General features: G+C 39.3%; 15 protein-coding genes across 31 annotated transcripts; 8 read left to right on the top strand and 7 right to left on the bottom strand.

The window, feature by feature from the left end:
* Positions 1–7,765: 7,765 nt before the first annotated feature.
* On the bottom strand, positions 7,766–68,651 carry pald1a (phosphatase domain containing paladin 1a). Of its 11 annotated transcripts, none has more exons than XM_044178074.1 (22): positions 68,458–68,651; positions 64,666–64,711; positions 62,991–63,069; positions 57,647–57,844; positions 57,345–57,450; positions 55,333–55,512; positions 54,688–54,852; positions 54,428–54,588; positions 53,718–53,793; positions 52,669–52,823; positions 52,450–52,546; positions 52,125–52,229; positions 51,619–51,714; positions 51,378–51,512; positions 51,059–51,175; positions 50,420–50,599; positions 50,076–50,273; positions 49,399–49,539; positions 49,192–49,263; positions 44,983–45,123; positions 21,797–21,952; positions 7,766–10,108 (listed from the first exon to the last, which is right to left on the bottom strand). In XM_044178074.1, exons 4-22 carry the CDS (start codon positions 57,829–57,831, stop codon positions 9,959–9,961), a joined length of 2,616 nt encoding a protein of 871 aa, XP_044034009.1. In that variant the 5' UTR covers positions 57,832–57,844; positions 62,991–63,069; positions 64,666–64,711; positions 68,458–68,651; the 3' UTR covers positions 7,766–9,958. The 11 variants fall into 11 exon arrangements, with proteins under 11 accessions (XP_044034009.1, XP_044034008.1, XP_044034013.1 ...); XM_044178073.1 differs by having other exon boundaries at positions 62,991–63,066; XM_044178078.1 differs by lacking the exon at positions 68,458–68,651 and adding an exon at positions 64,959–65,078.
* A 976-nt stretch (positions 68,652–69,627) lies between these two features.
* ndr2 (nodal-related 2) lies at positions 69,628–73,837 on the top strand. Its single transcript, XM_044178070.1, has 3 exons — positions 69,628–69,929; positions 71,713–72,494; positions 73,232–73,837. Exons 1-3 carry the CDS (start codon positions 69,665–69,667, stop codon positions 73,382–73,384), a joined length of 1,200 nt encoding a protein of 399 aa, XP_044034005.1. The 5' UTR covers positions 69,628–69,664; the 3' UTR covers positions 73,385–73,837.
* A 631-nt stretch (positions 73,838–74,468) lies between these two features.
* Positions 74,469–77,826, top strand: lrrc20 (leucine rich repeat containing 20). Of its 2 annotated transcripts, none has more exons than XM_044178069.1 (5): positions 74,469–74,505; positions 76,351–76,439; positions 76,706–76,855; positions 77,021–77,188; positions 77,300–77,826. In XM_044178069.1, exons 2-5 carry the CDS (start codon positions 76,370–76,372, stop codon positions 77,434–77,436), a joined length of 525 nt encoding a protein of 174 aa, XP_044034004.1. In that variant the 5' UTR covers positions 74,469–74,505; positions 76,351–76,369; the 3' UTR covers positions 77,437–77,826. The 2 variants fall into 2 exon arrangements, with proteins under 2 accessions (XP_044034004.1, XP_044034003.1); XM_044178068.1 differs by lacking the exon at positions 74,469–74,505 and adding an exon at positions 74,849–75,121.
* A 2,004-nt stretch (positions 77,827–79,830) lies between these two features.
* On the top strand, positions 79,831–83,846 carry ppa1a (inorganic pyrophosphatase 1a). Its single transcript, XM_044178067.1, has 11 exons — positions 79,831–79,984; positions 80,152–80,216; positions 81,003–81,056; positions 81,466–81,585; positions 81,671–81,757; positions 81,833–81,959; positions 82,068–82,195; positions 82,518–82,603; positions 82,921–82,990; positions 83,415–83,454; positions 83,545–83,846. Exons 1-11 carry the CDS (start codon positions 79,924–79,926, stop codon positions 83,571–83,573), a joined length of 867 nt encoding a protein of 288 aa, XP_044034002.1. The 5' UTR covers positions 79,831–79,923; the 3' UTR covers positions 83,574–83,846.
* A 1,246-nt stretch (positions 83,847–85,092) lies between these two features.
* Positions 85,093–91,299, top strand: sar1aa (secretion associated, Ras related GTPase 1Aa). Its single transcript, XM_044178065.1, has 7 exons — positions 85,093–85,202; positions 86,427–86,490; positions 86,934–87,053; positions 87,637–87,702; positions 88,933–89,036; positions 89,137–89,268; positions 89,389–91,299. Exons 2-7 carry the CDS (start codon positions 86,433–86,435, stop codon positions 89,503–89,505), a joined length of 597 nt encoding a protein of 198 aa, XP_044034000.1. The 5' UTR covers positions 85,093–85,202; positions 86,427–86,432; the 3' UTR covers positions 89,506–91,299.
* Positions 91,300–94,734: 3,435 nt separating this feature from the next.
* Positions 94,735–135,083, bottom strand: LOC122867363 (testican-2-like). The gene is made up of 11 exons (XM_044178064.1): positions 134,790–135,083; positions 116,486–116,494; positions 113,526–113,571; positions 106,538–106,652; positions 102,235–102,343; positions 101,568–101,682; positions 100,710–100,829; positions 100,371–100,589; positions 97,494–97,556; positions 96,428–96,565; positions 94,735–96,016 (listed from the first exon to the last, which is right to left on the bottom strand). The coding sequence occupies exons 1-11, from the start codon at positions 134,964–134,966 to the stop codon at positions 95,871–95,873; spliced, it is 1,257 nt and encodes a 418-aa protein (XP_044033999.1). The 5' UTR covers positions 134,967–135,083; the 3' UTR covers positions 94,735–95,870.
* A 4,603-nt stretch (positions 135,084–139,686) lies between these two features.
* Positions 139,687–153,415, bottom strand: ascc1 (activating signal cointegrator 1 complex subunit 1). Of its 3 annotated transcripts, XR_006375904.1 has the most exons (11): positions 153,274–153,415; positions 153,027–153,129; positions 152,820–152,917; positions 152,554–152,732; positions 152,290–152,423; positions 151,609–151,728; positions 151,377–151,501; positions 150,694–150,767; positions 148,997–149,141; positions 145,834–145,938; positions 139,687–140,573 (listed from the first exon to the last, which is right to left on the bottom strand). XR_006375904.1 is itself a non-coding variant. In XM_044178058.1 (10 exons), the coding sequence occupies exons 1-9, from the start codon at positions 153,386–153,388 to the stop codon at positions 149,025–149,027; spliced, it is 1,065 nt and encodes a 354-aa protein (XP_044033993.1). In that variant the 5' UTR covers positions 153,389–153,415; the 3' UTR covers positions 139,687–140,573; positions 148,997–149,024. The 3 variants fall into 3 exon arrangements, 2 of the variants coding, with proteins under 2 accessions (XP_044033993.1, XP_044033994.1); XM_044178058.1 differs by lacking the exon at positions 145,834–145,938; XM_044178059.1 differs by lacking the exon at positions 139,687–140,573 and having other exon boundaries at positions 145,182–145,938.
* anapc16 (anaphase promoting complex subunit 16) lies at positions 153,004–155,955 on the top strand. The gene is made up of 4 exons (XM_044178063.1): positions 153,004–153,138; positions 154,154–154,307; positions 155,079–155,153; positions 155,264–155,955. Exons 1-4 carry the CDS (start codon positions 153,136–153,138, stop codon positions 155,371–155,373), a joined length of 342 nt encoding a protein of 113 aa, XP_044033998.1. The 5' UTR covers positions 153,004–153,135; the 3' UTR covers positions 155,374–155,955.
* An 845-nt stretch (positions 155,956–156,800) lies between these two features.
* On the top strand, positions 156,801–159,336 carry ddit4 (DNA-damage-inducible transcript 4). Its single transcript, XM_044178062.1, has 3 exons — positions 156,801–157,626; positions 157,849–158,081; positions 158,183–159,336. Exons 2-3 carry the CDS (start codon positions 157,898–157,900, stop codon positions 158,680–158,682), a joined length of 684 nt encoding a protein of 227 aa, XP_044033997.1. The 5' UTR covers positions 156,801–157,626; positions 157,849–157,897; the 3' UTR covers positions 158,683–159,336.
* A 614-nt stretch (positions 159,337–159,950) lies between these two features.
* On the bottom strand, positions 159,951–165,875 carry dnajb12b (DnaJ heat shock protein family (Hsp40) member B12b). The gene is made up of 9 exons (XM_044178056.1): positions 165,389–165,875; positions 163,005–163,182; positions 162,765–162,910; positions 162,443–162,616; positions 162,263–162,333; positions 161,922–162,031; positions 161,280–161,452; positions 161,014–161,155; positions 159,951–160,881 (listed from the first exon to the last, which is right to left on the bottom strand). The coding sequence occupies exons 1-8, from the start codon at positions 165,519–165,521 to the stop codon at positions 161,034–161,036; spliced, it is 1,107 nt and encodes a 368-aa protein (XP_044033991.1). The 5' UTR covers positions 165,522–165,875; the 3' UTR covers positions 159,951–160,881; positions 161,014–161,033.
* A 407-nt stretch (positions 165,876–166,282) lies between these two features.
* scd (stearoyl-CoA desaturase (delta-9-desaturase)) lies at positions 166,283–174,208 on the top strand. The gene is made up of 6 exons (XM_044178060.1): positions 166,283–166,438; positions 166,708–166,962; positions 168,020–168,150; positions 168,293–168,498; positions 168,918–169,150; positions 171,799–174,208. The coding sequence occupies exons 2-6, from the start codon at positions 166,731–166,733 to the stop codon at positions 171,996–171,998; spliced, it is 1,002 nt and encodes a 333-aa protein (XP_044033995.1). The 5' UTR covers positions 166,283–166,438; positions 166,708–166,730; the 3' UTR covers positions 171,999–174,208.
* A 4,704-nt stretch (positions 174,209–178,912) lies between these two features.
* Positions 178,913–194,290, bottom strand: sec31b (SEC31 homolog B, COPII coat complex component). 2 transcript variants are annotated; one of them, XM_044178053.1, is made up of 26 exons: positions 194,135–194,290; positions 193,108–193,360; positions 192,339–192,534; positions 192,127–192,222; positions 191,456–191,596; positions 190,212–190,354; positions 190,016–190,115; positions 189,747–189,908; positions 189,016–189,168; positions 187,565–187,795; positions 187,390–187,464; positions 187,189–187,281; positions 186,980–187,088; positions 186,667–186,845; positions 186,446–186,572; positions 186,108–186,253; positions 185,523–185,696; positions 185,263–185,415; positions 184,330–184,513; positions 183,847–184,245; positions 183,623–183,661; positions 182,840–182,898; positions 182,062–182,187; positions 181,846–181,965; positions 181,634–181,705; positions 178,913–180,387 (listed from the first exon to the last, which is right to left on the bottom strand). In XM_044178053.1, the coding sequence occupies exons 2-26, from the start codon at positions 193,308–193,310 to the stop codon at positions 180,208–180,210; spliced, it is 3,660 nt and encodes a 1,219-aa protein (XP_044033988.1). In that variant the 5' UTR covers positions 193,311–193,360; positions 194,135–194,290; the 3' UTR covers positions 178,913–180,207. The 2 variants fall into 2 exon arrangements, with proteins under 2 accessions (XP_044033988.1, XP_044033989.1); XM_044178054.1 differs by lacking the exon at positions 183,623–183,661.
* Positions 194,291–194,495: 205 nt separating this feature from the next.
* Positions 194,496–198,326, bottom strand: ndufb8 (NADH:ubiquinone oxidoreductase subunit B8). The gene is made up of 5 exons (XM_044178055.1): positions 198,175–198,326; positions 197,791–197,917; positions 197,489–197,588; positions 195,911–196,066; positions 194,496–194,654 (listed from the first exon to the last, which is right to left on the bottom strand). The coding sequence occupies exons 1-5, from the start codon at positions 198,263–198,265 to the stop codon at positions 194,562–194,564; spliced, it is 567 nt and encodes a 188-aa protein (XP_044033990.1). The 5' UTR covers positions 198,266–198,326; the 3' UTR covers positions 194,496–194,561.
* A 166-nt stretch (positions 198,327–198,492) lies between these two features.
* gpx9 (glutathione peroxidase 9) lies at positions 198,493–200,252 on the bottom strand. The gene is made up of 5 exons (XM_044178052.1): positions 199,969–200,252; positions 199,764–199,857; positions 199,160–199,290; positions 198,903–199,033; positions 198,493–198,795 (listed from the first exon to the last, which is right to left on the bottom strand). Exons 1-5 carry the CDS (start codon positions 200,098–200,100, stop codon positions 198,738–198,740), a joined length of 546 nt encoding a protein of 181 aa, XP_044033987.1. The 5' UTR covers positions 200,101–200,252; the 3' UTR covers positions 198,493–198,737.
* Positions 200,253–202,627: 2,375 nt separating this feature from the next.
* Positions 202,628–205,488, top strand: fbxl15 (F-box and leucine-rich repeat protein 15). Of its 3 annotated transcripts, none has more exons than XM_044178051.1 (5): positions 202,628–202,804; positions 203,165–203,324; positions 203,441–203,943; positions 204,067–204,293; positions 204,448–205,488. In XM_044178051.1, exons 1-4 carry the CDS (start codon positions 202,779–202,781, stop codon positions 204,254–204,256), a joined length of 879 nt encoding a protein of 292 aa, XP_044033986.1. In that variant the 5' UTR covers positions 202,628–202,778; the 3' UTR covers positions 204,257–204,293; positions 204,448–205,488. The 3 variants fall into 3 exon arrangements, with proteins under 3 accessions (XP_044033986.1, XP_044033985.1, XP_044033984.1); XM_044178050.1 differs by having other exon boundaries at positions 202,629–202,804; positions 203,162–203,324; XM_044178049.1 differs by lacking the exon at positions 202,628–202,804 and having other exon boundaries at positions 203,097–203,324.
* The last annotated feature ends 33,034 nt before the right edge of the window (positions 205,489–238,522 follow it).

Here is a 238,522-nt window from a genome sequence, read left to right as displayed (position 1 = left end):
ATGGAAACCATTAACTGCCTTGTAAGAAGTTTTATGCTCTTTTTCCATCCATACTGTTTGGAGTGTTTTTTTTCATTTGTGTCTAGAAGCCAGGATGACATTCCACAATACAGCATAGTATTCAATTAGAAGCCTTGTTTTTTCCCCTCTGAAATGAATAGCTCCACTCACAGTCTGTGGTTAAGTCCACACACCAGAACAATTTTCTACTACAGTGCTTGCATTAGAACACTCTGTCCTTTGCAACGGGAATGTAAGAGCAAAACTTCAATATACTCGTCTCAAATTGAACCAAACTCTTGAGTATTTTATGATACGTCTGCAGATATTAATGTGAGAAAGCCAGTCCTCTTCAGAATTTTGATTTATTGAACTATAAACACTTGAAAATACAAAAGTCTTCGTTCATTTCCCTCTCGTACTTCACAGAGACATGTTTAAGGTCAAACTCTACATTTCTGCGTAGATGACTTTTAAATGTACTTAAAATCTGACACATTGTAATCTGCTGAACAGTAGATGGAGCTGCAAAGAATCAAGCTTCTTCCACTGCGTTTCCAGCAACGGGGAGAAGTTACAGCGCAGTGTGTGGAGCTGTGGATGCCTCAGTGTGTGCTGTAATGTGGTCTAGCCATGCCAGCGTGCTGAGAAAATATGTGACTTTTCATCTCCGAGATGCAGGGAGATGCAAAGCAGCTGCTGCTCTGCCCGGCAGCTTGAGGGAAGAGGAGCGTCTGTATTTGCCAAGTTACAAACCAGTAACTTGAAGAAGTTGTTATTATGGTCCTCTGAACCCATGTGGATGGAGGGATTTGGGACTGAAAGGTTCAGAATGAGCACTGAGTTATGACCCCGGTCAGACTCAATGAGTTTTACTTGATCTTCCTTAAGAAATTGTGATTAGTCTGTAATGAGTGTGGGAGTCTTTTCTGTACGAGCAGCTGCAACAATACTCCTATATCTGTGTCACTATTGGTTTTACGATCATTGCTTCCACCAACGAGGTTTATGTTTTAGCCTACTGAAATAAGTACTTTGTTAAGGTTAGTTGACCTTCGTCGCCATGGTTACAATAATAAACACTGGGTTAAGTTTAGGGAATGATCGTGGTCATGATTTGAAAAAAGATGTTGACATTTGGTTTGATAAAGGAAACAAACAGCTGTCTTCTGTGTTAAAGTCCGATGTTTGGGTGTTCCATCCATCCACCCCAACCTTACGTTGTAACTATAATAACATGACATCACATGACTTCCTCCTTAGTTCTCGTCATAATTACTACAGCTGCTACAGGGCTTTGTCACTTGAATGTAAACATATGTTGTTTAGGGGCACTTGCTGAAATGCCTGATGCTGTCGTTCTTCTTGGGAGGACAGTCTTGTCGTATCTGATGGAGTTTTGTCTTGTCCCGAGTTTGCCAGGCAACCAGCAGAGACTCCAGGAAATCACTGCGCCCAGCCAAGAAATAGTCCCACACATAATCCATGTAAAATCACAATTTGTGAATTTTTAATTTTTTTTACCGTCGGGCTTGCTGTTTCCTCCTACTTCCAATTCAATTTAATTCAAAAGACTTTATTGGCATGAACGTTTCAAAAACAATGTTGCCACAGCATCAAAATGTAATTGTCCAAATGTTTTGACAGCTCACAATAACAGTAATATAAACATTAATACAACATTAAGATTGATATATATTAATTATACTGTATATATACAGTATATCCTATGCATGTATTTGTGTGTGTGTGTGTGTGTGTGTGCGTCTAGGTTACTCATTGTCCCTCAGGTTGTGGCATGTTGATGTCTCCTCCTAGAAATTATATTTTTTTAAAGATTATTTTTTGGCCTATTTTGCCTTTGGTGGACAGTGACAGCTATAGATCGAGACAGGAAAGGGGGGAAGGAGAGAGGGGACATGCAGCAAAGGGCCGGGAGGTTGGAATCGATCCGGGCTGCTGCGGTAAGGACTCAGCCTTCATGGTATGCGCTCTACCACTTGAGCTACCTAGGGCACCCTACTAGGAGTATTTTCAATTTTGAGATGTCATTTAGCTCTATGAAATCTGAAAATACAGAGTTGAACTTCTTAAAGTAAATGTTCCTTATTTCATTGAATGTTTTACATTGTAGGAGGAAGTGTATCTCTGTCTCAACTTCACCCGTCGAACCATAGCCTATATTCTCTTTTCTTTTGGTTGCCAGGATTTTTTGTGTCTTCCTTTTTCGACTGCCAATTTGTGGTCACTGAGCCTGTACTTGGTTAGGATCTGTCTGTGCTTTCTATCTCTGACAGTGGAGAGATATTCTTCCACTCTTTGTGCTAAGCTAAGTTAAACGTCTCCTGGCTGTAGCTTCATATTTAATGGATAGACTTGAGAGTGGTATCGATCTTTTCATCTAACTCTTGGCAAGAAAGCAAAGAAGCATATTTTCCAACATGTCAGACTATTCCTTTAACTCTCTTACCAACCAGGCAAAAGGGCCCCCAAAAGACCAAGCTTAGTTCATATCAATATTTACTGCCCCTGCCTTTGAGGAGGAGACTGTGTGTACCTTTTGTCCTTTTTGACTTACTGTAGTTTTGCTCTGCACATACAGAGCAGAACTACAGAAATCCAAAAGCTAGCTGTTGTTCTCCTTTGTTAACTTCTTTTTGTGTCCCTAAAGAACATAGTTATGTCTTGGAGTACAAAGTAATATTAGTTGATTTACTTGCCTTATAGACTCACCTTAAAGCTTTTAAGTTTTTCTGCAACTCATCAAAAACATAAAAACATTACGACGCCAATCACATTAGTGTGTGTCAATGGGATTTTCAATATTACATTAATATCAAGCTAATCGCTAGCTAACACTAATCACTAGCTCAAGTAGCTCAGCTGTTGTTGACATATTATTTAGGTGTGTACAGACATTTTTTGTATATACATATTTCTGGAATATGGTTGTATTTGTAAAAGGAGTAAGACAATTTGTAATGTACTCTTTATTTTTGGATTACAGTTTCACAGTGCTTTTTTCAGTAAACATCCAAAACTGAAAGACTTGCTTCCAGTTTGTTTTTGTTTTTTGGAGGATAATAGAAGCCATCACACTAACAAAGGCAGAATACAATGGGTTTTGTAATTTGATAATTGAAAATTTGTTAGAGTATCTGCAACACTTAAATACAATTAAAAATTAAGGCAAGTCCTACATTGTTACCTTGTGGCTCTGTCTTGCAGCTGGGCTGTTTGTCAAAATCTTGTTTTAAACTTGGAAACAGCACTTGACACAACAATCTCACCACAAGGTCCATTTAGTAGCTGTTATGGAGCTTTTGATCATATCTTCTTCAGCAGATGGAGTTTGTCCACCTGGGCATCTTGTGCTGAGATTGTTTTGTCAACTAGTTTTTAAATCTTTGTTATTTTAGTTTATATTGTGCTCACATGGTACATATTTCTAAATAAAGTTGTGTTTATTTAAATTACCACTCAACTACCACAAATAGCACAGAAACCCTGGGGCTTATTCCAGCATAAGAGTATTGGTTGGTCTCTGGGTGTATAATGAAGCTGCCATCACTGTACTTATTGGGAATGACACGGTATATGCACAGTGCACAAAAAGCAGTAGGTGTGGTGCAACACAACATTTTTGCCAGGGGCCTCCTAACTGGAATGCAGCCATGCTTAGATCAAGGAATAATAAATTAGATTTTGGTGTGGATCCACAGCAATGTATCCACCATGTGGTCATTTATTTAAAAATAAAAATTTTTTGCCTCATCTTGATGCATGAGTTGTAGAGAATCTTTTCCCTGGATTACTTGGTTCAAGACAGATGTGTCAGTACAAGCTACAGTCATTTCTGTCTAAAAAGATTTTCTGCCATTTGGCAGAACAGTTTTTTCTCAGTCCGCCAACACATTTTAGCCAATTTTCACCAATGTAGCACGGTGAAACAAATTTGTGATTTGGGGCTACATTCAAAAATTACTAGACTTTACTGTTTTCCTGTAATTGCTGCCAAATTCTTGTATGTGTGACCTCTTACCTCTGACATAATCATAATTCATAATTCCATAACTCTTGAAAACAATTCCAAATAAATTTTGATTAATTTGAAGACATCCCTGCAAAATAGCTAGTCCAAGTCAATTCTCAAGTCCCAAGTTCTTGAGGACAAGTTCAAGTTAAGTCACAAGTCTTTATGAGCAAATTTCAAATCTCAGAAAGACCTTTGAGGTCTGAGTGCTGACCATTAAAACACTACATTTTAACATTTTATTGTCATTAACGGTGTTGTTCACATGGCTGAAACCAAGGGATGGTTTCGCGAAGATATTTTAGACTGGTCTAAACCTAAAAAGTTAGCCACCTGACCCCCAGGCTAACTCAAAACTAAGAGCCATGTTTCCATGGTAACAATCAGACAGCTGACAGCTGCTGACCAGTTGCACCAAATCATGGCTCATAATTTGTGGTTTGATAACAATGTTATGGAGCGAGCATGAGAAAGGAAAGAGGTTTTAGAGACCGGAGTAACCCCTTGGAAATATCTAGCAGTGAGGACATTGTCAGTCGTTTCCGTTTGTCCAAGTAAACTATCCTGAGCTTGAATGACGAGTTAGCATAAGCACTGAGCCCTGCTACATTAGGAAGCTACAGCATGTCAGATCTGCTACATGTCTGAACTGAGATTTTATGTTACTGGAAGGATTTTGTGTTGTAGTGTGTTGTGGCAAACATTTTCTGCTGGAGTGTTAGCCATGTTTTTTTGTTTGAAAAAATTCTTAATTTACCCAGAATTCACGGCAAATTAGTCCCACTTAATTGTGGGGTATGCGATTCTAATCCAATAAACGTCTTTTTGTCAAATTCAGCGAATATCTCCTCACGGTCCGCAAGCTGTCTGTTCAGTGTGTGCGCTGAAAAAAACTCCAGTGTTTGTACACAGCCCTGGCTCTGTAAATGGTAAATAAACAAAGTGGCTCGGACCAGGCCAAACATCACTATTCCAGCCATGATTTGTGTGTCAGGTAACGTTAAATGACTTGCCCACGGACATTCAGCTTACTTTCTAGTTTGCCAAGATATGCTGTTATTGTGATGTTAGCTATAGTAGCAGGAGAGTTGTGAGTATCGCTGTCTGGAGCTGGTTTGCTGGCTCTGGGAAACTGTCTCGTCCTCTCTGGCTGTTAGCCTCACAGCAGCTACTGTAACATCACTTTGCTAACCCACAACCTAGCTAACGTTAGTTACATTACTTGCTGTGTTGCTGTTCACTCTATATTATGGTATTTGTCATGGTTTTGAATTTCTCCAGAATCGCAATTTATTCATACTTCTATTACTGGTGTGCAATATCCACCGTCTCATAATCATTTTAATAAGCTACACTTAACTTGACAGTACTCATTATTGCACTATTACTTGTTACTTATATTATTACATTGTATTATACCGTGCATACTTATCAACCTCTAAATCCACTTGGTACTTACACTTATTTTAGCTTTTATACTTACATCCACTTTGTACTTAATTTAGCTTACCTGTATTATAGTGTATTCTATTTTGATTTGCTTAGTACTTCTATTTCTATGTGCAATGATGTGATACGGAGCAGCTGTAACAAAAGAGTTTCCCTTTGGGGATCAAATAGACGTCTATCTGAAGTCTGACTATTAGTTTGATCTAAGTCATAGTCAAAGTCTTACCTTTGTGAAACTGGCCCCAAGTCCTTTCAAAACACAAGCCTAACAGTTAAATATTCAAGGTGTGTAACCCTTGCCTGATGCTGTCTTTTTTACGATTTAACCAGGTACAGTTTAGTTATTTTTGCTTTCAAGTCTCAAGTCAAGTCAAGTCTTTTAGGAGTCACTTCTCAAATAAGTACAGTCTCAGAGCAGTCAAGTCCCAAGTCTACAGCTCTGGTCTCACTCACTTTTGCATAATCCATCCTTACACAAAGCCTAAAATTCCCAGACAGGATTTAGGTATTCTCTTAAAAATCATGGTCTCCATCAGCATGATTGTCTGTCACAATATATATGCAGATTTAAGGTATCTAATCATAATGTCCTATTATTAAAATAACACATTTATACTGATGTGCAGCCTTCTTGGAGGTATTTTCTACTTATAAGATACTGTCATCAGTGGCTCCACTTCAGGTTATTTTGTTAAGTCCAGTCCAGCTCACACAACAAGATAACAAACCACTTATACTTGGAACCAAGGCCTCTAAGTAACAAAACCATAAGAACAAATGTTGGGGGGAAAAAAGAGCATTTAAGAGCTCTCTATCAATTTAATCAGTATTTTTTATCCTGCCAGCTGAGACTTTTCATTACCTTGCTCAGTGGGGTGTGTAATACCTTGCCTATCAGGGATTGTGTATTATTGCCCACAGTAAATGAAGGCCTAGACCTTTATTTGTCAATGTAAACTTAAGAACATCCCTTCAAAGATTTTCATGGTCTTGTTATTATTGATCAAATCAGAGAGGGCTGAGAGCACACTCTGAGGTGTTTGTAATGCTGCCTTTATCCACACAAGAACAATCAAAGAGGACAGTGGTGCACCCATGCACCCCTCTTGCCAGCACCATGCCTCCTCTCCTGAACAGCTCTCTCATCTGGAGAGGGAAGCTTTTCACATGAAGTTCATTACATCCCCTCTCGCTGCTCACCTCTCAAAGCCACTCTTTGTCCGCTGTAATCTTGGGATCCTTCAGAACCGCTAGCTTGAGTTTCACATTGGGGAGTATCTCAATGAGTCTGGAAAGGATTTCAAAGGCAAGGGGCCGCTATATCATCCAAGCATGGTCTTCATGTCCTGGGCTTATCTTGACCCGGAGTCAAGTTGGCCACATGCTGCAACTAAATAGCCCCTCTCCGTATCCGAATGTTGTTTTAACCAATTTGTCTCTGTTGGTAGAGTTAAGAGAAATTTACAGACACTGTACTCTATAAAGTGTGTGTTTATGTTACTGTGCATTTATCTAATACATCTCCCAGACACTGCCAGCCCCTTAACAAAGAGGGATAAAGTAGCCCATAAACTGAGACGATGTAGAAAGGAAACAAGTTTAACAAACTATAAAAGGAGTGTTTCAATCTGGACCTCTTGGTTTCCCTTTACAATAATCCAGGATAGGCTGTGGTGTGATAAAATCCTAACAACTTCCGTGCTCCCAAAGATAAGCCTGCTATGCACTTACAAGACGGGAAGTGATCTGGGATATCAGCCTTTCAAAGCAGGGCAGCAAAGCCAAGTAAGCTTCACTGATGTGCCGGCCGGTGGCTTTTAATCCCCACACAGCCCTCCATTCTTGAGAAAGTGACCATATTTTTTTTAATTAAGACTTTACCTGTCCACATCAAAAGGCAACTCAGATTAGTCTTTTGATCTGTCTAAGCTCATTATTACTGTATATGGAATATGTTAAGATTTCAGCCCAACAATGAATCCTTTGTTTTGTGTAAATGTATGCTGCTCCATGCTCATAACCTGCTCTGCTCTCCGAGGTTGGCATTGACACAAGACAAAGAGGCCGTCCGGATATACGAGTGGGTTCTTAGCGGTGCGTATCTAGAGCAAAAGATGATGCTAAGATAAGAAGGAAAAAGACAGGAAGCCGCGCAGGGAAGAGACAATTATTTGGCTCTGTCACACAGCGTTGTTTTATTGAAAATCCTCCCACACTCTTAAATCCAAATCCTTGACACAGATGGTTCAGAAATGATACCAAAAACAGACATAGGCTGTTAAATCTATTTGAATTATTTATTTTAACCCCCCAAAAAGAAAATAAATGGCACATACAGTGAATAAAGGATAATGCATTGCCTCTATGAAGAGTGCCTGTTTAACCCCCCCCCCCCATTAAATTAAGAGCATAACTAAGGTGTTAGGGTGTTATAACAACCTGCACATGTATGTTCTTGTGTTATCAAGTTACACAAAGATGGATTTGTAATGGATTCTCTCAAATGTAAAAAAAGCTATTTCAATTTCATTATCAATCATCACAATCTTTTTGCTCAATTTGTCTGAATCAATTCTATACAGTGCAAATGTTCTGGTACACTGACAGAAAAGAAAATTGTAATGAGCGGCATGTGGAAGATTTTCTTTTCTGACTTATCTTTCTGGTTTTAAGGCAGGATTTATGGTTTTTAACACTGAGCTACAAGTTACTTTACAACTAAACACATTATCAAATTAAAGAATAACAAAATCATCAAACAAGAAAAGTGTTAGGACTCTTAAAGAAATACTGTACAGTAAAAGTTATTAATGTAGGCACGCTAAGCAATAATTGGCATGTGTTGAACAAAAACAATGGTTGTCCTGCTTTGCTGATAATTCAATCACAACTTATTGTCCAGAATAGGAAAACATGCAGCTTTTGTCTCATTCCATTGATGACACAAACATGAGCTGCACTTGTTAAAGGGTATATCAATTGATACCAAGTGTTCTTTTTAACCCAAGTATTTGCAGTCTTGGCTGTGACATGTATAATTTAATTCCTACTGATGAACTAGTGATGTCACAGAAATTGTAACTTTACTAGCAGGGGTCGTGAAGTCTGTGAGAGCTGAGCTAATTAAAGGGGAACTTCAATTTTACACATCAAAGTCTGTTTACAGGTCTCGGGGTGTACTGCTGCATATGTGAAAAGAGGTTTATAAAGGCTTTTGTGGCTCTAGAGGGAGCTGTGTGAAGTCTGATAAATTGCCTCAAGTGATGTCATTTGAGTCATCCTCGGTTGGGGCTGAAGACTACAAGTTTGAAAATAAAAATAAAAAATCTGGGGGTGTGGAGTTCGAAAGAAGTGAGATTACCAGACCTCTGTAGCCCGCTCCTTATTTCTGATTGAGGCTAGCAACTCAAGGCTACATTAGCCGCTGCTAGCATAACACACACAAATCTCCAACCAAACTGTCAGCGGTTGAGTTGCACTGTGCGTAATGTAGGCCCCAGGTTTTGATAAGGAAAAATAATGCGTAGAATAAAAAAGATTATATCGCTGGGGACTTCAAAGGAATCTCTGGAAAAAGCATGTTTGCAATTTTTAAGCATCATTGCCTCAATGTTTACAAATGCAAATACAAAGATACATTTACAGCTTTAAAGTAAAATCAAACTAACATAAAAATTCCTGACATGCTGTACTGTTAGTACCTGTATCATGACACATGTAAATAAAAGTAAAAAGAAACGGGTACAACAGATGGACACATTACTGACGTTATACTGTAGCAAAACAAACTCAACAGCATCTCGCGCAACACTCCTCTCAAAAACATCCACTCTGATCAGCTTTAAAAAACTGAAGGACACATTTAAATAACAGCTTTCATATGTACACAGTGAATCTTCTCAAAAATGTAAAACCTCAAGTCGAACAAATCCACAGCCACTGATGACAGCTGCGCTGAGAAGAAAAAGACAGGGCTCAAGAAAAATATCAGGTCACACAACAGCAAACGGCTGTGACATACAACCAAAATTGTTGGCTAACAACACAGTGGAATTTGTTTCTCTCCTCCTTAACAACTTTTAAATCTTGTCTTGTTCAAACAGCTGTTTTAAAAAGCTGTCTCCTCTTCAAATGCTAGAACTCATAAAGAAAGAAAGTTTTTTAACCTTGATTTGAAAAAAGTAAAATATTAGTACATTGAAATTCTATGTTCTACCACTGATTTAAAAAAAAGGCAAAGGCACAAATATCAACTTCTAATATAGGAGCAACATTCAGCTATGACTCAACATTGAAACACCTACAAAATGTTAACATTGCCAGTGAGTTTGAAAAAAAAAAGAAGCAATAAACAATAGATGAAGTGAAGATATGCATAATACAGGGGTAAATATAGAAGGCATAACAATGTTAATGTAAATGTCTTTTATTCTGAAAAGCACAGTACTGTCTTGGTGCGTTCACAGTGTTCCCCTCTCAGATGAACTCCCCTCGGAAAGGAAGTGACTGAATGTTCTGCTGTTGCCAGCGGCAGCGCAGCCTGGCCAGCGGCGTGTCTCTCGGGTTTTCAAACTCAGAGAAGCCCAGCTGGTTGAGGATGTCATAAACTCCGGCTCTGGCCGCCACCTACCACAGAAACACACGAAATGTGAATGAACAGGCAACACAGCCAGCCAGGCATTTTTTTATTTGTTCATCATGACCACAAAACGCTTTGACCATCACATTTTTAAGAGTTAAAGCATGTTATCTCACAGTTTTCTACATGTTTAGCCGTTACATTGGAACAATAGGTATCTACTGTGGGTTTGGAAACAAAAAGAAGTGGTAGAAGAAGTATTCAGATCCTTCACTTAAGTAAAAATATCAACACCACAATGTAAAAATACTCCACTACAAGCAAAATCCCCTGAATAAAAAAATGGACTTAAAGGGGTACTCCATTGATTTATACATCAAGTTTAGTTTACTCGTCACAAAGAGTACTATTCAGCCTGTGAAAACTTTTGAATAATGTCTTCTGTGGCATAGGAGGGAACATTCCAAAGTCTCATAAAATAACCCAGATGATGTCATAGCGATGTCATCAGGGTTATCTCAGCTCAGGATTGGAGACTTAAAATTTATAACAGAAAGCTTGCATTACAAACTGAGGGTGTGGAGTTTGAAAGACATCGAAATTTACCTGACAGGGAGAGTCTAACAAAAGACACTTTCGAGTTGCATTGTGGGAAATGTAGGATCCAATGTTTTGGGGGCTTGACCTATACTTATAGACTAAAAGTTAGGATATATCAGGCTCTTCTTTCTCTTGTAAATCCCCAAGCTGTATGAAAGTAAAATACTAATTTGCAGGAGTACCCCTTTAAGAAAACTGTTTAAATATTATCAGTGAAATACTGTGTACTTATGTATCAAAAGTAAATGTACGCATTATTAGGGCTGCAACTAACAATTATTTTTTTCAGTTAATCGATTAATTGTTTAGTGAAAGTGAAGTACACAGTGCAAAGGTGATGTTGTAAAATTGTTTTGTACAACCAACAGTCCACAACCCAAAGACATTCAATTTACAATGACACTGAAGAAAATTTATAAGAGCCTCCTCTTATGGGATGATTCACTTTTGATTTTGTTGTAAAAATGTTTACCGCTGAATGTAGGGGACTAGAAGTACAAATGAACATAAAATTGAAAACCAACTACCTCACTATTGTACTTAAGTACAGTAATGGGACAGCCTTGGAACAACACCATGGTTACAGTATATGTTATTCAGTTTCTCAGTCTGAGTCATTACTGAATGAATGAGGACAGAGAGGGACCCAGCGAGATTTCCCGAGAGAGAGAGAGAGAGAGTTCGGTGTTCGTGTTAAGCAGCAGGTCACGCTGACTCATGGTCTGCTGTGGCTGTCAAACACCATAGGACTGATGGGAAGCACCATGGACACCAGAAACATCTGGCCATAAAGCCAAACAATAAAAACAAATACAAACAAACCCAGCAGACACCGACTTCCCTGCAAAACTTTAAAAGATTGAATACCCCATTAGTGCCACAGCTTGCCAAGTTTACTCTGCAGGAGAAGCTTCAAAAAACTTTGCTGGACTGTGATGTTCAGCCACTACATTTGATAAAAGAGCATATGAGAGAAAAAAAGTCAACAGAATCTGTCAAATGTATTTATTTATATCACTGTGTATTGATTTTCACATCACAACCCATTTAAAAAAAGGATTCCAGCTCGGGGAGCACAAGCATGCAGGAAAGTTATCTCTAGCAGCTTACACTCCCAGCTTGGAATTGATACAGGACACAGCTGAACCACCAGCTGTTAGCAAGTTTGTAAGACCCTAGAAGTTGCAGTAACATGGCCTAAAATGTTCTGCCAGTTTAACCTCTCCCTCTTCTCCTCGGGCGGTCAAGAAGTCTGCAAATTTATAGTGGCGAGGAATGTGCAAGATGAGAGATGTTTTTTAACATCGGAATAAATAAGGGCATCGTTTGTGGATGCATGCTTTTTAACTATACAAAACTGAAGAATATGACTGGCTGTGAGGTAATCCTGCATGAAGTGCTGCTCGCGATGTTTTTAAAAATGCACTGTCAGGTTGAAGGCCATGGAGGACATAATGGAACAATGAACAGGAATAATAGTATCAAGATATCCCTTTCGTTAACAATGATTATAGCTTAGCTGGCCAGCGTTGTGCAGAAATAAACACAAGGCACCGCAAAGTGTGGTCTAGATTACCTACTTGCTGACCATGCAAAATCAAATCTTACAATAGATATCATGTAACGCTAAAACTTTTGCTTTGTAGAGTCTACACTGGTTCAAAATCTTTTCTCAGCCCTAGCTGTCTCACTATGAACAAATGGTCATGCAGCTTCTATTGTCCTTTCTCAATTCAGCTTTTTATAGCAAATACATGCACTGATGGACCTTTCAGTACAACTATGTTTGTGTCTGATGTGTTTGGACAGCGGCCAGGCTGACTGCTATATGAGCTCTTTGCTGGGAACAAACAAGTGGGTGCAGCAGAACCATTAGTCAGTGGATGGGACTCCGAGGAGAAACTCTGGATTTGTGCTGTTAACCAGAATACTTAACTTGACTCATCTACTCCACAGCCCAGCTGTCTAAATAGGCGATGAGTGAAAAATCTGAAACAGTGACAAGTCATGTTAGTGAGGCACATCTGCTCATGGTTTAGTGATTTTCTGGTAAAATGATGACTGTTTTGAAAGTACTGACCGTATGGAATATGAAGACGATTATGCTGCAGAAATGGTTTTGATGAGTTTGTATGGATGTTTTGGTATGTTCTGACAAGATTGATTTTCAGAGGACTAATTTTGGTCGGGCCAGTAGATTCTTGACCCACTTGCTCAGCCGGGCCAGTGGCAAAAAATGTTATTGTTGGACCCTGAAAACATGCTAATGTTAGCTATTCTAGTGGCAATTCTGCGGAATAGAGAAACACTCAAGGCAACCACTTGTCTTTTGGTAGGTTTACTTCAAGGGTCTGCAGACGGACTCACAGTAGCAAAACATACATCAGTATAATCTGCTCTTAATGAGTCCAGAGAGAAAGGAGCATCAGTTATTTATCCAGTCAGGGTCAGGCTCTATTATCAATGTACTGTTCTCATCACGCAATCCAAACATTCATACACATATCAAGTATTGACGCCAAACAGTTGGCAGGTACACAGAAGAGCATGCATGCATGCGAGCTGGTAGAACCAGTGTTGCCTCTCCGCGGGACTCGTGTATTTCCCCCCATATGTCCTTTAGGCACATCAGATCATGGACCACCTGGTCCGCTTCCTCGGAAAACTCTGCTGGGTCCATGATTGGTCGGATCATTCTGTCGTATGTGGTGTGGCATGTGGACCCAAATGCAGATGACCAAGAAGCGGTATGAGGGTGAAGTAGCCAGATGACTACAGTGTTTATTGGGTTAAGTGGTTTACAGGCAGGTACAGGCAGACAGACAACAAACAGGTAATTGGCAGATAGGTAGATACAGGTCCAAGTAAAAGGTAATGGGTTACCACCTGGCAGTGGTGGAAACAGGGAAGTGCAATGAGGCTAAACAAATCCAACAGGGAACAGGCAAAGTTCAAAATCCTGACACGACCCAAGGGAGACAAATAATCCAAACCACAGAACTCATGGTAAGTCTGCTGGGACACTGGGCACGGGAACGAGGTACAATGAAAAGTGCACCAAATGGTGACTGACTGACTGACTGACTGACTGACTGAATGACTGACTGAATGACTGACTGACTGACTCACTCACACAGATCTGACACTGAATAAAGGAACAGACCTGGATTAAATACCCTAAGGGAGGTGAGACAATGAGACACAGGTGCAAACAATCAAGGAGGGACCAACAATCAAAACTGGAGGGAAAGCAAACAAAGACAGGATGTAAAACTCGAGACACACAAGGAGAGGAACACACTACAAAATAAAACAGGAAATGACAAAACCTCAAACTACAACATGTGTATGTTATACAATCATGCAGTCTGTTCTTGCCATTAGGCTATCATGTCAGCAATCCCCACCTACACATCTTAAAAAGGATTTTTAATTGGAGTGTTTGTAATGTTTAATGCTAATTTCTTTCATTTTGATCTGTTCAAAAATGTCATAAAACTATCAATTTAAATTTAGCTTCACTTTTATACATGCATAAATGAAATGAAAATCTTGCAACACCCCTGGCAAGTTCTCATGGCTCCCCAGGGTGCTGATGTGGTGGAACAACTAACAACTAATAAGAACTAAAGACAACTGCATGAGATGTGGAAAAGCAGCAAATCATTACATCTGCATACTGTAAAACAAAGTGAAAAACAAATCAAAACAGATCTGATCTTTGGGGGTATATCGCTGCATCTTGCCCCCTTTGTTGCACTCCGTTTGTAAAAATGGCCTTGAAGTCGTTGGTTTGTGGTGACAAGCTTTCTGGGTGACAGTAAGCAGAGCTGTCAGAGAGATGTCTTTCATGCTGCATCGAAGGGATCACCAACGCAAATACTCATTAGGCGGCTGGAGCTAACAGGGAGGAGGAGGGTAGGGAGGAGGCGCTGGTCTTTCCCACAGTCGGCTATCTCAAAGGCTGCACATACCGTGCTGGTGCAGGGGGACAGGGAAGCCTCTGTGCCACACATCAAAACAGCTGGAGTGACTGATAGGGTACCTCTCCTGCAGGCATCCATGGTATGCACTGTACACAAGTCCTGCCATTGTGTAAAGGGCCACGTTTTGGATTAGCAAACATGGATTTCAATTCCAATAACTCCTCTGATGTTTCTGCTCTGATCTCACTACATGGCCACGAGGCAACGTGGGCTAATGACGCTAGGGACAGTATTTGTCCAATGTGCACACAATGTGGGAGAAAGCGCCATTTCCTTCAAACACTTTTCAAATATATAAAAAGTGTTTGCGATATATATATATAAAAACTACACACACACACACACATGCATATACATAGCTTTGAATGCATACTGTTGTGGCGAATAGCATCTTTGATCTGTGAAGTAAACACAAAACAAATCTGTGTTCAAACAATCCTACTGAACAGAAGCAAATGGGTCAGATGCTCCATATCAGTTGGCACAGGCTGCTGCTCGTATGACTGGGAACACTGTGCTCCTGCTTTTAGCCGCTGTGGAGATCAAATTAGTCCACACACACACACACACAGTGCAGGATGCAGGACAGACTTTATTGGTTGTGTAACCGTGGCTTCAAATGCATGACCAGTGATGGCGATGACCCCTGACCACCGCCTCTGGCGTCGTAGTTTGTCATTAATGATCCTACCACGGTCACTGGTGATAGGCTAATGATTGTGCCTTCGGGTTGGTTGGGTCAGATTGGTTTAGCCGCTGCCAGATTCTGCTGCAACCGGGTCAGTAAACACATCACATTGATGATGGTGGTGGGGGAAAAATGTATCACGAATGACTTTCCTGTTTGACTATTTTTTTTTTTACAGATTACTCTTTTTAATTAAATATTCTTTCCTGGAAGGAGTGTTTGAAAATCTGAATAACATTAACTTGCATCTACCTTGGGAAAGGGGACACTATGCCATGTCGAATGCTTTGGAGAATCACTATTTTTGGAGGAACAATCATTGAACCGGCCTGATTTAAATTCTTAATAATTTCAGTACATAACAGAGTGGGAATGATTTGCTTGAGATTCACATCCCTGCATTCTCACCTCAACATTATCCACTGAAGGCAAAGGATGTGAAGGAAACAATAGAGGGAACACACCACATAATCCATGAGGACAGAGCGAACAGCAAGATGTGCATCAAATACGCAAAACAAGATATTTTATGTCTGCATGCGTTCTGTCACAGCTGCGGCTGACATCTTTGTTGACCTTTATGTAAGTCTCTCATGGGCTAAGAAATCAATCAGAATAAAAATCTCTGGAAGATGACACCTAATCCTAGCCCTAATGCCAAGAGAGTGGTTGCCACAGCAACCATCTCACATTACAGAGTCTGACTGGTTCAAATCAATTTCTACCTTTTGTAGTTACAGTGTAACTGAGGGACATTTTGCCTCTAGGAAGTAATTTAATTTATTTTAATGTTATGTTCGGGAACATCTTTTGCACTTCTCAGAGATCTCCTGTCACTCGAACAGTCAGTCTAGTACTGTGACAAGTTCATGAAGTTTCTTTCTATTCAAACAACTGGTGCTGAAAATGAATATAAATCTAAAGAACAAAATTTAAAACACACAGGAGAATAGGTATTACTGGATACCCTTCCCTGCATGTAGTTGACAGTTTAGTAGTGTGCACTTCCATTATGTTCATCCTGATGTCCTCTCTCTGTGACCATTATGCAGTATATACAGTATATGTTCACAGCATGTCTCTGCCTGAAGATTCATATCACATAACCATGACATCCTAGGTCTGAATTGAAGCCGGGAATGTATGCAGCATAAAACTGCAAGCAGCAGAGAGAAAGGGACCAAGAAAAAGTGTACAGTAAGAAAATATTGATGATGTCTGTGCTGCAGGTTCAGACATCTACCCACTTTCACTGAAATTCAGAATGTAAAAAGCATCTAACTTTAGGCACAGTTTGTTAGCTCAAAAAGTACAACCACACTCTGAGTGTCACGGATACGCCAGTCTCCACCATCTGTTAATCAAGCACACCTGCTCCCTATCACACTCAAAAAGCCTAGCACTCACCTCAGCCAGTTTTCCGACCTCGTTTGATACAAGGACTCCCCATGCGACTCTGCATAACGCCTATCTCCCTCTCCAGCGACCTTCCTCTCTAGCGATCTCCCTCTCCAGCGAGTCTTCCCTCCAACGGACTTCCCCATCTCCATACCTGCACACCTGTCTTTTCTGGCTATAACCTAATAAATCCCCATCTGTCTCCATATCGTGTCTCCTGCCTGTTTGTCTGTAACACTGAGCTGTGGTTTACTCCACAGAAAACCTCTTTTTGTAGGTGTATCGTAAATTCTCAAATAGTGGCCTTTATTTACCTCAGTGGCAGAGAGAGCCAGGCCTAATTTCCCCTGTTCCCCAGTTAATGCAAACTTCCTCCATGTTTACCTGTTTTCTTGATAAATTCAGTATAAAGTCCATTTCTGCAGCATTAATTCCATCAGTAGAGCAAGAGTCTTTGCCTTTTTCCCACTGAAAAATGTTAAGCTACCATGAATGAAACTCCTCCAGAATTTTCACATTAAAAGTCTTGCAGCCTTTCCTTTATAAGTAGGAAAAACGACTAGAATGAATTCATATGAAAACATTATTTCTGTTAAAAAAAGAGAAACTCAGAACAGCAGAGTGGTGAGTACAACACGACTCTGTTGTTGGACTCTGTTCTGTGGAAAGGGACATTATGCTAAATTTACCATGTGAACTATTGTAGTACAGGTCATTTCACCCCCGTCAGCGTGTATATTTTATTAGCAACCAGCCTTTATTTGTTCATGCTGGCCATAGCCCCGCTGTTATTATTTGAATATGTCTTATTTGACAATTTACTGTAGATTAGCATCTCACATTAATTTTGCTTCAGAAAAGAAACATAGTGTTTTGATTCAGGTGTAGTCTAATGCTCAAGTGAAAGCCATCATGTTATAGTTTGAGGGTTTTTAATTTAATAGCCTGTTTTATTTTGTAGTATTGTCCTTCCCTTGTGTGTCTTGTGGTTTTACTTCCTGTCCTGTGTGTGTGTGTGTGTGTGTGTGTGTGTGTGTGTGTGTGTGCGCGCGCGCACTTTTCGTTGTTGTTTCGTTGTTGTTTCGTTGTTGTCCCAGTTCCCCGGCATTCTTACTGTAAGTTCTGTTTTGGATTCTTTGTCTCCCTTGGACTGGGTCTGGATTCTGGATTTTGAACTTTGCCTGCTCCCTATTGGATTTGGTTTGCCTCATTGGACTCACTTCCTTGTTTCCAAATCTGCCAGCTGGTAACCCATTTCCCTGTACCTGGACCTATATCTGTTTGTTGCCTGTCTGCCTACCGGTCTGTCTGCCTGTACCTGCCTGTAAACCACATCACCCCCAATAAACACTGTAGCCATCCGTCTACTTCAACCTCCTTCCGCTTCCTGGTCATCTGCATTTGGGTCCACATACCACACTGCATACGACACATCAGGCCTGAAATAGCACGAACATTTCAGATATTCAGAATATCTCAGTCTGTTCCTTTGAAGAAAATGTTTGTTTGATATATTGTGGTGCTATCTGAATGATAGTCTCTGTGTAGTTGATGGATGGCTGTGATTTCCCAGCCTGGTTACCTGTTTCCCCCCAGTGGCCCAGCAGCCAGGGAGGTGAGAGGCGACTGCACCAAAGTGCATCATAAGACACCTGTGAGGCACCACAAGGCCTGCTCTGTCAAGAATGCTGCTCCTGCCACAGCAAATTCACCACTGAGGTTTGGAGATGCATATCTAGCAGACAGATCTTTATGATTATTATTTATATTAAGCAGTCAATTAAACAGAACGATATATATGAATTTATAAAACATGTCTATTATGGTGATTTAGGCATATACAGTAAATGTTGTATAATTTGCTATTGAAATGAGGTCTTTACCTACAGCACCTTTAGAGACTGCATAAAGAACAAAACTAAGTGGATAGACTATACCACTACTTGCTTATACAAAAAACATTTTCATTTCAGGTAAGAAAAGACAGGATGGACACTGTAATGGTAGCAGTAAGAGTTATTAGAATGCTATTTTGACCTGTGACTGTCAACTATGCAAAAAGAGGAACTTTGTGTTTATAAGAAGTTCAGAGGTGAGGGGTTAGGATTTTTTCAGCAGTTACAGCTGTACATGAAAATGTGTTGAGTGGCTGACTCGTGATGTAAAGGGCAGAACAAGCACAATAAACACAATTTACCATTCGAAATACTTTCAGCAATCTTGACTAAAATTCCTGTCAAGTGAATGACTTTTGTGATCTACTTTCCGACAGTTGAACTTCCTGAACTTTTCCCCTTCCTCCATTTGTGTTTGTCATTAAGTTCCAGTTCAGAGAAGTAGATAAAGATGTTTGCTCATTAAAAAGCAATTTCTTGAAGACAAGTCAAGTGGATTTTTTGTATACGGTTTATATTTACTCTGGGGGACTCTGTAAATACTGCCTTACACACGAAAGAAATGTTAATAGTAATATTTACAGTCAGAGCTTGTTGCATTTTATGGGCTCAAATTTGAGAAGAATTACTTTTCAGGTGTAACAATGGTGTGTGGTAGTTTTGGTTAAATCTAAAAGTGGCTAAAATCAATATTTGTCTAATAATATATATCAAATGACAATGTGAAAACAATGTGACAAAGGGGTCGCTGGTAGTGGTGAACCTGCAGAGAATTATCACCTGAATCTGCAGCTCCCCTCGGCTTTACAGAGCTTTATAGTGAGTTTCAGCTCATTGTTTAGCTGTCTGGCCACAACTTTACTGTATTGGTTCACTCTCATAGCATCATTTTCGGCTGCATGCAGCTGTTTTCAGTGAAAAAGCCCTAAAATCCCACTGTACACTACTTGTTCAGCACCAAACGGCAGACAGACAGTTAACAAATAGCTGGTGAACACAGTGGAGCATTTAGCAGCTAAAGAGCCAGATATTTCCCTCAGGAGCTGATAGAGACCAAAAACAGAGCTAAAAACATAGTGAATATTGTACTTACATTCATCAGGTGGACACAAACATGCTGCCAAATGAATGATTGTTTCTTCATAACTGCTGGATGTAAAAAATAAGCAACTGTTTGCTAACAAGTTCACCATATCACCTTAAAAAGTAATGATATGTTAATGTTCACAACTTGTTTCCATTGCCCCCAAGTGGCCAAAAAATCTGTTAATTCGGGTTTAAACAAACTATGAAAGCTGAAGGTTTTACAATTTTTTATAAAAATCTGCATGATTTACACTACATTGCAGGGTATTATAGATTTTCCTCAATTTAGTCTACATTTAAAGCAGAAGCACAAATCGCTGATTTTTACTGACTTTTTCAAACTTTGGACAGTTGCCATCAAACCAGTATGAGGAAAATTTCCCCCACACTGGGACCAGACCAGATTGCTGGATTTTTTAGTCAGAAGGAAGAACAAAAGAAAGACAGACAGGAATATCAGCAAAAACAAAAAGATTCTTAGATGATAAAATACAGAAATATCCTATAATGACACATGTTTTCTGAGGCCTGCATTACAACAGAGTGTTCTTGTTCCTTGTGTGCACGCCTGTATTTTCTCATGGCATAACTGGGCCATTAGAGTCACTCTGATGCACCACATATATTTGCTATTCATAACAGGAAGAATATGTCCCGATTGACCTCGCATATTTCTGTGACAATTGTTTTTACAGCTATTGTTCCAGTCTATTTTGAAATTCCACGTTTTTTTTCTTTGAGTTTATTCCACCTCAATAAGGACAATGAAGGAAGAGATTTTCAGTCAATGATTTTCAAACATTCCCGGCTTTTGGCCGTGTTTCTCCAGGCCGTCTGCTCGCAAGTAAGAAAAGAAAATGGCTGCGAAGTTGCAGGCTGAAGTCCAAATCATGACCAAGCCTTGTTTGTTTGCTTTCAGCATAAGTTTTAGGCACTCAATTTTGACATTTTGAAACTACAAACATAATATATATATATTACATATTGTAAAGTTGCTGCTGATGCTTGCTCTGTGGTGGAAATATGCTACTTCTATAAAAAGAAAAATCTGATTTAAGAGGTTTTGCTGAACCTCAGTGCTAAAGCTAGGACAACAACAAGACAGCTAACACCTTTTAATTAAAACCAAATGCATAGAAATATTAAATGAAACCATATAATGCAGATTTATTATTTGTTTAGATTTAAAATCCACTTTGTGTGCTGCGGCTTTAACTGATCACAATGAATGTGTTTTGTCCACTTGCCAAACTGCTTTTTTTTTTTTTAACCATGTGAGTTTAAAATATTGCAACATATATTTTAATTGCAGTGTGTGTGTGTGTGTGTGTGTGTGTGTGTGTGTGTGTGTGTGTTTGGTAACACTTACAGACTACTCATTTGTTTGGAATGCACATAAATTCTCGACTTTACTGTAGGGGCACAGCTGACAAAACGATTAATGTACCAACAAAAACACAGAGCTGAGCCATTATGAAGTTCAGTGTGTGAAGAACCAGGCCACAATAGAACCAGAACCAGCTTGTAAATTCCTGAGTGTAGAGAAAAATAAAAAACTGTCCCTCATCTCCTGTTTCCGGTTTTCTTCTGCCAAGTTATTGACAGGTAGCATCTTGGGGATTGTGATGAAACTGCAATAACCAGCACATGTAGAGCAGCAAATGACAAACTGCAAATGAGTCCTGAAGGCCACCAGCATTTTTTTCACCCTTCTCTAGTGCCTGAAAGCAACACCTGACTTATTCAATAAAGCACAGATCCAATGTGCTCAGCTTGCACAGCTTTCCTGATATTTTCCCAAGGGCAATTCAAGGAGTGACTCATTACCTGCAGCATGAACCTGACATTCCATCTGATGGAATTTTAATTGTAACACAAGCCAATTAATTTAGTGGTTTAGTAGAAGGCACAGTATTATCTTATCTTGTGGCTTAGTTACCAATCATATTCCCTGTCGTTTCTGTCTGTGTTTTATTTGCATCAGTGTCACAAAAAGGATTTCAAATGTTATAAATGTATATAAATATCAAAGTGAGATAGAATAGAGTAGAAAACAGTAGAAGTGGGGCAGAGATCCTGTACCTGTTCCATCCAGAGAGTGAAGGAACGCTGCCAGGAGTTTTTCTTCTCTAGATGCAGGTATGTGTTGAAGAGGATGAGGTAAATGTAGCGCTCCAGGTACTGCAGGCTCTTGAGCAGCAGCTGCTGACACTCCTTCTCCGTCTTTCCACTTTTGATCTATGAAAAGAGATAAACAATCCTTGAGTGGTATATCAAGTGGGCACAACAAAGATATTCTTCCCCATTGAGTTCATACAGCTCACTTCCAGGCCTACTCATAATCAGGGTAACACTCTTGACTTGATATAACCCTAAAGTGCACGCTAGATGTTGGAATTTCAGATCACTTTTGTATTTATTTCACTGTTGCTTGGATGACCAAACATGTACCTGGTTTAAAATTAGTCAAAAGATGCTCCATTTGTGCAGACACATCTGACTTAATTGCTAGATATACTAATTCTTTTAGGTGGACCGGGTCACATTCTGATTTTAATTCGTCTTCCTCGTCTCTATGTGACAACGCCTATAAAAAAAACGAAGTTAATTTCTGGTAAAACAATAGCACCTTGGAGGAATGTGAGCGCAAGTGAGGTAAGACAAAATTACGGGTTGATTATTATATCTACAAGGACTTGCTCAGTAAATATATAAAAGAAATGAAAACATCTAGACAGCATTACTTTTCTCAAATGATTACTGAAAATTTTTATAATTCTTAGTTTCTGTTTAGCACAATTGATAAACTGGTTCATCCTCTTAGACCAATATCTGCTGAGCTTCACTCTTCAGAGAAATTTAATGAATTTGCTGCATTCTTTAAATACAAAATTTCCAATTTTAGGAATAATATTATTGTAATAATAATAATACTCTTCTGCTGGTGGGTGTGACTCTTCTTCCACTCAGTGCCATGTTGCCAGCACTCTGTCCAACTTCACCCCTATACAACATAGTGAACTACAAGAAGTGGTGCAGTAGTTAAGTTCTGCAACATGTGCTCTTGACCTAATGCCTACTAAGTTGTTCAAGAATGTTTTCAGCTGTTTGGTTGATGATGTCCTTGATATTGTTAATGCCTCCCTACTCTCTGGAATCTTCCCCACATGTCTTAAACATGCTATTGTTACACCACTGTTGAAAAGGAGGAATCCTGATCCATTTGTTTGAGAACTATAGACCAATCCATCCATCCTTCCATTCCTGGGAAAAATTCTTGAAAAGGTTGTTTACCAACAATTACACATGTATCTGTCATATAACAATTTATTTGATGTTTACTAGTCTGGTTTTAGAGTTAACCGCAGCATAGAAATGGTCAGAGTTGTCAATGACCTTAAAATTAGCTCAGACAACTATAAAGTTTCTATTTTGGTACTTCTTGACCTCAGTGTGGCCTTCGAAACTGCTGACCATTAAATTTTTCTTCAGGGGCCTGAACACTGTTTAGGCCTTAGAGGTACAGTTCTGAACTGGCTTATTTCTTATCTTACTGAAGATCATTCTCTGTGTCTATTGGCAACTTTGAATCAGATGAAGTCAGCATTTGATATGAGTCCCTCAGGGGTCAATTCTTGGTCCACTGCTGTTGTATATGCTCCATCATTCAGCCTATTTTTTCTTGCTTGCTTGCTTTTATTTTGAAGCACATTGAGTCTATGCCTGTTGTATGAAATGTGCTATATAAATGAACTTGACTTGACATGACTTATAGCAACAACTGTCGTCAAAAGGTTGCTTGTTACATTTTTACATGTACTGTGTAAAGTATTAACAGCTAGACAGGCTTTCTCTCTTGTATTGGAGCTAGTTCAGTGTCTCTAATTGCCTCCTGCATGTATGCTGTGTTTGCATAATGTTGGTGTTTCTTGAAATTTATCCTGCCTGGATGGAGGCACAGTGTTTAAATGTCTATCACATGTGTTTGTGTTTACTGTCTTATTCTTACACTCACTTATTTGAAGATGAAAGCACTCAGAGCGCAGCCTTTCAGGCTACACAACTGTCACAATAACAACATCTAACTATCTAAATCTAACTGGAATAATAGAAAATATTTTGAAAATTTTATCAGCATTAAAAAAAAGACATTGATAGACAATCAAGGGGGACATGAGGCAAATTTGTTCAATTCAATATGAGTGCAGTAATTCACAGGAAAATCACAAAATTGTAATTCCTGGTTCCAAACCAAAAACAAATCACTTGTTCAATAGCACATCCACCAAATTTCACCGACATTTGTTGATCCTACTAATGAACATACAAACTGATCTATACAACAACAAAACAAAAGGTAATGATGCAAAAATTACTAAAAGTCAGTAATAATATTAATAATAATAATATTCAGAAATAAATAGAACGTCACATTGCGTAACCTAATGAATCACTCTAATTTGTCTTATTATTTTGAGGTTAATTATACAGTGACAGTCAGCGGTCGAGGAAATGTGTGGTGAACTAGACAACCAATGAGAACAGATGTGTTTTCAATTTATATAACATCTTCATTCCTGCACTGTTTCTCCTATATCCCACTCAGCCCCCTCCCTGCCTGCATGGACATTATTTCTGCTTAGGGCCAACATAATAGTGTTTATCTTAGTCTCCCTCAGGCCACCAGCTCTACCAACAGAGGGTCTGTGTCCTCTTAAGTGCAGGCACAGTAGCAAACACATATTGTGAGTCACACATCAACAGCTTTGACTAAGCTATTACAATACACAAAAAAACACCAAGACAGAAAAAGAGGAAGTTCTTCGCAACCAATTCACATCGTCACTCTCTTTCCTCTAACCACATGTTCAAAAAAATTATTAAAAAGCAACAACCACAGTAATTTAGTAGATTAAACCATAGTGGTTATACATTTTAAAGTAAAATAGGTTTCCATTGTTCTAATGCCTAAAGCAGTAGACACAAGGGAATGCAAACACCCCCAAACATTTCATATCATCTTTGCATGTTTCATGTAATTTATTCTAAAGAGGGCCTGTCACATCACGATGCTCAACACTCTTAATTTATTTTAAAAACAGAATCAAAGTAATTTCAGCTTGAAGATGAAAGGGCAGAGTTTTGCTCTTTCCACACACCCACCACAATGGAATTTCAAATGCAGGACTTGGGAGACACTTGGAGAAAATTTTTTTATAAAACAAGGAATATAACAGAGCTGTGTAAAAATGGATCAATAAGATGGTTAATATGAAGTACACAATAAAAACATACAAACAAAAATAAGTAATCTGTATGATTTTTTTGGGTCAGGTTCAACTTTGAAGCATGAATGCTCATTGTTAAAGGACCAGTGTGTAATATTTAGGAGGAGCTACTGGCAGAAATGGAATATAATATTTATAATTCAGTCAGGACCACTTTAGTCATAGAAAACTTATTTCATCTGCATTAAGTTGGATTTCGCGGTATGGCTCTGTTTTGTGACCTCCCCGATGGAGGCGTGTGCGATTTTTGGGACATGCCTGCCCTTCCATGTGCATACATAGAAAGCCTAAGACCCCCCCCAAATGTAGACTTAGCTAAGCCAGATCACATGTAGCGAGCAGCAGAGAGCATAAATGATTGCAGCGTTCCCTCTGGAGCTGATTCTTTGTCCCAAACCGGGACAAAGAATCAGCAATTTATTATCTAAGCCTGAAATATAAGCTGCAAACGTTACCCAGCACAGATGACCATGTAATATATTGACAGTTGCTTGTCACAAAAAACAGGATTTGTTTCCTTGACCAGTGTTCACCAGACAAGCTATAACAATTGGGTACATTTCCATTAGAGCAGTAGAAGCAGCATTAGCTGGCAGATATGACAATTCTTTTGGCCATGCATCAGTGAACCGCTTGATTATTGAAAAAAAGAAAACCCCATACCAACGGAAGGGGCTGCGTCTGTATAAAATGGGATAGCTGATGAAGATTCTAGATTATCATTATAAAAATGAGATGCTGTTCCATTGTTGCACAGAACAGACCAGAACCGGAGCTTGGTTCTGCAGCCTGCTTCCAAGTTCACCATGTCATGGAGTTCTCTACAGATTTGGAGAGGTCGAGAAGCCTGATATAAAGGAGCTAGAGTGACGTCGTCGTTCAGCATTGCAGGCGCCTGACCCGCATCAATGCATGGGTTGAGGAGGAAAACAAGATGGCTGTGCCCCGAAAAAACTGGCTTGTTGAAAGTGCCGAACCGGACTCCAGAGCTTGAATTCTGGAGTTCATGTTGGCCAGCAATGTCTGTATAGTGGACAAGGCTGACAGAAAGCATTATCCTCCAGGTCTACAGATTTGGCTGCCTCGGCTGGGACTCTTGTTCTTTTGGACGGCGGAGCAGCGGCTGGAGCTGGGACTGCAGCGGAGTTGCAGGAGCGGTTTTCTTTTCTCTGCAGCTTGGTTTTCTCTGCAGTTGGAAATATCTGCAGGTGGAAGATTGATAGGAATTTTTTCCTTGAACAATGCGAAAAGCTCCGACTGGAGCTGTAATATTGTACGAAATAAGGTTTCCAAGAGCCCGGGCTCCACTGGCCATTCATTAATACTGAGTGTATTTGAATGTTTACTTGCCCGACGAGAGCGCCGGAGGATGGAAACAGCACTCTCTTCACAGATGGCTTCCTCTGCTTTAGATCGCTGGTGCTATGAATCCAGGATGCAGTCGATCTGCCATGGATCCTCATCATGGACAGGAATCGACATGATGAGCAGCAGGGTAAGTTGAAGCATGTACACTGTTAGTCTGGCCATTCACATGGGGTAGCTTGCAAAGCGGCTTGCAGAGGAAGCAGCAAGGGTAGGCAGGCTAAAGCAGCTTAAATAAGGCACTAATGCTATGCTCAATGTCTGTTTAATCACCTAAAAATAAGACTTATTTCATTACCTTAGAATAAGCCGTTTCTATCTACAGAGGGAGCGGGTCCCCTTCCGTGGAGGTAGCCATGTTGCACCGCCATGTTTCTAAAGTAGCCAGGAACAGACAAACCAAACACTGACTCTAGATAGGGCCTTTTGCGTTTTTCGTGAGTTTCGTGGCCACCATAGTTTCTCCGTCACACTTGGAAGCGGAGGGTGATGCGAGCGGTATTCAAATGGTTGCAAACTGCAATTTCACCACTTGATGCTACTAAATCCTACACACTGCTCTTTTAATATTAAGCCATCTTGACAGTGCTAACCTTTGAGGGAATGGAGAGCCGCTAAGTCCAAAATTGAGGAAGCTAGTGTAGCTTATTAGCTGTGTTGCACAATATACTTTTAATTAACCCTCATCTGTCACAGTATAAAATGCTCTACAAATGTATGGTTTTAAAGGTTATGAGACAGTCGATGGTATAAATACATCTGTTGAATGAACTGTGTAAACATATTCTCGTCAGCAACCAAACTAACGAGCGTACTGACGGACAGCTAGCTAGCTTGCTAGCTCTGCGAATATTTTTTCCCTCTTCAATAACTCTTTTGAGTTTTCTTTGTAGTGTTTCTGCCCCCTAGTGGTCAAAAATCAGACACACAGCGCTTATGTACCTTCAGCTTATACAGTTTTTACAGCTAATGTGTTGCTAAACAATTCCTTCTTTACACATTCAGAGACACAAAGCAACATTATTATTCATTGGAGACGTGTTTCTGTCCATATGATAAATGTAGGTCTAATTTTCACACTCCTTTCAGCTCAGGTTTGGTCTCCACCAACTCTTGCTACAGTAGATGTTCTACTTTCTTTACCTAGCCACTTATTCAATGTTGCCAACTATTTTCAATGGAAAGTTGTTAAAGTCTGCTCACAAAGTTGCTAGATGTCTTATGATTTCACATGCTAACTTGCATATCTGTTATGTCATCACCTACCTATTTACATACAAGAGATTTTTAAAAATGAAAGTAAAAAAATAAAGTCAAGCTAAACTTAACAGACTCTTTTATCATTGGCTATTATTGTTTTTTTCAAGCTACTATCTCATACCTACCTCATTAAATATACCTCTAATTCCAAAACTTTATATAAAGCTGTTGTATCGACTTAAGTATCATGAATACAGAGGATCCCGACATTGGAATAAACTCACCCTTGTAAACTGTATTTTGAGAAAAAAATAAAACTTAAATGGTCAAGTTAAATAATTATAATAAAAACAAAGGAGAATAGTTTCTAGACAAAGAATGGGGATCTGTGATTGGTCATTAGGTATTCACATTCTCAGCTCATCCACGTTTCTGTCTGGCTGATGGTCGACTAAGCATGCTAATGCTGCTCCTTAGAGCACATTTACTTTGAAATATTGGCGACGCTCTTTCCTCTCTTGAGAGGAGATTTAACATCTGCCCAAAAAGTTCTTCAAGGGGTCTTAAAAGTTGCCAAATCTAGCTAGAAAGTTGCTAAGTTGGCAACCCTGCTCTTATTTACCTTGACTCTCTGCTGTTCTTTGCTGCAGGTAGTATACACTCTTTCTTTAAAAACTTATTTGCTTGAAATAGCTGCTTACAGTTTAATATCCGGGTTAAGGAGAGTCAGACGGACTCATCCATACAGTCTATGTGCGAGAGAACCAAAACCATGAGCTAAAAGAGACTAAAAGCTGCATAAAGATGCAGTTACATTATGTTCATTTGGTTGTGTTAAATAAAAAAAATACATGCTAATTTCAGGTTTATACGTGATGTAGGAAAGTGTAGGAAAATATAAACTTGTTGAAATCACGTTATGATGAATTACATCTATCCTGCTCATTCATACCTGTACCAGAAACACCTTGTGTAAACCATGTGGGTGATCAGTTATCTGACCAGCAAGGTAAAGTAAAGTACTTGTGCCTAAACAACTTCAAGCTGTGCGTGATATGGTTGATATGCTCTTAGAAAAAAAATTATAACAGAATTTGCTCCACAGGCAGACCATCTTTTCATTTTGTAGTCTTTCATCTCCTCTCCCCCTTTATCAGCTGAAGAAAAACCCACTGGCAGATAGCAGTTTTGTAAGCCATCTGCCAAAACTGCCACCTAATGTACAATGTCACCCACAGTACACCATCGTATTCACAACAGTTGTTTACTCTCTGTGCTTCCAAATACCCTTAAACACTATAGTTACATGGTTATTCTTAGGATAATTACTAAATAATTCAAATTTTCGGGGCACAACCCTATAGTCAGAAACACTAGAACAGTGCAATTATCTAAAGTATGAGATCCTCCTCTAATTCCCTTGATTGTTATTCAAGGGACAAGACAATAGTACTCTCACAGGACTAATTCACTGTCCACAGGAGGGAGAGGCCAATCTTGGACACAAGATCGTTAAAAATTCATATGAAATGTCAGTACACATAAAATTATATGTGTAACCTATCAAAGCAGAGCTGTAACAATGAAGCAGCTTTGTAACAGCACTATTACATTCTACTTCTCACAAAGTAAGGTTGGTAATTTGGTTACTCTTCAATTACAGCTATGAGCAGCACTGAGGTGAATGCAGAAAGGCTTTCATCAGTGGGGCGAGTCAGTGTCAAGATGTTTTCCCTTTTTCCCCTCCTTTTTCTGATTGCTAAGAGCCTTAAGCACTTCCAGGCATCAAGTGAAAAGGTCTGCCATCCAGCTGTGTGGCGTAGTGTGAGGTGTGTGCTGGATTGGATAACATGTCAATTGGAGCTCAATGTACTATCAGCAGTTCTTCAGAAACTTTCTTGCAGGGGATTGTTGTTGGCATCGTAATGAGCACTTTGACTGTTTGTGGTCTTTTTGAAGGATAAAACAGTTAAAAGGTTATCTGCTCATAGTTTGCAGCAGACATTGTGAAGGCTGCACAGAGAATAATGAAAGTTTACCAAGTAGGTGGGCTAGCACTCAGGGTAATTTGAAATGTGCACAGCGCACCATAATACGATCATTTCAGAGCTGAATGACGCAACAGAGAGAGAGGCGGAATGAGTGGGGTTTCCTGTCCATTCCCAAACAGCTGTCATTGGATCCCAGTTTTCTAAGCATCTGCAGCAGAGCAGAGAAGAAACTACACTTAGGCAATCAATGGATGTGCTGTCTGTTGTCTATCAACTCTCCCAGGACACAGAGGAAGAAAGAAAGCATACACGCACCTCACTTTCTCTAATCTCTCATTGACCACAGTGGCAGAGCAGGTAAACCCTGGTGAACCCGATCACCCTGTGCGCCCTGCTACCCCAGGGGGCTTTCAGCATTTCATGTCTTAGCCTCTTAGAAAATCCGCAGTGCCAAAGCCTGGCAGCTATCTGTGCACAAGCCACAGTCAAATACCGAGTTCATAACATACATACTGTACGCACAGCAACACACACATGCTCAGATCAGTTTAGAAAAAGATTACATAATTCACACCTCTATAAACTGCAGAATCCTAATTCTGTGGCTGCCATCTGTCTACATTGACTGAGCCATATGGGTGGTTTAGTGGCCACTCAGAAATTCCTTTAGAAAATAATGTTGGGGAAGATCCATCCATGTAAAAGAGACAGCCTTGAAAGCCTTGGATTTGCATGGATTAAATGTTTTAAGTTCTGGGACAATCCTGTTTGTTGCTGATAATCATATCCACTTGTCAACAATTTGTTTTGACAAGCTAAAAAAAGTCTAGAAAACGATTTATTACTTGCTATACTGAGATGAAAATCAAAATTCTTTCTAATTCTACAAATTTCAGAATCATTTAAAAAGGTAATTAAGAAAACTTTCAACTGAATTTGCAAAACATAAGAAGAAAGAAAGTGGGAACTACAGTATCTACTCATTTCGCCTGGCCTTTCAGAACAAAGGGAGGTACTGGTCAGTCCTTGTTCGCTATCAAAAGTGAAAGCCATAATTCAACCGGCCACTGAGGTGTGATGATGAATGTCCTCAGCTCTGCTTAGGACCTGAGTGAGATGGGATGCTGGCCAAACACAGACCACATACCATTGTTGAGAGAGTCCAGGAATGCTGGTTGGCTGAGCAGAGCTCTAAGTGAGGACAATGTGAAAGTGAGAGAAGTGGTTAAGAAGTGGAGGCCCAGTATGTTACCACTAATGAGAGCAGTAACAACTTTCTGTTAAATGTGTGACTGGAAAAACTTTATCTACTCCTGCTCAATACAAGCGCTACAGATTAGAAGGACAACATACACACATACACAAATAAGTGAATTAATACAAATAAAATTTAAGGTGTATATGTCAAGTTTCAGATCATTTTGTCAGAGGCCATTCTAACCGGTCTACCATTGTCCATCGGGCACGTGAGCAGCGCGCCTCACGCTTGGCTCTTTCCTCCCATCCCATGCTCATATGTCTGATGGGTGAAATTCACTTGTGAATGCATATAAAAAGGAATAGTACAACATTTTTGGAAATATGCTTATTTATTCGGGTTCTTACCGAGAATTAGATGAGAAGATCAATACCACTCTCATAGCTATCTGTTTAATATGAAGTTGGAGCCAAGCTGGTTAGCTTAGTGGAAACAGCTAGCCTGGATCTGTCTGAAGGTAATAATAAAAAAAAAAAGCTTACCAGCACCTCTAAAACTCAGTAATTAACGTGTTACATCTCCATTTATCCATATAAAAACCAAAGTGTAAAAATAACAAGTTGTGCTTTAACAGGAGGTTATGTGTTGGACTATTTCTTGGCCAAGAGCAGTGACTGCCTGGAGTCTCCACTAATTTTTACATTTTGTTTTTTCACGATATGTAAGGTGTTAATTTGTGTTCTTTATAGGTACTGGTAGGCCATTTCTGGTACCTTTGGGCAGAGTCAGGCTAGCTGTTTCCCCCTGTTGTCACTCCTTATGCTAAGCTAAGCTAAACGCCTTCTGGCTCTAGCTTCATGTTTAGCACACACACACACACGAGTGGTATTGATCTTCTCATATAAACTCTCGGCAAGAAAGCAAATAAGTTTATTTCACAAAATGCCTAATAATTACTTTCAATGCCTACGTTTATTGACAATTGACTTTTATTTTATATTTAATTTTGTTGCTGACTTTGTCTTAACAGATGTACAGCAAAACTATTTTTCTTGTTTGTAAGTAAGTAGTGAGAGAAAGAGAGGGAGAGAGAAGGAAAAAAGAGGGCAGGAGATACATAGAGATGGTTTTCCTGTTGCTAATATACACTAGTCAGGAAATACAGACACTTTACTTGGCAGTATAGGGTTGTACAGTCAGTAAACTAAATCAGTTACAGCCCCAAAGCATTACCACTATTACCACATCTAAATGAGCTGCAAACCTGTGTTCAACATGCTGTAAGACACAAAAAAATTCAGCAAAACAAATTAAAAACTACATTGGAAATGTGGCTTCTGAGGAGCAGAAGCTTTGCTTCTAAATTGCTTCCAGTGGATGCAAAAGGCAACGCAGCCACATGCAGGCAACATTTGGGGTAATATGCCTTATAGAGTGGCAAATAGTTCTGAGAGCAGTGTTCAAGCTTTGAATTTGAATCAGTGGGCTAAAATTTCATAAGTGGATTTAGTGGTTTGTGAAAATGATCCCTACATTTTACAATGCATATTTGTTGGTGAGTCAACATGGAACTAATCAGACTTGTATGAAGGGCTGATGTGATGCTTTATTCTTTCGCTCTTGTTAACTTGATCCTTTTTGAAGGTAAAAGTACTTAAGGCAATCAAAGCTTTAGTTCTATGTAACAATAACAAACTGAATTAATTTTATTTGCATTTTCCAAAAAGAAATGTACTGTGCAGAAACAAAATAAATGCACTCGATATCTGACACCAGGTTCAGAGAAAAGCTCACAATAATCCTGCTGCGTGTCATAAGGTTTGGCAAAAAAGGGTTCCACATGTTGAGCAGTCCAACATGTGGTCCTGATGTAAAAGGGTTAACAGGTCAGTCTGAAAATCTCATCTAGTAGTAAAAACTGCACACACTCAAAGACCAGCAACAATGATGAGTGCTCAGCATTCATACAAACAGGCTTATTTACAGTCTCAAATCACAGCGATGATGTGAACCCCCATCCCTCTCCCTCCACACACATACACAGACAGGGATTTCAGTCGATCACTAGCTAGCGCTATTGATTTATCAAATCACTAACATTTGCGCTAACCAGGGCATTTGAGGGCACTGGTAATTTCTGTTCATCTCTGACAGTGAATCTCTTGGCACTAATTTGCTCTTAGTGGCAGCCAGTCAGCCAGCTGAGCATGTTGAATCAGCAGTAGAGGCACTAAAAGAGAGCTCCCTAATTGGTTGTTCAGTCAGGTGAATTTGAACATGAATGAAGAAAATTAAGATACCAACTGGTGTGAAAACAGTAAGCTGGATTACAAATACAGACTACTGCCACCTCAAGAAACTGAATTTTTCAAATTCAACTTGTATGTTAATGATTGTTGTTTAACCATTTCTTGTTTTTACTGACACTTTATTTGAGTTTTCTCCTCCACTTGTTCCTCTTCACTTTCTAATATCGGAAGATTTCTGAGCTGTGTTGGCAGCAAGAGGACATTGTTTAATGTAAATTCATGGACAGGGGTTCATTTTTAGCAGGCAACTTTTGGGCATAAAAAAATCAATGAAAATCATTTTAAGTGGATCTGGGTATTCTTCAGTGAACATCAGTAAAAGACAAGTCTTACAGATTTAACACAACTATATAACACAAACAATTTCTTTTATAATCTCTCATAAACAATAAGTTTTTTGTTCTAGTCATTTAAATTTACCATACCGATACTTCAAATTAATTAGTAAAATTAAGTATGGCTCACCTATGAAGAAAAGTAATATAGGGCTACAGGGGGGAGTGCCACAGTTTAATTCCTGAATGGTGGCAGATAAGTGTTGAAGGTCGACCTTTCTGTGAGCGCATGTGGGCGAGGACTCAACAGAGAAATGCACATTATGGAGAGAGTCCGTCTGCTTGACATATGGTGCCAATTACCAGCTGATGGGGTTGCTGAGGTAAAAAGGCCAATCCATATTGGCCCTTCCCACCCAGGTTTGCACAAGTAGCCATTCATCAGATTCTGCAAGAACACCTCCCACCCAAATCCTAAACCAAACCCCAACCTGTCTAGAGTGGACAGGCAGCCTACACATGACTCCTTGACTCAATGTACAGACAACTCAAAGTCAAGTATACATGCTGATTTTCAGGTAGGTTCATTAAAAACCAGGGCCCAACTGCAATTTTACTACTTTCCATCCAGGCTTAATTTTGTTGCCAAAGCTCACATATTTTAGGAGTTTATATGAATGACAATGGGACAATGTACAAGATATTTAAATCAAACAGAAATAAAGAATACTTAAAGATAAAACTTTACTGTTTGTTCCCCTCTGTTGATCTATGACTCACACGGACACACAGATGCATGTACACATAAAATGGATTTCACAAGTGACTCATCTTGACTAAGATGCATTACTCTGACCTTTCCTCTGATGTTGGTACATGACTCAAAAAGGTTAATGATCTGTACAAGTCCCATTTTAAAACATCTCAGACTGCTTGTCATGCTCAGCTCTACACTGCCAAACTTGGCTAAACTGTCATCAGTTTAAGCCTTACTTAAGACTCAGTTGCTCTTATGGCAAAGCTGTGATTTGAGCTGAATGTTCAAAAGTTGCAAATAGTAACATGCATGTTCATGTTATCATGCGAAGATGGCTATAATTAGCATGTTAAGTTGCATGTTTAACAGCTATTGGATCTTAAAAGGTGCCCTGTGGAGTTTTCTTGTAAACAAAACAAAAGTTGTGTTTACATTCACTGTTACTCACCAAAACTCAACAAACATGTTGAATGCAGTTTCTTCCCCATTAAAACATTTGCAAAGCCAATTTTTAAATTAAATCTGGTATTATTTACATCCATGTGTTAACTAACTTGCAGTCTTCTTCTTCCCTGTCTTGGTTGGAGCATTGCTGCGTTTCTTGGTGCATTACAGCCACCTGTAGATCAGTGGACTAGTGTGAAACCATTGGCAGGGCTGTGTATTGCGTCACTTGCATGTGTGTGCACGTGCAAGAGATAAACAAAATGGGAACCTGCTCATAAAACACTGCTCCTTAGCGCTACTAGAGGTCAAAAACTCCACAGGATACCTTTAACCTGCTAAAATTTGGTATGTGCCATTTAGCATGTTATGATGTTAATATGTCCGTAGCATGTTAGCTTGTTTGAATGCTAAGTTTGAATAATAACATGCTAACATTACCATGTTTGGATGAAGAAAAAGTTAGACAAAGGAAATTGAAATACAAACCATACTCAAAAGGATTTATTCGATAGTTGCCTGGCTATGTAATTTTTATCATTTGTTTACACAAATTAGTAGTTTGTACCCTTGAATTAATCATTTGTGTGCATAGATTGCACACAAATTATCAATTTGAACCCTGAAATTAATTAATTCTCTCAAATGCACTAAAAAAAAAATAGCCTGACCTGAAAATGTTATTATTTCCCAATCCTGTTCTGAACATGAAAAGAATGATTCATTCTTCCACACATTCTGGTACTTGCCACCAAATAATATGAAGCTACGTATGAGCTAACTTACATCTGGGTAGTAACATTCATTACCACTCACCCCTTTAACCAGCCTCTATAACATCCAGTAGTCTTCCGACAGATCAAAAGATACCTTAGCGCCTACACACAGATGGTAAAAAGGCTCTTGGCTTTCATACAACTTCAAATTGGCCCACCCAGCAACGTGGTGAGGCAAGACATTGTTTATCCTCAGCTTATAAATAATGGAGCTGTTATCTCCCAATGTGTATAATGGACTTGCATCATTGAATCTTAGCTCTCTTGGCTAATTCTGCACCTTCTTTTTACAAGTGAAAGCTCCTATCATCACTCTCTTATTATTCTGTCTATGTCAATAAAACAGCATGTTATATTTACATTTTGCTTCTGTTAAAGTCTGTGTGAAGCTGTCCAACTTTGATTAGAAAGGTGAAATATATTATTATTATAAATACTATCATTAGTGTTATTAAAACCTTTGGCATCCTAGTGTGTTCATCCCCAGATGCTGGAATGTGTGAAAGTGAGAGAAATATATGAGCATATTTCAAAATATTCCTCTAGGTTGCATGAACCTAACCAGCTTATGTATGTTTTTTGTTGTTGTTGTTTTTGTTTTTTTTTACAAGCACTGTCATTTTTCTGAAAACCCGACCATCCACCCGTCTAGTCTGCCGCCTGCCAGGTTGGCCAGTAGCAAAGCAATCTAAGTTATATATCATCTGGCTTCAAGCTGCAGAACTGATCTTTATGGATCAAGATGGTGCCCAAAACTCCTTTTTTAAAAAAGGAGCAGAGAAGTCATGTAGCAGCCAGCGAGAGGAGGGGACGGAGATGCCTTTATGTTAATGGTTTCTACAGATTCTAATCCTCTGTCTTTTTCCAGTCGCTCAGCCACACTACACTGATTAAATCATGAAGTTGAGGTGGATTTTAGGGGCAAGCTGTGTCAATCCACATACTGTATATGCGGATCTGCCATCAGCCAGTCTCTCCATCTAGCCAAGGGCTTGAAAATGAATGTGAAAAGTTCAGATACTTTCTCATGACATCACAAGCAAAGTCTTGTTGGTTATGATCTCTAACAAAATATAGATTTAACCTTCCTTTCATATCTAAACTGAATATTTAACACCTCAAGTCAACAATAAAAAAAATTGTGTATCACAAAAAATAAGCCTCAGAAATAACCCAAAACATGGGGAACTGAAGGAGGAGATAATCAATGGTCAATAGGCTTTGACTAGAAGAGGCCAGTTTCTCAGACAAAAAGAAAAGCAGAAATACATCACGTGTCTGGAGAGCAGAGATTACAAAAGCCACAGGAGGAGACAGGGCTCATCAACTTAGCCTACACAGAGACTGGAATATCTGCCCACATTAACCACACGCATTATGGTACATTCTGTACGTGCACATGCCAGGCAACAGAGCACATGGTGACTCCCACTGTGAATCAATCATTTACTGAGCTATCAAAATATCTTGTGCATGCAAACCCAACACTGGGGCATTAAAATGGCATGTCTGTGAGCTACAACTAATCAGACATTCAAGATTTCAAAACCCACTGCAGTTCTTCTAATGAAATTTGTACTCTTGGCCACAAATAATGTTTTGTATTGATGCCGGTGGGTAATAGAAAGCAAATGTATTGATGGTTGACTTTTTTTCTTGTGAGGGAGCCACAAAGCTGCTGTGAAGACCATATTGTTTGTGTGGTCAAACACTTTGGTCCAGGGGGAATTTTTTTCAATAATGGCACCACCCTCAGACCAAACTCTACATTTTTTGCTCCATTAATCACATGGATCTTAAAATTGCAAAGTTGTCTCTTGATTTGTCAGCATCCAAAGATTTTGTAACAATCATCATATCCTCTCGGGGCTGCTGGTGTGGCTATAGACTTTCATTATTTGTTTTTCTATCCTCAGTGTGATCTCTGAATCTGCCAGTCAAATGGTAAATGATAGAAACGGCAACACATGGATTTCACCACCAGAGCACCTGTTCCTGTCAATCTGTGGAATGTGTTCAGGGCATGAACCTACTTTATATTCACAAATAACAATGCGATGTATTTTCACCAGCCTTTAAATGCCAGCATGTATCAAATCAGCGTCATTATAATGAGTACTTCCAAGAATGACAGAATGCAGAAAGAAGCCACATTGTGTTGTATTGTGAGCTGTCTCTGTGGGGGAAAAAAACCCATTTCACAAGGCAGGTCTGAATGTTCCTTGCTGACGGTGAGAGTTGTTGGCACTTTGGGAGTAGTTATGGCGTTGTTAACACAGGGTTCATCTGTTGCTCAACTGTCCTCACGTATGAAACATGGCTTCCCCACTGGGGCATAGTGAAAGTGCAGTTCCTGGAGCAGCTCAACCCAGTCACGACTTCTGCATATCTCACATGGTTGACATTCAAGTGACTTCACCATCAGTATTGTATTCCCGTAGGTATTCGGTCAGTGTTAGTAGCTAGCTAGTGTGAAAGCTTAGACAAAAAAAAAGGTGGACCTTTTCCTGGTGAAATGATTTGGGGCTTGGCAGGATCCGTCAGATACCATGAGCACAGCTACTGGGGGCATGCTTAAACACTCGTGCATGGTTTTGGAGGTAGTTATTCCTGGTCTGTGGGCCTGGGGGCAATGACAGGTTTAGTGTGTAGAGGCAGGAAATGGCAACCCTTCTGTGCAGTGCTCAGCGGGGTCTGAAGTGCTGTCCTGGAGCCCATGGTTAAGAGGGGGGTGGGGGACATGAGGGATGTCAGGGCAAAGGGCAGGCCAGGGCAGTTCAGTTATTCAGGGTAAAAGGGGACAGACTAGGGGGAAAGCATAACGATTTCTAAGAGTGAGGCAGAGCAAGAGAGCTTGATCCCTCGCAGGGAAAGTGTGAAATAAACACACAACATTATGATAACTGCAGAGGCCTTTGGCAGTGGCTGCAGCATCACAAATGCAAAATAAAACAGATTAGCCACTTAGGTCTAATGAATGAACATTGCAATCACGAAAAGGCCACTGACAGGGGCAATTTGCCACTAATGAGTACTTTTACTTTTGATTCTTTGAGCACATTTTAATAATACTTCTGTAGGCTACTACTATTATGAATGCAGGACCTTTACTTGTAATATTTTTACACTGATGTATTTCTACTTTTACTTAGTTTACATTAAAGCAAGACTATGTTACTGTTGCTGAACATCTGTAACCATCTGTAAGAGAGAATAGTAAATGATAAAAACCTAGTGTAAAAGTAGCACAAGAAAAGAAGTCAACAAGTCAGCAAACTGAATCAGTAATGTCTGTTATACAGCATTATCTATCTTAAGTTTGCTAACATGAGCTAGCATTAGCCACCATAAGCAACTAGTCATATGAGACCAAGTAAAGCTGTAGTTGCAAATGGCTTGAGTGTATTCAACTGAGCAACAATGCATTTTGTTGCTCAGACTGTTATTTCTGATTTAAAAAGTTTCATAGTCTTGTTATTAAGAGGTGGATCTGAACATGTTTATAAAGTACGCTAACAAGGTTGCTAATTAACTCATGCTTGTTAATCCTGCAGGCGATATTTAAAATAACTGAATTAAATGACTCCCTATAATCAAATGACTCCCTGTAGCTTTTTGCAGCTGCCAGTCGCTTTGTTTTCATTAGCTGGACTGAAAAAAAACACAAACAGTGCTGGTTCATATGAAACCTGGCTGCTCCAGGACAAAAACAATAATGAAGTTTGGACTTAAAAACAACAGGTGGTGAGAGCAAGAAACCCAATGGGATGCCCATGTTGCTTTATTTTGGATGTGAAACTAGGCAACAGAAAATAACTCTATGAAACAAAACATTTAGAATCAGATGATATATAATCCATATACTGCACATCACATGTAGGTAAGTTATATAATTTTCATATGAATATTCAATATTTGTGTATATTATGCCTATGGATATTTCATGCACATTTCACTGATAATTAACTCAGTTTCCAGTGTTGTAGGTAGACCTAGCTAAAACGAATGCAATCTAATAACACAGCCCTGCAATAAATCCATGAAGGTTATAATGTTTAGAAGTGTTGATTAAAATTGATGGTCATTTTGTGGTGTTGTTTAATTGTACTGCATTATACGGAGATGTGTTCCTAATATTTTGTCCACACAATTTATTTCAGTGAGGGTATACTATACAACTAAATGTTGTATTAAACTGCATGCTGAGCGTACTTATATATGGTATACTAATAATATACTTAGTTTTACTTATGGTTGATATAGAAGTTTCAGGTTATGACTAAATCACCAAAATGGAAAGTCAGTAACCGAATGTACGTGGTTCACAAGTTCTGATTGTAGAGTGTTTTTAAACAAAATCACTTCACGTCAGCGTCAGCTGCTGGAGAGCAATGATGAAATGATTATAATTTGGGGGTTTGGAATCGTTCACCGTGAAAACTGAGTTTATTTGCATGTTTTGTTCAGACGACACAATTGCACCAGGTGATTTCACTGATTAGTTCCTCTTCTTTGGTTGAATGTGTGCTAATAAGTGAAATCACCTGGTGCAGCGTATGGCTCGAACAAAAACATGCATACACTCTGCCTTCCACAAGACATATGGATATAAATACCATAATTTAAAGCGAATGTGATTGGCCCGCTGACAGAGAGTAGGAAACCTAGAAACAGAGTATTTAAACATTCACTGAGTCGACTCTGTGCTGTCAGAAAGTCACAAGGATCTTGTTGCATGTAGATTTTTTCTTCTTCTCCTTGTCTATTGTTGCTGTGGCAAATGTACAACTAAACCTCCTCTTTAGAGTTTCTAAACAAGGCACATAAGTCATCAATTACAGAAATATGAGAAATATATGATGTCACGTCAGACATCAGCAAGCACATTAAACACTCACTAGGTGTATTAGAGTATCATTTGAAGTCATTTACAGCTGTGGAAACTCCCTTAAAATAAATGAGCTCCTGAATAGCAACTGACTCGTAGCAGCTGCATATAACCCCCCGGCTCACCAAATCCCTCAGGGAAGTCCCCAGAGATGCTTTATTTACCTCTGTGTGTACTGCCACACACACACACATATACAAATGCATCACAACTCCTTACTTTCTGGACTGATGGTGCACAGAGAGACGGTGTTATCCATGACCAAACAGCTCAGCTAGTTGCACCTGCTCAGATGGGATTTGGTCAAAATAAGTCATTTTGTAGACAGCCGCAGTAAATACTGCTATTGGCATTGGCATGTGAGAGGCTGGAAATTATGAATAAAAACAACAACCTCTGGCTCTCCCACTTTCCTCCCTCCCACCCTGTGCTGGATCTAAATAAGAGCCTCTTTTCAGGAGCCAGGAGTAAACCCGCACTTCAGGCAAGGAGAAGAAGAACCTGTCTGGTTCAGGTGGGCTCATTTTCCTGCCAATATTTCCTTTGGCCATCACCAACTCCACTTGTAATTGGCCCACTTGTGTCAAGTGGTCATGCTAATTGAGAAGAAAACTGTTAACACAAAGACCCTTGAGCCAAAGGAGTATTAAAGATAGCTGAGATTAGTGCAAAGCTGCTAAATACCAGTTCCAAAGTGGACAGTGTGGTTCAATAACCTTACCGCGTGACTGCCTGTTACTTTCCCACCTCACCACTTTTTCTCCCTCTTTCTCATTTTCTTTCTTTCTAATCCCTTGCTCTTCTTTCTTAGTAAAATTAATCTGGCTGTCAGTGCTGGGGTGGTCCCCTCAACCTCAACAAACATTGGAGCGTCTGCCCCCCCCCCTTCTCTCCTAAAGACATCCACTACCTTTCCTCAAGAAAACCTGCAGCATTTCTCCTTTCTGAAAATATTTTTCCACTGCCCCGTCCAAACCGTGAGGGCCTTTCTTTGGACACACACACACAGCATGGTTTGCGACTCATTCACTCTTGCTGTATGAGATTCAGTTTTCTCACCACCTGGGTGAATTTTTTTTTTTTTTTAATTTTGGGGGGAAAAGTGATACAGGAAAAATTGCTGAAACTCTCGACCAACAAAAAGGATTAGGATTTGGGTTTCTGTGACGGTCATATCTGACAATCTCCATGTCTGTAACTCCGCTGTCTTTGCTTTTACTACTCTCTTGATGGACTGGGTGGAAGCCAGCAATCTTCAATGATCACATTTTCTGTACATGCAGTGACAAGACTGGACAGGATAATCCCTGGCCTGGTGATAGGAAAGGTAACACTGGACAGACAGAGAAATATAATATATAAATATAATTTGTGGAAATGGTATATCCTGATAAGAAATTAGGATGATGTTGTTGAATGATAAAAAGGGAAAGCTGCAATAATGGGAAAACAAACAATTAGAGCTGCTGTTGGTGTATCAGCTAAGAAATATGTTTTGATATTTTGGATTATCAGATTTGCTGCTCACCTTCAAATCCTTTCTAATATTCAATAAATTCAGCCTGTGTGTCATACTAAATATAACACACCTGTAAACCCACAAAGCTCCACAAAGAAAGGGAACAATATCAAAGTAGAAGCCAGTATGCACAGATTGCTTGAGGCGATTTACTTCCTCAAACTGGCTTGACGATGGAAAGAAAGGCCCCTGCAGCTGATTCCTGTGCAGGAGGAGGAGGAGGTGTTAGCGGGGAGAGGAAGTAACCTCTTCACTACGTTGACCCTGATGGTGGAGGATGCATCTGCAATGTGAGGTCACGCCTGGTCGTCTGCAGGGATTTACAGGCCCTTCAAGAACCCACCCCTGCCCCCCACAGACCCCACCTACCCGCCTCCTCCATTCCCCCCTTCCCAGGCCCCTCTGGGAGCTGGCGGACGGTTTCGGGTCCCAGTGTAAATATATTTTTTCTCTATCAAAGACACATTTTCCAACCACTGTCAAAGGGGAGGGGGGTGCTTTGGAGGGGAGAGGGCTACGAGAAGAGAAAGAGGGTGGGGGTGAAATTTTTCCCCTCTTCTTCCCCCCTTTCTCCCCTCTCTCTCATCTGCTGCTGCCTGTTGGGTTCTAGCAACATCTGGCACTGTTTATCACCTGGCCTGCTGGTTTAGGCAGGAAGGGAAAGGCTGGAAGGGGAACACGGTGCCAACCTGAGGTCTCCTATAGCAGGATTAAAAGATAATTTTGAGTTATTACAATTTGGAAGCCATTTCTGTAGTTTCTATTGGTTATGTTAACATTGTACAATAACCAAGTAATTGCGGAAATCTGGAAACACAGCAACATTGCTAAAAAGAAGTCTGATGAGGAAAATAAGGAAAACAACTGGGCAAGCACAACTGGTAGGTCAAGTATGGCAGTAAATATTGTTAAAAAGTCAAAATTGACCAGAAATTCAGTCTGTAAACTTTCACAGATGTTTACAACAGGCAGTTTGGGTAATCATGTTATTGTTCACCTTTGTTTTCTCGTCCAAATAAGTTTGGCTAACTTGAGAATTTGTTTAAAACTTGTATGATTGTCTGACCGCTCCTGTTTCTTGCCCTGTCGGACATCTATTTAGCAATGTCGCCGTATTCACAGATCTCATTAGTTTAAAAAAGGTGCCCTGTGGAGTTTTCTTATAAACAAAACAAAAGTTCTGCTCAAATCCAACATTTCTCACCAAAACACGTGTGTGTATCTTTGAGATATAACAAACATGCCTGCCCAGGGACTGCTGATGAAATTTTGCTATCTAGCTAACACTAACAAATCCGATTTTTTTAATGTTTTAAAATCGTGCATTGTTTACAGTCATGTTAGCTAGCTTGCTGTCTTGCTGACGCATTACTACGCCTCAGCTGTGTGTTACAGCCATCAAGCATTGACAACTGAAACTGGCAACAGGAATCATTATTGCGTTGCTTGCGTCCTCATGGGCATGCATGATACAAACAAAATGGGGACCCACATTGCTCCACAGCGCTAGTAGTGGTCAAAAACTCCACAGGGTCCAGTGTAATTAATACTGATGGGAATGATGTCCACAACTACGAACAATAAGAACCAATTTTTTTTACCAAAATGATCCTTTTGAACTCTGGGACAGGGTGAGGTCCGTGCATTTTTACCTCACAATATTTAAAATACAAAATATGTGTAAATATACATATTTATACAGATATACTGTATGTATAAAACTTTTGTTACTGCTTATGCAATTATCATAAAAATTACCTAATTGATTTGAGAGTGAGCTGATAGCGAGCCTTTTCCTGGAGCCTGGCATCAGAAAGTGACTGACAGAGAGAGAATATAGGCGAAAGACAAGGTTCATAGGACAATGAGGCCCATTGATACGGTGGAGACAGGACCGGGTGCCTCCAGCGCGCTGAGAACGGCTGACGGTGCACAGAGGCACAATGATTACAGTCTGCATTACAAATGGCTAAAACAGAGCCGTGGTCCTGCGGAGGCCACAGCATCAGGAGAGACCTTGTCCAGATAGGTCTCTGAAACCCCAGTACAAGCTAGTTTTGTTCTCTTTATGCCTTGTTTATTACACAGAATGTCCGAATCACCAGGAACACATTTCAGAGATGGAGTTGTAGCTGCTTTTCATCTTTCTTTTTTTTTCACAATACAAAGACTAAAACTACTTCTCTACCACGTGTGTCTCTTCTTACCTGCATTTTCTCCTTGTGGTTAAAGCATATTAAATAAAGGAAGTCTAAAAAATTCAGCTCACCAGTGGACTTAAAAGACATTCAGTGCATGTAGCAAACAAAGCAGCTGATACTGATATGATATTTAATACTACTTGGACCATAGACAGCACAAGTGTGCCCTTGTGCTTTGAGCAGGCACAGATTAAACTTCCAAGAGGTCAAGCCTGACAATCCCACAAGTAAATAATTTCTTTTCCTGCCCTTTTTCCTCTCACTCTTTTCCATTTAGACCCAAAGGAATTCCATTGAGTTTTAGAGATAAGTTATGTTGCACCCCAATCGTTTTCCACGCTCTGCAGCTCGTGCTTACAGAGCAGTGGATCGCTCTCATTCATGTCTCTGGCATCCAAGCTGCAGCTGTGAAAGACATCTAAACAAGCTCTTGATGCCATCTATGGGACTCATGCAAAACTGCACCTAAATCCTTAATAACATGCTGATTGTGTCTCAGCATGAAGAGGACGGATTCATAAGTAAGCAGTAATTTTCTGTTTTGATTCACCCTCTTGAGAGGAACATATGTTAGAATTTACTTAACAATACAGACATCGTCCAGGAAGTTCAGAGGAATGTGTGATGGTTCTTTGCTTGAAAACACAACTATTTGTCCTTAATTTGCAAAATATATTCAACACAAGTTTAGAATACTCATTTGGACTGCGAGTTGCCTAACTTTAATCCCAACCCGTGACCTAAACCTAATTCTAAAGTTTGCACTAAAAACTAGTTTCAATCCTCAAACGGCCCTTTGACGAAGTGAGGACTGGCCAAATATCCTAAAATGTCCCACTCACAAGGTCTAAAATCAAACTGGTCCTCACAAAGATAAAAGTACGAGAGTGCACACACACATTTCTTGTTTTGTTTTGTTTTTAAACCATTTATGCCCTGCCTTGTTCTCACTGCTGTCAGAATGTGAACTTTTACTTGTTTAAGATTTAGTAAAGTAAAGTGGATGTCCTGTAACTTAGGGACTGGGTAATAAATACTACAAGGAGATGTGCTGTACCTGTCTGAACGTGGAGATGATGATCTCTCTCAGATGGTAGTGCATAGGGGTCATGGTCTCGCTGACAGAGTCCAGGGCCATGTCCACCTCCCTCTTCATCCTGTGGCCGTCAGGGAGCAGACGCACCAGCTGCATCACGACCTGCACACCAGAAACAACACACGACACTCGTTATAATGTATCCTGCCAAAAGTTTCAAGAATGTTTCAAAAGGCTGCAAAAATTAAAAAACACCACTAAGTCTGGTACATCTGCCTCCCACCTAAAATGGCTTTATGTAATTGTAATGAATCAGGCCAATGCTGCACCTACAGTAAAAGTAGAAGCAGGTCCAGCGACGTCATCGTTAACTCGAAAAATATGTTTTCTGAATGTAAAAACTTTGCAAGAGTCAGTCTTTTTTCACATCACCATTTTTTGAGCAAATTCAAAATGCACATGGTATTTTAATCTTCAATTTATCATTTTTCTAAGCTTTTTGAAGTGTTGGCTTAAAATTTGAGATTGAAAGTTAATTCTTGACCTTGGAAATAGCAGTTGACAAAGCAGTCTTAACACAAGGTCTATTTAGCAGCTGTTCTGGCACTTTTGAAGTCACATGGTCTTCCTTGTGGTGAGATTGTCCTTTTAAATCTTTTCTATACATGTAACTCGAGACATACTGGACAGACATACAGACAATAACAAAGCAGCTACAATGATGAATGTGATGATATGATGAGAGGGAGTAGAGTAGAATAGAGATTAGGTTAGATTAAATTGGGTATGTGTTTGTAATGTGTGTGTGTGTGTGTGTGTGTGTGTGTGTGTGTGTGTGTCTCGCGCGCACATGTTTGTTTAATGATCCTGGACAGGTTAATGTGTAGAGTAAGGCCTAGGTGGCGGGGGAAAAGCAGAGGGACATAGTGTTAATTTTTTTTTCTTCTTTTTGTTAAGTTTAGTTTGAAGTTTTTAGTTTTAGGGAGGTTTTGCTTTGAGCCACGCCCAGGCCTAGAGGAGGGTGTTGGCCCAATTGCTTGTGCCTTGTCCTGCCTTGAACCACTTCCAGACTGTCTGGGAGGGAGCCTGTCCGCTGAGGAGTGGCATTCTTTGTTTTCTATATTTTTTTGACTTGTTTTGTTTTTCTTTTCCCCTTGAAGGGGAAAGGAGGTAGGCCCCACCAATCCCCACCCCCACTCGCCCCCACCGCTGTTTTGCCTAGAATTAGTGTTTTCATGTCTTATACTGTATGTTTTATTCAATGTTTTAATGCATTACGTAAAGCACTTTGAATTGCCTTTATGTATAAAATGTGCAATATAAATAATTGTGCCTGGCCTTGAACCAACAGCAGCATCTGGTATCGTCACACCATGCCAAAATGTAGACTTTTGTACCGTTAGAATAAAAAATTATTTACACAAATACTATGGGATCTGATTAAAACAACCAGGCAAAATGTCCATCTTGTGAGGTCACTTGATAATGGTTCTTCGTGCAACACTCAGCTGAGTTAACAAGAAGAGTACTGCCTGTTAGTCCTGACCTAATTGAAATATTGGTGCAAGTGTGTGTCAGCATGTTCATTTACAGTGTTGACCTAGCTGAGATGGGGAATGTTTCCATCAGCATGTAAACCCACAGCACTGTGGCAGTCGGCTGCAAGCTAGTTTACTAAATCTTGGTGGTGGCCCCTCTGCAGCTGGTTTACTTCAGATACTAATGATAATACCAATAAGAAGAAGCAAGAGGCAAAGAGGCAGGAAAACCAAAGAGCAGGATCAGGGGAAAAAACAGGCCTGCAGGCAAAACCCTATTTTCTTATTCACTGTGTGTGTCAGACCAGCAGCATCAGCATGCAGCCTGACTAATGTCCTTGGGAAAAACACAGTCTGTGTCAGGCTGCATAAAACATTTACAACTTTCTCCTTAAGATTTCTCTTGAGGTACTATTTTTCTTACCTACTATGTATTCTACTATTAGTTGCAATCTACAACATGCCTTTTAATACACAGACTGACTTTCCACAACAACTCTGTTATAAAAGTTATTCATGTTTTGTGGTCCTTTAAATAAATAGTTTGTTTACACCACTAATTAAATAATGAAGTACAGTCGGCTTTTACTTTGAAATCTTATTATTAGTTAAGAAAATAACCAAAAGCAAGTTTCCCATCTATAACTCAAACACTGCAGTTATATGTTTGTGTGAACATTAAGTTGATATGGTTAAAAATGACTGATTGGGCATATAAGGACATATAAGGACATTTAGGTAATGGAGAACAAAATATAGGCATTTTTTTAAAGCTTCAAATATACATAAGAATAAAAAAACAAACAATTTATTTAAGGTTATTTATGATTTAAGCTCAAGTTGATCAACTTTTGGCCACTTGGGGACAGCAGAAACAAGTTGTGAACACGACATTGAAATATAAAATGGCAACCTTGTTAACAAACAGTTACTTATTTACACATCCAGCAGTTATGGAGCAACGTTATCATTCATTTGGAGCTGTGTTTCTGATGAATGAAGTCCAATATTCACTCTCTTTAAGCTGTTTTAGTCTCTCTCATCTCCTGAGGGAAATATCTGGCTCTTTAGCTGCTAAATGCTTCATTGTGTCTGTTTGCTGTTTGCTGCTGAGCATGTAGTGTACAGTGGGTTTTTAGAGCTTTTTCTCTGAAAACAGCCGCATGCAGCTGAAAATTATGCTATGAGAGCGATGAGAGTGAACCAAAACAGTAAAGGGCCGGACAGCTAAACAATGAGCTGAAACTCACTATAAAGCTCTGTAAAGCCGAGAGGAGCTGCAGATTCAGGCGACAATTCTCTGCAGGTTCACCACTACGAGCCTACCTCTGTCACATTGTTTTCACATTGTCATTTGAAAAATATTTATTATAGCCACTTTAAGGAAATCTTAAGAAAACCACTAAGGACATATTTTCTCAAGATGCTTCATATACCTGGGCACTGATTATTAGAGGATTACCTGACACTATTTCACACCAGGCGAGGATTTAACACAGCACCAGTCCCTCCATCATGCAATGCTTTTGACCTCACAGCCTTAGCAACACCTTTTTGGCAGATAAGGCAACAGGGATGGCAACATCACACATCCTTCAGAGGCTGAATTGGAGGCAGACAAGGTTTCCGTGGCGACCACTCTGTGTATCCCAGAAACTCTGGTGGCCGCGCAGCTGTGATTGGCACGCGGTATTGTGTGCCTGCAGAGTGCGGCCTCTTTCTGTCTGTCCGTGTTTACAGTGCTGAGGACACGGCCAGCAGGTTCCAACCGCTGATTCATTGTCACAACTTTGAATCAAGAAAACCACCCAGCAGCTCTAATTCACAGCCACTATTCAGAGCAGAGGAGAAAGGCTTTGGCTTCTGGCTTTGTTTGGGCAAAGCTTTCAATCACAGGTGCAGAGTTAGAGTTTAGAAAACTAAAAAGGGCTGTACAGTACCCCTTTAATATACACTTGTATGGCATGCATTGTTTGTCTGGAGGAACTGGTGATGTGATTCTTTAAAGAGATGAACTTTACAATAGCGGCCCTGCTAATAATTGCCAGAGGTATAGGCACAAGCAAACACAAGCTTAGAAAACCTTGCACAAACCTTGAAGTTATGGTGTTTACAATTTAAAGGTTCTTCTCAGCATGCAGTTTTCTTTCTCAGCATGACTAAAGTGACTTGATGCAGAGTTGTTATGTGTATTTTGAGTCATAGATTGGGAGGGGGTGTGTTGCAGATTAAACTGAAAACTAAAACTAATCATGATGAAGATTAGAATCCACTTCAATGAGCAACCACAGATCATGTGTCAATATTAGCGCTGATATGAAAATGGTTGCTTAACGCTGTGATGGTAATTGACCATGAAACTGAAAGAACAGATGGAACTGAAAAGGAAATCCGATCAGTAACCCTTGTAGGGCTGCAAATGACGATTATGTTCATTATGGATTAATCGTTTAGTCTGTAAAATGTCAGAAAATTGTGAAAAATGTCCTGTATAATTTCCCACATCTCAAGGCCACATCTTCAAATGTCTGACCGATTAGTCCAATCCAATCAGTTTACTATCATGTATGACAAAGAAAAGCATCAAATCCTCAAATTTAAGATGCTGGAAGCAGCAAATATTTGGTATGTTTACTTAAGAAAAGACTAAAATGATGTTTGGATAAGGCATTGGTTTTTAAAGTGTACATACCTCAAATTCTCCTTTTGTGTACTTGGCGTCAGGAACACTCACAATCTCATCATCAGCAAACTCTGGAAAACCCTGCAGGTGGAAGACACCATTTTTTATGTTATTTTGGATGCTAAAAACATTGTAGCCACATTTGATCATTTTTAGATAAATGGTATTAAAATACTGCAGGGCCTTAATGAACATGCAGAAAAGAAAGCGTCTTACATTAAAGTGCCAGAGAGTCAAAACAGCAACAACCATGGCGGTCGTGGTCCTGCCTTTGCCGTTAGAGCAGTTAAAAACGAAGGCTGAGTGAGAGTCTTCAGCCAAGGCACTCTTCATGGCCTCCAACAGCTTATCAAAATCCTGAGAACAAGAACACACACACACACACACACACACACACACACACAGAGTTCATGTACAAAGACACACATTCAAACTTTATCACAACATCTCTTCATTTGACCTGAATTAAGTTTAAGGAAATTAATCAAGGTAAAGCAACATATCAGAACAGATATCATGCATAATACATAAAATACATTACAATATGAATTAAGGCTAAATCAAATTGCTTCAAACTGATTTATAACTCTAATTTTACATTTTTACTTCACATTTAGACAAACATTATAATAGAAATATGCAAAATGAATTAATAATAATGAAGAAAATGATAAAATACAATTTGAGTGGTTGTGAAAAGGTGCTAAATAATTAAATTATATTATTATATGGTGAAAAGCTCAGTACGACAGTAACAATCTTAACCACTAGAGGGAGCACAAGGCTTATTCATTGTCACCTCTCTTCATACAAGCAGCTATAAAAACAGCAGCTATAAACTATTTCTGCACCTCATGCCTGCATGTTTGTGAGTGTGTGTGTGTGTTCATTACCTCCTCCCTGGGCGCGCTGCAGTCCAGCAGAGGGATGCGTTTGTAGACGAGGCCCTGGTGGGAGCTTTTGTGCTGGTTGAAGATCTCCTGGACTGTCATGCAGCTTTTAAACATCTTCATCTGTTTCTCCTGCTCCAGCGTCACCTCAAGCCACTTCTGAGCTCGCAGGATCTCCTCCTTCAGAGACGTTTCCAGTTTCTACAGGCCAGGAGGGGACATGAGAGCACTTCAACTTCAACAGTTTGATGGTAAAACTAGTGACTGTCTCAGGCACTCTTGATCATTTATCTGATTGTAACTGCCCTGAAAAGCATCTAAAAAAAAAGCGTGAATTTTCACTCCACCTCCAGTAGCTGTGGGTCAGACGATGGGATAGGAATGTGTTGGTCCAGGCCCGAGGGCTCCCTTGGTGTAAAAATCTGACCGTTCCCTTCCAGCATCAGCTCATCCTGCAAGTTGACCCACAACACGTGGCTGTGCTTCCTCTTCTCATCCGTCAGATGGGCCAAAACTGCTCCGGTAGCCTGCACACAGCAAGTTTACAATTAGACGGCAAGGAGCTGGAAGTCTGGCTGGAGCATCCTGAGGTGGGTGTGCGAGTCTCCGCGAAATCATCATGAGTCATCCCTCTGAGTCTATTTGTACTTTCATGAATATTCATGACTGCAAAGATGCATATTGGTAATGATTACAAAATTGTCAGTTTGATGGGGAAATCTAATTTTCTGTGATAATGGGAGTGTGCAAAGTCAGTCTTTTACAAATTATACTTCACTTCCTTCTGTATGCACTTGATTTATAAGTCAATTACAATCTCTAATAAGCCCAAAAAATTACTACTTAGAGAGACACATAACACACATAAATAATTCCTTTTCAATCCTTCAAGATGATGTTAAGGATATATGTGATTCAGTATTGTCACAAAGTAAATTAGAGCTTTTGTATTAGTTTGATATGTAGTATGAGGGAATCTGCTGCACCTCTGATGTTGGCTGAGCCATTCCATAAACAGGCATTTTGGGCACCCGTCTGAAGTTCACCGCCTTCATCTCCTTCACTGTGCTGAGCACGTCCGGAGCCAAGCACTCATCAGCAACCTGTGCAGACACAAGCAGTTATTCATTACTCATAACATATAATATATAGCACATTTGAAGATAAAGGTGATTACATGATTGTATGAGATAGAAGAGATAGAAGAGATAGAGATGAAGAATCGTGTGGCGAGATATATCAGTGAACGATATGGTTTTGGTTTCACATTACTGACAGATATAATCAAAAGTCTGATTTCCTCACCAGGACACGAGCTCCTCTGGTGACCAGCTCAGCTGGGGCCGAGAGCTCTGATAAGTCCATGCAGGCCAGTAACCTGTACAGCCACACGTGGCAGCACATCCACTGGCTGAAGTTGGACACAAAGGCAAGAGGATACTGCAAAATGAAACACATAGTTACAACTCAAGACTATTTTAATGGCTTGTAACCTTTTTTTATTTATATCAATAAAGAAAGTTTCACTCGGGAAAAAAAACATTACCTGTTCGTGAAGGTATGCATTAAATACAATTAAGTAGAAGTAGCACTCCAAGCTCTGCATGGTTCTGTTGAGAAAGTAGTCTTTGGTGCTGCTTCCCTAAGAAACAAACAAAAGCTTCAATATCTGTTCATAGTAGCAGGTCATATTTCTGTAAGTTTCTTTATTTCTCTAGTGAAAGACCTCTGCTAAACCTGCATTTAAGATCCCACTGATTTCCTGACAGACAGGAAAAAACTATTTTAAAAATTCAACTCTAATGTTATTCATTAGTCCATCCTCCATCAGCTCGAGGGCCCACATTGATGAGGACTTTTTATGCATCCTCATCATCATCATCCTTTGATTTTTTTGTCTCACTCTTGCTTTATTTAGCAGAACATAAATTGAGCTGCAGGAGCTGTTGGAAATCAAGCATCATCTACACCACAAGATGCTGCCTTTGAAGAGAAATTTCAGGTGCTGTCATCGCTGATAAGTCAGAGCTAAAACAAGCTAACATCACTAACCTGAATTTGATAATCTTCTCCAATCCCTTCCAGCTTACTCTTGTTCTCATATATTGCCTCTTTTATGTTGTGCATCTCTGAACACAGGGTGATAGCCTGGTCAACCTGTCAGATAAAAACAAGACATTATCAACTTTGGAGCGTTTTTTGATACATTACAATTAAATATAAAACCAATTGGACCTTTTAAGACCTTGATCTAAGTTAAAGATCCCTTCCAGAAATGTTTGAAGGCATAAAAAAAACAACAACTCAGTTCTGAAGAATAATTTAATTTTTTTTTTCTTAAACCAGATGTTGTGATGGTGTAGGTTATTTACTTTACCTCCTCCATGACCTGCTGTCCATTAGGCAGCTTGTTGATCAAAGACTGGATGACCTGGAACAGTGGTTTAGGCTCTGAAGCTACTGCCTCCTCAACTCTGCAAAACAAGGCAAACAAGGTCAAGTCCTATCTGACCTGGCATCAAAAAAGGCTGAATTAAACCAGTTTCAAAGCTGCTCATTCTCTGTTTTCTGGATGCATTTGATGCTGAGTTCTTACTGAGGCGGCGGTTGTGAATCATCCCTCAGGCGATTCATGACCAGTGTGCCCAGGATCATGGCTAGGTTGGTGCGGCCAACGCCCACCTGGCAGCTAAAGAGCAGAGCAGGCAGCTGCCAGGATGCATCGTGGCCCAAAGACAAGCTGGTGCTCTCCTGGAAAAAAGAGCACATATAGGAGGAGAGACTCTCAGAGATGACAGACTGTAAAACACCTAACAGAGATGATTGGTGTTGGTAATGAAGATGTTCCCCAGTGAGCATGGTTTTGTTGAGTTTCAGGTTAAAACTGGCCTAAAATTAAAAAGTTTTTAGGACAACAAGGTTACATATAACCTGCCTCACTGCTGTGTGATGCTTCAGCCAAATTTAGCACAGTTTTAATCTTGAGGCCTAAATGTCTTTCCAGCTTCAAATCACCAAATCAATACTTGCTACTTGTTTAAACCACAGAAATGGGAAGTGAGGGAACATCCTGGAAGTTATAATTGCAGTGGCAAATATGAAGGATGCCTGAAATCTTTCAGCAAGGACAATGCCATAAAGGAGAATTACAAAAAGAAAGAGTGCAGCAGGACTCAGGAAAGCTCCGATCCAAACAGTTTAAAACAAAACTAAAAAAAAAACAAATAGGAGCCACTTTCCAACCACAGCAAACTGGACCAGCTGCTGCAAGTCAGTCCAAAAAAGGACAAAACAAGACGAAAAGAACATCCTGTGTGAGTGAAATTTAGGACGGAAACCAGACAGAGCGGATGACCAAAGAGCGGACAGAAATTGAGTACAGACTGCAGGTTTTCTGCCATTTTTTAAATAACTATCACACATAGTAGTGATTGATAGCATAGACACGATAGATTCAAAAGACTACATGCAGATTCAAATGACCTTCTCGCTACCTCAGTGAGAAAGTCCAGATGCTTTCCAATATTCCAACCATTAATAACTTTAATAGCACATCAAAACAAGATCCCATCAAGAAGAGCACAACCAAAAAAGGTATCTAATTGGTGGACTGTTACTGTGATTGACATTTTTACATGAGCTTACCCTGAGTATGTTAACAAATGCGTCAAAGTCTTCTTCCAATGGTGCTCCCTCCATTGGTAGTGGTAATCTGTAGTACCTGCAATACAACAGATTGTTACAGAGAGTTATGGAGTTGAACCTCGCGCCTGTGTTGTGTCAATATTGCCCTTATGTAGGTCATAACACACTGTGCATACACATCTGACCTAAAGGAAGACTCAACAGCTGAGCTTCCTTATGTTGTGTTTACTAATCTCATGAGTCTTGCATAGAAACTTCGCCTCCTTCTGCAATCCACAAGGGATGATGGGGGAGATCAAACTCATGGGATCATTAAGTTTCCCTTAAAAATCTACCACCTGTAGTTTTAAACTATCTGTAATAAAACATCCTGCTGCTTTCTTCTGACTACTAAACTTCAAGAGCATCAGCGACAAGGCTTTAGCCCTCTCCTCTGTGAATAATATATTCTCTTGCCCTGGAAATGTTGTGAGCAGCTCATGACATCTCAATAAAGTTGACACTGATCATCTGATTGCAAACAGGATGCTGCAATCTTTAGTTTTTATGCCCCCGCCTTTTTTTCTTCCGAAAAAGTAGGGCAACCAGCCTTTGCACAAACAAGCACCACTATTGATAACCCACCCTGCATATTCTACGGGGGGCAGCCACACCTAAACCGACGTGCGAGCTGAGGAGCTAAGGGCTAATAAAGGAACAATGTAACCAACCTGTAGGCTGGCATGGTGAACATGGGCCTCTTATAGACCTCTTCAGTCACATGGATGTCCTCCTCACACGTGATAGAGATCTTCTGCGGCTCATCTTTAAAGTACTCTATGTCGTTGTAGACATAGAAGATGTTTTCGTTTAGCTTGGCAAAGTCGTGGAGCTGCAGAGGAAGGAAGAACGGCGTGTTTAATACCACTGTAAACTATATTGGGCCAAAAAGCTTTGTCGCATGCAGATGCTGAGTAAGTATGTTCGTGACCTCCTTCCTGACGGTGAGCTCCAGGCTCTCCACCAGCTCCTCCTTTTCCAGGCCATGAAGGTTCTCATGCAGGTTTTCCTTCCTCCTGGGGGTGTACGGCACAAAGTCGTCCTCCTTGTGCAGGAAAACCACTGGCTCCTCTCTTACACAGAAGAATATAACCTCCTGTTTGCAAAAGCACAGCAACATAGGCATCAAATATTAGCTTTTTAAAGAAACTGGTTGTTGCCTTCTACCAACTACACCACTTCCAAGAGCAACTGGAAACAATCTGCTGTCATATGACATGCAGCACATGAGTAAGGAGTTTGGAGAGGCCCGACATATAATTTTGTCAATTTCATTTCAATTACGGTCAGTTTCTAGCTGCTGTAAGCAGAGAGATTCATTTTCCACTGGTACACATGACCGCAACTTTCTGTTTGCTCAGTTCTACAATTCAGCCACAGCCTCCATTGAGCACTTGACTCCTCAAATATTTACTGACAACACGGCTAGAAAGAGGCCAGGCAGAGCTACACAGACACCAAAACAGGGGAATTAAGGGCATAAAATCTACAGTCAACATATGGACAATTTGTGTGAGCTCATGTGGCTGGTCCGAACTTCTGCCTGTATAAATGTGTGTAAGAAAATAACAGTGACCTCATGTCCTTGCGCCTGGAGCCTCTGAAGAACCCGTTTGAAGCCACTCAGGCTCGGCTGACCCATCCCATACAGCGGGTAGGACCCCTTGACTTGGCGGAAGTTGGGCGCTCCATAGCTGCCCATGGTATTGAGGACGTCTGCCTTGCTGTACACATCCTGGACCATGAAGTACTCCCCCTGGAAAGCAATGCAATTCATCTGACTTTATATGAGAGCACGACCCCAACATAACATTTCTCCAGCTTCCACTTGAGCATGCATTAGCATTTGTAAATTCTGCACAACAAATATGTCAACGCTACATGTTTTCACGTTGCTTTTACACGTGAAAACAACTTACATCCTCATTGGCATTTTATGCTTTTTAGTTACATTTTTAGATCTTCACCCACACTGAAATACTTCTTTCTGTTGCCAAATAACAAAACTGACACAGTCCAGTTACTCTGTTGTCTCAACAGGTTAAATCTCTGCTCTGTCACTTCCATCTCACCAAGATTACTTATAGTGTTTCAGTAGAGCTGAGTGAGCGAAATTTCTAAAAAACAAACATGTTTTCCAGTTTCCATTGTCAGTGTCAAGTATAAAACAATGACGTGATTGTGGGGGAACGACAAGTCATTTGCTGAAATATTTATCTACCGTGCATCATATTAAAGTTACTACAAGGAGTTTTTAACTGGTTATGAAACAGTCTCAGTATAATACCGATGCCTCTATATGCCCTACATAAGCAAACGAGCGAGAATATTGGCCTGTCACCGGGTTCGATTCCCTGCAAAATCAGACGAAACAAATTAGGGCACGCAGAATGGAAGAGCCTATGTTTACATTTTCCCAGGCAAAGTTTAGCAGTGAGTAGTACGTTAGCCAGTTAAAAGGAAGCAGAAGAGAATTATATTTTTGACGTTATGTGGTTATGGCTGATACTGGGGCAGGATCAGCAAAAAGAAAGAGAAAAGAATTGCCTGAAGAACAAAAAGAAAAGCTAAAATGGACAGTGATAGAGCACGGGCGAAAACACGAGTCAACCTTGTTCAGTCATTCAACAGATGTAGAGAATTGCGGGATTTGAAAGGATTCAAAACCGATCCTGGCCCTCTTCCTCCTAGACCACAGGTATGTAATATGTACCTGCAATTGCAAACGCAATTTTTCCTTGTTGAAAAAGGAGAAATGAGTCGAGACAGGGTTAATGAATGTCACAGAGCAACATATGACAACATATGTGGTGAAAGCCCTACACCCTTTCAACACAGCAGAATCTTCGGAACCCCGCTGGTTTAGTTACAGTACTGAGTGAAATAAAAACATATTTTTTTTAGCAAAGATGTCTTCATACCCAACAAACTACCTAAAAAGATTCGATAAGCGATTTGAAATGGTTCAAATTCGATAAGCGGATTCAGATTTGATAAAACGCTATCAAACCCCATCCCTACTGACAACACCCATATTGTGTGATCCTAATATTTCTGATACTCAACAAGTGTGAGCAGACATGTTTCATGTTCTGGAAAACGTCTTTTCATGTCCGCACTCCAACATGAGGTTGTTGTTTTCAGATTTCTCCACTCTGGAGATTGTTTTTAAAAAGCACTGTTTTTGGTTGTGAAAAAAAACACCTGCTTAGTGCGAATGGAAGGAAAAGTTGTGTCTGCATTCATGTGGATATGATCTTACTGTAGGTGAAACTATTGACCTATCTATGTAGTACATGTGAACAGAGGCTGGGGTTATAACTGACAACACACTGCATGCCAGAACAGACACAACAGAGGTGACAGAGCAGATCAAAGCCCTGATAGAAAGGTGACAAAATTCCTGTTTCAATGGCTGCCCCAGATCATAAAACAGCGCATGACAATGTTCCTATGCCACTCTGCAATTTGGACATGTGAATGTGAAAAGAGCAGGCATAAAAACAGGTGACCTGAGTCCACATCTTTCCACAACAGCGCGGTGCCCTCTTGTAGCAGTAAGAGGTTTCTCCTGCATGTTGTCCTCACCTGCACCAGGTAGTGCTCGGGCATAGCGTCTGATATACGACCAACTTTGTAGTTGGTGGTCTTGAGGATGTCATCGTGAATCTGAAATTCCTGTCTGCAATTATACCTGTAAAACAGAACACAAAAGCAGGTCTGGATGGTAAACAGAGGTCAATTCAATTATCAGCTACTATTTGCCAGGCCTGGATTGACAAATGAGATGATAACAGGGGCAAACACTTTGGGGGGGGGGGGCTGTCACCACAGTGATCAAAGAGGATTAACACCCAATTGTGAGAACGCGGATTCGGGGAGGGACTTACGTGATGACGACAGGTGCAACTTTGTTGGTGATAATGGACTTGGCCTTGTTGTTGTGGATGTTGACTGTCTGAAAGGGGCTCATGCTAAGAGACTGCCTGCTGTCGGCCATCCCGTTGCCATGGACACTCTCAAGCGGCTGCGATACGGAAACAGGCTGTGGCGCGGCACTGGCAGTTGTACCCATGCTCCACAAGCAGCTGTGAATGACATCGCAGCGGACTCAGAAACAGGAAGCAAACACACTCACACACATACGTACACAGTGGCAACACATACAGTATATTTGGGCAGAGACAACACTTAAGCCCCTTTCACACTGGACTAAAAACCCACTAACACCCACCAACATCTGGCTTTTGTCTTAAGTGGGAAAGGGTACACTCAGCATTTATTCCCAGGTCAAATGATTTTACAGTAGTCATGGGTATTTATCGGCTCCAGCTCCAATCGGCAGTGATGGAAACATGACACCTGGATGGACACACTAATTTTCGCCCCTGCTCTTTATTCTGTTTCTATCTGCGGATGTCTGTAAACATATGGTCTCATCTATATGTTTATATAGTATAAGGATTTTAGGTTAACAGTCGGTCAGCTGTGTGACTTTATAACAGCGCTGTGAGGTCTATCGGCGCACACAAACACCTGTCACCTGCCCAGCACAGTGCTGTTAAACCAGAAACACAGTGGCTGCACCTTATTTTTATACTGTCTATGAGCTACACACAGCAACCACATAAACATTGTCACTGGCCTCCATGCTGCTCTTACTGTTTACTAACCCTGTTTTCCGGCAGAAAGGTAAACTTGTCTACTGGCAATGGGAAAGGAGTCAATTGACTATTTTTAGCGGGTTTACCCATGTTTAAAAAAACTGCATATACACACATTGATTTTAGTGTAAGGGTAAGGGTATTACAGACATATCTACAAGTGTGAAAAGCTATTCAGCGAATGTCTCACTCTTCCACAATGAAGTGAAAAGAAGTGACATAAGAACATTCTTCAAGTAACATACAGATTTATTTTATTTTTCACATTTTAAACACATTTTTAGCCATGCTAGCAGCATGGCTCTTGGCATGGCAATATTGGTCTGTCTGTCCACCACTTTGGTCCAGACTGAAATATCTCTACTGGACTACTGGATGGATTGCCCCCTTGATGAGTTTCCTCTAGTACCACTATGAACATTTTGTTTTGTTTTTCCAAGATGGCGTCGGCTAGAGCCACAACACTGAGCTTCACACTGGCTCTTCAGAAACCAAAGGGTTACGTCACGGAGACTACATCCATATTTTATACAGTATATAGTATCTCCTCAAACATCAAACTATTATTTTAAATGTGGACTGCATATTGTGTTTTTTAAAATCATTATTGCATTTATGATGTACATTCATGCAGAGGTTTGTGCTCCATGCACATATACACTTGGATACTGTCAAACTCTTCCTGCTATTATTTCTGATTTATTACATGAAAAAAAAACAGGACAGATTGAACCTGTTTGATATCTGACAAAGAGTCAGTTTAGGCTATGTGATAAATCATGTCATAAATGTTACTCATGTCACAGGAGCAGTTTTGTGAGTCTTTTGAGAGAGACAGAACATGCAGAGATTTAGCCAGTGGCTCATGAAATCCCCCTTTTAGGTTTAGTCAGCACTCAAATTACAGTAATCATTAATTTCATATCTCTACAATTTAATCATGGTGCCACGGGATTAGAGTCGATTGTGACAGTATTTATATTTTAATCATACAACTTGATACGGAGCACTCAGACCCCCACGCAAGACAGTCACAGGTTTCAAGCAACCCTCCTCCCCTCTGAATAAACAGTGAGCTTTGCAGGGAGCTCTGCAGATAAACAAATGAGTCTTCCGACAAGCTAGCAGTCAGAAATAACACTGCTCCTCAACATCACCTATAGTGTGTAGCTAGTCAGGAAACCTACAGCACCAGAGCACACAAACAGAGAAAGACACAAATCCCACATAAAACCTTAAACAATACACATAAAAGCACAGTATGTCACCCAACACTAACTCACAGATACACATACTGTAACACTGGAAAGTGTAGACCAAAAGCATAGAATCAATCCAACATCAAAATCTACTTGATGTGACACAGCTGAGGAGAATGGCTAAGGCTGACTCTTGCCACCTGAGCTCAAAGCACCTCTGTGTGATCTGCAGCTCTGAATAGAGTGGACTCTCATTGTGCAGAGAGAAGTGCCGGGTGAGTCACCGCTACTCTCTTTTTTGCGTCTGGAACTGAGTGGGCAGGTCAACCTTTTACTCTTATTCTCTCCTCAAGCACAACAGGGAAGATAACAACATATTTATTTGCTTGTTACTTTGTCTGCTGGCATGGTTAAGACATACAGATACAAAGTCTAAAATGTTTTTACAGCTTGACTTGAATAATTATACGATTTTAGCAAATATGCTAGTATGAAATAACTGCAGAGTAAAAAGACTGAGGAGTAAAAAGAGGCAGAATCTGTACCCAAGTTTTCAAGAATTCTGTGCTCCAGCTGCCCAAATCTATTTGAGTCTTCACCGCATACCAAAAGCATCTCTGTTGCCATAATTTTGTGACTACCACAAGAAAAACAACAAAAACCCTCCACACTGCAACAATCTGCCAAAACTTGACATCTTACGTGTGAGATGAGCGATATGTACTGCGAGATCCTTTTCTTTGCTGCTTGTTTTCCGCCATGGTCCAAAAGGAGTGTGAGAACGTGGTATCCAAAAAGAAATCTTCCTCTTTTGGATCCCCTCACCCACCCCCAGTCGGTGGGAAACACCCCTCGTGGGAGCTCAAAGTGCCCAGCTGCTTGGCATTTGGCAAAAACTTCAGGAGTTCGAGCTTTCAGACAGCGTCCTATCTCCTGTCTGATGTTGGGGAGTAGATTCATGCAAGAGACTCAGGTCTCTACGGAGGGTACCGGGGGAAGTAATGGTACATCTGGCAGCCAGATGGCTGAAGTTCAGCTCCCTTTCACAGGGACAGGCTGTGCACAAAGACGACACAGTTGACTCTTGCATTGTACAGCGAGCAGTACAAAAGTAACACACAGGAATGATAACTCAATTAATTGATCAAATTTATCCACGTCACTTATCAAGCAAAAATGCCAAACATTTGCTGGTTACAGCTTCTCAAATGAGAGGATATACTACTTTTCTGTGTTTTATAAAATTTAATATTTTGGGTTTTGGACTGTTGGTCATTCAAAAAAAATGCAATATGAAGACGTTACCTTGAGCTCTGGGAACTTGTGATGTTCAATTTTCACTATTTTTGGTATTTAATAGACTAAACAAAACATCATTGTCATTTTGTTTCTCCATATCGTAATTTTACTATTGTTATTACTAGTCAAGTTTCCATCCATATTTAGCACAAATTTTAATTGAATTTCCAGAAAATCAGCAAAAGAAAATGCGGATTAATGCACGTTTCAATCCACTACTGCTATTCCAATAATGGGAGTTGGGCGCATCAAGATAACAGATTGGTGCCGCAAATTCTCCAGACAGGTTCCATTAAAACATTGCAGAAAAAGAGGGCACAACAAGATGATGTAACTAAAAAGAATGCCAGTCAAACCTTAAATGAACAAAAAACGTTCTCCTTAATACATCCATGACGAAAACAATGTGGAAAACATGATGGAGATAGGGCATTCATTTTTGTTTCATGTATTAATTTGATGCAGGTTACTGTCTCCTAATTATTCCACACATTTTCCATCTCTCCAGTGGAGCAGGAGCTTCTGTGGATTTATCGATACACCAACTATTTTAAATTTCCGGCTTTTCCACTTGTTCGTTCTACTCGGTGTTATGTGCAAATTAAAAATGCTCATAAAAACAGGTGGATGGAAAAGCACTAACTGCCTACACACGACCTCTATGGCATGTAGGCCTATGTCTGTTCTGGAAGAGGAATTCCTCCTCTGTTGCTCTTCCGAAGGTTTCTTTCTTTTTACCCCATTAAAATGGTATTTTTGGGGAGTTTTTCCTTATCCAAACCAAAAGTCTAACTATAGAGGGTGTTGTATGCTGTACAGATTGTAAAGCCCTTTGAAGCAAATTTGCTTACAGAGCTTACAGTCTGTGCATTCCTTTACAGTAAAGAGCATTTACCTAGCAAACCCTTTCAATCTCTGTCACTTTAAGGACATTTAATAAGTAGGTTTCCTCTACCCACCACCACAGTCATGCATGATAATATGCATGTTCCTATGTGGCTCAGTCGAAGGCTATAAAACATTCTTGACAACAAATTCTCCCATTATCCTCATCCACACAAGAACTTCCTATATCTTATTCCATGTGGTGTTGTTATTTGTAAAATGTCTGAGTGTTAAATGAGGCTCACTGGCACTTCCTATCAGAAGCTTCAGTTTTACAGGCCTCCAAAAGGAAATGTGACATTATTAATGCTGCAGCACATACAGTAGCTTGCTCACTGAAACTGGTACATCGAAAACCCTCCTCTGTCTTACCTTACAGCCTGTCACATCTGCTGCGAGACTATGGCGCACGCACACTTTGATACGGAAGTTCCTGCCACACACAAGCTAAGCTTGTCAGCCACACTGATTTCAGCACAGGCAGGCCTGGTCTAGCAGGCGGGCAGCTGGGGCGGAGGCCTGAGTAGAAATAGCACTCAGTCGTAAACATCCTCCTGGAGATCCAATCAAGGCAACTCATCAGAGAGGCTGTTTATCCCACATGTCAACCAGAGTAGTGTCGAACTGCTCATGAGGCCAATAAAACGACAAGACAAACTCGGATTTCCTCTGACAACATGGAACAACAAAGAAACAAGATGATCTGGAGTTCACCTTTGTGTGTTTCTCTATAGCACTGCCAGACAGGTCGTGGACAGCTGGTTTAAGTTAGGTAAAAGCACTAATATTTAAATTCATTAATTGCACAGTAAGAATAAGACCATGGAAACTGGAACCTCCTGCCAGCCTACCAGCATTGCCCCATTCAGGGCTGCCACATTTAAATTCAGCCGGTGTCCCAACTTTGCTGTAGCAACGTCTTCAGACAAAAGGGTCTGAGTGCAGACAGGAAGGAGCGTGCAGCTGCAGGATGCATCTGTTGGTGGCCGCCAAGGAAGGATGCAGAGCACTCTTCATTCACAAAAGATGCAGGGGCTCAAGAATGATGGGTATCACTTTGTAACGCTTAGGCGATCTTTTAACACAACTTCCCATCAAGATGGAGAAGAGAGCTGTAAGCGTGGCAGCAAGAACCACAAAAAAAGTCAAAATTCAATGCAACTTGCTTACTTGGCAACATTGCTCACCTTATTCAAGGATTCTGGGCATTTCTGGTCTCCAAGGAGGCCACTCGTTCAGTCTGCCAATGTTAAGTCTGAAAGCCTGCTGGCGGCACAAAACCACAAAAACGACAGAATTATATGATATGATTACAATTACATAAGCTTGTGTTGTATGATGTAGTCAGGGTTTCAGCTCTAAAGCAGCACCACATTTATCGATATCGGTTTTGTCTGTTTTGAGTGCGTACAACTAGATATGCAGGAATGTGCAAAAGACTGTTCGGCTAGCTCAAAAAACCTACTTTAATGTATGGCAATTAACGGTTTGATGTAATCCAATCCAAGTCTTATTTAAAACAATTACACAATGTCCCACAGTCTCTCACTCATCACAGGATACTAGACCACCAAACCATTCTATACAACCCAGTCACACACCCCCAGGCAAAGGAAGTGTAAGCACACCTTGGCAGGAAATGCTTAGTTGTACTCTCTGAAACTTCCTCCCTGCAGCTGTACACATATTTCACCAATGGGGTTAAGGGTTACATACAGGCGTGATTCCACAGGACATTGCTAGTTCCTGAGCTAAATATCAGTGCTGTGCGGAAATTAGCTCAGTGCTTCCTCTGCAGAAAGTCTTTTTTGTTTTCCCTAAACTGTTCCAAAGACCTCATTGTGAGTTTGTCAACTTACAGCTCTGATGTTCGCTTTTGTCCAAAATAAATCGCAGCCTGTTCAACAGCCTGTTAAAAAAGCAACTGTGGCGAAAAGGAAGCCATACAACGCATTGTTCAAAGATTTCCAAATCTACAAACTGTGCACAAACTTACTGGAAAACACTTCTTTCCAGTTAAAGCAGCAAATCTACTCATAGGACTCCATGAGTGAGACAAAAACAAACTATGCTACTGCAGTGAATGACATAAATCATATGAATAAACTTTAGCCTTCTACATTCTTGCTTTTATCACAGCTTGACACTGAGCTGCTAAAAAAGGGTTTGAAAATCTATTTTTAAAACCCTGCCTGTAATTTATTTCATTTTAAGATGACAATTTTATCCCCCTATGATTTCAAAGCTGCAGTAATGTGGCTTTCATTTTTTCTAAACCTCAACGTCTGACCACAATTTTCTGTCAGCACCACCAGGCCAACTGACAGCATTTTTATTTGTCAAAGCCTTGGAGAACCTCTCCAACGGACAGATCTTACACCAATTTGTTAACACGTTTCGCCTGCCACTCAAACTGAAGCGGTAAACTTGTGTATGTGCAAATTCATCCTGACTTAGCAGCTGCATTTTCTAAGTTGGCATGGGAAGCCTGCACCCTGTCAAATAGGCGCTGATTCTCTGGTAAAGGAATGAGAGCTGATAAACACTTCAGAGGAGAGACTAGGCATCACATGCCAAGAAAAATAGTTATGTGACTATCAAACATGAATCTCTCTCTGCAAAAGGGAAAGTTAGTAGCTTTTATATTCTACGATAGATTGAGATAAATTATCTTAATCTATTTTAAGTCTTAAATTTCAGTCACAAGGCTGAGATGAAAATCAAGCTGGGCATCTGAAGTGATATTTACACATACAACGTACATTTCCTTTTAAGACATACTGATGACATGTCTAGTGACCACAAGCCTGCAGCAGGACTCAAGCATCATAAAACAGAGAGCGTAAAGTATCACAACTCTACCTGACATTCAGCTGAGCAGTCCACCATCCGAGAGGTGCTCGAGTCTCTGAGGAACACAATGAAAAAACAGAAAATTGTGGGTTAAAAATAACCAAAATGACAGCTCTCCGGCAGGCAACGCTCTCAGTCAGAGATCTTCACTGGCATCTCTCTCTCTCTCTCTCTCTCTCTCTCTCTCTCTCTCTCTCTCTCTCTCTCTCTCTCTCTCTCTCTCTCTCTCTCTCTCTCTCTCTCTCTCTGTGAGGCAATCCGTCTCTTCCTACTGATCACACTACGGCAGGCGGCGGTCTCACATCATTAAGGCGTCCTTATAAAGCAAGTCAATGAACGCGTCCTTCAGTGAGGACAGATCCCAGACAGGCACTCTGCATGAGAAGGCGGGAGGGGGGATACACAGCTCTGTGAGGTTTAGATGTGTGACGGCATGCTCCTGTATTGGTGTTCTGTTACTTTTTTGTATGCATCCCCTGTGCAAGGCTGCTCACGCACGCAGGGATTTGTGTGTGTGTGTGTGTGTGTGCGTGCAATTGTGTGCGTGTGTGTGTGGAGATGTGTAAAGAGGATGTGGAGGCGGACCCAGAGAGGCTTACTCATCATCCAGTTCACTATCCAATCACTACCGGAGCTCCTGGCAGCACAATGCCTCCCACAGATGGCAGACCTTTTAACAACTGTCTCAAACACATAAATTAAACCTTCATTTTAACTTACTACAATCAGCCGTTAACCCGCACTGACATGATGTAATGTAGACCTGCCAGGAGGCTGACAATCACCAACAACTGCACACAGATGACATCACGTAAGCCTAATTCACTATGATGCGCTAATTACTCCATTCATTAGCGGTTAACACGTGCCATGTTGAAGGCAAACAGGCTTACAGCTGGGCAAATACTTAGATTTAAGCTTGAGGTTCAGCTGCAAAGGGCTGTGTGCTCTACCTCTTGTAACCCTGAGGTCAGACCAACTCATCATGCACTGAGTGTCCTATTTCATCCTGTGGGCTGTATAAAGCAAGAACAAAGCCAACAGTGTCCAGTGATATAATAACCATGCAGGCACAAACTGACAAATTAAAATCCCTAATTCTGCTAAACATACACATAACTGACAACAACTATGACTCCAAAACACAGAACAACATCAAGTGTATCCTCTGAGTGGCTGCCTGAGAGAACATCTTCTTACAGAAGTATGTGTATTCAACAGTCTTTCACAAAAAAGTGTCCAAATTAAGCTTATTTGTAAAAGTGGTGAGTGGTTTTTGAGATATGGATGTAAAATCTACTGCTGCCACACCTGTTCCTTCCTTCCTGCAGCAACGCAGGTCAAAACTCTGATGTTCTTGCAACACGATGAATGTGAAACAAAATCCTCCCATGGCGCGAAAAAAAACCTCAGAACATGAACGAATCAATCCAGTGAGTGAGCAGTCATAAACATGATTTTGTTTCCTGGGGGTATTTTTGTAAGATTAAAACCAAATATCAAGAAACAATAAGTTGTCTAGTAGATGCCACTAAAAGATACAGAATTTAAATTAAATAAAAGAGCCAAAAAAAAGCTGCAAAATGACACATCTAGTTACTATGACAGGTTCAAACCCTTCATTTCCTTCCATTTTGTATTAGACTGCGATAAAGCAGAGCAAAATTTGGAGTAAGCGGATATTCTGTGACAGATAAAGAAACATTTTGTCTCTGCTAAATGTCCACAATGGAAAAAGGACCATACGGCTAATGTCACCTGTCCTGTCCAAATCCTTTCTTAGGTCTGGTGTCTGTCTTACCCCCAAAAATCCAATTTGCTAAAAGCCTTGTAACAGCAACAGGAAAGGAAGAGATAGTGAAGGAAAATTTTTCACCTGAGCCAAAGTTCAGCTCCTAGGAGCGGTATGAGCATGATAGTAAAATGACAATTATTTGGATACAATATTAACCTTTTCAAATAAAAATACTGTCAAGTTATAAATATATCACCAACACTATGCTCCTGGAAAGATGAAATGGCAATCAATATTATTAAATATTCATTTGACTCCAGCGATTAAATATGACACCTTGTGGTAAAAATTATCCATTGCACTCAGCCGTGTACCCAAGATTTCTAGTCTTTGGGACACAGATGTTCATAATCTTATGACAGCTATATCAACTCCAAACAGGTGTTTATACAGTAACTTGGCACAACTTAATAGATTTTTAAAGGCTGTGAAATTGGATCAAAACTTTAAAACCTTTTATGGGACTCAAACGAATAGAGAAAATCAACTATTTCTCATATCTGCTGAAGCAACCCTGAGTTTTAGGGGGTTAGCTAACCCCCAAACCAAACTGGACCTCTGTTTTGAGTTAATCAGTTCCCAGCTAATATCCCTACTACCCATAAATAGTTTATATTAAAGCTATGACAACATCTCACAACAGAAAATTAGCAACTTTTCAAGTTAATCCTGGGAGGATTAAAGTTTCTGTTCTATTCCTCTTATCAAGATAAACCAAGAATAAACAGCTCAATCATGTATGATGCAGGTGTCCATTCATCGAGGAGTTTCATGCATTCGCTCTTGATTAATTGTGATGTTCGCGGTTTGATCTGCGCTCTCGGTTGTCAAGAGCCAGTTTCTGTCTTCCCCCAGGATGTGAGGTAAAGTGATATGAAGGCAGAAGACTGATCCCAGCTGCATGGGCTAAATCAAACAAAGGCCGGCACTGCAATACATCAAAGGGCATCATGTGCTTTGTCTTACTGCGCTATAGAGTTTTCATACTTTTACATTGCACCTAATGGGAAGAATGAACATGTCTTGGTGCATTTCATGAATGTTGATCATGTCTATGGACATTTCAGACTATGAAAAAAATATTTTGTACTGACAGAATATATTCAGTGATATATGTTAATGATTCAAAATGCACAAAAATGTATTTGCATTCAAAAAATATTCATAAAAGCCCTTTTTCTGCCCATGGGCTGATGACAATATATCATATGTTGGCTATAACATAGTATATTTGAGCATGTAGGTTCATTGTAACAAAATAAGTTCAAAGGTCCACTTACTAGCTTTTCAAAGCTTTTAACTGCATCTCTGAGTCTTCTTCAGTGAAGAAGCTAGTAAATGGAGCTTAAATAATTGTTTGCTCAATATGGCTATCTCTTACAGTATATAAAAAAATACTTTGAACCAAGTAAATTGCTTTCATAAGTTGGTTCAAATGTTCCAAAAGTGTTCAAAGTGTGACTTTGATAATGTAGTACACACAACCCAAACATTTTATTATAGTTTTCACAACTTTTCAGGCAGGCAAGTGTTTTATAGCATACATTCACTATAGGTTGTACCACACAGTAAATGAGAAAATGTTGTGTGTATGTGAAAGAAAATAAAAGCCTAAATTGACATTTATCTGAAAATGTCTTTGTCTATATGTGTTTGCCTGATAATGAGCACCAACTGCAAGTCATAGTTTACCCAACTTTTTATTATTCCTCCCTGCCTGTGTGAGCAAATCATTGGCCAGACGCAGAGCACAATACAGTGCAGGCATGAGGAGCGGGGGTGCCAAGCACATGTATGCCCCATCAACCACACAAACACTTGCATCGTGAAAATACCCTTCACTGTTCAAGTCTTGTCAAAGAGCTCAGCTGCAAATATTTATAATGTATAATTTATAAAGGTATTCAGAAGCCGTTTAGGGTCTTAGCATCCAAAACGGCATGAATGTTCACTTTTAGGCTGCCGTGGCTCGTGCAACAAGAGCCGTAAACTTTAAAGCTACTCACCATTTCAGCTCACGGTAGGTGAAAAAGGCGTCTGGCCCTTAAGAAACCGTGTTTTCCGAGCTCGGTTTGTCCGGGGTGGAGGATGTAGCCGAGGTGCACCGCTTTCTCTTTATACCACTGGAAAAAAACATCCATTGATTTTTTTTGCCCTTTCTCGGGAAATTTACGAGGAAAAGACGGACAGCGCATGCGCAGTCTGTGGTCCTCCTCGGACTCTGTTCGTCTCTCTAACTACAATTATTCACATCCAAACCTTAACTACAATATAAATTGCTGAGCGTTTTGACTTTGTGGCGTGAGCTGATATGTTTTATGTTATTATGCAAATATCAATGATCCTCCACTTAAAACTTAGGAACAGGAAAATTTAGGATTATTAGTATTATAGGAATAATAATATGAAAATTCAATACACCATTAAAAGTATGGCAATATTGCCCATATATAAGCTATAAAGCCCTATATGAACAGTGTATGATAATCATAAGTTAAAATATGATAAAGAAAGATAAGGCAGCTGTTTCCTGTTTAATTCTACCCCCGCTGTACCTGATGGTGTGTCTGAGGTCAATATTAAGTTTTCATATACCTTATCTTATTTTGTGGTGCGCTTTTTTTAATCTCCATTTTTTTTAATCTTTTATCTTAATATCCTTGTGTGAAGCCCTATATGCACATACAGCTATACTACAGATGTTTAAAGTTGAAGATAAACTGCACACAAGGCCATACTGTGCTATAAATGTTATTTATAATACTGATAATACTGACTATTGAGGGATGTTTTCACAACAATGTCTTGTGTCAACAATGTGCTTTATGTTAATGTTTGTAATGTTTCATTAGTCTGTGTTTTATAAGCACAGGAGCCCAATCGTTCTCCCCATAGTCCATTTCAGACGGTATTACATTTCACTGTGGGAAAGCCTAACAATTAGTGTAAGCCAAATAGCTTGGGATGGGGAATCAGAAGCCCAAAGAACATGGCGCAAACAAAAAGTTGCACTCCTTGTAAACACGCACCCAGGCGCCTCATTACCAACTGAATGGATGATGAGCTGTCAGGTAACAAGTCTTGAGGACGCATGTCAATTTCCTTTAATGTTCTCAGCTACTTGTTAAACATGAAAGGGGGTGGGTGAGAGTAGGCTATATAAGACACCCTTAATCTCCGTGTAGAGGAACTTGTCATTAACCGGCCCAAAACATGCGCGCATTGGGACCTCTGGCTGTTGCACTGCACGCATCTCTGCTCGTGCTGCTGGCTCAGGGGATTCAAAAAAGCAGAGATGGAGTTTATATGAGGTCGCTGCAGCGTTTTTCCGTGATGGACCGATCAACCGGGTACCACCTGCCAACCTACATGATGCATCTCTATAGGAATTTCAAGTCAAACTTCTCCAGGCCTATGGATACTATGGAGCAAGATGCCGCAAAGCAAGCAGACACCGTGAAGAGTGTGGTGGCTAAAAGTAAGATTTGGTTGTTTATTTTCCAAAAGTGCAGCTATTAGACTATGTGGGTCATTAATGAGCAGGGAAAACAAGATGATGGAGAAATGTATAAACCACGGGGAGAAATGAAGGTTTTGTAGCTACGGTCAAAGTCAGATCTCTCCTCTACCGTTTAAAGCTCTCTCTGAAATGTTAGGGTATTTTGTGTGTGTGTGTGTGTGTGTGTGTTGTCCTGTCAAAGCTGCGTCCCAGACGACCTCAGAGGGTTTCAATCCACATCCCGCTCAGGGGGTTAATAACCATGCAGGGATCAGCGTGTGAAAAGGCCGGTTTTCTGTCTAATTCTCAAAGCAAACCTCTTTTTTCTTAAATAAGTGATGTTGATTAGATATCTCGCCAGACATCCCCCTATACAAATCTCTTGTTAAGTCAAATCAACAACTTCCCTTAGTTCTTTTTCACACTTGGCTTGATTAGATTAGAGCTCGGGACTTAATGGCACAAGCAGCCAACAGAGGACAGCCCTCCCTGCTGCTGAATCCAATTCCACATCGCTGCTAGGTGTTAGAGTTATTACCTATTTGTTTGACTGAGGATATGCAGAAGCCAGGAGAGGCAGAGATGTGTTAAATGATTGGTTTCGGCTCGGTGTTTGGTTTGAGTGGATTAATAGCGAGGATGGTTTGCACTTTTGATCAACAGTCTAGCTAAATAGGCCAATGCACTGGACAATAAACACGTTTCATTTTTCAAATGCTTTAATCCTTTAGATTAATTTGAACCATTCCTGTTCATTGAATCACAATGACGCCAATTACATTTGTGGGCGCAGCACATGTTATACCACAGTGCACAATGATATTTTTTCAAGAAGCCTTACGTGCAGCTTTGATTTGCTGAACTCTCCATCAGAATAAGCATTAATCATGAGGTCATAGTAGAAGTTATCAAAGGGAATTATATTTTGCATTTATTATTCTCCCTACACCTCACTTTGCAAAACAAAAGAGGTGTTTGGTCCTACAAATAACATAATCATAATTATTACAGACATATTAATGTGATGACACCGTGCAGACTCATTACTTTTAAGGTTTTACATGATAATAAAAACAGATATATTGTAGGCATGCACAATAATTGACAATTTGCTGATGTGTTGACTGAAATTTACATAGATCCATTTCAGTTATTACAGTGCACAAATACATATATGTTGAAACAAATATTTTTATTTCACTGTATTGTGATAATGTACATTTTTTATTTAATTGAGAAACTGAAAAAACAGATGTGAATGTCTGTTTTTTTGCAAAATGCAGTGAATTAAATAACATTACAACATCACATTAATGCAAAAATCCTGTAAATCAAAATTGCCCACAATGGCCTAATACAACCAGGGATATTAAAAATAATTAACAATATAAATAAATCTCTAGTGGCTGACAAGTTTGTATTGTTTCACAATATATACTGCCATATCGCCCAATCCCACCACCATGTGTCTGTTTTCCACAAGTGTAGTTTATCGCACAGATGGCCTCAATTTAAATATAACATTAAACATTCATTTTGGTAACATTGTCATAAGATAACATGTTGGTTCTTACATTTTCTTTCTACAACTAGTGGGTTTTGCTTCCTCTGGAAAGCTCATTGGCACATTCATTTGTATGTTGTCATATCGGTGTGACATACTACTCATGACTTTGACATTTATCTGGATTTTGAACATGATAAGCTGTCTGATAAAGTGAGCACCCCAGTGATGCTAATCTTTCTCTTTTCACCACATTAGGTTTGACGTACAGACAGAGGCGCTGGATTGCGACCTTTGACCTCCATGCCCTGCTGGCTGACAAACAGATCCAGGCAGCAGAGCTGAGAATCAAGCTTCCTCGGACACCGAGTGCTTCCAACATCACTGTGGAGGTCTATCACCAGCACGGCCAGGCGTGCCATACGCACAAGAGCTGCCAGGAACAGCAGCTGGTGGGGCTGCTCACTGAATCATCACCGGTCACTTCATCACAGAGCTGGAAAGTGTTCAACATGACAAGTCCTCTCTTGAACTGGCTCAGACAAAAATCTTCAGTGAGAATTCAACACAGAGTGTCAAGAAGAACGAAAGTGTTAAAGACAAAGAGTGGCCTGTCGCTTCCTGATCAGCCTGTCTATGTAGCGAGCCAGAGGAGAGAGCAGGACGTGAGCGACCAGGCCTTGTTGGTCGTCTTCTCACACACAGGCTCTGATGAAAACTCAAAGGCCAAAGCGAGCTTACTCCATACAGCTGAACAATCCAAGTTCTTGTCCCCTGCTGAAATCAAAAAGGCCCACTGGCCAAAGAGGCGCAGGAGCAAACGGGGCCAGAGAGAACAAACAGTGAGAACCCTGCAGGCGTCCAAAAGAGGGAGTGAAAAATCTCTCTGTCGCAGAGTTGACCTGCATGTAGACTTTAACCAAATTGGCTGGGGGTCCTGGATCATCTTTCCTAAAAGATATAATGCCTACCGCTGCGAGGGTTCCTGCCCTGGTCCCCTGGGAGAAGACTTAAATCCAACAAATCATGCTTACATGCAGGTGAGTGGTGCAGATTATCTATCTATGCATCCATTTCTCTATCTATTTGTATTTTGAATTAAGTATATATCAGATGATGTCCTTTTTCTATTAGTTGTTAAAAAATATATATACTTTAGCACTTATGAATGGTGTTATTGTGAATGTAACTGACATGACACGAATGCAGCATAATGCTTGAGACTATAGGAGGAAACGTTCAAAGAAAGATATAGCCTACAGCTATAAAACCAACGCTATTGTACGAGTTAAAAAAAAGATTACAGCTTCAACTATTAGTCGTTTACTGTAATCGATTAGTTAACTCGCAGAAAATTAACTAGCAAGTATTTTGATCATCAATTAATAAGTCATTATTATAATACAATTTTGTCATTTTTCAAGCAAAAATGCTAACATTCTCTGGTTGCAGCTTCTCACATGCGAGGGTTTGATGCTTTTCTTTGTCATATCTGATAGTAAACTGAATATCTTTTGACTGTTTTGACTGTTGATCAAATAAACCAACCAATATGAATTCATCACCTTGGGCTATGGGAAATTATAACAGATGTTTTATACATATATTTTATAGACAAAACGATTAATCAAAACAAAAATAATCAGCAGACAATGGAAATAATGGTTAGTTGCAGCCCTATAAAAGAGAAAGAGAAAAATCTTTATTTACAGAAATGTAGTATTTTGAGACTGGAATTATCTGTCTAAATCCTCTGTTTTGTTTCTTCCTTTTCCAGAGTTTACTGAAACATTACCACCCTGACAGAGTGGCATCACCCTGCTGTGCCCCAACCAAAATGAGCCCATTAAGCATGCTGTACTATGAGAACGGAGAAATGCTCCTTCGACATCACGAAGACATGATTGTGGATGAATGTGGCTGCCAGTGACAGCTACAACCATGACCTGTGTTGCTGAGTTGTGTAACAGCACAAAAATGCTGTGCAGAAGCAACCACTTTCTGAAAAACAAAAGAAAACACTTAGCCAGAAGGAAAAAGCTCTTTGTTATTTGTCACTGTGCACTGTAAGATTGTTGCTGATCTATGTGCAGAGATGGGATTTTAATTAGTCATGTGAGCTCTGGTTTGTAAGGAGAACATTGTTATTTTAAGATGTGCTGAAATACAAACTCAACAACAGCATCCAGCATTCCAGCTGCATGTAGTTGACACAATCTAATGTACAACTTTATTCCCCTTATCAATTTCATCAATGTAAACATGAAATGGCAATGTTGTTGAATATTCCAGCACTGTTTTTATTGTACACTACCATTTGTGTAACTGTAAATTAATGTATATTTATTGTATATATTAAAAAAATTGTATTTATGTACATTTAGCACATGAGAATTTTGTAATCTTTTATAAGTTATAGGCTACTGCACTTTGTTTGGTGAGTGAGTATAGAGTAAATATATAAAGTATAAAGTTATTTAATTGTTAGTATACTTTATACAACTTCACCTGTTTAATTACAATAGTACCTTTACATAGTAAAGGTTATTGTCAGCACTGGGGCTGGGTATCAAACCTTAACCTACTTTGTTGGGTATCAAAATATGTCCGTAACATCAAAACTGTCAAGTAAGTGTGAGATTCATAATCTTGTTCACTTATCATTTGATCAAATATTCTTGATCTTTCTCAGAGCTGCCTGTTTTTTTTATAACAGCATAAACCAATTTTGCTGTTATAAAAAACAATATAAATACAAAATATACCAAACCAAAACAGGTGGACTTTTCTAGTTTTAGAGCGTTTCAGTCATCCACGGTGAGTCATGGCCAAATTCCCCTTCAAAATCAAAATACAGCATTGGGATATCCAGCAAATACTGTAAAGTGGCAGATAGTTGTAACAATGGTAAACTAAGTTCTATTCTTCTGAAGCCAGAGAGCTCATTGTATTCAAATCCTTTGAAAATACGCTGACTAACCAGGAATTTTCCAGAGTCACGGCCATGGCAGTGGTCAAACTGGGAATAAGTTAGTTGACCAGGACTCAGAGGTAAGGCAACATTTAACTTACTAATGTCAGTCTCAGGCAAATATGTATATAGAAAAAGTCTAAATTCTAAATATATTTAGAGATATTCAAAGTAGAGAAGAATAGCCTGAAAAAAGTATGTCCTTATGTATTCTTCATATATTTTAAAAAGCCCAGCCTCAATGCAATCCGATTTAAAAAAAAAAGAAGCAGGATTCAGATATGAAACTTCTGAATATGGTGAGAAAATTAACATGTCGTTATAGTGAAGTTATTGCTTTTTAACTCCTTAGAGTTGAGCTACCGCGTATGCAACTTGAAAGCGCAGGACTGACTCTCATGAATTGGTTGTTCAAATATTTCCTAGCCGGCTGTTTGCTAGTAGCCTAGCTTATGCGTTACTAATGCTACTAGCTGACTGTCGCTAAGCAACAACGAGTTTTACAAAGTGTGTTTAACGCTGCTACATGAGGCGCTGCTAAAGGGTCTTATGAGTAGCGCAACATTCAGGTGAACTGCCCTCTCCGGGGGCTAAAAATACACACTCACCAAATTTGACTGGGTGAGCTGCTGTAAGCTAACGTTAGCGAACTCTGGCAGCTGCCAGGCTCAGTAACAGTAGCTTCTAGTACTTTGGGTAAGTGGCTTCCTGGCGTGGTTTTAATGAAACAGTAATGAAATAATGGCTATCTTTATCTCAACAGGCTGGATTTGTATTGGTCCGATAGTGTAGGGCTGTGATAGACATAAAGCTTATTTTGTATTGATTTAAACATCACGTTACACTGGACCTTCTAGAGGACGGAAATATGTTCTTCAGAGTGCAAATGATAGTGGCATTAGCCAGCCTCACAGACAGCTGTGGAAGAAGTACTCAGATCGTCTAACTTAGGTTAACGAGTGAAAGTAGCAATACCACAGTGTAAAAATACTCTGTAACAAGTAAAAGTCCTGCATTCAAAATCTTACTTAAGTAAAAGTACAAGCATCAAAATAAATAATAATAATAATAATATATATATATATATATATATATATATATATGTATATGTATGTTATATCACTGGATTATAATCATTGATGCATTAATGTGTTCATCACTTTAAAGGGACAGTTCACCCCAAAATCAAACATAAATATTTTTCCTCTTACCTGCAGTGCTGTTTATCCATCTAGATTCTTTTGGTGTGAGTTGCCGAGTTTTGGAGATATTGGCCGTAGAGATGAGTGCATTTTTTTCAATATAGTAGGACTTTATGGCACTCGGCTTGTGGTGCTCAAAGCGCCGAAAAAATACAGTTGAAAACTCAACAGCAACGTCTGTTTCCAGAAATGATGACCCGGTTACTCAAGATAATCCACAGACCTTGTTGTGAGCAGTTTCATGTAGGAACTATCGGTAGAAAGAAAATAGTCCCTACATGAAACTGGCTTCCAAATGTAGTGGAGTAGAAGTATAAAGTAACATAAAATGGAAATATTCAAGTACAAGTACCTCAAAATTGTACTGAAGTGCAGTACTTGAATAAATGTACTTAATTACATTCCATCACTGAATACAGAGTACTGGTATGTAATCCAGAAACCATAACAACTCTTGTTGTTAATAGGATCCTATTACTCCTACTGCTTGGTAGGCAGAACCAGTGATAAATGGACATACAATACATTTTATTATGATGTGGATAATATAACCAAAGCCTAAGAACACATACAGCACTAACTTAATATTGACTCAGTGTAGCAAGTGTGTTAACTGAATGAAGTTGGATGCATTTGTAATAATATACTGTAATTATTATTTGGCCATCATACATCTCATGTAAAAAAGTATGTGTAAGTGTAATGTTGCATGACCTCCCTTAGGAACAATTACAGCAGAAAAATGGCTGAGGCAGTCGCAAAAGTGGCGCGGAGGGTTAATGCAACTGTAGAGGAGGGGAAAGATAGTTTGGGTAAGACTACCCTTCACAAATCTTTCTCTCTGTCTCTCACTTGCACTTTCTGCAGTTTCCCAGCATGTGAATGAACAGCCCTGATTCAATATTCTGGTTAATGCTATTTTAGATTCCACCAGCAGGTGGTGCCAGAGGCTTGCATTTGTTTGCTCAAATGATCATAACTTTAAATCCCAAAGCATTTGTTAATTATAGATTGTCAACATTCCCCCTGTTGTGTTAGTGCTTCATATCCACATAATCATTCTTCTTCTTCTCTGCAGACCTGTCAAACTGCAAGCTCATTTCTTTCCCAGATGGTGTGTTCAAGGTCCTGAGGAGTGTCTCAGAAAACATCCGCGTTATCACATTGGCTGACAATGAGCTGAAGGCCCTTTCCAGCAAGTTTTTTTCAACCTTCACTCAGCTGAGAGGTATTGGATACACTGCAGCTATTTGTTTCATGGACTCAGTCTTCAAGAAAAGATTGTGTTGTACGCTATGTTAACCTCGCAAATGTTGACAGAATGTCGTCATGCTGTGACGAGAGAACAGATAAGCGACCCCTCGATTTACTCGTGTCTTTAAATACCTTGCAGAATTGGACCTGCAAGGCAATGTTCTCACAAAACTGCCTGACGCCGTGGGAGAAATGGAGCATTTGACCTGCATCAATCTGGCTAATAACAGCTTCTCCATCTTCCCTGATAAGCTTACTGAAATAGCCACACTGGAGAGGATTAACCTGGAAGGAAATAGCATCACCGGTAATAATAATATATTAAAGCTTTCTGTATGTGTGGAAGAAGGGGTTGTATATTACATGGCTTGGTTTGAACGTAAGTTTACTCTCTGTCTCTTTAAACTTTGTCCCACAGAAATACCAGTGGAGAAGTTGTCTGACATGCCAGCACTGAAGTGGCTAAACGTGAAGTCAAACCCTTTGGACTCAAGCACTCAGTCTGCTCTGCAATCTGGCCACAATTTTGACATTTTGTCAACAGCAGAGTCCTAAAATATGTCACATATTACATTTACCCACCTATAGACTGCATGCTTGTGTGCCTTTAACTACTTCAGTTGGATGCCTCTTCGTGCCTGAGCGATGAGAAAACATAATACTTGAAGATAATGAACTGAAGATATCACAGTGGGTTTACAAGAGACAAGAAAACAGACGTGTAAAGACGGCGTCATCCTTGATAGAGTTTTTCAGTCCTGCTGGCGACCACACCCTGCGGCCTCTACTTTATCTCTGTATGAACTACAAAGAGCTGAAGTTTGGAGATGAAATCAATCCATCTTTATACACCATTTGACATGTTTTTGGCTCAATTGAGACAAAAGTCATAAATAATGACTTATTTATTAGTTTTGATAGTATAAAAAAATCATACACTGGAAACTGCAGTCTCGTGTCATTATTTTTCACTGGGTGACAGATTCATTGCTGAGACTATGTAAGATGAATTGTGTTAAATGGCACATAGAAGTGTGTCCTGAAGTAAGGTTCAGTTGTACTGTTTCATTTAGGACTGCAACTGACAATTTATTACATTTACACTGTGTGTATAAATGGGCCTAAAATAATGATTTAAAAGACAAGTAGGGACATATAGTCAAAACAATAGTTCACACTCAGGCTGCTGCACAGGGATCTACATCAGGCTCACCCATAACAGAGAACAAAATCCATTGGAGAGACAAGCAAAATGTTCTGAAACTATCTGGTCACCAGTTGCAAGCTGGAGGCACCACAGACTTGATTTAGTACAGATAGCATGAACACTGATAAAGTTCTTAAACCCTCCATCTGTAATAGAGGCTGCAGATGAAGTATGTTTCTCAGGCTTTTGAAGAATTCTTTAAATAGCAACACTGCTGAGTCTGGATCACCTAGGCTGATGTTTGGGCTCACTATTTTGAGCCTTTGTGGCATATCAACACAGAAGAGTGTAAAAGACTTTTTTAAATGTCTATTTTATGCAAGGGTAGCATGCCAGACTCTTAAAACCTATAAGTCATCCAAAGAAGAATGTCTTCAGGCCAAGAGAAATATTTAGCAAGGCGGCAGGCTTACAGCATCACGTGACTCCTGTGCTGGCCAGGCTGTGACCTTGAATTGTGCATCACTGTGCTTTCATTATTTATACCAGAGTTTTCATTTCACTGCTAGTGTACAGTATTTGACTCTCCCTATTGGCAGCAAACATTTTAATTATGTTTACAATGGGAGGCATTTTTCTGTAAACTAGATTTTGTGTTTTAGTCACACAAATATGGTACAATGTCCCCAAAAAATCAGCTCCTTGTTAATCATTTGTACATGATGTAATAAACACTACACTTGATGATATTTGATATAAATACACTAGATAATTTTAGAAAACATAGCATTAAAACAGGCTAATTAGTCACTAGCATGATGGTATGGTATGGTACAACAGTACCAATGTACTGTACTTGTAACGTGTTTTAATTAGCAATATAGTTCCCACACCTGAACATGATTAGCAGTACGTCAGGCCTTCCTGCAATATGGTGATTTTGTCACTCTCAAAATAACTGTACACCGACACATTGAAACTACAGCAGATGGCAGAGCATTTAGTGCACTTATATATTTCTTTCCTTAACCTAGATCTGTAATGATGCAAAAAGTAAATTAGCTTCTCTATTAGTTACCCTATATCATAAATTAAAAGTATTTCAATCAATGCAATTATAGGCCTTACTTTGACATAAACATTTTCAAACAAAAAACAATAAAACATGTAGAAAAGTGAAAGCTACCAGACACAGATTTACAAATGGTAGTTGGTTTACAGCATTATTCAGCATTTGTACCATGGCAAGTACCATACAATGTCATTCAGTAACCATCAAAATACAATGCTACCTGAAGTCACACATTTCTATACATAATGTTTCTAAAAATAGGCCCATAAGTATGTTATCAAATAGTTACAGTGAAACTCCAGAGGCAAGAAGTCACAACATGGGCACGCCACCTAATCCTGCCCTGTTAATTGGTTTATAGCTAACGCCAGTCAGCTCCATCTGTTTTTGTCTGAAAAGAGCTCTCAGGAGCCGCAGCTTACAAGAGGGAAGTGGAAAACAAATCACTTCACACTCATGTGGCAGCCACGGAGAAGTGGTAATAAGGAAGGATTAGTTGTTGATTACTATTCTGAGCAAATTCTGCTTCTCTCAGAGGTTTGTTTACACTCGTTAGCTCGAGATGCCAATATATTTTATGTGATTACAATTCAGTAACCATACAGAAGCCAGCATGGCTCTGTCATATGGCCTTTACACTCTTCATATACAGCAGGCCTGTCATCACATGCAGGCTGTTGTCAGGTCTCCAACCCTTGGCTTAAGCAGTGCGCATGCCTGCTCCCTCCATCTCAATGACTGCCTGTCAGTCAGGATCTTCTTAGTCCTCCTGATTCAGTGCACAGACGACTGAACGAGGGAGAGACTGAAACCAACAACAGACATGAGCTTTACCATCGAGGAGAGGGGCAGGCCGAACACCCAGGAGTACAGGGTGTTTTTCAGTAAGCATGCTGCTCTTTGAATTAACTAGTTTGTGTATTAGTGTGGAATTTTCCCTCCCTGGATTGTGCATAGTGTAATATTTGCTTGATTAGCTTCACAACAGGATCTCAAACTTTTTAGTTCTTCATAGTGTTGAATTTTTATGTGTGCTTACTCCTTTCCATAGAAAACTCTGGGGGCAAATACATCTCTCCATTCCACGACATACCCATCTATGCTAATGAAGCAGAGGTGAGCATCATGTGTCACAGTTAATGCTGCAGATCTGTATTTATACCTTTTGGAGTACAAAAGCTTGCTGCTGGGGCTCTACTGTATACATGTTCATTAAAATACTTTTTTTTGCAAGTCAGTTGTTGTACAGCTACCACTTACACATTACAAAAGTATGATTATGCACTCCTGGTGACCAAAATGAGTCACATTAAGCAATATTATTTATTATATTTTGGCTTTAGGAGAGTGTCAATTGCCAATTTGTCTGCAGTGGTGGACAGATGTTTTTCCCTGTACCACCTGGGGGCTATAGTCAGTGTGCTACCTTAACTGACTACTAACAGTACCTTTAGTTCAGGCAGACATTGATACTGTAAGACCACTACATTGAGTCTTTATGATGAAAAAATGGTTCACGTCACAAGTTCAAGAGATATTCCATTATATGCCTGTTACAGGTCATGCATGACAAATAGTTTTGTACAAAAATGTACTGCTCCTGTCCCTCCATTTTGTGTTATATTGGCAATAAGTCATTTATCTGTGGCACACTCACTTTTCCAGTTACACCGTCCCATTGGTAATTAATGGATGTGTAGTGTATACATCAGCCATTCCTTTCAGCATCCTTCAAGTTTGGGGTTTGTGTAGATATAGTGCTGCAAAGCTTTTAACCTGCCTTTCAGTCTATAATCACTGTTATGTAGGTCGTAGTAAGATAACTTTAATAGAAATGTATTTAAAACAGGAAAGAGAATTCATCCTCAGTGTAACAAAACTGTATTTCTCATCATCTTGCAGAATATTTTTCACGCTGTTGTGGAGGTTCCAAGATGGACAAATGCAAAGATGGAGGTATATATACACATATTTTTTGCAAATGATCAGTGTAATCATGCATTATGTTAATGCAGGTTCTCTTCTAATACTCATATTTATAAATTGAAAATCTTGTAAAGTGTTACTACTTTTGTCACAGACGTAGTTTGTAATTGTCTTTACTTGTTACAATGCGTATGGGCATAGAGCTATGTTTAATCTCAGGATGTGATACACAATGATGACTTGAAAATAAAGTAGCCAGACTATAATGTTTTAGCCAATATGTTGTCTTTTGTTTTTGTGGGGGTTTTAAAAAAAACTTTTTTAGTTTTTTTGTTCCAGTTAATTATGATTTATTTATTTTTAAATACAGTGACCACAACGTGGGTCAATGCTTCCTTCTGTTTTTGGTAAATTGATGTTTTGGCCATCTTTTTATCAGATTGCCACCAAAGAATCTCTCAATCCACTGAAACAAGATATGAAGAAGGGGAATCTTCGTTATGTAGCAAATGTGTTTCCTCACAAAGGCTATATCTGGAATTATGGAGCTATTCCACAGGCAAGTCCTGCTCCTACGCTATTCAAACGACAGGAAACCAGACAATGTCTCTGCTCTATCAAACATGTGCTTTCTCTTCTCACAGACATGGGAAGACCCCAACCACAAGGACAGCGACACAGGATGCTGTGGAGACAACGATCCTATTGATATATGTGACATAGGAAATAAGGTACTGGAACAACTCAGACTCAGATTTAAATTTAACTAATTGCAGCTTTTTCACAAATGTGTCTTCGATTCTCAGGTTTGCTCACGAGGAGAAATAATCAAAGTGAAGGTGTTGGGAACTCTGGCTTTGATCGATGAGGGAGAAACAGACTGGAAGGTCATTGTGATCAATATTGAGGACCCTGAAGCCGACGACTTTAACAGTATGAATAACCTGTAATAGAAGTTGCTGGCACTGCTGGAAAATACGCCATCAGTTACACAAGTTATTCGTAATTTTAGAGTTCTCCTTTGTCATTGATTTGTTGCAGATATTGATGATGTAAGACGATTCAAGCCTGGATACCTGGAGGCAACTGTTGATTGGTTCAAAAGATACAAAGTCCCAGATGGGAAACCTGAAAACCAATTTGCTTTCAATGGAGAGTTCAAGGACAGGGTACACCTTTTAAACTTGTATTCACAGTATTTGTGTTGTATTTTGAAAATGTTAGAACCTGTTTTTAAACTTTAGACTACTGATATAACAGTTTTTGTATCTGTTTCTGATCAGTTCTATCAAATTAATAACTGACGAATAGAAACTTCAAATATTAACATAATAAAACATTTTCAGAGGGAAAATGAGATATCAAATGTTTTTAGATTGCTTAATCTTTTCTGTTGAGCTTTTCTGTCCCTGGTATAGTGATGCTTTCTTGGAGTAAGGAGATGAGGAAAATCTGTCTTTGCTTATTGTGAATAAAAAGTGTGTTTTCCAGGACTTTGCCATTAAAACAGTCAAGAGCACCCATGAGTTTTGGAAGGCACTGATTTCTAAGAGGACCAATGCTGGCGAGTTAAATTGGTGAGTTACATTCATATTCAGAATTCAACTTGTGCTCCAATATGCAGACACTAGGCTATATGACGGTGAATGTGACAAATGCTATTAGTGATATTTTCTGCCGTAACATCTTTGAGATAATTATCAAGCACTGATGATAGAACATATACTGTAGCTGCTCAGTTAATGGACTGTTTAAACACCTTCTTACTGCAAATGATGTGAATATATGCCTTTCTCGGTCCCTTAACAGTTTTCTGGTTAAGAAGTGCTTATAGGGAAAGAATATTGTTTTAAAGCTGAAATTGTTTCATTTGTTTGATCTCTTTCTTGATCAGCATGAACACCAGTGTCTCAGATAGTCCGTTCTGCTGCTCTGCTGGGGATGCAGAGGCTGTGGTTAAGTCTGTAAGTCCATTTTATTTTCAAATTCACGTCGGCAGTTTAAAAGTCTACGGCCATCCCTTCCTTAATGAGACTAGAGATGATACATATACCAGATGTAACCTGGTAACACACAAGCCCTCAGACAAAAGGAGAGGATCATTAGTGAAGTGGCAGAGGACAGAGAAATGCTAAAGGCGGTTTCTTTCAGTTCACTCCAACTGATTAATTTGGCAACATAAGGGTATTGGTTTTTAGTTCAAACACAACCCAGCATTTCATAGCTTTCAGAGAGTAGAAAATACCCCCAACATACATAAAACACGATTTATCACAGTATTTAATGAGTCCAAAATATCTAAGCTACACACATATATTTCTCGTGACCTCCAAAGTGCATTTGTTGAGCAACAATAGCACCATTTGATGATTTCACTAACTCTTACAGACATGTGCTTTTGGAGCTGAGGATCCCATTCCAAGTTCAGGTGGGTGTTTATATATGTATTCATTTTACTGCAGCTACTCTATGTTGTTACACTGTGGAAATCACATATGCTTGATTTTTTTTTTTCCAGTCGACAAATGGTTCTACTATGAGAAGTAAGAAGAAAATCCTGGGCACAAACCTTCATTCCTTCCTTCACTTCTTTCTTCCTTTATCTGAATTCAACACATCAGAGCAGCGCATGAACTGGATGGATTGGATTTATAATTTATGGCACATTTACATTTACTTCTTTGTTTACACTTGGATGTCTGATGCTGTGAAAACTTCTTCTTGTGTGATTGTGACACAATATTACATTACAGTTATTGGATAGTAGCCTATAATTTCAGGCTTCACAGAACAGTACAATAAACCACACTAATCCCAGGATATTGTGTATTGTATTGATTTTATTGCCTCTATTATTTATTGTGGATTATAGTGTCCTGATGAGAAAAGACACGCAGAAAGAAATCATGCTCTGCCTGTAATCTTTTAAATAAGACACATAAACCGATTTCTGTACAGTCCTCCATCCAATAATTCATGTGGACATACAACAAATTGCACTACTGCCTATGGGCGATGCCAATAAATTATGTATTTAGTGTTCCTAAAATGTAATAGTTACTTAACAGTACAAATGAGTAGTTATTAAAGTCTTTGGCTGTAAGTGGATAAGCCCCATGGGATGCTTCTCTAGGGTGCAATTAAACAAGCTTTAATAAGCACTGTAGAACTTTACAGTGTGGTAGAAACTCTGGTTACAGCAGCTAAAACATGTTCTTATGCAGCAATACGATAAAAACATTAGCTTTTTTCGTGATAAAATCCTACCTGCTGTGATTGCATGACAGTCTATTTAATTCACATTTTTGTGTTCTAAATGTGCTTACAAGTAATGCAGTTCGATGCTAGAATAAAGCTTTTTGATAAAATTAGCTAATTTATTTTAAGCACATTTACATGTATACTGGTAATCCATTTTTGGTAGATGTTTCCCAAGTAACAGAGTGAGCTACCTCACTTTTAAGGTTTTTTCGGATAAAGATAGAACATGCAAATATAATAATAATTATAATAATAATACTAATAATGTTTATTTTTTACAGAGCAAAGATAAGTTTCCACATCCTAAAGAGAAAATCTTAGGTTTGGCTTTTTGTTGCAGTATCTGATCTTGAATGAAGACTATGCCAAGAATAATGGAAAAGATTTACAATAAATTGAAGTTTGGAATTTTTCAGAGAGCTGCAGAATTAAAATAAGATGTTGACATATTCTGTGTATATATTGACATTGAGTTACAAATAGTCTTCCAAATCTTTCCATAATGCCTCAGTATGTGGCCAGTTAATGAATAAGTCCTATCTATGGGCTCATTTTCTACATTACAAAAGTTATCAGTCATCTCTGACATTAAAGCATTATTTGGAGACTACTTCATTATCAACATCTGTGCTTAAAACAGCTGCTGGGGTAGACTTCCTGTTCAGCTAAAGTCTTTTATAAGAGCTGCCTCACATTTATTCCAGTGATAAGTCATCTTGATAAAGTTGGTCCCATTTCTAGAACAGTGTCCACGAGGGATTATCTTTAATTGACTTGACATATGAGCGCGCTACTGCAACACACTGGATGCCAAACGCCGAATTCTAAAACACGAAGAAGAAAAAGCGGCACTCTGATTGACTGTTTCCAAGGAGACCACCAAAACTACTTAGCGCTGGACTGCTGTGCCGAGAGGTAAGTCGGCTAACACAAATTTTGATGTAAAAACACATTGTGCGGCTGACATCAGTTGATAATCAATTTATGCGCAGTCGGTAGTCCTTTAAACGTTGCCTTGACGTACAAGAGATCAGACTCTAGAAAAGTACCAGAGGTTTAACGTTAGCAAACATGCTAATGCTAACTAGCTAAAAAGCGTTATCTAGTTAACACTACCGTTATGTCGGTTCACTAAGCACACTGAAACAAGTTAAATACCAACAGACACATGGTTACAAATGCTTCAGTGTTTTTGAAACATTGCACTGTTGGCGATTGTAAGTTAATTGTCATTTTACAAAGTAGCAAGCGATTTACGAACAGCTGAAAGGAGCGTTGTTAAATGAGAATGTAGCTAGCAAATAATTAAATCTAAACACATTATTTCATCTGACCTGTTGCGTCCTAGCAGCTGGATTCATTATCACAGCTGAAGACGTTAATAATGAATACAGGTATTTGGAGGTGCTAGCTAAATTTGATCATTACATTTTGCTTAAAGGTAACGTTACCGCTAGCCACCTGCTACATGTGTGAGTGAAGCTGTAGTGTCACGTAACAGTTATCTGGACCAGGATACTAAAAACACCAGTGATGTAATGTAATGCAATAATAGACCTTTTTCACGGCCGACTTTTTGACTTGGTACGAAAAGCACAGGTGAAACAAATTTAGTTAAAGATGGCTCAGTTCCATTAAGTGTCCCAGTAAGCCACAGTGAGCCAGCATGCACAATACCAAGGATCCTGGAACTAGCTCATCTAAGCTAAATGGATTGCAGTCATTTTTAATGTTATCGTTACACCTGTGCTTTTCCTGCTGTGACAAGCCAAAATGCTTGCTGTGAAAAGGTCTATTGTTATGCAAATAAATACTGACTTATTTAAAAATCTTCAGTTTTATACTAACATACTACTGGATGTATGTTGACCCAATTCTATGGCATGTTTTTCTGCATTATGTTGATGGGTGTTTCTAATATTTGTTCTACCTTCCTTACATATAAGTAGGAGCAAAACAATTAGAAACACCTCATAATAATAATGTGATCCACTACATCATCACAAAATACGAGCTCAAAAATTACAAAATAGAATGAATGAACACCTCACTGATACAGTGTCAAAGCAGGCATTTCTATTTTTTTGGTCACTCAGTGCAGTACTATGTAATAATAATCTGACATCTTTCTTGTTTCAGTCAAAGATGTCATTTTTATTTGACTGGATCTACAGGGGGTTTAGTAGTGTTTTACAGTTCTTAGGTAAGTACTATCTGCATTTTTGCAACGGTTTAAAAGTAATGGAAAATTATTAAAATGTTCTACTTAATAGAAGCAGCAATACCACCAATACTTTATCATAAAGTAGTTCACTTTAAGAAAAGGTATATTTCAATGTTAAATTATTGACATGTTGGCAGCATTGAAATGTATTTGGTCCATTTGGGGCTTAATCAAAATAAATAATAAAGTCATAGTTTTGTATGTGAAACAGACCACAAAGTAATATATAACCATGAAACAATCTTCCTGAAATGTAGCCAGGGTAGTAAAGTACCCAGTTCCTCAGAATTGAACTCAAGTACAGTATTTGAGTCAATGTTATTGTATAGGTTATGTTCCACCTCAAGGATTAAGTTGGACATGGCTTTCACCCATATAATTTGTGGGTCATTTCTGATACATTTGTAAAATATTTCTTCCAGGTTTGTACAAAAAGACTGGGAAGCTGGTTTTTCTGGGCCTTGACAATGCTGGTAAAACAACACTCCTACACATGTTGAAAGATGACCGACTTGGCCAACACGTGCCAACGCTGCATCCAAGTAAGGAGAGATTCAGATGGTAGTGTGCCATCCTGGGTTGACATGTTAGAACATAGATGGGTCAGCTTGTTATATGGTCAACTTTGTCAACTGTGATATATTGTGATATGATGTTATCGATGTTGTGGCACCAGTATGATTATGTTTTATGTTTTCTTCAACGATACTGTTCTGCTTTCTTGTAGTTCAGCAGTTTGCCATTTTATGGCTGTTTGACACTTAGATAATGGCACATGTTCATGTTTTTGTGCGTAGTAGAGTATAAAAGGCTGAAGTCTCCATGTGTTTTGGTTTCATGTTTCATTGTTATGCAGTAAATGAATACAGTATGATTGATTCCTTCTTTTTGAAAAATTCTTTCACTTATTTGGGGGTATATTTTCCTCCCCATTTATATAGACATAGTTATTTATTGTAGATGACTGTCTTGCAATATGTGCCAGATCGCTTGATATCATCATTTAGGCAAAATATCGTGATAGTGTTGTATTATGAGTTACTCTCTAATTTCCAGCCTTGTTCTCACTGCAGGCCAAAAAATCACTCCAATAAAAAAGTAATTTTTATCTTCTTTTTCTCAAAGCTTCTGAAGAGCTGACAATCGGTGGGATGACATTTACTACATTTGATCTGGGAGGACATGTACAAGGTGAGAGCCTTCTCCATTTTTGCCATCAATGACACACTATAGAAATAGGTAGTTGTCACTGCTTTTTGCTGCCACAGCATATTTTTGTGAAATATCACATTGTAAAGCAGGATGAGTACTTCTCAGCCAAAGTGTTGTAAAAGTAATTTAAGATTTAGCGTAGGATTAACCTGTAGATTGCCGTACACAGAAGTAGTCATGTTCCAATTCTGTCATGAATTTGTGATAAAAGAAAATATTGTAGGGAGAAGAGGTTTGCTAGATCACAAAATGCAACTTTGTTACAATTGTTTTCAATTGTCAGTTGAAAAGCATAAGATTACTGAGCCTTTTGTCAACTTGCTCCATGTTGCCTTCACTATCAGTAATCTCTACTGACATCAGACTTATGTTGGAGAAAACAGAAGCAAGTTGACCAATCACAGTTCTCGTGGCTGCCACATGGTGTCTCTGCAGCCCCCACAGAGCTAATGTGTAATTACATTTTAAGGGGTTTTAAATCAGCTCTAATGGAACTTCTGAGCCTAAAATAGAGTGGACATTTAAAGGTTGTGCCAGGCCTCTAGATTATGATCAGAATCAGAATCAGAAATACTTTATTGATCCCCGAAGGGAAACTCTTTGTTACAGCAGCTCGCCTTTACGTCAGTGCACACTGGAGAAAGTACTAGCAAAAAATATAATACAATACACTATAAAAGCAGGTCAGAAAATAAATTAAGTACCAGGTGGGTATAAGTATACATTTATTTTCTGACCTGTTTTTATAGTGTATTGTATTATATTTGTATCCATATATAAATGGATGAAGTTAATTTTGCAATAATTATCACAGTATTCTAAATCTCATGGTAAAATTGTGAACTCATATTTGTCATTTAGAATCAAATTCAAATAAAAAAAAAGTTACAGCATGTCGTTTCCCTTCACTTATGGCACCGTGTCATTGATATAGATCTCAGTAGATGCTTTTGCAATTCAGAGACTTACCATAGAAATATCAGTTTACTGCAGGCCATGTTTTCCCGAGCCGATGCACTGGGACGCAAAGTAATTGAAAACACCTGCGTGGGTGTGCATTTAGTAAAACCTATTAATTTAGACATTAGGACCTGTGAGCCACCATACCACTGGTGTTGTATAAATATAAAAAAATTAATTTATTACAATCTATCATTGAATTGCTGCAAGGACAGCTAATTCACAAGCAGTTTTTTCCTTTGGTCACAGCTCGAAGAGTGTGGAGGAACTACCTGCCGGCTGTGAATGGAGTCGTCTTTCTTGTAGACTGCGCAGATCACGACAGACTCACAGAATCCAAGACCGAACTCGATGTAAGATTGAACATGACTGTTACAAGCGGTTTCCACCACGCAGTACCGACTGCTTTCTATTAACAGTAGATTGATATCTGTGCTGCTCTTGTGTTTCTAGGCTCTCCTAGGAGACGAGACCATAGTCAACGTACCAGTGTTGGTGTTGGGTAATAAAATTGACCGTCCTGAGGCCATCAGTGAAGGAGGACTGAGAGGAGCTTTTGCTCTTGATGGTCAAGTTACTGGAAAGGTAGGCTTGTCATAGACCCTCTCTTTTAATTCACATAAATAATATGATCTCTCTCTGTATGTGGACACATCCTGGTACCTGATGACCGTTGTCCTCATTTATCTGTATTGTTATCGACAGGGAAATGTCTCTTTGAAGGAGCTGAACGTCCGACCTCTGGAGATTTTCATGTGCAGCGTGTTGAAAAGACAAGGCTATGGGGAAGGTTTCAGATGGTTATCACAGTACATCGACTGACACGCAGGACTGAAGCTTAACCAGAAGGGATTTTCTTGACACATTTTCATGAAGCATGACAAAGACTTCATGCCTCTTTGCCAGTGTCAATCAGCCCAAATTTCAAGCAGTATTATTAAGAGCATATTCTTTTTAATAATTAAAGCATTTCTTCAGGATTTAAAGGTTTCTATGCAAACTTTTAAAAGTGGTTCATGGTGAACTGTCCTTCGTGTGTCTGTGTGTGTGTGTGTGTGCGCGTGTGTGTTTGTGTGTTATTAATGTGAGAGTTAACTGAGTTGTCTGAATTGTAACATGAGCAGTGATACATTATGCAAGAATGTAGATAATGTATACAGCAGTATTGCTTTAGACCAACTGCTCTAATTGGAATTTATTAGAAGTGGGTGATGAAAATGTGGTGGGTAGTTTATTGCTTGTCAGACATCAGATTAAGATGGCCAAGTTTAGATTTTAAAATTAGACAAATAACTAAATACAGAAGATTAATTTTAGTTCATTTAATCTAATGCTACGCAGCCACTGCCTTCAAAGCATATAGCCAAAAATGTCTGCTAATGACTTTGGGATTAGCAGGGAGAGAGATTGGACTTCAACAAAAGATATCTTCCATGCTGAGCACTGAGCCAAAATAACGTCAAATCCCCTTTAGAAGCCAAAAATGAAAAGAATGCATGTCCCACAAACAAAGGCAAAGATGATGGAATAAACTGAGTCTGCTTTGAATAATGTGTTTCTCACATTCAGTGTCTTGATGGAATTGGCTTGTTTAGTTTTGCTCTTGACAGTTGCATCTTCTCCTATATGTGATGTTACATGTTGCATCAAAGGCAGCTGATTTGAAGTGTGTTAGTTGGATTGAAATAAGTCTTCATTATCTTTGACTTCGGGGTGTTTAGTACAGAGCTCAAAGATAAAATGTTCATACAGAACTTTTACGACTTTTAATGGCTTCCCTTGCTTTATTATATCATGAAGGCTGTAATAATGCATTGCCCTTAAAATGTCAGGAAGCAATAAAGTAGAATGACCAACTGTAATGTAGCAGAGACAATCTTACTCCACTATATTTGAGAGTAGGAAAGAATATATGTAGTTCTGAGCCTGTTAATAATATATATATATTTTGTTATTTATTCCTTTATTCTAGAGCCTGAGCAATATATGGACATGTAATCAGCATGTAGGCTGTGCAACAGGGTTGAAGTGCTGCAGATAATGTACTTTTTGACTATCTGAAAAGATATGAGAGTGCACTTGCAAACAGTCCATTCATGCAAACATGCATGCATTTTTACAATGACCTGTATAAATCTGTATCCTCATTCTGAGAAGCTGGAAATAGATCATGGGGAACAGAAACATGTGATCATCACTGTACCCCATTTACTGTTTCCTGCATCCCATGTTTACAGGGTAACATTTTGAATATTCTGTTTATTAATATATGCAGGGATATTTGTGACTGAGATAAAAAGATTTTATTCAGGGATTCTTGAGTGTTTACTGAGATACAGTATGCATGTAAACAAGCTGCTTTTCCTGTGAACAGTGTTCTGTACCAGTCGTTAAATTATGTATAGTACAGATGTAAATGTTTGTACAGTAACTGCCCTTTAGCTGACACTATGAAGTACTGAAATTATTTATAACTGACTGTAACTTGAAATAATATTTGCAGCAATTATCTGTGCAAATAGTTTCAACTTGAATGACAACATCCACACATAAAGATTGATCTATGCAATGAGTGGTTTAAATGTTGTAATAAAACCTGCTTCTTCTTTTTTTGGACTCACCTGGCCATGTGTCATTTGTATTCTTTGTTAAATGTATATTAGTTTAAGGTAGCCAGCATTTTATCTCTTCACTGCTTAAGTGGCACCTCTACATTATTTAAGGCATGTCACATTACATTTGCTCAGCATCTGTTACATGCTTTAAGCCTGACAGAAAAAAAATCAAGTGTGAATGACACCGGAGAAAGTGGACAATACTGAGGTCGTTCTCTGTTGTGGACTGGGGGAGCCTCGTCCTCTAGTGCCTCGCTCTGTTGTGGCGTCCCCCACATTTGTGAAAACAAATCTCTCTAAATGGAATACAACCACAAAACACAAAATTATTAACGTTAAAACAGAAAGTTAGTAGAAATGTAAAAATTAAAACATTGTTTTGTAATCCAACAACATGCTTATGATGTGATCAATAAAGTCCAATAAAATAAGTCAGAAGGAAATCCAAATTACATCTGATGTGTTTTTATGTAAAAAAAAAAAAAAAAACAACAACAAAAAAACAAGTCCAAGGTGAACACTTATATAGGCTCTGTATCTTAGCAGCCTATCTATTGACCAGTGTGAAGCCAGAAGGCTGTAATTTTTTATTCAGACCTGTCATTAGTAACTCAAGTGGTGCAATCATGTTTTGTCCCAGTGACTTTGGTGATCCCCTGACTTTTCCTCTAGGGCCACCATGAGGTTGACATTTTTGGCTTTTAGTGAAATATCTTGACAACTGTTGGATGTATTTCCATGAAATTTGGTTCACAGATTCATGTCCGCCTCAGGATGAATTGTAAAAACTTTGGTGATGCTCTGACTTTTCATCTAGTGCCATCATCAGGTCAAAATTTTGATTTGTCCAACAAGCCAAACTAAGATGTCGAACATGGTAAACATTATACCTGCTGAGCATCAGCATGTTAGCATGCAGACATTAGCACTTCTTAGCACTAAACAACCTCACAGAACCGCTATGGCTGTAGACTCAACTAAAATCAAGAGCATTGTTTTTAAAAATGGTGTATAAATGATATTGTCTTGTAAGTATTGATACATTTCCTCAGCTGATGTATTACTATACATGATAAATTACATGATAGATGATAAATTACTCAATTACTCAACTTTGAGGTCCTGGTACTTGAGTATTTCCATTTTGGGAGACTTTCTAGTTTTCCTCCTCTACCTTCAAAAGAAAATATTGCACTTTTTGCTCCACTACTGATTAAATATGGCTGCTATCTATGTTATTTGGTGAACATTTTGTATATCTCGAAAATGTGGCCTTGTTTCTGCTCAAAGACACAATGCATTTTGGATCTTATCTAAAATGTTACACAAGCGTTATTATTAGAAGAGCTTTTGATCTTTCTTTGTATATCCAGGTTTTGAAAAATTGCAGGTACATGGTAAAGTATTAGTACACTGATTCTTCACAGAAACTTCTTCCACTTTTTTTACTCTTGATGATACTTGAGTTAATTTTACTGTTAATACTTGTTTACTTTTAATATAAGTATATATAATATAATTTAAAGCCAGGACTTTTACTTGTGACTGAAGGATTGCTTATTGTACTTAAGTAAACTGGTACAGATCCTTTCATTGCAGATATTATCATCCAGATCCCTTCTGACACTATTGTCTTTCACATTGTGGTCATTAAGTGGTATGCCATTTGCTGACCTGCTGTAATTTGTTCTTCCAGCATGAGGTGGCAGCTGAGCACCAAAATATCCCCAACTAATATCCCCATCTGCTTCTCAGAGACTCAACTGAGAGGAGACTTTGCAGCTTTCAACTGCCTCTTGTTTTGTATTCCACTGCAGACTCCATGACTGTAGATGATGATGAAATTGTATTTAGATAATGCCTTGTTAAACATAATCAGATGTAATCGCGGTCTTTAGCTGTAATAAGCTTCAGTAATCAGTGCTTCACGCACCAGGTGGGGGACCCAAAGCTCATAAGAAAGTAGTTCTGTGCTCCAAAATATTCATATTTACACATCCGTCTTATGTTTTATGAGCAAAATACGTCATGTAAGGTAGGCCGGGGTGTTACTGAAAATAGTCAATTCAATTTGAAAATATGCATCAGCCGAGCGCTGCAGTCTGTGAGACATATCCTCTCCTGACCACCTTCCTAAAGTGAGGACAGTCAACTTGCCTTTATCTCATTCATTCATTTAATTTCCCCACAGGCACCTTAGCACAGCGTTCCTTTCTTTATCTAGCAGGATCGTTGCAAAAATACTCATCATTAAATATAGAGGATGGTGTGTGACATGGTGGCACAGTAGCCACAAAGTCAACTTAATTTCTGTCTGATGATTTTCATCCCTGAAATAGTTGGAAAAGATTAAAGTCAACATACAGCTTGGCTCCAGTGCCTTTATTAGTAAAGTGCTCAGCCTAGAAGTACATTCGTATTTACTAACATGCAATACTAAAAACAACCAAATGTCTGGCCTACCAATAGCATGAATGAAGACATGGCAACAATATTCTCATAGAAAAAAAAAACTACAATGTGAATTCAAGTATACACACAGAACTTCAAGTAATGCACACATTTTTTATAAACACAAAATACTATTTTTCAAGTTGCAAACTCAATAAAACATAGTTGTGGCACATTCTGTGACATGATTTCAGAGTTAGCAGAGGAGAGCGACTAGTGGTTTCTACTGTGGGTGCAGTTTGGGTCATTAAAGTACATTCTACAGGTTTTCAATAAAAGTAATCCAACTGGAAATGTAGGTCCTGTATAGTCGTGTGTATTCACTTAATTCATAAAGTGTGGTGTGTAAGATTTAAAAACTGCTATGAGCTGTGGTGCAACTTTATCATAAAGGTAGCTTGAAACCATAGTAACCCTGAATCCTCTAAACTTGCTTCACAGATCATTTACACTGGATTTATATACAGAATCAGTTTGGAAATACACAACCACATTGCACTGAACTGCTTTAAAGGAATAGTTCCACATTTTGGGAAATATGCTTATTTGCTATCAATCTGAGATAAATGATAAGATCAATACAACTCCCTGTCTATGCGGTAAATATGAAGCTACAGCCAAGAGACGGTTATCTTAGCTTAGCTCAAAGCTGCAATAACTGATGTATTTGGCCACTTGGAGGCAGCAGAAACAGGTTGTGAACCCAACATTGACATATTCTCACCTTTTAAGTTAATATGGCGAACAAACAGTTGCTTATTTACACATACAGCAGTTATGGAGCAACATTATCATTCATTTGGAGTCGTGTTTCTGATGAATGTAAGTCCAATATTCTCTCTCTTTTTAGCTCAATTTTGGGCTCTACAAACTCCTGAGGGAACTATCTTAAGCTGCTAAATGCTCCATTTTTTTTCACCAGCTAGTATGTGTCTGTCTGCCGTTTGGTGCTGAGCATGTAGTGTACAGTGGGTTTTTAGGGCTTTTTCACTGGAAACAGCTGCCTGCTGCTGCTAAATCAACATTATGAGAGTCGTGAGAGTGAACCAAAACAGTATAGTTGTGGCCAGACAGCTAAACAATGAGCTGAAACTCACTATAAAGCTCTGTGAAGCCAAGGAGAGCTGCAGATTCGGGTGATAATTCTCTTTAGGTTCATCACTACGAGCGACCCTTTACACAGTGTCACATTGTTTTCACATTGTCTTATTATTCAATTATAGCTGCTTTAAAGACTGAAACAGGGGGGAAACAGCTAGTCTGACTCTCTCCAAAGGTAACAAAATCTGCCTACCAGCACCTCTAAAGCTCTTTCGTTAACATGTTATATCTTGTTTGTTTAATCTGTACAAAAACTTTTTTACGGGCTGTTATGTTGCAGACTATTTATTTTCCTGGCAAATTGACTTGCTGGAGCCTGGCCCATAACATTTCATAACACATTGGTTTTTGTGCGGATTAAACAAACAAGATATAAGATGTTAATTAGTGAGCTTTAGAGGTTTTGGTAGGCTTATTTTCTTACCTTTCTTTCTTACCTACAGAGCCAAGCAACTGTTTCCATCTGTTTCCAGTCTTTATGCTGAGCTAAACTAATCGTCTCTTAGCTCTAGCTTCATATTTAAAGTGAGAGTGGTATCGAGCTTCTCATAAAAAAGAAAGCGAACAAGTGTATTTCCCAAAATGTCGAACTGTTCCTTTAAATTCTGATCTCTAGTCATTCCAGTGGGATGGCGGCTCTAATACTCAAGCAGTTGTTCACACAATACAAAATTACTGGTAATCTCTATATGCATAGATGGCGGTGGGACAAGATAGGAATTCTGATGGACTAGCTACCTATGGCGCAGTAGTCAGTGGGTCCTGCTTTTCAGGACAGCAAAACAAAAAGCTCTGTTGCTCAAAAAACAGAGAGGAGAATGAAGCAATAACACATATCTAAGACAAAAACTGGTCATCATCTCTTCCCCGGACCTGACCAGCACCACATATCCCACCAGGATGATACACAATTCCATGCCTCCCCAGTCCAAACCCAAAATGTTTTGCTGTGAGGAGAGAGCCAACCCTATAGACAGGCCAGCAGCTGTGACTCGGCTCTCTGCGTGGGGCCAGACAGTTCTACCAGATGTATCCTCCATCGTCTGCCTCGCCCTCCTCCTCTTCCTCCTCTTCCGCCTCCTCTCCATTGTCCTCTGCCTCCTTCTCCTCTTCATCCTCCCAACCCACTCCACTCCCGAAATCTCCAGAATATCCCACCACTTCATCTGGAAAAGGATAAACACATGATGAATTATTTTGTAATAATGCTGAAACAATTAGTTGATTGATTGATTAGTTGACTGACAGATAATTATCAAGCAAGCTGTTGGTCGGACAAATCAAGGAATTTAAGACTGGGCTTTGAGAACTTGTGAAGGGCATTTTTCACTATTTTCTGATATTTTATAGACTAAACGATTAACTGATTAATCAAAAGAATAATTGAGAGAGTAATTGTTAATAAAAACAACCATTACTTTCAGTCCTATTTCTGATACTGAGATCCAACATGGGGTTTTGAATGGGTATAGTTGTTATTTATTTTCCTATTTGAGTCCTAAAAACCTTTAGAATGTTCTTATAACAAGTGTGTACAGTGTGAGAAATATCTGTTTGCCAAATGCCCCCCCCCTTACCACAGTCAGGGTTGCCACGGATTCTGGTGCCCATCATCTCTACACCATGCTGGTCAACGCACCAGCACTCCCCTTGGCTCTGGTCACATTGCACTTTCCTGTAGTAGCCGTCCTCATCGCAGCTGGGAATGTACATCCCTGCAAGGACACGCACGCACGCACACATGCACATACATGCATGCCTAGTTGTTGTAATATTTATACCCTTAGCACACATAGCTGCCTCATGCTGATGCCTGAGATGAGTGCAGCATAAACACCTTAGTGAACCTGTGATAAGATCCATCAGTCAGGGCAGATTTTTGGCAGAGAGTACCACGGAGACAGAGAAAGCTTCCCTGTTTGTTTTACACAAGCATGCATATGCTGGTTGATGTGATTTCATACAGTATGTTGGCGTAGTGTGTTTCCTTATGCTGTGAGAGTGGCATGTAAAAATGTAGTGACAGCCTCGGTGACAGAGCTCTACTGTTTCAGCCTCCCTCGGGACACTCTTGTCAAACCCACAGTGAAGTTCTCTAACAAGCACTGAATCCCCCCCCTCTGCGACTACTGTGAAAACTAGAGGAAACACAGGCAATGAGACAAGTGGGCTTCAGGGGATGGGATATCTGGGTTTGGAGCTGAAGAATGAAAAGCAGCTGTGTAGCATGTTGAGCACGCTGGGTAGATACTGTAGCAGGGGGTTTCTCAGGAAGCCAAACGGGCACATTAGCCTTGCTCTTTCCCAAAGCCAGCGCTGCCCCCGCCCCCCACCTGATTAGGGCCTAATCCTAGCCATGTGCTTGTGATCTTTTAAATGAGCCTCCTCCAGCTTCTCGCCTGCTGCTTCAGGCGCCTTGTTACGTAAGTATACCCAGAGACCCGGAGCGAGTGTGGGGGCACACACTAACTAGACTGTGCAGCTTATGGCTAACTATATGGCGTGGTGTGGCTTTGAAAGGATCTGAAATGAGTAAGTGGTGATTTCCTGTCCGAAAGGTGTTTCTATGCAAGTGAAGGGTTTAAAAATCTTCGATCAAATATATCACGAACTTCACAGTACTGTTATGATAAACGTATTTACCAGGCTTCTTCTTGGCCACCTCCTGCACCTGGATCCTCTCCAGCTCAATGAGGCAGGGCGGCTCTGTGAGAATCAAACAAGAAAAAGTGATGACAATACCAAAAACTGCTCCCCTCCGAACTTTATCTCAATCAATGCTCTTCATAATTACACTTTTTGCCATATTGATTTGTTTAAGAAGTCTTATTTTTCATTCCCTCAGAGGCTGATCAATTGTCGAGAGCTTAGGTGAAAGAACATATGGATGTAGTCTGAGAATGACAGGGAAATGAGCTGAACCTCTAGAATAGATAGAAATCGAAACAAAGAAGACACTTTATATCGACCCCCAAGGCAATGTACCTTCCGCAGTATTTGTAGATTTTCACAGAAATATTTCTTCACAGCATTTCTATTGTGTTAGCACAAAACAAGATGAATTCACAGAACATTATCAGTTATCTGAGACTTAAAGTCACAAAGGGAAATGCTTGTTAATCTCTATGCATGTTCCAAATCATTATCATAAAACCATTATTACTTAATGGATTAGTGTGAAGTAGTTTATAAATATCACCAGCAAGTAATGAAAAATTGATTAGGGAGTAAGTGTAATCTATTGCATACAGGTTAAATGCCTGATCAATGGGATAATCAGCGTGCAAATTAGGTCACTGCCAGGAATATCCTGTGTTTGTTTAGTAAAGGTCATATGGTGCAGGTGTTGCAGCTGAAATAGCACTATAAGTGTAGGTTATTAGTGAGATAACATCCATAGACACCTGATCATTTTACATTTTACAACATGATAACTAAACATAAAATGTCAGGCACATGGATTCAAAAGGACGTTTCATTTCAAAAATGAATATTTAAGCACACCAGGGGTTTTTAGATCCATTCTATGATCATTTTGCCTGACATTTCTCTTAACTCAAGGTTTTGCCACGTAACGCTGGTAATCTGCTTTCAGCTTCTAAGCAGCTAACAAATGAAACAAGCTTTTTATTTAATTCCTCGAAAAAGAGAGCTGTGATCTCAAAAGGTCTTCATCAAAATAATAACATTGAATCAAATCAGACCTTAAACCATGTTTCAATATTCAGTGACATTTAAAACACCTACAACACAAGATGTGGAGATATGGTATGACCTCATGAAAGCTCACAAGGTACTAGTATAGAGGGTATGCACCTGATATCACCATATAACATCTGCCATTGTGCATTCATATGTAAAAAGAAAACAATAAAAATATTTGGAAATTGCTAAAGGATGATGAGCAGAGCTTCTTTTCCAAAGAGTGAGACAGTTGCATCTATGTGACTGCATGTTGAACAGAGGAAAAACATTAGTTTTCTGTGGAATGATCAATGACAGAAAAGCCAGGAGGGGGTTGATTGAAGGGAACAGTCTGGCTGATCTGAACACAATGATGCTTTGTTATTGTAATTCTGTGCTAATCACGGACTGTCCAAAGGGGACACCATGTTAAAGCATAGTTCATAAATGTACCTGGTACCAGACACCTGAGCCCACAGATCAGTGATGGACTTTGCAGTCGTATCATTAGATCTGTGGCTGTGTGTGTTGGACACTTGGATGGAACAAAATCTGAGCTGTCAACTGATCACTACCTGGTGGTGAGCTGGATCAGGTGCTGGAGGATGCCACCAGACAGATCAAGTAAAGCCAAGCATGCAGTGAGGGTGAACTGGGAATGTCTTATGGAGGCCTCTGTCTGCAAACGTTTCTTGCATCCCCGGTAAGGACATTAGGAAGGAATTAGAGTGTTGTAAAAAGCCTTCATTGAGGAGGCGGCTCCTCAGCGTTGTGACCAGAAAGTCATTGGTGCCTTTTCAGGCTTGGTGAACCCTAGTGAAACCCAAATTCAGGTTAAGGACTGCATTTTCTGCAGCATGGTGGAGAGACAAAACTCAGTTATGGGCAGAGTTGAGTGAAATCATGAAGAAGGACTTTCAATTTGCCAGAAAGTCAAACTGTCAGATGACTCAGATAAAAGAGGTCTTGCCCAGATTGTTCTCAGCAGGGGAGGAAAACTGCTGATCATGTCTGGGAATATTGTCGGATCTGGATAGGCAGTGGAAAAATAGAATGAATGGAAAATTCAAGTTTGTACAAAGTGCCAAAGGTTAAAAATAAAAGGAGCAACAGACAACTAGAATGTGCTTTGAAGTTGTTGATTGGGGTGACAAATCCTGCTTTAAAATAACTGCCTGTAGGCTTTCAGACTTTGTTAAAGAAGTTTGACATTTTAGGAAATGCGCTTATTCGCTTCCTTGCAGGGAGTTCGATGACAAGATTGATACCACTTTCATATCTATGGGATAAATATGAAGCTACAGCCAGGAGGCAATTAGCTTAGGATAAAGACTAGAAGCAGGGAGCAAACAGCTACCTGGTTCTGTCCAAAAAAAAGGTCACTAATTAACACAATGTATCTATCTCCTTAGTTTAATCCGTATAAAACAGAAATGTAAAAACATAATTAACGCACAGGTATAAGAGTGGTATCGATCTTCTGATCCAACTTTCAGCAAGAAAGTGAATAAGAATATTTCACAAAATGTTAAACTATTCCTCTAAGGGTACTGTTACTTCCCTGGTGTCGAGGTACAAATACATAAATACAATATATGTGTCAGGACAAATATCTGGTGACAGCTTGGTGATTAGTTATTAAAGATTTGTTTATCCCTTTTCGTAGCAGCCATAGCAGGCTTGTTTTGTCACTCAGTCGTGGTGAGGAGGGTGGAATGAAGTGACATTGCATACCCTCTATTTCCCTGTGATGTAACCTTGGCTATTATTTCACTCATTTAGAGATTTGACTCAAAATAGACTCTATGCTTCTTCAGTGGAGATCCCTTCACTCACTTTCTCTCCAGAAGCAGAGGCACCACTCCGCCGTAGAGACCTTCCCATCCTTGTAGCTGTCGCAGGAGTTGAAAAAGGGTCGGATGCAGACCTCGTACTTGTCCAGGTTGATAGCAGCAAGCTCAGCTTGGTCCAGATACAGGTCACTGTTGGTGTCCAGCTTTGAGAACATCCAGCCGATGGAGTCCTTGCAGCTGGCTACGAGGCTCTTGTCCAGCACTGTCAGAAATAATTTGCACAGTATTTTAGTTTCTTTGTGTTACTACATTCCTTGGCATAGAAAATTGAGTTGTAAGTTCGGAAGCAGCAGAGAATAAAGCCGCTTTGCGAGTTTCTAACCTGAAGCGGTGCCAGCTCCGAGCTTGCCAGAGTTATTCTGCTTCGCGTTTCCATGAAGGAGTTGGAACCAGTCTCTCAGGCGGTCGCCCAGGTCTGCCAGGTCCTGGCCAGTGCAGCTCTCTGAGGGAGCAAATAAAGGGAACTCAAGGATTCACAACCCTGGCAGACACTTAACAGCAATCTGACTCACCTTCCCAAAAGGCAGACATGGACTCAGTACTGCTTCATATTGCTCTTACTGATGTACAGTGAACGGAATGAAAGGTGCAGGTTTCCCTCACTGTAAAGCTGCTAAAATGTGCTGTTGGATTTTCATGCTGTCATTTATAACTTTATGATCTGCTAATCAAAGAAAACATTATTTCACAGTTACCTCTACTGCTGCAAATTGCTGTTATCCAATAGAAATCCACTTTCAGTTTCAGGCTAAGCACGTCAGGCTACAGATGAAAAACAGGAGTAACATTTCATCCTTTTGATCAATTGGCATTTTCACGTGCACGAGAGCCTGGACAATCAATACTGTTTGGCTGCAATGATAGATAGTGTACACTCTAAATAATTAATTACTACATGATTGAAAGAGCAGTTTAACCACATGGGGGGTATTTGGATAACAGTAATCTCTGAAATTGTTGAGTATTGATCCCAAATGTCGAGCATTGGGTTAATTGGTTCTGTGAGAAAACTGGAGTCCTATCCTACTGACGGCATGCTGTGTGTGGCCACCAGTGCATCATAACTTTCTTTTATTGAAACCTTGACTCATGAAAGGGATGACAGTGATGCACACAGGGACGTGTGAATCCTAAAATGAAGATTTATAAAAAATAAGAAGGTGAAAAAAAAGGCACTTGCCACGTTTTGTGTCAGTATTCGTGATGGTCATGGAGGCTGTGGCACAGGGGCAAAAGCCAGTGCACATGATGTTCAGGTCTTTGCCTGTGAGGCAGGCCTGCTGCTCCAGCTTACACTGTAAGGAGTGAGAGAGAGAGAGAGAGAGAGAGAGAGAGAGAGAGAGAGAGAGAGAGAGAGAGAGAGAGATGCAGTTAAAATATTTATGGGGGTGACCGCAGGAAAAAGAGATTGCTCATTCAGATGAGACACTGCACTTAGAGAAAGGCTGCAAGAATGAGCTGTCATTTTCCGCTGTCTACTCATGCAAGGTCAAAATTAAAAACTATACATAAATCAATAAAGAGTCCTGGCAGTGACTGGTGTACGGTGATGTCACTCAAAACAACGTCAGTCATTAATCATACGGCCATGTTGAGCCGGTACACTTGTCCTCCTGCGAGCAGTGATGAACTGTGCTGCCCTGCTGCGCCCACGTATATGTCAGCGCAGCAGGAAACAGCACTTGACTGGACTCTTCTCATTATTCAAAACGATGACACGGGCACTTTCCATTTCTTTCAGGGTCTTTATGGTGGCAGAATCCAGTAATAAAGCAAAAGAAGAATTATCTATGTAAAAAGTAGAGTGCTTTCAAAGAGAGATGCTGGTGCAGAATATTTTATTTTACCTCAGAGGCGTAGTTGTGTCCATCAGAGCCACATACAGGTGAGGAGGCAGTAACAGGACAAGGCTTGCAGCTGCTTTCATGGGCCTCCAGCTGCCCTGACTGTTTGACTCTGAACATGAAAGGAAAAAAAAGGAAAAGTTAAAAATTTACAATTTAAAATTTACAATTTAAAATTACAGAAAACTGACCTGTACCTCTGGTGGTATCTAACCATGCAGATTTTTTCTATTCTCTATCAGGATAACTTTCTCTGAGATGTCACCCCAATACAATGGAGTCTACGGTCACACTAGCAGCTCTGTGAGGCTGTATTTGGACACAATATTGCTTTGAGCTAAATGCTGACATGCACACACTGACTATGCTAACACCTGCTAAACATCAGTAGATATAATGTTTACCATTTTAACCATCTTAATTTAGCGTGTTAGTATGCTAACATTTGCTAATTAGCAACACAAAGTAAAGCTCAGGCTGATGTCACTGGTCATCAACCAAAATATTCGACAAAGTAAAATTTTGACCAGAGAAAAAGTCAGGGGATCCTCAAAGTTAGGGGGCTTCATCCTCTGGGTACCATGAATGTCTGTACAAAATTTCATGGCAATCCATCGGATAGATGTTGAGATATTTAAGTCAGAGTGATGGACCCACTGACTGACATTGCCTTCCCTAGATTCACGCTGCTAGCTTGGCTAAAATCTCAAAAGTAACATCTCTTTCCAGAAACAGTGACCCTGCTACACACTGTCAGCAGTTTCCATAATGACTCTTTCTTTTATAGAAAGTATTTCCAGAGAAAACAGTTGACAGAGAGGTCTGTGGATTTTCCAATGAAACAGATAATGTCTGTCTTCCACAGTGGTCGAATGAACTGCCCACAGACGCCAGATGTCTTCTGCAGCAGGCGGAAAACTCACCTTTCCAGGCTACATCTTGACACCACACTTACTTGTCTTATTTCTTTAAAAAAAAAAAAAACACTGGCACTTGAACTGTAGCATTTAACATTCTTTTATTTGCTCATTTGAGAGGGATGCACTTCCAAATTTTGATGACATGTAGCTCTTGTTCCTGTCAAGTTTGCACTTACTGTAAGTTGCTTTGGACAAAATGAATGTAATGTAAGGGAACGCTGTTCGGGGAAGACACGTTGCTGTCTAATTTTTTTAATGGATTTTTTAAATGCTGTGAGCACCATTTGTGGTGGGGTGGCAACAGAAACCTCAGTGGCAGATATCTAAGATCCTGGATAAATAAAACCAAAATTGTCTGCATTGCCTGTTAATATTTGGATGCACTGCTTCATAAAATTCCCCTTGCTTACACGGTGATTGACTTCATGTTCAATGAGCACAAGCATTAGGCTCTGCAGTACGACTTCTGAGGGTGCTATTTAATGACGCTAGGATGGTTTAGTGTGCTTGCATTCATGCTTATTACTCATTATTCGACACAGTCTCTCTCATCTCTAAAATGACTCTGTAAATGAGGCACTTTATTGAAAAAGATAAATGCCTGTCGCAGCAGATAGACTTTGCAGGTAGTAATAATTCACTCCATTAATTCTTTTTAGACTTCAACCCTGCTCATTTGTTTTTCAGTCAAAGTGGAATGAATGGGTGAGGGAACTGATAAATACTTATCAGTGAGGTTTAACACAGAGGGTCTTTGTGAAGGGAAGAGCATTTGAAAAACTATAAACCCCAGTAGTATACTGTATTAAATGACCACAATGTAAAAGTATTTTCTATATGCTTTTGTTGTCATGGTTTTAACCTTCCTTTCTCCCTCCTCTGCTTCCACTAATACTGATTAGTTTGTAACATGTTTTCTAAAGCTGCCCTATTATCAACATGGGTGACTCAGTAAATTAAACTCAGTAATTATTTTCGACATGGGGAGTCAAGTACACTGTATACTACGCGTTGTAGTTGTTTGAGACATATGAACATTGTTGAGTGACAATAAAATGGACGATGTTTTGTTTCTTTTTTAAATTGGTGCATGATTTTGTGTTTCCTGCATGTCAGTGTCATGCTAGGGTAAAGAAAAGGTAGACTATACAATAAAAGGAATTAATAAAATTGGGGTCCAAGAATTATTAAAAACATCATACATCACAACACGTAAACTGCCACTGAAAAGTTTCCTACCCAACCCAGTCACCTGCCCATGTTTTCAGTTGTTTAAAGTGCAAACTTTTAAAATTGAAAACATGTGAACTTAAAACTTATAAATGAAAAGTATACTTTTATACACTTTAAAACACACCCTTACTCACTAATACACTGAGGGGTTTTGCTACTTCAGCCTTACTTGGTCTGGTATGCTCAGTAGCTTATGGTAGCTAAAGTTAGCAAAGTCGTGGGCTGTAAAACCAAAACAATGAGCTGAAAGATGCTGAAACGCTCTGTAGAGCTAAGGGGAACTGCAGAGTCGGTTGATAATTATCTGTGGGTTCGTCACCTGAGCAACCCCTTTCACATACATGTCATTTGATCGGTTGTTAATATAAAAATATTGATTATAGCAGCTTTAAATATGTGACATAACTGTAGCAGTTCGTTAACATGTTAAACAGGATAGAAACAAATTGTGTAGGTTCACCTCACATCATGCTCATTTTTAATTAGCTGCATCAGTTATTTTTGTGTTGATATCAGATTTTATTTACTTAAACCACGATGGCAGCCAATTTGGCACCAGTTTGTTGACACTTTTGCAGTTCTTAACAGCAATCTGACTGGAGAGGAGATATCATAGCTGTCCGCAATTCCCCATATTTCAACTAGAAGGCTGATATGAATGTTTTTTCCTTGTCAGCTGCATGTATTTACAGTCCATACAATATGATATGAACACAACGTAAGCCTAGATTTGACCAAACCCTGCATTCAGGTTTGGTGAGATTGTAAATATACACACACACACACACACACACACACACACACACACACACACATATATTTATATACACACATGTATATACATATATACATATATATATACCCATATATACATATACACACATATATACATATATATACACATATATACACACACAGATATATATATATATATATATATATATATATATATATATATATATATATATATACACACACACATATTCACATATATAAACAAAGATCCAGTAATACACAGTATAGCTGAAGAAGCTGATCAAAGTCTCACCAGCCAGTTTCACGCTGTATGTTTTGCACAAACATAAGAATCTGATGCTATTTCACTTTCGGAGAGGAATATAAAATGCACTAAGCTGAGAAGACTTTGTCCACCTTTATTGATTCACTTCTGATTTGATGACATGTTAATTTTAGTCTGGCTTAACTACATAAATGTATGATTTCCCAAACTGATGATCCACGTAGTTTTAAGTAATTAAACTAAGTAATAGTGGCTTTATTATTTATTAAAACTGAGTCACGGGAGTTCATGTTACATCATGCATTAGATTAGATCATGATGAGTCATGTATTTGTTAAGCATTCGTTAATCATAAGATATGTACCCTTGACATTAAGTTTTACCCATTAAGCTGGCATATCTTTCTTCTCTGATAGGAGCACAACTCTTATCATTTTAAGTGTAGCCATGTATAAGGACAGTCTATGGATGCAAATAATGGCCATAAAGATTTGAATCTTACTAAATACTGACTAAATACCTCATTTTGAAGTTTAATCATGTTGAAATTTAAATAACACTGAAATATTTTATTTTGAACACCATCTATCTGGAGTACAACTATATTCAAATTGCTCAAAGTCAGTGAACTCAATTCAAGTCAAAAAATCTGGTTGCTCAAATTGGCCTGGTCAAATTCAGACACTAAAGTCAAAATATAAACTAAGCTAAATATTTCAGTGCTATAAATTCAGTGGCATTTAAATTTCAACATTAAGTATTCAGTAGTCATTAAACTTCAAAATTAGCTATTCAGTTGCTCATAAAATTCACATTTTTATGGCCATTATTTGCTTCCATAACTGTCTATGTTCACTTTTACCACCTTCCATCCACACAGTTAATTAGTCATTGCTCAGCATGAGTGTTCCAGCTGAAATTACATCATTCCTGATTCATGACACTCTCTGGCCCTATTACTGAGTTTAATCAATAGCTCTCCAACCAGACATCGAAAGGCATTTAACTGGCACACAGCTGTCAACGACTGTTGACACCAACGCCACATAAATGTCTGTCCTGACCACGCAGAAATCTTCTTAACAGTGGCAACATGACCTGCAAACACAAAACAGACCGGAACTACACCTACCTGTGCTCCAGTTTCTTGCGATTGACACACATGGCCCTCTGGTAGCCCTGAGCGACGCACACCTTATGGCGGCTGCACTTCACATTCTGGCACGGGTCCTTGGTGGTGTCCACGGCTGCAAACACAAAACAACAACATTGAGAATCCAGAGGTGTCAATCACAGCTGAGGTGTTTTGCTTTAATTCTCTATTTTTGTCACCTTCAGGAGAAAAATACAGAGCTTCCGGCTGTTTTTTTATTCATCTTTTGACAAGCAGCATGTGTTCAACAGATTGATAGCAAGTACCACAAAAAAACAGAGGAAAACAGCTTTTTTATGTGCTGCATAATCAAGTTCTGTATATTTACACCATTTAAAATTATCTCCCATTCTCACAAAACTATCTGTTACTCAGGCATATGCAATAAAAATCATGAAATATGTAATGAAAAATGTTCTAGCAGTGTGCACAAATGAGTCCATTGACTTTATAGTCAGCACTGCTGAAAACATGGACGCCTAGCTGTCATTAGTGAGGCAGCCCATCGTCAATAGTACTGCCTGCAGTCTCCAATGGCTGTCTCTGATTGCAAGAAACCTGACAGCACTGACTGAGCATCTCTTTCTCTCGGCTTGTCACATCTCACTTCCCCGATGTCAACTTATCACTGTCTCTCCCCATCTTGCCCTTTCTCTCTCTCTCACAAACACACTCGCTGCATCTTTGTCTTCCACATTCCCTTTCTTTCTTCCCTCCCTGCTTGCTGTCTCCCCCCCACCCCACCCAGCATCTCTCTCCATCTTTGGAGAGTTGAACTGTTCAATGCCAACCTCTTTTTTTTCCACTGATAGACTGAGATGGAAATAGCACCGTGTCCTCCACCTTCCTCAGCCTGTGGTCAATGCCATCCGAAGCTGGATGTCACACCGTCCCAGTTCATTTACCGCCTTGCTGGAGAGGCCGCGGAAAACTCACAGGCTCAGATAAATTTAAGAGTGAGTGGCAAGCGAGAGAAATTTAAGCTGTGAAATCCTGAGTCAGCTTTGAGCAGCTGCTTTGTAGTCAACACGGTCAACAGACGAGGTGGCTGCCAGCCAGATCCCTGCAAATCCAGAGACTAGGTGATACTCTGATGCTACAGCAGGGAGGTATGTGGGAATAGTGGACTTTTATGGAATCAGTGGATGACATGACAACTCTGAGGGAATACATAAATACTGGAGGCTGTGGGCCTGTGGTGGTTTTGTTCTATAAGACCAGGTATGAGACTAAGCTGGTGACTGGAGCTGAGCCAAAGTTCTGCATCACTTCCAAACTAGCTTGTGATCCACTAGCCTTTGTTCTACAATGCATATTTATTATGGAGGTTACATGTTTGTCATAGTCCCCATTCAAACAAGCTGCTGAGAAACCTAGCCCCCATTTGTGAGCTCAGCACTAAACAAACCTTAGGGGAAAAATGTAATTCTTGGATGGATTTTGCATTTTCGCAGTGTTTCCAACATCTACGTAAAAAGATCCGCAGTCCACAGCGGACTTACAAACATTTCACCAAAGAAGAAGAGCAGAGCAAGTCAGCTCCTGTGGTCTGGTGGAAAAATTGGATTTAAATGTTGGTTTTGCCTTGCGCAAACATCTTATTATTCCGGGCAGACAGAAGATGTCTGACCAACCAAGACCTTTGAAAATACAACCAGCAGCTGAGTAACAGGTTAAAAAAAACAACGTTTTTCCTCAGGTTTACATAGTGAATGCTATGTGACCGAATCACAGAGTAACGCACAGTGAGAGAGTGCTGAGGTCACAAATGGGGCTGGGTATCTCAAAACCTTGTTTACAGAATTCAGTCCAATTTGGTTACAAACCATATGGTACTACGCTACATCACTGCTGCACAGGGTGTGGAAAAAGCATGTTCTCACCACTAGTTGTTAGGGCAAGCAGGATTATTAGACTGGGTGCAGCTCTTAAACATTGCAAGATGTTTTAACATTTCTACAATTTTGTGTTTAAGTTCTGCACTTACATGAATACAAATTTGGCATGTTTATCACATGATTGTCTTGTCAGTTTGTGCAATTTGGTGCATATCTGGATATAGATGAGATACAGAGATATAGAGATACAGATTAAACATCTAAACATTTTTCAATTATTAAAATAACAAATTTAGAGGACTGTTCAGCCTTGGCTAGTTCATTCTAGTTGCATTAAGGTTTTGTTACATATTAGTTTGTCTAAAAGGCTGAAACATGATACTGGAGTTATTTGTTTACATTTAATAGCAAATACAGTAGTAGTTTCAATATGAGCAGAAAATCGCGGATTAATAGCAACAGCGGTTAATAAAACAGAATCTAACTCCAAAGTAGAGCAGGACTTAGTATAAATGTAAGCTAGCAGCTCCCGAAATGCTAGACCCACATCAAAGGCAAGAACTAGTAAATAGTCAAAAAGAAATTAGTATCAGTGAGATAGCACTGGTATTATTGTAATTGAAATGCAAATCTGTTTATCTAAATTCCAGTGGGGAAGAAACTCATAAAAATACAAGATGTAGCATTTAGGCTCAGCAGAGAAGCTCAAAGACAGATGGCTGGATTCTGGCAGTGCTGAATGAAATGTGAAAGTCGTTCCATAAAAAAAGATTTTGTGACAACTTGACTTTTATTCTCTTCATCTGTTCCAACAGGTATTCTGCTCTGTCATGATTTAACCCCAGCAGATGAACAATATCCAGGCCACACCGCTGATGATACATTTGTCTGCTATTTCGCTTTTGATTTAAGACATAAAACCTCCCAAAAATCAACCAAAACTGTCACCATACATATCATTTTGACTATTTTTTTTACAATAAAGAAAGTAAAGACATCTCATATTTCCAGTATGCCTCAATGCATCACATCAATTCTCTTTCACTCAGGTTTTCCTCAGGCTTTCTTCTGGTTTATCTTACAGAGACTGTCACAGTATATTTTGTTGAGTTGCTATCAGAGTATGATGTTTAACATTTCATTTCGTTAACAAAGGTTCCAGTGATGGACCATAAACTTTTATGGGAGCAGGGAACCAAACTCAGTGGGGTTTTTTAGTAGTGTAATATACCTTAAACTATTCCCACTTTCTTCTGTGCCATTTTATTATTTTTTGGCCACTGAGCAGTCGCTGTACCTGCTGTTCGCTCACACAGAAACCACAGCTATAGACTGTGCAGTGAACCGTGCACTACACAGACTGAATATATGAGGAAGAATCAAATAAAACTAGAAAGCACTCAGAGAGCACATACTGGTATCAAGGCTCTAGAGTCCTCTTTATGTGTTAGTTTAATAATAGAAAATGTGGATCTGGATCAAACATACTCACAGTGAGACAAAATCATACATTATATGATAGTGACCATGAGTTTTCTGAGAATATCTAATTCCTGTCCAGGAATATCATGGCTTTGCATAATGATGAATATAAATATGATATATATATATCATACATATATCAAACTTCATATATATATATATATGAAGTTTTGCAGGATCGTTGATACTATATGTGTACCTGTCATGCACGTGTTTTAAATGCACAATACATGCACTAGAGTTGTTGTGGTTTACGCGTACAAGAATTTGGCAACCAATTACAGACAAACTAGAATAGAAAAAGAAAAATAAACAACTTTTTTCCCCAATGAATGTCAATATTTAGCGAAGAGTGGATGAAATTTGTAGGAGGGGAGGTGGAAAATGGGTTTTGCAAAAACTTACAATAAAAGTGATTTTTTTGGCCACTTTGGGGCTGCAGAAAAAAACACTGACAAATTATCAGCTTTTAAGTTGATATGGCAAACTTAGCAAACAGTTGTTTATTTACACATCCAGCAGATACAGAGCAACACTAGCATTAACAATTATCATTCATTTGGAGTCGTGTTTCTGGTCACCTAGCAAATGTAAGTTTATAAGTCACTGTGCTTTTGGCCCAGCTGGGCCTGCTGGGCTGAAAATGGCACTGATGAGAGGGAACCAAAACAGTAAAGTTGAGGGCCGGAAAACCAAAACAATGAGCTGAAAAGCGCTAAAACGCTCTAGAGCTGTGAGGAACTGCAGAGTCAGGTGATAATTCTCTGTTTGTCATTACAAGCATCCCCTTTCACATTACACATGGTAATTTGACCCATTGCTAATATAAAAATGTCTATTATAGCAGCTTTAAAGTCAGCTGTGTCTTATACTGATAGATTCATCTTAAAGTAGGGAATCCAGGGAACAAAATAAATTTACCTCTACGCCTCACAGTTCAGGTGTTTTTAGTCAAAATATGGAGAATTTTATAAACAGCCACATGTTAGTGTTGTTGGGTGTGCATCTACAACAACTCACATGTAAATTGGTTCATGGCATAACCTTCCAGTGAATCTGATATTTTCATGCTAACTAACACACAACATTGCTTTACTGTATGTTCCCATAGAAACACAGCTAGGTGTTTTAAATATGATTTCAGATGGTGATGTGCAGCTCTCTCATTGCTCCCATGTTCGGTATTCATGAGCACCTTCAAGTCTGCCTCCAAACAATAGTTTAAAACCAAACACGTCCCTCACACAGTATACAACTCCTACATACTGAAATGAAAATCCAAACAAGATTTAATTTGCATTAAAGATCAAGTGTGTTTTCCACCTCGCCTGCTCTCCTTGTTGTTGTTAATATCGTGCTGCATTGAGAATTCAGCGCAGGGCCGGGACGTGTGAGAGCCATTATGGGTTTTAAATCCTCCTATAATCATGTCAACAAAGGCGATGGGACTCCACTGAGCCTATGTCCAATCTCTCTGAGATTATTATTATTATTACGCTGCAATCAAAAACACAACAGAACACAGCTGCTTTCTCATCCAACATCAGCTTTCTCCCTGCTGTCTGTGCTCACATCTAAGTTAGCCAGGATCCTCATCAAAGGCCTGCACCAACCATTTGTTTTACATTCAAATTGTAAGAGCGTGCATTTAATAAAGTACTTCAGTGGACAAAAAAGAAAATCTGCAAAAGTTTGGTTGGCAAGAAATAGAAGTGAAAACATTTAGCACTGATAAATATTAAATGCATCAGAGAGACGGGCTCATTTGACAGCTTTAAGTAAGTTAGTTTCAACTGGATTTGCAATTACTGTCATCTTAGAAGACTCTCTTATACCCTTCGATTTAATTGCTGGTCACTGTGTTAAAGCAGCCTGCAGCTTTTATTCATCTCCAATGGAACTATGAAATGATTTACTTATAATTAGAAAGGATGAAACACACAAGTTCACCTCTAAATCTTTTCATAACACAATATGTCTGAATAATTTCCTGAAGTTGTTGTACAAATGGAAGCATAATCACAGTCGCGTCTCTGGGCACAAAAGAAGTTTCATTTATCGTCTAAAACAAAGGATGTCAAGGTCAAATATGAGAGCCCCTCTATTAAGTCAGAGCAGCAGGCACCTTATTGTTTTGAAAAGGCCCTAAAACACAGAGCAGACTCTGCAGAGCTGAGCTGACGTCTCAATCAGCTCACTTATAAAAAGCACCAGAGGTGTCTGAAGTCTCCTTTTAGGTCTTTTGTTCTATCCAGGGCTTGCAGGTACACCTTGTCGGAGTTTCTGCTGTCTTGTTGAATTTGCAATGAAGAGGACCCTGATCAATTAAGTCTGCAGAATTAATCCCAGTGGGAGCTGGGATGGGGATGAAATCAATGGTATTCAAATGAACATCACCCACACTACAGCAAGCCAGGCGTTTTCTTGAGCCTACATTACTTATTCCCCCTGTTGTAAGAACAGATGACTGGGATAATGTCTGGAGCTGCTTCTTCTCACATCTTTCTCCTTTGATGCAAGTCTTCAAGGTCTTTTTTGTGAGGCAGTGTGGGTGTGGCATTTGACTAGTTCAGTTAAACGAGCGCTTCTGGCTCACAGCTGCATGTTAAGTTCACTGTGATTGCTCTGTTGAAACAAACACAGGTTCAGCTGAACTGCAGCCAAACCAGATGTACTATGGAAATACTTTAAAATCCACCAACGCAGGTGATTCATAGCAAAATGACATTTCAGTGGTCTACATTAATGCTGCATAATCTGGATTCTAATTTGTTTTATCAAGTATTTAAATTGAAAAGTGGTTTTAGTTTTTCAATTTCTGATTTCCTATTTTACCTATTAATTAATTTTTCTTGGAAAATAATGAAGAAAATACCTTTTAATCGAGAGAAATATGTTTTAACAATTATAGTCTGCTTGCATTTATGATTGTCAAATATCACTGATAACACAAATTAGTGCATTTTTCTATAATTTTTCATTTCTGTTGAATACAAAAAGACCAAATGACTGAAATAACACAGAACTGTTCACCATTTTCACGTGGTCTCCATTCCTCCTCCACAGATGATTTTCTAAAAGTGCGATTTTTTTTTTCAACAAGAAACAGACCCCATGGAGGTAAATGGAGCCAGGTGGGAGTTCTGAGTTGAGCCCTCAGCAACAAAGGCAATTATAGCAGGCTTTTCAAACTAATGGATCCGACTGAAGGCTCAGCCTCTCCTTTCCTGAATCACAACTGCGTTCTCACCCTCCACAAGCTCTGACACAGCGGACCAGCGCTCACCACATGCTGGATGACCTCAGACAACTGCTGCAATTAAGAGAAGGCAGCACTTCGATAATGTGCGCCACACTATTTCATTGTATAGAGCAGATATATAAAGGCGGGCAGCACTTAGCATTGATTATGCTGGTAGAATCTGAAATATAGCAGGTATTTTTTTCTTTATAGTAGAACTGGCCATTTAAGTAAAGCCATTTAAATATTGAAAGTCTTTGCAAACTGACTCTGCATATACAGTAGCATACACTCAGGCTATAAGTGGAAAACACACTAAGCTTCAAATGACACCACACAGCCATCCTCATATGTCCACAGAAAAATCTTTTCCTAATCAGCTAAAACCATTTTTTTTCTGACTTACTTTCATCAGAACCCATGTTCTCCTCCATGTTTTTGATGTAGTCATCCTGAGAAGAAAATATATTTGCATTAATGGAATTAATAATTCATGTTAGCCAACACAATGGAGGAAGTATGCTCTTGCACTCATGCTTCATGAAAATTCAGAAGAGCATAAATAATGAAGGAAGATAACAGACATGCAAAATGAAACAGAAACTTTGCTACACTTTGATATTAGCAATTCAGATATATTCAGCTCTTATGCTGAATAGATGGGTTTCAAGTAATAGCAAGTGAGCAAAAAGAAAATTATCATAACACACAAAACCAGGGTTAGGGTTAGGATTTTTTTCAATCTGAGGTTTAATTAAAATGTGTTAATTTCTGTGACCATTTTTATTCACCACATATTCTGTATGTTCAGTTGAATGATTTATATTTATTTCTGTCTTTAAGTTAAAAGCAATTAAAAAGTAGAAACAAAAATGTAACCAGGTGCTTACACAGCCACAAAATAATGAATCAATGTTAAAAAGAGATTATATTTCCCACTCAGGCATGTCATTCATCACTATCGCTGTAAAACTTTGCTCTTTTGCTGATGACATTCACTTACACTTTTCAAAAAGTAGTGAGATAATAAAATACACATCCAGTCAAATTCTGCCCTTCTTTGGTCAACTAAACTGATATATATATTTTTTTACTTATTTGTACCTGTTGTAGTTCTACTTTTTCCCTTAATGCTGCTGTGCCCTTTTCTAGCTTCATCTGCTCTGTTTTTTGTGTTGCTGTAACACATAATTTCCCCCCCTGGGGATCAATAAAGTGTTCTCTAATCTTTTCAGATTTAATGTGGAACAACACACTAAAAAGTAGTAGTCTTGTTTTGTCCACCTCCTACTTAAAACTAAAATTTGACTTTTCCTGTATTTTTCATAATAACTCAGGTATTCATTTCTTCTCTCCTGAGAATTAAAATAATTTTTAAAAAGTCTAAATTGTGCAGCTATAATTTTAACAAACCTTGGAAATGAGATCATATTACGCTTGAGGCCAGACCCTCATTATTGTTCCCCCCTCAAGGATTTACTGTATTCTGGAGGTGACTTTGCCTCTGAGGGTCCATAGACTCCTGAGGAGATCAGGCTGGATGACTCAGTGTATTCTTACAAACAACTCAAGAAAAGACATTTGTATCACAAGGCTTTTGTTAAATATCTTTGTAGTGTCGTAAGTTTTTTTTTCTTAGTTTATTTTATTTTATTTACCCATTTAAGCATTACATTTTTTATTACACATTTGTTTTATTGTAACACTGTCTATTGAAAACCATGTATTTTTTAGATAAACTCAAGATGGGAAATATGCTTATGCTGTAAACGGGGGAAACAGCTAACCTGGCTCTGTCCAAAGACAAATTATTGTTTTTAAACTGTATGGATTAAGCAAAAGACATATATGGTGTGAGTTTAAGAGGTGCTGGTATGCAGATTTTTTACCTTTGTACAGAGCCAGGCTAGCTGTTTTCCCCGTTTCTAGTCTTTATGCTAATGACTCTATGGCTCTAGTTTCATGTTTAGTGTACAGGCATGAGAGTGGTATTGATCATCTCATCTAATTCTCAGCAAGAAAGTCAACAAGCTTATTTCCAAGAATGTCAAACTATTCCTTTATGTGTTCCTTTATCATTTGAGAAAATTCTTCTATTCCTTAAGCAAAATAAACCATTTTAAAACCCACTGGATTATCAGATAAATGTATTGTCAGAATGCTGAAAACAGGGCAGTTTTTCTTGGCTCATGAAAAGTTGATGTTTTGGAGATACATGTTAGAACAATAATAATGTTGTTGACAAAACAATCTCAACTCAAGGTCCACTTGCTTGTTCTGGAGCTTTTGACTGTCTTAATCAGCAAATTGATTCATCAGAATCGTTGGAAAGTTTAAATATTTACAGTTCTGTGACAATTGAGCTGATTAGGACCATGTGATATGGCCAAAAGCTCCAGAACAAGCGAGTGAGTGGACCTTTAGTTGAGATTGTTTTGTCAACTGCTGTTTCCAAGGTCAAGAATGAACTATCCAACTAAACAAAAGAATAATGTTAACATCTTGACATGTACCTGTCTTTGCATCACTCTTATCAAACACTTTGAAGCTCTTATTTTGACAAGAGCTATATAAATCCCATAAATATTAGATTCTTTTTTATTATTATTGTGGTTGTTGTTGTAGATGTAGCCTCTAACATTAAGTAAATTGCACAATGCAAGACTCTGTGAGCTTAAAAGTATCTCATAAAAAGACTTGGACTATCTTAGCTCCTGCATAGTTCCAGAGGGAATATTTGCAAACTAACTCTGGTTTTCAGATTGTGTCCCTGGTGGCTTTGTGCTGGAATGATAATAAAAATTCAGCGTCCCCCCACTGTATCCATTCTGACCCATTTCTCTCTGTGTCAGGACAGAGAGGATCAACTATAAAGCGGTTACTACTCGGCACAAGGCCCAGAGAGGACCCTGAGGATCAGGTCTGTTCAGTTTGGCTCAGTCTTATTCTGCTCACGGGACACAAAGACTGAGCTCTCAAGTCAAGCTGAACAAGTACAGCCGAAGGCATCTTAAATACTGTGCACAGGGTGAGGAGCTAAAGGGATAGTTTTTGTGTATATACTTGTTTTTACTGGAGTGAGTTCCATTTATGAACCATACCACACATTCTTATATTATTAGTGATACTTCTACTTGTTTTCTAGGAAGCAGTAGTTTGCATTTGACTTGATGTTATTTACATTTACATGTTATTGTTTCTAATGTCCTTTGTTTTTCACCTCTGAGTTGTGGACACATTTCTAGACAGTGACGTTGTATTATACGTATTTAGCGTACGTACTCATAAGCCAAGTGACACCTACAGCCTAAAAGAGACGTCAAAAGAAAGACAGACATCATACAGATTTAAAAAAGAGACACTAACCTCAACTTCCTGTAGCAATGACAAGCAGCAGTGGGGGAGAAAGAAAGAGAGAGCCATTGTTAGAGATAAAAAAAACACTTTACAGTTTTCATTTTGCTTCCATTCAGCATGCAAACAGTGGGTTGGTTTATTACAGTTATGGCAGCAGTTAAACTGTCAGCCCTTAATGCACGCTGATTGCAAATACATGCCTTAGTCTCGCTCCTCTCGGGGGAAAACATAAGACATTCACAGAGGATTATGAGCGCCTATTAACCGAGGATGATCCGCTGCCACTTCCATGAGCTGGCAGGGGTCCCGATCACTAAGGGCTCATTCTCTGGCTGTGTTTACAAGCAACTGCCAAATGCCAGCCACCTGCCAGCTCAGAAGTTGTGGATAAGCCATGACATACTGCATCGGCCTTGGAAAAATACAGGCAAATTGGTGGAAATCTTCAAAGTCAACAGGCAGATGTGATTTAGATGTTTTTTATAGTTGCAGCAGACACATAGAGCACATTTACCATGCATACCATTGACAACACAGACAGATATAGCTCCTGTAAAGTACAACCTTGAGTTAACAGGGGAGTGACTGCTTTCCTTTCATTCCATTTCACCGTCTTGGCTTCTGTCCAAGGGCATTACACATCAATACCCACCACAGCCTCTCTCTGTGTGTTTCATCATTCAATGCTCCGGTGTGTTTGAGAGAAATATAGCACTGCATGTTTTATTTCAGTAACTCAACCCAGTAAATAAACCTAATTCTTATACACACACATGCAGCCATATCTGTCTACTTAATATATCACTATAAACAATTTACAGGCCACACAAGGACAAGCCAAAAAGCCAGCGAAGGCTTTAAAAGGCTAAAGCAAGAATTCATCACCGAGCTGCAGCAGGACTCTAGATTCCACCTCAGAGACTGTTTCTTAGAGGTAAATATTTTCTTTATAGCAGTGAAAATGTTCAGGGCTACATATATGAGAGGCAGTATCACATTCAAAATTGGCTGGATTTCTTTTATGTGATAGGTCATATGAGAAGAAGAAAAAAAAGACTTTCAATATGTCATATAAAATGTAAACACCACCACTGCCAAATAAAATGACTTCTTTTCAGATCTGCATCTTTACATGGCATTTTAAAGGTTATAGCTGTAACACTGAACTTTCAGGGTGACACCGCAGTATAAAGAAAAATAATTACTAAGCCCTTAAATCATCCGCAGAATCTGCTTTTGCAAATACTGGGAAAAAAATGTGGAGTATCATAAAATCCCACAAAACGACCGCCCTTGTCATCAAAGATATGTGTGTAGCATGTCACACGTCAGATGTAACGATTGCTTAATTAATTATTCGCAGTGCTTCTGCAATTACCCAGCTCACAGTGCTGCCGATGGGGGCCTTACAGCGTGTCCTAAAGGCTGGAGTGCTTATCTTCTCCCAGCAGCAGTGTGACAGCAAGGACACCAGGCTGAGGCTGCATTTAGTCCTTCACCAAGGTTGAGAGCTAATGCTGTCCCACTGAATCCCAGCCAGGCTGCTGCTACAGTTCACAGCAAGCCCAGACAAGAGGGAGGGAGGAGGGGAAAGATCAGGGAGCAAGGGGGTATGATATTCATGGTGGAGGTCCCCTGAGTTATGTGATTCATATCACACACACCACCTCTTCTGCCATTTGTCAACAAGGCTGTAATGCAGCTGGTGTAAAACAGAGCCCGGAGGCTAATGGAGCTTGACTATCCAGATGCTACGACTGCTCCTCCTGGACCGCTCGCTGGTATTAGGCTGACAGCATTTGGCCGCAAGCCTGACTGCACTCCTCAGAGTTAACATCTATCTCACCTCGACCAAGCCCTGTCTGCTGGTGACATAAATACCACCGATAACCCTGTACCACCCAACCCCAACGTCACCCACTGCAACACACATGCACACACCCATTTTGAGCCAAAACACCAAAATGTTCATACACATCCCAGTTCTGCGTGACCACAGGGGTAAGCTGCACTTTTGATTCACTGCATGTCTGTTTCCTACTCAGGAAATTTGCCAAAAACACTGGATCGGATACCAGAACAAAATATTAAAAACAATAAAAACAAACATTAAGGACTTCAAGGTGGCCTAGTGGTCTAAGCAACCCTATCGTCAGACAAGAACCTCGAGAGGACAATTCTGCAAAACCCTGGATTACACTTTTGAAATAAAATAAAATTTGAGCCTTCTACAATATCTGTGTATGGCATCTAAGGTTAGGGAAATATTCTGGTCATGGCAAATAAACCATGGTTAAGGTATGGTCTGGGTTAGGCAACTAAAACACGTTGTTAAGGTTAGGGAAAGATTGTGGTGAAGGTTAATACAAATACAAACATTTATTGAAAGTCTGTAATGGGACGCAAATTCCGGCTTCCTGAATGAACGTCAGTCGTGTTACACATTCATCCACCACCCCAACCTCCACTACCTCACTTTTTGCCTCGCCACATAAATGACACATTATTATGCATTTGCACTGGATCATATAATATAGACACATTTCCTAGGGATACTGAGCTGGGTCTAAGATGTGTATCACATAACTGCAGTGTCCCTGGTTAAAATCTAGCTGGGAACCTTTGTTGCCTCTTTTTCTCCACACATTTCTTATCTGCCTGTTTACTGTATGCTAGAAATGCTAGAAATTGAGCACAAAATGTTACAGTTACAGTGATATGAACTGTTGAACAAATATGTCATGAAATGTTATGTAAATGTATAGCCACACATAGATGACATGATATCAAGAGCAGCCATTCAAGTGAGAGCACCTGGATGCCGTCATCATGTTGGCTGCGTGGACATTTTTTTAAACTAAAAAAGGAAAACAGCAGTCTTCAAATGTGTGCAATATGAGCATTTTCATGGACAGAATCAGTGTTGGAAGCTTCAACAAAAACCACAAACCTGATAACACTTGCAGAGGCATCATGAAAATTGTACAAGCAACAAGTGCAGAGAAGAAAAGATTTCAGCAAACAAAGATTTTTGAAAGGTGTTAAGTGTGAGAAACTCCCTCCAGACAGCAACAGAGCAAAGCTAATAGGCTGAGAAAATCATGGGATTTATTTTGATGGATGACCAATCGTTTTCTGCATTTGAACAGAGATGTTGTTTGGACCAAGTCTGAGTCAAGTCTCAAGTCTTCAGAGGGCAAATCCAAAACCACATCTCACGTCTCAAAGACTTGACCTATCAATGCTTGGTATGAAAATTACTATAGCACAATGGCCAAAATCCCACCATATACTTCTTTTTTAATGGAAACAGGGCATAAAAGTCCAGTTGCAAATAATTAATCAAAGCATCAGTATGTGTTAAATAAATCAAGAGATTCAAGAGAACACTTGAACAGACACAAGGGTGCAGGTGTGCAAAAAGTCCCATGATGAGTTTTGTGTCTGTTTAGAATATTGTAGTGTTTCTGTACATCAGTGCTCCTGGTTTTGAGCTTAACACATCTCTGTTTGGTCACATTAAGATAAGTCCTGATCCTGACTATGCTACATAGTTACATTGCTGCCAAACCAACATTTCTTCTGAATTGCTGGTTTCACACCTGTCCAAGCAACTTAGAAAATTTCTTGGAAAAGGTTTTGGTGAAGAGTTTTACAGCTGATGTACAATACAAACTGAGTAGTAACCTAAAAATGGAGGGAGTATCCATCACCAAAGAGATGATTTAAAAAAGAAAAACCCAAGTGGAAATGTCGAAGAGAAGCTTGTGAGCTCAGAGTGTTTGAGCTGAGAGCTGCCGGAGCACAACCTCACTTCAGCTTGCCGGAGAAATGCTCACAGAGTAAAAGAAATGTCACAGCGAAAATCTGCATCTCCTCACTCTGCTGCAATGATCCATCACGTGCATGCAGCTCGCTCGCTCCATCACTGCAGCTCATCTATCCCTGTAATGTGACAGGATCTGTACAGTCTGGCTCCTAAAGAACACTTACACGCACAAACTCAATCCTAAACTTCAACACACACACACACACACACCTTCAACACTTTGCTGTAGATAATATCCTGGAAATGGGGAAAACATTTGAAATCAACACAACCCACACAACCATATGCACACACAAATATTATATATCAGATAAAGATCAGAGTCATCTCATAACAGCTTAAAGGAATAGTTCGGCATTTTGGGAAATACACTTATTTGCTTTTGGAAAGTTAGATGATTAGATTGATATCACTCTCATGGCTGTACAGTAAATATGTAGCTACCACCAGCAGATGGTTAGCTTAGCTTAGCACAAAGACTGGAAACAGGGGGAAACATCCAAAGCTCTATCTTTGGCTCTATCCAAAAGTAAATTTAACATGTTTATTAGTGAGCTTTAGAGGTGCTGGCAGCCAGGTTAGCTGTTTTCCCCCGTTTCCAGTCTGTATGCTAAATTAAGCTAACTGCCTGCCGGCTTTAGCCTCATACTGTATTAGCTTACAGATATGAGAGTGGTATCAATCTAATCTCATCTAATTCGCTGCAAGAAAGAGAATAAGCCTATTTCCCAAAATGTCGACCTATTCCTCTTTAAAACATGTCAACAGATTTCAATAAAATTTGGTGGATAGTTAGGTCACTGGACAAACACCTGATTAATTTTTTTTTTTTTTGGTGTGGATTCAGATCCAATAGCACCAGCATTTGACATAATGTGCCTTAACTCTTGAACCAATGCAACCAAATTTAGATGACAAGTGCACATACCCACTCCATGAGATCTTGCAAAATTGGATGACATTTGGCTTTTAGGTGACACTACAGCAACATGATCGATTCAAATTGCCATACCCAGTGATCATATACAAAGCCCTAATATTCTAGCAGCAAAGAATAGCAAAGTGTTGGTACCGTCTTCAAAAACCCAGATTGCTTGGGCTCACCTGGTAGAGCGCAGCGGTCTGGGTTCGAGTCCGGCCCGCGGCCCTTTGCTGCATGTCATCCTCTCTCTCTCTCTCTCTCTCTCTCTCTATCTATCTATCTCTCCCCCACATTTCCTGTCTCTCTTGAGCTGTTCCTATCAAATAAAGGCAAAAAGCCTAAAAAATAATCTTAAAAAAAACAAAAACATATTGCTGAACTGAAGCTTACAGAGACACACACATTTCAAGATTTTTAGTTCAGAAGCTCTGCTTTTCAGATGAAAGCCTTCTCTCTCAGGGCAATAACTGCGTGCATTATCCTCCGCAATATTCCTTATTGATATTCTGAAGATGATATTTGCAGTGAAGACGTCACTTAAGCAGCAGGACATTTTAGAGTTAGAGGTAAAATGATGATCTGGACATTTTGCATTTCCACCAGTTGTCATTTATCCAACTTCATGAACTTCATTTACTCTGGCAGTGACTGGATAAACACAGGCTGATGGATGGACTGGTGATCCGGGTCATGTCTGTAATGAACGGAGACCTGCAAGAGGCTTTCCTCAGCTGATTGCTCCGCTCTGGGCCGGGGCCGTGTCATCCTATCAAATCACTGAGGTGTGTCTGCCTCCCTGACTGGCAGGACATTGTGAGCTCATCATTTCCCCCGCCCATCATTTGCACAGCAATGTGCTTTGCCTGATTAATGTAGCCGAATTAGCCACGTCTCCCTGCCTATTTTAAATCGCTGCAAAAGGACACACAGGCGGAGGCTGTCGTGAATCTACATTCCACCCTCCGTGTCTCTGTAGTTACCAGGGAGCAGCGGGAGTGCATCTCGCCTTTGCCGTGTCATTATGGCGCCCCGATTCAGTATGCTGGGGCCTGAGTGGTGGAGGTAATGTCTCACTCTGTTTGTACCCCGCCGTCTTTGAAAACGCCAGAGAAATGGAAGACACTAATGGTGCAGACAAACCACAGATTGAACCACTTAGAAATGCATTAGAGTATTCCAAAATGATTCTGTGTGTCTTTTGGCCTCAACCCACTGGCTTTAGAGTGGCAAACCATTGCATTTTCACTTGAACATGAGGCAGGAATCACACAGAAATAGCTACGGACATCCTATAATTCTACATACCAACTCATGTGGTTCCTATGCCTGTATAAAAAAACCAATTCCTTGGTTTACTCTTATTGAACTGTGACAGGTGTAAGATTTCTCCTCCATATTCGTTCTGACAGACGCTGACATGATCAACGATTGTATTATAGACTGTTTAAGGTGATTACATGCCGTGTATATGAAAAAAGCATGAGATTTTTCATCACAGTCTATAGATAAAATAAGAAACCCACAGAGAAAAATGGAGGTGTCTCGATTGCAACAAAACACCAGAGCATTATGGGATTAAGTCGCAGCCCAGCAACACAGAGCTGGATCAAATTGATCATCTGAGCAGGAGTGCTCGGGGGCCTGCGGGCGAAGGACACATGTTGTTTCACAAGGTAAGACGCCTGCCTGCAATGCAGTACAGCACGGAGCACAATCTGCAGCCATCTCTGCACACTGAAGGACACGTCTCTCTGCCCGAGCCACGAAGTAGCCAACTGTCAAGCGTGCATCCATCTGAAACATTTGCACTGCGCTGAAATGCATAAATAATCAGACTGACTGGGGAGTTTGGCTCTTGCCTAAGAATGCAGGTGATTAACTAACTGGCAATGACACTTTCTAGCAAGTCACAGGCGGGTTTTTGTGTAGTTAACATAAAAGAGGCTATGTTCAACATGAAACAAAAATCTGAAAACATTAAGACCTTATGATGAGTGGCTTTTCTACTGAGCTGCTGCCTTTGGCTAATAAGATCACATTTCAGGAAGTTGCATCACAGAAATGAACCTTTTCCATTCTCAGGAGCCCTTTACCCGTGGTCTCCAAATCACTGATGAAGTAACACATCAAACAATGGCCAGGCTCACTTTGCTGTAGCAAAGCTGTACCATAGTTGAATCGAGGCATTGCATGCTCTGAGAGATGCAGTAATTGGAGAGGAGTAGGACGCCGCGGATGCAGAAAAATGGATTCTATTGGACCCCGCTGCTGAGCCAAGCAGAACCCTGGAACCGCGGAGTCTCTGCAGCATCTTATCGCTCCACCCCCACCCCCACCCCCATTTGCAAAACAAAGAAGCAGAGAGAGAAGAGGCGAGCCTTCAGGTTGAGCTCCACACAGATGCCCCAGGGAGCTCGCAGCTTATGCAGGGCCGTCTTTACTGTGCTGAGCCACGCTGCTTCTGCATATAATAGTAGCAGGAAAAACCCCATAATGAGACAAGCTGAAGCATGTGGCTCCAGATGAAAAAAACCTGATGCCAGTGTGCTATTTTCACTTTGTAGTAGCTAGACTCATCAGTATTGATCTGCAAACACAAAAAGTTATCAGCATACAGAAATAGATGAATGAGCTTAAATATTGTTTGGTGTTGGCATACTTACCTAACGCAGGAAACTTAAATCAATACTGAATGTGTTGGAGGCTAAGAAAATTTATTCCACTCCAATAGACTAACAAACTCACTTTGGTGCCGTGGAGAAAAAACAAGCTTTGCAGGTTTTACTACTTAAAATACAAGTTATCTTCATGAATTGGTTATTACAGAGTTGTGATTGATTTGGAAATTTTCAGGGACTAAACAGACATTTTGAGAGCAGATTCAAGTCTGCTTCTTTTTTTGAATCTTAGTTTAATGTATGGAAAACTGTGTTAAAACAGCAAGAAAGAAAAATCCTAACACATACATAAGTAAAGCATTGTGAGGTCATTGTACATACTTGTTTTTTATATACCTAGTTAGTGGCTATTATAAGACATTTTTGTATCTAATATAATTTTTAGCAATAGTCTTAGTAGTAGTGGTAGATCCCAAAAAAACTGAACACATAATGAGGTGGACTATTCTATCACCTGGACAAATACATAATTTCTTTACATCATGTTTTCAGTGTTGGTGTCACTGTTAGCTTGGTTGAAATACTTTCTTTAGTACATGGTGTATTAAACCACTTTTTATCTGATTGTCTACTTGCTGCTGTTTCATACACGGTTATGTTAAGTATAGTCGAGGGAGGTGAGTGAGTAATGTTGCCCTCTCTTTAAAAATTAGTCAGAATGGTTTGTTTTGCCCACGTCATTTTTCAAGACAAACAAAACAATGTGTCACTTTAATGGTCGTTATTTCTGTAAATCGTCACCTACCTCCACAGCTGTGACCATCTCATCCACGTTTGTGGGTAATTTTTCTGTTGATATTTTTCATGGATGTAGCTAGGTGGCTAGCTAGCTATGCAGGATGATAACGTCCACTTTCTTAATCCCGCCTACAAAGATCTGATTGGTAAATTGTTTTTCCAACCAGCGGTCAGTGGGCAAAACACCAAACCTGTTTAAATCACTGAACAAATCAAAGATTTGGGTGGGGATTCAGAGGTCTGGAACAAGGCTCAAACACACTGTTCTGCTGCCGTAAAATTCTCTGTAGCGCACTAAATGTGTATTAATCTGCCGCTGAAATTAGTCCCCAAGAAATGTTATACTTACTCCTGTTTGAGTAACATGTGCTATAAACTACAGTGCCCAGCTATTTTAGGAAATTACTGAGCCTTTTTAAAAGATGAAACTATATATTTTTGACTTGTTTTTAAAGATTTATGTCTTCAGTAGAAACCAGTGGGTTTGGGGCTGAGTGCGACAGACAGGGTTGGAAGGTCAGAAGAATTGAGAGGCGGACTAACACATGTTGGTTTTGGTATTTTCTTGGCATTTGTTGACAATAAGAAAAATACAAAATAACGCCAGTCTTTTCCTTTAACTGGACTGATCTGCAGTAGCCAAAAACCTGTGTAAAGACTTTTGTTGAACTGAGCAGCTGTGTAACCATTTGAGTGTTCTGTAGTGCACTGTCAGCATGTGTGTTCAGCAAATCTCCAAAAATTATGATTACAATATCATTTTACCACCATCTATCTGTGCCTGCGATTATTATTGTATTTGCTGTTTCCAAAATTTTAACAGCTAAGCCTGCTGTTTAAATTAATTAGACTCCAATGACAAGTCCATTGAAGCTACAGAGCTCTTTTACAACTATCAGACACATGAGTTTAGAAATCAGTAGCATGGTTAAGAGAATATAATGATGATAACCATCCCAGTTGAAATGCTGCAGGGATCTGCATGAGACAGCTCACAGGGGTAGCTAAGTTAAATATGCTAGCTGCCTGATTACATTTAATTCCCCTCGTCTGCCATGGCAATGAGAACAAATTGGGTTGTTGTGGCTGCTGATAATGCTAATCTCCCGCAGTAGCAGCGGGATATTACAGTAAAACAGGGAGCCACATTGAGATGTCACGTTATGGCTTTAGGAAGGACTACATCACACATAAATGAGATTCTGTCGGATTCTTTCAACTGAGAAAAAAGCTATTGGAGCTTTAGCTCTGCACCCTATCCCTGCTATATGATTTGCTTGATTAAGGTCATTTCAATATGACTTTGTAGTGTGCATCCATTACCCGGCCAACTCCACAAATTAACAGTCACAAAAACACATATATCCACCACATGCCACACATACTAAATACAGCTTGTTCACAGAGAGGATCCCAGCCCCCGCAAGCATGTCCTTGACACCTCCCTCTTGCTCTTACAGTTAATACAGAAAGGAGGCTCAGCTCTCCCTGCTCCTCCATATGTAGCTCTGGGACAGTCAAGCCAAAGACGAACAAGGACCTGTCTTGTCCAACGTTAAAATCAAACATACAGAAGACAGTAAAAGAGGCTGATTCTCCCCAGGCAAGAGCATGTCCTCAAAGTTTTTGTAGCAGCCTGGCCTAATTGTACAGTACTTGCCCTACTGTTTCACCAGTGACTGATTTGTAGCCTAAAGCAAAGAATCTATCAATGCCAGGTTGAACCTGAGCACCTAGCATTATTACACCTATTGTAACTGAACATAAGCGATATGGCTGTGTTTGCTCAGACCATGATTTTAGTGCAGCTCAGTCCTAGACAACTCATAACAATAATGGTGGCCCCAAACACACATCTATCAAAAACACCTGAGGCAGAGCTGAATATATTCAGTACAGCACTTTTCTGCAGCCTAAATATATTTCCACCTGGATAATATATGCACAGCTATGTTTGCAGGGTTTTTTTTCAGGTTTAATAATTTCCACTCAAATAACAGGTCCCATGACTACACCCTTGTGTGATTTGAGCAGGTGAAGCCTATTGTATATGTTTACCCAGTGACGTGTAAACTGAGGTTTCTGCCTCGTGTCTGTGAGCTATAACAATAAAGGTCATTGCAGATAAACAGATAAGGTCATTGTTGTCAAGTGGCAGCTGAATTACCATTTAACAATAAATACAGGTGGATTTCTTATCATCAAGTTCCTTATGTCTGTAATAATATATTTTATCTTGCCAACCTATAAAAAACATTTCTAAGGAAAGAGCCTCAGCCAGTGAATCTAAATCATACCAGGAATGTGAAGAAGGGTCAATTATCTCTTCCCAAACCCAGAATTATCTGAATCACATCAAACATATCTCAAATACAAGTAGCTTTAAATTGCGAGTGAAATACACTTCAGAAAATATACACAATCTGACTTAGTGCCAAGATGGTTCAGTTATCTCTCTCCAGGCCTATAAATAGGTTGAGTTTTATAAATATGAACATTCAACTTTGTTATTGTGATTTTGGGCCAACCTTTTATTTTAATAAAATTTTTACTTTTGCTGCATTTTATATTCCTCTTTTTGCTTTTTAGCCATGCAAGCAGCATGGCTCCACAGATGGTATTGTTGGTCAGTTAGTTGGTTGGTCCACCACTTAGGTCCAGACTAAAATATCTCAACAGCTAAATTACCATTCAATTTTGTACAGATATTCATGGTCTGCTAACTTTGATAATCTCATGTTTTTCCTGTAGTGCCACATTGATGTCAAAATTTGTGTTTTTTAGTGAAATGTCTCAACAACTGTTGGAGGGGTTTCCATGACTACACACATTCACACCATCAGGTCAATATTTTAATTTGTCCAATACTTTGGTTTATGACCAAATACTTGCAAAACTATATGACAAACTATACAACAGCAGCCTCAGCTGTACTTTACTGTTTTTAGTGCTAATTAGCAAATGTTAGCATGCAAAGATGCTTAACTAAGATGAAAAACATGGTAAACATTATACCTGCTAAACAACATGTTAACATTGTCATTGTGAGCATGTTAGCATGCTGATGTTGAGCATTTAGCTCAAAGCACTGCTGTGTCTGAGTACCGCTAGCATGGCTGTAGACTCTTGGTATTGTTTTTTAGTTCTTTTACTTTTATGCAATTATTTGCAACTGGTAATGTCTAGATGTTTTGTTTCTTGTCTTCACGGACCCCAGGAAGTGTAACAACCACACAGACAGAAGAAAAACGGGATCCTGTAAACAATAAAAACCCAATGTTCCAGCCCAATCAGTTTCTATTATCAACTCATAAGCGATGACATGTTTGTTTGTTAAAAAATTTGATCATTGATTGAGTGTTGGGTGTGCCACCATGCCAGCCATGAATGAAGACAGACACACAAGCAGAGTGGCAGCATTTATCGCTCTGCCTGCAGCAAGGCATAGAGGAGCCTCACCAGTATAGAGACAACTCTCAGGCAGATCCCACTATAAATAATGCATGAACAATAGAGCCAGAAGAAGAACCTTGGAACAGCTAATTATTCAGCCAGACATTTCAGCAACTCACAGAGAAGTTAACGGCTAAAAAAGATGGAATTCAGGCCGTCATTGCTACTGGTGTGTGTTAATACACTGATGTAGTAGGTGCAGCCAGGCTCCATTATAAAACACATTAATCTACATGTACTCCTATCACAACAAGTAGCTTCCTCGTACTCTGTCATAGAAAAAGGAAAGGGATTTTGTATATTTGGACAAGCTGTGGAACATGGCTTTGCTTATGAAAACCCTTCCTGCTGTTCAAGACTCTCAGTGTTTCTTTTTTTTTTTGCAAAGCATAAATTGCTTTCCGGCGAGTGGCGCTTTTCCACAGGAGCCACAACACAAAACAGTCTCTCCACTCAATTAGGAGTCACCCACGCTTGTGTTGGGAGGCCAACAGGATCTCCTTTCTTCTCTGTTTCCAAAAAACACTCAATGCACTCCCCCCCCCAACATTCACCTCCAGTAAAAGACATGCATGGTAATGACAAGAGGAAAAGAAAGCTTCTTTTTCCACTACTTCTGCCATCTTGATCTCATTAGTGGGCAATGAGAACATTTCCACAGATAGTTGATTTGATGGTGTGATTTTCAGATTCACACAGCAGAGGAAATACAGATAACTATTTGCTCATTTAACTATTATGGTTTCTCTCGTCTTCATTTTCAACCCCCGCACGTCATTCACGTTTAACTGAAAATAGGCCTCATTATCACATTTTCTACAATTGCATAGTCTTGCTCTAATTTTTCTAATTTTTCATATCCATGATTACAGTGGCTGATAGTGCTGGAGCATAAATCCTGTGGGAGGCTAATAGCTGAGGTTGATGACAGGAGCAGAAAAACCCACAGCTGGCAGCGTGTCTTTGAGCTAAGTAAAGCAGCTCAGTGTCACTTAGGCTGCAACAGCATTATGTTCAGCTGAAAAACAGAATGAACCCTGGTCTTGCATTTATCTAGGAGCTCTCACAGAGGAGCTGTGTTGATGGTGATCAGTAACCGGGCCATCGGCCTCATCTCATTTACAGCAGAACGAACAAATAGTGACTCTGATCCATAGTTGGAGGATGCATAGTTTCATGGGCATTTTCCAAATTTTTTTGACATTATATAATTGAAACAAGACTCTAAAACCACGCTAGCAGTTCTGTGAGGCTGTACTTATGCACAGCAGTGCTTTGAGCTAAATGCTAGCGCCAGCATGCTAACCATGGCAAATGTCTCGACAACTATGGGATGGATTGCCATGACACATATAGACATTCATGTCCCTGGATGAATTGTAGTAACTTTTGATGACCCCTTAACTTTTTTATCTAGCACCATCATCAGGACAAAAAATACTTTGGTTTATGACGAAATACCTTCAAAACTAATGACATTCCCACTTGGCTCGGTTGTACTTTGTATTTAGTGCTGACTAACGAATGTTAGCATGCTAACACACTAAACTAAGATAGTAAACACTGTCTGCTCAACATTTTAACATTGTCATTCTTTTTTGTTTTTCCATTGGCATAAGTTGTGGATAGTACCTTGTACCTGGTACTTTTTTTGGTATCTTTATCAAATGATGAAGCGCAGACATTCCTCTGTTCGGTTGCCGATTAAAGCATCCAGCATTTGTGTGTTTGTGTCACATTGAAGATGATGTCACAGCAGTTTCATGCAGCATAGCTATGACGATCAGCTACGAATCCTGCCTACATTGAAGAGGTACTATCTGCAGTGGAAAACAAGATCGAGAAAAGTACCTGGTACCAAAAGTGAGTCAATTCGAGTCAAGCCGTACCATGCAGTGGAAATGAGGCTTTAGTCTTGTTTTTACATTTTATAATTAAAACAATCAATAGATGAATCAATAATGAAAATAATCATTAGTTGCAGCCCAGAAGCTCATACATGTACAATGTATAAAACAGTACAGTTATTTTCTTTTTCTTCACATATTCCTTCATGAATAATGAGAGTAGATTTAGGCACACTGAGAAGCTTGGGTAAAATTTAAGGAACCAGTCATTGTAATCTAATTATTACATTTATCACAGTCCTAAATAATATTTATTTGTAAGAACCAATAAGGCTAATGATAACTCGTATTTTTGCCTCACTCTAATCTTGCTAATCTTACCAACCAAAGGAGCCATTTACACGAAAAAGATGTAGCAATTTTCCCTCATTAAAAATGTAGTTGGCAGTAGAGCAGGTGCAAACCTTAAACAGCCCTCTGTGGTTGGCTGAAAGGGTGCACAGCTCCTTAATGAGTTCCCTCTTTGCACTGCTCAGAGAGATGGGAGAATCTGGCTGTGAATGAACAGCACAGTATTGTTCACATGAGTGTTGGCCTGAGCCGCAACTGAGCAGATCCACCCAAATGCACCAGAATGCAAAGTGGAGCTTGTGTGGGACAAAAAATAATACATCATGTAGTCAAAGAAGTTTGATGAGCCGATTCAGGAAGATGCAATTAGCTAATTACAGCCAAGCGTCATTTGTGGACATTTGTAACCTGTTGGCTTGCTTCGTGTGGGTGAATTCTATGCAAATGTGAATGCGAGGGAATCTACATGGGGAGATTTGATGTCTTGACATTTGCAGTGTGTCATAATTACAGCTTCAACATTGATGCCAGTCATAACGGAGCTTGTGTAACACGCTGTAACCTGCTGTGGATTATCCTGACACCTCCTGCCTCTGCAGCTGTTGGTCTTATTGTTCTTCCTTTCAGCATTTCCTCATTATGTCTCCATGCTGGATAATCATATGTACACCGGTCAATATCAATCAAACCGCCATCACTGTTTTTTAAAGCTCACAAAGTGATTTTTTTCACCCTGTATTTATTTTGATGCAGTATGAATCCTGCTTTTCACACCACCTGTTTGCCAAGACAGCTAGTAAACAAATACGAACCTTTCACATTTCAGATGGTGCATCTCACTGCCCGGTACAGCAGATAATAGTCCTATCTGAGCCAGCTTGGCTGTCTGTCTCCCTACAGTATCACATCTCATCATGTGCTGTGGTTCAACATTGCCTTGATATTTTGATGAGATTCACATGGACAGGCAGGAATAAGCAAGGGAACAAACAACAAAACTTCCCCATGCTAGCCTATCAAACCCAGTTTGACTGACAACGAACCAAATCTACACAACCACAAGCCAATCATGATCATGTTGTGCACCTCTTTTTTCAATCCAAAGCAAAATGCTAAAATAAAAGAAGTCCAGAACTACAAAACAAAATGTATTTTACACCTTAAAGGTTCAACATTTTTGGAAAAATGTTAATTTGCTTTCTTGTCGGGATTTCGATGACAGAATCGACACCACTCTCACTACAGCCAGGAGGCAGTTAGTTAGTGAGTCGCTAGTCACCAAGAAATAGTTGCAGCATGTGACGCCCCGTAAAACCACAACTTTGCGTTTATACATTTCTTAAAATAAATAAAAATAAATAAATAAATAAATTGCCCACTCAAAAATTTTACTGATTTTTTTTTTTAAATAATCAAACAATAAAATAGGAAACAGTTGAACAAATCACAAAACGCAAACTGCTCTTCTCAAAACAAATTCACGAATACCTTAGCGCTTAATTATTTCATTAAAATAAAAGTTAGTAAAAATCTTACTGGCTTCATTGCATGAGCATCCTACAGTTGCCATCTAACAGCAATGGACAAGGGCAAACATTTTGTTAGCAACAAGGCTGCTTATGTTTCTGTCCCACTCAACAAGTTGCTTTTATTACTTCACTTTAATTATGTATTTACTGTACTTGAATCTTTAGTCTGAATACCAATGAATACCTTTGAGGTCTTAACTACATACCACTACACACATTTGACTACACACACACGCACCCCCCGTACTTATGGTTTTACAAATGTGAATCACAGCTGAATAATTAAACTTTAATGAAACTGATCAACAGATTGGTTTTCACTTTGACATTTAAGAGACTTTCTATAATGATCAGTTACAGAAAAGCCTAATTAGTCCACTGGGATTCAAAGTTGTACAACAATAAAACAAGAAAAAGTCAGAGGGGTAAATACCTTTTACAGGCACTAGAGGTGAAATGATGAGTTGGTAAATCGATGTCAATTGATTCATCAGTTTGTCAGTCAAGGAATCTAATTTTTACATTTACATTTAGTAATTTGGCAGACACTTTTGTCCAAAGCAACATATAAACTAGATATGATCCAAGCCATAGTAGATCCAGGAGAAGCCATTCAGAATTGTTATAATCGATTAATCATTTAAGTCCATCATCAAGCAAAAAATTCAAACATTTGCTCGTTCTAGCTTCTGAAATGAGAGGATGTGTTGCTTTTCTCAGTTTTATATCATTGTAAATTCAATATATTTTGTTTTTGGACTGTTGGTTGGAAAAAACAAGCATTTGAAGACCATTTGAAGATTTGAACCAAACAAACAGGTGAGGCAAACCACTCCAAAAAACAGCTATGATAATATTATAATTTGCATAACAGCATACATTTGCAATTCAATTACAAATTCTCACTGGGCCCTCGGGGGGTCCAGGGTATTGGGACACATTCCTGGATGCCACCAAGCATGGCCCAAATTAATACAGCTAGTGTCTGGCCGACATTGATAAGACTATCTGTCTGAGGTGATATTCTCAGCAATGAGATCAAACGACTGTCCTGTTGTCAAGGTAGAGGCTTGGATCTGAGCCGTTGCTAACCGACTCCTCCTCAGAGATCTCTCACATCCTGATTCATGCCATGTGTTCTGCCTTTTGGTACCAGGGAGGTGTCATCACTGTACCAATGAGCCACACCTTAACACCATAACCACCCGACCCCTTACCATGCTCACTGTCTCCCCATCACCCAGCGTTGTGTTTTTTTATACTGACAGGAGAGAGTGAATATAATAGACATTTGGACTAGACTGGGGTTGTGTGATGTGGCAGTATGCACAATGAGATGAGACAGTACAGATTTAGCTATTAGAGATGCACCGATCCAATACACTAGATCAGTATCAGCATGGATACTGACCTTAATAAAGGGATCAGGTATTGGCCATGACGTGACCAACTCATGTTAAAAACAGTTTCTATGTCATATATATTTTTTCCACTATCAGTTGCATTCATTCAGTCAGCAGGACGCCCACTCAGCTTCTCATAAAATGATACCAATGAGCTGAATGCAGTGAGGTCTACAGACTTTAAAATTTGGGCAAAAGAGAGCACTGGTTTCAGATCAGTACTTGGTATCGGCAGATAGCCTGATTTGAGGTATCAGAATTGGGAGGGAAAAAGTTGGATTTAACTCAACTTTAACTTTATTAGCATTTAACAGCTTGATGGCATGAGAGACAAAATAATTTCTTACCTTGTTAGACCTGGATAGGTGCATGTTTGTTACATTGCTTACACTGAGGTAGCTATTCATGTAATATCTCTGTTCACAATGGTGCAAATTCATGAGCAAGACTGCTTTATGGCAATATTGGATTTACAGGATTTTGCATAAACTTGATTTATCAGGTATTTAATTTAATGGATTAATCAAAAAACAGACAGTCCCATCCTGTTATTTTATCTACTAATGCTGTCTCAATTGAATTTCCTGAAAATTGACTGTGTCGCAATATACATTATATCGCTATCATGATGTACCGTGATAGAGGATTTTATCAATATCACCCACGTTACCTGGACTAGTGGGTCAACTGGTTGGTTGAACTTCATTAAATGTCATTGTTTGTTGTAGCTTTTCTCAGTTTAACTATAGTAAATTTAGGTCTGTAGGAGACTCATACTGTTTGTAATTTGATAAACGTATTTATTATCTTTAGTGAATAATCCTCCTGGCATGGCTGAATAGAATAAACAAAGCTGTCCTTTTACACTCCAGAATTAGGTGTGGACAACAGATCCACATGGGAATAAGAAATGTTTGTGCCCTTATACTTGATATTTGTGATTTAGGGAATACACAACTGATGTCTTGCTGTGTGGCTTTTCATCTGAAAGCCCTGGAAGCCTCCTAACTGTGAGCCCTACATTTCATGTGCAATATGGCAGGATCAATAGGTATTGATCAGTGAATACAGACCCTGTTCAGAATATAACAGTTACCCAGAAGGAGCTTGGAAATGGCTTTTGAGACTTGGGCTAATGCCATAGATTTCCTCTGAGTTGTATTTATAGTCACTCTCATATAAGAAGGTCCATAGATAAAAGTGTCAATTATACTATTATAAAATAGTAGTCTGCTTGGCATGTCTGCCAATTCAAATGGGATGTCAATGAATGAAATATCAAGAGAAAATAAGGCACCTTTCCAAAAAAATTATTTCATGGAGCACGCGCACGCATTTATTCGGACCTACAATCTTTGAACATATTATCCTGTGTAATATTCCATCTTTTGAAGTATTTCTTCAGCACAAACTGCTAATATTGCGCGTATCTGCACTTCAGAGCGGCAGTTACGTTCGCAAAATCACCTGAGAAAACAACCTGCACCTCAGCATCTCAAGCTTCATAAAATAAGATACGACAACACGCTTGTAGCCTATAATTACACTGAATTCACCACTCACGTCTCTGAAGCGATTCCAGTGTTTGATCTTACGGCTGTACTGCGAGATGGTTGACAGCCATTGCTCATCTTCCATGAAATTCCCGGCTTTTGCTGCCTCTTTCCCACTTTTCACGTCCACCTGGAGCGAGAAGCCCACCAGCAGGCACAGGCAAGCGACGATTCTCACAACGACCATGTTGCTCAGGCAGTTTGGTCTGGGATGGATCTCCTGCTGCTGTCCTCTTGCCAAGGATCCACATACAAGACTGCTGCTGCTGCTTCAACACACTGAATGGAAATGAGAGAGGAGAGAGAGGAGAGGCAGAGAGAGAGAGAGAGAGAGAGAGAGAGAGAGAGAGGAGGGAGGGAGAGAGTTAAAGGAGAGATCAGATCCTGCACTTATCATTTATTTCTGCTTACTTAGTTTTATTATTTCAGTGTCTTTTTTCGGCTTTTTATCTGTTTAGCCCCCCACACACACACACACACACTCAGACATCCTGATAGTCAAGTGGAATAGATGTTTATTGTTGTACTGATGATCAATCAGATTGTATTTATCTTATTAAAATGTTTTTGGAAAAAGGCCAGTGTCTGTCTAATATTTATGCCTCTGTAATGAGCTCTATAACAGAGCCAGACAGTGACATTAGTTAATTAAACAATGAAGTTGGAAGAAATGTGAAATTGCTGCAATTGAACTAATATCATAAGGCAGTGGTGCTAAAACTGGGCTCCACAGATTGCTGAGGGTCACTCAGTGACTCCCAAGTGGCCTCTGCGTAAATTTATCTTAAAATTTGCTCAATTTCATTCTTAATTTGTTCATTAGCAGCACAGAGAGAGAATGTGTTATTGTTGCTCTGTGTCTGTAAGGTGCCATACTGTAAAATCTGAATCTCTCTCAGATATACCTGGAACAAACCTTTATCCTGGTTCTGTGGTCTAAACTTTATCAGTGAGTGGCTTTTTTATGTGAATTAGTTTGGGATTATGTAGAGTGAAATAATCAAATCCAACACTCAGCAACAATTTCTATTTAATCTCTTTATTTGAAGTCCCAGTGCCTTTTATAGACTTTATTTCAGTCAATCCAAGTACAGAGACAGAACCATACAGGACAACAGTTAACACAAGACATTCCCCTGCAACTAACGATTATTTTCATTATCAATTAATCTGCTGATTATTATACGATTAATCGCTTGATCTACAAACTGTCAGAAAATACAGACAAATGCAACAATAGGCTACAGTTTCCTAAAGCCCAAGGTGATGTCTTCAAATGTCCAAGATATTCAGTTTATTATACAATAAGAAAAAGAAATCTTCACAACTGAGAAGTTAGATCTGGGAAATGTTTGGTACTTTTGCTTGAAAACAGACAAACGATTAATTGATTATCAAAATCTGTTGAATGACTAATCAATTAATGAGACCAGAGGCCCATTAGTTTGAAAAAGTCCATTTATGCCATTATCTTTTTTGTGGTTAATACTGTGGAAATACTGTTGTGTTTTTCAGTAAGTAAACCAAAACAAAACAACACAAGAACCTGTTACACACCTACCAACATAATTAGGTCATAACATAACTCCCCGTTCCTTCCACTATCTGTGTAATGTGTACCTTTTTTCTATGTGGAATATTACCCCAAGATTACTGTGTGGTAATTTGATTAAACACAAATTAATTTCTTCTGGCAGACAAAATATGAAGCTACAGCCAACCGCTGCTTAGCTAAGCTAAGCACAAAGACTGGGAAGAGGGGTAAACAGCTAGCCTGTCTCTCTGCAAAGGTAACAAAATCTGCCTACCAGCACCTTCACTAAGTTCACTAATTAACCATTATTTGCTGGGGGGTTTTCTATTTCTTGGCTGAGAGCAGTATCTTCGTAGAGTCTCCACTGGTTGCCTGGCAACTGCTCCCAGCCAAGAAATAGTCCGACACATAACCCCCCGTAAAACAGACATGAGAGTGGTATCAATCTTCTCATCTAACTCTCTGACAGAAAACGAATAAGCGTATTTCCCTAAATGTTGTGAGGTAATATTGTGCTTTAGCAGTGCATACTGCAAAACAAATTTTCAATTAAATTAGCACAAAACAGTTGACACGGGATTAGCCTGGACCTTTTGTCTACTTCGCCCGGTTGGTAGTCCAACCTTGGTCACACTACTTGCCTCAAATAATTGGAAATATTACTTCAAGGCAGAAGGCAGACACTTTTAAACATACATGGTTATATCACAATACAGTGCATAGATATTATATACACAGATACACATACATAAAGTGGTGGTTGCCATATCTTGATGAATCCTTTGAGATGTTTATGCAATGTGTAGGTCAATTTCTCCAGATGTGGTACTGTCTTTCATTCAGGGAACACCAACATTTCTTGCTACTGTAAATATAGAAATATTCAAATCAACTAAGCACTGTGTTTTTTTTGTATTATCTATACTGGCTGCTAAAAGTACATTAAAGATCACAGTGATCACTTATAACCAAAGCAACCATTCCATCTTTCACTTCTCTCCAAAATAAGACCACATTTTGTATTACTTAAACACTACATCAAACAGAAAACTCTAGATGTCTTATGCATGTCTTTCCCTGTAAATCTTTCATGGGTTTGAACAATGATCGTCTGCACAACACTATAATGTAAGGATGGCTCTGTGAGACTGGAGAGGTTAAATATGTGATATATCTTAGCTGCTGCAGTGATGCTTCTTTTTCTTCAAGAATCTGTGACCTGCAGGGTTTTGCTGTACCTGCATATAATTTTAAGTCTGCCCACGTTATTCCTGCTGCTCCCTAAACTCTCCATGCCCTCGCTCCCTCCGCTCTCTATTTCATCCCCATGAAGATAAACATAATCCAGCGCTCAGCTCAGATTCATTTGAGTTTAAGGTTACCAATATTGGCCGAGGCTGAGCAGCCAGGGGCTGGATCACATTCCCGGGATGCTGCTTAGCTGGCCAAACTCCCTCTGACACTGGCATCAAAATAGTTGATGTGGCAGACACAAGCTTTCCTGAGTGTGCAGAGCCCCAGAATTGGGAGGCAAGGGCAGCAGGATAAATGTCCCACAGAGTCAGCCAGCTGTGCACGTCAACACTACGAGGTGCTGGACATGATGTGTTAATCAAGAGGTCGTCATCAGTCATGTCATGTTCAGGATGAATGTGCTGCAGATTAATGGTCACACAGCTGAACTGGGTCGCTCAGAAGCATTCGAAGACTGTGTTCTGCTTTGCACCATTAGCTTTTAGAGATTGTTTGAGAGCTGGGATGTTGTTGGGAAGCCTGTCTCTGGACTGTGGCGGAGGGAGTCTCCTGAGGGAATCCTACATGTGGAGCATGGACAGCAAATGGAAAACATGTTGATGAATGCTTTAAGTGGTTCATCTCTTAAAATGGTAAATTTTAGGGATGAGAAGACGCAAAGGATTGTTTTCTTAATTGCAGACAGCTCTTATGAGCTTGCTTCTTCTGCTCCATCAATATCTAAAGTAGCAGCACAGTGACCAGGAGCCCCGGAGGGCTAGTAATCATAGCAAACCATTTTTATACTTACAGTACATGTGGTACAGGCAAACATGATTTTCTAGCAGGTTTGTGCTTCACTGATCAGATTGAATTCTCAGTCAGAGATCAATGTCTCTAGCAGATTAATAATTTCAGCTCCATCTCTTCAAATGCAGCAGTAACAACTGCTTGTGCCTCTTAGTCTTAACAGTGGTGAATAACAGATGCCATGAAATTACATCACAGTTGAACACCTCAGATCATCTTGTTGGCATTCAGCTACGTCTCGTGCTCCTATGAGGCTTTGACAGCCCCTCTGTGGCTGAGAGTCATGTGATGTTGTTGTTGAATGCTAAAATAATAATTTAGTATTTGTCAAAATGATGAGGTGCTTAAGTTTTTCTTCTGAGAACGGTGTCAAAGACATATTTATCTTAGAATATGGAAAATACCAATACAAAGTTTCAGCTTTTTAATCAGCTTCTATCAGAGGGTATGGGATTTTGGCTGTGAGTGCTGCTTTTTTTCACGACTAGGACTCTCAAAAAATAAATTAGTCTGTGTGGACGGTGACAAGTGTGTCAGAGGAAAGTCCAACTTGAATAAAAATGAAAAATCTCACTGGCTTACTATGGTTTATTTATTTACTATGTTTCGTCTATGCAACCTTCATCATGCACAAGCATCACAACAGTTCCATATATATACAGTACATAGATAGTAGATAAAATCACCAATCATTGAACTTCCCTTCTTGTAATGTTATTTTTGTTAACAAAAAATATATACATATACAATCACAAAGAGGAGGACCACAAAATTAGGTCAATGAAAAACCAATGGTGGCACTTTTGCCCTAATCTACTTTTGTCATTTTCTAATACTTTTTGAATATTTTGATTTATTTTACCGCAACCAGTCAGTATCAAGTGACGTACCCATCCCAGCAACGTCATTTTCAGTTGAAACGGAAGCTATGGTAGCGGTTGCTAGGGGTAGTTAATGTTTTTCACACATAATTTAAGAGTTGTTATTTCTGTAAGTGAACTTACAACAACTTGTACAGCTGAGTTTATCTCATCCACACTTCTCGCCATTTTTCTATCACTACTGTTCATAACTGTAGCTAGGTAGCTCGCTAGCTATGTAAGAAGATGACTTCCCCATTCTTAATCCCGACTACGATGCACTGATTGATCGATTGTTTCTCCAACCGGCAGAAACAGCCATCAATGGGCACTACACCTTGAATCACTTAACAAATCAGGTATGGAACCAGGCTAGATCAAAAAGCCTAACTTAATCACTAATCCTGATTCATGAGACAAATTCCTGTTTTTACAGCCTGTAACAGAACAGAATTTCCCACAAAGTTGGCTTTAATGCTTGAGTTGACTTTATTTTTTATTTCCTTGTTGAGTGTGTACATACTGTCTCATGATAACAGTCCCCTAATGTTTGCTTGAGGAATAGTGTTCGAGTTGATTTGACCAAAACTTGTACACTTACACACAACCAAGACAAAAACGTGACATGCAGCCTCTTATATTTTAAACATGGAAGCAGCTCCACACAACTTGTTTAACATCTTCTACATATCAGAGTCACGCTGTGGAAGAGTGCCTTTAATTGTAAAGAGATTAACTGATGTCATCAGTTCCCCCTGTTCCTCTCTAGGCAGATGTTGATAAAACATATCTATCCTGTTCACCAAGCATACTCAGCTTACACAAAAAGAGTTGAGGGGAGGAAAGCTTCATTTGAATAACATCAGACAAGACTGCAGGCAGCTAAATTTGAAGGGTTGCTTATCTGTAAATATTTGCTGCCTACAAATGCACTTCTCTGTCTTACAAACAGCTCATAAGGCCCAACACAAGCTTCGCTGCCTATCGTGGCTGCACATATTCTCACACGATGTAACAACTCCATAAGGATCGCTTCAGGAATTCCTGGTACACAACAATTAATTGCAACAGGCCAAGGGTGGATGCTTTACACATTTATTTATTCCTGCCAGATTTAAACAGAACCTGAAAATGTAGCACCTCCTGCCACCGTGAAGGAAAACACTACCCAAACAAATGTTAATTTTCCAACAGATTTCAACAAAAGATTCAGCAAAGATGCAACAAACACTTTCACGAGTCCATTCATGTTCATCATCTGATGGTTTCCCTGCAGTGTTTTACTGTCAACTGAGAGTTTCTTCATCAGTCAGCCACACTGAACACTTTCCATCCCGCTGCCATGTTCATCGATGACCTGCAACACATAATCAGTGATCAATATTTGTACTTTAAAGCACCCTAGGGCTGCAACTAATGATTATTTTCATCTACAATGTCTTGTCTACAATGTTTTTGATTAATTCATATATTATTTAGTAAGATAAAATGTTAGAAAATAGTGAAAAATGCCTTTCACAACTTCTCCAAAATCCAAGGTAACGTCTTCATAATTGCTTGTTTTGCCTGACCAACAGTCCAAAACCCAAAGATGTTCAATTTACAATGATATAAAACAAAATAAAGCAACAAATCTTTTTTGCTTTTTCAAGCATTTTTGCTTGATAAATGGCTAAAAGGATTAATTGATTTCTGTTGATGAACTAATTGAATAATCTGATACTAAAGCACTCTTCAGCCACACTGACATACAGTACTAGCAGCAACGGCCACATAGTGACAGAAAAGGTTAGATGACAGCCTATATATTTTAAATTTTTATTTATTTAATCAGGATATTAACAAAAAGGCAAACTAGAGAAACAATAATACAAGCAACAGACTTAGTAAAACTTTATTTATAATGTTAGCAGGTTAAGCATAGTGTGCTGCATCACATTACATATGTAATAATATTTACTTTATTTATTATAACATTTCAATCAATACACATCTACCCCTTCACTATGTGTGTATATGTGTAAGCATATACATTCTGTATAGAGGCAGGCACACACATTTATAATAATTATTATCACTGCCTTTATATTCTTTTTGTAATTAACTTGTGTACTTGTGTATGAACTCTTGAGAAAAGTGACACGTGAAATGGGGAGGGGGACTAATACGAGACATGGACCCATGAGGATAGGGAGCTTACTTTCTCTATTGTGGTTTTATTTTCTACTCCCCCTCTCACTTGTACATGTGCATATGCAATTGTGTTATGTATTTAAATAAATATAAAATGTTACAAAATGGGCAAAAAGGATTTTAAAGCATAAAACAAACAAATTCTGCTACTTCATTTCTTCTACAACAGCCACGACTGATGCTTGTTTGTGAGGCAATTACTGCATGTGATTGGTGCTGCCATAGTAAAGTGCACATGAAAAAAAAAATGTAGCCTGAAAACAAGTTCCTGGATAGGAGGGCCATCGAAAAATAAGTTATTTTGAAAGTTAGGGAGAGAATAAACCACATCGGGAAGCATTTAATAAGTAATCTCAAGTGACTTACAGCTGTAAGTGGAGCTGCTATAAATGCGTATAGATCTAATTCAATTGGATTCAAACTGGGTCACACAGCTATTAAAAGTGCAAAGTTAGTTGAGAGCAGTCTGACAGCAGTTTGCCTTTGCCAGGAAAGTACTGTAGCTGCTGTTTTGCACTGCGGGCAGCTGCAGCAGGGGTGGAAGACAGTGCAGCACCTTTTCCAATTAAATGTACATAATAGACAGAAACTGACTAATGTTCTGAACTCTTGACATCTTCAGTCTCAGTAGATGATTTATTTTCAGTCAGTGTTATCAAGCTTATACCTACTATAAATGACAAATCCCTATCAGTTTCACTCTACACCTCACCAATAAGAAACAGCATTAAGTGCTGCATGAAGGGATTTCACACTGCAATGCTTTGGAGTGGATGGATAAAACATGTGAATAGAAGTCAGGAGGAGGATTTGTTTAACAATTTATAGCTTCCAATACAGAGAAAGTTTACAGCAGTGAATCTCAACTTCTGCATATTAAACCTGAATCGATCCCAGTGTGAGCGTCCTTCGCCTCCAGTGCTGAAACAATTAGTCGATGAACACACAATTAATCAACAAAAAACCTGATACATCATCACCCTGTGCCATAGTTTATGCTTTAAAGCTGTACTAATCAATATTTTTACATTAACAATGGATTGAATAACTATTGTAACGCAAAAGGTGTCGTTCGTGGTGACAAATCCACAATTTATCACCCGTCTCTGCAACTCCCCTTCTCTACAGGACGTTTTAGCATCTTTCAGCCCATTATTTTAGTTTTATGGCCTACAACTTCACTGTTCTGTTATCATCTCACATCATCATTTCAAGCTGCAGCAGGTAAATGTTTTCACCAAAAAAGCTCTAATAAACCCACTGTACACTGCCTGCTCAGCACCAAACAGCAGACGGACACAGTTAGCAACTAGCAGGTGAACATAGTGGAGTATTTAGCAACTAAAGAGCCAGATATTTCCCTCAGGAGTTAGTGGAGACCAAAAAAAAAAAAAAAAAGCTAAAAGGAGAGTGAATACTGGAGGTGTATTTGTCAGGTAGCCAGAAACAGGACCCCAAATGAATGCTAATGTTGCTCCTTGTCTGCTGCATGTGGAAATAGGCAACTGTTTGCGAACACATTCGCCATAACAACGTTGTAAGGTGATGATGTGTCAATGTTGTGTTTACAGCTTGACCTGCTGCCCCCAAGCAGACAAAAATAACAAAACAATTAATGCTGCTTTAATGTCCCGACTTACAAAATTAATTTGAAATTTAACTAAAGACTGTCATCCTCTACAGTCCTAAAAAAAAAAGTTGGTATTGCTATATAAACTGCTTTTATGTCACTGTGAAACAATTGGTCAATTTAATCGATCACCAAAGATTTTAATATTTAACAGTTAATCATTTAAAAGGTAGGGTATGCAATTCTAACCCATTACATGTCTTTTTGTCAAATTCAATATCTCCTCACAGTCCGCTTAGGTCCAGCTTCTCAAATGTGACGATTTTTTGCTTTTCTGTTTTATATAATTGTAGATTGAATATCTTTTGCACTGTTGGTTGGACAAAACAAGCAATTTCAAGACATCGCCTTGGGTACTGCTAAATCGTTTTTGCATTTTTCAGTATTTTCTGACATTTTGTAGATTAAACAATTATCCAAAAAAAGGAACAAAGATAAATCGATAATGAAAATGTGTTGCAGCCCTATTTTAAAGTCTTATTGTGCAAAGTGTAGTGCAAAGTAAACAGCAACTCTGAATGACGACCTGCTGTTCAAACACACTGGGCTTTGTGCCTCTCCTCTCTGTGTGTAAGCCTCCAGCAGTAAACAGACGTGGACAGCTGCAGGCAGCCCCCAGACTCAGCACTTTGAATGATAAAGAGCTGTTGCAGGGATCACCTGCCTTCTCGCTGGAGACACAGATTAGACATTTCAGATACTCTAGCTTTGGCTGTCCATCAAGGCCGCTCATGCCCATTAGTGACAGAGTGATTAGTGAGAAATTCCAACGGCGCTAACACTCAACTGGAGAGTCATATCCAACATGAGAGAACAATCGAAGGAAGGCGCTGTCATATTTCACTGCTAACGATATCCAATTTGAAAGATTCCTCGACTTTGTCTAGCAGGATCATATATAGAGCACCTTTGTAACTTCTCGTGGATAGACATGTTTGATTAGTCAAAAGACCATCTTAAAACAATCTTAGGATTTATGCTTGTTAAGGAGAAAACATGACACCAGGAGTATGAGGCTACCTACTGAAATGTCATCTTTGTGCTCCCTTGCCGTCAAGTTCATCCTTTAAGTTAATTGGATTTGGGTCAAAATATTCTCAGGATCGCTCTGTTAAATGAACCTGATCAACATTCCTGCTTTAAAAGGCACACACAGGTAAAACTTAGCGTGACCTTAAAAAGTAATTAGGCGCTTAATCGATTTCATGTGTGTTATTAGTTACTCCGAGCATGCAAATCAAACATATCTACTGTATTAAAAAGGTCACGTCTGTCAAACATCATCTTTTTTCCCCCCTAGCAGATGTTAACACCGGCCCTCCTGAATGAAAGCTTAATTTCTAATTACACTATGAAAAATTGCATAGTGCGGTTCTGAATATCAAAAGCCAAAATGTGCTAAAAAAGTTTGACATTGATCAAGTAAGACCTATTTCAAACAGCCTTTGCATAATAAAGGCTACTTTGAAAACTGGCATGAAATTAAATATGCAAATTGGATAGAGGCCTAAACAATACTTGGTTGAGATAACACAAGACTTCAGTTACCAAACAGATATGAATTCTCATTACTGAAAGGTTCAATATAAGTTTTTAGAGTGTTATGGGTCATCTAAGTGATTGCTTTGCTTTCACTTCTTTTGAAATCACACAACTTTTTCTTTCTACACAGGCAAAAAGGTAAATTAATTGGAAAATAAAGTTTTTATCAACTTGCAAAGGCAATGTAGTTTTCAGTGTGAACCCACCTTCTTAACATAGTCTATGTGACTCATCAATGCATGTGAACAAGCACATGCACACATGCCCGCAAAGACAATTAAACTGTTCAAAATTTTAATTCAAACCCAGCTCCTGTGTCTCCTCAGATCTTCAGAAATAAGGATGCAAATCCACAGAGGAAATAGGTCCGCGGGTACAAAAACAGACACTGAGGTCCCATTTATCCAGCTTATTGAAAGGGACACATACTAGTCTCGAAATCTCAAGGGTCACGTTGTAAGTTCCTGCAGCAGGAAGTGTAGAGTTGACTAATTAGGGTGATAGATGTGGCAGGGACGGAAAAAATATGTATGTCGGGCAGTGCGTAAGCAAGCTCACCCACATAGACATGCATAGCAATATGATTTTGTTGAGTCAATCCAAATCATTACCCACATTCATTTATTAACCAAAAATGCCAAACATTTGCTGGTTCCAGCTTCTCAAATGTAAGAATCTTCCACTTTTCTCTGTTTTATATCTTTGTAAATTTAATATTGTTGGGTTTTGGTCTGTTAATCAGACAAAACAACTGATATAAATTTGTCACCTTGGGCTCTGCCCCTAATTAGCATTGATAAGAAGTATATAAACATACAATTAATGGTCTATAACACACTATAATGTAGGTGTAAGCGGATATGTGTTTATAATAAACAGATAATGACAACATAAAACACAGCTGTAATAATATAAAAGTTATAATTGTCGGCAAATACTGTACAACACTTTAAAATGCCCTTACAACTAAATTATAGTGTGTTAAAAACCATTTCTTAAATGTTTGTATAGTGCTTATAACTGCAAGATTGGGGGACTTAAATGTTGCCCATTTTTTTACTATTTTCTGAAATTGTATAGACTGAAAGATTGTTCAATTAATTGAGAAAATAATCCACTGATTGACTGATACTGAAAACAAATCGTTCATTGGAGCCCTAGCCCAATATGTTCCTGATTTATGCAACAAAACACACATATGGCCATTTAAATAAACATGTAGTCCTAACATCAAATATTGAAATATACTGACAAATGAAATATGTCTTCAGTGTCTCAGTCTGTCTGTGGATGATGTATGTCCCTTCAGAACCATCGCAACTGGGGACATCTGCCCAGCGCATCCTTAATCATGTCCCTGCCAAAAGAAACAAGGATGCACAGTCTCAATGAATTTCATTAACTTGCAAATCATCTTCATTCTCTCCCTCTCTGTGTGCTTATAAGCAATGGTATTAACAATTCCCAGAATCGTGACTGTATGTGTTACCTGAAAGTGGCATTATGCTGGATGTGTACTCCTGACCCACTAACATCCATGCTCTCAGGAGACAGTGAGGCTAATTAGGCCCCTTTCCTGGGTCTGAAAAGATACATGTTATGCCCAGACAGTGCCACAGTCACTGTGGACAACTTGGCTGGCTGTTTTCAGATGACAAAATTTGCATGTCCCTATCTAATGGCGTCTGTTGACATGGCTCCAGGAGAACAGGAAAAAAAAAAAAAAATAGAAGTCACGCCACTGCTGAAATGGGAGGGTGGACAGCATGGGATGGCAGAGCAGACAAACAAAAAGTGCCCTCAGTTTCCATCAGTGTAACTTTTGGCTGCTCTGTGATCGCCCTCCTGAATGCCAAGCAGAGAGCATTGCCAGCTGAGGGGAAGGCTGAAAAAAAGCTCTAACGGCAAGAGCAAGTGGCCGGGCTCTGTGTCCGATGTCTGTATTCACTGACACACTCGACAGACGGGAGTGGGAACGAGGTTGTGGTTCGTGTAGGAGGGGCACTGATAAAAAAGATGGGAAAAAAACCCGGACTGCTGTAATAAATCATGTCAGTGACGCATTAACACATTCATGAGGCAGTGAGATGAAAGGAAATGGGTAATACTCACTACTTTTGACTTCCAGTAGTGAGTGGATGAGACCAGATCAAGGTGAAACTCAACCAGAACGTTTCAACTGCTATGAAAGCTTTTCTAGTTTGGCACACGATTTATTTTGAAACTATTATTAGGACTTTTCATTGCAAACATAATAATTGCAAAATCATGACATGTTTAAGTCGCACAATCTGCTAGTAAAAGTCTAAGTTTCTCAAAATAGAGCAGCTGGGATTGGCTGAAGAACAATGACAAAACTCTGATCAGCTATTTCAGCTATTATCATGACTGACAGGTGAGACGGTGCAGGAAGACTCTTTAAAGGTGCAGTTCACCCCAAAATCAAAAATGCATATTTCTCCTCTTACCTGTAGTGCAATTTATCCATCTAGATTGTTTTGGTGTGAGTTGTGAGTTTTGGAGATTTCGGCCATAGAGATGTCTGCCATTTTTGAATATAATGGGACTATATGGCACTCGGCTTGTGGTGCTCAAAGCACCAAAAAATACATTTGAAAAACTCAACAGCAACGTCTGTTTCCAGAAATCATGACCCGGTTACTCAAGATAATCCACAGTTTCATGAGCAGTTTCATGTAGGGACTTCAAAAAAATGCAGATATCTCTATGGCCAATATCTCCAAAACTCAGCAGCTCACATCAAAACAATCTAGATGGATGGTGTAGTCCCTCATTCGTCCAGGAGTGTTCTATTGTAGAAAAGGTTTCAGTCGTAGTCATCTGGACACTGTTTTCAGAATCAGGCAGATTCCTTCCTGAGGGCAGGGCTTATGTAACTCAGAGTAGCTTAAATTTCCAGTTCCCGTCCAATTTCTTTCACAATTGAGAATGACTTCCGGATGGGAGCCGAAACGTCTTGATTCTGAAAACAGTGTCCAGATGACTACGACTGAAACCTTTTCTACAATCTAGATGGATAAATAGCATTACAGGTAAGAGGAAAAATCTATATTTCTGATTTTGGGGTGCACTGCCCCTTTAAGTTGGCATTCATGTGTTAGCAACATTTTACTGTTGTAGTTGGTCGAGGTGGAACTAATTTTAACTTCTTTATATACTGTCAGGTAGTTTAACCTATAACAATACATCATATTATATGAGTGTATGTAAAATCTTAATCTTCAAGCAAGTATCTCAAGATTGTACTTAAAGGCCCAGTGTGTAGGATTTAGTGGCATCAAGCAGTGAAATTGCAGATTGCAGCCATTTGAATACCGCTCGCCTCTCCCTCCCTTCATGTAGGAGAAATTATGGTGGCTGCAAAACTCATGAAAAACATGAAAGGCCCTATCTAGAGCCAGTGTTTGGTTTTTATCTGTTCTGGGCTACTGTAGAAACATGGCAGTGCAACATGGCAAACTCCGTGGAAGGGGACCCGCTCCCTCTGTAGATAAAAACAGCTTATTCTGAAGTAATGGAAACACAGCGATTCTTATTTTCAGGTGATTATACACCAATGAAAACATACTTATAAATATTATATTCCATTTCTGCCAATAGCTCCTCTTAAATGTTACACACTGGACCTATAAAGTACAGTACTTGAGTAAATGTAATTTGTTACATTACACCACTGTGTTCAACAAAAAGTTACTTATTATATATTTGACACGCTACACTACTCTACAGACAATGTAACCCTGTCCCAAGACTGATCTAAAGCCTGAGCCCAACTCTTATCTGACTTTACATTGTCAACATCCAATTATATACACAAAGTCAATCATCTACTCCTCTAAGAGAAAAGACAAAGTAACATTATTCTACTGTGATTCACATCCAAAATAAAAAAAATCCATTGTGAACAACAAATCCCCAAATGTGCAAAAGTAAACACCTTCTATTTTCAAAATCAAGAGGGTAAACAGTAAAGTTTTTGATGGAAATTCTTGCTTTTTTCATGTCTTCGTTTGATTGCATGTTCTATTAAAATGTATTTCGTGTCATTTACTTTGATGTTTGACTCAGATTCCCTGAAGAGAACCAATTGTCTGGAGACTAAGTACAAAAACAGAAATTTGACTACCTAGGGCATTTCCAAGTGATTTTGCATGCATGTTTCATCTTTAGAATGAGCTTTAGTCTGAAATTTCAATCATTCTGACCATTTTATTTTTCCACATAAACTGTTCCCAAGGGCTTTTAGAAAACAAAGAATTTGCTTCAGATACAGGCATAAAAAGTCATTTGCAATAAATAAAAGAAAAACCTATGCTGCCACCTACTGGACAACACCGTCAGGACTGCCTCAATGATCTGCTAAGCTACAAACTTCTTCATTATTAATTTCCCACCTCAGAATATGCTCAGCCCTGTTGATGCTCATGAGAAGTTGATGCTCCCTGCAGAGGTGTAGTAGCCTGTACAATCTGTCGAATACCTCTGGGACAACAGGGCAGTATTCAGCTCAAACTCTCCAAAACGATGAGCACCAAATTTCTGTAATGAAAACACCAAACTTCAATAATACAAAACTTAATATAGCTTATTTTGCATTACAATCAATTCACATTGCCAATTAACAAAGCAGTCCAACCACTAAATGATTTAGAAAACTCAGCACTGTGTTTAAAAAGTCGACCTTACTGTGGAGAAATCAAGATAAGCTGTCACTCGCAAACATGGTGTCACCATGGTTACAGGCGACTGAGCACTTTTAGGCACCCTTGTGTAATTTTCAGAGAAAAGAAAATCAAGGATTTTGATATTCAAACAAAGACCTTCTCTGTACCAGAGAGGCAAGGAAGGTGAATTTCAGAGCTTTTTTATCTGCAGACTCAACCTGGTGTCACATTTCAGTTATCACTCACAAAGAAACTGCACCTGGAAGATTTTACAGTCTGCTTCTGACAAGTGTTTCTTTAAAAAAATAAAATTAAAATTAAAAATTAAAAAAAAATCAATCAAAACCTCTTTGAGCTATCCAGGCATATTTTTGTTCCTCTAAATAATGGGTTTAATCAATGAACTCTTAAGCAGTGTGCTCTAAATCTTTCTACAAGCTAATTGTCTTTTAGCACACAATATTTTAGCATTTTTGGTTAAATGTTGAAATCTTAAGCCAGCACTGATAAAATATACATGATTCTGACTTTTTATGTTATTGGAAATAAGTCCTACAAAAAAAGCCCACTATAGGCCCTTTTCACTTAAAACATTTTGACATGTCACAGTAGGAAAAGCACAGGTAAATAATAAAATGAATGATATTAATTAATTCAATTTAGCTGCTTCAGTTTCAGGGTCCTGGTATTGTGCATGCTGGCTCACTGCCACATTGTCATGGCTTACTGGGACACTTGAATAGAACAGAGCCATTGTTAATGTTATTAGTAACACCTGTGCTTTTCCTACTGTGACAAGTCAAAATGTCTGCTGTTAAAAAAAGCTGGTCTGGGAACATAATCATTTAGTACCAGCCTGAAATCATAACACCTTTTGCGATTGCTTGTAGGAGTGAGTCAGCCCCCAAATTAACCTGATTATCCTCTGTGCATGCTAGAGTGGTATCAGACTGTTGCCCCCCGAAGACCTAAATCTCTCTATTTTAAGACCTATTAATTGGAAAGCTTGCATATCCCAAAGGGGCTCCAAATGCAGTGGAAATGTCAGCCACAGTTGAAAAACCTATACACAGTATGTTGAATATGCAGACAGTGTTGGATCAGTTCTATGGTGCAATATTGCTGCAGGTATCTAAACAGAGCGATCAAGATCTATTTAATTTCCACATATATTTTAGTTAAACATTCCTCATTTCTCTTATTTAATCAAGAATAATAAAAAAAGGGGTTTTAAGGACTTTTGACTGGCAGTGAATTTTCAAGCAGGCCTATATTTATGTTTTTCATCTGGCTTACAGCTAAAAAAATTTCTAAATCCTCATGTAATTGTCATCTGCTATTAAGAGCAGTCAAGTAGTAAGCACAAGTCTGGATGTTTGTAATTCAGCTGTATTTGAAAGGGCAGGCAGGAGTAAATTTCCTCTGACCTTTAATATGTTTCTGGCATCAAAAGCCTCTCTTTCACTCAAGGCTTGTCTTCCTGGGCCGCTCGAGTCTTCAACTGGAAAAACAACAGAGTGTAAAAGACAAGCAGAACAATATAGCACAGAACAAAAAAATACAGATATGTTATCTCCCGATCAAATAAACATGTTTACTTGCTGCTACGGTGGGCAACAATAAGGTGACACTCAAGGTCATTTAGTTTGTGAATTTAGTTTGTGAAACAGGGACTACGGAGAAGAAAAAACACTGAATTTTAATAGGATTCATCTACATGCTGGCAAACACTGTCCGCAGTGACACAGCCAACGCTTGTGCTGTGTTGTTGGTCAGCCCAGTACAAATCTGAGAACTGGGGCTGGACTTTATCCATGGCCAAAATGAATGAAGCCATTGTCAGAGTATTTAGAAAAAATGCTGCTTGGTGCACGTAAACAGAGCTGTGGCCAAACAGAGAACTAGCTGCCTGATTCCTATCTTCAGGAATCTGTTGTTGTAATTGTTCAAGCTTCAGCTTTGTCGTCACTGCAGCTCAGGTTTAAGCCAAAAGATAAATAGGTTCAGGGCAGGAGCAACCGATGTGATCACAGCAGGTCAATAACTTTGTTTTTCCACAAACTACAGGCACAGTGCTGGTTAACCTGTCATGTTTATGCAATGTCTTTACCTGTGGAGTCCTTTCTGAACAGAGTGTTCATCACAGTGCCGTGCAGCTTCACTCTGTCCCAATCTCTGAGCATCAGCCCTGCTGAGACAAAGTGCTCTACCAGCCGGTCCGCAATCACCTGCAACCTGAAGAGCAGCAATATTAAAGAAATATTGTGAAAAACTGAGATTGTGAGGTGTCAGCTTTGTAAATGTGTTTAATTTTTCACAAGATTTGTTACTGATGCACTTACTTGTCAGATCTGTCTTTCACATTGACTTTGGCATACAAGACATCCACCATGGCTGGGTCATCATTCATGTACTCTATACCTGTCACTTCCAATGGCAGAGGTTTTCCTTCTGTGATGTCCCTGATGGTAGACAGCAAAAAGCAGATTGCAGTGGCTCACGTGGGACTTCAGGTTTATAGTTTAGGGTTACCTTTAGATTTAAATTTTATGTTTTTCTGTAAGTGTTTTCAGACATCAAATCTAATCTAATCTGACCTTTAAAAATAGCACAATGACATAAACTCATTAGTTATTAAAGAATAAGACTGGTGTTCTATATTTTTCTTATTGTCAACAAATCAAAACAAACAATGTGTTAGTGCATCTCTCAAAAATGTCCAATTTACCAAGCCGATCTGTGGCACTCAGCCCAGACTCCATTTATTATTACTGAAGATGTAAATCTTTAAAAAACAGGTCACGAATATATATTTTCATTTTTTAAAAAGAAGCAAATGTTACTCAAACAGGAGTAAACATTGTATTTGTTGGGGACTATTTTCTGCTGTATATTTGGTGTGTTAGTGAGTATTTACAGCAGCAGGACGGTGTATACAGGATTGGCAAAAAAAATTAACAACAGTGCTTTTAGGTACACAGTTAAAATCTTAGTGTGATATAATAACATTGTTTGGCCCTTACCTTATGAAGTGTTGACACTCTTGGAGGTGTGCACCTGCTTTTCTCACTTCCATGTCATTTAACAGAGTCAGGGTGCCGATTGTCAGGTGAAGCTTCGCAGGGTTCTGAAAGATGCTTCCCTCTACTCCATGATCCTGCCCATCATATAACAACAATTTGTGAATATATAATTTATGAAGGATATAATGTGCTGATCTTAAACAATACATGACCACCACTGCCCCTTATCATCACCATTCATAATTATGTTTACTTCTACTGTACCTGCGAACACTGCTGCAACACCTCATCTTTAAATCTCAGGAATCCTTCTTGAATTTTGGGATCATTCAGAGGGAATGACAGGAAGTGCGTGAAAGGCTGCTTTTTCCGGAAACTCTCAACAAGGACCTCAACTCGTGTGACTGCAGATGAGACTGCAGCTTTATGGGATCCTGTGATAACTGTCAGGCAAAGGAAGAAAGTTGAGAGAAAATCTTTTGTTTCAGAGAGTGCTCTCTAACCTGTTTTATGATGCTCTTAATCCTCACCAATCTGTCCTTCCACTCCTTGTTTTGGGATGCTGATAGATGTCTTTGTGTCAAACTCCAGACGTCTGCGTGTCTCTCCTTTCTTGCCAATGATGTATCTGTAGAACAATCAAACAAAGAAAAACACATTATGCTGCTTAGAAACAACGCTTTTCAAGATGGGGAAGAAACACAACAATCATAACGTGCATTTTGTAGATGGCTCACTTATAAAGAACACTTGGGACATCGACGGCACAGCGGTATCCTTTATCAGTCTGTTCTATGAAGTGGGTATCACAGGTTTCATCTGCTGCAAGGTCTTCACTCTCTAAACATGGTAAAACACAAATATATTATCAGTTTCTTTTTTTTTTTTTTTTTTTACGAAAATGTGGCTACAGCCTTGCAGCACTGTCTGGGACTTCGTACAAATATTTACACTAGCTGTTAACACTGACAGGACTCAACTTACCTGGTGGTCCCATTTGAGAGAAATCTTCTTCTTCCTCATAATGTTCCTCCTTAATTATATTTCTTCGGTATATTCTTCCATTTATGTTGATAAGAGGTGGACGTAAAACCTCCATAATGTAAACTAGCTACGTCAGTGTTAACTAAACCTAAGCTAACCTAACAACTAAAATAAATATCTGGATAGCTCGCTAGCAATTTAGCTACACGAAAATAAATTGTAAGTTAACTTTAGAAGTTTTTTAAAAATGTATTTAACTAGCTAGTTGCTAACAGCGTACTAGTTAGCTGACGTTCACGTATCGGTCTCCCTGCTTTACGACACACCGGGGCCTCGTTTAATGTTTAGTAGATCTGCAAATGGAAATGAACGACCACTCCGTGAAAGATGATCCAGGCGAGCCATCCCTATTGCTTTAAGATCTGTGGTAAGAATGCCATCGCTTCAAACGTAAAATGCTGTCTTTCTCGTAAATTAGTGGTAAGATATATAACTAAACAAACAACAGAACCAACTGCGCGGATTTAAAGTCGGTATAGATTTACTGGGACATCGACGGTAACTTATATTGTTAGTAAAGGCTAGTTACTGCCACGTTGTGTCTAGTAAGATAAATGGTCGTTGCCTACATCGGTATCATCAGGACAGTTAGCTTTCTTGCTAGCCACCTAACGTTAGTTGTAGCAGTTCATTGCTTAGAGTCGAACATTAGAACAGTTTACCATTAAAAAAGCTAGGAAGCGTTAGCTTTCGTAGGCTAACTTGGCTATGGTTAACTGCCTTCGTGATTACTGAAATGATAGCTTTCCAAACGGTACTTATATTTCACATATTATAACGCTGACAGTTCTTGTGGTTTTTGTGTGTGTGTGTTTTAAAGTTCCCAAAAGCAATGGCAGCGTCTTCTTCGTCCTCTTCTGCGGGAGGTGTGAGCGGCAGCTCGGTAACCGGCTCTGGATTCAGTGCTTCAGAGCTCATCCCTCCCAGGAAAGTCCTGTACACATATCCTAAAGGCGCAGGTGAAATGATGGAAGGTAAGATTAAACACACACAGACAAAGGCATCTGCCTTTTAGCCATCTCTAAATTAGTCCCAGGCAGTTCGTGTCCCTCATGCAATCAGTGTTTTTACTGAGATTTGAGGCTTATGCATTGAAGGTTACATTCAGGTCACAGAGCTAAGCATCTGTAAGAAACAGTCAGAACTGAAAATTAGTTAAATCTTTGTTATTGTGCAGCAGACAGAATATTTTTCAGTCCAACCTCTGACGAAGCTGGAAACAGATGTATGTGTTGGCAAGCTACTTGCCAACATTTTAAAAAAAATGTTTGTATTTATCTTTTAGAGAGACAGATGCTTGGTTTTTCATCAATCTCGTGTAAAAACTATGATGAAATGTGTGACTATAATAAAGTCACATCACAAAAGGCCAACTGGCTCTTTACTCCTACTATGTTGCCTGTCTAGCTCAAAATACACTAATGTGGTTAGTGTGGCTTGTGTAAAAAAGCACAGAGTGCTGCGAGGTTAAAAACAGCTAACAAAGTGAGGAACAGGACTGCAGTGAAGCTGAAGGTCTCGAGCTGTTACTCTTGTTTATTTCAAAACTGTGAAGGCCCTTATTACATAATGCTGAAAATTGCGCAAAATGTAACCTGAAGTTCTCTTTCTGGAGTAGCTTGATCCATTTTGACCTTTTCTATAGCCTAGTGTACACTAAGGCTTCAATTATGTCTTAGTGTCTATGTCAGAAATCTTCACCGGCATTTAACTTCTTTACTTTTGTGCGTGTGTTTTTCTTTCAGATGGCTCTGACAGATTTTTATGCGAGTCTGTATTCAGCTACCAAGTTGCCTCCACACTTAAACAGGTTAAACATGGTAAGTCAGTAATTGTATATGTAAAATTTGTTTGTTTAGGTTTATCCGTGAAAAGCTGGATCCATGAAAAGCTGGTACCCTAATAAAGTAACAATTGTGTCTTCTTCCAGATCAACAAGTGTCTCGAATGGAGAAGCTAGCCAGCTTGGTGGAGGAGCTGGAAGCAGATGAGTGGCGGTACAAACCAATTGAACAGCTATTGGGATTCACACCGTCTTAAATAAAAAGATGCCTTAATGTTTAATGCTTAATAAATCAGCCAAATAGAAGGAGATGGTTTATTTGTTCATAAATTATGTTCCTTCTTTATGGTTTTATTCTGTATCTTAAGTGTGAAATATTATCTGGAGATACTGAAGGTGAGATGTATTATTTTGTCACTTTTACTATTGTATGAGCATGGTTTGCTTTTTTTAAAACAACTTGTTATATTTTACTCAGCATACTAAAATAAACCCCTGTCAACAAAAATCTCCTTGTTATATACTAATAACTAAACAACTCAAAACTTTGTAATACATTATGAATAGATTTTTCAACTGGTTTAACCTAATAAAGTTGTTTTTCCAGTCCAATCTGTTCTTAGCCTCACTATTAATGGAAAGGATATCTTTGGTTACGTAGTAAATGCCTTGAAGTGAGGCATTGTGTTTCTACATGGCTGCACTGTAACTCATAAATCTGAAAACCTGCTGCCTGCTCAGTCTCTCCGTCCTCTCTGTGTGTCCTCATCGCTGCTCGCTCCAACAACAGTTCGAGCAAAACAAAGAGAGCTTGTAAATAAAGTCATACTTGGACATTCCTTGGGTCATTTGCTGTTTGTTTGCTTGGCCTTGTATAGTTTGTCCTAATCCACTTCACTGACTTGAAATAGGAGAAGGGTAGATAGGCAACTAAATCTTTGTGCTGTTGTTTATTTTATGTTGTCTCAATTTACTGCTGTTGTTGAAAATATTATTCTGTTACTTGAATGAGCTCAAGTCTGAAACTCATTGATGTTACTTCTCTGCTGTGTTGACAGCGAGGAAACGTGCAGGTCTTGGTGTTTTGCTCAGTGAATGAATGTTTTCAAACAAATGAAGGGTGGGAACATACAGAATGTACTGTTCTGGGTGTAAATGTATAAGGACGGCCCTGGACATTTCAAGACACACCCTCTAGCCGGAGCTTAGATTTCCTTTTGAGAGTTCAAAAGTTCGTTTTACCACACACTTTCTAGGAATTCACTGACAAGTTGTTTGCACATAGTTGTTAAAAGTATTAAACTGTTTTCTTTTTTTACACAAGCTACTGAACCTTAGTCCAAATTCTTTGCATCTGAAAAAGGAACAAACATTTTTTTTCTAAATTCATAACATCCCCCTCAGAACATAATGTGCCTACACGTGTTTGTCTTTCAGTTCCTCCCTGACATATAGTACAGTCCATCCCACTCACGTGAAGCAGCACAGCATATATCTGACTGCTTTCCAAAAGCTTCTTTGAGTAAACACTGAGTATGTTATGGACAGTACGGCCCCGCCAGACAGAAACACAGCAGCAGTTTCTGCTTTGTACTGCATTTTTTCTGCTTTCTCCCAATTTGCTTGTGGTTTCATCTGGTATACCATAACTTACTGTAACAAATAAACTGTCTATTATTATTAATATTTAATTCCTTGCAGTGTTTTTAATGCATTAAATCATTTTGATAGCACCAGAATACATTTTGTGACAGCAATGCTAGAGAAATAATTAAATAGTGTCAGCTCCCCTACTCCTGGTGCATTCCTATTGCGCTGCATGTTTTCATTGTTGTTCCATTTGAGGGCAAATGTAGGAAGATGTGTTGCCCATCTTTATGAATATAAAACATATTTATTAGCATTTTATCATGTACCCAGTCTTGTATTATGCAGCTGACTGTGTGTTGTTTGCATCTCTGTGTGGCAGTTGAAAAATTATGATGTAATGGTTGAGCAAAACAGGTGACGTAATGTGCACTGCAACACTGAACCAGCTGAGCCTAGCCTGCATGGACTTTATTCACTGCTGTCAATACTAAGAAATGCACATACAGCAGAGCCATTTATTTATGCTTATGAAGGATTTTAAACAAAGAAACACAATATGATCCTTGCAAGCCCAGGCAAGTCCCTGTACATTTCCACAGCACTGGGATCTGCTATTCATCACCCCCCTGCACGTACTCCTGTTTGCCTTTCTTCTCTGCTGGCATGTTACCAGGCAAGATACAGCGCAGATGGCGTGCCTCTCTTTTTAATTGGCTGGCTGGTGAGCGGTGGGCGTGGCCTAACAGCCCCATATATAAGCATTGTTGCAGGATGAACCGCAGAGCTTGGCAGCTGGTGAGAGGAAGAGGCATCGTACGGGACAGAAGTTTACAGATAGTTGTTATTGTAGACAATAACTATTCAAATAACTGTCTTATACATCGACAACGGACTTGAACGGCGCCGCTGTCACATAAGCTGTAAGTAGGCCTACTACGTTACAATTGTTAATTTTGCTAGCTCGGTAGCTAATTTGAATAGTTAAACAGCTGCTGGCTACCGTCAAACAAAGATGTTCTCTTGTCCTGTTCATACATTTCTTATCAAACTACAATTTAAATACCTGTTTCTTACGTTTAACTGTTCACTACTGTCTTTTAACTCGAGTGATTATCTGTTGTTTTTGTTTCCTCCATAAATAGCTGACCACAAAAGCAGCAGGTACTGTTGAATACTGCAAATAAGACAACTATGCCTGCTCTCTCAACACCCACTGATATCGGCAGTTCACCCCCTTCTCCAGTGGACAGAAGTCCCCGGAGGCTGTCTTGGGGCAAACTGGTGCAAAGATTGACGGATTTCAGCACATCTGCCAACAGCAGCAGTATTGAGTCTGGGTCTAACAATGGCAGCAGGAGTGATCTCTCAGACTCAGGTAAACACTGCTGCAAACATTTCTAACACTTCATTAGAGGTGAATTAGATTGTCCTCTTAATACAAGGTTCCAGTTCTAACCCACTGTGTCTCTCTTACAGGGTCAGATGTCTATAGTGACCTGTCTCCCTCTAATGGAGACCTCTTTTATGATCCAATGGAGGAAACCATCCTGAAAGAAGTAGTGGACCTTATTGCAGGAAGCCTGAGAGAAGCCAAAGACTCAGACTGTGCCTTACGATGTACCAAACTGCTCATCCCAGAGAAACTTCTGGAGCACATCGGACAGGAGCTCCTTCACCTGGCAGCTAGTGAGCCCTGCGGTTTAAGAGGGGCTCTCATTGACCTTTGTGTAGAGCAAGGCGCCCTCTGTGAGAGCATGGGACAGCTATCTGTGGACCCCTACCTTGTCCCCACCTTTCAGCTGACTCTGGTGTTGAGGCTAGAGTCTGGTGGGTTGTGGCCAAAAATCCAAGGACTTTTTAGCACAAAGTCTCCTTCCACTCCAGTGGTGAGACAAGCTATTAAACTTAGCACTGGTTTCCGTGTGATCAAGAAGAAACTGTATTGTTCTGAAGAACTGCTTATTGAGGAATGTTAAGAAATGTAAGGGACTGTCAATGTTTTATTGTCTGCGTTTTTAAAACGCCCAGTTAAGCTCACAGAAGGGCCTTATTACTATAACTACATGTATATGATGCCTTCTGAAGTGTAAGGATGGACATCATGATGTAGCCTATTGTTCCCACTGTAAGGGAACTGAAGTTTATGGTACCTGGAGCAGATTTTGCTTTAACACTCGCTCCTCACTGATGGTCAGATTTTCAAATTACAATGTGTAACCATCATGATATATCTGGTAAATAGGCATTTTGCGAGTATTAAAGTGCGTACCTCAGTTTCTATTGAAACCACACAACGGCAGCTAGCTATACGCTTTATAGTCATTGAAAACCATTGTTCTTTCTTTTTATACACGGCAATTAACTGTAACGTACACCAAGTGATGAACTGTACACCAAGCAAACCATTAGGGACCTTAGTTACTGCTTGAATTCGAGAGTAAAGGCCTACCAGTGATTGCCCTGTGCAGCTTATGTGCAAGCTGCAGCTAAGATAAGCAAATGTAACTTGATCTTGTATCTGTGTACCTGTCCTGCTTTCAACTTTATTTATTTGACATTCAAATACTCATAACATTGCACTGTTTTTGTACTTTCATGATTGCAAATAAATTATTATTATTTTTTTTAAACAATTCTCTTTTCTGCCTTCTGTCTTAGTTCATGAAACGTGTCAGATCTAGATCATCCATTTGTAGTTTTACATCCAGGTTCAGGTTTCCTATGAAGTCTTTTTCAAGTTACTGTATGAGGCAAAAATGGGAAAGTGTGTTGGATTCTGCTAAATATACAACCACATATATGAATCTGTATGCCTATTCTTTGACAAACTATACCAGAATACTAAGATGCCTGTAGTAGTGAGGAATACTGTTCAGCTAAATTGTGATTTATAGACCAGATGACAGGCACATGAGCCAGCCATCATCAGCCACATCATGCACGTTTCAAAACGGAAGAAAATGTGATACTTGCAAAAACAAAATCTGTCAAGTCAAAATTAGAAAGCAGAGGTGCCACATCTGCCAAAAACAGCTGAGTACATTTGCAGCTAAAGAATGTGACGCTGCAGTGCCTGCAGGGCACATGCTGCACGTCCCCCCACAAACGTGAACGTGCACAAAGCCATGTTTTCCAGTTCCCAGTCTGTGAGCCGGCCGACAGGCTTAACGTGCCGAATGTGCTGACTGAGCTTTTGTCTCCACATTTTGTGCTTGTTCTGCTCTGAGCGATGAGTCACTTCCAACAGGTTTAAGCATCCATATTTATTTTTATCTGGGAGTAAAAACAAGGTGGAAAAAGTGAGCAAGAGCTGTAGTGTTTTCTTAGTCTGATAATCAATTTTTTTAAATAAATAATACAAAAAATAAATACTATAAACTTAAAAAGTGAGACAAAAATTGCTTTTTCCAACAGATGTTCATCAGAGACATTATGCTCCAAAACTAGAACCTGTTAAAGTCCCACTTTGTGGGTAGGCACGTCTCTCTTTATTCTCAGCATTTATTGTGAAGTGCCGTCGAGTTACACTATATAACACTATCTTTAATACAATTAAAGGAGGCAAAGTGTAAAGGGACATTTCCTAATTGTTATCTCTCACACACACAGCAGAAGACAAATCTCAGGTGTTCAAGTGTCTGACAAACCCTAGACATGAGTGTATATTCATCAGAGGTTTCATATTATTCCTGCATAGTTTCAGAATGTGCATTTGAAGTCAAATCAGCATATCCCCCTAAAACTCGATTTGACTGCATAAAATGAAAGAGGAAGCATTCAAGGGGGTATCTAGTCAGCTGCTACATAAATAACATCCGGACGACTATATCACACTCACAATGTTCTGGTTTCATACTGCATTCTCGCAAAAAACCATGAAGTGACCTCTGCCAGCGTCATGGCTCCCTGTCAAAACTGGGGATTGGAGGTTTTCCAAACCCCTATCTTGTCAGGAGGACAAGCTATTTTAAGTGGCTTTTCCATTTCAAAACATTATATTAACATCATAATTTCGTATTCTAAAATTCCACAGAAATGGTTTCAACCAGTTTGTGTGGTCAGTTTGATGCAGATTGGTGCTGGTTTGTTTGTGTTGCTTGTTGAGTCATCTTCAGTCTTCAGATTGTTAAAGCATCTATTTACAGCCAATAATCTTTTGTGTTGATTCTGGAAACCTGGAGATAAGAAGAAGAAGAAAAGAGAAAACATTTTTACTGTACTGCAAAATCAAATGAAATGAAACATGCAGGTAGTCACTACAAAATGTGTTCAGGAATGAGAAAAATGTCTTAGTCTGGAGAATTTACTTTTAATTATGAAAGCAGCCTCAACCATGTAATGAAGCTGTGATCTCGGACAGCTTGGCGCAGCTTGGTGTGCGAGCCCTCTGTGCTCTTTGGTACAGATCAGTGTCTCCAAAATAGCGAGCTCTGTAAAGCATGCCTTCCTCTGCAGGAAACAACAAAAACAATTAATGAAAGATATATGAGGGGTAATAAAAATCAGAATATGTCATTTTCCTAGAACTGATAATGGCTGAAACAACTTTCAAAAGTTTTCCTGGCAAACATACTTTGTTGTTTCTCCTTCCAGCAATTGTTGCGAAGGTTGGAAATATAATCATCCTCCACCGTCCGCTCCAAATTCTTCAGATTCACTCCAGTGAACTCCTTGGAGAACTGCTCCCCCACATAATATGGCACCTTCAGGTTCTCTGTCAGCCTCTTCTGTGTGTAACCTGCTGACCTGTGTGAAGATAGGACAAAGTGTGGTAGAGATATCATATGACCGAACACAGCACAAGGATGACAGATCTGGCACTGTCTGTCTCTGTTAACATGACTCATGGCTGATAATGACTCACAGATGGGCCAGAAACTACAGAAGTGCATCTGAAATACAAAGGCAGACAACATGGAGCCAGCAATCCTTGCAAAGACAGAAGTGGTCTGTGATTATTTGGAACTAACCGAGGCAGCATCAAGATGTTCTTTCTAAATCAAACAAGAAACTGAAAAGTCAATCCAATGGATCCGTCTTAGGAAGCAATATAGCTGCAAGGATTATGAAAGCAAATTCATTTTAGGCTGGTTAATCTATTAATGAGTGACATTTCAAACATGGACATTAACTTTGGGTGGAATTTTATGTAATGTTAGTTTTGTTATTTAACATCCTTCTTAGGCAGGCGTTCAGAAGAAGGGATCACACTCACGGCCTGAAGCTGAGGCTGTAGGGGGGGCTGTTCACCATTATCTGACTGAGGGCTGACACAATAACCAGGATGAGGATGGGCATGACCTGCACGAAGAGAGCAAGGCCTCCCTGCAAAGAAAACGGTTCAGTGTCAGAACCTCACGGCTGAATCAAACACATTCACCAGACAATATTTGCTTTGTTTTAAACAATCTTTGAAAGACACGTGAATATTGCTGAATGCACCTCAAAAGGTAAAATTATAGATGACTCAATGTCTCCCCCTACTGTTTAACAATCACTTTACATTATTTGCATATCTGCAGTTTGCAGAAGCTCTAATAATAACACCAAACTTACATCTCGCTGTCGCTCCCTTCTCTCTCTCCTTTGGTAACGCATCCGCCCATTAGTGTACACATTAGCATTACCTAGATTAATGTAGCATATGTAGCACTTAATAGACAGATCATAACAAGTATTACAATGAAAGTACTGTATCTCACAAGCTTGGCATGGAAACAAAACAGTGACACCAACTTGACGGGTAACCTCCTCCAAAGAACATATTAAAGAGGTCTTCAGGTGAAATATCTGGCTCGAAGTTTTCATTGTCTTGGCCGTGTCTTGAAGGATGCCTCCTTTCTTCTCCACATTGATCATAATGTCTTCTTTTGTTAGCGTTACTCAGAACAGCATACGCATTCCCAATAGCTGTTGGAAATGAAAAATGATGAAGTCATGTTTGATCATCACAAAGAAGGGCTAAAAGACACCTTGTGTAATCATAATCATAGCTTCTATAATTAGACTTTCTGCCTGACACCAACATCAGTGATGAATGAAAGTTCATGCCGGTCACCTTTAAATGCCTCTGTAGCACCTGGAGCATGATTCTTGTCTGGATGGAATTTCAAAGCAAGTTTTCTATATGATCTTTTGAGTTCATCCTCAGAAGCATCTGCCTGGACCCCAAGAATTTCATAGAAGTCTTTACATTGCTTTATCCTGTGTAGAGAACACATGGTTCTCAGTGTCAGGTGTGTCAGGAGTAAACTATTCCTTCTAAACAATACCACATTTACATGAATATCAGCCTTACCTCCTCACAGCATCTAGCTGATCTGCCGTGTAGGATTTTGAGGTGTCTGAAGGCTTTTCTTCGGGTCTGGTATCCTCACTCTTGGTCTGCCGCTGTCGAGGCCCTGAGACCCCACTGAAGTCTGAGTGGCAGCCATGTCTAGGTGTAAATCCATTCTTTGATATTAGCTCCAGCAGTACTAGAAGGGATACAACAGTGTTGCAGACATTAAAAGATATTCAGGCAAAGCATTCAACATTGGAGCAGCTGAGATGGCACAGTTGATTATATTTTTTATCTGACCATGGCCAGATTAGCCTGGCAGGTCCTGCAGCAGCTGCCAGGTACTAATAGGTGGGACCATTACACTGTAAAATATTCCCTGCATTAGTAGGTAACATAATAAGGACCCTCGCATCAGTAGAGGCTGAAATACAGGCTCCTCAATCACAGAAAGTGTTGGACAGATTATTAGATTATTACAACAACTACATAAGGGCCTTACAATATTGTCAGTAGTAGCAACTGTGGTGCCCTTCAGGAATCTCATATTAATATCTAGGTTTTGTTGTAGGCTCTGTTTTCTTCTTAACTTGGATTTTATAAGCAATGGGAGAAAATTCTAAATAAAATGGGAAAGGGGTTCTCACAGGACTCAGGGTTATTCATAAAAACTACTCAGATATCACAGTACTTTAGACCAAATGCCAAAATATCAACATATATTCATGTGACAGTATTTTAAGGATGACAACTAGTGCATTTAGTAGATATTTACAGCCAGGAAAATTTTGAGACAGAAAGCTCAGCTAGAATAATCATGTAAGCTGACAACTAACAGTAGTGGAGCCTTTAAGATCCCCCCAAAAACGCATTTGCGCTATATAATAATATTAGTGTCTGTTGTATATATATACAAGATTTAAGTTACTGTACTCAATGCCTGCATACACCCATATATCACAACACTGATAAAATTGCATATCGATGTGACAATATTTTAGGGATGACTGTTGGTTAGTTAGTTAGTTTTGTTTATTATCCTTTTGGAAATTCTCTTTGTGTCTGTGGCGACTGCCAGACAGACACCACCACAACAAAACAGATATTACAATTAAAGACAGACATTAAACAACAAAGTGCTTCACAACAACATCCCCAACAATCAAGAATTAAGTACAACAAAATGCAAGTGACACACACCTCATATCATCAGCAGAGCTTAACAGAGCTATACTGGAAGGCATAAAGGATCTCTGGGCACGGGAAGTCCGCAAAGGCGGTACCCTGTACCTCCATCCTGATGGTAACAACTCATAGTCACTATAGAGAGGGTGTGATACATCACAGCATCTGTTGGTGCTTTCAGGAGATATTTGGACACAAGAAATTTGTGAGGCAGAAATACATACATAATGTGGACAGCTAGTGAGAAGATAGCTCAGCTAGAACAGTCAGAATATTTTCACTGTCATGTAGTCCCTCAGACCAAAAACCAAATACCCGTGAACTTATACCATAATAACCAAAATCTCTTGTCTCATATCCAATAAAACACCAACCATTTCTACTCTATCAACTGTACATGGGATACACAAAAGAACTTGTACCACGATCCAAGTTGTTTGTGTATAATGGAAATTTATCCCAGATGTGCTTAGCTGATTGTAGCTGCTGTAATTCTTTCTCATTTGCCGCAATGGCAATCTGTAATGACTGTATGGATGTGTGTATACATGTGTGCACAGTGTTTGACACATTTCATATGATCTGAGGTGTGTCACATCATACTCCATATGGGTACATGTACATATATGGGTTTGCACAGGTATGTATGGGCATGGGGCATACATATTCATATACAGTACAGTATTTTTTCTTGTGTGTGTGTGTGTGTGTGTATTTCTCACTTTTCTGTATTTTGTTTTGCTATGTATTGTATTTGTGTATTACTGTATCTCTTGGCCCAGACATGTATGTGTTGTAAAACCAATAAACAGAGTGACAACACATGGGAAATTGGCTCTCTGGGATCTTGGTCCTCTGCCAGTCTTGCCCTGTCGTTAACTGACTTTCTAGGCTTAGCGAGCTACTTAATGAAAGAGCAACTGATAAGTGTTATCAATGACACCCTTACTGTTCTGTTTCATGTTGACCAGGTGTCCAGGATGTTTCATGAAAAAATAGCTACAGCAGGAGCAGTTTAATTTGTCTTGAAATTACAACATTATGAGGAGCTGGTGTGATGAACAAAGTAACTCAACCAGCTAGCTAGTGTGCTATCAAAGGCCCCGGCTACATGCGCTGCAGAGCTCATCCGGGATGCAGGTGATGCTGCCGGTGATGATGCTGCGTACCTCCCCAGCTGAAGCGCCCCTTACTTCGGTTCGGCCATCTTAACTCACCCTTCGCTTTCTCTGTCGGGAAGAGTCTCTGCGCCTTCTCCAGGAACCTCTGCGCCTTCTCCGGCTGGTCGTTGCTTAACAACGCAGTTGCAATGTCAATGCAGCGCTCCGCTTCGTCCCTGTTGACTTCCATTGCAGCAGGCAGCGGCTAACTGGACCAGAAGTAAATAAAGGCACCTGCTGATGACGGCATGCGGATTCTGGACATAGAAAGAGTGTCAGCAGGTGACACGTGAAATCTGGCAGCGTGTGACCGTTTTTTTGCTGCTGGTGTCTGGAGACCCTGACGTTTAAGAAATAGGTTAGCCCTGTTTGCGCGACATGAGCGCGGTGTCGGCTCCATGTGCTGCCTCGTTTCTCCACGAGATGGAGACAAATCGTCTGTTTTCAAATGTAGGTCATGATGGAGGTGAAAACACATGGATGAGTTAACAAGCTTTAATTTGGGTCCCGTGACGTGCATCTGTAACTGTCTCCTCAGTTCAACATCTGCTTAGTATGTCCATTTTACTGCACAATTAATAGTGTTTGCGCATTATTTGATTGAAATAAATTGGATTTTATAGCGAGTTTATAGAGTCAAAATTGTTCTCTTGCGGTATTTTCTAAACCTGGTATTCCGAAAATATTCCGTTTGTGGTGTTCAACAGTGAGTTAAGCGACTCTAATTTACTGTTGTAGTATTTTACTCTTCTCGCATCGCTCCGGATTCGTTTTAATCAATGCGTGGAAGGAAATATTAGTGCGGTTAATTCAATACATGTCTAGACAACAGCAGCTGCTCTCCAGGGGAGGTAAATACATCTGGCAGGAGAATGAATAAAAGGTGAACAGCAGATAAACAGGCAGCCAATCAGAGTCCGCGCTTGAGGTGGCATCCGAGCGCTGATTGGCCAGTCGCAACTCGAGCTCCAGCTCTTATTGATTCGTTCGCTGCAGATCTGACTATCACTCTCCCTTTTTGGGTTACTGTAGTTTTGGGTTAGGCAGACCATCTTCATCTCCATTTAACACCCCAACCTCACGTTTCTACTCTTCTGCCCGTCTTTGGTGAGTTATTTATCTACCGTTTATTTGTTTTACATGTGTAATATCAGTGCTACGCAACGCAGCAAATGTCGTATGTTAGCTAGAAGTCATCGCATCATCGTTATATGACCATCCGCTTCCTCACCATCGCCGACTAGCAGCGCCAGCTAGCTTAGTTAGCGAGCACAAAAATAATTAACATTCGCCGTGTGGAGGTGTTTTAGCCTCCACGACGTTAGCTCATCACAGAAACATCGAGGTGACCGATTTCTCTCATCTGTGCCGCCCAGAGCATCACCAAACCGCTGCCACGATGACGGAGGCGGAGGCGTTGGAGAAGAAGCAGCACAAGTCCAGTAACGGGAATGTTGTTCCAGAGGCCACCAGAGAAGACGTGTTTGATCACACATACAAAGAGAAAGAGGGCCCCAAACCTGCCAGAGTCATCGTATGGAAAAATGTCTTTTTGATGACTGTTTTACATATGGGTGCCCTGTACGCCATGTTCCTCATCCCTTCAGCATCTCCTTTGACCTTGCTTTGGTGTAAGTAAAAATCCTACCTGTTACAGTATTTCTGCAAAGTCTGGCTGTTGATTGTGGCTTTTTGTGGCCCTTTCTGTTACTGGAATACATCCAGTATTTTACCCAAATCACAGCTGTTATGTCAGCAGCATGGCCCACTTCCACTTGCACAGGATCTATGCATGCACCAGTGGTGCATGCATAGATCCTGTGCATGATCCTACCAGTTTCCTGTTTATAGTGGGAATATAGATCAGGCACATATCATCATAGATTTCATGTCACAGCATGTATCTTACAGTACAGTGCTTTCTTGTCAGGAAAATAACCTGTGTGATTAAATAACAGTATAGTGGGAATGCAGACAAAGGAAGAATAGCCAGTTAAGTAAATAAACTGCATGTTACTTAATTACTTAAAACATTTTGTTAGAATTAATTGGGATGTGTATTTCTCATGAATCAAAACCATAAAGATTGCACTTTTGAATAGAGTTTAATGCTTCCAGTCTCATCACACATGCAATCATCAAATGGTTTTATCCATCCAGTCATCATCTGATATGATGTAATTACATTACCCAGAGAGTGTCACAGTTTCATATAACATGCCTTGCTTAGTTCATGGTTATTTAATCTCTTGAGAAGCCAGTTCAGTCAAAGCCAAATTTAAATGATTTTCAGCTAGAAATATTGTGCAGGAAAGCTTGTGGGATACATTTAATTGTATTGTTTTTGTATAAGATCATTTTGGAATAAATTCACAAATATGTTGCCTGTGATAAAAAAGAAAGGCCTTATAAACTATAGTCTGGTGAACAAATGGTATAGTACATTAATAATTTCACTTCAAGACAATTTTACTGCTTTAGGGGATGATCAGTTACACAGATATCATAAAGTAACATAGATGATTGTCTCATGATATATCACTTGTTGCAGGATCACCTTCCCAGCCCTAACACTGTCTGATGCATAGACATTGCAGTTGTGCAGTATTAGTGCAATACAGCGCTTATGACAGGAGCAGATGAGTAGAAGGTGGTCAAACTAATTTGTTGATGCATTTCTTCCTACAGCCGCACTTTGTTTTTTGGTAAGTGCTTTAGGAGTTACTGCAGGAGCTCATCGCCTGTGGAGTCACAGATCCTACAAGGCCACATTACCTCTAAGGATCTTTCTTGGTGTTGCTAACTCCATGGCATTTCAGGTAACTAAAAATGACAGATCACACAGATCTGCTGTCACACTAGCACACACTTAACGGTGTGATAATTGCAGTTTTCATTACTGTCTAAGTACCATGTTGTGTCTACAGTGTATGTAATCTCTGTCTTTACTTGAATCCACAGAATGATATCTTTGAATGGGCTCGAGACCACAGGGTTCACCACAAATATTCAGAGACAGATGCAGACCCTCACAACGCCGTCCGGGGCTTCTTCTTTGCTCACATTGGCTGGCTGTTGGTGCGCAAACACCCTGACGTTATTGAGAAAGGACGCAAGCTGGAGCTCAGTGACCTGCTGGCCGACAAAGTTGTAATGTTTCAAAGGAAGTAAGTGGGTTCAGTCAGTGATTACACTTCATCTAACAGCTAAATATCTGCCTGGAAGTGTTTAATTTAAAAAAAAAAAAAAAAAAAAAAAAAAGATGCACTTTACACCTTTGGCAGGTAGTGTGGACAGTAAAGAAGCAGAACTGTGTTTCATAATTTTATAAGAGAAAATAAACTCTTTCACCCACTACAATTTACCCACCACTGCTGCAGAGTTGTGCCTATAGTGCAGGTTGTATTAGTCATTCTGGTTAAACACGGTGGCAGTTACTAACATGTCATTCATGCATGTTGAGAGTGACTGAAGGTTGACTTCAGTGAAAACCGACAAGCGGAGCATTTCTGTGTTTAATGTTTATGCTGTTCTGAGTAAATAGCTCCATTCTTTCTGCTCTCCACCCACTCTGTCTCCTCCACAGGTATTACAGGCAGTCTGTGCTGCTCATGTGCTTCTTCGTCCCCATGTTTGTGCCTTGGTACATGTGGGGGGAGTCTCTGTGGGTGGCGTACTTCGTCCCAGCTCTGCTGAGGTACACCTTGGTGCTGAACGCTACCTGGCTGGTCAACAGCGCGGCTCACATGTGGGGGAACAGGCCCTATGACAAGAACATCAACCCAAGGGAGAACAAGTTTGTCACGTTCAGCGCTATAGGTATGAAAAAGACACGAATGTGTGCTCTCATTGTAACAAAATGAAGAGACTAATGATAATAAAACTTTATTTGTATGGCACTTTTCTTAACAAAGTTACAAAGTGCTTTACAGAGAACAGGAAAAAAGCAAATATTAAAGGCAAATAAAAAAAAAACACTTATGGCAGTTAGGCCTGTCACGATAATTAGGTTATCGTCTTATCGTAGATATATGGACATGACCTCGACCATTTTTGCTGACCTCGTTATTGCCCGTTGTGTTTTCATGCGTGTTGGTTTACAGAAGAATGCCACCAACATTTTAGCCAACGTGATGCCAGACTAAACAGCAGGGTTTTCCCTAACGTTATAAGACTTGGGGCGCAGCGCTTACATGGATTTCCACAGCTCTTAAGCCGAATGAACATTAAAAAAAACTAGACGAGACACGTTTTGCTGTCACTTCTGGTCGCGCTGCTTCTGTCCTCTCGTTGTCAGCTCTGTGTCGGAGCTTCACCGTGGGCGGGGCTCAGGAAGATCCTCCACACACACACCTACACCCACACACAGCGACAGTGAACCAGATAACGTGTTACTCTAGGCTAATAGCTGTTTCCCCCCGACAACTGCATAATTGCAGCCAGAAAGTTTGGAAGAATAAGTCCAAATGGACTTGGTTTCAAAGCCGCACTCCACAGTTCCGGTGTGGGAACATTTTGGGTTTAAGCCGAATGAGAGAAGAGAGCCCATTAACGTGAACAAGTCGGTATTGTTGACTTTGTTTAAAACTGGTCGCGGCAACGAAAAGTGGCAATACAACTACCTGTTAAAAGAATGAATGAATGCCATTAACTTTTGCAGGAGTTGAGATGGCAACCTGTTGCCTACATTTGGCCGCACAGTGGGTTCAAGAGCTAGTGCGGTGTAACCGCGAGGTCAGACCGCCGCCGGCGGAAGCTTCAAAATTCGCTCTGGCTGCCATGCCAACAACGCTGTAGAAAGACTCTTGGACGCGCTGACGTAGATGAAATAGGTAGCAAAGTTCGTTCGAATGCTTGGTAACAGAATACAAGCGCAGGACTTCTAAATTCCGATTGGTTGCCGCCGGACCGCGTCATAGCTCATTACTATAAAGTTGCCCAGACTTGAACTTACCTCGACGCCCACGCCGTCCAAGACTTGCTTCTCCGCTGCTCGCCACCGGCTCACGTAGAAAATTAATTACTTCCGGTCACTTTGACGCTGTCGCCGGCGGCGGTCTGAACGCACCGTAAGTTACGCCTAAACAAATTTGGCAACCAGTGATAGGAAAACAGTATGGAATATCATAAAACAAATTAACAACTTTTTCGAGCTCATTTAAACATTTTATGTACCAAATGTGATCAAAGATCAAATATGTAAGAGTCTCAAGAGATATTATATTCATTCATGCCTGTTTTATCCATTTATATGCCTGATTCTCACTCTATCCACCTCGCCCCACACTTTTTTGCAGCTCAGTGCTGACAAGACGGAGATTCTAGTTGTTGATCCAGAAAAAGTTGTCCCCATGATCATGCAAAGTATTGGGCCTCTTTCCTCTGCTGCCCACTCCAACCTGCATAATTTAGGGGTAATATTTGATCAGTCCTCGTTATTTGACACCCATGTTAAGCAGCAGACAAGACAATATTAGTAAACTGAGATCTGTAGTTTCAACTGCTGAATTAGTGATGCTTATACATGCCTTTATCTCAACTCTCATTGACTCCAGTAACGCACTTTTCTCCTCACTTAGTATGTCTGCTCTTGATCATCTGCAGGCAATCCAGCATGCAGCCGCAAGACTACTCACTAGGTCAAATAGTCGGTCTCATATTACCCCTATACTTAGATCTCTTCACTGACTCCCTGTTGCGGATAGGATCCAGTTTAAAGTTCTCATTCTTACATGGCACGGTCAGGCTCCTGCATATGTGGCTGAACTACTTCACCCTTACTCATCACTCTCTTAGGTCAAATAAGCAAAATTTGCTGTCTGTTCCACGCGCTCGCCTTAAAATCCGTGGTGATCGAGCTTTTGAGGCCATAGCATCTAAGAGTCTGATTCTGTGGATTCTTTTAATTGGCAGCTAAAGACACACCTGTTTAGGCGTTTGGGTAACCTGTATGCACCTGGTGTATTGTGTTTTTAGTTTTGCACTTTTCAACACTTGGCTCGAGTGTTTACTTCATCTCTTTAATTCTTTCTTGTATGTTGTATAATGCTTTTGTAAACCACTTTGTGACTTTTGCCTGTGAAAAGCGCTATACAAATACATTTTACTTACTTACACTATTCAGGCACCTGGACCAACCAGTAGGAGTCACTAGTGTGGTGACGATGAGTTTTCTCTTTGGGAGAAAGTCTTTTTGGGACAGTGGGTGTCACGTGATCATGCAGTTCTAACCTCACAGCCCAGGGCTGTTCGTGGATTCCCGCTCACGACCAGTTGTGTTTGTTATGTGCGAATTGAACCCTACTGTAGGTCTCTGCGGTGGTTTACGAGAATTTAACTGTTGCGCCAACCTCGCTCTATGATTTGGTATTACGAGCCAAAACACAGAGTCTGATACATATCATGTCCTATTAATTGTTTCCTGTTTTTAGTATGATTGGTTGACCACTGTTTCTTGTACCTTACAGGCGAGGGATTTCACAACTATCACCACTCGTTCCCCTATGACTATGCAACCAGCGAGTTTGGCTGCAAGTTGAACCTTACTACTTGTTTCATCGACTTCATGTGCTTCTTGGGCCTGGCCAAGGACCGCAAGAGAGTGTCCCATGAGCTGGTCCTGGCCCGAATACAGCGCACTGGAGATGGAAGCCACCGGAGTGGCTAAGATTGTTGAATTGTGTTCAGCTTCAAGGCAAAACGACCGAAAAGAAGAAGCTTCACAGTCCTTTGACGGCTATACATTTCTCATCCTCTGAGGATAAAAGTCAGCTTCATGAGGGCCTTGACCACATTTAGCTTGTTTTTGTGGTTTTTGTAGCTGTAACTAAACAAATTGTTCAAGATGGATAACCAACAAACATTTTGCTAAGCTCTTGGCCTTTGTTTCTGTTGTTCAGTCAGGCCAAGGTCTTGCAAAGATGTTTTAGATTTGAAGTAGATGCATTTTAAAAGTCAACTTCATTCTCCGCTGTTTTGCCACTTGGGTGTGCATTCTTCATGCAAAGTCATGTAGCCGATCATTTTTATGTAAGTATTACTCAATTATTAATCAAAATAGACAAGAAGTGGAGCACTGAAATATGGAGTAAGATTTCAGCTGATAAGGTTCGATACTGATTGGAGACTGTTGCCTTTATTGCAGTTTACAGCAAGTTTTTACAGTTATGATATAAATTCACTTTTTGAGCACTCTAAGATCAGGAAAAACAAAAAGGTATGAGAGTTTGATTAGTGTTTTGTTAAAAAAAGTGGCTGGCTTTAATGAAATATGGCACATGATGGAAGAGTGAGGGAACCCAGACCATCTTCTTATAACCTGACTATACTGACAACCGGTATGCCGAAATTGTATGGAAACCAAGTCATTCCCTATGTTGCAGTGTGTAACTGTTTTCTCCTGCAGAAAACCAAGCTAAATATGTAGAAAAGTCAAAGGCTTTAGCAAAAGATTAACACATACTGTATTTAGTCTGTGTAATAATTGGATCAAGTTTTCTCAAGACAATATAAGGGACACATTTATCATGAAATTAAAACTGCCGTTCAATATTAACAGGAAATGATAAATGTAATTTTAACTTAGAACCATGCAATGTTGCAAATTGACTTTTTTGTGTTTTTAATGAATATATCTTTGTGCCAAGAGCGTGCCAATTGTCGACATATTTATAACCATCTGAATGGTCCAATCGAGCACACTAAGTCGATATTGCTTCTTCACTCAGCATCATTGTAGAAGTTTTTTAACATTGTGGCATCAGTGGCTTTGCTTCCGCCTGAGATTTTATCCAACATGTCCTAAAACATCTGCAGCAGAGATCTTATTGGTCGATGTAGCAGCCAGTCATATGACAGTTCTGGTGTTACAAAACAACATGCCACCCATGCATGATGATATACTGTAGTAGGTGTTGTAGTGAGGTGTTTTGTCAGTGACTCTAATGGCAGAACCGTGTCTATTTTTGTAACGTTACTGTGGAGCTGCATCGCTTTTGGATCATCAGAACTGTTGCCGTGGTGATTTCTGAGACAGGGTCTGGTTTCCCTTTGATGTCCTACAAAGCTGATTGTCTTTGCAAAATTTCAGGTGCTGCGATGTTTATGTTCATCTCAATTCTGGTGTGCGGAATGCTTATACTATCTTATTTATGTATTTATTTATTTCTTTTTTCCCTTATTGACTAAAAAAGATTGAACCAGAACCTGAACCAGTTTTCTGCATTCCAAGATTTGGCAAATAGTCTCGTAAAAAAATATATCAAATCGGAGCACCTGTTTATTTTTTTCCCCAAAAGTCAGGATACAACCTAATGCCTTATGACTTGCATCCATTCCTGATCTTCAAGTCCTGTCAGTTAAAACAAATAAGTACCGCAAAACAAATCTGACCATGGTCCATGTTTACAGGCTGAAACACCAGGCGGAACATGGTTTTTATTCTGAAACCTGACAGGAGCATTTAATTTAGGCAAATGGAAGCATGACAACATACTGTAAATTCAAATACAGACAGTGGTTCATTTCCAAAGAATCAGATACAAACTTAACGCCTGGTGCAAACTTTCAATTGTGAGATTTAACTTGCAAAATATGAGCCCTGATGGATGTGCCAACTGGTATCAGCCTATCACAGCATCTCAGTATGAAAACTTCCAAACAAAGGTGCTGTCATGAGGAAACTTAGCGCACTTTACAAACCCGACATTATTTCACAAGCCATGCAAACTCCTGCTGCCCAGAGCGCCAAAATCAAAATTTTCCTAATGACAAGGAGGATCAAAAGGTTGTCTCTCTGAATGATTACGTCAAATCTCAACTGTATTCTATTCTGAAATAAAATTCACAATATTTTCAATACACTCGTAATTCAAAACAGTTGTTGCTCGTCTTTTCTCTTTTTTATTCGTTGTGTCTTTGCTCTGTCTCTGATATAAATCTGGCTAAACAGCTAAACACTTCACCATTTATGCCAGGTTGGTATGTTAAACGTTTTTAGAAATTCCACGAGAAGTTTTGTATTGGATTCTGGTACAAATTGAATCACATTTCTGCCGTCTGGACTTTGCTTGCAATTGCAGAGTTCTTAGTTTGGGTCTTTTTCTGTGAGCTGTGATGGCAGGTCTGCCAGAAGTGAAACAAATGTACAGTGCAGTCTAACAGCAGCAAACCACCTACAAACAGGAAGCATTTAATCTTGATTATGTCAAGAATGGGTTAAATGATGAACAGGGCTGGCTTCAGCATTACACAGTTTTGGGGAAGAAGCCTGCTCTTTTCTGGCTGAATTTGACTCCAGCTACATGTTGGTATTGGCAGGATATCTTAACTGAAGCAGTGGAAGAAGTATTTAGATCCTTTACTGAAGTTAAGTGTTACCGAATTAAAAGTATAGTATTATCAGCTAAATGTACTTAAAGCATCAAAAGCAAAGTACTCGTTAGCATTTTAATCTTGTAGTTTGGTCAAGATTCAGGCAGAAACATGACTCATTCTCTGTTTCCAGCTTCAGTGTGAGGATTTGCTGCATTTCTCTGTTTCATTTCATTGTAAGCTGAATATTTTTGGGTTTTGAAGTGTGGACAAGACGAGACATTTGAACACATCACCTTGGGATCTGGGAAACTGATTAATTGGTTAGTCAAGAAAATAATTATCAGTTTAATCAACAACGGAAAAAAATGGTCAGTTGCACCCCTAATTTATAAGATCTCATATTTTGGATATAAAATATAATCCATTTGCCTATAAATCTGAAAGTACCTAGTAACCATAGCTTTCAAATAAATGTAGTGGAGTAGAAGTATAAAGTAGCATAAAATGAAAGTAGAAGTACCTCAAAATTGTACTTAAGTATGGTAGTTGAGTAAATGTACTTAGTTACTTCGCACCAATGCTAAACTTTCACCCCACACACCACTTTCCAATACTTTTAAAAAACACGTCATTCCAGAAATGAGTCACAATTGTAAATAAAATATTGTACTTTTTACTGCACAACATTTATCTGACAGTTATAGTTACTACTAGTTAGCAGTGTCAGACTTTGTATACAAAACATATGATGAGCTAGGGTTAAATTTTATAGATACCAAAATTACCAGTATTTAAAGTTGTTAAGAATAGCTCAACTTTTGACAACCTACAACATAGAAATGCTGCTTATGCATACATTCATCACTTATATTATTCAACTAACATAGTATAAATACTTTTACTTTTGATACTTAAGAATATCTTACTGATAATACTTACTAAGTATTACAAGGTACCTTTTGAAATGCAGAAGCTTTACTTGTAATGGAGTATTTTAACATTGTGGTATTGCTAAATTTACTCAAGTAAATGACCTGAATACCAGTTTTCTGGTAATAATCCAACTGGAACTCGTCTGGAGATGTTCCCTGGCTTGGTTTTCCCTTCTGTGGTAAAGAACTCAACACATCCAGTTTGCTGCTGACACAAGTGTGCAAGTGAAATATATCCTAAATATTTAATACTGCTCTATTTGTTCTTGCCTGGAGATGTGGAAAGCACTCTCAAAATGTGTTAAATGGTTTACACGGGGCAGAGGAATGTAGGACCAGTGTGCAGACCAGAGACCAGTTTATATTACTTCAGACTGTTTGATGAGGTTGAGGAGTACATGGTTTGTGGATGTTACAATTGCTTCCAAAAGGTCATTTTTGTTGAGCAAAGTTCCCCAATGCTGAAACAATTAGTCAATTAATCAGTTAGTGATGTTAAAGTCATTTATAAAGAAAAAAAGCCTTACACCTTCTCAAAAGTGACGCTTTTCTCTCTTTTATATAATTGTAACTATTTTGGTCAGACAAAAGACGTAATTTGAAGGCATCATTTTTGGCTCTGCGAATATATGATGTGCATTTTTCACTTGCTTATATGTTGCTGGTAGTCTCACCTATAGCATCACAGCCTATCGTAAATGCTGATCATGTGTTTTGTATGTCAAATCTTAATGCAAAGTATGTAGTCACTATAGCTGTCATATAATGTAATGGAGTGAAAAGTGACACTGGAAATACTCAAGTAGTAGTACAAGTACCTCAAAATTGTACTTAAGTACAGTTCTTGAGTAAATGTACTTAATTACATTCCACCACACTGCACACTGTCACAGTGGTGACAGAAGTACTCAAGTAAAAGTAGCAATACCACAGTGTAAAAATACTCCGTAAGTAAAAGTATTAGCCTCAAAATATACTTAAAGTATTCATTATGCAGAATGGCCCATTTCATATTATTGGATTTTATGTATTGATGCATTAATGTGTAAGCATCACTTTAATGTTGCAGCTGGTAAAGGTGGGACTTATTTAAAGTACTTTATAAACTGCCTGGTAGCTTAATCTATAATAATATCTCAGAATGTATTTGTTGATTATGTTTTGCATTAATAATGTGAATTTGCAAAGTAACTAACGTTACAGCTATCAGATAAATGTAGTGATGATTAGATAATTATTTTCCCACTTAAATGTAGTGGAGTAGAAGTATAAAGTAGCACACTTTGGAAATACTCAGGTAAAGTACAAGCATTTGAGTAAATGTACTTGTTGCTTTCCTCTGGTCACAGTAGAGTGGTTTTTGGCAGCTCTATAAACTGCTGTACATGGACTCCTGAAGGCACGGTTTCCCATGAAGGGAGAATACAGCATGACTCAGGGTGCTGCCGTGGTGCGATGTGTGGTGAAGTTTAACATCACCCCAGACTGTCATGACCGAGGTTACTGCAGTTCACCCCCCCAAAAAAACATTCACACCACGGAGCTCACAGCGTCTGACTTAAACCGGCCAATCAGCGGCGAGGTCCTGACTTATGATCTTCCTGGACCAATGGCGGAAGAGCGGGTGAACCACCTGTGCCAGCTTGCAAACAGCCGTTTCCCAGCCTCAGGATTTGGCAGTGAATGAAATCAATGAGTTGTGAAACGCCCCTCTAAGTGTATAGTGTCTGAGAAAAAAAGTCGTAAATGCAGACTTTTGGTGCATGCAAGTGCTTTTGGTGGAAATAGGAAAATAGAGAAGCAGTAAAACTTACCTGTGGGTGTAGATGTAGAAAACTCTATGATAGTGCAGGTAGTAACCCATCGTGTTGCGGCTGCACAGCGCCACTGAAAAGATAAAGCAAATGCATGATGTTAAACAGAGCCATCTACTGTTCAAAATGGAAACTGCCTAGAATAGGACACAAAAGCAGCAATAACATAATGTGAAAATGTCCTATGTTCAAAATGTCACTAAAGTAAAGAAGCAAAATAAAACACCAAAAGTTAAATACTCAATGTCCCCTTGCAGAGTTTTATAATAAATATTGGATTATACTTTTTGATGCATTAATGTGTTGCTGCATTTTAATGTAACTAGTCAAAAATGTTAACTACTTAATATACTGTTGGGTTGTTTAATCCAAAACAGTGATTCGTTTTTTGTTCATCATATGTTTTGTATGTAGAATCTGACTAGAACTGTCAGATAAATGTATGTGTTTATGACACCTGCTTTATATACTCTATAGGTGGGACCCTCTATAGGTGGGACCCTCTGAAGATAATGGCCAATCGCTGGCCATCTGTTTTTTTACTGTAAATTCACATACCATCCCATCTTACACATATCAATATGCCTCTGCTCTTTATACTTTATACATGAAGCATTATGATGGAGTAGGAGTTTGAAAATAGCATAAAATGTATAAATACAAATAAATGTGCACTTTTTGTAACTGGTAATGGGGTTCAAGACATTTCAAAATGTCTGCTTATTGAATTAGATCTAAATATCTGAAAATTATCACATACAAAAAAGAAGAAATTACTGTAGCCACATAAATAAAACCATGTGAATTACTGAAAACCAATTGTGAATTCATCGTGTGAAATGTACCAAAACTACATTTGCCTAAATGTGAAATCTGGTACCCGTTTCTAATGAGGCACCTTTTAATAATAATAATAATAATGATAATAATAGCTTGCATTTTTATAGCGCCTTTCAGGGGACCCAAGGACACTTTACACATATGGAGGCAGACAAAACAAAAACACAAGAACAGAAAAAATAATAGTAACATTTTGGCCAGGGTTAACAGAATTAACTAAGTCCATAGGCCTTGGTGAACATTTAGGTTCTTAGGAGTTTTTTCAAAGTGTCCATAGATGCAGCATTTATAAAGCTTTTTTTTTTTTTAAATTGGGCTTTACTAATTAATCATTTACTAATGCTTTATAAGTTATAAGCCATTAATTAGTCGAAGGATTAAGCTGTCAAATTGCGAAAAATACATGTGACTGGTGTTAATCCTTCTCCAACATAACACTTGATTTGTCATTTTAGCTAGGTCTTTAATTCACCAGAAATACTTTATCAAAGGTTCATGGTCTTCTCACTTTCTAATAAGTCACTAATAACGCATCTATAAAGCATTAATAAATGATTTCTTAACCATTAGTTACAACTTGGTGCCTTATCAGAAGGTAGTACCAGAATTTGGTAGTACTAAAACATGTGAAAAATCTATGAGTCAATTAATACCTTTGAATAAATTAATCAAGTCTCAAAACCGTTGAAGTGAAATTTTATTTGAAAAAAGATACCACAATGAGTAAAGTAAGCAACATGGATTGTATAAATGTCTGTGCAACCAAAATGAGCACAGAGGTACTTTTTACTGCCTTCTGCTGCCATGATACACCAGACTATCCAGCTTTATGTCCAGCTACAAACCTCAGAATAGCATGTTTTCATTGTCATTTCATTTAAGTTGGTATCATTGTATGATCTAATCTAAAACAACTCTTGATTTAAAAAGAAAAAAATAATTCGGAGTTACAAAAGGATAAGATGTAGCCTGGGTAACTGAGGGAGTGGCTAACATGGAGGATTCTTTCGCAGTTCAACATAAATTAATGTAATTTTTGTTTATGAGCTGCCATGTGAACTCAGCAGTGAGTGAAGGAGTTAACATGCACACTGATGCAAGTCTGAGAGTTAAAAGAAAAAAGATTCAGTCATTCATGTGAGCTGAACAGGGAATATCAGCGCTAACAGGGCTAAATTAACACAAAATTAGGGGGGGGGGGGAGAGAAAGAATAAACAGTAAATTGACAATCACTTTGTGGCATTCTTCTGCAGTGCTTTGGCCCAAAATACCCCTCATGGCACAATCAACTGAACACAATCTGTTACAGCAGGTGAAGAGAACAATCAGTATTTATTTACAGTGTTTTCAAATGATCTTGATGCTTGTAGTTGAATGAAACACGCTCAGTAAAAAGAAAATGAGTATCAGTCTGTTTCTCCCTCGAACAAACTACACCGACAGTATAGATAGTAAGTGCAACCCAAATTTTATTCTCACGATTTTCCCCCTATCTTAGATGTAGGAGCTGCTTGTCCCAGATGTTTTGTTGCTGCAGTTGCAGTACTTCATGTATTCAATCAGAACTTTTTCAACAACTGCCGGAGTGAGAGGAAAAATATGCATGTGTGTTGAGCGTAATGTGGACTATGAAAATGCACCTACTTGTACAAACACCGCCTCAAACTTTGCACCACTTGCTTCGTATATTTCGTTAACTGTTGAATTTACACAGAATCACAACTTTCAGAATACATTCATCTTATCGTAAAATTACCACAGCAACATAAGACAAATCTCTACAAAAATCCACCTCACTGCCCAAATCAGCCGAGTCCTCTAGGAAGGAATATGTATGGAGAGATGAAGACCACAATCTGCAATATCATCAGTAATTATTCTTATTATCAAAGCACATCATCGGGTCAAAAAGAAATAAATACATATATAACAATATGATAACACTGAAGTCTGGTTGGTGGTGTCTGCCGGGTGTTAGACGGCCAGCTTGTTGGCAATAGTCATGACCACTTTGAGGATGGGCATGAAGGCGGAGATCTCGCTGAAGTTGCTGCTGCTGACCACCTGGGTGTGGACCTCCAGACCCCGCTGGTAGTTTTGGCTCGCCACACAGCGGCTGATCTCATGGAGCCCGTTCAGGATGTTGTGAGTGAGCTAAGAGACCGGCAAGGAAACAATAGTACACGTTACTATGTGGCGCCTGATCTTTCTATAAAATGTCAGAAAAATCACAAGTTCCCAGATCCTAAAGAGACATCTTCAAATAGCTTGTTTTGTCTGACTAACAGTCCAAAACTTGAGAGTATGTTTTGCATATGTGCTGAATAAATGACTTAAATGATTAACTGGTTATCAAATTGTTAGTAATTAATTTTCTGATCAAGGCAAGACAGCAGCATGGTGTGCTGGAGAAAAGTTGTGCGACGCGTTTTAATTTTGATGGACTTGCATTGAAGCTCACACTGGTCTGCACCTCTCTGCTGTGTGTGTGTTCTTAAAGTTAGAAATAGCAATTCATTTTCTATCATTAGTAAATGCACTTTTCCTTTCAGCACTACTCTGAAGGTTTTTATCTTTTTTTACAGTTTTGTTTTTATTAGAAGAGAGGGGGTGAATTAAACTACAAATGTCATTTACCCCAAGAAATTGGTTAGCAGAGTTGTGTCCAACTGGTGATTAACAAACTAACTTCCGCCTGGTGTCTGACCTGCAGTGCAGCGGTGAGTCTTTTCTCACACTTCAGCACCTGAAGTAACTGACTGGGCTGTTTGTCTTTACTTTTCCCAAAACTCAGAAAGTTTTCTTTTTTCCCCTGACATTGAGATGTGCTGCTCTGATTAATATCTGCAAAGCGAAAGTACAATGTGACGATCAATCAATCACCTGCTGAGCTAAATCGGACAGTTTCTGACGCATCTCACCTTGTTATCAATGTTATTAGATGGTGGTTTAAACAATCGCCTCACTCATTAAATATGTGGCCTTATCTGTGTGCTACTGCCCGTTTTCCCTGGAGTTTAATAAGCCTAATATTTCAGAAAAATGTAATGATTTCTTCTGATGTTAGCGGAGGCGCTCTTTATTTCACCTCTACTAAAAATGCCAAAATGTGTTTGGTTACTGTGTTTTTTGTGTGATTTGGTTGAACTGACCCTTTAAATTTTAATTCATCACTGCATGTGGGCACTGAGCAGAAGATACTCTCAGTAGTTTAATCAATAAGGTCTCAATAAGAAAGAATGTGACACTTTTGTGATCTAGAATAGTAGAAGCATTTTAACCTAAACATCCTGCGTACCGCACTTTTAACTTCAGCACACGACTGAAAAACATCTTTTTGCAGTTTTTCTTTATCTAATTTCTTTACAGCATGATGATAACCTTGTGTGCAATTTCTTACCGACTGCTCTCTCAGCTTGTCATACAGGTATCCCAAACGTTTGGCTGCATCATCAAGTTTCCTTTTTGTTTGCTGAAAAGGAAACATTTGTGGTCATTTTATAACCAATAACACTCAAACTTTCCCCTTCAATCAATACAAGCTTTATTACAGCAAAAATGTGGATGCAGCCACACACACACACACACACACACACACACAGTGAGACTTACTGGGTCTCTTGCTGCTAGCTGGCAGCGCTGCACCAGGCTGTCAAAGGTGGATTTGAGGACCATGTGTTCAGCGGGGATTTCTTTCTGCTCCACCCTCTCTGCTGGTAGCTGCTGGAGGAGCTGAGGAAAACAAGGACCCAAACACAAAGTGTTGACATGTTTGCTGTGTGCGTTACTGTTGAGAATTCAGATAACAGCCCCTTATCACACACTGACCTGCACACTGGGCTCCTGAGGGGCGCCAGGGGGGACTTGGGCATGGTCATGGGGCTGAGGGGCCTCCACAGGGAATCCCATCACAGGGGCAGTGATGGGGGCTGGTGGAGTGTAGTTATCAGGGACCTGTGTACACACAACAGAAGACACATCCAGTCACAAGAGGAAGGTTATAAAACACTGAAACGGAGCTGTATTGATATATAATTGAAGCTACGTTTATTGATTTATTTACTTTTTGGCCAGTTGGACACAGAGGAACTCTACAACAAGCTGACTGGATGTTCTACTTTAGTTTGCTCGTAGTTAGCTAGTTGCTAACTTTGTCTTGTCTGCTTTTTGGTGTTGAACAGGTAGCGGGTTTATCAGAGCTTGTTTGCATGAAAACACGTCAGAGAAAAAAGGTTGGGAACCACCGTCTTCAATCATGTCATCTAATGTAAAAGTGTTTCCACAAAAGCTTGTGACAGAAATGTAGATGCAACTATTTGGTTTAGTTCTATATTTTAGTTTTTTTTCGGGGTAAGAAGAACCTTAGATAGATTTTTTTTCTTGAAAAAAAAAAAATGAAAAAAAAATACTGCATTTGCAAGAAAGCTGATTTATTAAAGTTTGATTTGACCTGTGCTTACAGCAATAGTTGAAGACTGGAACACGTAATGAAGCAAAGTTTGCTCACAGATTTGCAAGCATATTATTCTAATTCATCATATTTTAAAGGAAATATTGCACGCACTGGACTAAATTGCTTTTTTGATAGTGATAAATGTGGAATTACCTTCTTCTTCCTGGGTCCACCTCGTACTGCTGGTGGGTCATTCCAGCCTTCCTGAGGTCCTAAATTTAGAAGAGGAAGAGAAAGAATTAGAAGGAAACTAGCAGCATTTTTTTCCTGTAGTCACACTCAAGCAGTCAAAGATTGTCTAGACAAGACAATCTCTTTGAGCCAAGGTTAGTCTACATGGCAAAAACATGTCATTAAGCCGTAGATTTTAGCAGTTTATGCAAAAACAAAACAGCAAATATGGCCAAATGTTCAGGCAGCATCCTCATAATCACTCAACAGTAACAATATCCCAGTGCTGAATTATAAGTATCTCATATATACCCTTTTGATCTCAAACATGTATTATCAGTTGAAAATGTTGTAAAATGTGTTACTTAAGTCTTAATTTGCACTATTAATGTATGACTGTGTATGTTCTCTTTAAAAAGGGATGACACTGTATAACCCAAAATAAAACCTACAGTATCTTGATACAAGCCTGGAAACTGGTTTTGTTTACTGTGTTTTAAGCTAACATACATACAAATAAATCAGCTCTAAAGTCACTACATTTCCCTCCAGCATACAGCAGCACAAGCAAAACACCACCAACAATACATTGAGTGACCAGAAAAATAAAGAAACCCTGTACAATGGAATACAATCTACTACAAACATAGAACTAAATGTGGAGATATTGTATTGCACTGTATTATATTGTACAGGTGTTTGTCTGGTCACGCAAGTGTATATTTCAATGCACTCTTATTCCATATCCAACCCTAACCCTGTCACCTTGGTGGTCACACTGGGTATTCAGCCAGGGAAAGTATCCTGCAAGTCAAATGTGGTGGACAGCTGAACAGGATTCAATAACCATAAGCAACAGATTCCTACTAACATCTGTTATGTATAGATCTGTCTCTATCTATAAATACTTAAGTAAACATGTGAAAAAAGCAAATGGAATGAATGTAATTCTGATCTTTTTACTACAAAGTGACCAACATGACACCTACCTGTAGGAGGAGGGGCAACAGCAGGTGCTGAGAAGGGCTTTACAGCAGGAGCCCCGGGTCCTCCCTGTGGATACCCTGATCCGAAAGGGGCATAGGGACCAGATGACATGGGGGAAGCAGGCCCGTGGTTGTGGAGGCCCCCTGGGTACATGGGAACTGGGGCTCCATGCTGGGAAGTGGGTGGCATCGGGCCTGAGGGTAAAGAGGTAGATGGCATGAAGCTTGACGGTGGCACCCCGGGGCTGGGCATGGGGGGCATGCCTCCATGGGTGGATGATGAAGGCTGTAGTGGAGGTCCTGATAAGTTAGCAGCTGGCATAGAGGGACCTGGAGGAGGGAAGGCGGAGGGCCCGCCAATGGGCATAGGCTGAGGCTGGAATGGCTGATGAGGAAGGAAACCTGGGAATGGACAAGGACCATTACACATCAAATAAAATCAGCCTGAAACACCTGAAAGTAGAATATAAATAGTCAGCGTCAAACCTGGAGCCGGAGCAGGATGTTGGGGGTAGGAAGGCCTCATGGCAGGGCGGGTCGCACTGGGCGGCAGTACATGAGAAGAAGGTGGGAGACCAGGCCCGGTGTTGGTTGGAGCAGCTTGTGGGGTAAAAACCGACGGCATAGGAGGCTGCTGTTGGGCAGCCATCTGGGAAGGCTGGTACTGACTCTAAGGTTGGGAAAAAAATAACACCATCTTTTAAAGAAAAGTTAAACATCCATAATTACATAGGAAAGATAATCTCGCAAATAACATGATGATTAAGGCTAGCTCAGGTGAGCCCTGAGCCATCCCTTAGTTATGCTGCCGGAAGACTTCCCACGATGCACTGAGCTCCTCTCCCTCTCCATCTGTACACATTCTTATCCCATTAATGCAAGTTACTACCTCGACATCTTCTCTCTCCCGTAGTTTTGTGCTTTCTCGTCTCTCTCCTTCTGTCGCTTCTTGCAGGTATTTCTGCCTCCATGTTCCTTCTCGACAACCACTACTACAAATAATATTATTAGTCTTTTTGTTATTATTATTGCTATCATTATTATTACTCTTATTATTTTTATTAATATTAATACCACTACCATTACATTACATCTCTATGTGGAACTTGCATTGTGCTACTGTGTGATCTCTTTCCTCCTGCTGTCTCTCTACCCCTCCACCCCCCCAAATCCAACAGATTGAGGCAGATGCTGCCCACCCTGAGTCTGGTTCTGTCCAAGGTTTCTGCCTCTTAAAAGGGACGTTTTTCCTTGCCACTGTCGGCAAGTGCTTGCTCATGGTGGGAATTGTTAGGTCTCTCTTAATAATATTATAAAGAGTACGGTTTAGACCTGCTCTATAGGAAAAGTGCCCTGAGAAAACTTCTGTTATGATTTGGCACATCGATTTAATGCTTTCGATTGCTAATAGATTTATACCATAACTTGTGCTTTTGGTGCAGGAGTCTGGGCAGCAGGAGTGGGCTTGGCTGTGGACACATTGACTCTGTTGAAGGAGTTTGGAGGCTGTTGTCCAATGGCAGCCTCTCCCTGAGCGTGGAACAGCCTGTCTCTCAGCATCGTGATCGCAGGCTGGGGAGACAAAATTGTGCAAACACACAAAGGTATTTATTACAATCCAAATGGAGCAAAACTATGAATTTGGGGTTTTGAAATGAGGTTACTGCTATGCCTCTTACTTGGTCTGAGTTCTCAGGCAGGTAGGTCATGGCAATGGCCAGACTGCCCTCTGCAGCCAGTATGCCAGCATAGCAGGTCAGCTTCTCGGCCAGAATGGGGCTCTGGACTGCCACCTCACTGTTGCGGAGGCGTTCGATTGACTTACGCAGCATCATTACTTTTTCAACCAGATCCTGAAAAATACACAGAGACACAAACAAAGACAAATTTTACTCTGACTGCTATATTCCTCAGTGCTCTTACCTTTGGGCTACAATGGCACGTTCCATGTGCAGCCCAACAAAATTATCTTGGAAGTTCTTCTCAAACTGCTACACCGGTTTTGCACGTCAGTACAAGCAACCATTTCTAATTCATCATAGAGGAGTGGGAAAGTACAAATCAATAATTACCATGAAAAAAAAAATCTGTTTCTCCTAGGTTATTATTCTACTCGATCATTTTCGGATGTAGTAGCACAAAAAAAAGGGCTCCACACATATATCACACATTTTTTGCGCTGATACTCGTGCGTGGTGCAACAGTGTAGTTAAAATAGTATTTCATTCATGCAAAGCCTAGACCAAACCTGATAAAGATTATACCTCCAGACCAAGAGGGGAGGAGCTGTCTCTATGCAAAGCCCAGCACTCCACTAGCTTCTCAATGTTCCCAGAGCAGATGTAACACAGACAGGCCTGCAGGCAGCGCTTCTCTGTCCCCTCATGCTCCAACCGGCCTCCAAGGGTATCTACCAAGAAGAATAACAGAACGAAGCAATGTTAAAGACAGAGGGAATGCTGAAATGAGAGCGGGGGGGATGAGTACAGACAGAAAAGTTATTCAGCAAGTAAAACAAGTACTGATGAAATGGTACACTTCTCCTGCAAGTGAGGCAAGTCGCAGCATGATCAATGTGCTGCTACACTTGTGAGCAACTTACCGCACAGACGGGCAAAATCTTCAGGGTGAGCGTAGGTCAGCAGAGCAGCGAGAGCCTCCTTCCAATTGTCCAACTCACAGCTTTGCACTATGTCTCTCCAGTTCTGGGTTACCACTGATGATATAAGCTACAGTTCGGAACAAATTAAATTAACTTAACCTACAGCTAAAATATTCAGTCATTGTGCCAACTGCGCCACAATGAATCAAACATACTCTTACCATTGAAATGCTGCTCTTTTGCTTGCTTAGGTATTTTTGCTGAGTTTTCTTGAGTAGCTCCTCTCCTCCACTGATAGACAACAGGATGGCTTCAGCGTAACGACCATCATTCAGACACAGGTCCACAGCTCCCTCAAAGTTACCAATCAGCAGCGCCTGGCTTATCAAACCATCGGTATCTTCAAAAGAACATAGGTCATTAGCCATTAACCCAGCAACACAAATTGTAGTTAGATTTCCAATCATGACAGAAAAAGAGATAATTTGTGTTTTAATCACATATTTAATTGTGTTTGCAGATGAGGGATTTTACCACATGACATGGGGATCTGGAAGTTGGAGTTGTCCTTTGGGGTTTGACTAAAGAAGTCTGCCGGTGAAACAGAACCCGAAGTTCTCGCATCAACGGATTCATCAGACCTCTGAAAATACAACAAAGAATATTTTACAATAACAAAAAGGGCTGCAAAACTTGGTATGCAAATAACAATGACCAAAAATTTTGTGTGCAGACATGCTGACCTCAGTGGAGAGTTGCTGCATCTTTTCTGCCAGATCTTTGGCATCTACTCCATGTCCATTGTACTGAAAACTCTTCCCCAGACATTTTGAAATCTGAATAAACACAAACACACAGATGACACAGGATATGATTCACAGGTACATGCTTATATATGACTGATATCAGCTAATAGCTACAGTAATATATCAGAGGCAGAATACCCTTTTCTCCAATTCATCTTTGTTGAAACCCAAAAGTCTGAGGAATTTAACACGGGCTTCATCCTCAAAGTTGACCTATAAACAGAGAAAGTCAGTTAGCTCAGAATACAATAACCACACACTGACCGACAGACTTAATGTTATGTCCCAATATCAAGAGGACGTGAGGGCCCACCAGAAGGAACTTCCATATGTCCTGCTCAGCATCTGACTTGGCGTTCTGAATCTTCGCCTGGCAGTAGTTGTTGAAGGAGCCCGACTGCAGCGCCGCCTGCAGCTCCCTGGAGCGCTGGAGGAACTCTGTCTCCGTGGTAACCTGACTCACAAATACTTGTCTGGGGACGGGCTGGGGGCTCTGCACTGGAGGCTGTTTGGGATTCTCAAAGGTTATCAGCTTTCCACCAAACTGGAAAAAAAATATATAAAAAAATAAAAAAAATAAATAAATGAAAAAACACAACAGATCACACATAAAGGAAAAGATTTGGCAAATTTTAAAGGAAAGTTTGGGTTTTTGAAGTGGGGCTGTATGAGGTACTTATCCATAATCAGTGTACTACTTGCAGTAGATGGCGGTCAGCACGCCACCAGTTTGGAGAAGCAGAGAGTTGTAGCGGCACGGAAGCTAAGCAATGTACTGCTGTGGACAGGGTCAGCAGCAAAACGTATTTTAGCCACCTAAAAGAAGGCCCACCGAAAACAATCAGTTCAAGTGTACGCTATATTCTGATTATTTTCAGCGCTTTACCTTGCTGTCAGACAGCCATTTCCTTTGGAACTACATTTTCTCAACTGTAAAACTTTAGTATTCCCACGAATAAGTGCAACTTGGTTGTGTACTGTATAACGCTGCCAGAGATCAGCTGTTTGGGTCAGAAAGTGCTGTTGCAAGATCTAAATGAAATCAAACTTCACTTTTCTAAAGATTTAAAAGACGCAGACTGTCTGTGACACGCTGGCATCCTGAAGTTGTGTTGTAACCAAGTCCCACTCGTGGCAGCAGTAGCTCTCTGGTCCGTGGGCATGGGCTTACAGTTCCCACATCTGCACTACCAGGTAGCTTGTACTCTTTCTTGGCCTCCAGTTTCCCCAGAAGCTTCCCCTCTCTCTTTCTCTTTCAGCCCATTTTGTGTCCTTCTGCAAAAGTTCTTCTTCTGTATACTCTGGTTGAAAAAGTATCCCCTTGTCTCCAGTGAACGGCATTTCATCGTCGCTGTCATAGTCACTCATTTTAATTTTCTTTCATTCATTGTCTCTTCCATAAACCGCTGAAAGTCTGACCCAAACAGCTGATCTCCGGCAGTGTTGTACAGTGCGAGGCCAAGTTGCGCTTATGGATATAATATGAAGTTCTACAGACGGTTGAGAAAATGTAGTTCCAAAGGAAATGCCTGCCTGATGGCAAGGTAAAGCAATCCTGTCCACAGCAGTACATTGCTTAGCTTCTGTGCTGGTACAACTCTCTGCTTCTCCAAACTGGTGGCGTGCTGACCGCCATCTACTGCAGGTAGTACACTGACTATGGATAAGTACCTCATACAGCCCCACTTCAAATAACCCAAACTATCCCTTTAACAATGCCTTCTCCATTGGCATGCTTATAAAATATTTTAATGTTGCACTTACACCAAAGGAAGCCCCCACTGGCCTGCGCACCCACTTCGGTGGCTTCTTCAGAGGGGAAACAATGGTGTCCTGCACGGCAGGCTGAGGAACTTGCAGGGGAGGCAGCACCTGCCCTGTACCAAAGGGATCCATTGTATCAAATGAGGAGGATATCTGTTAAATAAAATGCAAAACGTTAAAAGAGGCACAACTCTTTGCAGTAGAGCTAAAACATTCAGTCAGTTAGTTGATGGACAGAAAATTAATCTGGATTGATTAAGCAAAAATTCACTGGTTCTAGCTTCTCAAATGTAAATATCTGCTGGTTTTCTTAGTCTTAGGTATTAAACTGAGTATCTTTGGGTTTTGGACTGTTGGTCGGACAAAACAAGACATTTAAATATGTCGACTTGTGCGTTGCGAAACTGTGATAGATTATTTTTATACTAGTATTTTTCTGGCATTTTATAGACCAAAGAATGAATCGCTAAATTGAGAAAATAATCAGCAAAATTAATAAATGATGAAAACAATCATTAATTACAGCTCTACTTCATGCAATAACCTCTGAAATTCCAGGCAGCCATTTAACTATCTTTCAAATTCAGTGTTATATTTATTCTACAAGTGTAGATGACAAACATTCATTAGTCGATGTCAGTCCCTTCACACCAGCACCATCTTCTGGATAAACAATGCAGCTCTGCACACAGCCGTTGGGTTTAAATACATCACATAAGAACAACTGTTACCTTATCAGCTGTGCTTTGCTGCTGAGCCTTCAAGCTCCCTCCCATCACAGAGTAGACAGTGATTCTCCCATCAAATGAAGCAGCTGAAAGCAGGGCTGGATACCTGGGGCACCACTGGACATCAAAACACCACTGGTTTGTTGTTGGAAGCTCGTAAATGACCTAAAATTAAGGAAATGACGTGAGAATCCATGATATTGAAATCAAGTAATAATAATGAGGCAAGGTAATTCAGGGATAACAAACAAGCAGCAATTAATGTGATATACCTCTCCAGTGTTTGGGTTCCAGCAGAGGATCCTGTTGTCTTTAGCACTACTCAGTAGGAGCTCAGAGTCAGCCTGGCTCCAGGATATGGACAGAATTCCCCTGTAATACAATACCAACAGAAGGTGCATACAGTATATTCTGCAAGATGACTAAAAAACAGAAATGAGCATGACATACAAACTGTCAAAGACTCACCTTGTGTGGTTCTCAAGGACTTTAAGGGGTGATGTGGCAAAACGGAGGTCCCACATCTGGATGACTGGCAGTCGGTCATCTTCAGAGGCCAACACCAACTGAGTGGCCACATCAGGGTGCCAGAGCATTCCTGAACAGTGCATCTGAAATCACATAACAGATGAAACTTAGAATGATAACAGGGATTTTCTACAGGATACAACGTACACAACAATCATTTTAACTTTGTGTTTAACCTGACAGGGATGGGAGCCTTAAAAAGATTCGCAAAATTAATGCTGCCCCATAAATGTTCATGTCTTGTTTCTAAATCTAACCTATTTACAAAACGTACAGTAATGGAAATAGAGAGGGGTGAAACTGAGGGCAGCATGACTCGTTTCTGTTCCTATGGCCTCAGCTCTGGTGCTGAATGCTAGTGAAGTTGGCCAAACTACTACCTACACCATCCAGTGTGATCTGCAATTTGGTTGACATGGCTGTCAGGAGCCAGGCAAGAGAGATGCTCTGTGGTGCGCTAGGATTTCATTACCGAACTATGACCAAGACGCGCACTTTTAATTTCATTCACTGTGTGGAAATCTGCTGTTTTCACAAAATAGATGATGATGATCAAAGACACTAAAACCTGAGTCATACAGCTAAAATCTGAGACTTGACATGTAAGCCGTTACGAGAGTGTACTGTGGGGCGTCTGCTCTGCAGGTGTGCTGGATTGTACTGAAACTGGACAGCAGGCGTGAATAATGTATTTTTCATTATCATAGGTGAAGGTGTATTAAAGAAACAACATCAGTAATAAAGTTGAGTATTTATCAAAACATATAAAAAAGTATAAATAAGAGAAGCAGAGTCGACAGCAGCTCTACTCAAAATTTCTTTAAGCAAGATTCACAATTATTGTGAATACTTTTCGATATAAAATTAATAATTAATTACTAATTTTCAGTAGTGTGAGTACCTATGATGTTGTATACAATAATCATTCATTTTTATGTGTTCGTTTTAGTAATCTAATTTCAAGCCAAGAAACAGAAGTTAGAGGGTATGGCTTAGTGATGACAACCATAAAAAATCAACAATCAGCCTGTTTGATACAGAGCCAATGTTCAATCATCTGAAAATGTTGCTGAAGTGTGGCAGATGAGCGTTATCGATTGATTCATGACAGACAGACTTGTAGTGATTTGGCGGAAGGTAAATTTAGACTTGGACTTGCTGTGTTTTGTATTAAAGCCACCAACCCTGTTGCTGTGGTCACTGATCTTGATGATTGGCTCGTTCTTTCTCAGGTCCCACACAACTGCTTTCCCACTGGGGGTGGCAGAGGCCAGGATGTGCTGAACCTGCCTGTTCCAGGACACAACAGTGATGTCTTCAGTGGGCTGAAAGAAGAGACAAAGGCTGTTATTGTCAAAACAAATCTAGCTAAGTCTGAGAGAAACAGATCCCTGATATTCAAATGAAAATACTAAAAGGCCTGTGCCATGCAAACACTGTTGGTACCTATTTAAAAGACCCTTTAAAGAAAGCTGCTGATAGCAATGTAGGATCAAGATATTCAGTAAAAGTTTAATTGTTTTAATGAAATTTATGAATGGCTCGATCATTTTATACAGAAAATTTCCATGTGACAAAGCAGCAATAATTCTATTATCTAAGGGCAGTTACACACACAACATATGAAATGGAAACCGTAAACAAAACTTTCTTGTGGCTTTTATTACTAACTCACATACATGAAACTACAAAGGTAAAGAAACAAGGAGAATGCTGCCTGTTGGGGATTGTGGTTTCTATTTTGTGTTTTGACGCAAACTGTAAATGAGTCAGGATCAAAATAAGAAGTCAACTCAACCATCACATCAGACGTGTGAAATTCATTAAACCTATGATCTCTCAATCACAAACCCACCTGTGTCTTTGTTCCTGGTGTCATTGGACTGCTAAAGTTGTTCAGATCCCAGATATATATCTCTGCATCATTTGCTCCTGATGCGAGGAGATTACTCTGAGAGAGGAAACATTGAGAAGGATTAATAATGTGTACTAGAGTACCAGGAAAGAGAAGTCCTTCTGTGTAAACTGTCTCTATGGACACATAAGTTTTTGACTGCAGACATTTACCTGAAAAGGGTTGAAATCGAGTGCGTGAATGGGTCCTGTGTGTTTGTTAGACTGTCCCACTACAGCATCTTCTCCGGAGCTCATTATGGCCTCTGGGTTATAAACAGTTATTGTGCCATTTTCACTGCCACCAACCAGTCTCCCTCCAGTACCATCTGCTCCCATTCCAAAATTCACCCATACGATACTGTGCAACCTATGGAATATGAGAAGTAAAATGAGTTATTTGCTACAAATAGCATACTCATGGCCCATCATTTGTAGCATTAAGCAGTCCTCTGCATACTGCTCTGCATAAGCTATATGTTCAACTCTCTCTTTGCCTTTTAAGCCAAAATCAACCATATTTTATTTTTGAGAGTGAGTTTATGTGTCAAGAAAATTATTTAAGGTCAAATCTTCACATTAATCAAACATTTGTTTCCTTGTAGAAAAATATTTTCTCCAATGCTAACTTTAAACAAAATTTTATAACATGCAGATCTGAAGGGGTGCAGTAGCCCGTAAAAATATTCTGTTTTATCAGGATAAGAAATGAATCCAAACTATGACCAGAATACTAGAGCTTCCAAATATATACAGGCCCTACTTTGGCGCCTGTTGACATATGTGGCTAGTGGTAAAACTGAGATAGTTGCTGTACCATCCTGTACCAAAATAAAGCAGTAAGCAAGGTATTGTGTCAAAGGACTAAGCTGAGTCCTTTCTCTAAAATGGCTGATGTGGAAACAAAATGTATCTTATTTTTGTATCACTTCTATAAAATTACCTGTTGGCGGTGGGTAATGACCCCTTGAGCTGCATGTCCAGAGATGGGTCAGAAAAATCCACCTCAAATATTTCTAGGGCAGCTGTGGTGTTGAAAGAGGCATCAAGCTGTTGTGCTGATGTTCCTAAGGCCAAGTGGATAGGATGGTGTGCGGCAGGACTCCACGCCTGGTGGGCAGTCCTCTGGATCTCCTTCAGCCTCATATTCCTCTAACGTCACAAGATTCAAGTCCTGGACAGACGAACCGACTCCACTAAATCAAATATAATACATGTCTTTGCATAACACATCTTGTGGATTAACAATACATCATTAAGTACAAATCTGCACTCACAATTTAAATATCCCTACTTTCTAACATGGCTCAAACAGGGTGCCACCCATTGACTGTACATAAAGAGGTGCCACCCTTACTGACAGATAGACTCCGACTATTTCCTGAAATTGCTGGCTAAGTTAACGTTAATTCAGCAAAGCGTTCTCCCATACCGCCAGCTTCCACCTGTGTAACAAAATGTTTGTTATACAATCATTATAACTTATGTTAACTACATCTTAGTGAATTTAACGTAGTTATCGGTGGTATTACCTACGTTAAACTGTCGCCAAGCCACTTAACTACAGGAATTCATTTAACGTAAGCTAACCTGAAATGTAGTTAGCTAACGTTAGCATTTCGCATTTACGGCTCCAAACATGTTTCACACACACTTATAGTTAGCATAGTTAATAACATTGTACACAGAATATCTGATTACAGCCATTCCCTTACTATCACTCGAATAGTTTTAGGTTATCAGATCATTTCTCATACATGCCACTACATAAGTCACATGAGCTAGCTTTGTAGGTTAACGTTGCACCTTGCCGACAGTGCCTGGCCGTTCCAGTGCATAACCGGAGCCTCTAGCGAGCAAACCAACACCCACCACCCTTGTTACCATATTTCAACAGAAACGAGGCACTGTATATCAAACGCGTTTAAGCCCAGCAAAAGAAAATAAATACGGTTTTGAAAGTGACTTACGTCAACTGTATATATCACAGCCTGACTGTCCGCATCCACAACAAACTGAGGAGTTACTTATTAGCCAAGCTAGCCGCTAAGCCGCAGGCAGATTCCGACCAAAGTGCTTTGCCGTGTTGTCACTATGCTACGGTAGCCGACACGGACATTTCTCATTCGGTTGTGGCCTAAGGTAACCCCGACGTCCCCGTTGACACAACAAAAATATACTGTATAATGCATTCATAACGAGAGATACAGGAGTTTAAGTGTTCCTTTTCACTTTTAAGTCTAAATTCAATCTTTTAATTTCTGAAAAAACAAACCTATTTGGCAGGTAGACATTCTTTCTATACACAAAACAAGAGCAACACAGTGAAAATGTAATTGTTAACATCTTTATTCTTGACAGAAATATATATACAGAAGTAGAACCAGATTTTAGTCATTAGATTTCATAATGTTTGACTTCCTCTGGTTGTTTTTCCGGATCTCCTCCTTTCTCCAGGTACAGCTCGTTATAGGGATACTGTTTTGGTGCCTGGAAGAAAGACAAATGCTTTATTGAAAATGTGCATGTTATTTAATACAGGATACAGTCAAAGGCATTTCATCTGCAGGTGGCACAACACTAAAAAGTGACATTAAAAAATACTCAAATTACTAAACATACACTTTCACATATTATTTTTCATATAACTCCTTTATATTCAAACGCGCTCACATTGCAACTACATGATTAAAAGTATTCATGAGTGTACATTTCTGGTCTCTTCGGGATCGAACAATTGTAAAGCTGAGTACCACTTTACAGCAACGTTTAGTTAATAAATACTAGATTACAAGAAAACCAGTTTTATAGATCTATTAGTTTGGTGGACAATTTGTTATCTAGCTGTCTTTGACACTTGTCCTGGGTGTTTGTCTCAAAGTAAGTTGACAAGTGAGCCAGATAACTTTAAAATGGTAAATGTAAATATGTTCTGAAAGTTTATTTTTTATAAATCTTTGTATTCAGATTTTGTTTTACATACTCAAATACGTACCCAGAGTATAATCTCATTTTCAGAGATCTCTGGTTAACTTTGTAATCCTCCAGACTGAGCAGAACTTTTCAATGCTATGTTCAATTGACTGATTTAACAGACATGTTTTGTTTCACAGTCAAATATGTTTTGGATAATGGGTCCAGCAGTCAGCCCAAACTGACAAGAAATACGACAACATGACATAGCACTGTTATGGTTTATCATTCTAGTATGCATAACTACACAAATCCCTATACGCCTTTAGAAATGTAAATACTACTGTATATACTTTATACAGAACATGAATTTAATAGCAGTTATGATCTACAGTATATGTCAGAGTAAAAGTTTCTTAATTTGCTTTCCTGTTTGACTTGTCTGACTAATTGGTGAGGAATAACTCTGAAGCAGTAAGTAAAATGATATAATTCAAAATGTTAACATGCCAATATGCACAAAGGGGAAAAACACAGTTTTATATAAAGGAAAAGGAGAAGATGAAAGATATTTAAACCATATCATCTCCAGAGTTGTTGTTTTTTTACTGTATCTGTTATCTGATACTGTGGATGGGGCAGGTGAAAACATTGGGGTGATTAGATAATATAAAGAAGAGAAAAACAAATAATTTAATGAGAGATTGAGTGTTGACCTAAAGCAAGGAATCCTCTCCCTTTTAAAATGATTGATTAATTGACCATGTCATTTCACTTCCCCGGAAAATAGTATGTAGTGCAAAAAATAAATCCTAGCATTGGTCTGTACTTACAACAGGTTGGTAAGATGGCAATTTCTCCCCAACGTAGAACATAAACAGCATGAACCCAACGAAACCAAACAGTTGTTTGCACATTGTGGACCAGGACACAGGGCTTGGAGATGTATCCACACGGTTCCTGATGTACATGTCAAAATGCCAGTGCATCTAAAAATAGACAGAGAATAATCACTATTTAACGGTCATGGACAATCTCATATTGTAATAACTATTTGTCTATCTATGTGAGCTGGTGATTGTACAGAGGCACTGCCTTGGGTGGAGGAAGCAGGACCTCTGTACAATCATGCTGAATATTTTCTACATATCCAAAAGCAATAGTGTCTATACAGAGGAATGATACAATACACTTCAGAAATATGTTATGTTATTATCTACAGAAATGTCAAAATCTAAAGCTGCAATGGTGCTTCCAGACAGTCCAGACAAAATTATGCATGTACAATCTTCAGAGATTATACTAAATTATGTAGGTGTTGTGTCTCTTAATTGCTGTAGCAATACACTATTAATACATTACATTGAATCCTCCTGACATGGCTGATGTTTTGACTGGTGCCTATGAGTTGTTTATTTGTGCCTATAAGCTGTGTGCATTGATTTATGCCTGAGATGTGTGCATTGATGTTTATGTTGGTGTTTCTTTTTATGTTTCTTTTATTTGTCATTTTAGCTACCTGCTCTGGTCTTTACAGCGCTTTGGTCAACATGGGTTGTTTTTAAATGTGCTTTATAAATAAATTTGACTTGACTTGACATATAACCTCTTCTTTCAGCTGCTCCCGTAGGGGTCGCCACAGCAGATCATCTGTTTCCATCCCACTGGCAAACCAGGCCCTGCCTAACCCGACATGGAGATCTGATGATCCGCATATTTGATTTGGCATACGCTTTTTACGTTGGATGCCCTTCCTGATGCAACCCTCCCCATTTATCGGGGCTTGGGACCGGCAATTAGGAATTGCACTGGCTTGTGCATCCCCAGTGGCTGGGGAGCAACCCGGGGTTCAGGACAGGAGAAGGTGGGAATCGAACCACATCAGTAAAGTTATTGATAAGGATATATTCAATTTATCCTGCCTTAAAAAAAAAACAAAAAAACACTATTGATACCAAGATATATACGTGTGGGACATTGTTTCCAAATTATGACATATTGTCATTTCTGGAGCACATTTCACAAAAGCAATTTGCAAGCACTGATTACATCGCAAATGGTAGCGGCATCACACTTTACTAATGACAGTTGTTCAGAAATTGCAGATTTATTTAGGATTCCTACAGGGCTCTTGCACGCTCATGCATGGGTTGCAAGTATGGTGTTTGTCTTGATGAGTGAAACATGTCAGAATGAGCAATAAGAAAATTATTTCATGCTGAAGACTATGTTGGAAATTTGGTGGAACTGGCCCCTGTACTGCTACGTCTTGTTACTTGTCGCCTGCTGATATATCTGCGATAAGCTCATAACAGCAGATATCAGCCTGGCCAATATATGGGCTGCACATGTGCACCTGATATCACAATAAATAACTCCAACAGCAGGAAACAAAGTCATCAGTATCTTACTGGCTCTCCCCAGTTCCTCCTCAGGTCAGGGTGGTCCCACTGGTACCAGGGGTCTCTCTCATGCTGAGATCTTTCTGGTAGCTTTGGATAATCACCATAGCTACAAAAACACAAAGATGGCATATAGTTAATCATATATGTAATGACACTGTTACTTGTGGTTCACTCAGTGGTGATGCATCTGGTAAAGATAACAATGTATGAGCTGAACTTTACTTTTCAACATCTGCCTTAACACTGCAGAGAAAACAAGAACAGTTTAAACTACTATCAATGGCAGGCTTATTTAAAATAAAGCTCACCCCTCGCCGTTGTCGGGATATGGTTGATAGTCCTCAACCCTCAGGTTGTACTTCTTTGCAGCAGCAGCTCTCTCCTCAGGGGTCTTCGGACATGGACCAAGTACAGTATCCTTTGACACACCAGAGGCTGAAACACCAACAATAGCATATGTAAATAAACCAAGTCAAAGTTATAAAGCTCGCAAGCGAATAAGAATGAAGAAACAACAATGTTATTCATTCCGCCTTCACCCTCATTTAGAATAGCGGTAGCTGCTTAGCTAGCGTAAGCTAACGTTAGCAAGTCAAGGTTATGTCCATTTGAGGCTTTAAACTTTAAACCCTATAACGTATCTTAAGGTAAATTAATCAGATAGTATGATCAAAAGCTATAACACTACTGACCTGCCCTACATCCCGACAAAAGGGCTGAAATGCCAGAACCTTTCCCTTTAGAAAGAGTTTGGGCCCACCGTCGGAAACCAACACCAGCCATGTTTACTGGCTGCTGCTGTCTGACAGACTAAGAAGTACGCATGCGCATGGTTGGAAGTATGGGTCGGCGTAGGACCAATTCCAATTCATACTAAACATCTAAATATGAAATATATTATTATTGTAAATTAAAAGAGACTGTAAAAGACTTCTGCGTGACCCACTCAGCCTCTTAATAATATAGTAATATCAGGAGTGATAACAAAAACAAACACAACTACTACAACATTTTTTTTATAGTGTTTTATTCATTTAAATTTATTTTTGAGTGGCAGACATAATCACATTAGAGAAAAATGTGACATTTACATGGAAACTCCAACTTCCAGTGGCTGAAGGGAACTTGTTCTCAGAGTGAATGCACTGAAGCCCTGAGGCCTGTTCCTCTTCCCATCAGATCCAGCTCAGGTGCATGGGTGCATTTACTGGGGGATCGTCAATCTGCCACCAGTGACAAATTGAAAGAAAATCCATCAGAGAAGTTCTGCTATGTCCTTCTCCACTTTCTCAATGGGGCAATGAAGTTCATACCTGCAGTAAAGGGAAAACATTAGAGCCACTATAACAGTTACACATGTGCTTGACCAAATTAAGGGCTTATTGGGATTCTAACTTTAGGTCATGGTCTATAACTTTACCTTTTGAAGGGCATGCCATCTGCATTGATTAGGAACTTCTCAAAATTCCACCGAATGTCATTGACTTTGATTGGGGACCAGTAGAATTTCTTTATATCTCCAATAACAGGGTTCACAAATGGCAAAGATTCCTATGGCGAACGTGAAATGACAGTGTATCTAAAACATCTGCAGCACAGACAGCACAAATATACTATATGACAAAAACATTTCATCCATTAATTTAATATATTCAAATCCTATGTGAAACACACTACCTTTAGATAGGCGAAAAGAGGCTCTTCATTTAATCCATTCACCTCAACCTTGCCAAAAACAGGAAACTTTGGCACAAACCCCCCACCAGGTCTCACGTACTTAAGAATATTGAGGGTTTCATGATTCACCTCTGAAAAAGTAAAAGTAAAAAGACATAGTAATGTGTTTAAAACATACGCCAAATGAAAACCGTAAGTCGTGTTCATTCACAACTAGACAAACAAAGCATGTATGTAGGTCAGTGGTAGAAGAAGTTTTAAATACCAATACATTAACATAAAAATGCTCCATTACAAAAAACATGTTTTTTTAATGTAAAATGTTAATCTGAAAATAAACAAGTAAAATATGGCTGTCAAATAAAAGTTAGTGGATCAAAAAGTACAATATTTCCCTCTGAAATATAATGGAGTAGAAGAATATAGTAGCATAAAATAGAAATAGTCAAGTAATGTACATGTACCTCCAAATTGTTCTTAAGTAAAGTACTTAAGCGAATGTAGACACCACTGATGAAGAGTACAATATTTCTCTTGGTAAAGTATACTACCAGTTTAATAATCTGTTATTTCTGTCACATTTCGTGAGCTACAGTGTACCTACCAGGTGACTGAAGACCAAATTGGTTGCAGGAGAATCCTAGGACAGTGAAGTTGAGGTCGCCAAACATTTCCATCAGTGCATTGAGTCGGTGGTACTGAAAGGAATCAGGACACAAAATCAAATGCCTTTAATAAAAATGACTGCACAGGTTTTGTGTTATAATGTGATCTGACTGTAATCAATCAGTGCTCTTGCAGAATATTACCTCCTCTATTGTTGACCCTCAGAAGGTGGCAACGTTGATGATGAGAAGCACCTTACCCCTGTAGTTACCGAGCGGAACCAGCTGTCCATCCAGGGTCTCAGCAGAGAAATCATAGATTGATTTATTCGCCATGCTCGTACTTTAGCTTGTATATGGGATTGTAGTCAGTCAAGAGTGAGTATTCACCCGGCTATCCTGTTGGCTCATCTAATTCACTGAAACATAACTCATGGGTCAGCAATTGTTCAGCATGACTGACTTCATTGTTCTCCTGGGCAGAGGTGAGCTGGCAGGTTGGTCATTTGTTCAACACATGTATTCCAGGAAAAGAGACTGCTAATAAAGTGACAGCTAATTGGCATTGGGAAATTAAATATTCCAAATAAACATATATGGGTCTGCAGCAGAACACACTCATTCTGGCTGCATCCTTACCTCTTTGGAAGTGACAGTTACAGAAAAAAGTATAACATCAAGAGTGAAATTCAGGAAATCTTACACTGATTTTCTCAGTTTTTTGTTTGTGACAACAGCTGCAAATTGTGAGATAGATGTTTATTTAGTTCCATAGTCTGAAATCACAGTCTAGAGTTACTGCACAGAACAATCTGCACAGTACTTTGCCCTCTAACACAACAGTACTGGCCTTTTTTATTTATTATTACTTGTTTGATAAGATCTCTGTACAGGTTAATTTGTAACTAGCTATTTTGATTCATATACAGCTAAAGTTGTTTTGCCAATATAGGAATTTAAAGAAAATCAACATGAAACCAACCATTGCTGTCAAATACAAAGAGTATAGAAGGTCTCATTTCAAAGAGTTATTTTATAATTGTTTTAAACATTTTTTTAAATAACAAAATGACAATATACAAACTTTCAGGTAAACAATATCAGCACATACAAATTAAATGTAAATGAAACAAATACATATGGAGAACATAACATGAAAATATTAAAAAACAATGGCATAAAAATAAAAAACAGGAGTACATATATACACAAATGTAAACATATTCAGTGAGAGGTTTCTGGGGGAAAAGTTATATAATGTTGTAAAATCTTATTACTTGTGTTGTTTACTAAACAATTCAGTTCTAGGAGAAAAGGTGAGATCTTAGGTAGTGATTTAGAAATGTTCTGTGTGTGAATAAAAAACTTTGCATGTAGAAAAATTAAATAAATCAGATATTCAAGAACGGCATCATCTGTATAATAACAAATAATAGTTAGCAGCTTCAAAAAAGTGAGACTCTAGATCTGTCCAAATTTGGGATATTTCACAGTCAAGAAATAGGGGAGAAATTGTTTCTATATTCTGTTTGCAAAATGTATAAGAAATATCAATGTCTGTAAATATTTGATGTAGAATTTTGAAATGTACTTCCTTAGCCTTGTTTGAAATACTACTTATAAGGCAAAAGCCCAAGCCCTTCTCCAGTCTATGTTGTCAATTTAAGATCTCCAGAAAAACTTGCCTTTAGGTACAGTTTTATTCTTTCTTTGAAAAGTTTGGCGAATATGTTTATTGTTACACTTCATATCTGTTAGTTCAGTTCCATCCAACATCAGGGGGGGCTGTGTTATATTATTCTCACCATAACTGAAGTTTTCACAAGTTGAATTAATCCATTTGGAATAGCACAAGTTAAATAATTAAATTATCTGAAAGGAATCGGAAAACTGTGTACAGAAAACTGTTCATAGGATAGCAAGTTCATCAAAAAGATTGAGAATATGATTTATATCTCTTTGGAACAATTTAGGAAGGAAAAAGGATTTGTTTCTGATAACTATGTTGCAGTTGTTCCAGAGAAAAGTTTTGTCTTGCTGATGACATTTTGACAATTTGATCGGCAATATGTTCTGCAAAAAAAGTCAAAAGAAAAGAAAGACCTCCAGTTTTATTGAAAATGTGGTTTGGGATGAAATACCAAATTGAATCAGGATTTTTAAGACACTTTTTAACCCGTTAAGCTTAATGGTATTAACAGCATCGACGAAATCCAGGACCTCCTTCTGCTTTACTATTGGAAAGTACAAATTTCTTTTATGTTAAGTTTATGTGATTTATTCTTCCAAATAAAATCTAAATAAAATCCATTTACTGCTGTGGCTGTTGAATCATTTACAAAAAAAAGATGGATACACAAAGCGAGATAGGTTCTCTGCTTCTGAGAGGAGAACTCTATCTAGGATAGACCAAATCATCTGATGCCAAATATTAAAAATAGTCCTGGTCTTGTTGCAAACCAATATGTAAGTTGCCTTTGCTCATTGACGTAAACCCGGAAAAGTACAACTGCTGCGTTCAGTTGTTCCTCGTAAACGCTTGAGTCCATTATTATATTAGACATAAGTCACCTAAATACGACGTCTCTCACATTTAAGTAGCATACTTTTTGGAGCGAACGACAACAAATTTACTCCCTAAAAGGTTGATGGTAGTTGTTGTTTTAGTGAACAAGTCCAGTGCCGCAGAATTTAGCTACTTTATGCTTTACCAAGGCAATGCAATGGGGAAAATAGCCTACACAGCAACGATAACAGTTATTATGTGTGGGCCTATCACTTTGAGCAACAAATCTTGTCTCTCGTTTAAAATCTTAATAAATTTACAACGTTGTTGGATAGTTCATGTGCAATTCCGCTCTCAATAAAAATTCTTCCGACAGTACATGAAGGCAGCATTGGGTTGGGGTTACACCTCAAATTCTTGAAAGATGCTAAAGGAAAATACGATATTTTGGCATCTATGTGAAGAACAACACGTCCTTAAAAAGTCTGTATAACATATCTGACTCAGAATGGACGAAGAAGCTAAGATGCGAACGTAAGTGCCTTTTAAAAAGGGAGTTTTGTATTTAAAAAGCGACTGGGTTTGGTGGCAGGCTAGCTTCTCAGCTAACAGCGGTAGCTTGCGAGTAACAGTTAACAACATTAAAGTCAGTGAGCGATGTAACTTAGCTAGTTGTTGTTGTTGTTTCTCCCATTTATTTATGGCAGCTAACTTTGGTTTAATTATATATTACCGTGACGAGGCTGATATAACATTCTTTATTGATAATACAATATCACTGTCATTATTCTTGCCTTTAATTGTGTGTATGGTTGTTTCCGTTAAACCGCTTTAGCTTTGCATGCAGTATCAAAGTTCAGCTGTAAAACAACAAGGTTTGCATTTCTTCAGCAGGTGCCATCTTTTGGACTTGCCCTGGGAGGATATTCTTGTTCCACATATTTTATGCTATTTGCCACTTCAACACCTTGTCAGCCTGCAGAGGGTGAGCAAGCAGTTCCACAGCCTCATCCAGGTGTACCTAGCCAACTGCAGGGCTTTTGATCTGTCCCCGGTAAGTCCTGATGAGTGAAAGTTTTAATGGCCTGTAAAAATATATTGAGAGGTAATATTGGCTGCAGCACAAGCTCTTGAGGAATTCTGCTATCTGCTCTGTTGTGATATTTACAGATTGGACCATCCATTCCCAAGGAAGCATTTTGCTCCATGTTAAAGGACAACAAAGTTCTCCATAGCCTGTCACTTAAGACCTGTTCAGACTGGGTGACAGACAAGGAGCTGCTGCCAGTTATCGGTCAGAACCAACACCTGCAGAGAGTGGACATGAGCGGGTGTGTTTTGCTCACCCGCCACTCCCTGGTGGCCGTGTCTTTGAGCTGCATGCACCTCCAGCACCTTGGCCTGGCGCACTGTGAGTGGGTGGACAGCCTGTCCTTGCGCAGCCTGGCTGACCACTGTGGGGGGCTGCAGTCGATCGACCTCACCGCCTGCCGCCAGCTCAAGGACGACGCCATCTGCTATCTGGCCAAGAAGTGTTTGAAGTTGAGGTCTCTATCGTTGGCAGTCAATGCCAATGTCACTGATGAGTCGGTGGAGGAGGTGGCCAAGAACTGCAGGGGCCTGGAGCAGCTGGACCTGACAGGTTGCCTGCGGGTCAGGAACCAGTCCATCAGGTATATCATATCTTATTTTCAAGTGTAATCCTGCTAACTTTGTGCCATCCGTGCCCACACTTTGACATGCACCACCTCACTTGTGCACCCATCCATAAGATCCTCTGCATGCTGTGCTCACAGGACTCTTGCAGAGTACTGCCCGAAGCTGCAGTCCCTGAAGGTGAATCACTGTCACAATGTGACAGAGTCAAGCCTGGATCCGCTACGGAAGCGCAATGTAGTGATAGATGTTGAGCCGCCTTTACAGAGGGCTCTGGTACTTCTTCAGGACGTGCTGGGCTTTGCTCCCTTTATCAATCTCCAGATATAGCCAAAGGGCCATCTATCTGTCCAACAATAGCACACAGGTAGGTAATGTGAGCAGTATATCTACTGTATGAGCTTCTGACATGTTTATATTCAAAACTATCTGTCAAATATCCAAACAGGGCTAGAACTCAACCACACTGAATTTATTACTAGTCTATTTGCAGCAGATAATGGTGCCTTCCTTTGTTACAGGTGTCTTTATCAAAGCACTCTCAACTGCATCACACAGACACGCAAGTTGCTCTAAGAAACCTCAAGACAATCCAAGAAGACATGGATGTTTTGCACTCAAGTTTGTTCGGCAAAATAATGTGGATAAAAAAAACCTCTCTGGAATGTGATCAAAGATGCATATTTAAGATAGAACTGAAAATAAGTCTACATGTGCAAATGACTGAAGAAAGCCATGTACTTGTAAGAATTGCTGCCTCATGTTCAAATGATGTCACCGTACAATGTGTTTATCATTCAGTGTTGTAATAATGTGGCTTTATAGAAAAGTCATTCTCACCAAAGTACATTGTTTGTTGGTTTTTAAAACAAAGTACATATTTTACTTTGTGTATATGACATTTTAAGAAAAATGTATTTTATGTTTCATTTAGAAACATTAAACAATGTTTGAGTTTAATTAAACATTTTAATTTTGCATGTATGTGCCAGTTTAAAGGATCAATTCACCCAAATCACACAAAAGCAATTTTCTCACTTACCACTAGTTTTGTCTAGCGATTGGTTTTATTTGTGCAGGTTTTATTATCTTCACTACTGAGACTTATGCTGCCACCACAATACAATGAAGCTAAATGCAATTTTGTTTGTGGTGCTGACCATGTGTCTTCCAGAAACAATGTCCTGGCTCCTCAGGATAATCCACAGACCTCACTGTCAACTGTTTTTAACTGCTTCCCAATGAAAACTGTTGACCTGCTTTGTTGCTTATAGTAGTTGTTGCACCAAAACTATCTGCATGGCCACCAGAGTTTAGTGGGAAAATGTTTTTATGTATTTTTTGTGACGTGGGTGAAGCAGCCCTTAAATCTATATTGTTAATAAATGCATACATGTATAGCCTAGTATTTGTTTGAAATAAGTATTGGAATTTATTATGATGGTTTCCCATTAAACCCTTGAAATGAATTTGGTAAAAACATACCTGTGTTGAAATGCTGTTGCCCAGTAATACAATATATGAATTATATAAGAAATATTAAATTGTAAAATTCACTACCATCAGAAATGGCTGTTGTCACTTTTCCACCGCAATAAAGGGGCATAAATCTGCTGTGATGTAATCAACTGTGACGTAAGGATGCACAATCTTACTTTTTCTAACCTAATACCGATTCCAATACCTCAATTTAGGGTGTCTGAAAGTACTGATCTGATACCAGCACTCTTTTTTTCCAAATTTAAAATGTGTGTACCTCACTGTGTAGATGTTATTGGAATAGTTTTTATATAAGATAACATGAAGGCAGAGATTTCTGTGGTGCTAGAAAACTTTACTGAACTAATGTAACTAATAGCAAAAACACTGAATTTTATAATGACATTGATGAAGAAACTTTATTTAATGTGGATTGGTTATGTCAAGGCCAATATCTGATCTGTTTATTAAGATTAGTATGGGTGACGGTGCATCCTTACTTTTAGGATATTTGGGTTTCTTTTAATGCAATTGGACGTTACTTTGTCCAAACAAGTGTTGAATATGTTCTTCACCTCTTCAATTGCTCATTGTTTTATGACTCAAACTGACACAAGGTGGCAGCAATGAGTCAGGATATTTGTCTGTTTTAATTCTGTTGTTTGAGAGGCTGCATGAGTTCAGGAGCTATAGTGATAGTCTACAATATTAAATATGTCATCATACAGGGTCATGTGTATATATAAATTCCAAGAATCTCTTTCTCTAAGATTTAGAGAACAAGTCTAATGTTTGTGTGCTTAGGCAGATTGTGAAAAAGAACATCAGCTTTATGATCTAGTTCAAACTTGATGCAGTGAATGCACAATAAGAATTAATGCTTCCCCTTGTTGCTACAGCTACGTGTTAAAAATCCTTCGTACAGTTTCCTCTGGTGATCGGATTGGCAGACTATATTGTAACTTGTCTCTGTGACAACACAACAGGTCTATTTTCCACATGATGGCATGGTTTACCCCATCTGCTGCGTGCTGTCCACAAGCTGAATTTGCACCAACAGAGAGTTGTGTTTGGAGGGCTTCAGGGATCGACCAGCATCCTTCTGTTAGCTGAGCTGATCATCACATTGTACCGCTGTGCCTCAGAGGAGACATCACAGTGTCATTAGTTATAAAGTAAATCTTGAAATTTCAATTTATAAAGCATCTCATGCTGCATATCATGCAGTAGATGCCCATATTTACCCATTTTAAGCAAGAACAAGCAAGATACAATAAAATAAATACTACTTGCCCATCATAATGCATGGAAAGGGAATTTCAATTTACTGTAAGACACACTTACTGAAATAAAAAACTTCTCAGTCTCTCATCTGTATAATAATTTGTATAATAACATATTCAGTGTTCAGTGGCCCGTCCTTGTTGCTGCTCAGCAGTCATTGGGTTAAAAACGTTTCCGACTACATTCATCATGTAGGACCTCAATTAGCATTGATCTGCGGCGGGGGGGGGACACATCCCTGCGTTATCATATACCATGGAGCAATTTCTGTTCCAGTGATTGAGTGTATAGGGGGATTTCTCAAACATAGCTGGCCTAACATATTTTGTCTTCCTGTCAATAATCTAGCACTTGTCTAAATTATTGATCAATAGCAACTGATCATTTTATGCCTAGGCACAACAGTGAAGGTGGTCCATTTTATTCAGTATGCAGTTTTAGCCCCTGGCAGCATGTAATATACTGAAACAAAGAAAATATCTAAATTTAATCTCTGGCTGCTTTCAAAGTCCTTTCTGACAGAGTAACTTACTGATGTTGTTCAGAGGCTCATGAGTTTCATTCATGTGTGTTGTGGCAGCTGGTTCACATAATGCCAGGTTCAGACTAGACAATATTTTTGTCTGTTAAGATGGTCACTGTGTCAGATTAGGTGATTATAGGATCATAAATTCTTGCTGTGACTTGGACGAGAGACATGACAGACTACACCTTTACCAATGAGTAAACTGGGTCCAGGTGGCAGCTTTGTGCCTGCTAGAAGGACTTGAGCACTGCAATTTTTTCGCCCCATCCCTAATTCCAAATAATACAAATGAATATCAATTAGATCAGATTATGTCTAACTGTCCGTCATAATCTGGGATGAAAAAAGTAAAAAAAAACCCTCCTTTTTTTCTGACCCGCCCTCCACCCTTAATAATTTCCATACAGTCCCTAAGTCATGTCAGCGTTACAGTGAGCCAGCATGCACAATACCAGGACCCTGAAACTGAAGCAGCTAAATGGAATTCAGCTATCATTCATTTTATTATTCAAACCTGTGGTTTTCCTACTGTGAAATGTCAAAATGTCCTCTGTGAAAAAGACCTATTAAGGCTGTCATATTCTCATCAGATACTATACTCTGAGTTGGTCTGTCTGACTCTCAGTCATATGTGTTCGTCTTAGGGCAGAAGGAAGCTGAAAAGACAAGTTAATTCCACTTCCATACTGGCATAATCAGGAATGACTTTCATTCTTACAAATTTGTTTGCCCCCTTTTCTTTGAAATTTTTATTTAATTTCAGAAGAGACACATTTCTTCTCTGACATTGACAGGAATGACAGAAGAGCAGACATTTACAACAGACATGTCCAAGTTGTTAGTAGCCACAACAATTCTGATCAATCATCTTGTTATTGAGGTGGATTAAAGAATCTGCAGGGACACATTTACTGATATTTGTTTCTTTCTTTCTCAATATTTATTTTTTGTGTGTCATAGATGTATTCTCAGATAAATCATCAGTAGTTTTGTGTCAGTGGTAAACAAAATAATAGCAACAGTTTCTATTTTAATTGGTTGGCTGTATAAGAAAGTGGGCAACTTGATAAACCATCTAAAATAAATGTCAATATAGCTGTCACTGCTCTTTGAATCTCATTAAACATACCCAAATGCATTGTTTTCTATAAATAAAAAAAATAATTTAGGTAAATTACATTTATTGTGTTTGTAAAAAATATATTTTGGCCTTTTTTCCCATTAACCTTATGATAATATGATGTTTCTTAAGTGTTTTTCTTCTACTTTTAAATAGCTGTTGACCTTATAGTCACAGGTCAACTGCCATTTGTCTTCTGTCACAAAGCATCACAGTCAAACAAGAGACTTGAATGTCAATTTTACTTCAGGCAACCTGTAAATAAGGCCATATTTTAGTCAGGAAAACCAAGAGAAATAAATATAATTGGGAGTTATTTTCACGTAACATTAACCAACTGAATAACGAAGTAAGAATGATCAAATTATCAATTGTTGGTTATTTATCTGAATGCAAAATGGTATTTTCATCTTAAGCATGTGCAAAAAACAGAGAAAATAATAAATAAATCGGTTTAGGCTACTTGTCAGCTTCCTGTTAATTAAATGAAGTTCATATAAGGTGGAGAGAGAATTACTGTAGCTGTTCAGATGGGCTCAAAACTGTGTCAGAGATTTTGTTCATTTTCATATTTTTAATTAACAGACTTTTCCTCCCGTCTTCCATCAGTGAATGAGTCTTTCTTTCATTTATTTGATGTAGTTTATCTCCTCCAACCATTCATATACAACCTTATTGGATCCTGCGACTTAGGGATCCATCTTTTGGCCACCAGAGAAGCATAACTAATGACAACATTAAAGTGGCTTTGTGAGCGTGGCCATCAAAATGTCAATCAACCAAGCAAGAAATAATGTTGGATTTTAAAATCAGCATGAATAAACATGTATGTTTAGAATCTGGTGAACTAAACTGTGAGGGGCTCAACTTGGAAAGATTTTGAAGGTGTTGATGAACTTGTGGAAGGTGCTGATGAACAAACTACCTCTTTAGGGTTCTTATGTGTGTCATGATGTGAGGCTTTAATGAAAAAAGACTATTATGTAGAGATTCAGGCCAAGCACAGTTTTGAATGACGATACCACACAAGACGTCTTCAGAATGCCGTCTAATTGAAGCGACATTTGAAGCTTTCCTAGGATTCATAACTGTCAGACCCATTAGCATCTTCCTAATTACTGTGCTCCTAACCACAGACTGGACAGGAAACACAAGGTCAGCTAGCTCCGGCCCCGCTAGTTACTCACATAGTTTATCTCTTCATTAAGACATTTTTGCCATTTGCTTTGAATGAATAGAACATCATGGCCAGTGTGACTCACAACTATTCACTGCTTGAGTGAAGACTATTTTGGCCCAGTTCTTATTTGGGAAGAAAAAGTTATGCTTTCGAGGGTGATTTTGTAAATTTGTTCTCATGCCATCAACATTCGATCAAGAGAATTTACAGATTTCCACTAAAAATATGAGAATGACAATATTTACTAAACCTCTCCTGTCCTTTTTGTGGCAGTATTGTTGGGTGGCAGTCTCCCTTTGCTATAGTGCTAAAACAGTAAGTTGATTAATTGATTAGTTGGTCAACAGCAAATTAATTGACAGCAATTTTGTAAATTGATTTATCATTTAGTTTGTCGAGCAAAAATGTCAAACATTGATTGGTTCCAGCTTCTCAAATGTGAGGATTTGCTGTTTTTCTTTGTTATAAGTCTTTGTTAATTGAATATAGTTTGGTTTGGGACTGTTGATTGTACAAAACAAACAATTTGAAGATGTCTTCTTAGGCTCTGGGAATTATTATATGTTTTTTTTTGTCAAATCAGAATTTCTATATTTTCAAATTAGCTGAGCTACTCCACTATCTTTCCATGTACACTCTGGTAACTACAGAAGTACCCCCTGTTTGGGAATCACTTTAATATTGTCTATAGAGGAAGCATAGCTGGAGCTGTGGGTGTTAAATACCTTGTTCAATGGCAAATATTAGTAGTGAAGCATCTTTGAGCACTTAAATTTGCGTTCTGGCAATCCCTGATCAATTAATCCCACCAGAAACTAGACGATTCAACTCATGGTCTTTATAAGTTTGTTACTCCTTGCATTCCTCCACTTTCTCAGCCTATAGTCCTGCTGTTGAAGAGGTGACCTTCCTCTTGACAGTCCCCTGCTCTGACCTCAAGTCTTCTGTCACCCAGGCTTGAGTTCAGCCCAATTCTGAGCACCCAGAGGTATTTTTTAGCTATGCTAAATTTGCCTGCGATATAAACAGACTGATTCACCTAACAGAGAGTATGTAAACTATCAGCATGATGAGGATTCGTCCTGGCAGGAGCATTTTGCATTTTGCAATCTGGGCTGCTAAATTGTGAGTAACTGTGTTGAACTTGTGTCCTCCAGCCAGCAGAGATCAGAGTTCAGCGGTCTGCCATAATCACAGATCACATCTTGTTATGCTTAGTGGACACTGAAAGATGCTAGAGGTTGTCTCATCATTTACTTTGTAGGGAGATTAAGATCTGATTTAAGACAAAGAAATACAACTCTAAATTCACTGCACAGTGGTTAGAGGCTTACTTTGTGCTCCTTACTTAAGTTATAGACCATCAATGTCTGTGGATATCTATGGAATGTAGTGATATATGATATTTGTAGTGGGATATAGTCTACATGTTTGAAGCCATAATTAGATAAATTAACTGTCCAAAAAATCGAAACCAGAATATCACCAAAGTGTCTGACAATAGTTGCCTCCTCTGTCTCATTTCTTCTGTGTTGCTTCACTGTCTAGAAACTCTGACATAAAGGAAGCTCTTAGTATTATTTGACAAATGGAGAACAAACAGCAAAATATGTGTTTAGTGCATGTCTGGGCCCGTAGATTAATGACATTAACGAAGTTTCCATTAGCACAGGGATTGGGGGAGACAGAGGCGTCCATGCGTAAATACACATGACTGAATCACTGATAAGAGAAAATGAAACACATCTCTATGGGCCAAGAGGGGCCAGGAAATGCCACTCCAAATTAGCCTGCGGCCCAATTTGTTGTTACTTCATTAACCCACCAGCATCTGTAGAGCAGGGGAGGGAAGTTGTGACCCATCTTTTGCCTAAAAATTCCCTCCTCTGCCTTCACTGGGCCTCTGAACAAAAAAGGTTCCATGTGCAGAAAGGCAGCTGGGAGAGAGGATCAGCATGGCACAAAGTGACAGGAGCTCCACCAGGCAGTACTGAGCACAAGAAGAGTTTCATCTGGTTGTGAATCCCCATCATAAAATAATCTGGAGCATGTCAGTGAGCTAGCAAGGAGAGTGGGCTTTGTTCATTCAGCTCAGGCCTGACATATGAGAGAAAAATTCTCTTTTCAGTGTAGGTTTTTTTTGTCCCAACCTGATGATTTGTTGCATAATCTCATTGCTGATATTTTCTCTGTGTAATCCATTGTTTCATGGCTTATTCAGTTGTTATCAGATGACCTTAAGTTTTCATATCTGTGTCCTTTTTAGTATTAGTATTTTAGAGTCAGAGTCCTTGGAGTATAGAGTTTCAGATCACAGAAGATTAAGGAGTGTGTTGTTGCTTCCAAAAAGCATTTTGAAATTATACTAGAAAAGGCTAAAGAAAATTGACCTGTGCTCGCTGCTGAAACTGTGCAGTTGAAACATTTTGAAATAGTTGAAACACTCAAACATTTTAAGTTCCAGTTGAAGTGGCAATTGGAATGCAAATACTGAAAGTAGTTGAAATAGCAGTTACAATGGAAATGCCAATTGAAGAGAAAGAGATGAGTCGAAATGTCAGTTAAAATGTAAGTAATGAAGGCAGTTAAAGTGTCATTTAAGTTAATGAGACAATTGAATCTCCTGTGAAGCTGAGGAGCTGAAGTCTGTGTGATGATATCACTCACTCTACGTCTGAACATTCAGCGCAATGTTTATAAAACAATGTAAAAATCAGAAGAGGTCAGAAAAGAGCATATATCTTCAACTGTGATTACGGAAACACTATAAAAGCTATGAAAAAGCTGGACTAATACGTACAAAGTAAGTACAACGGGTGGAGACTTGTTTAAAGTTGAATGAACCTTGTCGTTGAAAGTATGAATGAGTATGAAGAGGTTTAAGAGAAGTTGAAACGTCCAAACTTTGAACATTCTGTCCATTAATTTCAATGGGGAAAAAATGCAGACAAAGCGTTGAATATTTCAAAAATTATGAATGATATGAGAATTCAGTTTGAATAAAGTTTGTAGGTAAAAGTATGTTGAAGCAGTACACCAATTAGGTTTTGACTGGTGCTTATTATCTGCTCTAAAATAAATGTAAAAATTCAGTTTTTGCTGACATTTGCCGAGTTTTCTGAGTTGCTGTCTCTACACACACTAACACTGGTATAGTTGACACAAGAGACATTTTCCTGGTATTTGTGAACATTCAATAAAGGGAAAGCACACTGATGCCTATTGCTGACACCGAAAACAATGCCTTATAGACAAGGCAATAAGTTACCGGCAACAAAACATAATCTTCCAAATGTCACAGTGTCAAATTTGGCACTTCTCACAGGTTACAGTGTTTTTTTAAACTTAAGTGTTGCAGCCTAACAGTAGACAACATTTCAACTTTTGAATTCAAGCCTGATTATAAAGCTTGTCTTGTTTTATTTATAAGTGAGGATACAGTATGGGATGGCAACCTTTGGAATAAATGTAAGTCTGAACTGAGGCTCAGTGCAAAGATAGTATGTATAAGTGATATTTTATGTTGACCCCCCAGAGTAGAAAGGTGAATTCTTTTTTTTTAATAAACAATTAATTGATCATTTCTATTCCAAAATAAATTCAAACACTATTCAAGATATTGAGACATAATTATTGCTATTTATAAAGAATGACAGTTTGTTGAGGTATGGTACAAACCAAAATTACAAACATATTGTCTTGATGAATGCTGCATGCTCGCATCAGGCCTGAAGTGGATCAGTGGAGGTTCAGGTGTTGCTGAGGGGCCTTTTCTGCTCTTATCTGCTGATGGAACTGGCTGTCTAGGATGGCTAGTTTCTTATCTTCCATGGCCTGCTAATATCCACAGGGGACCAACACTGTTTGGCACCCTGAAATCCTTTTTCCTACACCGGATGGGAAATCAGCCTGGGTGGATCACGGGGGCTTGAGACATGGATGCCATATGGTGCCTTTTTATTCTCTGTGGAGTTCGGGCCTTTGGGATGCCCAGCATCTAAATGCACACAAGAGATTTTGATAGTATGTGCCGTGACAAAGTCATTTTGGCAGCTTATGTTGTTGTTAGTCATTACTGGCACATCACTGAGGTTCATTTGCATTTTTCAGTACTGAAGAGGTGAATGTATCTATAGACACAAATGCATAAAACTGGGCTTATTAAGATTCTAATGGAATAGTATCATCATGTTTTCTAAATCCGGTAGTTTTATTAAGATCAAGATTTCTTTTTCAAGAGAGATTTAAGAACAAACAAAGACATTTACAGTCAGACCTTCCCTCAACCACACAACCTGCCTCGAATAAAAGATGACCACAGTTATACAAATATTAAGTCAGACAACCAACAATTAATACAATAAATTACCAGAGTCATAAAAAAAAAAAACTCCTCAAAGGGAATGAAAGAATCAAGTTTGAGATTGGTGTGATCCTCATTCAGTTGGTGCCTGGTACCTCATTCCAGTCCTGCTGCGATTATTACAGCACATACATGTGGGATGTGCAAGTTAGGCAGCAATAACAGTGAGTTACAGACAAACAACGCAAGACAGATAAAAATCACAAAATATTCCACAAGATCAGAAAAATGCAGATAAAGAATCATAACTGATCACATGCTAGAAACAACCTAAAGTGGAACCTTAAAAGCAGTCTGAACCATTAAAAAGAAACAAATAAGACTAATAAGAACAATAAATTAATGAGATTATAAACACATGCAGATTCTAATAAAAATCAAAATCAGATAAAAGATTTCACCCTAAATGGCACATTTTGACAACCCAAGCTGTCAAAAACAGATAAATAAATAAATAAAAATATAATCTACAACAATAACTTAATCAGACCAACTCGTCAAGAACATAAAATATCTCAAAACATCAACAGCCAGAAGAGAGTTTCTGCAGCAATGATTTGAATTCACAAAGAGAGACCACATTTTGACATTTTGGATCACAGGGTAGTTTGGATGCTGCATGCTCTTGTTTTCTGTTTTTTTTAAGTAACTACATTTAAGCATGTTCAGTCTGTGGCACAACAAGAACTTATTACCCTTCATTTTTCAATAAAATAACTTTGAATTTGATTGGAGATACACTTTTGGGCATAGATGTGTAAATACATATACAGTAAGGTTACAGATTTCAAGATTGATTGACAGGACTATTTAAAAAAAAAGAGAAAAGGCTGCACTACTGTGTCTGGCCAGCTGAGGACATGCTTTCCTCAGACTGGGAAAAGGGGAACATATAGCTTTATGTAGCCTCACCTACCCACTATAATCCAGCAATAAGATTAGACTCAACTTTATTGTAATTGCACATAGTAAGTATCAGTACAACGAAATGCAGTTTAGCATCTACCCAGATAGTGCAAACAGTAACAAATGTGCATGTAGAAATATATAGAGAAAAACAATTGTACAGGATGAACAATAAAAAGATGGGGCAGTTACAGTAGGATTAGTGCTACAAAATAAACAATGTAATATATAATGTACAGTATGAATGAATGCAGCTATCAGTAATGTAACTATAATATGTACAGTGTGGACAGAAACCAATAAAAAGTATATACAGAATGATATACATATATGTGTATACAGTTGAAACAGGTCAGAGTTAAATAGAATTAGTTAAATATAGAATAATAATAAGCACCCATTGTTAAATGTGGGTGTTTGACTTGATAATTAGAACATTTATTACCAAAAAAATTGGTTCTGTAGACTAATAGATGTTGCTTTTTGACATTTTTCAAGTTGTTTTTGGGAATTAATTGCCACCAAGCCCATCAGTAGGTGTAGATGAGGAAAGCGGACCCCACACTCTGAAATAACTAACTTTTCCCACGCAGGTGTAATCCAGTGAGCTGAACCCACCACAGCACAATATGTTTATGACGCAGACTGAGAGACCGCCATCGAACTTTCTTTATGAACTAGATTGAGAACAATTTTCCTGCTGAAAGGTGGTCTACCTGGAAGGCCGGGGCGCCCTGCCAGCTGCATGTCATTTCTATCAAATGTGGCCGGGGTCTGTCAATTAAGAAAACACAGAGCAATCTGTGGCTGCTGAAAGAGATCCCCTTGGCCTGCTCCCAGGCTGAGAGACGGCCTTTTGTTCTCAGGCATGTCTCACATACTTTCAGAGCGCAGATAAGCTCAGGCTTCATGAAACCCTGCTTTATATTTGCCCACTGTAATGTCTCTGTGGGGTCAGGGAATATGGGGAAGCACTGTCGGCGAAAAGGTAATATCCCCCCTCCCACACACACATTATGGGGTCAAGAATAGAAGCCACAGGTTAGGTGGTCCTGAGGCCTGGCCAGGGGACTGTTTTGCTGAATGATCCCCTCCTCCCATGTGCCCACCCTCGATCCTTTTCTACCTCTTTCATACCAAGGACGTAAACTACAAAACAAGCGAGCAGCTTTAGCCGTTTCCTGAAATCGGATAAACAGGTATACCCTACGCCTGGCTCTGCCAGTGTGGGGGGAAGGGAATTTATTTTAGTACCAGCCGGACCACCCACACACAAGTAAACAGGTACATCAAGGTGGGTTGAAATATAAGTAGATTGGAGGGGGAGGTTTGAGGCTGGCAGGTAGGGGGATCAGAGGGGACTGGGACCTCTCGATGACTTTGTGGTTTATCATAAAATATGTCTTGTAAGAGAACTAAAGGCAAATACCAGGCATTCTTTTTACAAGCTACTCTTATCTGTATCAGCAATTATTTCTAGCTTAGACTGTAGAGAACAAACGTATAGGGTGTGCAAGTATATTAGTTATGAATGTTTGCTCCTGTTAATTGTTGAACGTTTTATGTCTCCAGGATGTGTGTTTCATAAGTTTGAAGATATGTCATTTCTTATAATCACACCTCAACAATCTATCAAGTGTTGTAAATGTTCTGTGTTGTAATTTACATTTTTGTTCTAGTTTTGAGACAGTTATTTGTGTTATTTGTTTTTATTTTTGCTATTGGTTATAGTGGTCTATGTTGTAATTTCTTTCATTATTGTCAGCAAATCAGATGCAGGAGTAAGGTTTAACGTCCAGTTTAGGTGTGGTTCCATTGGATAGGATATGGGACCTACAATATGTGAGGTATATGCATTGTTACAAATACTTGTTTCTGCTGATTGTTGACTGTATTGTATCTCTGGGTTGTATGTACTTCATAAAATGTTTGGTATTTTCTTTAGATCACACCAAAGCAAATTCCTAGCTACTGTCAAGTTATACCAATAAAGTATTGATACATACTTGATGGTTGTAAATGATCTGTGAAATGATGTAAATGATGTTATAGTGGCCTATGTATAACTTCCTGTCTGAGCGTGGTTCCATTAGATAAGATATGAGTAGTACATTATATGGGCTAAAGTATGTGGACACATATCTAGAGGTCTTCAGGAAGCAGTAAAACATTTTTGACACACAAAAACACTTTATTTTGACTTTTTTGTGTGAAATACAGGATATTTTCAGCACTTCAGACCTCTAAAAAAATCATTCAAATGAAACAATCTTAGAAGGAGAAAATCACTCTTCGGTTGAACTGCTCACAGCTCATCCCTTCACTAAGACAATCAATTGATCGTTTCAGTCATTAATTAAAGTTTCAGTCATACTAATCCACAATGAAAATAATCGTTAGTTGCAGCCCTGGTGTGGAAGAACTTGACTGGCCTGCACAGAGCTCTGACCTCAACTTCATCCAGCACCTTTGGGATGAACTGGAATGCGAGCCAGGCCTTATCACCAAAACATCAGTTTCTGACCTCACTAATGCTCTTGTGGCTGAATGGGAGAAAATCCCTGCAGCGAGGTTCCAAAATCTTGTGGGAGAATGGAGGCTGTTATAGCAGCATATTATTGCCCATAGTTTGGGAATTAGTTCATCAATCACATATGGGTGTAATGTTGAGGTGTCTACATACTTTTGGCCATATAGTGTATCTTAGGTATGTGCCTTTTTATTATTGGTTGCTCCTATTGGTTGTTGTTGAATGTTTTATATCTCTGGGATGCATGTTTCACATGTTATGTTATTTCATAATACATTTTCTTATGATCACACAAAACAACAACAAATTCTTTGCAGGTCAATATGACAAAGTGTTGAATCTTCAGTTTTCTCATTCATTAAAATGTGCAGTTATTTGCTATTTCTAATATTTTATATATTTTAATATTCTTTCTAATTTTCTCTTAAATGTTAATGGTGGTTATAGTAGCCTACACGGCAATTTCCTTCATCATTGTCAGCAAATTGCCCATGCAGGAGTGAGGTATTTAACGTCCAGTCTGGGTGTGGTTCCATTAGATAGTTTTAAGACCATGCTGAGTGCTCTTGAAAATTAGTTTTTTGGCAACTTCCTAGGATGCACAGTCTCCCAGCAAGCCACCAAGGCTTTGTCAAGACCGCGCTGGTTTAAGCTCGCAGCTTTTCAAGCCTCCCATTATGCCTGACTCACTCGGGCAGAAAGCAAAAGAGCCTTTTCTGCAGTCATGTGGGCATACTGGCATTATACACAGTTCAGTATTAGATATTTGTGAGTCATATAAACAGAAGGGAGGGCACTGAGGCTTCTTGAAGAAAAAAAAACTTTATAATTGGGGAGTTATATAAGTGTCTAAATCCTCCTCCAGGGATTTAATTTTCCCCCCATTGTGTGTTTTGAAAGGCAGGAAGATCTCACAGCAGAGGTGACAAATCCTCTGACATAGAAATCACTGTGGTACAGTTAAAGGACTGTAAATGAAGTCTTTGAGTCTTCAGGTGTGGTGTAGTTAACTGCCTCCTACTGTGATTCTTTATTTAAAACTTTGCCGTATTTACATATAACCAACCAATTACAGCTTTATAGATTTCTTCTATATGTGTATGCCATCAAACATAAATCTGGATGTTGTAAGTGAAAGAAGAAACTACTTCCTTTACCAAAATGGAAAAACAGATACTTGAGAATAAATGCGAAAACAAAACAAACAAACAAACAAACAAACAAAAACTTACTGGAGCACCTGGAAAATTATAATATTTAAATTGAGTATGTTGGCTAGTTAGATCTTTGGCTGTTTGCATGGATAGCACTGCTCCAAATATATTTATCGTGCCTCTTCTCCTGAAATTGTCCCACTTATTGAGTCTCCTTTTAGACATTCAGATCTATTTAGCCTCATGCACCCTTGTGTAGATTTGTTGTGGTTCTCTTCTTCCTTCCTCCCCCAATTATAAACTCTATAGATTTCCCCATGGTGAGTCCCAGTCTTCTCTCACATCTACAGTGTGCATGTGTGTGTATCTGTGAGCTAGTTGTATGTGTGGCTCCCTGTTGGCCCAGATGCTGTGTGTAGGGGTGTGTACAATGTGTAAATCTGGGGCTAGTCTGGTTGCTCAGGCATGACCTGGACTATGTCGGGCCTTGTCTTCTGAGCGCCTCCAGCAGTGTTCCCGTCCTCAGCTCTGACTAGCCAGCTTCACAAACAAGGATTTAGGTCATCTTGACCCGTCTGCATCACCCGTGAGTTTGTTAACATGGCTTTGAGTCACTACCTCTGATGATATGTGGATGTGGAGTTTAAGATGTTTACCAGTTTTGTTTGCCTTGTGACTTCATAATTCTATACCAGAGCCTATAAACATAATAATTTTGAGTATTCTATATGTAAGTAAGTATTAGGCACATTGTGATCCTTAATGTGGTTATTTTAGCTTTGTTCCTGGAGTGCGGCCAGCTCAAGCCTTCTTGCATGTACAGTAACAACCAACTACTGTACAATCTATGAACTAACTGATTTTATTCTAGCACCCCCAAATCCAAACATTTGGTATGCCACAAACAATATTTGTTATGTACATATAATCCCCAAATTTTGTATGCAGTCCCTAAATTCCAAAAAGTTGTTATAGTGCCATAATGTATCTTTAAACTTGCAATGGATTTTTTTGGCCACTTGGGAGCAGAGCAACAAGCTGTAAACACAAAGTTGACATACGTCATGGTGAACGTGTTAGCAAACAATTGATTATTTACACATCCAGCACATCCAGCAACATTAGAATTCATTTGGTGTTGTGTTTTTGGCCATTCGACAAATGTAAGTCAAATATTCACTCTCCTTTTAACTCTGTTTTGATTTCCACCAACTCCTGAGGGGAAACATCTGGCTCTGTAGCAGCTAAGTGCTCCACTATGTTCACCAGCTAGTCGCTAACTGTGTCTGTCTTCATTTTTTTGTTGGGCAGGTAGTATATGGTGGGTGTGGCAGACACCAAATGCATGCCACCCCAGGATCCAACCTGTGGGCACAGAATGAATGGGCTGAAAGCAATGCATAGACTGCCCCATTTTCACAGGGATTTTTAAAAGACTTTTAAAAACAATAAATAATAAAAGGTGCTATCATCACTTAAAAATCTACTAATTACTAATAACATTAACTCTGTTGTATTCAAGTGTCCCAGTAAGCCATAACAGTGTGACAGCGATGCACAATCCAGGACCCTGAAACTAGAGCCGCTAAATGGAATTCAGTCATCATTAATTTTATCATTTACACCTGTGCTTTTCCTGCTGTTACATCTGTTTTGTTGTGTTTGAATAAAAATAATTGTTTGGGGTATAGTTATAGGGTTAGTCCAAATATTGTTTTAAAACTACAGATGAAGGGATGGTGGTAGGCCTAACAACATAATAAATTGTGTTAACTGATTTTATATGTACATTTTCTTACTATTTTTTTGCTTCTTTTGAGGGGGGCTTATGCACTCCCTCACTTCCACAAATACCACTACACCGCTTCACTTAAGGGAGTGCAAAGGCCTGTCCTAGAACAGGCGTACCAGTACAACATTTACATGCTGCCTCTGAAATCAGATTATGTATGGGTTCAATTGACTTAATGGATTTGAAGAGACTAGATCCTATTAATGAATAGGCTGCCCTACGGCGCTACCCCAACCAATAGCAAGCTAATCTGGCATGCAAATTAAATCCTGTCTCAATATGCCTGCCTGTTTAATGCGATCCATTACACAGTTTCACTTATTTATATATACTATTATAAAAGAAAAGGCTTATAAACAAACTAAGGGAGGGGTTTGTCCTATAAATGGTGCTGTGCTGGCCTTTTTCCCTGCGCAGTGGCCCCAGGGCCGGTGGAGGGAGCAGTGATTTTCACTGTCGTTCACTGCCAGTCACTGACAGTGGGGCTGCCTGTGCTGTAGAAAATATGGAATTGTACTCACAGCTAACTTAAACTGTCAATGATCAGTCAATCACTACATTTCATTTCACCTCAGTAAGTTTATCCTACCAGTATATTATTTTATTACAGAATTTTCTGTGTTTTACATTGTAGGGCATCGAGCTTTTTTGTGAGGTTATATAATGCATCATGAGAATATGTTTAAGGTGAGATTTGATCTGTTTCCATTTGGATTGTGTTTGAAAAATTTAATCTCCTGTGCCTCTTTTTCAGATTCACCACTTTCAGCTCACCTACTGCAGGGAAGATAAATGATTTGTAGGCTGCGGTGTGTATTCAAAGTCATAATCTGGCACATGATCATGCTGAAGGCTGAGAGGGACGTCTGCTGAGCAACTCAGGCGCTTCCAGCCTCTTTGGTTCTGCCAGGCTCTTCATGCCTGGTTACCTTAGAGCCTACTTTGTTAGTGTCGGAGGGAATAGGGGTCAGGGAGAGGCCAGATTTCACCTGACCCCCTCCTGAAATATTTCAGCCAGGGTTACTTATGTCTCCAGCTGGGGAAAGAGCTGGGAAGCCCTGTCAGAATCTGATGAGGGTTTTTCTGCTGATGAGGTAAATCATTGCTCTACTGGTATAATTTCAGTCAGTCCCCTGCATCATATTGCCTATACATGTTCCTTTGTAGCCTGTAGTCTCATGTAGCACTGGCTTTACTGAGGATCAAAGTCTATTTCAATCTGGTTCAAACACATTCAGAGCATACTTCAGCACAACTGTTTTTTTGAGCAAAATTGAATGAGACGTGAATTGAATATTTTCTGTTGATCTGACACGGGTTCCCTGACAAATATAAATAAATAAAGCCTTCCCAATGCAGGTATGCTTGAGTGTGTGCACCTCATTTCAAGCACAATTAACTTGAAATGGAGTGCTGCAGGATCAATAGTCCCCATTTGATCCAGGGGGGTCTGTCACTCCATGGAAATGGCACACATATGGTAATACAGCCAGCTTAACAACAACTTAGAGGATTTACTGTTGCCGTTTTCAGGCCAACACGAATAACAAACAGAGGACCACTCTTGGGAGCCATCTTCTTTTATCTCAGCTTCAATTAATCTTAAAGAGAGATACCATTTAAAGCTAATGAACAGGGGATAAAACTAATGCATATTGATACCAAAAGCATCAGAATAAGATTGTCTGTAATATTCAGAGCCATAGGAGGGGAGTCATGTTGCAGAATCCGTCGCTATAGGCAACCTGGCTATAGTAGCTTGCCTCACAACACAACATTAAAAGATAAATGAACACTGAATGACCCTGACGTAGCCCTATTCCTTCATCATATAAATAACAAAAAGCAGAGCGAATAAAGCACACTGTGCCGGGGCCAATTCCCCAACGGGTGCTTTTATGAAATTCAACTTTCAAACGTTCTCCCTGCTCAGAATGTGGCATTTATTTGCAGGACTCTGTTTCAATTTAAAGGGAATGGCAGCTGAAAGAGGCACAGGGGACAGTGTCTCATCACCGCCACTTACCACTCTTATAGGCCTGCTGCCGGGGAGGAAAACCTCAGCAGGCAGCTCCACTTAAACAGTGAAGACCTCCACCAGTCAATGTAATGTGCAGTGCTCTGATAGCCTCATATTCTCAGTCCTGTTTGAGTGTGTGGGTGTTTGTTAGTGTGCGTTTGTAGCAAAATGTTTCACACTGAAAGGTTTGTGGTGTTTTGTGGAACATATATTTTTGTAACGCTTGATATGTTTAAAGTTTTTTTCATATTTGGTCTTTAACCACAACTAAGACAAATTAGACACCAACAAAGGTTTCATCTTGTTAGAGAGAATTTATTAATTAACTTGTCAGCTGCTGAAGGTAGGGTCATGGTGTGATGTTCCTATTAAATAAAAGTTCATTTACAAGTCAAACGCAAACCAATTCAGCAAACTTTGAAAAAAGTTGAATCTTATTATTATTGCACAATCCTTTTACCTTTACATCCTGTGGCAGTTTATGCAGCATTTGGGCAGTGCTCACCAACTCTTAAAGACCGGGTATGCGATTCTGGAGAAATACCACAACAAAGGTTGTGGTTTAGCAAACTATTGCTACAGTTGCTGCTGCGAAGCTAACAGCCGGAGAGGACAAGACGGTTTCTCAGAGCCAGCAAACCAGTTCCAGACAGTTATACTCACAACTCTCCTGCTACTATAGTAAACATCACAACAACAGCATATCTTGGAAAACTAGAATGTAAGCTGTCATTTAACATTGCCTGACACTCAAATCATGGCTGGAATACTATTGTGTGGCTTGGTCCGAGCCACTTTGTTTGTTTCCCATTTACAGAGCCAGGGCTGTGTACAAACACTGGATTATTTTCAGTGCACACACTGAATGGACAGCTAGCGGATGGTGAGGAGATAAGCCAACCTTCATGCACACGTACTCGTCATCATCATACAAGCCATTACGAAAATGATATCTCATTATTTTACACCTTAATAATCTCTCTTTGTGTTTTATCACACCTTAATGTCCTATCTCAGAAGAAAACTTGGCAAATTAAAGCGGTGTGATGCGTTTAATAGGAATTTTTAAGGTGATATTCACATAGATCTATAAGATCTATGTGAAAGAGACCATCCTATAGGTCACATGTTCTGACGCTGAAAACAAAATTAATTATCTTGTATTTTCACCCCAGGAGTCACTGAGAAACTAGACTAACTAAAACAGTGTGACTTCCCGCCCAAGGACGTTCCTGGGACTGTTCTTGAAAAGACGGCATACGGACGTTCCTCGCCCAAAGGGTTAATGTTGATGAAAAACAAACAAACATGTCCATAAATAGGTGCTTTCCCTGGAAGAAAGACTTTATACGCTACAAGCTCATTTGAAATTCAGCTGAATGTCTCACACAATGGTCGAACATACAGGGCTGACGATGGGGGGTAAATTAGAGCTCGGAGATGAATTATCAAACAATTAAAAAAAAGCGAGAGTGAGCCAAAGGGAAACAGAGCACAGATGATATTGGCAATGGTTTTGGAGATGCTCTTGTCTTTCTGGGTTAAGTCAGTTTGTACTCTTGATTTGTTTTAATCTCTTGTTTTTGTGCTTTTGGCTGCTGTAATGCAGCACATCATGAGTTGCTTTAAGACCAAACAGTAGAAAAACGACCTTTATATTAGGTTTATTTCAAAATCTATTTCTCAGCAATCAACAAATCAAATATGAAGTCACATGAGCTGACAGTGAGACCAGTGAAATGGCAAAGGATGTGTCCATCCTCACCCCCACTCTCACTCCACCCTGCTCTCTGTGTTCCAGCGATATTCATTTTGATTTCAATTAAAGATCCTGAGTGTGACTCTCGGAGAGAAATTGCCTGCCTTTAATTAGGTAGTCTAAGTTCATGGAAGCAATTGTTGTTTCCCCAGCACTTTCAATTTGATGAGCCAAGGACTCCCATTTTATAGCTATGAATGAATATGGTTTCATACCCCTCAGGTTCCTTGTCCTGCTAACTGTCTTGCAACTAAAGAGAGAATATTACTTGTGTTTCACATTAGTTGCTGGGGTTATGCTGCTGTGGGAGTGTATGTGTGTGTCTTCTGTGTGTGTGTGCCCTCTGGCCTCGCTCTGGACTGCAGGTGGGCTCCTCCATCTGTGATGAAGAGGTCAGTAGCTGGCTAGGACCACATGGTGTGGTGCAGGCCGCTGCCCGCTGGTCAATAATCTATTACAGGACATCCCTCCTCCTCCTCTATGTGACTAATGCACCGCACCTAGATGGTCTCCCAGAGGTTAATGCTGCTCAGCTGACCCCGGTCCCCTCTGACAAACACTGTCAATGCTCGATTCAGGAAAAGTTCTTCCTCAGCCAAATAGCAGGTCGGTCCACTGCGATGTTTGCTTGAGGGGTGTTCAGGGATTTATATGTAAGTCCAAAAGTCCCGTTATATGTCAGTACAGCTAATTGCCAAGTGCATTTGCTTTCATGGTACAGAGATGATCCAGTAAAAGTGCACAACTAATGCTTTATTTCTGCACAAGATGAAAAAGTTTGGTGCCACTTTCTAACCAATACATTTATTAACAGTCAATAATTAAGTTTGTAATGCTTTATAGAGCAGTTATGAGCAACTTTTGAGTTGCCAGGTGGTGGCTGGTGTTTGTCCTCCTCCAGCATGACACTTGCTTTTTCTGTGCTTTACTTTACCTTAATGAAGACTCCCTTAATTAATGGTAAATGGACTGTACTTACATAGCGCCTTTCTAGTCTTTTCCGACTACTCAAAGCACTTCAACTACATATCACATTCACCCCATTGACACACATTCACGCACACAAAAAGTGCCGACTGCTCATCAGTTGAAAGAAAGTAACGCATTTACACACACTCACACACCGAAGGCACAGCCCTCAGGAGCAATTTGGGGTTCAGTGTCTTGTCCCAAGGACACTTCAGTGGGGTGGGAAGCCTGGATTGACCCGCCGACCTTCCGGTTGGTAGACAACCCACTTAACCACTAAGCCACAGTCACCCACAATTAATGACGAATTAATGACTGATGACTTATTAGAAAGTGAGAAACTCAACCCTTTATTAATGACTTTATTAATTTTTTGCAAACTGCCAATGCATATGTTGTTATTAATGAATTAAAACTGTTCTATAAAGCATTACTTAATCATCTATTAATCATTAATAAATCCATTAGTTAAGACTTAAAAGCCCTTTATAAGTCTTTCGGATTTTCACTCTGCTCTAATTGCCATAAAGATGTACAGGTAGCCAGGGTAACTTTTAAAGTGGAACCAAAAGTTGTTTTCGAGTGAGCTATGATGAAGATGCTGGATGCCTCATTTACCACCCAAAAACTCTCCTGTCTCATGCAGAAATAATGAATAAAATCTAGATATCTGGTGTGCCATGTGATCTAAGCTTCTACAACAGTAATTACCAACTTTTAACGATAATTCAACTTGTGTATTATTTTCATTATTTTGGCTAACATTCCTACAAGATTACAATCATTGTTAGGATCTGGAATACAAATGGTAATTGGCTGCATTTATATAGCACTTTTGTCCAAAGCGCTTCACAATTTTGCCTTTCATTCACCCATTCACACACATCACACACTAATGGCAGTGAGCTACCAAACAAGGCACTCCATTGGGAGAAATTTAGGGTTCAGTTTCTTGCTCAAGGACACTTCGACATGTGGTCAAGACGAGCCGGGGATCGGACTACTGACTCTGCGATTACTGGACAACCCACTCTACTGTGGTGCCCGAATGCAGCACTAAAAAGAAGTTAGAAGGGCATGAAACAAATGCATTAGATGATCAGATAACCTCCAAGGTTAGCTTAATTGGAAGAGAAAACAAAAGGGAACAGTAGCAGGTATTTTGTGTGCACTCACTTTTGGTTTTATCTCGAAATAAAGTGGCTTAGATAAACTGTTAGCTTGTCACCATGTTACCAGATCTCAGCATGTACTTTGGTGAGTACAATGTTAACACAACAAATAGACATTATATACTGATATTTATGAAATATTGTTTAAGTTAAAGGTGTTTACATCCACATTGGATGAGCTGTGTAGGAATTGTAGCCCTAGTCCCCCAATTTTAAGGCACAGAAAATAATTGGACGAGACAACACACACTTAAATAAAGTCATCATATTTAATATTTGGTGTCAAATTATTTGCCGTCAATGGCTGTCTGAAGTCTGTGACCCACAGACATCAGCAGAGGCTTGCGTCTGTCTTGTTTCAGGGGCATTTTGTCTTAAGTCTGGTATTCAGAAAGTGAAACACACGATCAGTTGGATTGAGGTCACGTGACTGAGTTGGGCAACTCCTTTGTCCTATTGCATTGTCCTATAGGGGCTACAGGTCATACACTTTGTACCTGATATGGATGTAAACAGCCTCAAATTAAAGCTAAATGTCAGCACTTTAACCTCAGTCATTGTTTAATTTCAAATCCAATGTGCTGGAGTACAGAACCAACACAAGAAAAATCATATCACTGTCCCTACTGCACTGTAAGTGTCAGGTATTATGTGACTACACTGTGCTCGGATTGTCTCTGTGTTTGGGGCTGTGAGGTTTAAGGTGCCTCACTGGGTGCTGTGATAAACAGATCTCTCAATAGGACCCTGTTTGGTATAACGTCATGTTATTCTGACAACCCTCACCTCCAATCAATTTATGCCACAAATTCTAACTCACATTAGCTCAAGCATTGCCTGTGGCCTTGTTCCTCCATTTCCATTTTCCCTTGTTGGCTTCTCAAGCCTCTCTCTTCCTCCGTCAGTTCAATAAGCAGCAGTCAATGGGACCAATTATATGTTAGCGTGGCTGTGTTCACATCTTTACAAAAATCTATCTAAAGTGGCTTTAAAAAATAACAACAAGTGAGCAAAAAATTTCACAGTTTGTTTTTCCATCTAATTTGCATTCAGTGATATTTGCACTGTAGTTATAAGCCTCATAAATTAACTGGATCATGGTTTGTGAACACTGCACAGCCACACTGTATTCATTGTAAATATAATCCACAACATAAATGCGATGTCTCTTTGTTTCCCAGATCTGTTTTAATAAATTACCTGCTGCCTTTGCAAGAAGCTGTCATTTGAAATTCTAGCAGCAGGTCTCGTCTGAGTGCGATGAGGACCATGGGCAGGCCTCATGTCTGCGTGTGGAGCAGAAGGAAATTATCTGCACCTGAATGACAAGGCAAAGGCTCCCACCCCCAGAGGGACTGTGATCTACACACAAACTCCCTTTTAATAGACTTACACCTCATTTGGCCTCTAAAGCTTGTTGAAGGGTCCCAGAGGACGGGGAGGGGGAGGCGGGCCCCTCAGAGGTCAGCCCCGCTGCTCGCTGTAAACCAGCTGCAGTGAAAGGGAGAGCTTGATTAGATGGCCATTCACACCCAGAAGGGGACCAGAGTGGAGGGACAATGCCACATTTTCCCTTGCAAAACAACAGGGACATTTTGTCTGGCCTGTCGCGAGCAATATCTGTTATGTTGTGGAAGGCTGTTTGAAAAGCTCAGAGAGTGATCCTGCATGAAGAGGCGACTGGCTATTCAAAGTGCAGTCTCCTCAGTTTAAACTAAAATCATGGTGGGTTTGGGAGAGGCCACTTTTACATAATTCCCTGTTTAGATTAATAATGTTTAATATAATCTTAGATATTGATATCAGTATATCACTATAGGACTGCAGTATGGATCTGTGAAAACTATGCCATAGATAACAATTAAAAAAAACATCCTCGTTGTACAGTCTACTACTAAATGGGTCATGAGCTGTATCCACTTAACTCACTACTCTTCTTAAGTGTATCTGCCACTTAAAGGTCAGGGTTAGGATAATCCTAATTCTAATAAACAAATAAAATATTTTTGGGAAATATGCTTATTTGCTTTCTTGTTGAGGGTTAGATTGACACCACTCTCATGTTTGTATGCTGAGTATGAAGCTACCTCTAGCAGCCAGCTAACTTAGCTAAGCATAAAGCCTGGAAAGCTAGCCTGGCTCTGTCCAGTGGCAACAAAATCAGTCTACCAGCACCTCTAAAGATCATTAATTAACACATTATATCTAATTTGTTTAATCTGTGCAAAAAAAGTGTAAAAATGACAATTAGCTATTATGTACCAGACTATTTCTTGGTTGGGGCCAATAACCTCCTAGAGTCTCCACTGGTTGCCTGGCAACTGGTCCTGGCCAAGAAATAGTTTGGCAAATAAACCCCTGTAAAATGGCAAATTGTCATTTTTATGCTTCACTTTCTGTACAGATTAAACAAACGCAATATAATGTGTTCATGAGTGAGCTTTAGAAGTGCTGGTAGGCAAATTTTGTTATCTTTGAACAGAGCCAGGCTAGCTATTTCCCCCTGTCTCCAGTCTTTGTGCTAAGCTAACCTTAAAAACATTGTTTTTCATACTTTTATTAAAGCAGTCTAGCAGTCAAACAATACAATTCATCCTTCAAAAATGAATGTCAAAATTCATCATAAGGATATAAAAATCAAAATGATCTATTTGGTTTGATTACAGTGGTCCATCTCCTAAAGGGTCTTAATGGTTTCAAAGCCTTTTGAATAATGTTTTCCTTTAAATTAAAGGAGAAATGATTTTTTGGACTATTTAGGAACACAACTGCAATCCAAATGGATTTGAAATCCATAACACAGTCCTAATATCTGAATGTTAGCCATCGCATACATTTTACCCTCCTTTTCACTGCCTCTCATGCTTGTGTGCTTATATTGGTCTGCAGTGTATTTCAGCAGCTAAAGAGCCTCGCTTTAAACACTGTAATAACCCCATGTTCTCTGTCTAAGCTAAGACTTGTAGCTTCAGACATAATTTGAATTCAGTTTGGCTCATTTGAGCATCAAGGGTTCTCACATGCTTGTAGTTGGAGAGATAAACCCTGTGATCTGGACAATGGCACAGAATAAGAGGTCGGGTGAGTATCACACTTACAGAGAATGGTACATGTAATAAATAGCTAAATAAGCAATTTGTCAAGGCTTTCATTTTGACATTCCATCTTAATGAACTTGAGTTGTTATTACACAATTTTAAAGATGGCTTGAAAAGGTTTGAATTACTATTCATGAGTGCAGTATAAAGTGGATCAACTTTGACAAATAATTTATTTTGGGAGATAAAAAATATATTTTGATGCCCCACAGCTCTGAAACATGCTCCTTATGGTGTTACTTGTGACAGTGTATCTACTTGGGTTACTAAACAATAGACCTCAGCTACTATAATTGTCGACCGGCGAATATGTTTCAAGTGACACATGACGATAAACTGGGAATTCATTGTGTTTGTGTGCCTGGCTCGATGCTCTCACTGTCAATGACATCCAAAAACACTGATGGTTAATTATTTCTGAGGAGGCTTTTTGCATAGCTCCTGTTCCCAGGGGTATAGAGTTTGCATTTTAAATGAGGCACAGCACAGACACTCAGCAGCATCTTAACTTCCTAAGTTGAAGTGTGGCTGGGGTTAAGTGGTCCCTATGCTCACAGCACCTTTCTCAGCCCAAACATGACAGCTGGGGACTTGACTGTTGCTATGGAAATCACCCCCCCCCGGCCCGTCCAACCCCCTGAGTGTATGAAAATGCCCCAGACTGCTCATTTGAGACCATACAAGTCCTCCTGCTTCTCCCAGTGTTAACAAGTCAACTTTTCTGTTGTTCTGCCCCGTTTCAAACAGGGTTTATTGCAAATGGAAAATGGCTTGGGGTGCACTTGGGTGCTTATCGGTGCTCAGCTTGGCTTTGCAGCTGGAACATTTCCTAGAATGGGCTCCTGTAAGCTGGCTAGATTTGGAGACTGAGAAATTGTTTTCTTCACAATCTACCTCATTTTTAAAACAGTATGATGCAATGAAACCTCTCAGTCCACAGTTTATTTGGATGCACCGTAAATACATATACGAGTTGCTCTTTATCTGTCGCATTTCTGGCAGCATAGGCACTCACGTGTTGTTTTCTGCTCCCAGTGGTCGAGACAAGTGTCATTTTGAACAGAACTGTGGGAGCTGTATCATTAAAATGCACTTACAGTTACCACCAGTAACCATGAGTGTTGCCAAATCAACTAGTTCTGAAATGAGAATTTTTTTGGTCACTTGGGGGCAGTGGAAACAAATTGTGAACACAACATTGACACATCATCACTTTTGAAGTTTGTGTGGCGAACTTGTTAGCAAACAGTTGCATATTTATACATTCAGTGGTTACAGAGCAACATTTTCATTCATTTGGAGTCTGCCGTTTGGTCCTATATTAGGCTATATTAGCCTAATATGTGTGTGTCTACTTTATCTTATAACTGGTTGCCTTGTTTTGTTAAACTGGGATGCATTGCCCCAAATTGCATATCTGATGTGCCAGTGTCAGTGATACCTTTTATTTTGAAGGGAGCTACACTCTAGCACAATCCAATGGGGCCAAGACAAATTAAAAAAGAAGCTTAATCATGTGCCAGTGACAATCACACTGATTTCACCTCAAGTGTATTAGATACCCTATTTGAACTATTGTGAGGCAATTGACAACTACTCAGTTGCTGCCTTCACATCATGTCTCTTGTAAATATGAACTGCTGACTGGGGAAAAAAACGTTCATTCGACTCCTGTTGGTAACTGCAGGAGGGATACGTATAATTTTGACATCTTCCACCTGCATGGTGTCAGGAACTTTTTCCTCAGAAGTTGTAAACATAGCAGGAAGTCTAATCAAAAAACTATATCAGTTATATGAAGAAGTTCTTGGGTAGAAATATTTTTGTTAATGCAATTTTTAAGGTTATACCAGCAGGATGAAAAGGATGAAATACAAAACAATTCAGCCATTTGAAAGATTTTAAGTTAATGCTTTAATTTTAAACAAGTTTCAACTTTTTCTAATTGTTGTAATGTCATGATGAGCCTGTCATTACTCTTCCCAAAATCAAGAGTAAGCCTTCAACCACAACTCACAAAGAAGACGCGTTTTTAGGAATTCATCTTATAGCTGTCTATTTTAAGTTTTTACACTCAAACTCTTGGTATAAACAATGTTTATTTCCCCCGAGAAGCTGCCTTAAAAAAGTGCTGGAGGAGCTTCATAGCATCGCCACCATAAATAATTATCTGCTATACATTTCATCACTCCCACTCCTTTCCTGTCTCGATCAATCCTGAGCCGAGGAGCCTTGCATGCTGCTGTAAAATGAGTGGAAGCTGATGGATACAGTCCCCAGCAGAGCACGTGACCTGTCTCCATCGGCGCTTATGGCACCACATTTAATCTAAATGTAGTCCTTGACAACGGGAGGATCCTCGCTTGGCTGTGTAGGATCTGGAAATGGACAGTTTACACCATCTGTTTTCTGTCATCTTGGTTAAAATGGTTTAATTTGAGCATCCAGAGAGGACGAAAACAAAATATCAGTTCGTGTTTTAGTGTTTGACTTGATTTGAACAACAAAAACAATAATTACTCTCAGACTAATAGTGACATGCTTTAAAGTTGTGAAAGTTGTATCAGTGTTGGCTGTGAGGATGCAGGTGGGAGCTGACCAATCCCGTGCCAGCTCTTCTCCACTCAGCTCCTTTCTCCAGGGCAAAGCGCTGGCCTGCTGAGAGCACACATGAGCGGTCCACGGAAGTGCCGAGATCCCGACAGCTCTAAGCCCCCCGCCGACATCTCATCCGTCTTGCAGTGTGTTGGCACTGTGAAGGGTAAACTGGGCTGATCTGTGGGACAGGCGGGGAGGGCACAGGAGAGCAGCCTTCCCACCGGAGCCCCGGACCAGCACGCTCAGATTAGAGCAAATTTGTTCCACAATATTGTGGCCTCCTGCTTTCCAAGGCTGGGCCCGCACAGAAGGCAGAGGCAGAGATTTGGGTGGTGGCCAAGCCTTTTTGTCGGGCTCCTCGTTTGCGCCACATGTGCCGAGCTCGACTCCCCACTGATCCTTCTAGCTTTATAGCCTCCCTGCCTGATGGAACAAATGCTACATCGCAGAAAATAAACTTATCTCATTTGGATGACAACACATTCCCCCAGGTTATAATGTTGCACCATTCTGAAAAGGCAGACAGGGTCAATTGTACATTTCCAGCTCAACCAGGGAGTCTTTTGCTGTGAAAATGTCTGTCTCGCCACATGCCTGACAGTGAATTTGGAACAATTTGCCTTATTGACTCCCTTGGTGTTTATTGTAAAGTGTTCCCCTTGCATGGTGCTAAACATACATATTTCTTTACAGATAATTCACATAAACTCACATCTTCTTTTTGTGAACAATAAGAAGGGAGTTGTTTTATAATAGGTATGTCTCAATCCATTACATCAGCCAGTGTTTTTTTTTTTTCCCAGAGTGGAGGATGCATGACATGATTGATGACCTTAGTAGATTATCCCCAATACAAAAGCCATCACTGAACAGCAGGGCTGCCATCGTGTGTGGGATGTCTCCCATTGATTTAAGTAGTATATTTTCATGATCTATAAAAAGGCCAGCTGGAGAGAAAATTGTTTGCTCTCAAACATTTAGTGTCTATAAGCCATCACACTCATGATTAGAAAATCACTCTTTGAACTCCTTTATGTTGTTGTTTTTTCTGGAACAAGTATAGTTACTTGCATAGTAAATTGGCTATAACAAAGTGAATTAAGTTAAAAGGTCAGTTACCCAAATTACAAAAAAAACCCAAACAAACAGAGCATTAAAACAACCCTATCTCCTTCAAAAATGCTTATATGACACTAATTTCCTTCGCCAAATAGGTTTTGAGGAAATGTAACTTCTGCCTGGATTACATTCACTTCGACATTTTTTCCAATCCAGGAAAAGTGACAAAGCACAGGACTCTGACACCTGAGACCGGGGTTTACATACTATGTCCCACGTATTGTTAGGTTTAGGCTTAAACAGTTGCTTAAGGTTAGGAAAAAACCTGGCTTTCGTTAAATATTGAAAAGGTCATCCTGCTTCAAGTCAGCGTTGACTTTTTAAATTTTTAACCAAGACCACGACCTTTCTCTAAACTTTACTAAGTGTTTTAAGTTGTCTAAACATCACCATAAAACACTGGACACTTTGCAGATACTCTCAATATAAATGTTTCCTTGTTATGTTGATAAAAAATACCTACATTTCCTACAAAATATACACTCTTGCAAATGAGTCGTATATTAATGTCATTTAAACATTTAAAAAATGGAACTACCTTCTACCAAAGAAATAGTCCCTGTGAAAACTGTTCACAGTGAGGTCTGTAGGTTTTCCAGAGTAACCCGGCAATTCTTTCTGAAAAGCTGTTGAATTTTTTAAATGTCAGTTTTCAGTGCTGTGAGCACCAAAAACAAAATCCCATTCACCTTCATTGTATTGGGATGGAGGCAGAAATCTCAGAAACAAATATCTTAAAATAAAACCAAAACTATTTGCGTGGCTGTGCCAGTACAGGTAAGTAAGAAAATCTGTATTTCGTGATTCTTTAAGGGTACTGAGAGCACACGGTACCTACATTTTAAAACTAACAATAAACCACAACAGCTACAACTTCTTTGCAGTGGATTTAAATAAATTAATCTAAGTAGGAACCAAACTGAGCCTTTGGAAAGGTGAAGTCAACCTGCAGAAGAGCAGTAGTTTGTCCACTCTGTTATCAGTGTCTTCATCCTTTCTTCTGGTCTCTTCAGCCAGTCCTCCCATTCATTCCTAAACAACTCTCTAATAGACCTCTTCTGTCCACTGAGGACCTATTAACCACAGATTTGCTTTCATCTCTCTGATGAGCCAAAAGAGAAGTGTACTTTCCACACAAAAGAGCCCAAAAGAGCCATGAAACAAAAATGTGAATAAAAAGACTAGAGGATATCATTATATACTAATTAATTCTCTCCTGAGTTGTAGCTGCCCTGTCCTTTGGCTAAGAATTGGGAGTGTCTTAATTGCTTTATCACTTAGCCTTGTGCTTCCCAGCAATCAAGTTGGTTCCATTTAATTCAAGTGCCACCAAGATGGGGAGAAAGTGGCCTCTCCGTGGCCCTGGAGCATAATAGACAGTGGAGAGTGAGGATACACCCTCCAAATTGGAAAACACTGGGCCATAGATTAATAGAAATGAACACCATTAGCCTGGCAATGAGAAAATCATTTTCCCCCTCAGGTGTTTTGGAACGCATAGTCAGACTGTGGCTGCGGTGGCAACTCTGAATCTTTTTTTAGCTGACCCTTGTGAATATTCAAGAGCCGAGGGATTTGAGACAATGCTTAGTATCAATTTGCAGTTTTAATAAAAGTCAGACAAGGAGATTTGTCAAAACATAATCTTGATTAAAGAAAATTATTAATTACAGTAGGTCATGACATATCTCATCAACAGATATGTTTTTCGTACCAGTCTACTGGGAAATACTTTAGTACAAATTTTCTCTTGTAGAGAAGAAAAATCACTTTCCTCTTTTTAATTATTATCCTTATTTACTTACTTTTTAATTATTATCATTTTTTAAATTTATTTATTTGTTAATTTTGGGTCAGAAATCAGTATATGTATGCTTTGTGTTTGCTTTGACTTGTGGACTTATTTAGTCAAAACTAGCTTTAAAAAAATATAATTATATTATAATATAATTATATAATTATATTTTTAAAATGATTGGGGCATTAGCCTATCTGTGTTGGTGGGCATTAAAAAGAGTTCGTAATGTCACTTCAGTTCCAACGACAAAATAAACAATTAATTCCTACTTTTTTCCGCGACTCTGCATTGTTCTCTGTTAATCAAATCACAGAGTTACTTACGGAGTGCTGAGGTCACAGGGCAACTCCTCTCTGTGAGTTAAAGCTAGCTAGACCCCCGCCTTTCTAATGCAGGACAAACACAGCACTGAGTGTGCGAGCTGTCAGTGACTCATCAGGTGTTGAAGTAAAATGAATGAATGGCATATAACAGAATTATATCAAGTCTCCCATAGCTAAGGTAAAAAGCTCCAGAAAAAACTGCTGGTTAGCAAATTACAACACAGAGATTTTGTATGAAACTAACAATTAAGCTAGCAAAGTCACTGACATCGTATTTGACAAATTACTCACAACCGATATTGTCACAAAAGCATTTGCTGTGCTAATTGGAAGCCCTGACAAATAAAGTACAGAAAATACACTTTTACCAACAAACTTGTTGAGGTATTTTAATGGAGATCTTACAGATCAGCCTACCACAGGGACATGATGACAAGATTAACAAATAACATAATATTAAAATAGAGAAGTAACTATTAACATATTAAATTTGCAGCAATAATGGCAAGTAATATCTACTAATGGCAAGTGGAAACGTTATAACTCTGCTACAGTAGGAATCAGTGCTAACCTAATTAGCTTCCACTTTCCGACTGGAAGCTTTTTAGCCTAGCTTGCTGCTTCCATTTTCTGAGTGGAATAAAAACTTAACTGCATGATGGGTCCTCCCAAATGTTGAATTTTGGGTAACGCTTTAGATTACCATGTACAGCGTAATAACTCCAGAGTTACGGTGTAATCTTTTGTACTAACTTCACATCTTCCCCAGTACCTACATATATGTATTGCTACGTACTGTACTGGTACACCATTAGTACAAAAGATTACACCGTAACTCTGCAGTAATTATGCTGTATGCTGCTTGCTGTAATCTAAAGCGTTACAGAATGTTGTAAAGTTATGGCTTAAATCACTGTTAGCTAATGTTATGTGGAATGGTTTAAAAAAGGGAGAAAAATGCCTTCTGTCAACATTCGTAGCAGCCCTCTAGTTTCCACAAAAATATCCAAAAACTGTTTTATGCTGTTTTGAAAAACGGAAAAACATGCACAATAGCTGCAGTTTCACTATAGTTTATATTTCCTTACACAAAAAGTGAGGATAATTCAAATTTAAGTTCGACTGAATCAAACCTCTCTATGATGCATGTTTCATGGCAGCAATCTGATGTTGAGATGTTTTTTGATAATAACAAAGCAGACATCTGCAGACGTGAGACTGTTCACTGATCTTGATCAGCAAGGGCTGTTTTCACACTTCTGCAGCGCTTGAGATGGAAGTGAATGACAGGTCCATGAAATAAAATCCCTCATCAGAGAGAGCTTGCATTTTATTTTTAAATGTGGTAACTGCATGTGTTTAGCATTAGTTATTTCTTTGTCCAAACTTTTAACGCCTTAGTATTCAGAAAAGCTGACAGGTTTTGTGACCACATGTTTCTTTTCAGCAACCTGTCCAAGTCCACCAAACTCTTCCTCCACTTCCCTTCAGGTTAATCAGGTGTAATTTAAAATCCAAAATTCCTGACAGTACATTTTCTGATGGTATTGCCTGTATGTTCTGCATGGCTGTTTGGATCAAAGACTGGTTATCTCTTCTATTGAGCTGTTCTAACCTCTGTCCACTCTCATTACAGGCAGGCAGCAGTGAATTTCCTAAGCAATCAGGACTAACGTTCCCAGCCAGGTATAGACTACGACGCTTTAACGAGTTAAAATGCAAAGCCAAGTAGGACATTAAATCAGAGTGAATGAGACAACCGATACCCAGTCATCAGACATCAGACAGAAAAAAGACACGAGACAGTGGTGCAATGTACAGTATTTTATTGTACATGAACATACATTATAAAGCTTCATAGTCTCAACCTTTCCTATATATATATATATATATATATATATATATATATATATATATTAGACTGTTTTCTTCTCAGACTTGTCTTGAGTTCAGCTGCTGTTGGATGATGGCACAACTTTCTTTTTCTGCTTGTCTATATATTTTTCTCAAATTAACATTTTTCTCTACTTGGTCCACCTTGGTTCATTTTCTACCAACTATGTACATTATATAATAGGCATCAAACTTGTTTTTTTAATTGTTCAAAATTCAATACATTACTTACTTGGATATTGAGCCAAGATCTATTTTCCAAGAGCTCTTTGAAATAGATCTCCATTTCTCATTATGTATAACAAACTTTTAGACTGTCCTCAGCAAAAAAAAATGGCCATTTGTTCAAATAACTACAATGACCTCTCTTTCTGTTTTCCTTACAAACAACCTCTTATAATGACTGTACTCTAGATAGTGGGATATTGTTACAGTGCCACAAATCCCTTAGAGAGAAGGCCAGGGTGATGGCTGGATGTATGTCATTTTTTTAATGACCATGATCATAAGTTGAACCAAGTTTAAAGTTATGATATAATAACTTGTCATTTCAAACCCAATATTTCTGCTTGATTATGCTTTTGTAAATGTAACTGTTGCTTAAATATCATAAAGTATCAGTTCCCTCAATCAGTGAATATTTGTTATGGATATCCTTGCTTTAAAAAGGTTTCAACCAGAGAAGGATTTCATTAATTCAAAGAGTTGTAGTGTCCCATAATAGTCTATAAGTTGTTTCTGTGGCTTTTTCACCCTGACAGATTTCTAAAAATCCTGACGAAAACACTGAGTACTTGTAATTAGTTGACATGAACCTTTGTCTTGCCTGCAGCCCTGATAAAAGAATCAGCCAGCATCATGAATCTGGGTTATGCATGGTATTCTGGGTAAACTGTGGGTTTTTCGGTGGGGTGAGGTGCGAGGTGAGGGTAGATCTGAGAGTTTCGACGCTGAGACGCTCCAGCTGTGTTTATAGATTCCCACTGCACCTGCTGGGGTTACAGAGCAAGTGCACTGAGGGATTAAGCATGGGGCACTGGGGCACTGGGAGTAGAACAAGGAACAACAGATTCATGTTAAGGAAGCATGTCAACACCTCCCTGGTGTCTGTACTTAAGCTATTCATTGTTGTTGGTTGCTATGTAGCTTTCAAACTAATCTCTGCTTCTTTTTTTCTTAGCTGTTAATCAAATATGCCCAGCTGAAGAGGAAATGTGCCAACTTGCTAACAGAGGAATCTGTGCAGAAAGAAGAGCACGACATTAAGATGGAGATAGGGAAGATAAAAGCTGTTGGACAGTTAAATTTAGCGTCCATAGACATTTACATTTTGCTGGTGTGTGCTAGTTCTTGATTACAATGTTGACATTTTACTTGGAATTAACCTGATTAATGTCAATGAGCGTAAAAGCCCAAAGCTCAGCATTTCTCATGATCACAGGAGATGGATTAAGAAAGAAGGCTTTCAAATTGAATATACCTCTCCCTGCTCAGCCTGCTAATTGTGCCATTT

The sequence above is a fragment of the Siniperca chuatsi genome, linkage group LG20, assembly GCF_020085105.1.
Source record: "Siniperca chuatsi isolate FFG_IHB_CAS linkage group LG20, ASM2008510v1, whole genome shotgun sequence".
Classification (NCBI taxonomy): Eukaryota; Metazoa; Chordata; class Actinopteri; order Centrarchiformes; family Sinipercidae; genus Siniperca; species Siniperca chuatsi.
The sequence above is the reverse complement of the archived record's forward strand: the minus strand, read 5'-3'. Positions and strand labels throughout refer to the sequence as shown.

Excerpts from the sequence above, each read along its gene's own strand:
- pald1a (XM_044178071.1), bottom strand. The coding sequence starts at position 60,380 with ATGGCGGAAAACAAGCAGCAAAGAAAAGGATCTCGCAGTACATATCGC. Across the intron at positions 54,589-54,687 it reads AGCTCACCGTCAGGAAGGAG|CTCCACGACTTTGCCAAGCT; the intron begins GTCACGAACATA and ends CTTCCTCTGCAG. Across the intron at positions 52,230-52,449 it reads GACAGCAGGTCATGGAGGAG|GTTGACCAGGCTATCACCCT; the intron begins GTAAAGTAAATA and ends TTTATCTGACAG.
- ndr2 (XM_044178070.1), top strand. The coding sequence starts at position 69,665 with ATGCGCGCATTGGGACCTCTGGCTGTTGCACTGCACGCATCTCTGCTC. Across the intron at positions 69,930-71,712 it reads GAAGAGTGTGGTGGCTAAAA|GTTTGACGTACAGACAGAGG; the intron begins GTAAGATTTGGT and ends TCACCACATTAG. Across the intron at positions 72,495-73,231 it reads CAAATCATGCTTACATGCAG|AGTTTACTGAAACATTACCA; the intron begins GTGAGTGGTGCA and ends TTCCTTTTCCAG.
- lrrc20 (XM_044178069.1), top strand. The coding sequence starts at position 76,370 with ATGGCTGAGGCAGTCGCAAAAGTGGCGCGGAGGGTTAATGCAACTGTA. Across the intron at positions 76,440-76,705 it reads GGAGGGGAAAGATAGTTTGG|ACCTGTCAAACTGCAAGCTC; the intron begins GTAAGACTACCC and ends TCTTCTCTGCAG. Across the intron at positions 77,189-77,299 it reads GGAAGGAAATAGCATCACCG|AAATACCAGTGGAGAAGTTG; the intron begins GTAATAATAATA and ends TTTGTCCCACAG.
- ppa1a (XM_044178067.1), top strand. The coding sequence starts at position 79,924 with ATGAGCTTTACCATCGAGGAGAGGGGCAGGCCGAACACCCAGGAGTAC. Across the intron at positions 81,758-81,832 it reads TATGTGACATAGGAAATAAG|GTTTGCTCACGAGGAGAAAT; the intron begins GTACTGGAACAA and ends TTCGATTCTCAG. Across the intron at positions 83,455-83,544 it reads GGATCCCATTCCAAGTTCAG|TCGACAAATGGTTCTACTAT; the intron begins GTGGGTGTTTAT and ends TTTTTTTTCCAG.
- sar1aa (XM_044178065.1), top strand. The coding sequence starts at position 86,433 with ATGTCATTTTTATTTGACTGGATCTACAGGGGGTTTAGTAGTGTTTTA. Across the intron at positions 87,703-88,932 it reads TCTGGGAGGACATGTACAAG|CTCGAAGAGTGTGGAGGAAC; the intron begins GTGAGAGCCTTC and ends CTTTGGTCACAG. Across the intron at positions 89,037-89,136 it reads AATCCAAGACCGAACTCGAT|GCTCTCCTAGGAGACGAGAC; the intron begins GTAAGATTGAAC and ends TTGTGTTTCTAG.
- LOC122867363 (XM_044178064.1), bottom strand. The coding sequence starts at position 134,966 with ATGGTCGTTGTGAGAATCGTCGCTTGCCTGTGCCTGCTGGTGGGCTTC. Across the intron at positions 102,344-106,537 it reads CGCAAGAAACTGGAGCACAG|AGTCAAACAGTCAGGGCAGC; the intron begins GTAGGTGTAGTT and ends TTTCATGTTCAG. Across the intron at positions 96,017-96,427 it reads CCGTGGCAACCCTGACTGTG|ATGAAGTGGTGGGATATTCT; the intron begins GTAAGGGGGGGG and ends ATCCTTTTCCAG.
- anapc16 (XM_044178063.1), top strand. Across the intron at positions 154,308-155,078 it reads CGCAGGTGAAATGATGGAAG|ATGGCTCTGACAGATTTTTA; the intron begins GTAAGATTAAAC and ends TTTTTCTTTCAG. Across the intron at positions 155,154-155,263 it reads ACTTAAACAGGTTAAACATG|ATCAACAAGTGTCTCGAATG; the intron begins GTAAGTCAGTAA and ends GTCTTCTTCCAG.
- ascc1 (XM_044178058.1), bottom strand. The coding sequence starts at position 153,388 with ATGGAGGTTTTACGTCCACCTCTTATCAACATAAATGGAAGAATATAC. Across the intron at positions 152,918-153,026 it reads GTCCCAAGTGTTCTTTATAA|ATACATCATTGGCAAGAAAG; the intron begins GTGAGCCATCTA and ends ATTGTTCTACAG. Across the intron at positions 149,142-150,693 it reads ATGCCAGAAACATATTAAAG|AAATTTGGTGCTCATCGTTT; the intron begins GTCAGAGGAAAT and ends TTTTCATTACAG.
- ddit4 (XM_044178062.1), top strand. The coding sequence starts at position 157,898 with ATGCCTGCTCTCTCAACACCCACTGATATCGGCAGTTCACCCCCTTCT. Across the intron at positions 158,082-158,182 it reads GAGTGATCTCTCAGACTCAG|GGTCAGATGTCTATAGTGAC; the intron begins GTAAACACTGCT and ends TCTCTCTTACAG.
- dnajb12b (XM_044178056.1), bottom strand. The coding sequence starts at position 165,521 with ATGGAAGTCAACAGGGACGAAGCGGAGCGCTGCATTGACATTGCAACT. Across the intron at positions 163,183-165,388 it reads CCCGACAGAGAAAGCGAAGG|TACTGCTGGAGCTAATATCA; the intron begins GTGAGTTAAGAT and ends TATCCCTTCTAG. Across the intron at positions 161,156-161,279 it reads CTGGAAGGAGAAACAACAAA|AGGAAGGCATGCTTTACAGA; the intron begins GTATGTTTGCCA and ends TGTTTCCTGCAG.
- scd (XM_044178060.1), top strand. The coding sequence starts at position 166,731 with ATGACGGAGGCGGAGGCGTTGGAGAAGAAGCAGCACAAGTCCAGTAAC. Across the intron at positions 168,151-168,292 it reads CTAACTCCATGGCATTTCAG|AATGATATCTTTGAATGGGC; the intron begins GTAACTAAAAAT and ends TTGAATCCACAG. Across the intron at positions 168,499-168,917 it reads GTTGTAATGTTTCAAAGGAA|GTATTACAGGCAGTCTGTGC; the intron begins GTAAGTGGGTTC and ends TCTCCTCCACAG.
- sec31b (XM_044178053.1), bottom strand. The coding sequence starts at position 193,310 with ATGAGGCTGAAGGAGATCCAGAGGACTGCCCACCAGGCGTGGAGTCCT. Across the intron at positions 186,846-186,979 it reads CCAGATCCCCATGTCATGTG|ATACCGATGGTTTGATAAGC; the intron begins GTAAAATCCCTC and ends GTTCTTTTGAAG. Across the intron at positions 183,662-183,846 it reads TGTTGCCCCTCCTCCTACAG|GATACTTTCCCTGGCTGAAT; the intron begins GTAGGTGTCATG and ends TTTGACTTGCAG.
- ndufb8 (XM_044178055.1), bottom strand. The coding sequence starts at position 198,265 with ATGGCTGGTGTTGGTTTCCGACGGTGGGCCCAAACTCTTTCTAAAGGG. Across the intron at positions 197,589-197,790 it reads TATCCCGACAACGGCGAGGG|CTATGGTGATTATCCAAAGC; the intron begins GTGAGCTTTATT and ends GTGTTTTTGTAG. Across the intron at positions 196,067-197,488 it reads GGAGGAACTGGGGAGAGCCA|ATGCACTGGCATTTTGACAT; the intron begins GTAAGATACTGA and ends GTCTATTTTTAG.
- fbxl15 (XM_044178049.1), top strand. The coding sequence starts at position 203,112 with ATGCAGTATCAAAGTTCAGCTGTAAAACAACAAGGTTTGCATTTCTTC. Across the intron at positions 203,325-203,440 it reads GGGCTTTTGATCTGTCCCCG|ATTGGACCATCCATTCCCAA; the intron begins GTAAGTCCTGAT and ends TGATATTTACAG. Across the intron at positions 203,944-204,066 it reads GTCAGGAACCAGTCCATCAG|GACTCTTGCAGAGTACTGCC; the intron begins GTATATCATATC and ends CTGTGCTCACAG.